This window comes from Mastacembelus armatus, chromosome 8 (assembly GCF_900324485.2).
Source record: "Mastacembelus armatus chromosome 8, fMasArm1.2, whole genome shotgun sequence".
In the NCBI taxonomy this organism is placed as follows: Eukaryota; Metazoa; Chordata; class Actinopteri; order Synbranchiformes; family Mastacembelidae; genus Mastacembelus; species Mastacembelus armatus.
Window position 1 is genome coordinate 16,202,483 of NC_046640.1, and position 213,876 is coordinate 16,416,358.

The following is a 213,876-nucleotide window of genomic DNA, read 5'->3' on the forward strand; positions in this document are numbered from 1 at the left end:
TTTAATGGATGCTTCATAACATCTATTGCCCAAGTGATTTTGGGTAAATAATGAGCTGGGCTTCATTTTGTGCGTGTGTGTGAGTGTGTGTGTGTGTGTGTGTGTGTGTGTGTGTGTGTGTGTGTGTGCGCGCGCGCGCGTGCGCACGTGTGTGTGTGTGTGTGTGTGTGTGTTTTTTAATTTTAGAATTAACTTATATCCTAAGCATAAAAATATGTTCAGAAGTGAAATACTTAGGAGGAATAACCTTAATAGTTTGTTATTTAAGAGCAGATCTGTGAGGATTGTATTTTGTATGTAGGAAGACACACAGCTTTACTTTCATGTTGTCAGATCTACACTGCTCCCATTGTGCTCTGCAATCAGGCCCAGAATAAAGACTCCACTCATACGTGTCCTTGGATTCAGATAATCAACCCAACCTTCGATCAAATGGTGACAGGATAGATCTGGCAGAGATCCTGAGCTGGATATTAAACCAAAGTGACGGAAGGAGGAAATCCTGCTGCACTCTGCTTCCTGTGACCTCTGCCACACACACGGTCACACGTCGCTCTCCACAGCAGGAAGGCGGTGTGAAACCCTGTCACATCCCCTGGTTTGGCACAGTCAAGTTCAGGGTTTGAGGTATAAAGACACTGAAGAAAAATAGTAACATCAGTGGAAAAAAGTCTTTTGTGCCTGACTGCACAAGTTTTAATGGCATCCAATATTTCCTGAGATAATTTCACCATGGACCAAAGTGGTACTCACCTCCCAGTCAGCATAAGATCCCTCACATAGGGGAGCTAAAAATGATTTAATTAAAGTGTTTCTGTGGTGCCATCACTTTGAAGCTTTAGTTTAATAACCTCAGCAAGCTCCTGCAATTCATAAAGTTCAAACCACAATTTACCCTAATAACTTTAAACATAAGGGTGTTCCTCAATGTCTCCTTTTGATAGTCACACAGAAAAGAAGAAATCAGAAACCTAAAGGAGGTTTATGCTTTGGAGTGTGATTACATTATGAAAGTGGGGATTTTGGGGGAAGGTGGAGATATAGAAACACATTAGGGATGGTAAGGGGTTGTTAAACTGGGGGAAGGGGGACTGCTCTGGGCATTGCCATGGCGAGTGGAGCATATGAAGCGGTATGACTGCTCAATCAGGTCACGTGAAGTCAGTCGGGAGTACCACAGACGTTTCACATGATGGTTGGCCTGATCTGCCAGATGTGCACTTCCCTGGGGGATACACCCTCAGCAGACAAGAGACAGAGTCAGACAGACTGAAACCCATGCACGTTTACATTGAGCAGCAAACTATTACCTGTGTGATGAATTTAATGCCTTTGCTTTGTCTTCGCATAAAGGTGAAAGACTGCAATTTGCTGCACCTATTCTAAATCGACTGAACCGCAATGATATTTGTTGGTTTTAAAGCTTTAAATTTGCACGATCACATTCCTTCTCATTACAGATAATATCTAGGCCACACTCAGAGGTTTTTCTTATGACTCATAAACACATTAGCATGACATTTATGTGCAATAGAATTTGGTGTGTGTGCGTGTGTGTGTGTCTGTACCTGCCTGTGTGCCAGAGAGAGTCAAGAATCAAATCAGCTTTTCATTAAACTTATTCTGACTTTCACTGCAGGGACAGTGGACAGTAACACTGTATTTATCTAACTGTACCCAAAGCTATCGCCAAAGTATTTGCACATTTTGCACCTGTGGCACAAATTTCTATGTTCTATGCTACTTTGCATCAAACCACGTAGAATGAAAAAAAAAAAACAAAACTCCTAAGTAGTAGGACGGAAAGGGAAAAAAACTCATGGACTTCACCCAGATTTCCCCTGACCAAGCACTTTTTATTTCCTGTTTTGGCTCTTGTCCTTTCCACCAGCTTAAAACAAATCAACACATTTTTACTATTTTGAGGAGTTTTCTTCTTACACACATCTCCAGGAATTAAGATTGGTTTAAAACACATGGTTGGGTCATCACAGACCACACGTCATCCCTGAATGCAGAGAAAACACTGTCTGGATGCATGTGCCCAACAATACCACCTTATGTATTCGCACTTACCCCCACACCTTAGGGTTGTTGGAGCACCACATTTATCCAGGTGTGATGTCAGAATTTTGCTGTGTCACTAGTTTCTCTTGCTCTTGTCATCCTGCACCAAACTGCACTGGACTGGATCGTGCTGGATTGAGCGGGTCCAGTGGATTGTGTAATGGGTTAGGCCCTGCTGATGTGAATTTGTAGAAAACGCTCTACCCTAAAGAAAAATCTGTACGCCAACGAAGAGGCAGAGTGTGTGCACTGATGTACTCCTGCAAAGTTTTCCTGACTCGAGCTGTGCAACATTTCAGTCACAACTTCAGGCATAAACTTTTAACCTCACAACTAAGAAAGTAAAAAAAGTAGTGTCAAGACAAATATTTATGTTATGTCTGGAGGATGTCACTCTGTTTAGAACAGAGGATTAAGAATGAAACATTGATCCAAAAGAGACAGCTATGAATAAATAAATGAATGAATACATTAAAATGCCTGTTCATGCTTGACCATTAGAGTAATACACACAGGAAGTGAGACCCCCACCTTCTGTGCGGAGGCAGGAATGCTATAATTGAAACCACGTGTGTTGTAGAAACAAGTTCTACACAGCACTGAGTGTGTTTAGTGTGTGTGTATTCTCTCTTCCACTATTTCCGAAACTTTTGATTCTCCCAGTTTATGTAAGATTCCTGTCACCAGTCCTGGTAGCCTAGTCTCAGTTTAGTCTTATATGTGCAGCTGTATAGCATACTATACATACAATACATACAAGTTTAATAATTTTTTAGATTTTTGCACATGGTTTCATATTTTAAGTCTTACTTTGTATTGTAAATGCTGCCCTGATGAGAGAGAGCGAACCTTAGACCCTCTTTACACCACACTGTGCTTCAGAATAATTATGAGACATCTGTAATTTTTTTGTTCTAAGTTTCTGCTGCTGTATATTTCTGCCACATAATATTTTAGAGTGGAAAACCACCAGCTTCCAATAACAAAAATGATAATAATAATAAAATTCACTTCACACTTCACATAGAGTTTTATTTAACCCATTATAATAATGCATCATAATATATTTATTTATTGCCTATGTTTATTTATATGTGACTCTACAAAGCAACTGGTAACTTAAATAATGTATATTAATTATATTATGTATACTTGCATCTAAATGAAAGTGGGGTGTAGGTATAAACTAGCATAAAATCAATAATCAAATAAAGCTCATTAACACTTAAAAGTATATTCATAACTTGTTTTAGTTTTTATTTTCAGTAATGAAACAGACTACTTCAAATAAAAACAATTACGCAAAGCAATAAATTACTGACTGACATCACAGTATAATTAAGCTGTGTCGTATAATCAATAGTAACGTTATAGGTTTGTTTGGTGGGTATAGGCTGGAGTCACGTGAGGGCTGATCGGTGATGAATGCTGACGCGCAGCACGAGCTTTAGCGGAGCTGGGATGGCATTAACGAGCAGCGTCAATTCACACAAACACGTAACGGCAGCTTCCTGTTATTGGTTCCAAAATAAAACACCAACCCCATGTCACAGTTCTCAGTACGCCCCCACTCTTTTATTGTGAAGAGGGATTTTCCTCACAGGTTGAGTTGTTGTTTGTAGGTTGGGCAGCTTGAGGCTCGACTACTCTCCCGACACTAGTGGAGTGAAGGCGTATTCTGAGGGATAACGATAACACGCTCGGCCGCTGTGGGCACAAACACACCGCTGCTGCTGCTGCTGCTGCTGCTGCTTCTACAGAGACACACCGCGCACTGACTGACTGACAGCAACCGGAGGTACTGCCCGGAGACTGTGCGGCGTAAATGGCCACAGCATTGCCTAAAAGAAGACGCTGCCCGTGAGACAACCTGTGTACCAAATGCGTCCTGGAAATTAGGACGCGCTTTTGCAGCACATTGCATTTTTTTGCACAACGGAAGTTTCTGTGACCGATTTTTGGAGGATCTTCATTTCTAGGCTGCCACCATGGACGAAGACAACCAAGGTATGATTCAGTTAATGCAATTCATACTGCTGATTTGTAGCTGTCAGTGGACCGTGTATCCCGCTGGAGTCTTTCTGTGTAATGATAATGTTACAGATAGTGACTCTGGCCTGTAATTGCAGTAATTCTAGGCTTGACACTGAGATCATGTGTCCACAGTCAAACACAGTCATCTTTCCCGCATCAGCCTTTACTGACATGAAGTTCCCTCAGAAATGGGAAAGAAGCCCCCCTGTTGTTACTGTGGTTCCTTTATATATTTTTATTTTCGCTGCATGTGTAAAGGCAGAATGACTGACCCACATTCAGGGTGATGGGGCTCAGTGAGGTTGAGATGCTTGAATAGATAGACATGCATGACTGTGTCACATTGCTATAGTCAGGAGACTTGAGTTTATCTAAGCCTTTGTCAGCTGTGGTCTGGTGTCACTCTGGCCCAACAGGTCCTTGTCAGCCAAGCATACTCATTAACCATGGATTCACTGCTTCATGGCAAAAGCTGAGTTTGTTTAAACATTGTGTTAGCACGGATGCTTCACCGCAACAGGAGCCTGTGGACTGTATCCACCCTCAGATCAGCACTGGGCTGCGTTGAGAAACTTTTGAATGGGGAGGTCAGAACTGGAGCACAGGTTTAAATAGTGGAACACATTTTTAAAATAAGTAAACTTGTAAACACTGAAATTTAAAGCCACAGTTCTCAGTAATAACATTTTTAATAGTTACATTGTTTATTCAGTGCAATAAAAGAAGACTGTGCAACTATAAATATTTTGATATTATATCAATAAATCATTTCCATTTGCAACTCAGAATAGCCAACAACCATGAAGAAATGATTCGACAAGTAGTAACCCCCAAGCTGAGGGAGAGAGAAAATTTGCGTGTGCTTTTTGTGTAGTCATTTTGTATTTCTTGTTTGTTGTTCTGTGTGTCTTGAGTGTGGTTGCTTGAGTCACAGTGAGATCCAGGTTTAACCTGCTTTTGAGAAACCATCACTCTTGTTTCCTCACCTCTCTAAGTCAGTGTTGTTCAGTCCCACATGTTCACTGCTTGCAGAGCTGTAGGATGTGACTGTTTGCCACAGTATTGCATGCACATCGCACAGGCATAAAGCTGTCATTGTGCGCTGTGCGGCCGGCCTGGCCTCCAGCGGTGGCATACGTCAGCGGAGCCCGGCAGACAGACATATGGTGCTGTGTGCCAACCAGGGATAACTGACAACAGCTAGGAGCATATAAACACACACTCTGACTCAGATACATTCATGGCTTCACGATGACACACTGACACTCAGCCAAATTAGGTTTCTTCTTTCTCCCCCTTTATGGCACTGGTTGCTGTGAAGATAGATGAATGGATCACGGTCTAGAATGATAAGTGTGTGTGTGTGTGTGTGTGTGTGTGTGTGTGTGTGTGTGTGTGTGTGTGTGTGTGTGTGTGATTTATGACAGTCTGTCTTCTCATCTGGAAAAGTGTCCTGGATACTGCACTAAAGGAAGGCTGCCGGGCTCCTGTTTATTTTTTCTGTGGTATTGAAAACATTGCCTTAACAACTGCTACTTTTGATTATAACAAGTTAGCACCCACTACCCACCCACCCACACACGAGTCCACAGCAGAGTTGGGTGCATGGGGGTAGTAGAACAAAGCAGAAGATGAGCAGTCATTGGGATTACAGATTTGGATCTAGTCAATTTGATGTGGTGGGCTGTGGTGGGTTCATAGATTGGTTGGCCAGGTTCAGTGTCTGACATTGTTCACAAAGGTGCACATGCACACTTTGCCAGGCCACAAGTGGAAAGAGATAGGACAGAATGAGATAGTGAGGTGTCAGAGGGAGCACAGAGTGAGAAAGGCGTGAGGATGGAAAGAACGTGTGACCACAGAGAGTGAGAGTGAGACATAGTTGTAGTAGCAGAGATGGTGAGATGTCTGAGAGGGAATGAGAGATGTGTGTGTGTGGGGCAGGATGAAGTGCCAGAGCAAAGTTGGAAAATGGCCAAAGAAGCATGGAGCATTGCCAGTGGGAAGATAGAGGGACAGTGCTGGTGGACTGGATCTTCTTATTGAATCAAGTCTCTGGTGTTTTACAGGAGCTTCTGTTCTGACGTAATCATCTCACTGAACAGTGAACAGTCTCCGGCCATCCATCGAACCGGTTCAGTTTTCAATTCTTTTCTATCTCATTTTTTGAATACTTTTTTTTTTCTCTGTTCCACCTGCATGAAATATATGATTGCTTTGAAATTTGACATAAACATTGATATATTCTTCAGGATGAACTATAACATGTCTAATAACAGAGTTTTCCTTTCCATCAAGCCATAAGTTCATGACTTAGTATACATTTGATTCTTTTTGCCATTTTACCCTCAATGAATTCTTAATTTAATGTTGTTGTTTTTCTCATATATATTTTTTTAATACAATCTTGTGGAACAATTCAAGAGTGATCGTTGGCCTTACTGTACAAGGCTTAGAGAAAACAGGTCTATAGTAATCCATCTGACACACGACAGTCAACAATACAGTGCCTTCTGCCACAATACTCGCGCCATGGACCATCAGCCAGCAAGGGAGCACAAAGCTTTGCTGCAGTGGAGCCTGTCTGATTGAGCAGACAGTGTAGCTTACTATAACACATTCTTGTTTTGCATGACTGACTCTGACACTCCATTAGAGACCTTTATTATCTCTGATTCCTCTGTTTCAGAGCAGAGTGGAACTTCTGTTGTTTGCTGACATGTATTCACTCCTTCAATGAAGACCACATGAGTGATGCCCATATGGTATGAATCAGAGCATTTATGCCAGACATTGGCTTCACAGCACGCCTTGTGATGGCTCACGGGTTTGGCTACAGACCGCTTTGTTTACACACTGTAAAAACCAGCTATTTAAACTTGGTCGTTGAGTGTGTGGTCTGTGGGGTTATGGCAGACTGCAGTCCAACTTGGATGAGGAGAGACACATACACTGCACTGGGCTTTGAGATCTCAGGACAGCACCAGCCACTTCCTGCTACACTGGGGCTCCGTGTTTTTTGTCTTTGGAGTAGATTTGCAGCTGTTCTCTTTTTCCCCACATCCCACACACTGTCAAGTGGCTAAGAGAGGAGTGTCACGGAGCGTAGGAATAAATCACGCTTTAACAGTACACACCTATTACTGATATCCAGACCATACCTTCCCTTGCTGTTTTTACTTTTTGAGAGGGTTCACCAGGTTCACCTGTACTGCAAATATCTGCAGAAAAATATAGTTCTCAGGAAACTGATAGGCCGTGGATATTTACTTCAAACCTGAGGGGTCTCGGCTATAAGGGCCTGTATGCAGAGTGTCAGGGAGCAGCAGTCAGCATTTCGATCAAGAGCTTGTCTAGCTAAAGCACAGTTTATGTGAGGGGATGTGAATGATTGTTGTTGTTATTATTATTATTATTATTATTATCTGAGAAATAGTCTCTCAGACTCTTTTACTCCCACTGCTGTGGTTCAGTGTGTGTATTCACTGGTTTGACTGCTGTGCACTCTCACTGCTCTCACACACTGGCAGTCCAAGCTCCCTACTGCTCAGTAAGTGCTTTGAAGATGTTGATGAGGAGATAGAGAAGACTTGTGGCTTCTGCATATTGTTCAGTGTTATTGTATTGACCCAAGTGCATTTGAGTGTTTCATTTTTGACAAAAAGGTCATTGAACAACAGAGGGTCCTTGTTGAGTTTGGCCTCTCAGAATATCAGATAACACATTGGATTTACTCATGACATCCCCTCAGTGGTTAAAGTTGGACTCAACACACATTACACCAGACTGAACCATATGGAAGTCAACTTCTCGGATTTGGATTGCTTCTGCACATGACTTGCATTAATAAGAACTAAGTTTTAAGTAAATAATACACTTGAACATCCACTGTTTTTATTTCTTAAATAAGGGGTTAAAGGAGTTTTATAAGTGGATGTGATGCTGATGGTAAGACTTAATTTTGGTCTTTTTTATTTAGAGCAGAGGAGGAAAAGCATATTGGTTTTTTCATGAAAGTATCCAGTTGCCTCTTCATCTCACAGAAAGCTCTGCTCAGTACAGCCATTGATTGGAATCTGTCTTTGTAGCATTAAGAACTTCAAGAGGCTTGTGGAGGGGAGATGTGTAGCAAATAGAGATATTTTTCTCCTCTTTGGTGAAAAAGAAAAAATTAGAGCATGCTAAAAGTCCCAGGAGTCCAAAGTCATATGCTGAAATGAATTTTGGGCAAAGAACGTCCTACTCCACTTGGCCCTCTGTGCGAATCTGGGTTCATGGCTTCCATTAAAGTGTGTGTGAGTGTGTATTCGAGATTCAGGTCTGTCAGAAAGGGAAAAGAAGTCAGAGCAGAGTGGACAGGAAACGGGAGGGTTGGAACTATTATGTAAGCGTACAGTGATTGTTTGACCTGCTGAAGATGCAGGAAAAAGGTGTATCCCTCTCTGACTGCCAGTACATCCAGTGCTTCACACTTTGAAAACACTCTGTAGGTTTCTCTCCTAATATTATGTGCAACTGTGATTTTTAACAGACATAGACTCTTCATTCCTCCATGGAGGGATTTTGGAAATCTCCAGCTCTGACTTCTATTAGATGGTTCTATAATGGTTCAGCCTCTCATGTCTTAAAATCTGATGCATTTTCTTCTCTTATATGACACTAAACAGAATATATTTCTTCTGTTTTTTTGACCAAAATATTTCCTCTTCTCAAAAAGTGAGTAAAAGTCCTAAACAAAATCAAGCCATTAGCCTTTCCCTGAAAGATCACCTTTACACCAGTTAAAGCATAGAGCAAGCAAGATTTCTGTCAGGCTCCTTCTTTGTAGCCTCATCCTATGGCTTTCTTGTGTTTGTTGCATACATCACGTCACAGTTGTGTGGAATGGTACATCCCATAATGTGTTTTGTGGTTGCATTTAAGTGTGATGCTAAGGACTAATAAATGATCAAAGTCAAATACATGGCAAGGTGCCTCATCCACCCCAAAAAGTCAAATATTCAGCCTACACTGATGAGACCTACAAGACACTAGCTGTGTAGGTTTGTATTTGTATGTGTGTGAGCATCTCTCCAGTCTGCCAACTCAGCTTTTGAGAAGGGATTTGTAGCACTCAGTGACTCACTCAGGAGGTCACTGTATCAGTAAACTACAACAGTACATCCTCAGCCTTTCCTAGTATAACTGCCTTTTTTGTGATTTGTGCATGTGTTTTTTGCTGTAAGATGCTGCTGTATCATGCAAAATTCATTCTGACTTTCATAGGGAGAGAGGATGAGCTGTGACTGCACCGCTGGAGAAGGCTGAGGTTGTTGCAGTCTTATAATCTTCCACATTCCCCATCATTGGCTCTTTGCTATTCAGAATGGCAGCAGGGCTCTGTCACTGAGAAATGCTACAAAGTGTGCACCAGGATGACCGGGTGACACACGGGCTCTTGAGTAGCCTGTCAGTATCTCTGTGTGTGTGTGTGTGTGTGTGTGTGTGTGTGTGTGTGTGTGTGTATACGCTTGTGACCATGTATTTGTACAGTGAGTCAGTTTGTATATGTTCAGGAGAGAGAGATGGCGACAGAGACATGTAGCAATGGCACAGATTCAAAAAGAGACTGATAGGGAAAGGGATGCAGCAGTCGTACAACGTGTAGATTAAGATTCTTAAAGTAGGTTAGTGGTGCAAGGCTCAGCCCAGCTGTGTATACTCCATACTTCTCTACTTCCACTATTTCACTTTTACAGGCCTGTGTGTTTATAAATGTGTGCTGATGTGCATGCATGACTATTAATGTGTGTGTATCTCTTTTTATAGTGTGCTTGCATGCTCACACAGAGGATTAATGAGGGCTCTGAACCCTCTCCACACAGACAATTGGAGGAGATCAAGTGAACAGGGATATAAATGACAGTTAGTGGATTATAGGTCAGGGGCTCAGGGTGCTCGTTGTCACTTTCCTACCGGAGTGCTGGAGTGCGCGCGCACACACACACACACACACACACACACACACACACACATACACATATATATACATATACATATACATATACATATATATATATGTGTGTGTGTATATATATATATATATACATATATGTATATATATATATATACATATATATATATATATATATAAAAGGAAGCCCTGACAGAGAAAGATGAGCAGAAAAAGAGTGACTGTGTTCTCTGTTCATCACACAGTCTGTTATGTGGTTTATAGCATGGTGTGTTGCCAGGATCTTCTACCCTTTACTCCTCATTTTCAGACTCCTTTCCTTTGCCCTGACCCTTGAATAGGTTGACTTGTTTTCAGAGATAGGCTGGCTATTGTTGTATTAGCAAAGACTGTTAAATATAAAATGAATGGCCTTGACAGAACAGGTCAGGGTGACAGGATCCAGAATAAACCACAAAGGCATTGATAACTAGATCTTTCTACAGGGACACTGGCAGCTTGACATGCTTGAGGTGCTTTCACACACTCTACACCACTGTAAACACACACACACACACACACACACACACACACACACACACACACACACACACTTTGGTTCCCTGTCCATGTTGTCACAGCAATACAGCATAACTCATGTTGCATCAATGTCAGTGCTCCCACAGATGATGACTGTGAATGATTGATAAACCATTTTGGCTGAGTGTGCCATGAACACTGTAACACACACATGCTGGTCTGTCTATAGCTGTGCAAACACTTAATGAGATATACATCTTCTGTTACCCCAACCTTAACTCTAATCTAAACCTAGTTCTAGCGTTAACCCTAAAACTAAGTCTTAACCTTCAAACAGTCCTTTGACAGTGTAGTTATTTACCCCTTTGTCCTCACAACAATAGTATTGAACTAAAACGTGTCCATATGCAGCCACAGAAAGGCATGCAGACACATCAAGTGGGCCTGAGGGTGTGTCAGAGGGTGAGTGATTTATGTGCAGCAGCTCTCGTGCAGGTTTCTTCACACGTTTTTAATCTTTGTTGACCTCTGTCATGTTGAATTTCTGTCATGATTATTGATAACATACGCTACTGCTAACTTTTAAAAAGGCTTTCTTCTATTTCTGTCATTGTCTCTTGATCTATTGTGGCCCAGAAAAACATGATGCAAATGCTGTCATGATACCCAAACTGAAGCAATAATGAGTAATTATTGTTTCTCCCTCAGGGAAATGTCAGACACTGATACTGAAAACATCAGCAGCTCTACTGCTGAAACTCCCAGGGTATCTAAGGTTGCCATATCTGCTTTGCTGACTCCCTACTGGAGGCTTCAAGGAAGGAGGAAGACACTCTGCTAGGTTTCCAGTAGATGAAAACAGCTGATATTCAAATGTGTGACTGGGCAAAGTTTAAAAGTTTAATGCAGTTGTATGTGAAGAGGAAGTGCAGGATGGTGAGCTCGAATTTTGGTCAGCCCCACTGTGCCTGCTCAGAAAATTCTTCCTTAAACTGCTATACTGTATTCATGCTACATACGACTAATCTGTTTTATGCTGAATGCCTGGATTATATATTTTTTTAACCAGTCTAATGTTTTTAATTATTGTATTTTCAAAATTTCCCCAGAACAACATCTGCATGTTAATTAAACATGAAAAAAACTTTGCACGAGAACAAAATCCACACATTTCCTCCAAAACATCCATCCATCCATCCATTTTCTATACCCGCTTTTTCCTGAAGGCCAGGGTCACGGGGATCTGCTGGAGCCTATCCCAGCTCTCTCTCGGGTGAAAGGTAGGGGTACACCCTGGACAGGTCACCAGTCTGTCGCAGGGCCACAGAGACAAACAACCACACACACTCACACTCACTCCTATGGCCTTTTAAAAACATGTCACAAAAAAACATTGCTTAGTTACAAATGATGAACAAAAACTAAAAATCCATCCAGTAGATTATGGATTAGTGATAAACACCACCATTCAAACTGGAGGTCTACCGTAGACCTTTAAGAGTCCTGAATAAATCTGCCTTTGATCTACTTCTGTAGGCAAAAATCAGAATTCATATTTACTTATAATCAGCTTCTAAGCATAATCTGGAAAACCCCTTTTACCCGAATTTGGTAAACAATGTTTGACCTGAACTGCCAACATATTTTCTGTAAGAAAAAAATTCCTGGCTGAAGTTATTGACTGCTTTTGTCTCTCTCCTCCACATCCACCTCTTCTCCTTTCTGCTGTCTTGGAATAATAACATTAGAAGTGGAGTCCTTCTTGGCAGCTGTAGTGTCTCTTCATCATTCTGTCTCCTTCTCTTTCTCTATCGTGTGTCTTTGCACTACTCTTTTCCAGATTTAAGGCCTGAATCCAACATAAACGGTCTTCTTAGTAGTCCAAGTCTTTCTGTCACATACAAGTTCTGCTTGTGTGCTCAGACCATTCGTATCAGACTGTGGGCCGATGAGACACTGGAGTTATTTCCTGAGTGAGTCACTCAGGACTGTGGGGGACCTCACAAAGGTCCTGCAGGCGTCTCATATACTGACAGACTGCACAGCTAAGTAGCATGACTTACACAAGATGAGATGTTGTTTTTTCAAATAAGGCTACAGTTCAAACTGCATGTAGTTAAAATAAAACCATCCACTGTAAAAGTGGAATAAGTAGAAATGAACAGAAGCTATGCTCTGTTTTTTGGTTTGTCACCTTGAAAAACAGTGCAGTGCCTACTTACTGTATGACCACTTCAGTTTGCATATGTGCTCTAAGAGCCTACAGTTATGCATGCTGCTCTCTGTACTGTACTCTATATGAGCCAAATAATAAGATCAGCACTCTAACGTTGATGGTGTAATGTTTATGAAGGTCACCATCTTAATTGAGCATTTTATCATGCTAATATACGTGAATAGAATATTACAGGTTTTGCAGGTACTTTTGATAAATTAAAGCATTACACAAATTGAGGGGATCACTACAGTCATTACAATTCACAGTGTAAACTGTGAATGTAAACAACTTGGACCATATTGGAGAACTGACTGACCGACATTGCTATCACCAAAAGTATGCTGTTCTCTTGGCTTAAAATAAGACCAAACTCTTTGCTGCTTTACTAGCTCCATAACATCTAGGGTTACTGTGGGGGATCCAAGTGTGGTGGGATTTTTCTCAGACTTCATTTGTTCTCTAACACTTCTTTAAAGTCAGGCTGTGGTGGCGGCAGGTTCAGCAAGGTTATCCAGACATTCCGGTCCCCAGCAGAGCTTTCCAGTTCCTCCTGGGGGACCGCTTTGTGTTCTTAGGCTCATTATTGATTATCAGTTTTCTACAAAGAATGTTATTGGGTGGTAAACTACCTTTCCTAGTGATTAGGTTCTCCTGTGGTCAGCACAACTTAGCTGTGCAGTCTGTCAACTGGTAGGGCAAGGTGACTTAATGGGGACAGTGCTGATATTAGTATTATTACCATTTCAACATGTCAGACTTGACACCCATCTTAAAATACTTCAGACAAAAGAGTGGGTGTTATTGTGTAACAGCTGAGTCCTTGGTCAATTAGGAAAGGTCTTGTCTAGACACGATGAGATTAAAAGAACATTTTGTGCAACAAGACTATCTCTGTTAACCTGTGGATCACGTGGGGTTGCATAGTGGGCATCCAAGATTATCATCTTCATTCCAAATGGCTTTGCTCAGTCTTTAGTATAAGAATTGAATGTCTGAGCAGGACAGAGACTATGTACTAAGATAAGAAAAGGTTTCAGTTTCTGCAGTCAGCAGATGGCAGACAGATGGCATCATCCTTTATCAGTTGCAAAACATGAAAACAAATCAGTTTCAGCAAAAATATACATTTAGAAAGAGTGATCTTTTTTTACTTTTACTGTAGAGGAAATGACACAAGGTAATATCATTAATTTTTATGAAAGACAGTGTCCATTTGCCATCATTCTGGTCACAGAGCATAGATAAGAAATCAAGGGATCTTGCTGCCAAAGCCACTAATTTGTTTGAGGATTTTGACTTGATGGCCCCGAAATAAACCAATCAAGGGCTGTTTTTTAAATCCAAAGGGAAGTGGAAGTGTTTCTTTTTGAGGGAAATTTGGCAAATGCAGTGCTTGTTCATGAATAAGTGACTGTGACTAGTGGGGTCTGTGAAGAGACTGTCTTGCTTCAAGGGATTGTGTAAAGAGTCTTTGAGGCTTTGAAGAATCAAACGGCCATGTTGCGTTTGATGTAACCTCTGATTTTTCCTTGTAATCTAATTTTCATAAAGGGACTGTTGTGGATGAGATGAGAGCTAACAACAAGTGACTGCTGCAGACTTGGAAAACATTCAATCATTTCTTTAAGGCAAACAAAGAGTGAAAAGGGACCGGATTATTTGTATTTGACAGGCCTTTTCTTGGACGCTGGTTGATAACTTTCCATATTCAATATTTCATTTAAATATAAGCATCACAATTTTAAATATTTAGAAGATAATGACCAGTATGAATGACATGATTTTGGTGAAGCAGTTTTATTATTGGAGCAGCAAAGCAAGTCACCTACCTCTAACTTACATGTGTTAGATGCTCTATGTCTGAGCGTTCCTGAGTCACTTCACTGAGTTTGTTGTGACTCAGCGAAGTGGAGAGTAACCTAAACACAATTGAATAAAGTGGCTGCTTCTCCAGCCTCATAAAAGTTGCAGCTGATGTTCTAAATGTGAGTGGATTGTATTAAAAACAAGTGGACTCTGCTGCTGTTGCTCCCAGTAGTGCAATCTGATGTAAAATACAGTCCAAAAGTCTGTCATCGTAATAAAGAGCAGGAAGGCTATATGAAGTGAAAATAGACCTCTTGAGAGTTGGCTTTCTATATTAGGAGAGCTGATATTTGATTGTTCTCCAGGTGAGATGTGAAAAGGAGTTGATGTCTGTTGAGAGGGGGCATTGAAGAGGAAGAGTTTGAAAATGTTTAAATATTACAAAAATGGAGATAAATTGATTTTTTTTTAAAAAAAAAAAGGCTGAAACCAGAGGAGGTGTACAGAGAGATCTGGTATCTGGTTGGACCAGACTAGGCAGTTCCAGTAAGGTGGAATGTGGGCTACTCACACCACTAGTGCCGTTCTGTTAAGAGGCAGGAACTGTCAGTGTCTGCTTTTGTGCTTTGTGTGTGTTCCCATGTGTCTGTGCATTCTTCAGAGCTGTGGAAAGGGTTAGTGCAGAGGGGAAAAACAATTACTACCCACCTACAGTACCCAGCACAATTGCAGCTCCATGAGTGGGAACAGGTTGCTATGAGCAGTGCAAGATCTTACAGCTGTCAGCAGCAGTACTGACACAGTACTGACCATAATAAGGAGACCATCATGGGAACTGGAGAGAGGAAAAGGAAATGTGGTATGTATTTTATGCAGCAAGTAAACAGAAAGGGTTTATATGGGGAAAGGGTTATGTTGTTTCATATATGGGCCTATGTATCTTATTTCCCCCAAGCTCATGGTGGTACATGGGGCAAGAGTGATACAGTGGAGTAAATGGAAACATGAGTTCTTTATAGGTTTGTCTGTCAGTGTGCCATCAGTTCACTTACCTCTTTGTTTTAAATCATGTTTAACTCAGCTGGATTGCAACAGCCATGGCACAGTCTAGTGTTGGCTGTGTTGCGAACTTATGTAAGAGCTCCTTAATTAGTGGTGGTAACAGCCTCAGCCTGTTTATGTCGTTGCTATTGTTACGGGAAGACCAGCCCTGCAGCTCTAATCACAGCGAACGCCCCCCATTGTCCTGCTGCAGGCCTGGTGGAAGTCAGGAAGTGTTTCATTGGCTCTGTTTGCTGTTGTTTTCTGTCCTGTTGGCCAGGACTGTCACTCACACGTACCCTCAGCTTGATAACTGTACAGTCCTCAGTGGTTAGCATGAAAACATTTCCTCAAGATAATTTAAGTTTTAGAGTTAAATAAATAATGTTTTCACTGCGTTTGTTTAGGTTTTAAAAACAGATTGTTGTATTTTAAAACCAGACACTATCCATCTGTCTATTGTTTGTCTTCTGCTTTTGATTTATGTGTGTGACTCATAAGCTGGTTAGTCACTACATGGATTAAGCCTGTTTTTAAATTTTACAACAACTTTTAACAGTGGGCCTCCAGATTGGCTGCAGTTTGACATTTAGCTGAACACACTGGCTGCTGGACAGATATCAGATTTTTGGTCAGCTGTCTTGAGCAGTTCCACATCCCTGTCAAAAGATCTTAAACTGAAGTGAGCTTGTTTTAAAATGTTTGCTGCAGGACTTTACACATTGTGGCTATTGTAACACCAAAATCTTTGAATGCACCACCAGTCCCTGCTCACAGTTTGATTCAAAGGTAGAAAATTCACTCTGATTATATATAGTACTTCCACAGTTCCCTAAGTTTACTCTTTAACAAACATCACCCGATAATACAGATGGATGCAAGTCCATCTTCTCTTCTGCTCTTGGTACCAAAGATAATGGAAAGGGTCATGGTCACAGGCTTTTAGTCTTTAACTAGTTTGTGATCTGTCCAGTGAGTCCCATATCTTCCGAAGCATCAGACAGTGAACCATCTCAGGACTGAGGTCTTCCTGCCTGGATGCTGATACTAGCTGGAATGAGGAACAGTGATGTATTATTCAAAACCCTAAGTTGTTTTCAGCTCAGTTAATTGGGTTTATGTGTAAATGTAGCATGGCCTGCAGCTCTAACATGTGGGTTAGTACTAGCACCAACAAATATTAATAGCTCTGCTTATTTATAGTGTCAGAGAAACTGATCACTGGCTCCAACAAAGAATATCATTGAGATTACTTTATACAAATATGTCATGTCATGCATGAGTGGGCCTGAAAAACAATCTCTGTTTCAGTGGTAGGAATAATTTGTGTTTGAGCTCTGCTCTACTTGTTATGACCTCTTTGAGTGTCTAGAGCAGGGAAATCATGAGTTATACTTACAATGGAGCCACAAGGTTTTTCCACTAATGAGAGCTAATTATACTGTATACCAGCTGTGACCAGAACAGTCAATGACCCTGATAATCTAACATGAGATTGATTTGATGGAGTTTTCCTATTTTGACTTTACTTTGTTTTAAAGGCATGAGACTTGAGACTTCAGACATGTGCAAAGTGTGGTTTGCAACTTCTCTAGTAACTGTACAGAGTGGACCTTCTCTTTTCTTCTGTTCTCTCCTGGAAAAACTAAAATCAAGTTCCTTTGCTCTAAAAATGACTGAAAATGATCGTCTTGTTCTTGCAGGTGCATGATCGTTTTTGATAAGCGGTAACAGAGTAGTGGATGTTCAGTTTGCAGTTGTGTGCATATCCTGTGAATCCTTTGTGTGCACAGAATTGAAATGGCAGATACTGTAACTAACGATGAAAAGTGAGGCATTTGCACGATGAAAATACACTGAATTTTCTGTGCCCTTACTGACCTTTAACCCGACCCTCTGAGGTGGTGGTGGGGACTTAGCTGTTCATGTTAGACCACAAGTATTGAGCTGGAGGTGATGATGAAATTTCAAAGGTTTAAGGCATAAGCTCAGTGACCTTCTGTTTCAGAAAAGTCAAACCTTTGGGATAGTGTCACGCATGAAGACCATTGGGGGAGAGAAGCTAGGCATGCAAGTTTGAACTATTATGATGATGTATTGATTGTAACTGGAACAGCAGCCTCTTAAGTCATAATATGAATGATCTGAGTGGTGTTACATTAGTAATTTACAGTGCGTGGTTGTGTCTGGGGTTAAGCACAGAGTATTTGTATATAACCTAATATGGATTCTTTTTCAAGAGGGCTGCTCTCTCTGGAAATACACACATGTAAACACACACTCAGAGATCCCTGGACATTCATGTGTAATGCATCAAATGTTTAGTCTTGGCTTTACAATAGTAGCTGCCCTTACTTCGTTTTTTCCACATTGCTACAAAACACACACAGCGGGGGAACTGTTACCCAAAACAGATTCTGCCTCCTCAGACAATTTGTCCCATTCTCCCGTCCAGCTGAGCTCTGTCAGCCAGAGTAGGAGGGACGGAGGAGTATTTTTGCGCATTACAGACGTAGGTTGCCTGCAGGGCTTCTTTGCTCCACAATAACTACTTTATGATGATAGTTATCCGAAGCCAAGAAAAGAGAGCAACAGAGGCAGAGAGTGTGAAGTCTGGTGAGCTGGTATCTGTTCCTACATCACTCTTGAGACTTTTCCTTTCTTTACTGTTTGGCATTGACAGCATCCTTTTGTGTCCTTTCTTTGACATGCAGACTTCTTTCCAACCAGACGTTGCTTCTTTCCAACCTTTTTTTCCTCTTTATCCTCGTCAACCCCACAGACACAGGTTCCATTACTACATGAGAGCGAGATGTTGCTCAGACAAAACTGCCAGAAATGAAAAGTTCTTACTTCTTTGGGAATAACTTTAACAGTTGGAAAAATAAATCCTTAAAATTTTGATGTTTTGTCAACTGTTATTCAAGGGGGATATAATGAACTTTTGATTTAATGTTAAGACTCATAGCACTGTTATGCCTGTACAGAGGAACCTATAGACTTGCTTTGTCTGAAGGTCATGTTACCCTGGGTGAATACTATATATTTTTATACATTTCTACCACCTTGAAAATGTTGCTTTGCATTCTGTCTAAAAACACAGTAAGAAAATAATAGAAGAAAAAAGAGAAGTAAAAGGAACGGAAAAACAGAGCACCTTGCAGAAATCAGATTCACCCACCCACACAACCAATCTTGCATCCCACTTGCCATTTGACAAATAATTTAAAACTTCATCTTGACAGTCTATACATTATAATATAATAACTGCAGGCTTACACTTTCCACAAAATATGGGATTGAATTGAATCAGTAGCAGCTGTGTTAATGGCAGAGCATTTACCACTGACATTTTTATCTTGAAAAAACTGAAAGGACACCCATTATTTATTATGTAGGCTACAGTGTGTGGGTGTGTAAATCTTGCAACTGTGGCTAAGCCATTAGAAGCACCTACCTTTGATATTTTGACAAATTAAGAGTGAGTCATCGTTCAGCTGTCTAATGCTTGGCAGACATGGTATTTCTACCCCATTAACATCACACCCACTGTATAGCTTTATATGATCATTTAAAAAAGTTTTTGTATTTTAGCCCCTTTTTAAAGTCTCAGCTCCTCTTTGCCACTTCTGTCTTTCTCTTCTTTAGTCTTGCTGTTTGTAGGTCTCCTTTCACTCACAAACCAATGTTTGGCAGTTAAAAAAGCCATTTACACCCATCTGGATCCTTGCTCTCTTGACTGGCTCCTCGCCTGTGATAACATGAGCTCCAAGCCCTCACAACAATATAACCTAATGATCCATGCTGCTTCTGACACTTGTCTTAGAGAGCAAGACAGGGGAAACCAGAGGGATTGATCCAGATTGTGTGTGTGAGAGATAAAGCAGACAGATAAAGAAAAGAGGAGTTAACTTTCATTTTTCCATTATTTACTGTACAGTCAGGGGGGAGAAAACATCTGAATTGCAAAGCTGCTTAGCGATATGATTCATTTGGGGGATTTGAATCTACCCTCACCCCCACTTCAAGCATCGGGATGAAGGCGGACAGAGAGAGAGAGACAGAGAGAGAGGTAGATGGGGAGTGTGTGTGAGAGCGAGAGAGAGACACTGTAGGAGAAGCACAATCTGGTATAACTCCGTGTGAAAATGACCTACTTCCTGTCATCTCACTCTCAAATGGATTGCTGTTTTCTGATGTGCGAAGGAGAGAGGGGGAGGTCCTTGGAGGGGTATGGGGGAGAGGTTGACGTGGCACGGTTAAACAAAGTATAAGTAGGTGGCTCTGGGGACTCAGTGTGGAATAAAATCAATTGTATGTGTGTGAAGTGTAAATTGTCTGCATGGCATGTATAGCATATAGTCATCTGTGTACATGGTGTTTGTGAGCTCATGAAGTAAAACATGCACGTTGCATGATGTGCTTTTCTCTGCAGTGTTAATTACCCCAAATGAGGGCTCGTCGAAGGTTGAATCAGAAAGCCAATATTTGAGGGGGCAGGCCTTGCCAGATGCTCAGTGGGTGTCAAACACACAGGATGTTATTTATGGAAGTCATCAGATTTTCAATAGGGAAATTCTGGTGGTTTTTATTTGGTTTGAAAGAAAATTCTCATGAGAAACCTTTTCCTCATGTGTCTTTTGTGTGATGTATTTCAAACAGCTGCTCTATATTTTAAGTCTCGTAACACTTTATCTACTGTAGAGACATACTGTATAAAGATGGGGAGGGGCTCTGTCTGCTGACTGCATAAACAGGCAGAGAAAATACTATAAAATCCCACTGTACACAACCTGAAGACAGCAGGTAAATATCGCGGCACATTTAGAAACTAAAGAGCCACGTATTTCCCTCAGGAGTTGGTAGAGAGTAAAAAGGAGCTAAAAGAGTGAAAACTGAGCTATTGGACAGAAAATCAACTTCATCAGGTTTCTCCATAACTGCTGGACAGCAACTGTTTGCTAACATTGTGATACCAACTTAATGTTCAAAACAAAATTTCTTTCCCCCGCCCCCAAGTGGGCAATAAAAGTTACTGCATCTTTAAAATAAAGTAAAACTTTCGCTTCTTCTCCAGCTTAAGCTCAACATTCACATGTTCTGAAGAAATAATGTCCAACCTAGAGAGTAGCCAGTGTGTGGGTTCATTTCCTCTCTGAACATGTTTTAAGTTACCCATTGACGATCAGTTTTTGTCAAAGAAGGTATTGGAAATATGAATCCTGTAAGGGACGAGTGGGTTATTAAGTTTGAATGCATTCATTGAACAGGTATGCACTGTCGAGCTTAATCCCCTTGACACTGACTGGCTGTGCAGATGGTGAATTAAATTAATCCACCCTCCTAACCCTGCCCTTCTCTCTTTCTCACACACACATACGCACTTTCATTTTCTCTTCTCTTTGTATCTTCCAGTACCTGAGGACCTGTCTTTGGAGGAAAGAGATGAGCTGTCGAACATACGACGTAGGAAAAAAGAGCTTCTGGATGATATTGAAGTGAGTTCATAATTTCTGGTTTATTAATATGAGATTTTTTTGTGTGTGTTTGCCATATTGTGATATATTTATGAATCAGAAAATTACTCCTGCCACATAAACAATATTCATTTGTTACTTCAAGGCTGCCCCATGTTTTCCCTACAATTACAATTAATAAAACACAAATTCTACTTTATGGAATAAGTGACTGAGTCACTTTGCTGTTGTCTTTTCTGCAGAGGCTGAAGTTTGAGATCGCAGAGGTAATGACTGAGATCGAGCAGCTAACCTGTGTCGGTGAAAGGTGAGTTTCATCCATACAGGATACTAGGTGATGTCTTCACAAAGTCCAAAATTCAAAGATAATGTTTGACATTTTTGATAAATGACTTAAATTATTTAAGTGTTACCTAAATTGTTGATGATCCTTTTTATCAACTAACTAATCAATTAATTGTTACAGGTCTATTTTCTTCTCTGAATTTCCCCTTCTGCTGTAATAAAACATTCAGACATATATTTGCTTCCACTGTGATCCTCACACCTGTCATTTTGTGTGTGTGTGTGTGTGTGTGTGTGTGTGTGTGTGTGTGTGTTTGTTTTAATCCCTTTCTGTTTGAGGAGTGATGTGGGACAATCTAAACATTAGCCAAACAGCCTGTAGTCAGAAGCTCATTTGATTGGTTGACATGTGTCTGTTTCTGTGTGTGTATGTGGGTGGGTGGGTGAAATGAGTGGGTGTCAGAAACAACTGGCAAAAGGGCTTGGACTGCTTTGGCCACATGAGAGCTGCCGAGAGCATGCACAGACACAAAGGTGGAGACTTCCCTGTGGGGCACATGGGGCAAAATGTGTGTTGAAGTCAACTCTCATGCAGTCATGTTTGAAGTATTTCCAGTTCTTTCAGTTTAACGCTACTGTATGCTTGTTCTGGAGTAGCAAATAAGCGAAGTCATGCCACTTCCTTGAAGAACCCATTACAAACTGACCTACTGAACAAACACAGCAGCCTCAGGACAACACCACACCTTTAACTGTCATGTGCTTGATGTGACTGTTACTCTGCAGCAAAACCACACAAAGAAACAAACAGATCGCTATGGGGAGGAAGAAGTTCAACATGGACCCTAAAAAGGTCAGACCCTTAACTGATTGTCAGAATCAATAAAACTGAGAAAACTGTTGCTTTTGAATTGATGATTTTATTAAACCACTTGAATAACATTTAAAATGATTTCTTTACAGGGGATCCAGTTTCTTTTAGAGAACGATCTTCTCCAGAACACCCCAGAGGACATTGCACAGTTCCTCTACAAAGGCGAGGGGCTCAACAAAACAGTCATTGGTGACTATTTAGGAGAACGGTGAGCGCTCTAGTTTTCCCCCTGTTTTCCTTCTACCTTTCTTTTTCCTCTCCTCATCTTTCTTTTACATCTGCACTGCTTGTGTTCAGACATGGGCATAAAGCCCCAGGAAATTGGTAGTCTGGAGTTATGGAGCAGACTGCGCCAGTAAAATAAGTGATCAGACATGTGGTTCTTATCGACAGGAAATCAATGGGCATAGGGCTGTCAAAACAACTGGGATTTCATGCTGCCTGGCTCAGCACAGTGGCTTTCTGTCTGAGACTGCTGTTGTGACATGGTTGCAGGATTTTACTTTCCACGTTGATCAGTTTTTGTGCACTGCAGAAATTTCCAACTAAAATGAGCCCAGTGTCTGTGTTTTCTGTTTCTGTTTTAAAGAGAGTGTGAATAGCTAATTGTGTGACGTGTCCCTCCTCTCCTCCAGGGATGATTTTAACATCAAAGTCCTCCAGGCGTTTGTGGAGCTTCATGAGTTTGCAGACCTCAACCTCGTACAAGCCTTAAGGTGAGTTAATATCCAAAAATAGTAGAGTGGGTGTGATCCTACAGGTACTGGTGAAAACATGAACTAGTCCAGAACATTAAAGTATTGGAAAGAAGGACTATCAGATACCAACACTGTAAACTGTTTATTAATACTATGAGACAGGATTTTACTCTTGACAGCTGTCATGTCATATTACAGGTGTGAGGTAAGTAGGAAAAATGCAGAAACATATGTTTACATATTTGATTGCATTGCATACAATGTAGACTGGGGTTAAACCCTTTGGTGTTGGAGTCCCCACTGCATCACTGCTGTGTCACATATATGAATCAGAGGCTGCACATTTTTTCATGCAGTGCTAATGTCAGCCTAAATACAACCATTGACTTTCAGTAAATATACCTACACTGTAACATGGATATGCATAAATGTTTGATGACATTTCATTACATTTTTCTTGTACTTCCTGCTGTTACAGGCAGTTTCTGTGGAGTTTCAGACTTCCTGGCGAGGCCCAGAAGATTGATCGTATGATGGAGGCATTTGCCTCCAGGTACTGCCAATGCAATCCTGGCGTCTTCCAGTCCACAGGTACTATACACAAACACACACACAGGCTGCAGCAGATATATGTGTCGGCCTCAGCCAGACAGTCCAAGACAGATAACGTGGGCCAGCCAGACCACCTCAGCCTCAGATCAGCGCTTCTGCCTGTTAGTCTTCCCTCAGTAGACAGCTGGGCCGGTCTGTGCTGTTTAAATCTTTAGTATGTGGCCATGAAGTCTTGAACACTGATATCTGTATCTACTGAGATTCCAGCTTTCAGAGAATCAGTTTGCAATTTGTTCTTTTATTTGCAGTGACAATGTGACTGGGCCAACAGTCTAGTTACTTCTCTCTTTTCCACTGAAGTTTGAAGCTTGATCACTGATCGCAGAGTAATCAGTATTCGTGTCTCCAGCAGTGATAATGAAATTGATCACTGGTCAATAGTGGTCATTAGTGCAGTCTTGGGCCGTCGTGTATTGTCTACTGCTCCTGTGATAACCGAGCAAATGCTGTGGAGGATATTGGTAACAGCTCAGGTCATGAATATTGATGTGGTGCCATGATGACAACCCCAGACTTAGTTATTGGGCGTCTCTGAGGACTGGTGTGCTTAGAGTCATAAATTACAGTGCAGGGGATGTTGACTGGGGAAGTTAGTGTGTGAATGGATGAGCTGGAGGATGGTGAACAGGAGTCACAATAGCAGTGGGTTATGGATTTGTGTGTTTTTGTGTGTGTGGGTGTTGATCTTTGCAGAGATACTGTCTTCAGTGCCACATGGCTTTGGAGCGCACAATGGCCTTTTTTGTTGATTAAATTCTGCTTTTATTAGATGGGGTCTTAAATTTAGTGAGAAAATCTATTGATGGATTGCTGTCTAATTAATCACAAATCATGAGTTCTGTCATACCAGCACTGCTATAATAAATGAGTTGAATACTTACCTCTATACATCCTGTACTTGTTTTGAAATAATATTCTTTTTATAAGAACTTACATTTTGGATTTCATTGGGGTTTGAGGAGTAAAACTTATGACCTTTCATTGTAGGTTTTGGATTTTCCTTCTGTAAATATGAATAAATAAATGATCTTGTTATAATCTTGATATAACAATACAAATTATTTAAACCACACAAATTTTATGAATATTTTTAATCATTTCCACACATCTATCAACTCTGTACAAGAAAACATGCTTTTACACATGTAGAGACATGGTCATGGGCTGTTTTTTTGGGTTTTTTTTTTTTGTTGTTTTTTTTGACACTTTGTATAATTACCTCCACAGACACCTGCTATGTTTTATCATTTGCCATCATTATGCTGAACACCAGCCTGCACAATCCCAATGTCAGAGATAAGCCGCCCGTTGAGCGCTTCATCTCAATGAACAGAGGGATCAACGAGGGGGGAGACCTCCCAGAGGAGCTACTCAGGGTGAGAGCTTTGACTTTATTTATTTCTTAGCTTTGACATTTCTATTCAATATAGTGTGGTAGTATTTCAAATACCATGCTAGTAAAACATACTGTAACAGTTTGCGTAAAGTAGTACTATGTACTAGTACTAAGTAGTATATGTGCTAGCTTGTAAATGTTCTTTTCGGATTGTGCACACAAGTGAGAGATCTAAAGAAAGCTTTTCCACTATGCGAAGCAGAGTTCTACTTCACTAACTGAGGCATTGCAACTCAGCAAAATGAGATCCTCTCTTCAATACTAATGGTCTTAAGGACATACTGTAGTCTGGCCTCTGCACCAAAAAGCCCTTGAATTGTTTTAAGTACAAAGAATGTTTTGTTAAAGGTCATCCAGCTCATAGAGTCACTGAGTTGCAAAACGTTGTGTCCCACTTTCCAGCGATGAGTCTATCAGTGTCTTGGTTTGTGCACCATTAATCTGAAGTCTGGGTTGAATGCTTGGATACGGAAGGACAAATCTGTGCGCTCACCTGGAGGTGTTAATGTGAACCAGTTTTTTTTCTGGTCATCAGTGGTTTTCCTCTTTGATTTCTCTTTCTGCAGAATCTATACGACAGCATCAAGAGCGAACCCTTTAAGATCCCGGAGGATGATGGGAATGACCTGACGCACACGTTCTTCAACCCAGACAGAGAGGGCTGGCTGCTCAAATTAGGTTAGTGCGTGTCTTTGCACATTCTCCTGGTGAGGGAATGCCAGACATCCTGGATCTCTTTATTTGGTTACGCTTGTGTTTTTCTCTCTACAACCATGGCTTTATTCTCTCAGTGGAGCGAGAACTTAAGCTGCAGGGTAGAGGTTATTGTCACTCATGCTCTCTCACATGCGTTAAATTCAAATTTTTAATCTCTGTGTTTGCTGCATCTGTCTTTAAACATGTTAACCAAAAGGAATGACAGAAAGGACTAAATACAGTCACTGTATTGTATTAGTGAAGTCCTGAAACAATTCGAAAACAGCTGATGTGCTGGATTATTCATCTCTGACATGTCTGCATCCAATTTATCTGCCAGAGGGTGTTAGACTTATTTATCTGTCAGTCTTGAGTTAGTAACACTATATTATAGAAGATCAGACAAGATATATTAAGATAAGTTTGTTCAGGAAACCATCTGTATGGTTTTGTGCATAAATGTTGTTCACACATCTGGCCCCAAGCTTGTGGAAACCATTAGACTGTCTTGTAATACTGTTCAGGAAGGAACATACACCTTAATTATTTGTTCTATAAGTATTTGTTCACAATGTGTGTTTTCCCAATGAGGTAATGCAGTTATTTGTCTTGTTTCCACTCTATTACGCCACATGTTTCTGTTTGTTTGCATGTGTTTTTGATTTAGACCACACTCTGTCTCTCCGCATTTCACACCACATACAAGATGTGCTTTTCTCGCTGCTCCAGCAGCCTTTACATACCTGCCTTATCCACCTCATTACCTTTCACTGAAGTCCTTTTCACAGCACTTTTAATTATTTACTTTACTTACTTTTAATTCAATTTATTACTGAACATAAAACTGTTTTGTATCCTCGATGTTGTTTGTTAAAGGTTAAAGGGCAAACTCAGTGGAGGTGATTAGGTTTATTACTACACACACACACACACACACACACACACACACACCTGGCTTCAACTTGTACATTCCTCTAACTTTGTGTAACATCTCTGTAGTCTCATTGAACAAGTGAGTACAAATGCAAATGGCCCCATTGTGGCTCACAGACATAACATGATTACATTCTAGTACGATTCCTCCCTGGAGCCATTTCCCACACCAGTTCTCACTGTAATATTTCTAATTTCTCTCTAAAAATAAACCCTGCAGGATGTGAAGGAATAAATGCCTTTTTTAGCAAATCTCTCTCTACGTCAAGCGGAAGTTTGGCCGCTTTAATTCAATAGCCAGAGTCTATTAAAATGTAAGGAAAGAGGGAGCTTTTGTAATTATGCATGGCTCATATAGGCTCGTGTGGAGCACCACACAAACAGGAAGGAAATGCTGTATGAAAAAGTGTTGTGACTGCGAGGGATGGTTATTACTGAGAAGAACTAATCAGGAATGTTAGGTCAAAGCACACACACAACCACACGTATGGGGAAATCATCAGAAAGTTCTTGTGCATACTCATTTACATCTTCCTGTTTTGATTTAAGTATAGACGTGGCTGCAAGTGTGTGTTTGTGTATGCGTGAGTGTCCCTTTCTCATAGTCTGCAAAACTTGTACAATACATGTGTCTCCCACCAGGAGAGCTGGTGTCCCTGCTTTATGAGGCTCTGCAGTCAGCGCTACAGGCTGAATTCTGCTTCAAACCAAAATGTTGGATGTTTGTGCTTGCTCTCTGCTTTTTTTGGATGTAGTTTGAGCAAGTTAACATGTCAGGTGGTGAACTGGCTCTGGGGTTGTGTGTGTGTGTGTGTGTGTGTGTGTGTGTGCGTGCGCGCGCACGTGTGCGTGTGTGTGTGTGCGTGCACGTGCGTGTGTGTGTGTGTGCGCGCGTGCGTGTGTGCATACCTTCAAGGGTGCTTTAGGTGCCACATTAGGTTCATATCAAATGGTGTTTGCTTCCCTCTCCTGAGAGCCAATGAGGTTTTATCCTGCTGACTTTAAAAATGAATAGGCAACATCAGTAATAATTTATCAGTTGTGTGAGTCATCATTTAACTAGAAGTTGGGAGAGATAGTAGTGGTTGATCGTAATCACAGAGTTTGCCTTATTTTTATTTTAACTGGATTGCCTGAATATTTCATAAAATTAAAGGGAACCTCCCCTTTATCACAGGTTTATGTTTGAACCCCTACAACACAGTGGTATCAAGAAACTGCATTAAACCAGTGCATCTTTTTGTAATTGGACCAACCTCTCATACATTTCATATATGTTTTTAGGGGCACTCATAAAGAAAATAATTATATTAATAATAAACAAGCCTGAAAGCAAAAGAAACATCAAGTCAGTCTAAAGGTGATAATGAGACAAGAACATTGAATTTTTATTACAAATCTACCACCACTCTGTCAGTGTCCAACTGTGCTTTATACAGTCTTCCAAAACATGTATTGCCAATTTTGATGATTTCTTACATGTACAGTCCCAGTAGCACTGGACATAGAAAACTAGATACATATATTGTCTAAACATTAGCTATAAATTATTTGATCTCTCAGTGGCTTGTAGTAGAGTTTGTATTAAATACTAATGTATTCATCTAATTGTCTCCTGGTATAATGTGGTGGTTTATTACAAGCACCCTTTCTTCCACAGGAAATTGATTTAAAGCAGTAAGACATGCAGAGTCAATAATGAAAATGCATTGCTGTTTTGTATTGGTTAAATTATAATTTATAAGACTAATTTCTCTGAGTGAAAAGTTCTGAGCTTTTGGCAAATATTCAAGCAATACTACTTCATGATTTCTGTATAGTTTTTAAGTAAACAGGAGTAAGAAAACACAGTGGATGTTGCTCAGCTGCATTAATGAGTGTCACATCCCTGCTGTTTTTCCTAATGGGAGACATTCAGTCTGTCACTGTGGTCTTTGTGTCACTTCCTTTCTCCTCTTCCTCTTCCTGTCAGGGGGGCGAGTGAAAACCTGGAAGAGAAGGTGGTTCATCCTGACAGACAACTGCCTCTACTACTTCGAATATACAACAGTGAGCACCATGCCATGATGATATTTTGCCTCTTTGCCAGTGGTTTAGTGTGTGTTTGTGTCTTTTTTTTTTTTTTTTTCCTTCCTGTACCCCCATCATCACTATATTTCTCTTTTCCTACTTTAATGATCATGTGTGCTTGCTGTTTATCATTCGCTCTATCTTTGCATTCACTTGCTTGTTTTTCTCCCTTCTTCTCCTTTAGGACAAGGAGCCTCGTGGGATCATCCCACTGGAGAATCTCAGCATCAGGGAGGTGGAGGAGCCCAGGAAACCTGTGAGTGTTGCCTCATTAAAGTATCTCCCTAGCATGTCCCCTTTAAAAAATACATTTCTTGATCAAGTCAAAATATCTGACAGCTACACATCACTGACGTCTATCACTTTGTCCATTTTCTAGAACTGTTTTGAGCTCTATAATCCCAACCACAAGGGCCAGGTTATCAAAGCCTGCAAGACCGAGGCGGATGGGCGTGTTGTTGAGGGCAACCATGTGGTGTACAGGATATCAGCACCCACACCAGAAGAGAAGGAGGAGTGGATTAAATCAATCAAGTAAGATTATTTCACAAGTTCATTTTACAAAAGCAATTGTTCAGCATTTTGCGCAACAAAATGTACAACAATTCCTTTAGTAAAGTCAGTTTGCTGTGCTCGTGGTTACCCTTATGAACAAAGCTGTGACTCTACAGTGGTTAGCATACTAAAATACTGTATTAACTAGAGACATATTCAACATACTTCATGTTGAAAATGTAGATTTGTCCTGCACAACCTAGAAAACATAGAGAATTTGGTTTTATAAAGACCTGAATCTATTCCCAATATGTTCCTGTGATATTTAATGCAGTAAAACAGACAAGTGAAGTGTGTGTTTTTTCCATTGCGTACTATACTTACCGTTCAGATTACAATAACTTTGCTGTTGGTGACCTAAATGTTGGATGCGCTACATAGACGATGGTGCAATGTCAAAGAGAGTTGGCTCAGCACAACAGTACACTTGTATACTGTAATATAGTGCAATCCTCCCTCCTCTCCCTCTCTCCATACTCTCAAGGAGTATTCACTGAGGAAATGATGGGGGATTAGTCACTGCTTATAGCACCCCAGGGGTGAGCCAGTAAACCTATCCAAGAGAGGCAACTCCAAACTGGGCTCACACATTTGCAGCCACAGAGGCTAACGAGCTGCAGACTGCGCTTTACCCGAGGGGTCCGTGAGGACTCAGGGTCTGGGGAGATAAAAGACTTTTTATAGAAATGATCATTTTCCCCCCTTCTTAACTAGAGATGATCACAGAAGAAATGCTTTATCTGCTTGATCTTATTCATAAACTCTTATGATGCTGGAAGAACTGGGTCAATGGTGAAATTGTGCTATTGTTTCTCATGAGTTCATGCAATGTTTTTGTAATAGATAAAAGTGTGCATTTCTATATTTCTTACTAAGTATAAACATTTTTTTGATTTTTAAAGGCAGAATTTTAGAAACTATCATCAAGTCATGGCAACCTTGCCTGGATTTGATCACTCTACAGTGGAGTTTTTGTTTCATGAAATTGGGTTGTTAAATATGACAATGAGAAGTATAAAAGAAGGGGATAGTCATCGTATACAGACTCATTCTTCAGCGCTTGGCATTGTAAAGAGAATCAGAAATATCCGCAGTGGGGGGCTTAGCCTCTTCTTGCTTTGTGCTGGTGCTAACAGGGTTTAGCAGCCGTGAAGCTGGGCTCAAATGGCTTCCTGACTTACTCACTCTTGTACATTGCCTTTCCATCGCTCTAAAAAAGGGGAGCAGGAGAACGTAGAAGAGTCAGTAATGTTGAGTACCATTGTTTACCTTCTTTCAGAATCTGTGACCCTGCAGAATAGCAGGAGGAAGAGTGTGTGATTGTATGTTTTAATACGTACTTGGCACAGTTCTGGAGGAGGTAATCAGCGAGAGGTTCCAGCAAACCAGAGTACCAAGAAAAAACTTGGGGAGGGGGGTTCTTGTTCAGAAACCATGGAAACCAAACTAGGTCATTGCATAAAGTTTTTTCGTTTTTTTGATGTTGTTAAGGCAGGGGTTTGTATAAATGTGCCTACATTTCCATATCAAAGATGCCTAGGACCCTCCTCTCATATGGCCTTATTATTTATTTCATTGCTGTCCTTTGATTGGCTTCTTCTCCAGGGCTAGCATTAGTAGAGACCCATTCTACGACATGCTGGCTACCAGGAAGAGACGCATCGCCAACAAGAAATGAAGTGGGACAATCTTCTCAACCACCAGCCATGCCATCTTTCTCCCCTTCAGTTCATGAACACATAAATCAAGCACTGTAATGCTGCTTCACCACAGAAGTGACTGTCGACCTCAGAAAAGACTTCGGCCCTGAAGACAAACCTCAGTTTCTCCCCTGGACTATCCACAAGTGGTGTGAATTTGTTGGGGAAGATGTCACACACTACAGAGGGCACAGCTGCGCTCCAGGAAACTCTTAATATGTTTTCTTTATTTTAGCACGGGGCAGCACATAAAAAACCAACCAATCAGTTTCTTTCTTTTCCATCTGATACACACCTCCCGCATCCCACTCTCATGGTCATAACATGTTTCTTCATGTTTATTATATTTCTCCCTAAAGCACAACTGCCCTGTTTCAGGTGCACATGCATGCATGTGGGTTATTATAGACCAGTTGTTTGTGTTTGTGTGTGTGTGTGTGTGTGTATGCAGCTGTATGCATGCGTTCCCACAGTGTGGGTGCATAAGCGATACAAGTGTTCCCTCCACCGTGCTTTATGAAAAAAGCAAGCTGGTAATTTAAAGTCAGAGTTCAGATGCGTGGTCAGCTACGTGTGGCCCCGCTGTTGTAAGGGAGAATATGGATGTCTGGGGAAGAAGGGCAGGGAGAGACGGGTGGTCAGAGAGCTGAAGTGGGTGAATCACTGCAGTATAAGCTCACCTGGTGCTGAATTCTTCTCTCCAGGTGCCATGGCTGAGGCCTTGTTCAGAGTAACCTCAGAAAACAGTGCTGGCTTACATTTAGGTTCCTAACAAAACATTACAGTCTTGAGTCAGCTGGGCTGATTTCATACATACATTTGTGTGGAGCAGGGAATTTTGAAATGTGCATACTTTTTTATTTTGACTGAGTAGTAAAGGAACATTTGCTGAGGCTTGAGATGAAACTTCCTTTTTGGACTTGAAAGTGGTAATCCTTAAGATTTCATTCCTGCTATAGCTAAAAACATTAATATCTGTCAGAAATACAACAAAAGAGAAACTGGTTTATCAAACAAACTCAATGTTTTAGTACAGAAGTCAGTGAAAGGTAATTATTTCATGCTGGACGAGGTTACCTTCAATGTGTAACTATACCTTAACGCTGGAGTACATGCATTCATAACTTCCTGTGAAGACAATTTAAATCAAGTGTGAGGATGGTCAACTCTGCCACCAGAGATGCCAAAGACGAATATTTAGAGCACTACTTACAGAATATTATCAAATGAAATGGTTTTTGCAACATGAAGGGCTGAGCATGAACAATATCAAAAATAATCTTAAGGCTTATAACTTTAAAAGCACTTTCGTTAGAGAAAGTCTTTTCAGTCTGCTGGGTAAGTTTTGTTTGTGGCTGTGCAGCAGCCCTGTAGGGTACCAGTCTGATTAAGCTTTTCCCCCTTGTCTATGACCTATGTCAGTGAAGGTCGATGTACTGTTGTGATCCTGTTTGCATTTGGTTTGTAATCTTACTGATCCTTGCTTGCTTTGTGTTCCTCTTTAAAAACACACATATATATATATATATAAAATAACCAACTATCATTTTTGTATTTATTTTCATTTGTGAAATGGTTTCATACTACATGTAGATGTTAAACAACGTATGCTTAAGTTATGTATGTATATATAATGTATAGGTTTCTGGTCTCTGTTGTATGCACACTTTGTGTAACATTATTTGAGCCTATGGGCAGAAGTTTGCATCAGCTGAAGTTTGGGGTCTTCTTTACAAAAGCCTTAAACATAATCATAAGAAAATAATAATATAATGATAATGGTGATCGGAATATTGGTCAATAACTGTGATGATTCTGTTAAAAAGCCATGACTGAGGAGTGAGAAAGGTGGTTGTATTTATGATGCTAAAGAGTATAGTGAAAATGATGTTTGATGTTAATGATGATTTCAGAAGAGCTATATCAGTGATGATGATGTCAAAATGATAAACACCAGTAGTTTTCTATGTGATTGTAAAATAAAATGAAAGCCTTGTGGTCAGGGCAGAATATTATCTTCTACCGCCCTGTGTGGGCTTATAGCTACATTAACTTTTGTATTAGTAAAAATATTGGTCACATTATACATTATGTGTATCTACATAAAGTATACATAAAGCTTCCTGCAGAGGTGTGGTGCATCATTATGGATGTTGGTCTTGAGTAATGAGCTGTTTTTAGTGAATTATACAGATTCCCCATGAGATGCTGTTACAGGCTTTTTGAATACACATCATGTTATTGTCCATCATGCAGGCACCTGGTGCAGAAGAGGTAAACATGCTGGGACCATGAAGATGTGAGTGGGAGAGGGGTGTCGAGCACAAATGACTGGGGAGACACTGCCCCCTACTGGCTTTTAGGACAGTCTCTGTGTTTGACATGTCATTTGAAATAAATGCCCTGATTTAGCTTCATGAGGCTGAAGTTTATGCTGATCATGTGCTGTATTGCATTACACTAACAGGTCTTTCTATTATTTGTCCATCTAATTTCTGTCAACATGGGTAGGCTTCATAGGAGAAATAGTTAAAACGGCGCAGTTCAACAGCAGCACACAGTAAAACCTTTAAAATGACCCTACAGTTGAAACACCTCTAAAACAGTTTACTGCAGTAAAGCTGGTTGACTGCACTGAGTGGACCTAAAATACTGGCACCCGAGGCAACAGGTCATCAGCATTAACTGGTTCCTCTTGGTCACCTGATACTTTCAGAGTAAAGTCTGTACTTTTTAATCAGTGGCTACACAATTTAAGGTCTGGCTCAGTGGTGAAGGTGGGCTGACGTTTGACTTATTGGTGCGTACTTTACGCGCTGTGTCTCTTGGGAGTAAACTTTTCAGGAAACCTGTCGATTTTGCGGTGGAATGAAAAACACATGGCACCACGTGATTAATAGAAAATCAAACGCAAAGTCGCATAACAAGACATTTAAAGCAACCAGGGCTGGAGGAGTCATATGTAGCCCAGACCACAGAAGTGAGGTTTGGTGAGACCTGTTCTCCACAAACAGGTTCATGGATTATCCTGGAATTATCTCCATACTGAACTCCAAGTCATCAGCCTGGGCCTTGTGATTCATGACGGCTGCGTCTCCCCTGCTGCTCCATGTTAAGGTAAGACGTCACCTTTACGCCGCTGTGGCTGCTGAATGCCATAATGTTTTAAGATTACTGTGTGTTTACCACTGTGTATACATGAAGACAGTCAGTTTGAGCTGTTGTGGGCTTTATATAAAGTTTGTTTAGGTCTGTTTGGTTTCTCTGTGGCTTTGTTTGGTCTTTGCTGTTACTCTGACGTCTTTTTTTCAGCCATGTCATGTGTCTGCTCATCATCTGGTACTGATTAGCCATTTAGACTTCCATAAAGCAAATTGGCCTCCCCAATATGTATATATTTTTTGTAGTTTTTGCCAAAGCACGAGAGAAAAAGTTTGAGCTGTGAATGAAGTGTTACTGACTGTCAGTCTATAAACGTGGCATCACAGTTGTAGAAACAAAGTAAACAAACTACAGACTAATGAGGACAGACATTTATTTCACAGGTGAATTTTTCACTGTACCAAACATTTTTATGCTAAAACAGTGTAGTATCTGTACTCTATACACAACATCATGTACCAGCATCTTTACATCAGCTCTGACCATAAATTCATATAATTTCCAGTAACTGTACAGATTATATAAAATCTTTCTACAGTATATAAAACAAATGTGAATTACTTTTTTTTTTTGCTGGATGTGTTAGTACATACAAGTCTGTCCAGAGAGACACAGGAAAGACTTTTATCATGTTTAGCTGCAGTGATGTCTGTGGGGACATTTTGACTGGTGTTGGTAGATGCTCAGAAATGTTTTTTGACAGGGTCTGTTTCCTCTCAGGTAAAGACGGTCTGTTCCCTGATACCTCCTGGTACTAGCTGTTGAGATGGCGTCAGTAGTTTTACTGCAAACAATTGAATGTGACGTTGTTCATAAGCAGTCAGTCTCCAGTGGATTGTCATTTTATAGCGTCACATGTTGCAGTCTTCACTTAGAGAGAAAGGGTTTAGGTTTGTGGAAGCTCTTTATTGATCTGGAATTTCAGGGCCAATCATAATACATGAACTGATAATTAGTTTTGCAGTGTTGGGGTCAATAATGATAATCAGCAATATTAGTCTAACATCTAAACAGCTCAAATAAATGAAACTTTCAAAATAATTAAAAACATAAAAATACAACATACTAAACGTTAGACCACAGTTCAAATTCTGTTTTCATTTGATTTATGGTACTATGGCAGGACGACTCCTCTATAACTCAACATGGTCACATAAACATTTTGCACTACTGCACAAGCAGCACATGGTGACCACTGGATATTTAACAAAAAAGTAAATTCAGCTTTAAAAAATAGACGACATCTGCTCTTGGCAGTATGTTTGAATTGTTATATTCATATTTGCAACTCTGAATATTTAAAACTGTATATGGTGCAGCTCCTCAAGCTCCCACCCCCCCAATCCCTGTTTTGCAGTGTGACATGATCTAGCATTAAGGACATATATATTTATTTCAAAACAAGGAAACAAAAATATTCATAAAGAGAATCATTTATGGGCACTAGAAGGTAAAATGTATAGATATAATGAAAGTCAATAGAAAAAGCTGAATGAGTAATCTACTTTATACCTTCTGGCAAAATTATTTTTTGATTTTAACTTTGCAGAAAGAATAAAACCACAACCATGTATTGATTTTTTTTTTTTTTTTTCTTTCTCTAAAACCTTATACTGTGCCTCCACCTACAAAACATGTAGGTTGTGTTACAACAACAAACTCCCAATAAACATTTCTGACCCTATAAATAAAACACGACCAACTTAACAGACAGCAAGTCAGCAAGTCTCCTCGTGAAGGGTGAGACCTGATAGTTTCCTCCCTGAAAACATCATATTCTCAATTCATATCTAAGTTGTCTTTTTACTTGAAAGAAAACTGTCCTCATCTGTTTTTTGTTTTTGTTTTTTTTTTTTTTTCACCCTATGTGGTCTTCCTTGAGCCTTTAGTAACCTTTAGGCCGCTTCTGCTGTGATGACCGTTGCCTCAGCAGGGTGAAGAGGAGACCTGATCATACTCAGGGCATTTAAGGAGAGCAGGGTAACTTGTGCTCATCTGGAGCGAAGCTTCACTCGAGATATCGGAGGGGCTCCGGCCACGTGACCAGGCCTCTGGGTGGAGGAACTGGCCTGAGTGGTCGGAGCAGTTGCTGAGACGAGGGCGGTAGAAACTTGGGCGACGAGCCTGGTAGATCTCCTCTGCTGTGTAGCGTTTCATGAACAGGTAGACGGACATGACACCTGCACTCTGCGATGAAGCACAACCCAATAGATCTTTTAGTTTGTGATGGCTTCTGTCTATCATTTTATTTTGAAAGTATTCACTGGAGGTTTTAATAGTGGTCATTTCTCTAGCTCGATAATAGTACTGATAATGGTACGTACACCTGTCGCTAGTAGTATTATGCAGTAGTAGTAATATGGATGGGTCTTGGTTGTAATAACATCAGTAAAAAGTATTAATGAGCAGTACAAATTAATATTATACTGTAGTGTCGCAGCTTCTATCTGTGACCACAAGATGGCAGTGAATACTGAGGTCATCTGAACTCCATCACATGTCAGAAATAATACACATAATACACATCTTACTCAAAAATCACAAACTGTGTCTCATTAAAGACTAGTTATGAGGAGATTTTGAGTTGGGTAATTTGAAAGTAACAAAGTAGATGTTTTGAGTTTATTTGCAGTGTGGTATATTGTTGTGGAAGGAAAATATATAAAATATTTTATTTCCTTAAAATGCAAATACAGATATTTATTAAAATAATTTTCTGCTGATTGACGTATTGTTGCAGATCTTATTGTGTTTATTGTTATAGTTTCTGATGAATTTTAGATATGTTGAGTGAAATATGCAGCACTGAACAGATGCCATTTGTGTGAGTGGACGGTCGCTCACCTCAGTGAGCAGAAAAGAGATGGCAGCGAAGGCGAAGGACCAGCCGTACTTATAGGTGAAATAGGCTTCGCTGCTTTTAGTCCTGTTCAGCATTTCGTCATTTATACTGGAGATGTACAACACTAGACCCACCACCAGAGCTAGACCTGAAACACAGAGAGAAGAAAAAAGTCAGATTTGGAGAAAGACAAAAACATGAGATAAAAGGGAGAGAGGAAGATTATCGTACCTGACAGGATGAAGAAGATTCCAGAGACGAAGGCCAGGATGGTGCGGTGTGGCCGAACGTGCCCGATGTTGTTGAGGACAAAGCCGATGAACATGAAAAAGAGGCTGACCAGAGGGAACGGAGTGGCTGAGCGGATCATCTCTAAAGAGGAGGAGACACAACACAAATTTCAGCTGAAGCAATGTGATATTTGATAAATAAGACCCTTTACTATAAATATCCATGAAGGCCTGAAATGTAAACCTCAGAAATAAACATGCTCATAGACGGATGAGTTTTAGTGTCACATTGACCAGTGTTTTGTTATTTTTGTGTGTTGGTGCAGGTAGTAGAGTGAAGCTCTGCCACTGAGCTGCACCGAAGAGGTGAATTATCTCTGAAGAGGCAATAAGTGTTGTGGAGCAGCAGGGCAGACGCACAGGGTTCAGATGACTCAGACGCATGTCTGGCTACACTCAGATGGTACATAGATTTCTGAACACAAGCTGATTGGAAAATGATCCATGTTTTGGAGAGGAATAGACAGGCTGTTTGTTTGAACAATCTTACGGAGCACCTTGAGTTATTAAGCCTTAGCAGTTGTTCAAGGTCTCTGCTGCTACTCACTGAGCACGTTGACTGTGGACTCTGACGTCAGCTGGACCTTCATGGGCATGATGTATTCAATGGTAAAGCAGCGGCCAGACTCATCACCTGAAGAAGAGAGAGGCATACACATAGAGGTGAACCTGGAGACAAGGTGAGGAAGAAGTGAGTGTAGAAAGATGAAGACCTGATAAAAGTTGAGGAATCACAAATTGAACGTTGTCCTGCTTTTCTTCTCATCTCCAATGTAAGAATAGGTTAGTTTTGGGGAACACTAATCTAATTCACTCTTAAAAATACATTTCTATCATTCTATGAATGGAGCAGCTCAGTGAAACAGGTTGTGAGTAGATCAGTCCCTCCCTAAGTATCTATATGGAAACATACATGGTAAATCCCAACTTCCTTATTTTATCACTCCTCTGTCCTTGGTCAACCCAGGACTAGTTCTGGTCCACCATGATGAAAGAGGTTCCAAAAGTGATGGAAAATCAGTTTGTGATTGGGTGCTGCACATTAAGGATTGAAGGGAATGATGTCTTATGTTTCTTAAAAGATGTTTCCCAGCTCCTTTGTCCTTGCTTCTTTTTCCTTGCATCTGCACGAGTGGGACTAAAACGCAAGGAAAAACTACAGGTGAGGGAAACATGGCCAGGGGGGTCAGTAGTATTTACATTAGTTTAGCTTAGCATAGAGACTGTAACTAGAGGGAAACTACTAGCCTGGATCTGTCCATGCATAGTATAACCTGCCTCTACTACTAATTCATCAACATGCAAACTTCTTGTTTGATACAAACTATTTTACTATAGCGCCAACCACTTGTTGCTTGGCAACTGGTCCTGATCAAGATAACCCCCTGTAACACAGAGAACTGTTATCTTACACATAGACCTGTTCCCTTTTAACCCAGGCAGAGGTCTAATCAGCCACAGTGTGTGGAACTTTTAAAGGCTCTTTGCCTATCAGTTTTAGTTTTCTGGCAGGTATTTCTAACAAATATTACATATACAGAAGATGTTTGGCAAATTTTATTTTTATGCTGTGTGTGTGTGTGTGTGTGTGTGTTTCCTGCAGTAGACTTCACTCAGCTTAATGCCTAGTTTTACCTTACATTTACTGTAGTTCTCACCTTTTTATTTTTTTCAACACAAGTGTGACTTACATCACATCTTAAGACACACACACAGCCATTATTATCACTTCAGTATGACACACACACACATCACGTACAGACACCAGCTGGTGTCATCCACCAGCTAACTCTGCCACAATGCGATAACATCTGTTTAAAGACTTGCAGATGCAAAACTGTGTGAATGTATGTGTGTGAGTGTGTGTAATTGTACTATAAGGCTAATGTGCCTTGTTTTTTGTGAGTGAAGAGATACAAGCACTCTTGAGCCAATTGTGTCACAACCTCACACACACTCATACTGATGAAGTAATTGTGAACGTCATTCAGTGCCAGTGTCAAAGCTGAATGATGCAGTGTCGACATATCAGTGCGACAGCATCACCTGCTGCCACATTTAGATGCCACATGGTGCAAATGTTCATCTTTGAATATATTTGTTCTACCTTAATTAAAATCTAATGCCATTATCACTGTCACAGTCCTGATTTCCACATAATTCAGTGTCAATGCAGGAGTTCAGAGAAACTCATGAAATGTTTTTGAACCACACTCTATCAGTCTCTCTACTAACCAGCCAGGAAGCAGACTCTCCACAGTCCAGAGTGCAGAGAGGTCTTGATGTCAGTGCTCTGGTTCAAAGGCATAATGACGCCCTCCTCCAGGTACAGCCAGTAGTCAGTGCTGACTGCCACTCCCAGGAGCCCCAGCCCACTGATTGCAAAGACACTGCTCAGCAGTGTCAGAGCCTTCCTGCTGCACGCACTCATGGCGACAGCAGGGAGTTTCCAAAAGCAGGAAAATTCTGGTAGCAATCTGTAGAAGAAAGAAATTGTTGTAAAAATTGAATGGACGTTGGACCTGAAAATCCAAATTGTGCCTAGTTGTTTCAACCCATAAGACATGATGAAATAAATAATAATTTTTGCAACAGCAACTGTAGTTTATTGACAGCTTCTCAGATTATCATTAGAAACTTCCTGGCTGTGCTTGAGTGACAATCAATAATAAACCTGATTGAGTCTCCAGCCTACGTGGCTTTAAACATGTTACAGCCTGCAACTGCTCATGAATACAAATGCTCCTGTTATTGGAAATCCAAGCCTGGGTTTTGACATTTTAGAGAAAAGGTTGGACATTAGCAGAAGCCTTCATAAGTCAGAGTGGGGATTTAGCAGACTGGTCACATAATGAGACGACATCTATAGTGACAGGATGAGGTTTTGATCCCATACAGGACATATGTGAATGAGCTACAGGCAGTGACAGAGGGAGAAATAAGCTGTCAGTGAGACACTAATTGGTACTGTAGCTGATAAATAGCTGATTTTACAACGGCTGAACTATAATTAGATTTGTTGAAGTTCTGTTTTCTGCATTGACTATTTATTAGATTTGTGCACTAGTCTTAGTGAACATATTTCACATATAAGCTGGTATCTCAGACAGCATGACACCTGTCTCTGCTGGCCTTTCAGTAAATACAACTGTCAATACCTGGGGAGCTAAAATATCATATAAAGACTCAGCCTGTCCCTTCATCGATGCTTTCAGAGAGCCACACGTCCAAGTTGCATTAAATTGTTCCCATATTATTTTCCTTCCGTGTTATCTGTCATTGTCAGCATTATTATTATTATTATTATTATTATTTACTTCAGTCATTAGATAGTGACATTTGTGATTATTGTACATGCTCACTTCAAATCTGCTTTAGTAAAAGCCACAGGTAGAGAAGACAAAGGCGATCCGGGACACGTCAGCGTCGATCCTACATGACTTCAGTTTGGCATCGTGACTGCATCACCTCTGTGCCATAGTTTTAACGTCATAAACCCAATGTTAGAACCAAATGATACAAATACAATAAATATTAGTAGCCTACCACAATATGTCCTCTTCATGTCTAATCTATAATCAGGTGCAACAGGACGGTGCAGGTGCGGCCAAATCAAACCTCATTAAACTCGACACACGGGAATTTAACTCCAGTGAATCAGAAGCAGAAGTTTAAACAAAGTAAAGTCAAACCTGTTGACAACAGAATATTTCACTAAACGTTGTTTGCTCTTACCTGCTTGTGATCTGTCCTGTCTGGGCGGATCGTACTGAAAGTTGTGGCTTTAATCCCCTGCTCGGAGACAGAGACTCGGTCTGACTGTTCGGGAATTTAGCGGAGCTGCAGATTCTGTCAGAAAAACTAAAACGAAGCTGCAGGAGGATTTTAGGACCAAGACGATGCAGCAGCGCGTCAGTGCGACGCTCCTTGGAATAAAGAGTCAGACGCCTGGTCCAGCTCTGCTGACTGATTTCAGCTGAACGCTCAGTCTCTCTCTCCTACATGGCTTTCTATGCTTGTGTGGACAGATTGAGTTTGTAACTGCGGCAGGTCCTCACAACTTCAGAGGACTGTTAGAGCCTTAAGACCTGGTTTAAGGGTTTAGTTGTTAAGGTTTGGTTAAAGGTCTAGGAAATGCAATATGACAACTCTGGTAAGAGGAGCATGTGTGTTTAAGGACCAAGGGCAGCTCCACTAAGCCCTGGCAGGAGGAGAGGCAGCTGTTCAGGTGATGTGTTTCAAGCATTCAAGAATTCAGGATAAAGGAAATAGAAGAAGAGTCAGTTTGTTACAGCTATAAATTAAACACAGTGTCAGGGATTGTTCACACTGAGATCTGAGATACCTTCTCCTTATAGAGCAAACTTTTGATCCTATAGGATTCGTAACTAATAACTTTATTACTTAAGATTTTATTTGTCCACCTGTAAAATAAAACCCATCTGGTTTGTAGTGTACTCTAATCTAGGAGCAACTGTATGTGTGGTTATTTAGCATATAACCAGCATAATGTCTATGTAATTATTAACAAAGACTAAAATAAATGAGGTGAAAGTAAATATAGAAATCAAGCAGCAGCCCTGCTCTTTCACAAAAGTCAAATACCCTTTAGGCGAAATAAACCTAATAATACTCGCCCCTTTTTTAACACTCCCTTACTCCAAATAATTCTCATACAGTCCCTTACCACTTGTGGTTTCTCACACGTGAAAAGCCACATGTTCATGTACTGAATGTGAAGTTACCACATGACATGTTGTTTAATGTGGCATATTCATGTAGTTGTTACAGCCACAGAGCTGTACTATGCTACAGCCTCCTCATTTAGAAAGCAACACATTTAGGCTGAACCACAGCCACTTCAGTCTGATCACTCTTCTCCAAAACAAACCAGAGCACATTCATATTTTTATACTTTATTTATTTATACACAGTATCTGTCATATCACAATGAACAGAGGAACAAGAAGAATCAGGTTAACAAAAGCAGGGGCAGTCGAAGGAAATGCACAAACATCCCTGTGGCTCTAATTGTAGCCGGTAGTGGTTCTGTACCCTGACTGGCCTAATGTTTGATTATCTCTGTCATGTTTTTTTTTTTTTTTGTAATCTACTCCAATACAGATTCTCAATGTGAGACATGTAAACATTCAGTTTTCTTTTAACCTTAAAAGTCTCGTTTTGGTCCAGCTGCAACATCAGTTTACATGTTAAGCAACTAATTCACTGGTTAAGCTGTGTAAATAGATGTGGTAGATCTAAATTTTGCAGTTTTACAAAACACTTGCAACTTTTTGTGCCTCAGTAGTAGCCTCTCAAAAAAAAAAAAACAAACAAACAAAAAGACTCAGTTTGGCACCGTGAAACAAAAAGCAAACAGAAGCATTTTCCACATCTGTGTGTTTATAATTCAGCCTCTTAATGACAGGCTGCGCTACATGACAGCAAGTGAGAAAAGACGTTGAGCAGAAAAAGCACATGATGCTTGTTGGATGGGTTTATCTCACTGTGTGCAACAAAGTGGGGAAACGCCATGCGCCACACTGGGGATCTCTGTGTCATGCAGGGGACTTTCTCATGCTTAGATCAGGCCTTGCCTCACGCATGCACACGATATATAAAGAAAAGACATATTTCAGCCACCAAAGGCTCTAAAATGCTCATTCCATTAACTTGGTTTGGAATTCAGTTTGTTAAAGAAGGATCTGCCCTGAGACGACCAAGGCAACAGGGCATTCGACCGTTTCACACACAGTAGGTCCTGCATATTCTCTATGCACTGAGTAGTAGAAAACAATGGATAAATAGTGGAAATACATATAACAAGTTTTGCTGATACCAAAGCTACTAAAGAGTCAGCCAAACATTATATATCTCTCCTTAGGGGTAATCTAAACATAGAAATGTTCAAACCATCTATGGTAGTAAAAGCACATTCAGTTTGTAGTATAAAATCTGCAACTTCTCTTTCTTAAACATCTGGTGTGAAACATATTTACAAAAAAGGCTTGACACACAGTAAAGGGTTAGACATAAAAGTTGAGCAGAACATAAGTAAGGAACAAAACCTTTTTTTTCCTTTAACAATTAGAAGCTTTTCTTCAGACTAAGACTTTTCAAAACAACAATTATATTAACATAGTTTATATCATAATATTAAACTTTACAATGATACCAGACGTGTACAGCATTCTAGAGTCTACTGCTCATACAGTCGGAAAATAAGCATGCAACAGAGAGCTGCTTTGTGCATATGGAAATAGCATCTTTAAACGTAACATCCTCTCTTGATTCATAGTTTTCTGACCCTATATCCATCCTCTGTAGGCAACATCCACTGCACTGAAAAGGCCTAGATACACACAATGTGCTTCTGCTTCTTTATATTGAGTTGGATATACTGTAGCTCCACGTCCTACAAAACAACAGAGATAAACAGTCCCCATTTAGGGGTTTTATAGTGTTGACACTATTGGGAAGGCCAAAGGGGAAAAACATGACAAGGACTTCAAGAACTGCAATAGAAATGTTTTCTTCCACTTCTACTTTGGCACTCATGTAACAGTATACTACCTCTTTTGTGAATATATAAATATAATATACACATGTAGCAGTTCAGAAGTAGATAAAGCTGGGACAGAGCAGAAAGCATGTTCTGCTCTTGTCGTGCATTGCAGCTTGTTGCGCAGTAAGATGGGTAACATGACTGGGATGACTTGCATCTTTAATACCTAATAAGATATTAACTGATACTGAAACACATTCATACACAAGTAAAAGGCTGCAGGTTTGAAGGAACACTGACATAGATGTAGATTCAGAATAAAGAACATATTATGAGATGTCTGGGGTAAATGATGCAAAAATACCAGTGCTATGTACTCCTGCTCCCACTTCAGATTATACTAACATGCCCACAAACAGGATTTGAACATTTTGCGGCAGTCTCATCAGTCATGTCTGTACACAGATATTGATAACTAGTAGACAGAACACTCTAGAAGATGATGTGAGTCTTTTGACAGTGGGGTGTTTCTTGGAGTTTGGAAGGATCTTGTAGTCAGCAACAGTTTGTGCTTTTGTACTGCTCCCTTCTCATACCACACTGTGCATGGATGGGTGGATGAACTGAGGGTTGATGTAAGAGAAGCCGGCAAATTCGCTCTGGTCAATGTTGGCGATAACCAGTTGGTCAGGAGGGGTAAGCACCGGCTGGGTACGTGTGAAAAACTTGTCAAAGTTTTCTGCTCCTTTACCACACTGAAAGAGATGAAAAGGACGTCAGATGTGGAAAGGACTGAACATTTGTTAGATCTCTGGACTGTAAAAGACTGCATAAAGAGGTCTGGTAACAGGATTGTAGAGTCCTGATTAAAATGATTTTCTTCTTGTCTTTTATTAGAAACCTTCCCAACAATCCCAGAGGGAAGGTGGTGCAGGAAAATGTTGAAGCCTGATGTGTAGCTGGGCAAAAGCTGTAATTAGATTTGGCGCTAACCCTAAACATCCACAGTGGAGGTCATCAGCGTCAGTATGTAGCTCTGTCTCAAACAGCTGATGAATATATATGAGGATACTGCTGTGTACTAGCGCAGTCATGACCTTTTTAAATGAGACATATTCCTGAGTAATAGGCAACAAAAACAAACCTGCAGTTTACAGTAGTAGTTTCAGCATGTGCTCCTTGCTACACACATTCTCAGGAGACATATCAGCATCTCAGGCATTTTCAGCTGCTCAGTGATTTTACAGAAGCCGAGCCATAAAGCTTCAGATGGGTCTTTTGTTTGTGAGTCCCTTCAGTCCAATTAATGACGCATTATATGAGCTCACAACAGCGATACACCACACAAGGCCTCCTGAATGGATGGATCTACTTTTAGCAAATGTTTTCCTCCCCCCTATGTGAGTGGAGACAGATACATCCGCTGTGTAACCCTACATTTATTGTGGCCCTTGTGTTGAAGCAAAGGGAACTCTGCTCTTAGAGGGCTATTTTTAATCCTCGGTGGCAGTGTTCGTGTTGCTTTAGGCACTCTGGATGGTAAGGGGATGGAGGATGCAGGGGTCTGCAAACAGAACAGGAGCGTGTGTGATGACAGGAGGAGGTTTAGGTGTAGGTGAGGAATGGGAGGGGGACAGGTGTCAGTGGCAGTGGTGCTGGTGGCTACAGCTGTGATCCAGCCTCAAGCTCTGGGTGAAGATGAATGGGAACACACACATACAATAGGCACCCATTCATGCACACTTAAAGACTGCAAAAGTATTTGAATTCTTCAAGTCATGCATTCTAAGGATGGGAATGATCATTTTTTTCTAGTTTTAGCATCACACTCTGCCTGCTGGAAGGAAAAACAAAGTTAAACAAGAGTCTGAGAGAAATAAAACACACTAGTTTGATTGATATATATATATATATATATATATATATATATTCTTTAGGACTATTTTAAGAACTTTCTCAACAATACCAAACCCATAGGTTTTCACTTTTAGTGTAGGTGGAGATGGTGAATTATAAAGAGACATTGAGCTAAAGGTTAATGTAAGCATATGATTGCATAATAGTAATACAGTGGGGTCTGTTATCTCATTATCTTCTTACTAGCAACAGCAGTCCTCTCTTCACGAACATGATAATGTTCAATTTTTATTCAGTCTGTTTTAAAGAGTTTTTAATTCATTTTGGAGGATATAGTTTGTGGCACTGTTGAACTGCATTGCATTATACTAAGTGTTTCTACATTTATATCACTGGGGCCAGGCTTAATAACAGTTCAACAGCAGCACAAATTACAGCCTCCAGAATAATCAAAGGCTTGAATCAACACCTTTTGAAAACTGTTGGAGTGAAAATTGAACGTCATCACCTCCAATAAGGAAGGATTTATTGCAGGACAGAGTTTAGTTTTAACCATGTGTATACAATAAGCTAAAATATGTGTAGACAGACTGAATTTAGGAAAATGCCATACTTGGTGGAAAGCAGCAGAGAACAGGTGGGCCTTTGTTGAATACAGTACATCACACAGATGGAGATTTAATTTTTCAGTTTTTTGTAACTTTGCTTAAAATTTGATCAACATGTGGATGGAAATATATTTTAAAGTTTGCTAAAGTGACAATATGGCACACAATAAGACTGTCACACAATATGATACACTACCTGTGGTTGTTTTTCAATCATTGCAGGCAATGTTACAAATCAATGAGTAGGACGCTTTCTAATATTCTTTTAAACAAGACATTCCTGTATTGATATTTAACAATAAATAGTCTTTCAAATCATTTCCCCAAACATGTACAGTTTATACGAATACAGATGATAGAGCATGACTGACTGATTCGTTCGGTCTTAAGCCCATGTTCCCCCTCAAACACAGCGTCACTCACCACTTTTGGTTTAAATGGCGGCTGGATCTCTCTGTTGGCCAATCGTTCCCAGTCAATGCGTCTGAAGAAGGCCTGCTCTCTGATGTCCCTCTCACCCTCTGGGCCACAGCCCAGACGCTTTGATGGGTGCTTGGTCATCAGCTGGTGACAGGCAGAGGAAGAAGGATTAGAAGATGTGACAGAGGCAGTTTGGTGCTTGAGGGAGAGAAGGTAAAAATAGTGAGGCGAGAAAGAGGGAGAAGGTATCTTGGAAGCTAGTACAGCCCATCCACTTATTTTTGTCATTGCTTTTTGCATGTGTTATATGACTTTATCACATTAATGTTAATCCAGACTGACAATCATTTCAGTCAACTGGCTTAGTTAGTTGCAGGAAATTGTGCTGTCATTTCATAGCACAATATATTGAGTCAGGAGCCATTTTCAATTTTAACATGAATACGTTTAGCAAATGAGATGTGCAGCAAACAATAAGAGGGGTCAGGATAATTTCTTTTGTCACTGGCTCTGAGATGATGAAAGCTATTTTCCGCGGCAGCACGCAGCTAGAAGATGTAACATCATAATAAACAAAGGCGGGTTTGTTTGAGGACTTGATCAGACTGGGCCTGAATCTTTATTGGATCTTCTATGGGAGTAATTGGGGTGTAAATTGACTCTGGGGTGTAAATTCACTCTGAAAACTCATTTCCTTGTTGGCAAATAATCATGATTATGACAACCATGCTGTCGCTTCACTGTGATGATGTCACAGAAGTGGTGTCCAGGTGTGTGCCAAATAAAGGACTGTTTTTGAAAGAGTGAAATTTATGACTCAGCATGTTTGTTTCAGGATTTCAGCATAACTATTGCAGATTGATTTCACAGCTATCACAAACGCTGTATAATGTAGTCTGAAAGAAAATAGCTCTGATGGTGTTATAGTCATGTAATCAGGTTTATTTGTTCTTGTACTTAGAATGAGCCTGTTAAATCTATACAGGACCAGGTCTCCTTTCACAGATGCAGTCATGTTTCTACAATGGCCCAGAGGGGACAAACTGGCTCTAAGTAGGGACTCACATTTTATCTTAAAGATGACAGCCACTGTGCCCCCCTCACGCCTGTAAACAGGGGTTAGGGGTGATAGGTGCTCAGAAGGTTGCATTCTGTGATGCCTTTAAATAAAAAATGGCCAATGCAGCTGCATGAATTTCAGTGGTACAGTATTCTTTATAAGATGGTGCATAGTCCTCTGAACTTACTCCTTTGCAAATGGAAACAGCTTCTTTGGACATGGACTTGGGGTAGGACACATTATGCTCCATGATAGACTGGAAGAGCTCATCCTCATCCTCTCCATCAAATGGCGGCTGAAGGAGAGAAACAGAGTCACAGAGTTCAGATAAAAAGTAGGAAGTTATGACATCCTACAGCTTGAAGGTTGCTATGTGAAACCTGACAAAACATATACTGAGGTGACAAATCCAGCAGGTGAAGGCGAGCTGAGCAGTGGGGGCTGCTGTGTGTGTAAGTCATGTTTTTGTTACATGACTCTGGCCTGTCGCTGTTATTTCAGTTGGGGTCCTTTTCTTGTGCATTGTACTACACAGATGAGTGTCAGTGAAAGTGACATGTAGTTATATATGGTATTACATTTGCTGCTTTGTAAGTGAAAAACAAACATCAAATCCTGTTATTTGTTTTATTCTCATGTGTGTTTGTGAGTGTCCATGTGTGATCCATCTCCAATAAGAAAACTATCCTCTGCCAAGTTGTTGCTTGGAAACTGGAAACCTTAACAAAAGCTGCTTTTCTCTTACTGTAAGTGTTAGTTTAACTTTTTGGTGCATTTCATTTGTTCCAAAGACACATGTTATTAGAATTTATCATTATGTACTAGTCTTTTTTGATCTTTTTCTTTTTTTTGTTGTATTGTTTAAAATAGCTTTTTTATACTATACAGTAGGTCTGCAGTGTTATGTAATGTTAGAAAATAAGGAAATTAAAGCAACATATTACCTGTCCTGCAAGCATCTCATACAGCAGAACTCCATAAGCCCACCAGTCCACTGATTTTCCATAGGGCTGGTATGCTATAATCTGACAATTGACAAAACAAAAAAATTAAAAGCTTGAGTTTTGGGGGAAAACTGTTTCCATTTTGTCAATATATTTGGATTACAAGAAGTTTAAAGATAAATGCTGAAGTGTTAGAGTAGTAAAGACCATAAAATCATCACAGTAGCACTCGTAGTAATATTCTTCTCATCTAAACTCACTATTAAATATAGTCAGCTATTTTGAGCTACCCTAACAAAGGCGCTTTCTCCTACCAACCAATTTGCCATCCTACAGTACACCTCCCTCCCACACACTATCTACGCACACACACACGCACACACACACACACACGCACACACGAACACACGCTAATAATCAGACATACAAGCAAAGAGCGTAATTACAGTTGTACTCACCCTTAGCAGCAGCAGTTAAGTACAAGTGTTCACAAAATTACAATTTGTTGTTCATCTTTCTTGTAACCTAGACCACACATGATATGCAAGTGTTGGTGTCTCCTGATCCAATAAATGAGACAACACTGCAGTGAGTTACTTCTTGGGATATTTTGTCCCAAAGTAATATGCATTTCTAATCAAATGGTGTGCTATATAGCATTAATATAAGTTATCTACCCTCCTTTTGCATACCCAAATTAAACTAGCTGTTGTACTTACATTTAAAGGGTTATAGTGATGAGCTTGGTATCACTGGAAGGGAAACACTTCTTAGTTTATTGTGACTTTTCAAATTTACATCTGGATTTACAAATAATACATCTGGAAACACATCTTTCTATAGGTCGGGCCGGGTAGGTATGATAAGATACGAGCTGTCAGGAAGGGGAAGAGATGACTCATTATATACAGTAGCCATCAATATGCAGCAAAAAAATAAACTTTGAGGTGTCTTGGGTTTATTTTTGTCCTGGAAGCACTGAAAAAGATCTGTCTAGATGAAGCTTCCTGTGAGAAACCCCGAGAAAGGGCTTCCCTCACCAACTGAGAGACATGGAGCCTCCTCGTGAGTCAATGCAAACAGATGGTAGTAGGCAAACATATAAGTTTATGTATATACACATATTACCAAACAGACAAATATCTTATTAAATTCGGTGTGTACCTTCCATAAAGCCATTTTCCTTTTTCATTAGTTATTACTTGTTTTCTGAGCAATTGCACATCTAAATGAATTATTTGGTTATTTGGAGCTCCTCACCTCACAGTACTTGCTTTGTCATAAATTACAGTATGACAATCATTGTGGTTACTGACATCAGCCAAATGAATAAAACATAAGTGTAAACACTTTCAATGTCGTCATGTCATGTTGATGATATTTGGTCAGGAGCGTGACATTTTTTAGCCAAACTGCAATGGCACACTTGGAGCTGGCATAATATCCTCAATCAGTGCTCCTTGGCATATTAATGTGTATGGTGACCACTGTTAAACACACCACTCCAAAATATCCGAACACTGTTTAGGTCGAGATAATAAGGCATAGGACAGTTATTCTGTCTCATCTACTGCATCTATTGTACAGTAAACTGCATGGCAATACACAGTTAATCAAGTGATTGGTAAAAATCATCAGCTCTTGATAAGACTCTAAAACACAGAGCCACTTCTATGTGATTCCTGTGGGGCAGACTGAGACTGCTTTCTTGCTGTTTTGCCTTTGCAGCTCATGCGCTGAAACACTGGGATCTGTGGTGTTGTGACAAATGAATCTCAGAAAGTTTTTAGTGGTGCTGTACCTAACAATGTGGACTAGTAAACCTAAAGTATTCAGTGCCTCCTCACATATCATGCTGCCTTGTAATGGCTAATTTTACGTTAACTGATGGTTTTCTTAGTTTGACCCCCTCAGTTATAGTGCCCAACTTTCTGTTCTCATCTTGTCATATTGGTAGCAAGTTTACTACTCAATTTTTTAAGTGTGTTAAGTGTTTAGAGCATAGACTGTATATAAAGATTGATGGTGTGCTTTCATTTTCTCCCTCAGTGCAAAACTGAAGCCAAAATACCAGGAATATGCAGGCTGTCATCTTGCTTTTGAGACACATATTGCAACTAGTGACTTCTGGTAGCTAATTCACAGAACTTAGAATCAGGGCAACACTCAAAGCTTATAATCATTAAAAACACACCTGCTTTTATAACTTATTTAAAACAAACATGAAGTGAATTATTCCTCTGGTGCTTTTGCTTTGGAAAAGCCACCATACAAGCCAATATTCTCTAAACATGGAATTGCAATCCCCAAGGTAGCGGACAAGAATTGCAAAAATGTTGTGTTATCCCTACTCTAATCTATTTCCCTATCATATATGTCTCACCTCTGGTGCAATGTAGTCTGGAGTACCACAGAAGGTGCGTGTAGTCATGCCTTCATACATATTTTCCTTACACATGCCAAAGTCAGCAATCTTGATGTGGCCCTCAGAGTCCAGCATCACATTGTCGAGCTTCAGATCCCTGCAGCAGAGACAGGTTGTGAATATTTGGGTAATTCTGTTTTTCTGTCTGGATTTGTGACTGCTTTGATACTTTGTGCGTGTTGTTGTCCAGACTGGATAAGAGCACAGACAACCCAGTGTTGCTCCGTAATACCTGCTCCATTCTGAGCAGTTTATCTGTTCCACTATACATCATACACTGGGTAAGAAATCATCATTAAATTCATTTTTTCCTCATCCTGCTTCCTCTGTGCTTTTCTGTTCTTAACATTCAGTCTGCACTTTAGCTTGTGTTTTATGTCCTTCATTTTCCTCCCTTCAGTCACCACATCTGATAGCTACATCTGTCAGTGTGGAGTCAGGATGCCAAACACAAGGCTGGTGGATTAAGAAGAATAGCTGTAAGTCTTAAGGTGAAGTAGTGAAAAAGAACAGGGTGACCTTACTCTCTGTCAAGCGCTTCTTTACTTTCTATTCTTGCTTTTTTCCATCAAGATGATTACCATGAATTTAATTCTCACCTCCAAACTCTACAGTTTAAACACAGGCTAGCAAAACTGAATTTACACATCCATTTTTAAATCCCTTCTCTTACCTTCCCTGTCCATAGGACATGCATGCTCCTTCCCTGTTTTAATGTCCCATTCTCTTTGTCTGTCTGTTACGTCTGGATTCTCATGTCTTTTGCTTTCCTCTGCCCATCAGTCTTTGTGTCAAAGTTTGTCTAAACTATTTTATCATTTAACCTCAGTTCTCCATATGGTTTTTCATTTTTCAGCTTCACCCTGTCAATCATGTTTTTCTCCAATTTCCTTTTCATACACCATCTCCAAACTGTTCACAACCAATTATTTTCCATGCAGTTTGTTCTCAGTCTGTCTATCAGGTGACCTCTATGCTGCAACCCACCTGTAGATGATTCCCTTTCTGTGCAAGAAAAACAAACCAACAGCAATTTCTGCAGCATAAAACCTGCAATGAGAACAAAAAGCAATGGTAACTAAAATAATTCTACGGAGTACAAGAAAATACACATGCATTGTTATCTAATATTGGTATGCAGACCAAATTTGGAGTAATGGGGTTTTGTACCTAGGGTACTAACTTGTGGTGGCTGTAAAGCATTTAAACTGTCTTCCAGGGAATCCTAATAATCCCTAAAACATAAATCATAATGTCTCTATAAGAACAAAATTCTAAAATGTCCTTACACTGCCTGTGGTTCCTTGAACTTGCCCATACGCTGGATATGATACATGAGGTCTCCTCCGTTAATGTACTCCATCACAAAATAAAGCCGATCCTACAAAAAAATAGAGGTTATTGTCCAAAGAACAGCTCTGAATAGATGCTACACAAAGAAAATCACAGTATGAGCGGAACACAAAAGATCTGCAGAAAATGAATGATGTAAATATAATGTATGTGTAATATTCAGATATTATGTAATGGTGTACCACAATATATCTTATGAAACATGTTTGCTTTGAGATATTAAAATGATGAAGGTCATTCATTCTTTCAGTAGAGCAGCTTTGTCAGGTTATATACCTCTAATATAGGTCAGGAAGCTTTGATCAATAAATGTGTTGTTTTTTTTTTATTGGCGACTCTTTGTGTCACTGTCTATGCAAAGAGTTGACGTCATACTGGAGACTTTGTATTCAGGGTTGGTCTCACCTCACTATCAATTTTCTCTGCAGGGCAGCAGCAAAAGAGTGTGAATTAATGTAACTAGGAAAGGCAAATACAGATGTAAGAATAGACGGACACTTTAGGACGCATACTGCTTAAAATGCTGGGGACTGAATTAGATGGCTGATGAAGGAATAATGAAGGAGCACAATGGCACCCTTTACAGCAGGTAAAGTGAGATTTTTGGCTTGTCTGAGTAGTTCTGCAGCAGTGCAGGAAATGTGCATTAAAAATCATAAGCAGCGGTAGCTGGGGTTTTTACGCACCACTGTCTGGAAGCAGGAGTGGAGCTGTGTGAGGAAAGGTGGTTTGTCTCTCTGGGCCAAGACCCTCTTCTCCACCATTGTACATTCAACATCATCATCCTGGATCACCACATCTTTCTTGAGGATCTTGATGGCGTACAGCTCCTCTGTTGACTTCATCTCTGCCAACATTACCTGCAGTGCGTGGAGAGACAAAAGGCCAAAGGTCTTAATAAATCGAAGAGATTCAGAAGTTTAATAAAAACACACAAATGTGGGCATGACAGCACTATCAGACATTCCTCGACACTCATCTTTAAAATCATTGTGGTGCTGTTACATAATATCTGTGTCTGTGGCTCTCACCTTGCCAAAGCTGCCCTTCCCCAGCAAGGCCAGGAAGTTGAAGTCATTGAGTCGGACCCGGTCCATGTTACCTGAAGGCAGGCTGAACCGCCGGTGGTCTGACGGTGTGATCACTTTCTTCCCGTGGCCCAGCTTTGCTTTCTGTGGTGTACAGTACACATACATGCTGTAAATACAGCATTAAAGTAAATGGTATAATCAGGATTTGAATATGTCTGCTGCTGTGGGATTTTAAGGACAGCTTGATAGATTAGCATTCACAAAAAAACCCTAAAAGATGAATACAGTCTCAGAAACAAAAATAAGTTGTTTGCACATTTCTGTTCTGTGCATCTAAGAAATGCTACGTAAGGTGATTCTTCATCCCCGAGGACTTGAGGAGAAGACATGCATAAATAAATGAATCACCATGCTGGTATCAGCTGGTCTGGAGTCAGATATTCACATATGGCCGCTGATCACACACTGCCATGAGCAAGATGTGATCACTGGTTACTTCATATTTCTCAGTAGAAAACAAACACGGGGATGCAGGAAGTGTTCATGCTCGCTGTTAATCACCATAGAACTATATCTGCAGATTTTAAGATAAAATAAGATTAAAAATAAGAATTTATTTCAGTACAAACTAAAACAACTGATAATTTAAAAACCACAAAAGCATTTGAAAATATAACAAAAATATCTCGGTAAATAGGTTGAAAATGCAAAAAAGCAATTAATGACATACATTTATGACAAAGCAACATTTTTACATCAATATACAATATTTTACATTATTCGTAAATAAAGGATAGTCATTAGTGGCAAGATTACATTTTCAATCCTGCTCAAGATATTTTTAGTGGATTTTTCATGCTGGATATTGCATGTTAATACACAATGATAGTTTCTGTAATTATGTTATATTATCATTTGCTGCAAGGTGATGCCTTAGTGGATGCACTCATCATCAAAGACAACTGCTTAGCTTCTCTGTTCAGTCTATTTCCATGTAAAGATAACATAATGATCTATTTTTTCCAACTGACTTGCCAGTTTCTTCGTTGTATTCACACATCCTCACAGATATTCAGCCAGAGCTCGCTAGTGATGCATTTAGGGTGAAATTGTGAGGTGGGCTGTCAGCAGGGGGTTGCCAGCGTTGTAAGGTTCCCTGTTGTTATAATGACTGGCCTGCCAAGCGTCTTTGAACAAAAAGAGCAATTAGGACCCTGCTAGTTCCTATCACAGCTCCAGTGGTTGTCTGTTTCTGTCAGATAGAGCAGGGAAAACAGCAGACTGGTGGGACGCAGAGAGGCTGTTGCCAGGCCAACCATTTTTCTACTCTTCATTAGAAATATACTGGACAAGATGAATCAGGTTAAGTGACTCTACATGCACACCTGGTTAGGTCAATTACAGTAACAGCAGACTAGTATCAATATTTACTAGGTGTGTCAGTTGTAGTTATATGGAAAATTCTCTGGGTGAGGCCTGGGATACTGCTGTGTAACTGTAATTCAATACAGTTAATTAAGTGTGACTTGAGTACTACAACACAGTGGTAAATGTAAGGAGAACATCAGAGGGAATGCAAGTCTCTTACAGGTTGATATCTTAAAGGCAGGATTTTATTGTTACACAGATTTTCATGTTGTCACCAAAATCTCACAGTAATGGAAGTACAAATTTGAAATTGTCAGTTTCACATACAACTTATTACAACTTGGTTATGATTTCCATAATCATGTGGGACAGCTAAAAAATGTATATTTACAATGTTATCTATATTTAATGTGATGTTATATATCTATTGTATTGTGAATTATATAAAACTGATTGTGATCTAGAAAGTCTAGTGGTTATCAACCCATGAGTCACAATCCAGCAAAGGGGTCCAAAGATAAATAAATAGGAACTCAAACAGGTTCAAAGACAATGAAATATAAAGTCTTATACATCAAATTTACTTTTAGTTCTACTGCTCACAACTCATGTCCACATTGACTCGTGATGCCTTAAAATCAAGCGTAAAGGCTGGTGACTACCTGGACACAGCTCCGGGGTGTATAACCAAGGATAGTGTAGTTTGTGTCTAACCAAAATTTTGCAAATTTAGAGGTATGCATGGCAGATAGGAAATAGGTCAGGTTTATATAAAGCACTGTTGGTGCTTTTATCATGTATAGTTGTAATGTTTTTCTGGCAGGAAACATTTGCATTATGTTGTGATCCTCTGCTTACGTTGTTTCTGGTCACAGTCGGTGTAGCTTGTCTACTTGTTGCAGCTCACACTATTTACTCTGTTGTCAAATTACTATCTACTACCTAGTGCCATTAGTTTTCATTTTCATAATACACTTACATGACATTTTCTCTTAACACAGACCATTTTCTCTATACAAAAAAAAAAAAAAAGACAAATTCACAGCATAAACAATTCACAAAAACACAAACAAAAGTAGGAAAAGTAGTAGTTGGAAAAAAGAGCCACACGTCAGTCTTATAAAAATATAAGAATGCCATCGTGTGGAGAGATTTGGCATGCCCACTAAACACATCAAGAACCAGCATGTGTGCTCTTTTACACAGTTACTGTGGGTGAGTGTCAATCCATGCTCTATGTCCTAACAGCCTTCTATAGTCCAGACCAGTGGCAGACTAGTAGAGGGTGTAAGCAGGTGTGAAGCCCTCTTCACAGCGAACTGATAGTGGTGAGGATGATGATACCACCAAAGGTCTGAGTGCTCCACAAATTTACTAACAATAATGCTGTTTGGTGTTTGTGTTAAATTTTATTTTCATACTAGTGGCTCTTAATGTTTTTATGCTACAGATCTTATTGCAATTTGCTTTATTTGTTCTGGAAAAACACCAACTTTTTTATTGTTTGGGCCTTGAAAGTGACATGCAAACACTGCAAATATCAGATTTGATCTGACATTTGCAGTGTTTGCTGCATGTGTTGCAAAATCTCATAAGATATGATTTCATTGTTCCTGTGAAGGCATGTGAAATACTGAGACAGAAAGGAGGAGTAAGTCAGGGCTTAGGTGTGTGAGGTCAACTACAAGAAAATAAACACTGCATTGCAGTAATTTAGTTTGTGTATAAAAAATTCAGTTGGTTCTACCATATAGTGTTGGGAGCCTTTGTTAGTAAATCAGATTAATTTGTGGAAGTCCAGCAGAATTCCACAAACAATCAAAAGTGAGTAAAGTGAGTGTAATGCAAGCTAGGAGTGAGAGAAACAGAGACGGAGCAGGCAGGAGAGCTACCTTCAGATAGTGGATATTTAACTGGCAGGCCTAGAGAAAGGAAGAAACTCACTTATTAGTGCAGTGACAGGTTAGTTGATCTATGCTGGAAAAATAAAAACAAACTGACAAAATACATACGGACTACTTGTGAGTCATTATTTTGTTTGGTTTCACTCATCTAGCTACAAACAATACAAATAATCGGATGCATGACTAGAAAACAGAATAAATCCTTTTCTGTCACATCTGGCTTCATCTCTGCATCTATTGCTAGTTTCCACGGCAACCACACAGTTATGTGAAGACACCAGCCTCAAAGGAAAGTCAAGGTCAGCGGGGAACAGTATGGAGAGAAGCAGAAAATTAAAACTGAGTCTTGAGGAATGCTGTGAGGAAATGAAGTTTACACTCCATATTAAATTGCAATAAACACACATAGAGGTGGGCTTTAATAAAACTGCCCTCGCTGTCTGCCGGCTCCTTTTGCTTTACTTGAATCCAATACATTTTTGCACTTGTTTGCATTGAACTGGTAAATATAGCAGCCACCGTCTACTCGTGAGTTATTAGTGTGGGGATTAAGAGGTTATGAGTTTTATTTTAAAGTGTAGATTCTACACCCTGACAGACAGAAACCTGCAGTAAACAGACCAGCCACCAGAGAGCACGCAGTTACTTTAGATCCAATTAAAGGACCTTTCCAGCGTTTTTGTATGCTTATTTTGTTTACTACAAATCATGTAAATAACCCTGTCAAACCCTGACTAGAAATCTGCTAGAGGAGGAAATCTATCACAGTAAATATCATGTTGTGTTTTTTTTTTTTTTTTTTGTTGAAGTTACTGTACTTTTGTACATTATTATAAGCACATTACAGGATTTTCAAATAAATATGCACTCATGCTGCATATTGCACATTAACTGGCATCAGTGATTGCCAGGAAGCTAGAAAAAATAAGTTACAAAATGTCCCTTGTAACAATGTGTTTCAGAAAGTGATCCAATATAATGTGAGGTGTGAATGATTCTTAGTAAAGTGGATACAATTTGCAAAAACACAGACACCGGGGAAAAAAGTTATTTAGAATTCAGATTTGTTGAAAAGCAGGCTGTGTCCTCTATTGTTGATCATAGCTGTTTGTAGCTGAGTGCTCATGTCTCAAAAGGTGAACATTAAGAGTGAGGGTAATGAATCACAAATATTTGGCTTATACCTGTACTTCTTACAAAAGTATCCCTGAGATTTGCTTCTTCTGTTTTATTTTTCAGATGTTTTTTTGCTCTCCATGTTTAATCTTTTACAACTGTTTCCTTCAACCGTAAGCTTGTACCGTATCTGAAAATGTCTTTAAAAATCAACAGCATTCACTTTAGTGCAAGGAGAAAGCGATCTCCCTCCCTGGCACAAAGGGTGGAAAGCACAAGCAGGAACAGGACGAGGTTACCATGGTGACAGGAGAGAGGCACACATTTTGTTTAAGTGAGACCTGTGCATGTGTGAAAAAAAAAAAATCTGCATATGCTTTTCCTCTTTATTTTGGTTTTAAATTCATACCTTGACCTGACCCTCCCTCAGTCCTCACCTCAAACTTCTGTCGGAGCTCCAGGTTGACGTCGTCCACCTCTGGGATGGGAACGTTGTAGTACTCTCCCTCCTCCTGGTTCAACAGTTTGTACCTGATAGAGAAAACAAAGAGAGAGGTGAATGTTTATTTACTTTCTCTAGAGGGCTGTAAATCTGTGTATGTTCATATTATTATAATTCAACAACCATGCATTTCTTCCTCTGTCCACCCACACAGCTATAAATCTCTGTATTTCTGCACTACTTCAATCATACATAGCCTTTCTCTGAGTGTTTACAGGTCTGCACTCTCTCAGCAGTGCCAACTAGACTCTACTTCCTCTCTAAGGTACACATCCTTAGGCCATTTGTCTAATGGCCTGGAATATAGAGTACAATACCTGGACCAATACGTAAACACAGAGTAGTGGTTTCCACGCTGCCAGTGCCAAGTGTTTTTACGCACTGGTATTTCCTGGAGCTTCTAACACTACTTGCATCAGATCAGGCCTGGTTTAGACTGGGTTGGGGCAGGTATGCTAACACGATTCATTGATGAGTGACTGTAAGATCTTTGCGAGTGAGTGTTTGTCAGTAGGAGACAAAACAGAAACAGGCAGACAAAGACGGTGAGACAAGGAAGTGACGGCAGCAGGTGCTGTTTGTCAGAGTGAGTGAGGCTGGTTTCGTTCAGCTCCCTGTTTATCCACAGTGAAGTTGGTTGAGAATGTTGTGGTCAGTGTAGTGTCAAGAAGTTGTCACACTGCTTTCAGAAATGATGTATGTAAATAGGCTCTTTCCCTGTGTGTGTGTGTGTGTGTGTGTGTGTGTGTGTGTGTGTGTGTATATTTTATGAGACTCCTGCTAGACAACTGACCATCCACATGTGGGAGCCTTGATCAGCTCAGATACTCCAAATGACATGGAGCCCATGAAGTCGTTCCTGGTGGTCCGGTCCCAGTCCCACACCTCAATGGACAGACGTCGGTCCTTGTCTGATGCTTTCAGCTTACTGAGAGCACATATATAAAAACAGGGGTTAAATAGAGACGCCAGAGACTGCAAAAGTCAACTGTTTCCTATCATTTTATACTGTTTTAGTCTTTATAAGACTTGACTCACAAGGTGAAGGATTCGTTCCAGCAGGGGTTTAGAGATGAGCGGATGGTCCTGGTTTTCTGTTTGGTCTCATTCTTTGGATCTGGGATGAGCTTGAGTTTAACATATGGGTCTGATAAACCGTTTGGATCCATGGGAATCAGGTTCCTGGCTTCACCCACTGGAAGATAGGAAAAAGAAAGTAAAAATATTTTTTGTGTTGTTGTTTTTTGAGTCCTCAGTCAGAGTCAGATACTCCATGACTCCACACTGGCTAAGGGGTTAAAATGGACAGAAATAGAAGAGCACAGTGGTGAATCATTGCAAGTCACTCCAGGCCTGGACAGCAAACAGAAATGATCAGAGCTTCAGTTCAGCAAAATGACTTCTCTGCACTATATCTGTGGACTTAAACCACAAATTTAATGCAGACTTGAAGCCTTTTTAAACCACACAGGCAAACATGAAAACAAAGAATGCATAAGAAGTTATAGTGCTAATAGTTTTTTGCTGGTATTTGGTAAGTTGTCTTGTTTATTGTTTCCTTATCCATTGATTTAAATTATAATTTTACTTAGGTAAAGTTGTACAATTGTTTTTGTTTAGACATCAGTTTTAGAAGTTTGGTGTATTCTTGGCTTAGATCAATGATATGTTTGGCTTATTATTATTCTCAGAATCTTTCTTTCAGTACTAGTATCAAAATATGGCCTTAGACATCCAAGCCTTAGACAGTAATCAATGTTTTTTCCAGATTTTCTGTAAAATATGCAATAATGCTAAACAGCGATAGATTAATAGAGACAGATCCAAAGTTAATGTTTCTGTCCTCAGTTACTCAGATAATGACTTATCAAATCAGGCACCACATATGCTGATAGCAGGTGCTGCAAGCCAAAGCATACTGTCAAAATTCACTCGAAGTTGACAGTGTGAAACAGCACCAACAGGATTATAACACTGGTGGGTGTTAGGACACACGCACACATAAAATCAACAAAAAGAAGAAAAACTGTAAAAAAAAAAAAGCTTGCCTTAAAGTCTCACCCTGTTGTATATGAAATAAATAAGACAGGTGGTAATAAAACTCCACTATTACCAGTGAATGGAGTGCACTCTCTTACTGTTTGTGCACATGGTTAGGTGGTAGGTGAGCAGATAATATGAGGGAGGGGTGATGTTTCCCTATGTAATAAATGACAAATGGATTAAAAAAGGAGTGATGTAACATAGCAACAGTAATAGGGGGACAAGGTGGCGTTAACTTGCCGCTTTCACCATGGTGACAACATCTACTCTGAGTAGCCAATGTGCCGACTCCCCCACTGCCCCACTTGGTAAGATCATGAGGACACAAACAAATGGCAGTCACATACCTACAGCATGAATTAAACAGCAGCTGAAGAAAGGCATAGGTGATGCTCCAGGACAATAAGCTATTTAACAGATAAAACCAAGTTCAAATGTCTCAGTGAAGACAAACAACAAAACAATAAATCCAAATTCAAAATTGAAATTTTACTTGTCACATACATCTTCATACAGAGTACGACATGCAGTGAAATACTTTTTTATGACTGTCCAACATGTAAACATTAGAGTATGTAAAAATAAGGATAAATAAAATAAAAAAATAAAGTAAAATAATAATAATAATAATAATGATAAGATGGAGGGCAGAAATATGCTCACACTGATCCACTGAAACTGTGTTTATCAGCTCCATCCTCCCCACTCTGCATATTTAAATGAAATAAGAGACAGTGAGGGAGAAAAAAGGCTGTAAAAATGAATGTTTCAGACAGTCGGTGTGAACTTTCACACAGGGATACGTTTGCTGAGATTCTTGATTAAAACAGCGGTAATGTATTTTTCACTTTGCAGCATCAATATTCCACAAAGCAAAGCATACGCAGACATTAGGGAGGAAATGTCATGTAGAGTCACCGCAGCTCATTTAGCTCTGCCTGTGTGAAATTTAATCAGATTCATTTTGATATTTAGTTGTCGACGTGACAGTGAGGTTTGTATGACAACATACTTTAAAGGGATTTGTAATAATAATAATAATGATGATGTGGATAACTGCTGAAACTACTGCTCAAATAATCAACTAGTCAAACAACTCAAAACTAAACTATTTTGATAATACAAAGTTTAAAATTTAACAGTATAAAAGCCCAAAATTCACTTTTCCTGTAGAGTATATTCAAATGTGTACATTTGTTGATTTGAGTCATAACATGATGTTAAAAAAACAATAGGCCAATAATGTGGATGTCAAAAATATTTTTCGTCTTCACATTTTATGCTCTTCCCGTTTCATGCAGAAGAGGGCAGTGTAGGTCTCTGTTTGGAGTTGTGTATCTGACAGAAAAAGCAAGTGTTACCTTCTCCATGAATGTTTTGCTTCAACCTTATCGTTAACTCCTTATCCAATACAAATTCAAACAACAGAAATCCCCCCTCCTCTCTTTGTGTCTCTCTCTCTCTCGCTTTCTGTCTCTCACTCGCCCACAAGCCCCTGTTCCTACACACACACACACACGAATACATTTACACAAAGTCACACTCACACGCACAACCAAGTACGAGGAGCAGAAGGAAAATCTCAGCATCCCACATTCTCATTTAAATCCTCCCCTCTGCCGGCTGTGGCAGCGCTAAAGGCATCAGTCACTGCATGGCAACATGGGCGCCAAACAACGCCAAAGCAACTTCAGCAAGCCTGTAAATACACTAATGAGGCAACACACATGCAGATAAGCAAACACACCTATGGAAGACAGATGACAAGAGATATGTATCGTTTGTCACAGAAGTTATGCACACAGAAAATAGTGTAGTTGACATGTGCTCGCTCTCCTTTGCGCGCACACACACACACACACACACACACACACACAATAAAACATCATCAGCAGCAGTGATCAAGGACCATCTTTGCTGTCTGTTGTTGCTTAGATACAACAAGAGCTGCTTGCCTTCTGTATCCTCCCCTCTCCTCACTCCTTATGAGCTAGTTGCAAATAAAATTAGTGTGTGTGTTTGTGTGTGTACACATGTACATGCATTCCTGCTTGTGTGGGTTTTGTCTATCACTTGTTTGGGGTAAAGCAGCCAGACATTATACAGACAAAAAAATCAGACATACTGTATCATGTGGTTCTCTTAGCTCAAACACAGACAGTGTGCTATCACTGAATCTTGGTGTTGTTTACATTATGCAAACATGTTTTTTAGAAGAAGAAAAACTGGCACAAAGCATCCCCTCAACAAATTTAGACTTTAGACAAAACACAGGACAGTTTTAAAAGCAATAGCACTTTGCTGATACTTTATAGAGCCTGGATCTTTATAGTTTAGGGATAACAAATGACAAAGTTAAAGTTTAAGTTCAAGTTTTTTCTTTCTTTCTTGCCAAAAAAGATTATGTGTTGTCTTTAATTATATATCATTTCTATAAAGTGCTAGGTGTTATTCCCTGCAATTAAGGAAATCAGAGAAACCGAACACAGTATTTTAAACCTCTTGTACCTCTGGTAACAAATCACATTTGAACCTAAACTTGAGTCTGCAAACTTTAAACCGCCAAATACTGCCCCAAATATTCTGTTATACATATTCTTAAATAAATCAGATGGAACAGACAGATCACATGAAACACACATAAAATATCCATGCTGCTATTATCTCCTGTATCTGAACTGAATTTTTGTTAATAAAAGTATGGCACAGCTAAAAATGACATATCATTTGGATCTTGAGGCTGGTGCATGTGGGGCTTTGCTGGGCAGACTGCGTAATCTCCCGAAAAGGCTTTGAAATTCAAATATGTTGTTGCATAACAATGCCATGTGCAACCAATGAATGCCTGATAATCGGGAGGGAAAGGCTGCAAGGCCAAACAGGAGCTGGATGGATCCCTGCTGTGCGGTGTCAGGGATCTGAATGCAGATGTCACACACAGTGGAGGCAGCAGGGAACCCAGTCTGAACTTAAGGTTTCTATTTCTGGTTGAGGTCATTTTAAAGAAGTGAAATTATATTCTTCAGTAAACATGAGCAGCACTTTGGGTTTTTGTAAAATTCCACCCAAATTTATTTTAAGCAAATATTATTGAACCTTTACTGTTTTTTCAGGAAGAAAAGATTCATTGAAAGAATTGAAGCATAACAAGATCAGCTAATTCAATAGCAAAGAGCAGAACAGTAACAGTATAGAAACATATTGAAACAAAATCTATTTCTTCAGCTGAGTAGTTAACCTTAGTATTTAGTATTCATAAATGCTTTAATGTACATTAAGCTACATATTGGCATATTTGGTTTACTAAATTACTCAAGTCCAAAGGTCAAATTACTACATTATTTTGTTGGGCTACAGATTTATATATGGGATGGGTATGACATATGATAAAATATGATATAATTAGACATATTTACTATTTGCCGAATCACATCATGACACATACGTTCACAACAGTTACCCTTACATTTGTGAAATGCCTAATATCAAACAGTAATCCTCAATTTGTACTATGGGGCTGATTGTGCTATGAGTTGATCAGTGGAGGAAAAAATATAATCTTGTTCAACTGTGCTTTAAACTAGAGGCAAGCATGTCAACAGCAGGGAATCTCTCCCTGAATAAACCACTGTGCGCTCACTTTGGCCTGATCCTCAGATGCCCTGTGTTTGTGTGTGTAGACAGGTTATGAAGGGACGTTCTCACGTTTGCCTTTCCTTAAAACTCCAGAATAAACATCTGCTCATGCCCGTGGGTTATTTATGTTAGTTTTGCAAGAAGGGATGGTGACCAGGGAGAGGAGCAGCAAAGGGTAAAAGAGGTAATCGGTGAAAAAATAAAAAATTAAAGAAAGATGGGCTAACAAGGAGGAAAATAAACACAGTGGAGTAAAAAGAGTGAAGCATGAGAGACAAAAGGAAAAAGTTAACTTGAACATTGATTTCAGCTGGTTGAAGGAAGAGAGGATAACAGTAAAGGACAGATTCTTATGTCTTACTGAGGAAGGAACAGGTAGGAGAAGAGAACAGGGAATCTCAGTATTAGAAGTAGGGATGGGGCAATTGAAGAGAAAAGAACAGAGTGGGGTACGAAAGAGAGAAATACAGAGCCTGAGAGATGTGTCTGTTTTCTTGGCTGGAAAGATTTAATCAAATTCACATTGGTGCGGTGAACCACAAAGGCCCGCCACTTGTCTGTTGGAGCTAGAGGGCAGGCAGAGAACAAGCTGAGGCTGCACTGTTCAGACCGCTGTCATTAGAGAAGGGAAAGGGGGGAAAAACAAACCAAAACAGTGCAGACCAAACACTTCCTCCTCCTTTTCTCCCTCATGTATTGTTCTCAGGATTGATCCTTATACTCTTCTCTCTTTCATCCTCAGAAAATCTGTCAGTCACAGCCCAAGCTTTGTCTGAACAGGTCATTTTCATTTTCATCTTTTACTTTTCCAGATATTTTCTCTAATAGACAAGAAAGAAAGAAAAAAAATGGTCCACTTCAAATGTCTGTCTCTCTCTGCCCTTACAGGAGCATCAGCACTTTGTTTGTTCATTAATACAGCCCCTGAGAACCATCAGTCAGGGATGCTACAACAATATTATATATTTTTATATTAACAATGACTCAAATAATTATAATTAATCTGTGAAGAGATGAACCCACAGGTTATTATCTCCATTGCCACAGTTTCCTTTCAGCTCTATGGAGCATTATAGCTTCTTTTAGTTCATTGTTTGGGTTTTTCAGCTGACAACCGTACTGTTTTCTTTTTTTCTTCAGTCACGTTACTCACATTAGTATCATATAGCACACAGACAACAAAGTTAGCAACCTGCTGGTGAACATAGAGCGAGTATTTAGTGGCTAAAGAGCCAGATGGACACCAAAACAGAGCTATAACAATGTGTCATGTATATATGTTTACTAGATAGATCAATTAGGAACTGTTTGCTCACATATTTGCTTTACCAGCATTTTTTAATATTAATATAATATTATCATACTAATTCACCATTAATATGACTCTACATGCAATACATATTTGGATAGCATGCCATCAAGAATCAGTGTGATTTTGTGCACTGTCTCTTTAAACAATGAGCAAGTAAGTAGGTGGTTGTGGCTCAGAAGGTATCACAGGTCATCCACAAATCACAGAGCTGCTCTGTGAGATGAGAGTCAAAAACACTACAGCTACAGATAACAACTCACAACAATTCTCAAAATACTGATGAATCATTCAAGTCATTTATTTAAAACACACAAATGACTGCTCATTCCAGCTTCCCAAGTTTAGCGTGCTACCTTACAGTATTTCATGTGTCTTATTAGATTGAAATGCAAATTGATCATTAGCTGATAAAAAGCTGTATGATGGAGAGAACAAGGCACAGAGGTCTAGAGTTTCTTTTTTATATATATATATATATATATATATATATATATATATATATATATATATATATATATATATATATATATATATATAAATGCGAGGCAACACATATGCCAGGAGCAGGTGCTGCAGAACATACGGTCATACATTCCTTGAAGTTGACACAGTGTGAAGTGTCATCAACACTTTCAGAAACACTTGAAAACTCGTGGGTGTTTCAGTGTGTATGCATAAAATCAAGGCCAACACGGGGGGCGGGAGAGAGAAGGCACATCAATCTGACATGGTACAGTATCAGCCATCCCTCCCACTCTCTCTGCCCATGTGTGCCGGTTCACTTTCAGCTCTGTCCATTTGGCCTAACCTGTGACTATCACCTCAGTGTGGCTGTCACAATCACACATCACAGTCAAATTCATAGATACTGAAAAAGGGCAAAGAATATAACTGTCAGTGTTTTGCAGTAGATCAGATCTAGTTCACCAGTAAAACAGACAAAAGAGCAGGATGTTATATACAGTTAGGCCAAATAAACAGACTGCAAGATCATTAAATGAAAAGCAGTGCGAGCAGGCTGAACAAATTATGCAAGACTACTGCAAATACAGTTCTCTCTCACTCCGTCTTGTATGTCTTTCCATCTGGAAGACTGTAAACAAACACATTTTTATGAATGCAATATTTCCAAGTCAATCACATCTCCCCCCTGTTCCTGCTGTAGCTGCAAGTTATTCCTGGTTGATCCCCACTGAGTTAAAACACTTTTGGCCTGAGCAATCATAGTCCCTGACCAGCACTGTGAGTGTGTTAGTGTGTGACAGAGACACAGAGTGAGGTTGTGCAAGTGACCCAGCAGTCATTTTTCTCCCTGTCAAATGTGTTTTAACACCAGAGAGATCTCCACTCCAGGTGCTGCTTTTGATTGACGGGATAATTTGAAGGTGTTGCAAAGACACACACACACACACACAAGTACACACATACAACGCAAAGATTATGAAGGTAGCCATGACCTAATTTTTATGCTGACACAGATATGTGCTGCATTGATTTAGAAATAGTTTTTTACTTTAATGTGAGTTTAGTAGCAGATTTTCATGTTTTTGTTTTGATTTGTTCTCTTATTTACTCCCAAACAGTACTGTCTGTGAAGTCATTCATTTTACCCGTTAAATTTAACACACAGATTGTACACCCTTGCACCAGCTACATGCCAAATTTCATATATTTCTTTTACAAAATTATCATAAATCTATATGTAGAAAATTACTGAGAGTAGTTTAGCACAGAAAAGCAAACAGAAGATTAACACAATATTCCCACATTCGCACAGTAACCACAATTTCTTACTGCAGCCACAACCACTGTCATTCTCTGAATAGATCATTACCACGTTTAAGTAACTCATAGCAGCCCAAAATTAGCAACATGAATAAACCCAGAGATTTCCTTCAATGGTTTGAAAATTAAGCACTACAGTTCCATCAGGGAGCCACTTGTTCACATCACTCTTAAACTAAGGCGCTTTAAGTGCATGCAGCCACAGTGATTCCCAGATAAAGACTAAAACCAACCTGTGACATGTAGTCTGTCACCGCTGACCTCAATCTTTAGGAAGAGACGACCCCGACGCTCCGTGTGGTCTGTCCCACACAGACTCGGCACGTTGACCACACACTGCTTGTGCACGTTCATGTCGCAGGCTGAAAACAGACAACACAGGGGAACATAAAGAGTGTTGAGTATATCTGTGTTGGAATTTAAAAAAAAAAACCTTTTGTGCTTGGAACTGCGCGTGTTACTTTGAAAATCCATGTATAACCAGTGAAATGTTTATCTTTCATCATTGCATATGTATTTGAGGGTGAATAATGCATGTAAAGGGAGGACATAACGGTGGTTGATTGCACATTTAGCTAGATTTACTAAGGTTCATACAGTTTGAAAGACATTTCAGAGTGGAAAATTCTCTGCTTCTGAATAAAATGTACTAAAAGTGCTGGGCTGGTGTGGGCTGAGGAAACTTGAATGAACCTTCTTACATGGATCCTACAGAGATCTCAGACAAAGAGTGAACGCTGAGCAATATTTTGAAAGGAGCTGGGCTCAGTTACTAGAGGAGGAGGCCTACAGGATGAATCACTCTGACTGTGGGGATTTCATGGCTTTCTCTCTGCCAAACACCTGAAAACTCCAATTAACCCATGCAAACTTTATTATTAGTAGAAATTATTGAAAGTTTATGTATTAATGTGTTAAAATAAGATTGTGAACATGCTGTACTAAACATCAGCATGTGACGCTAGCTTTTAGTTCAGAACATCACTGGGTGTTAGTGTTAGTTAGTGCCCTAATGTGGCAACAGATTTTGTAGAGAATATTGTAATTGAGCATGGACATGTCTATTTCAAGTTGGTTTATCGCTGTAATCAAAGCAACCACTGCTTTTCTCAAAGGTGCAGTCTAGCAGTAATCAGTAGAGATGCTGTAGGCAGATGAGATCACTATCTATTGAAGTAGTAACCACCACAGCATCCCACTTTTCATATTATGGAAAATGTGCTGAGTTGACGTGCATAAACGGAGTAAACTGCTTTTCCTTCAGCAGTGAAAAGAAAAGAGTTATGTTTTGCTCATAAAAATTCTCTTTGTGAGGAAGCCAGATGCTTCATGGGAAATGTGGTCTTAATTTTTGAGGCTAATAAGCATTTACATCTAAAAGACAAAGCCAAATACATGAGGAATCAGAGGGGAGGGAACATGTGTTTTCCTCCTCTGTCCGTTCTTGCCCTCCAACTTTCTCTCTAACCTCCTCTTCAGCCCTTTCCTCCCCTCTGCATTTTCTGTGCTTCTCTGTCTTTCTGTCAAACATCCATCCCTCCTGCTCTCTGCCCCTTCCTCTCTCCACCTGGCAGCCTTGTGAGGCTGAAATGCTGGGAGTAGACAAGGAGATATAAGAGAAGGGAAAACAGCTCCTAATGGCACTGGCCTCCCTGCATCAATTTCTTCTGGTGTGCACCCATCTGCGTTGAGACTGCAACCAGAGATACGTAGATAAATGGACAGAGTAAGAGGAGTAGGAAGGGAGAGAGGGTGGTGGATGGAGATGATGTGGAAACAGTAGGTGAGGAGGGACAGAGGAAGTACAGTCAGGGATACAAAGGAAGAGAGACAGTGGGGAAAAAAATCAAAACATGCTGTAGAGGAATAGAGGCAGATGTAAATGTGGGAGTAACGGGAAAATAATGGGTATAGCAAAGAGGGAAGAAAGAAGTGGGAGGGAGAGGAGAATAAAATTAGGAAAATATAGTGCAGGATAGGATCACACATGAAAAGAAAGAAAGGAGGAATTGATAAAGGAGTGTGGGTGGAAAGAATGAGAGCACAGAGACGACGGTGAATCTTGTCCAGGCTGCAGATGTGGCTGAATGTAGTACAGTACCAGTCTATTCCCTTCTGTTCTCATTAGGCCCAGCTCTAGGGTGGAAACCAGCACAGGATATTGGACACAGGTGCAGATATGCACAAGGACACATGCACACAAATAGGCTGTGTACTCACTGTCACATTTCATCCCTTGGTGGATGAGCCCGTACAGCAGCGAACCACAGTGGTCGCAGAAGGTTGGACTGCCATACGAGTGGATCTTGAACTTGTGCTTGCTTCTGGGGTCCTGCACAACAAAGACAGACAGGAAAAAAAGTGAAATATCATGTAACTGATGGCAAGTTAAGTGGCATGGTGGAGCAGTGGTTAGTGTTATTATTTCACAACAAGACTATTCTGGGTGCTGCATGGGATTCCTCCTGGGTTTCTGACTTCCTCCCACTGTCCAAAGACATACAGGTTGTATTAAACCTCTCTGTACCTCAGAGTAAGGAAACAGCACATAAATGCATCCCTTAAGCTGTGTTTTTTTTCATCCTTTACAGAGCTATTTACTCTTTATAAGAGTGTAACACCATGAATGCACTCTAGGAGAGACTCTGAAAATGTACCTTTTTGAATGTGCCCATTGGAAATACACACTTTTGTGTTTCGTCTGTTGGACAAATTGTTGTACAAACTGTCTCTTCTATGGTATAACCCAACAGTCTGCAACCATCCATTTATTGTAAAGCTATTTCAGTCTGGAACAAAGTGATAGACCAAATGACATTGTTATACTGTACAAACAGCCGCAGTGTGAATATAATAAGATGATCACAATAATGACAAACATAAGATACGATACCAGGAGGAATTACCCAGGAGTACTTGGGGTAATATAACTTGGGCTTAAAAGGAATCGCGTTTGGTTCAAATTTAACATCCATCCATCATCTGTACCCACTTGTTCCTATTTAGCATCACAAAGATCCGCTGGAGCCTATCCCAGCTCTTTTTAGGTGAAAGGCAGGGGTACACCCTGGACAGGTCACCAGTCCATCACAGGGCCACATAGAGACACACAAAGACAAACAACCTCACACACTCACACTCACTCCTATGGGCAATTTAGAGTCACCAGTCAACCTGACATACATGTTTTTGGACTGTGGGAGGAAACCAGAGTACCTGGAGAAAATCCACACAAGCACAGGGAGAACATGCAAACTCCACACAGAAAGGCCCCTGATGGGTTTCAAACCAGGAACCTTCTTGCTGTGAGACAACAGTGCTAACCAACATCCACTGTGCTGCCTTCAATTTTAACATTATTAGAAAATTAGGAAAATTATTAATCATTGCAATATTTCTGTTAATGAGGAATATAAATGGACTTAGAACAGCTGTTCACCACTTTACTGCTTTACTACTCGCCCACTCAGTGATTAATGGAATAAATCATTACAAAGAGCATCCATGTCTAAACTGTACTTTAATGTTAATGAATATTAATGGTGGCTAGGTATTGACTGTATGGTTTTGTGCAAATCGCAATTACTATCAAACATGATATTCTGTCCATCATATCACTGTTAGAGGAGACTGACAGAAATAAAGAAAGAAAAAAGAAAGAAAGAAACATCCAGATGGAGTGGAAATGTCAGGCTGTTATCAGAGCGTGGGAACGTGTAAGGCACAAATACACATCATGCAGCGTATGGTGCCAAGAGCAGTGTAACTGAGCAACTGTTTATCTTGGCCAGAACATCTGGCGCTAAGGCTGAGTAAGAATCAAGCTAATGAGCAATTGGGGATTGATGCTCTGATAGATTCCGAGAAAACATGCAGGACAGTAGGAACTGGGTGAAAAAAACCCATTAGGAATGTTGCAGTGGGATTTGTTATTGTGTACAGGCAGGTTTCACTTGTTGAAAATGGATTCCTATATGTTCCAGTCTGTATTGTGATAGCCAAGGTTAGCTAATTTCTTCAATTAAGCTTCTGCAAATTAGGGTGGGTAAACCCCTGCCAGCTTCTCCTCCATCATGCTGAAATGTGTCAGAGAAGCGGCATGTGTAATTATACAGGCCACTGACTGAGTAAGTGGGCTCCCATCATCGAAATGTGCCTTTGTTCCTTAAACATGATAAATCAAGAAAAAACACAATGGCAGAAGAAGGACACAGAGATGGCACATGGAAGAAAAGTCTGGAAGAAAGAGGAGGGAGGTGTTGGGTGTTTAGGGTGTTATTGGCAAAGGAATGATTCAGTGGTGTGAAGGTCTTGGAAAAGTCTAATTAGCATATTCGGCTTATAAGCCTGCTCATTTTTGTTCCTTTTCAGATAGGTTTTTATTTATTTATTTATGTTTTATTTCTTTATTTATTGGAGGAAGAAAAACAGCCGAAAGGCCTTGTGGTCATGCCTCTTGTGTCCTGACTCTTCTCTTCTTAGTCTTCTTCTTTCTCCAACCCACTGTTGCCTCCTTACTATGCAGTATAAACACTCATTCTTTTCAACTGTTGAATTGTGGGAATACTGAATATCTTAAAGAGTCTTGCTGAGTGAACAATAGACTCCAGGGATTCAGACAGTCACAAAGGAGATCGCCCAGCTCATCATTTCTTTCTTCTTCTCTGACTTCCTACCAGCCCTTTTTCTTACGTCTTTCCTCTCCAAGTCTCAGGACAGCAAGCAGTGGTTCTTTCTTGCCTTTATGGCAAACTTTTTCTTTTTCTCTCATCTTCCTTTGTGTCTCATCTATTTATTTTTTTTTACTCTGTGTCATTGTCTATTTGCCTGTGCTCTCCCAGTGCTCTTATGAAACACATTTGAAACAGAACGGTCATCCTGAGAATTCAACTCTGTGCACACCGTTGCAGGAATTGGCAAGGTGTGAATACATAATCCCTGCAGTCCCCTAGGCTCCTGCATGTGTGGTTGCATGCCTGCATGACTTCATTTCACCTTTTAGGCCATCTCAGGTCCTGCATGCAAAATCTACATTTAACTGGCTTGTCTGATTTGCAAGGCCCAAATAAGAATAAGGTAGATATATATGATTTGTTAGAAATTGTATTTGTTACTACCTCAGTGTTAAAACGTAATCAAGCTGGTGGCTTCACATTTAATGCACAGCTAATAGATGCTTCCATTTACTATATGTGAATTGAGTGGACTTTTACTCGCCTGTGTCTTTCTTTGTATTGATTATGCATCAAACATAATTATATGCATAACATTAAATGTGCAAACACTTGAAGAGGCTGAACACTTGGCAGCTTTCACAGTGGCCCACGCTGCCACATTAAAATGTTTGGTCAAATGAACACACAGTGGTAGATATTTTTGATTTCTTCCAGCAGAGTCAGAGGGCTCATGTTGCATGGTGTGAGTGTAGCACAGACATCCCAGCTGTCAGCATCATCAAATGTTTTAATGAAAGTTTATTAAGACTGACTGAACCATGTGACACTGGCTTGGCTTAGCCTTTGGATCCATGAGCCTAATGCAGGGGTTCAATGAGCCATGCATGAGTGAAATGACTGGGAGCTGGGAGAAGGCCGGAGGAAACTTATTCTTGCTTTTGTCTTGTGAGCTTCTGAGTTTTACCTTTAGGTTTTGTTCAGGTGATCTGTTTAACTATTGTGCAGTGTTTGTTGCTGAAGTTTTGAGAAGCGTGAATAAATGACTCACAGTTAAACATGCAAGAACTAGAACAGGTTAGTCATGGAGCTGAAGCACTGGTGAATAAATGAACACTAAGTAAAAGTTCATGCAAAATACATTAAATCGATTTAAGAGTGGAATGTGGCACATCTAAAAATTGAACATCTAACCAGTTTGATAAGTCATCATTTCAGCCTGTACCTTTCAAACCTCCTCTGAGCCATTTAAATATCAGACTTCATACAGTGCTGGGCAAACATGCTGGCGGACAAACTGTTGACACCATCAGACAGAGCTGCTGAGGCGAAACCAGAAGCGAAGCTGGGTTTCAGTGAAGCGAGATGATGATGCTGCTGCTGAATTCCTCAGAGCGGAACAACAGCCACATCAAGCAGAAGAAAAAGCCAGTGATGAGAGCAGAGTGACAATAAGTCAAACACGGGTCTTGCTAATTATAGTCAGGCGTTGAAGTTGATCGGCACTCGATGTAACAATGTTTAATTACCAATCGGAAATTATTGCCATAAAAAGTAAAAGGGGGAAATGAAGAGACTGATGTGATTTATGTCTGGGGCTAATTGGCTAACAGGCAACGATCCTCATCCTTATAATCATGATGAGAGACTTCCCCCCAGCTCAAGGGTCCTTAAGCAGCAAACTGACTCTCTCCATGGCTGCTAGAAAAAGGAAAAAGCCAACATGTGTCTAAAGGGTGCAGTAAAACATAGAAACACACACATCTCTCTAACTTAAAGCTCCTCTTTGAAATTCTCTTGTAAACAGAACTTATGTTTACATTCAGTGTCACTGTTTATCCTTGAGGTCAAACAAACATTCTTAATGGTTTTTGTTTCTCAAGAACATTTGCAAAGCCGATTCCTGGAATACTTAAAATCGTATATTGTTTACCAGCTGTGATCCCCCAACTGGATCCAAAGAGTAGCAGGAATGTGCATCACACCATTTGTTTGCACAGCAGAAGCAAAACAGGGGCACACTCAGAAAAACATCAGTCTGTAGTCTCCACAGGGCCAAACTCTCCACAGGGCACCTTTCATTTAAACACGTGATATGATCTTCTATCAGGATGCACACAGCTCATTAGATGCTGAATGTTAGACATGGAAGTTATTTATTGAATCCCATATACTACTTGGGAGTGATAGCTGACCTAATGTCTGGTGATATGCTCAGCACTGTATGATTCAACCGACATTAGCTAGAAAAAGTCTTTCTTTCGCCTTAGAAGCCACCTACATGAGAACAGAACAGAAGCATTGTAAACATAGCAGTAGAAAAGAGCTTTTTTTAGGTTTGACTGCTGTCTCAGAGACACTTTTGAGCACCTAAGCAAGTTGAAGAAGTTCAGCAGTTTACCCTGTCATGTTTGATTTTAAACACTCAGCATAGTGCTACTGCCATGAAGAGCAGAACAAAACATTTATAACAAAATTTCTGAATGTAGACATCCCAGATTCTCAACAGTTCAGAGTAAACATACAAACAGAATAGATGCCTGATACGACATTTGGCCTGATATGGATTGGATAACTAATCAGAGGTTTTTCTTTTGGTTGTTTCATTGAACAGTCAGTTTGTGGCGGTCTGTACCACAGACACACACTTTGGATATAACAGCAAAATGGTCCTGAGACATCAATGTGAGGAACAACAGAAACTACAATTAAACTGAAAGAGCACAATCATACAGTAACTGTGTGTGTGTGTGTGTGTGTGTGTGTGTGTGTGAGGGTGTGTGTGTGCGTGTGTGTGTGTGTGTGTGTGTGTGTGCGTGCGTGCGTGTGTGTGTGTGCGTGTGTGTGTGCGTGTGTGTGTGTGTGCTGGGAAGAAAAGCTGTGGGGTAACCAAGTGAACAACTGCATTTACTATGGTGGTAATGGGTTAGAGAAAAGTCAGTGATAGATTGAGAATCACTGGAGAGAAAGCAAACAGAGAAGGGGAAAAACAAACAGAGTAAACCAGCCAGCGGCTTAATAAAATGAAGTGCATGCGCGTGAAAGGCAATAGCAGTACAACAACGAAGAGAGAAGACTGATGAAGAAACGAACAACGAACATTTCAGAGTCAGAAAAATGATGAATTGGTCACTGCGGTCAAGGCTGAAGCTCACCTGCTCGGCTGAAAAAAAACAGATGTTTTTAGCTGAAAAGATTCTCAGTTATTCTTTCCTCAGAGTGTGCACCCAAAATAACTGGAGTTGTCAAGCTACAAATTGCCCACAGACTTGACTGAACAGGCAACAGTCTGACCCTCAGTGGTGAAGGGGACACGCTGCCTATTGCACTGGCCAGTTTGAAAAGTGTGTGCCTGGGAGCATCTTTGAGTGAGAATAAGACAAGCAGAGATTTGTAGTGTTTATAGGTGACTGATGTCTTAGAGAAATGTATAGAGTGAGAGGAAAGAAATAGAAAAAGTCATCCTGAAGGGCTGGTGGTCAGAACTGAAGAGAAAAAGAAGGAAAAGAAAGATGGACAACAAGAGATCTGGATACAAACAGAGACACATGGACAGCGATATGTGTGTGTGTGTGTGTGTGTGTGTGTGTGAGTGGGTGTGCGGGTGGGTGGGTGGCTTTAAAGTAACACCAACCCTCGAGGCCAAGAGTTGACACTTGGCACTGCCAGCCAGCTACTGTGGGCCTCACTAAGCAGGCGTGTGTCCACAGTGTGGACAGAAGGAGGACTGACAGCTTCACCTGCCAAACCTGCTGGCAACAAAAAAACATCTCTCGGTACATATTCCAATTGTAGATGCAATTAACGTTAAAACTGATTGATCTGAGCTGCTCTGGCAAGAAAGCTTAGTGTGCGCTTCACAAAGTTACTTTTCAATTCTGCGACATCTCTCTCTCTCTCTTCACACAAACACAAGCAGACGCTCAAGTACACACAGCCACCCGAGACCTGGGGTAGAGATCGGCTTCACACAATCGATCGTGTCACTTGTAGGAACTAATCTGTCTTCTGACACTGATAAAAACAATAATGAAGCTGTGACTCAGTAGAAAAGAAGGGAAGACAGAGGACACAGGGTGGTAGGAACTGACATGAGATATATCAACAACAGACAACAGCTGCAGACACAATGAATGTGAAGGGAAAAAAGCAGAAAAAGCTTGTCAGCAGCCTTTGAAAGCCGGGAAACACTAAGAGCAGCACAATGACCTGCTCATTATCATGTTATCTCTTCTGTTGTCTCCCAGCTGACATTTTATACACTAGAGAGGAACAACTTTGACTCTGTTTGTTGTCTTTAGTATCGTCTTCATCTCCATGTGATGGCTGTACAGGGAGAAGCTGGTTTCCTTTATTAACTATCCATCACTAATTTAATTAACAGGATGACAGCTATCTCTCTCTCTCTCTCTCTCTCTCTCGCTCTCCACCCACAGCTGCCTGTCAGAGTTTAATGTGCCATCGCCTTCAGACTGTCCCACTGCAGCCTCATTATATGCAAGATAGATTTATAGCCTGTAAATCAGGCAGACAATGCAAAGAAACTTGCAACACGATATTTAAAGAGCGACGTCTTATGAAATAAATGATAGCTGTGAGGTTGTTTTATGTAAATTTAGACTTTTTAAAAATTATTGCGCTGTTGTTCACTCCAGACATGCAAATATGCTACTGTACATGCACTGCCAGGCAACATGTTAGTAATATAAGGCACAAAGATCAGTATCTACAATCTGCAAATGAGCTTAGTGTTATGGAGTTGACACTTATATGGAGTATCAGTTATGAGAAGAAGCATTGGTTACTTCAGAGTAATCACGATCATGATATGATTTATGAAATACAATGTCATGTAACAGTCACATATTAACAGAACTATTATAAAACAGAGGCCATATGCCGGTGGAGGAAGTACTGTAGTACAACAATGCAAAATACTTCATTAAACATAAACTTCCTGCCTTCTAATTTCTATACAAGTAGAAGTATGTCAGTATTTTCAGCAAAACATACTGAAGTATCAAAAATAAACATTGTCACTGTGTAGGACAAATTGTCACTCACAGTCAATGTTACTCTATATGACATTCAATGGTTAATACTCTTTAATGCTTTGATGCACATGTGGCATTTTAATGTTGTTGCTGATTGAGGTGGAGCTACTTTTAAATACTTGCAGCTAGTTCAGTCCAGTAGTTCCCAAGCTAAGGAATGGGCCTCTAAAGTGGGTGATATAATAAATCTGAAGGGTCATGATATGAACAGTGGGAAAGAACAGAAAAGGGGCAACTGGACACAAGGCAAAAATGATGGGAAATCAGGATTATATATTTTTATCATATAATGTTTTTATGTTAAATCTTTATTTGGAATATGAGTAGTGACTATATAAATAAAAAAGCAAAATGTTTCCTAAAAATAATTGTAGCACTATTAAATGTTAAGTAATTGAAAATGGAAATATCTATCTAAAGTACAAGTAGCTCCAAATTGTACTTAAATATTGTAGTTACTTTCTCCCAGGGAGACACAAATAGAGTACCCAGTGAAATCAAACTGAGAAGACACAGGTGTCGGGGCTTAATCTTTCCCTGTTGTGCTCTAATTAACAGTAGAGGAGAGATCCAGTGTTCAGATGCATTCACACTGCACCTCTGAACACCACACATCCTTTCATCACAGCCCAACTTTCATCATCAAACACAACATTTAATTAGCCTGAATAGAATATGAGGCCTGGGTTTATATGCATGCGTGTGTCTCTCTAACATCAGCCGCCGCTAAGCTTTTGTTGCTGGCTTCACACAGAGGCCAAGCGGGGCTTTCAACCTGTAAGCGTGTCATCACTTCCTGGGTGTTGTGCCATGTGACTGGAGGTCTCTGTGACTGCAGATGTCTGGCTCCATTAGGAGACACAATGGTGGTGATAGCCCCATCGCTGCTCAGTGATAATTGAGAAAAAACAATTGTGAGAGAAGCTGAGCTGTTCAGAGGACTTTGTCGAGAGGTAGTGGAGAACCCCACTCAGGGTAATAGGAATCAAGGTTTGCTGAGCAACACAAATAACTACATTCAGTGCCCAAACACATGCGAGGACATTTTTTTTTTTTTTTTTTTTGGTATAGTAATGCAATAAAGTGTAACCTCTTGTATCAACAGGTGGTGTTTTTTGACTCTCAAAACAGTTTATTTTGTAAATCACATTAGCTTATACTTTACAGTACATTATTTAGTTATTTACAGTAAATTATTGTCTTAAAAAGTTTTTCAAAGCAGTTCATTCAGTTGACACAAAAGGACTTGAAGGTATTAAAATGTTTACAAAAGGCCTTAAATATGTTTTCTTGCCTTCTGTAAACAGTAACAGTTTTTTCTTAAATGTGGCTGCAGTTTGTTAAAAGATGTTCCCATAAAAGTTTAAGAAATAGGGAAAACACAAAAATCTTTCAGGTCATCTGTCACCTACCTTCCCATGTGCTTTGCAGCAGTCCCCATTTTACACCCAGTTCCCCTGGTGTGTTTATTAAAGCTCTGACATGCAAGCCAACCGGACTCTGTGTTAACATACCTGCACGTTAATCACTGCGACATCGCCACAAAAACCAAGGAGGACAGGTCCCAGGTGGCCATCTCTCTCTTTCTCTCTCTTTCTCTTTCTCACACACACACACACATGCAGAAACTATGTTTAACCAGAGCACAATATAAACACTGAAGACAAACTTGTGTACTTTTATAACTGTAGCTGGTACGCATGCATGTGGACACACACACACTTTTCTATTTTCTAAACTGACAATATAAAACACTAGGAAAAATGGCATCCAATCATGCAGTATCTGTCACTCACATGACCTATTAATACTTTAAGCTGCCCTATGTAGCATTTATAAAAGCTAAAGTACCATAAATGGATGGACTTAAACAACTTTTTAGCTAAATGACACACAATGCAGTAAAAAAAAAAAACCCAAAATTTACAAAATGAACTTAGAGAGAGAAAAGTTATACACAGTGTTTGTGCTGAACTGGACAGTAATATGAGCATGTGTGTATCTGCCCCTCTTGTATAAAAACATCATTAACCTCCTGATATTGTACACATCCTTCAAATTAAAATCAGCACCCACAGGATGTGATCATAATCATCTCTTTGATAAATCGCTCATCTTCTGTGTTGATGATCACTTTGCACAAGTGCTTATTTGTGTGACGTCAACAAGTAAACAAACCCAAGAAATTGCAGAACGCACATCAAGCCTATATGGCACACATGAGACAGAGAGCTAGCTATAGTGTGTAATACCATAGGAAGTAATTACACACATAGCGCTCCTCAGTGGAGTCAGTCACATCAGTGTGTGTGAAGGTTGATAATTTAGCAGTGTTTTGTATCACACGTTTGATTACATTTTGTCAGCCTTGTTTGTTTGTCTTGAGTGTAGCAGTCAATATAGGCATACTATATTAAAATGTCATATATAAAATGTTGTTACTGTAAAATGCCAACATTATACCCAGTGACATATAGTGTAAAAGAAAGATTCAGAGCAATAGATTTTAAAATGTTATTTTTTGAAATAGATTTTTATCTGTTTTTTTAGGCTATACAACATACTGAGTTCAAGGGAAGAGACTGTGCAAAAACTACATTATCTATAGCATTTTACTTTTAAGTCCCAATATTCAGGATTTTTAAATATAATAATAAAATTGTATAATATCTTATAATCCAGTTGTATGCAGATAGTTGTATTATCATTATATTTTATAATTCTTTACACATAAGGTCTGGAGAATCCAAATTTAATTTTGACTTTAAGGTCTTTATGTATTGTAAACCCTCTGACATTCAACTGTGCATGTGTGTTTGTATCTATCTTGCATGTGCATGTGTGCATATGTGGATTATGTCAGATGCCCAGTAGCTGGCAGAGACACCACTTTGACCCATGATGTTTCTGTCCAGCGCCCAAACAGCAGACGATTACCGCCATGCCATTTGATTGTGTGCGTGTGTGTTGATATCAATGTGTGTCTGTTACTATTTACGTCGCTGCAATTACATAAGCAACACAGCTGCTCTTTGTATTTCCTTAGCAGAAGTGCATCCAGTCAGTTACACCCAGTTTATAGACTTGCACCATCTATCCAACCACAAACCACTCTGCTGCACTGTAGAATCTGAACCTGAATGCTTTCAGATCATCTAAGAACTGTGCAGCATTAGGACAAAACAATACAAGATCAACAGCTGGCCTTTCAGTGGGTTGCTAATACATGAGGTGTTAGTGAGAACATGCTCATTTCTTACATATTAAACTCATGATTACACAGAGGGGACTGAAGCTATGAGGTGTGTGGGTATTATATAGACCTACAGCTGTACTGTTCATTAAAAATAAATGGATATTGCTAAAATCTGTGCACAGGTACAGATGGAAATGCAGCAATATTAGCAAAGCATATAAGCTATTTTTAAAGAGAACCAATAAGCAATAACAAAAATAATTGGAGAAGGTCTTCAGTTGAAACTGTCAAGTATTGTTCGTGCCTTGCCAATGCAAAGATTACAGTGGGACTAAGATAGTACAACTACAAAAAAAAAACAAAAAAAAAACACGTTTTTTCATACAAAATAACTATGCAAATCATAAGTTCATAATCAAGATTGGAATAAGCAATTTTGACTGTATGTCTGACTGTATAGTTAATAGATTGCTGTAATCAGACCTTTAGTTGAAGCATGCTTACATTAGAGATTTAACTGATTGTTGCTTTTCAACGTATATTTTTCTGAGAGCATCTGTCTATATGACACATAGAGGCTTTTTCTAAAGGCCAATTCCAGCAATGACAGTATAATCATATCATTCTGCTGTAAGACTGTAGCTCTACTCTGCTCTAACCTTTCATCTACAACAGATAAATATACTACAGTATAGGCTTATTATAATACACTAATATTTAGTACATTGCATATTTATTCCTCTGCCCCTGACAGTGGAAATCCTCATTACAAATATGCACTGGGTCCCATATATTAATGTGGTGCAGTGTTGCAAGATGCAAGAGGAGATTATATGTCAAGATATTACATAAGAAATGATGAGGACATGAACATGTAGTAGAAATATTGTACATGGCACAATAGTCCAATTATGCAGCCGATTATTTCACACATCAGTTTTAACACTTTCTGGCTCAACTGATCGATAATTTGAGGCTATGGCGCCTGTGCTGACCTGATTGCATTGAAGACATTTAGAGAATATTAGTGGTTTAAGGGTTTGGGCTGATCTATTCTTGTCAGGCTGTGTGTCTCAGACAGGGCTGACTAATGATCCAACAGGCTCGGACACGGCAGGAGGGATCAGTGACAGCTTAATGAGGCCACAGGGCTTCTGTGCTTACAGAGGCAGACAGAGAAAGAGGAGGGCAATGTGGTGGGAGACAGAGAGGAAACAGGAAGGTAAAATGAGCAGAAAAGAGAGATATGGTGTAAAAAGCAGAAAAGAGGAAAGGAGCATAGATCAGAGAAGGCAAACCAAAGAAAGGAACAACAAAGAGAAATAAATGAGAGAGTAGAATGAAATTAAAATGAATGTATGCTGTAAGGTGTCTCACTGATGTCCTCCCACTCTTACCACCCATACATTTCTGTGTGTGTGTGTGTGTGTGTGTGTGTGAGCTTGTGGAGCATCCCCAATTGCTCGGTGCATTTAATTATCAAAACTAAAGCAGAGTTCTTTTGCCTCCTATTTATCCTCCTCCTCTTTCTGTGTTGGTGTGAGATGAGTCACCCGCAGTAACGGTTAGGAAGGGCTGTCCCTCCTGTCGTTGCTGCTGGAGATGGGAGCACTATGGGGTGCGAGGTAGTTAGGCGTGCATCAGCATGTTCACAAGAGACAGTGAGCGAACAAGGCAAGAGGGAACAGGATTCAAAAGAGCGGGAGCACTAAATGATGAACATATTCATGGCCCAGATATTGTTTTTATTTTAACTCCTGAATGTATAATTATGCCCCACAACCCTTCATTCTACACAGTATATGAGTGCATCAAAGTAATTAAGATTTTCTGAACTCAACTTTCAAGATCTTTACATATAAATTCAAATGGCAAGGACTCGAAGCTCGTCACACATAATTTACAGTTTTGATATGTTTAACTAACTGTTAACTGTCATGTGTAACCTTTTTTAGGATGACCGTGTCAGTTGTCAGTCCTCTAGTGCCACCATAAGACCAACATTTTGACTAAATGTCATAACTATGAGATTACCATGCCATCTGGCACACACATTCATGTCTGTTTTCACAGGAACTGTTATCTTTATGTCACCAACAGACCACATTTAAATTTATTCAGAACTTTGGTTTATTATCAACAAGTTTTAAAATTAGCTAGTTGTTAGAAATAACCAGATTAGTCAGGAAAACAGAGGGAAACAGGAAACAGGAAACAGAGTTGGGGCTAGACCTGGTCCATTGTGAAATATTTCCAATTATATGTGTTCACACATTTTGTAGCACAGCAAATGCCACAGATCCCCACTTGTCTGTAGAGGGAAACTGGAGTATTACAGGTCATACAAATGTGGCCATCTCAGTTATTTGTTTGGTGCGAGTCAATAACTGCATATGGGAGATGTGTCACTGTGCTCTACCTCAGACTACAAAGTAGGACGCCAGTTGTGGCTGTTCTCTGGGGAGACAGTCTTGAGTCATACACCAACCCCCAAACCCTCAAATATCCTGCAGCAAAATACTAACACAGAAGAATGAAAGCCCACATACATACCTGCACACCTTAACACGGATACACACGTACTGACACACCCATAAAGACCCAAATACATCCATTATGTAATCCTGAAGTAGTTGACGAACCACCGAGTAAGGACGCGAGGGAGGAAAGGGAGGAAAGGATGAAGTGAGTGAAGTTGTACAAACTGCGGTGGCTTTGTTGAGTGAGATAGAGACAAACAGTGGTGACCTTAGCATGACATCTCATCCTGTTTGGGCCAGTAGATTCACCTGAGTAGCTCCACTTCTCAGCAAGACATTACAGTATCAGTCAGTGGTTCAAATGTCTTTTGTCATTGTACACAATATATTGTTTGTCTCTCAGGAGTGAAATTACGTTGTAATAGTGCAGCGAAGTCATAATTTATGGAGGAGCTTACAGTCACTGCAACTTTGACACTGAATATTTGCCGTTCACATCTACCACTACTTTGCTCCCAGAAGCCAACTTTGGTTTCTTTGGATCATAACTACTATGTTCCAGTAATGTTGATAATGGTCTTATCAACAGTTTAAATACTAAATTTTATTATATAACTACATGTGGTGAGAAATGCATAGTTTGTAGTGACAAATCTTAAGGCTTGTCACCCAACTTTGAGGATCCCAGTTTCATGACAACTGTCAGTGTGTGGGGTATATTAGACAGCAAGTGAACCGTCAGTCCCTGAAGTTGATGTGGAAGCAGGGAATAGAGGCAGGTATAGAGATCTGAGTGACTTTGACAAGAGCCGAATCCGACTGACAGCTGACTGGGTCAGAGCAGTTTCCAAACTGCAGGTTGTTTTGGGGTTCCTGGTCTGCAGAGGTTAGCATCAACCAAAAGTGGTCTAAGGAAGCAGTAACAGGCAACAGATTCATGGGCACCCAAGGCTCACTGATAACCAGGTTGGCCTACTTGTAAGATTAAACTATTACATTTAAAATTTTAAATATAAGTAACTGGATGTTGAGTTGTTCAAGTGACAGTTTTAATCTAATATCACAGTCTGCAGTGGGATATTTCAAGACCAATGTGCATGGGCACATTAGGAGGAGTAGGTCAAGGTAAATGATGCATCAATGAGCTAAATCCTTATAGAGTAAACAAGTCAACAGGTTGTGACTCACTTTCACAGGAGCAAAGCTGGTACATGACACCTCTTGGCCAATTTTGAAAATCACCATGAACAGCGGAAAGGAACATGAATTCTTGGACTGGAATGCAGCAAAACACGGTTACATCTCTTCACCCCCCTCCCCATCTCTCGTGTGGTCCCACCCTGGTGATGACATTAAACACTGAGCTGCCTCCACCTCCAGTCTGAGGAATAGGTCAGCTCCCTGGCTGCCGTCTGCCTGCAAACACACACTGTTTACCAGCTCGCTGGCAATTAAACACAAATTCAAGGGTACACACTAAGTAGATGCAGAGGCTCATACCCACATATCATGCACACACCTGGTGTATTGTGAGTCTATAAATTATTCATAAAACACCAATCTAATAAATACAATTGCATGACTTGAGTATCTTGAAGTGCCTAATAATGCTATATTTATGTCCTAGCCTAGGTTAAGCTTTTATTACTGTTTGGATTGGGCTAATATTTTTATTTTTTATATTATTCTGTATATCCTCTCATGAACACACCAGCAAGTCACATAGCTATTTTTCTTTTCTATTACACTGCTGTGTGTGTAAGGCAACTGTAAATAAAGTTTGGACGTCTCATTGTCAGTATTTGCACCTGTCTAAGGACATCCTCAGAGGATGAATTAAACTCCTTAAGCGCAGTGTGGTGACTACACAATATGAAAAGTTTAACCAGGCTTAACACTTCCTCAATGCAGCACAGTGTCAAGCACCCATTCCTGTTGGAGTCCTTGGTAACACACAGGGCTGTTTTTTGACAGAGTTGCTTCATTCTCTCCATCATTGATATAGACACGAATTAGAGCCTGTTTAAGTATCTCTTACTAATTATGGACATGCAATAGATTATGGAAAGAAATGTTTGGTAAAAAGTGCTCTGTTCAGGCTGTAGGAGAATGCAAACATTTCTATTTCCAGTATTGTTTGCACCTGCTGACTGAATACATTTCACACACACACACCACAGGCTGGAGGCAGAGCGAGATTAAGGCAGGACTCACATGCTCTCTGTGTGAGTTTGTGGATGCTCATCTATTATACAGAGTGTTAAGAACTGCATTTATGACAGCAAAGCAAGTCTTATGTCCCTGGTCAGTCTTAGCTGTAATGACTGAAGAGCGATGAAAGCAAACTGCAGAAACTGCAGGAAAAAAAGTGATGAACTTAAGGGAAATATGAAACATGAGGACAAAGGGAAGGAGGGAGTAATAATGATTACGATTCCTATGCAATACTTTTAAAGAATTTACAGAATCACAGCTCAAAGTGAAATCAAGGCTTCATATATTCATTTATTAGTGTGTCAGGCAGCAAAATGAACCCTGATATCAGTTTGGGATTTGTTAAATGCCAAAGAGTAGGAGACACAGCCATGCCAGTGGCATTTAAAAGGGAAGTGAATACATGATAACACTAAATCCACCTTTGTGATCTATAATCTCCATGCATGCCAAAGCATTGTTATCCACATTAATCATCAGTCACAAAACCCAATTTAAATTTTATGAAATTATGCTCAGCGGTGAGGTGTTGTTCATGCACAGCCATTAAGTTCTTAAATCAGGTTAGGCTCTGTGGTATGCTTCCTCATCTCAAATACTTCCCAACAGGCCACTCGAGTCTTTCACCTGCTGAGAGTGCATGTTTTATGACTATTCATTTTCTACACTTCACCCCAGTAGGGAGCAGGATCTGGCACTGTCATTATTCTGTCTGCACTAAATGAGCTTCCATTCATTCAGCAATTATATCCAGCGATGAGCGCTTGTGTGTCTGGAATGCTTAAAGACAAAATAAGTGTCGTCGACATGAAGTGCACCCACAAAAGCTTCTGCTGTGTGAGTGGATAGCTGGACCTTTTATTCAGACCAGTGGCACAGACTGGTGAGGGTTCTGGATGCAGCAGGAATCATGTGGTATCATGACACAAAGTCAAAGTACTAACTGATACAAGCTACTTACAAAGTTCTCTAAAAGTGTGATCTGAAACTGACCAAGCTCTTGAGGAAACAGAGGAAGTCCAACTTAAAAGAGATCAAACTAGCTTAGTGTGAGGACTACAATGGGTCGCAACAGTGCAGCGTGTCAGCCCAGGAGAAATGAACATGTCAGGGAGGCTAAACTCGAGAGTTCACCTTTCTAAGCAGCTCCTCTTTTCAGTAACACTAGAGCAACGAGCATTTGCTCAGACTGACATTTCTGGGGCAGATATCAGCGTGTTTGTGTGTCTAAACTGACTGAGAGATACACCTCAAAGAGAAACGAGATTTTGGCTAAAAACAGTTGACTTAAAAACACACAGAGATCAAAAGATCAAGAATTATTATTATTATTATTAATGTGCTTTAATTATTTAATTCCTAATGAATTATTAATGTTTTAGTTTTGAGTGACTGAATTAAAAGGCACAAAGGTCTTAGTGTATCTGTTGTTTCAGCAGCACTGCTATTATAAAATCTGGTCTTTCTGCTATCAGCTACAAAGGCTCAGTAATAGTCAATTTTAGTGGTCAGCCAAACTAAAATTCAGGTTTACAGTTTTTAAAGAGAGATGGTATAGGAACAGTCCCCGATGTCAGCAGATAACATTAACTTGATACTTTTTTGAGGTCATACTGCCCAGTAACTCAAAGCAGACATGGGTCTATTTTTTTGTTACAATGAATAATCTAATATATCAAATCAAATATAAACCCTACAGTTTTGTATTAAAACCTCATTTAACATAAGTGACTGACACAAGCTATGAATAATGTCTAGTTTCTATGTTGTCTGGTTAGAGAAGAAGAAAAGAAAGAACCAAATAATGTTGTGAAGGACCAAATGAGGGAAGAGAGCAGATGCAATTGATAGAGAGAAGGGCAGGTCGCCCACACACACACCATACGGCCCAGCAGGAGGTAAACACACATGCAGAACATGGAGAACACACCAACACTGGCAAACACAGTGCCACTCACACGTGTACATGTACACAAGTGTGATCATGCACTGTAGTGACATGTCATCGACATACCATTTTTACAGTGTGTGTGTATAGATGTTAAGGACACTCACAGGCCATTTGGTCTCTTCATGAGGCATCTCTTGCAGGCTAAGCTAATTATGCTGCATCTCCACTGTGCCCTGATTACCACTCCTCTTCGTCGCAGCCCAGCAGGGATTGGCCTTTTGACATGCAAAACATACTACAAGCCACATTCTCCTCCTACTCTCCTGTCTTTAGCATCTTCACCCCTTTTCTCCTCCATCCTTCCTGCAGGCAGAAAACCATCCAGCTCCCAGACTTCCCCATTTGCTCTACTTTTCCTTCCTGTGGGTTCACGACAGGAGAATTGACAAGAAATTTCCCCCACTACTCTCCCATTTTCTCATTTTTGTTTGACCTCCATGTATTGTTTCCTACTTCATGTTACTGTACTTACCAAGACAGCTACATATGTTCTTATGCCATGGCCTTTCCATCCTCATTATCCACTACTCCTCCCACATTTTGTGCTTCTTTTAAAGACGAGGACCTCAGGTGCAGCAGCTCTCTGGTCTTTACCTCAGGAGAAGATTCACTAAATTCCTCTTAATTTAATAATGGGACCACAAAGCCCATACCTCATATTCCCAATCTGCCTCTGGCTTGATGTAACAGTTTCTCATTTGCTAAGTCTTCACACTCTTTATACTTGCTCTTGTCTTTAGCTACCCATGAATTTCACTCCATTACTATAAACCTTTCATTTATAGCCAGCCTTCCATCCCCTCTGAAAATGTCAGAACAAGGCACATGTCAGCACAGTTTGATTTCCCTTATTAACATGAGAAAATTAAATCTCATCCACACATGTCCTACTCCCATTAATTACCATTTTATGAGGAGAGGTGGGCATAATTGGCATGTGGGGCATCCTGATAAGCCAGACAAATGGATCTACCTGTGCTGAAATATCTCTGAGATGATCAGGCCTTAATTACCATCCATAATAAATTTATTGCTCACACCTGGTTGGAAAAACTAATAACTAACCTAATAAGAGAACCAACTGTGCTAGGAAACTGTTTCTTCATTAATACCATGACTCTTCAACCTAAACAAGACTGGAAACCAAGTATCCTGTGAGTAACATACTGACTGTATGGGCTGAAATTAGCCACTGGCTTTAATCAGCATAGTGTCAACTAATATTTTGTTATTCCATTGCTGCAGTTGTAATTTATTAACATAGCTTGGCCCAAATGTCAAGCTGAAAAGCTCTAAAAAAAATCTTCCTGATCTAACTGCTTCACACGTTTCCTCTTTCTGCGCTCCCTTACCTAAGGCGTCTGTCATTGTCGGCCTGGGAGTGGATTTTAATGAGCTGCACTGCTAATAAGCAAAAGGAAGATCCACTCATCACGCATGCTGCAGAGCATGCACAAATATACAGTGGATATGAACACAAACACATGCGCACACAATGGTATTACATAATCTATTAAACATGTTTTCTTCGTGAAAGTACACAGACGAGAGTGTAGGAGACAGTTTTGTTTTGTTGTTTTGTGCAGCTGTTAGGGCCATATCTCCTGTTTTATCTAGCTGATGTTAAGTATGTTGGTACAGAGCAAACAGCATAACAACAAGGTTTCTGTATGACCACGTAATCAGACTCATCTCATGTGCAATGTACAAGAGAAAATACTTCATTTGCCAATCTGCCTGAGTTACACCAAGAACTGCAAACTGAAACTATTGGAGTCGAACACAACATTTTATCAGTCCCATTTATATGACAGAGTGTAGTTCCACAATATAGTTTAAAAAATTACATCTTCCAAAATAACCATAATGTTGAATCAACATTTTTTCAACATTTCTAATAGTATTTAAACAAAAACTGAACAATATTATCTTCATGAAGGGAGGATGTATTGGAGGACTGCACTGGGTTTAGCTAGGTGTACTGTACCTAATAAACTGACAACTAACCTGCCATAATAAAACACACTAGTGGCAAGAAAGAGTGTCCCCTTATCTGCTATGTGTGATGTACTTTAAAATTCAGCTGTCACAATTAATGATGCCCTGTGGAGTTTTTACTTTAGAGTCAGCAAAGATGTATTCTCATTACATGGGGAAAAAACAAAGATCTTGTGCTGTGCATTTTATGTTGGGTGCAGATGAAGTTGCCAGGTTTGATAGTTGATAGTTCAGCAAGCAAATGTATTTTTCATCTGGTGCCGATCACAAGGGCATTTTGTTTTTGTAGAGTTCACATTCACTAAATCCTTTGCACAAATAGGCAGTTGCCATAACATGCAACAGCATTAATACAAAAACACTCCTGCAGATAATCTGATGTTAATATTTAGTGTATTAAACTGTAGGTCAGGCAAAACAACAATTTAAAATCTTTACTTTGGGCTCTGTGTAATTATGATGGCATCTTCTCTGTTTATGAGATCTAGAATAAATTAATAATTGAAAATAAACGTTTGGTTTGTTGGGCTTTGATGGAATCTAGTCTGAGGTGAGTATTATAAGCCAGTATAGACAACAAAATGCCAGCTGTGGGAGACTAATTGCTGGTTTATTGCCCCAGTGGCTCAGATATTTGAAACTGTGCCCCACCCACTGCTGTGCAGGGCTGGTGCTACTGTAACAGAGGCAGGCATTTGTAGTAGTCAGCTGTGCTACAGTACAAATGCTTTTGGGAAGGTAGACATTTTCAGACACAAGTACAGGGGGGTGATAGATAACAAAGGCAGAGAAACCTGAGGTGAGGAGAAGTAGACAGTGAGTGAGAGCCAACAGAGTTGATTCTGTCTCTTAGCGCAGCCTGGGGACAGTCATGCAAACAGTGTTCTTCACACTTCAGCATTTAGATGTGCTGCATTTAGGAATGTGTGATGTTTCCATTTGCATGCCCTACCAACAACAGTGATAAGAAACTGTCTAACACCAAGTGTATTATATCTCTGTGCACTCATATTAAAGCAGGGAGGTGTAAGCATGGCTGTGTAATCAAGTATGAGCATTTTAGTATAATACACTTCTGTTTATGTGAAATTCTCACACAACAGCCAGGCATTTCAGAGCCAGAGATAACCTGTAAGTAAAAAAGATGTAGAATTGTAGATCTATTTTCTACTCTTCAGCCTTAGGACAGTAGGTGTGTCAGCAAGTCCCCCCCACAAGCCCCAACTAACACATTGGCTTATGTAACCAGGCATGGCACTAAAACTGCAGATTACTCATTTTTTCCAGCTGTTCAGACATCTGAAACTTTTGAGTAATGAAATTATGCATTTTGATGCATTTAATATCAACAATGCCTCAAACAATGAGCCCTGACAGTGACACTATAAATATCCTCTTCTAACTTCTGAGTAGCAGTCAGTTCAGTGGTAGCAAAGTTTAAAAAATGTATTTGCATGTTTTTCTTCTCATTGAGAGCAATCTGTGTGAAATTACCAGAGGCTGTGTCAGGCAGGGACATCTGGTAAGCCTAAAGTAACACTGCTTACTATTTAACAGTGAGACAGATTGTGATTTTTGACTGAAGAGCTGCCTCATGTCCACAGCAACTCTGTGTAGTGGTGTTACGTAATTGTGACGTGTGTAATCCAAAGACACGATCTGTTCCTGTGGGTTAACAACACGCAGACATTAGTCTGTTAAGCTGACCTCTCTGATTGCATACTGTAAGGAGTTCACGTCAAATCAAGTCATCATCTCTGGCTACTGTTGTTTTGCACTCTGCAGCACGTGTTGATATGCTGAGTGAGGGCAGACTCTAACATTAAGCTATAATCTGCTCTCTGTGCACTTCAGCATCAACATGTGCAGAGATCTGACGTGTAAGCTGCTGCAGTAGGCGAGCTAGCTCACTCTCCCAGCTGTTACTGCAGGTCAGCGTTGAGTTGCTGGAAGGGTAATGGCATGAAACTGGCAGGCTAATGGTGTGAGACACTAACCAGGCAAGGCTAATGCTACCAGGGGACTTTGCTAAGTCACTTGTTTATATGCAATGAGAAAGGAGTGATTGAGGAACTGAGTTAAAGGACCAGAACCTCTCTGAAGTCCAGTAACTGCAAAAAAAACCCAAAGAAAGAGTCAGCTGTCAACAACAGGACAAAGAGAAGGAAGGAACAAGGGATTTGCCACGTTTCAACTCACCGCCTGTCAATGTGTCAAAGTGATGTTGAAACATCCAGCAACTCAACTCTCTTCATCGGGCTCATTGTGATGCTCTGGGTCTATCTTTCCTAGTCCCTCTTTCTATACAGGTTGACAGTAGGTATATGACAATTGACAGGTACTGTGCACAAGACAATAAACCACCCAGCCATCTTGGATTTCTGCACAAATAGCTGGGAAATCGCAGGGCATCATTAATTTTAACAGCTGGAAAATCAATCATGCCATCAAGACAACATTAATGTACAGTTTAAAAGGCATCTAAGAAAGTGGCTTTAGTCAGAACGCAGTAATAATAAGTCAAAGATACAAACGAATGACATGAAAACTATGAGATTCAAGTTACGTCCTTTATGATATGAAACACAAGACAAAACTCATTGATTTTTTCCTCTTTGCCTTTGGTTGATCTAATTTTTCCCTAATTGGCGATACAATTAATTGTTTAACATTTCATAAAGTCCAGAGAGACTCTTCATGTACAAACAAAAACCAACAGATTTGTAACCATGGAATTTTTATGATAATGTAGTGGGGTTTTAAAGTACAAACAATAATATACAGATTTCATACATATTTGAGTGCGTCTTTTGTGGATATGTCATCATACAGCAGCTGTGTACTGTATATTTGTAAAGTAAGGCTGTAACTGTAGTTGTAAAGATATTGTACATGTATCGTTAAGTCCTAAGATCTTCACAGAGGAGGGTTTATGGATAGCCTTTAGGTGACAGAAACTTACAGGGGACGCCACATGTACTGTTCTAAATTCAACAATGCAGCTTGTGCCATGGTGTGTTAATCAGTCTCATCAGTTGACACTAGATGGCTATGATTAGAGTTACATTGCTCAACAAAAGCCAAAAACGAGCCTCAAGGAATCTCACTGACAAACTGCAGCTGAATTACAAATGACCTCATTTGGACAAAGCTGATCGTTACCTACTGAAGTGGAAACAGCTGAGCTGGTTGGATTTTTTTGCTTGCAGTTTATTTTTACACTATGGCTTCTGTGTTGGAAAGAAAACATTCTCTTGATTGGCAATTATTTTTTATAAAGTTACAAACATTAGCTTTATATGTACTTTACATTGTAACTAATCTAAACAATATGTCTACAGTAAAGGCAGCATATTACTCTACAGTACATATATCCCTAGTTGTGGACCTTTATTATAGCAACTACATAAGAAAATGCCATATTTTTGATGAACAGAGATAAACAATGTATCGTAGCCCCTTAATAATATTTTCCATGCAAAAAACTCCTTACTTTCTTTCCCTTCATTTCTAAGCAATGTCCTTATGTTTCCCGGGTGACTGAGGGCGCCTCTTACTCTACCTGCCATACCAGTTAAGCTAATAGTGTAGTGTAGGTTTCAGCAGAGTCAAAAGTGTCAGTGTGGCACTGATGACTGCTGTAATTAGGATCAGATGGTGGAGGATTGGCTGTATTAGTTTATGTACATACTAAACTGAGAGTGCTTCGCAGTTTAATTTTGCACGGGCAGAATGAGTGGGCACAGTGAACTAAATGCATTAGATTGAAAATCTGAAAGTGTTATTGCACCTTTGACTATACAGTATATAGTTAGGATGTGGCATATTTTTTATTTACTAAATGTTCCCACAGATTTATCAGTATAGTTGACAATATAGCCTTTTTCCAAATCATGTTTTCAGATTATATAAGAGTGGTTGTTTGGTTTGGCAGGTGTACATGGGATTACTGGGTCATGTACTGTAGCACTGAAGAGAATTTGATATTGTGTGCTCAGTAAAACCTGGGTGAGGTAAAAAAAAAAACAAAAAAAAAAACAATATATGAGCTCACCTAAACCCTGTGCACCACTTGACCTCCCCTTCTCAACCTCACCTTGAACCACAACTCCACACCAAAGTTTGCAAGTCACTCTGCAGGATACAGGAATATGGATGCCTGCTGCCTCTCACCCACAGCAGGTGAAGTCAGAGTAGGGAGGGATTAGGTAAACAATCTGTCCCTTGTGTCCCACCTCAGTGAAGAATGGAAGTGATCTTGCAGCAAATAGGAGGGAGTGAAAGGTGCGATAGACAGACTGTCTCTGCAGAACATAAGTGCTGATAAAACACAGACTGACCTTTTCATGAACTTGGTACAACTCTGTGCACTTTGTGCATCCTAGATAAAGCGCTCAGGTTTTAGAGAACACAGGTTTTCTAATGTACAAGGAGATATAGTTGTTGCACAAATGGTCTAAATTTGGTAATGGAGAGGTTTTGGGGTACAGAGCCAAAGCACAGAGTAACATATACGCTCCCAAAAAGAGCACAAAAAGACAAGCAAGTTTAATTGTTGAGGAAACAGTTCAGCTGAGCTTGGTCTGAGACAGACTTGGTCTCAAACTCATATTCTTAAGTGCTTTTTTCTGATTCTTTTGAACAACATGATATTTTCTTAGTATGCATTCATTAATTTGAGGTTTTGTCCCCCATTAAGACAAATACTGGCTAACAGTGTGCTTATTTTGTTAATTGCAATTTTAAATTGAATTTCTTTTTTGTCATCATTATTGTACATTTTAAAACATTTTAATTCTCCATACATTACCAGAATTGACTTGGTTAAATATTTTTAATTGTCTTTATGATTAGATGCTTGACAAACACACATACTTGATTGACTTAATTGGAAATGTTGGATTATGTTGTTGTTCACCTCATGGTGTTGCATTTTAATTCTGTGTTGACAAGTTAACGTTGGATGTTTTGCCTCATTGATTTTAATCACCAATGTCCACAAAACTTCCACACAAAATTTCTACTTCTCAAATGTGTAAAAAATGCCAGAGTTCTAGTAAAGTAAAGACACATAATATACAACTCATGGAACAGGATAGGAAAAAAAAGTCAGTAAAGGACAGACGTTCGAAAAGAGGATTTGCTAAGGAGAGTAACAGCCCTTACAACCCATGTAAAGCATAATCACCCCACTTCCACCAAGCAAAACTGTCACTGAAATGAAGCAATATCATAAAAAAAGAGAAGACTTTAAAGAACTTGATCTGGTCACAGATCTGGGCCTATTACGCACATGTAATCTGGTTGTGAAACCTATATTGTTTCTCTATGGGTGAGTCACGTTCATTCACTGGATCCAGAGTGATCCTTGACTGATAATAGAGCACTATTTACCACCCACGCCTCTCAACGTACTGAATGAAAAACAGAAAGAGGAGAGAGAGGAAAAGAGCACCTTTCACTTAAATGCTAATGCCAACATGTCTCTGTTGTTCTGTGAGTGGATCAAAGCATCTGCTGGACAGATGACGCCATTCACATACTGGGTCACTCTCAACCCACAGTGCAAAAGGGCAGAAGGTCTATGTGTGTGTGAGCAAGAGAGAAAGCGACAATGTGTGTCTGCGCCTTAAGCCATATTCGGACATTCATGACACCACACTGATTCAGAGGCTTAGGGGCAGAGATGGAGGAGTGTAGATGGAGGAATGGTGAGATGGAGGGAGGAAGAGATGGATCTGTGCTGGTGAGTCACCATCACTCACTCTGAGGTACAAAGCACAATCAACAAGTTTCACTGCTAATCAGGAATACTGGAATCTTTGCATTAATGCATTGGTGTGTGACTTAGACGTTTTCTTTGGTTCATTCAAACCATCCACCTGTTTATCCTCAGTGCAGGAACATCAAGCTGCTTGGAGATGGTCTTGTATCCTTTATCTTGACCATCCTTGGCAATAAGTTTCTTCTTTTTCTCATCAGACAAATATTTTCTTTTTCTTGTCCATGTTCAGTGTGTTGCAGACAATGATATCAGCTGTACGATTCACTCCTGTGATACTGATTCTAGTCATTCTAAGGGTTTGTTGTAGAAGATTTTTGTAGAATAATCAGAATTTGTTGTTTTATTCTATAGCCATCTAAAGCTATGCAGGTATTCATAAACACTTTTCAGGAAGAATGCAGTATTGTTTCAGTGAGGTGTAAGGTACTAGCATCTGTATATGTGTCTCCAGTGAGTCACATGATCAAAATTATCAAAATCAAAAATCAAAATCAAAATTTTGTTGTATATAATGACACCTACCTATAATCAATCTGCATAGCTGTAATGTGTTAGAGCACCGACACATATGATCCACATGGATGATTTTAGTTTGCATGGTTTCATCACAGGCACTGGTCTGTGGTTTTTAAAACCCTAAATGTTCTTCTTGGAAGCTGCTTTAATGGAAAAAAGAAAATGAAATACTGACAAGATTAAGAGAAAATAGGTACTTCGTGCTGTTTACGTATGAGCTAGTCCTGTATCATTTGGAATTCAAAGAGGTCTATCCCCAAAGGGCTCCCTATTCACTCTGTGCCAGAGCCAGTTGGTAGATAATGCACACAAACACAGGCAGGCCCAAATTAACAATAGACACTTGAAGCCAGTAATGCAGGTGTGTGTGCTTGTGTGTGTGAGAGAGAGATAAAAGAGAGGAAGGGAAAGAGAAAAATAGTTTGGCAGGAAGATAGACAGCTTGAGTTGAGGAGATGCATGGTTGAATAACAAGAAGGTAACCAAGCAGTGATATAGAAAATGAACAATGGGTCTTGGAAGGCGAAAGCCAAGACTAATGAATCTTTAAAAAGACAGCTAGATGAAGAGAGGCCAATACAGAACAACTGCTTTGATAAAACACACGAAATAAATGTGCTCTCTTGATTGCCTGGGATGATACAACAGCTAAACTAAGCTCCATTGATTTTCTATCTTTTTAAAACACTTTAATGACTTCTGATGTTACTTAATAAGGAGAACCTGGAGATCACAGTGATGGGTTGCTGAACAAACAGTGTACAGTCACTGCAGTTAATCAAGTGTATTAAAAATTAAGTCATTAAAAACAGAGATCTGTCCTTGTCCATGTAAACATGAGTGAATATCAGTGCAGGTATGTATCTCCATCTTAATTGGTGTAGGAAATGAACAATCATTAGCTGGTGTTTTGGTCTGGTGAAACTGAAGCGTGAGGGCACCAGTATCTAATGGGCTCTTTATGTTTGAAGTGGCACAGTAGAGATGCAGAAAGTATTGGAAGGTATGAGGGCCTGTCCTCTGTATGTGTGCCCAGATTGTATGTGTTATTCGTCCAACAAGCTGATGCTTGTTGCATATAGCTACACAGATATCAGGGCACACTGCAGCTTTACCTCCACCTCTTATCCAACCAAGGACACATCCCATTTCTGGCTGAAGAGGAAACTGATGTTCGATTGTGAAGGAAGCATCAGGTGTGCACTCCAAAAAACAGACGACATACCCCAAGACCCAAAAAGGTCAGACTCCAATACTGATAAAACACTGCCACCCTGCCATGGCAGCATTAATTGGATTTGGGGCAGAGAATAGCTAATGAGGGCCAGTGTTATCATAGCTGAAAAAGATTAGATAGGTTAAATATTTCTTCTTCTTTTCCTTTCGGCTGCTCCCTTCAGGGGTCGCCACAGCGAATCATCTGCCTCCATTTAACCCTATCCTCTGTATCCTCCTCACCCACACCAACTATCCTCATGACCTCCTTCACTACATCCAAGAACCTCCTCTTTGGTCTTCCTCTAGGCCTCCTTCCTGGCAGCTCTAACCTCAGCATCCTTTTACCAATGTAGTCACTGTCCCTCCTCTGAACATGTCCAAACCATCTCAATCTGGCTTCCCTGGCTTTTTCTCCAAAACATCTAACATGAGCTGTCCCTCTGATGTCCTCATTCCTGATCCTATCCATCCTCGTCACTCCCAGAGAGAACCTCAACATCTTCAGCTCTGCTACCTCCAGCTCTGCCTCCTGTCTTTTTCTCAGAGCCACTGTCTCTTAACCAGACAACATTGTTGGTCTCACCACTGTCTTGTCCACCTTTCCTTTCATTCTTGCTGACACTCTTTTGTCACACATCACACCTGACACTTTCCTCCACCCGTTCCAACCTGCTTGCACACGTCTCTTCACTTCTTTTCCACACTCTCCGTTGTTCTGGACTGTTGACCCTAGATACTTAAAATCCTCCACCTTCTCCACCTCTACTCCCTGTAACCTCACCATTCTACTTGAGTCCCTCTTATTTACACACATGTACTCTGTTTTACTGCGGCTCGGCTTCATTCCTCTCCTTTCCAGAGCAAACCTACACCTCTCTAGATTTTCCTGCACCTGCTCCCTGCTCTCACTACAGATGACAACCCTCTGCATTTACCCGGCACATGAAGACACTGGTTTGTGCCCCCCTGTGGTTGCATTGGAAAGGTTAAATATTTAAGTGTTATAAATTCAAGATGTGTAAATTTTAACATTAAGTAGTCAGTACAAAGTTGAATATTATTTGCTTCCATACACCTGATTATTATATGACACTAGATACAAAATGAAAAGGCAAACAGGAAATCTTAGTACTGAAATGTGTTCATGTTGAGAGGGTTACAGGTGGTCCAAAGGCACACCACTTATCCACCACCACACAGCATTCACACCAAGCACAGTACTGGCAGTTTCACAGAGTGGGATGCTGATCATGTCCTCCACACACACTAGGAAGTAAAAAGAAAGTGCTGGTGAAAGTGCTGTCAATCCATTTATCCTGTGAATGTCCAAAACAGCAATGTTTGACTGTTTCCTAATATCTCCTTCTCAAAATGAATGAAATGAACTATGCAACATACTTCAGAGAAAGGTTTGCATTGTTGTTATATTAGCAGGATTACTGCTGGAAACTGGAATTTATGCTTTTACTTTGGCTGTCTGTAGGGTAGAATTTGATACCACTAAAAAAAAAAGTTATAATCTTTTTAAATTTTACATAATAATCTAATCTTTTCTGTTTAGATTGCTGTACAGCCAACAGTAACATGTTACAGTGAGGCAACCTCGAGTAATTATATTAACACAAGCAAAGGAGGAAGTTAGATTGACAAATTCATGTTGAGCTTGGCTTGTTGGACATTGTGTATTTTACACTTTTAACTTTTACGTTTGTGCAGTCTGTGTGTCCGAAATATTACAGCATCAAACCTCCTAGTGGGATTAAATGTTGGTCTCACACTTGATACTTGAGGATCAGTGTTACTGTTCTTAATAATTCATTTTTGCAACAAGGTGGAATTTCATTGCATTGTGCTTTGTAATCATTATCACAGCTTTCCAATAATGCTTTCTCAGTTTCACTTTTGCTTCCAGTGAAGACAGAGGCAAACTTCTGTCTTCAGCCTTTATCGTCAATCTGTTCAGCTTGCTGAGTATGCTCCTAAGACTCAGAGGTGCATCCATCCTTCACTTGGCATTTTAAACTCTCCTTTTCTGATTTTAGCTCAGCCTTCTGACTTTTTGTCAGTTTGACATTTGAATGGTGTTCACATTGATGTAGAAAAACTGTATTGTATAAGTAGTGCAAGATTAATTCCTACTTATTTGAAAAAAAAAAACATTTACAGATAGCATCTTGTTGTAATATATAGTATATCACAGAATTATTGCTACTGTGTGTCTTTGTATACAGATTGATACACTCAGGTACCTGGATATTAATAGATAAGTTGTGTAAAGCATTAACTTACATCTGTGTCAGGACCCTTGTCGGCTCCAGGGCAGGAGAAGCTGACAAACTCATGGCAGCGTTTGTGAACCACAAAGCAGCACACTAAGAGAGGAGAGAGAAGAGACAGTTTTATAGTAACAGATTATGACATAACACTGTGTTGTGCTGTTGGTCTCATCTTGTTGCTACATGAAGATAAAGTTTAACCAACAAATCTGCCTCTTAAGGGAAAAAAATATAAACACACCAGAGACACAAGATGATATCCTTATTTTGTCTAGTATCTAATGCAAGTTCTCTGACAAATAGAGAGCGAGCTTCTAAATAATCATCAATCAACCACAAAGTGAATTTGATAAGCCTCCCCCACTTGGACGCACAAGCAAATGCATGCAGACAAACAGTGCACCCACACTCACGCCCACACAAAAAAATGCCACTGTGTGATGTTGTGTCTTCTGCAGCTGTCGGCTCAATACTGTCTGTTCAGTTGATGCAGATTGCATCGTTGTCTCCCACTGAACTGGGATATGCCAAAGTGTCACTCACCGTGACATGGCTGACATGACACCTGATGCTGCTATCACGTCATCAGAAGTGGCATTTACATTTGGACGCTGCCACAGATCTGGAGGGAAAAGCAAAATTGTGGACATCTGTGACAGCTAGAACACAAGCTGACTCTCTGACTCTCACTCTGTACCCAAATGTATTTTCTCTGCCATTATTTGAAATCTCTCATTCTTTCTTCTTTTTCATTCTCACACAATCTGTCTGCTTCGCTCATTGTCAAGCCGCCTGCTTGTTCATGTGCATTTTTGTGCTCCCCCACCATTGTATTTGTGTGGTTTTTGTCTGTAACTGTGCCAGCGAAGTCGCAGTTGCCAGACAATCTGACAGGCATTGGTTAAACAAGAGAAATGAGTTTACTGAGAAGTCCAAGAAACAGCAGGGATCTCGACTGTCCATGAAAAAGGCTGCAATTAGATATATTTCAGATAGATGGATAGGCTGTAACACTCGTACGTTTTTTCTCTGGATATATGTATCAGAGATGAATATCCGTTCCTACCAGTATAAAGAAATGGAAGCAGAGAGGAAGAGGAGGGGGTAAAAAGCTCAGCAAAATAATAGTGCACATTGATTTATCCATGCTTTCAAGTTGTCATCTGTGCCATTTTTCATTTTCATATATTACAGTATAAACAGAAGCAGGCTGGGTTCTATGAACAGGTGAAAATGCAGATGGTGAGAATTTCTAGGACCCAGTCAGTGGAGAATTGTTTATCCACAGAGGATAAATCATATTGATTTGATGATCTCCTGACTTTTCCTCTAGTACCACCTGCAAAAACTTTGGTTTATTACCAGATACCAACAAAACTGAAGACACTCCCATCCGATGTGAACATCCTTACATGCTAAACTAAGATAGTGAACATTAAATGGACAATAATTTAGTTGTACAATATATTAAAATGAAAGGCAAGATCATTTAGACTACTGCCCCCGTGACAGACAAGGGATAAGTAGCAGAAAATGGATGGATGGATAGATTGATGAATGGAGGTGAGATCAAAACACCTTTTCTTCCCAGAAGCAAGTGAATAAACCAGTAATGAACACTTCCAGTACAAAACCTCATTTAAAATCCTTAACTGTTGAATATATGTAAGGAACTATTTTGCTCATTGCCGTAGGAGATTCAGTCTAACTTTATTTCTGAAGAGGTACAAAACCCATGAAATCTGCTGTATTTTCATCTTCTGTGCTGCAGCTCTGTGAGACACACTTTTATTCAGCAGGATTAAATCTGAGTGCAACCATCAGGTTTTTCTTTTCCTCTCCACAGCCTACTTATAATATGTGAATCACGGGTGTAATGACGTCCGTACGTCTTTCCCTCCCTCAGCACTTCTCACACCCTCAGCCACACATCCACTCATCTGCTGCTTTCTCAATTAAGGACTGTTCTCAGACCAGTTTGACTTTCTGTTGGAGCAGGGCAGACTGACTTGACACTGATCTCAGTTCAGAGGTGAAGAAGGGCGGCTAAGCTCTGCAGAGTGGAAGGGATAAATCTAGTCTTGGATTGTGTGTGTGTGTGTGTGTGTGTGTGTGTGTGTGTGTGTGTGTGTGTGTGTGTGTGTGTGTGTGTGTGTGCGTGCATGCGCACGTGCATGTGCATGTGTGTGTGTGTCAGGCAAGCTTACGCAGACTTACTCAAGACAGAGACTGTTTCACTGTGAGTATAATCCTTGGCATCAAATTTCATGCTCATCCACACGCACACATCGATACACACATTAATCTAAAAGCTGTCTTAAGAAAGTAGGACCCAATATGCTGCAGTTGCTGAAACACAGAGGCACTCTGGGAGCTCATGGGACTTACATGTGCCTCACCAATCAGGAGGAAAGCTGTGAAGACACCTTACACTTACACCTGCTCACCATGGGCTGAATCAACGGAAAATATAAGTTTCTTCACAAACTCCTATGATAAGAGAATTAAAGAGGAAGAAACACATTCAAAGTGACCTGGAGGAGTGCTTAATTGAGAATGTTTTAATGCAACTATAATAAATCTTTTCTATGATGGAAATTCAGTAGTAAGAAGTGTAGTTGTCTCCAGATGGTTTAGCTCACGTAGGAAGAGCTGTGTGAAGCAGCAGGAGCAGAGGTGACACAGTGACATATTGTATCGTCAGGGATATTATGATTAATTACTATGGGCTTTCTTTCACAAGCCTAATTGCATAAGCACACAGATAAGGGGCTTTGGCATTACAAAGCAGCTTACACAACGTAAATGCTTCCTTGTCAGCGTGTGCACAGAAGAAGGAAAGCATGTTATATCCTATTTATATATGAATAATTTCAGTATCTGTTTTTATAGGTGGGCTTTTTCAGGCATGTTTTCACACACATTTCATACATTGCCACGTATTGTGGCATTTCTGTACGTCTCTATCCATATGCCTATCTCATCACCACTGATCCCTTAAAGTGTGGATTTACCCCTGGCTAATCTGGTGAAATTTTCTGATCTGACCGAGCCACTGTTAACTGAATATGCTGGTGCCCAGAAGAAAAGGCTTGCAGTGGAGATAAGGGAGAGAGGGCAGGACACCTGCACTGCCAGACCAGCTCAATATTCTCCAGACACATTCAATTGATCTAGGCCCTCAGAATGGGTCCAAACACAAAGAGAACCAAGGCTTTGATCTGAGATCCACAGGCAGAAAATAGGGAAGTGTGCAACAGAACAGATGAATAGGCCAAAAGGTAAATAAGAATTCCACAGGGGTTTAGGGTTTCTACAACTGTACACATGGCTGTTTCAAAAAGATACCGTACTTCACATCCACATCATCTTAAGTATCAAACTATTGACAGCTTTGTTTGAATGGAAATGATGGAGGATGGCAATTGTAAGGAAATTATGCACAAATTATTACTTTTCTTGCAATTATATAAACACACAAACTTCCTCCCAGGCAGGCTGCTTATCATGTAAAATGGTCTGTTTCCCCTTGTTATGACTCTGTCTTTCTGCAGATTGTCACTTCAGACAAGACAAATAACAGGAGAGGAGAGGGTGAGGGAGGTGTATTGTCCTCTCTTGGTTATTTTTAGGCTCAATTCTGGCCAAGGCTGGAACAGTGTGTACTGAACCCCACTGTGGTGGAGATGCGAGGGAAGACATTTCCTCTTCACTGCTCTGCACCTGACCAATAGACACTATAAATACCAGGCAGCAGTGTGGTGATACACGTCCACGTGCAAACACAGTGACATATCATAAGCCAGCATGCATGTGAGAGAACAGTAAATGATGAATGAAAAGCCACACACTTTTTTTAGAGCATGTGTAAATGCTGAAGGAGAGACGCAGAAAAAGCCGAAAGACAGAGGAAATCAAACAGTGAAAATGCTGCAGTCTGCAAGTCAAGTTCTTGTCACATTTTGAGTTCAGAGGTGAAAGAGAACTGTATCATTTTCATAAAGCAAATTGCTTTATGACCTAATGCACCTGATTATACCTAGATTAGCAGATTACTATAAGAGTAAGAATAAGAGTAAAGACATTCTGAATAAATGTTTTGGCAAAACTATATATCATCACAGAAGCACAAAAAATGGCCTAATTTTAATGCCATGACCTCTGAACTCTGGTCATTGCAGTGAGTGACAGATCTGAGCCCTAGGTTACATGACCCATAACCACAAGATCTCCTGAGACTGGTGTAGATTGATGGCCAGTGACTGATGCCCTGACAGTGCAGTGAATCAGATAATCTTTTTCTTTTTAGTTTATTTTATTCCACTGCAAATTCAGCCAGTTTTATACTGTTTTCTTTACAGTTGAAATAACAAGCTTGATATGTACTGACCTGTATACTGTAAACAATCAGAACAGACACATTTGCCATAGCTTGTTAATAAGATGATTCATTCTTCTAATGGCTAGTGTTAATTAGCTCATGTTTACTTGGCACCACACTGCATTTGAAATACTGTACATGACAGAATTTGAAGTAATGGTTGCCTTGTGCAGGAAAAACACATAATGGAAGTTTACAGCTCCAAACACTTTATCAAAATATTTTATGAATATGAGAATTCTGTTTGTATCTAGCAGTAATCTGCATCACTATATTGTCCTGTTGTATGAATATGCATGATTGCAACATGATGCTTATATTGCCAAAACCCCACCTCCTTGGTCTCCTCCCACACAGCATTGCAGGCAGGCAATGGTATTTATCACCTTGGCTCCCTGTCTCCTGAGATCTGTGTCTGATTGTGCATATCTGGGTAGCTTGTTACAGCAGTCACAGACGGCAGAGATGACATCCTCTGAGTAAATGCTGTCTTTGCATGATTTCTCACATTCTCACCATATAAACCCTAAACAGCCACACATAAGATCTGTAAAACTGCAGTACAAATCCCAAATTGTGCAGAACTGGTGATGAAATTCCAAACTCTCACCTACACCATCTTGTATTTCCCCACATATCTCCTTGATTCAAAAAAGAAGCAATAAATCTCATTTAGCACAATGATCTAATATTCAGCCTTGCAACATGCAACATGACTCTGTGTATGGTGATGTCAGTGAGTCACTGCACCACTTTGGTTTATACTGAAATAGTTCAACAGTTATTAAAATGAAATGGCATGAACTTTGTAGACAATTATGGTCCCCAGAGGATGGATGACTTTGACTTTGGTGATCCCCTGCCTTTTCCTGTGGCACCACCATGAGGTTGACATTTTGGGTTTTTATTGAAATAGCTTGGCTGCTGTTGGATGGATTGCCATATAATTTTATACGGTGTTGTGAAAATAAAGCATAATAACTCTGATCCTGGTGTTCAAGCTAGTGCCATCATCATGTGAACATTTCCTTTGTTCGAAACTTATTTCTGGCCAAATACCTGCAGAAATAATGACATTCCTATTTCTCTGGTGCTTTTTGGCAAAGGTTAGTTGTCGTCATGTATTTTAACATACTGGGAGTATTTTGCTTAAGAAATTGCTGTGTCTTAATATAGTCTCCCAGAGCCAGCATGGCAGTAGACTCATAATATATATAGTTATGCATATAATTAGTCATTATTACAAACTTTAAGCTTCATGTTTTAGCTGCTTTACATTTCTTGCACTTAGTATGCAAAAATGGGCACATATACCTGTCAGTCAGCCATATCGAGTATGATGGACACAGACACACATAGTTGTACACATGCAGCCCCTATTTTTGCACACACTTTTTGCAGCACTAATAGTGTTTGTATTAAGAAATGGCCACAGGGGGACTGGATCAATTATTCCAAACTACAGGTGGGAGTGCTTGGCTGCCAGACATCTCTGAGTCACACAGGGGAAATAGTGATACTGCCTCATGAATTAAATATAAGTCTGAACACAGACGAAGACACATACAAATATACAGGTTTAAGTACATATGTATATTTATATGAATATGTTTGTGCTTTAGATCACACATACTTTACGTCATGTATTTAGACACATATTACAATGCACATAAATGCAAACACGCTAAGTATAGCACACATACAAACATATACATATAAACACTTTCATTCACTACTAGTATATATGTCTGACAAGACACAGACCAGTAAGTACACACAAATTGTACCCTCGGTAAGTCTGGTTCCCGTGTCTCCTCATCTTATCAGTTATTGTCAGATACAAGCGGAGACACACACATAAACACACACAGATGTCCTGTCAGTGTTGTACAGTGTTGTCCCGTGTCTGTGTATCAGGTATCATAGACGTAGTAATGTAATGAGTATGGCTAACTGTTGTCCACACAGAAGCTCTGAGGCTGACATTTCTGTACAGAGACAGCACCAAACTAGACATCACTGGGAGGTGTGAGCAGGCATGCATGCAAACAATCACATGTAACAAAACAAGTACCCGAGTATGATTACATTCCCAAACACAGTCAGTCACCTAAGGTAATAACACTGACTCTGGCTTCTTTTGTGCAGTGCACACAAAGCAGGCAGTCAGGCAAAAGGCGAAGGTCATGGTCTAAGTCTGATGCCTGGGAACAGGCTGATACCACATCAACATCACAGCATCTTTCACATCTGCAGCATGTATGTCCTAGAATAATTTATGTGGGACCGGAAAAGGCAAGGCTAAATTTGTCTCTGGACATTTTGAAATGTGGTTCTTTTCTCCCCATTATTTTAGTCACTTTCTCTAACAGGCCTTTTTTTCATCTTTATCACTTGTCTGTCATTTCATTTCACACGCCAAGACCAAAATTTAACATTTCTCATAAAACAGTGACCTTAATTAAAACAGTGGCAGAAACAAATCATTTAATATAAAAATACGTTTGAATTAATTCACAATTAGAATGAAGTATAGTACAAAGTATATTTTTAACTACTGAATAAATAAACATATTTACCATTGCTATATAACAGTCTGAATTATATAAAATACAAACAACTGAGCTCTATTCTCCACTAGTGGCCACATGTTATCTGATGTTAGAGCTGAAAGGCCATAATGCCAACTGCTGATAGACAACTGAAAAAATGTGGCAGCTGAGCAGGTTGTTACGTTTGCAACTCAAAGGTGCCAGCTTTGATGTTTTTAGTCTTGACCTTTGTCTTGCCTCGTACTGTGTCTCATACTCTCCTCACATCAAAGCAATGAGCTGAGATGCTTTTTACTTCTCCATCACTTTCTTGTGTTTTCACACTTCTGCAGCTTTTCTCTGGAATGGCATTATCATAAATCTTTTATAAAGCTGATCTTACAATAAGCTCCTAAAATCTTATATATATCAGAGTATTTCTCTGGAACATTAAAGCAACAATAAGACTTTGTAAAAAGAGATAAGATATTTCTTAGATTTCTTGCCAGTTGTTCTAGAGTTAAATTTATTAGCAATATAATACACCTTTTTCAAATTGAAACCAATTCAAATAAAGTTGTATCTTACATTTGGTCTTTGTTGCTCATTAAAAAAAAACTGAGGATATATTTAAGGGCTTTGAAAGTTTCTGTTAACACAGTCAAACCAATTTCTGAACAATGTGTTTGAAAATTTACACTCAAATATCTTATTATAATTGTTCAAAGGTGTGTATACAGTATACGTGTGTGTATGTGCACAGAAACCTACAGGTCCAAGAGCTCCCTTCAGCTCAGATGTTTAGGTCAGATAGAAGTCTTGCTTGATAATCAATTCATTCTGAACTGAAGTACAGCATGAATACTACAGCTTGTGGCAGTTTTCACTAAAAATAGCAAAGGTCCCCCTGCTGATCAAAGGCTACTACTTCAGATCCTGTTCTGTGTCAAGTGTACTATGTGACACCTGAATCACGTACCTTTTGCAAGTACAAATTAGCACAAGACGCCAGCATTAATAGCAACTACTTCTACAAATTTTCCAGAACTGCCTTAGTTGAGCTGCATGAATAATAGTAAATTTATGTATGAATCATATTTCTACCTCTGTGATGGGAGAATTACACATCTATCTCCAGTCAGATGAACAAACACAATGCCTAAATTAAGATGAATCATCATAGCCTTTTGAAAGCATGAAACACCAGGTAGTAAATCTTGAATAATACTAACAAATTAATTTGACACTATAATAGCTGATATGCACACAGGTATCGAAGCTCACAGTTACAGATAGAAGAGACACTAGAGACACTGCTGATTTTCTATTAGATGTCTGAGACTGGTATTGCGTAGTATAAAATCAGTTAAGACAGCAGTTTAAAAATAATACCAAGGGGAAAACTGGCAAAACAAATAAAATAGAGCAAAAAGTTGACAGGATTGCAAACGATGAAAAGGTAAAATGTATTTTTAAAAAAAAGGAAATAAAGAACGGTGGGAAGGACAATCAGTTTTGTTTCAGTTTATATTATCCGGTTGTGGGTCAGGAGACAGTACACATCAGAGAGTAGTCTGAGGCTGAGCTGATGAGCTGATCCTGTGTCAGATGGGACCAGTTTAGTTCACAGCAGACTAGACAATTGTCACCATAAGGTCTGCTCTCCATCATGGCCAAACACACACAAACTATATCCATGCATTCATACTACACATGTACATACTGTACACCTTTCCACACACCCTTCTCCTGATGCACAGGTGCCAGAAAAAAACTTGAGGTGGATACATGTGGACACAGCCAAAACCCAGAGACCTGAAAACACACACTCTAGCACACGCTGGCACAACCTTTCATTCTCTGTCCCACTCTTAAGCCACCCAGAAGTGTATTTTTGAAGCACGAAAACTGCAGAGCCCCAGAGCAACACAGTCATGCTGTATTGAGGTCAAGAGGCTTTAGCCAGAAAACCTGGCCATTGAAAGTAGAGAAGCAGTCAGTAAACTGTAGTGTTGCTTCAGCTGCTTTATTGCTGATTAATAGCACTCGGCTGAGAAAGGGAGCATGGCTCTTCTCATCAGTAGGTGTCTCAGTGCTTGGCTAACTGGCCTAGTTAATCCTTTTGCCTGCATCCCATCCTATGTACAGCAATTAGTCAGCCTTTCGAGTGCATGGCTTGTATCATTTGGAGCTGAAAAACAGAGAGAAACCCAAAGGCAGCAGCTGTGGTGAAATGGCATTCTGTGCTTTCTGCAAGATGGTTTCAATTAGCACCTGCTACCTCCCACACTTCCCTAATGCTTTCTTCTCATTTTATTGTCAACACTTTTATCTTTGACTTTTTTTCTGTTCAGTTTTAACAATGATCTAACCTTTTCAGCCCTGCTTTAAAGATAGCAGCTTCGAACAGGTCAATCAGCCTGTTCAAACCACTTTACAACTAGAAGTGCTTTTTAAAACTCTTCTGCTTAGTACGTACACTACATCCACATCCAGAAAACATTTCGTTTTAATGTCTAGATGTAATATAAGCTCATAAATCCAGGCTTTTGTTTTGATCATTTAAAGGAACAATCCATTGTATTAACTTTATCAACATTGTGAAAACTGCCATTACAAAGCAAAACTTAGCAAGTGGTGAGTTCAAGCATTGCATAGAAATGCACAGTGACATTGCTAACGTGTTGGTGTTTAGCAGGTATAATATTCATGGTGGTCAAACAGTTGCTAATTAGCCCAAAAGAAAAAGTATAGTTGAGGATGATGGGATAATATTCCAGATATAAATTTTAGTTAAAATGTTAAAGGGCATCAACGTCTTTCAGTCTTTAATTCCTTGTATCAGTAGAAGCTGTAGGAGAAGGTAGCATTCTCCAAGGACCAAACTGAACCCTGGCATCATGGTGTAAATGTGTGCATCATTGACAGAAGTTCCAGTGTCTTAGCAAAAGCTCCCAGACAACAATCACACAAATCATGTTTGCCTAAACAAAGCATGAAATGAGACCAAAAGAAGAGACATTAAAATCTGCTTGAATTTGTAGGGCAAGTGGTTCTGAGCCTTACAACCTTCTCTTTATTTTAACTGCTCTGTAAAGCAGGGTGGTTTAGCTGGCATTGAATTCATATGTGGTTAACCTCATTTTCAGATACAATTAGACCTACCTCTCTGCCACTGTATTTCTTATCAGCTGTCTCTGGCTCCACGTGAAGAGCTGCTCTTACAGACGGGGCCCTAATTTATCACTCAGCAGCGTCAGCTGCCACACTGTTGCAGTGGGATCTGTCCATGTACCCGGCCAGGATCAAAGAGCTGTCACACAGTCTGGACCGGCTTGCCAAGGCTACCATGTCTGTCTGACATTCACAGTGCACTACAGTGCCTGCAAGGGGGTTGCAGTCATAATGTGCTTTTGTAGTATCTGCTAGGTGGAAGCAGACTACGGGTTGTGAAAGACATAGCAGCTGTACAGTTTACAGATGTGTACGTGCAGTATATGAGTAAGTGTGAGCAGCCCTGCTGTCTGTTGCCATGTGGGGTGGGTTTGATGTATGGCTTACTATTCCTGCCTTACAGTGACATTTTAATCCTTATGCACCAGCAACAGCTACAGCAGAATGTGTTAATATTCGCACAAAACACAAAACATACATCTGCAAGACCACGTGTTTAAATGCAATACACTCAATGTGTAAATTAACAACATATGTATATAGCATGACCAGACCATTACTAGTTTTTCTAGTCTTTTTTCATGGTAAATTAAATATCTCCAGATTTAGGCCAGTTCAGTTAGATAAACAGAGCAATTAAAGTTAGTCAGCATAGGCTCTGAATAATTGTGGAGGTTATTATTATTTTTAAGATACTGATTATTATTACTACTACTATTAGCACTCCTGTATACAATTCTTTTCATGTTGCTTATTTACAGTGAATCAACAGAGTTTGTAATTTACAAGTGTTCCAGATGTTTTCATTAGATCTAAATCTTACAATCTAACTTTTGGCTCAAATTTTCTTAAAATTTTATGCAATAACATCAATAACATGTCATACATTTCTATGTACTAATTTAACAAGGCAAATGTATTAGCTCTTTATGTGTTTTTCCATTCTTGCTGCACACCAACGTGCAGCAAGAAAGGGCATTATATGCATGACAGATGTATCAAATTATGTTTTAATTTAAAACTTCAGAACATTCGGGTCTTGTTTTTCTACCTGCTGTGTGTTGATTATAAGTATATGACTGCACCACATACACATTTATTGGTATAGCTATTGATACCTGAGTGAATGGCTTAAAATAAAACTGAAAACCTGTGCAGTAAATTTGCACACAGAGAGCAAATACATGTTAAATGTATGGATAGATAAAATTAAGGTAAAAGGGGGACTGATTAGCTCATAACATCACTATCAACATTAAAACAACAACAGTCAGCAGGGTCTGTAGCAGTAAACTGAGCTTGACCTTCTCCTATACCAATAACAATAACAATAATGGTTCCTATTATCTGTAATGGCTCATAAAGTAACGGAGTGCTTTTCCTTTACCATTAGCATTTCGTCCCTCTGGCTTCAATACTGAACTAGCAAGATTTGTTGGGCAGTTCTTCTATTGCTAATTCACCATGTTTATATTTCCTATTTCTGGATACAGAGAAATAAAAATATGGTAGTGTTTGGTGGGAAAACTAAACAGATTATGAAAACAGGACTGAGGCCAAAAAAATGTTTTTTGAGCACTAACTTAAAGTCTAAACTAAAGTCATTAAAATCCACAAGATCTACACTGTTGCCACAATGAATTTCAAACCAGCAGTTGGTTCAAACAAGATGCAGCCCCCTCAAACCCACTCACTCATTATACCTACAGTAAGGGCAGTGAAGATAAGAGTAAGCATAATGGATTAATTCGTTCAGTTATAAAGCAATAGGTTTGATTTATGGCTGTATATTTGTCCATTCAAGCCAGATTTTGGTTTTCATTCAATATTCCATTTCTGTTCTATTGTGTAACACAATGTGGTGTTAAAGAAACAGGAGTTATAATTTTGCAAATTCTGACTCGCATTAAAACATCAGAACACACAAAATCCAAGAAATACTTTCCTTTGTAACTTCATCCATGGCACCCATGAGACATTAAACACAGATCAAAGGATAAAATTGCTTCCATTCTACCACACTGGTGCCAAAAAAAGACAGAAGCAAAGCAGTGATTGTCCCCTGTGGTGCTTGTTGCTATATTTGCCCTGAGCAGAGAAGAAAGACTGGAAAAGACAAGAAGGAGACACAAATGTGACACCTTCAATTAGAGGCCCAGAGTTGACAGCCTCTGTCCCCTGTCCTCCCTCCTCTACTCTTCCCCAAGATGAGGTGAGCATAATGTAGATGGAGCTCTTGTGAATGTGCCTGAATGTATATAAGAGAAACAAAGGAGAGGTTTCTATGTGCATTGATGGGTTCATATAGTGTTCACTGAATTCCTATTAGTTAACCGATCACTTTTAAAGCAGGCAACCATTGTGCATGTGTGTATGAGAGAAAGAGAAAGAGTGTGTTGTATGTGTGTGTGTGTGTGTGTGTGTTCAATTTAATGTCTCCCTAGAGTCTTTTCTGGACATATTACCAAGACTCATTATCTCTGTACATCATCAGCTCGCAGTTTTCCATAAGGTAACATATCTGTTCCTGTGTGCTGGTATTTACATGGAGATATTAAAAATCATCCTTACACTACACATAGTCAACTCAGTTAGAGCTAAACAAGTCCACAACATGCACCTACCTGTAAAGAATACTTTACAGAGCCTGAAGGCAGTAACTACATATTTGGCCAAAACTGAGTTAAGACATGAATCTGATTTGGTTGATATCTTATGTTAACAGTGAGTCATGCCTTAGTAATTTATTTATTTTATAACATATACAACAACAATCTTACATCACAACAGAAAAAAAAACACCAGATAAGCTTTTCAAAATGTCAAAAACACATTTTGCTTGTACTTTAGATGTATTTTTCATGCACACATTTAAACTGTCCAAAGGGATTGTAGTACCAAAATGCATTTTTGGGGATTTGTAAGGTTTGTGAAAACAATAATAATAATAATCAGCATTAAGAGTATAAAATTATGTGTACAACTTATATCTTTTAGGCAGTTTGGCTAGGAGGTTTCAAACTTCAAACGGCATTTTATCAGTGGCACTGCTTCAGTCATGCTTTCTGTTGACAATTTAACAAATGATCTACTAATTGATTCTTCACATCTAGGTAAAAATTTCCTGATTTTAATTTGTTTACAGCTGGGAATCTGTTTCTGGTGGTAAACATGTTGACAGATGGGCAGTCAGGTAAAAAGGGAGCGAGGTGTGAAGATGACTAAGAGCTGAGCTGCAATCTCGTACTGGGTGACCATCAACACACTCACGCACTCACATTCAGAAATCTTTGTGAGGACATTCATTGACGTGATGCATTCCCTAGCCCCTTACCTATCATAACTAAGTTCCCAGCTCCAATCCTAATCTAAACCTGATACTTACCTTAACCCTAAAACCAACCCTCAAACAAACAGAACGTGAGGACTGACCATAATGTCCTTACTCAAACCGGTCCTCACACTGTCAACTATAATGTACACACACACTTTCAGCACCACAGGAGCAGGAAGAAGGAACACACGCTTCAGAAAACTGGCACACACATTTTCTAACCCTCTGCCTCTCCCTGCCTCCCTGTCTACTTGCATCTTTGTCCTTGCACAGAAATAGCAAAAATATTACGGTGAGGCTGGGAAAATCCCATGTGTCCAGGCAAGCCACACACTGCTTTCCTTCTGTGTTTTTGTTACATTTTATCTGCACCTTACTTGCCGTTTTCTTCTCAGCATGATTACAATTTTATAGTTTAAGGAGTTATCTGCCTTTATTTATACAGATTTAACTCAGCTGTAACCCGAATCAAAAACACAAGATTTGATTTAGCATTTAATTTCAATGACACAATATTTCTCTAGTAAACAAATTACCTTTAGGTACCTAAATAGAACAAACGATTTAAATACATCACTTTGAACAGATTATTTTTTTCAGTTTTCTGACATTTACTGAAAATGATTTGTTGTGAAAGTGATTAACAAATGAAACCCCAAGAGACAAGTAGCCAGATACTGCAGGATGCACTGCTACACCATTCATTTACAAAACTTGTGTTAATCACTATTGATCACTGCAGAGGTGTGCTCATCCAAATTTATAATGATGTTTGGCTTGCCAAGCATTTAATATTGAAAATAGAGCAGATGAATAATGGTTCTTGCTTACTCAGTACTTAATAAGCACGATGACATTCTTTTATGGTTACTGATTTTCATCCTACACTGACCTTTCCTAGGACAGATAGTACAGATTAATGTAACCTTTTGAGAGTAATAAATAAAATTCGATTCACGTCTTAATTTTTATTTTGTGTCCTTGGACCACTGAGCATCACAGCAGAAGTCACTCCAGTCTCACATACATATGCAGACCCAGTGAGCTCAGAATCCACCTGAGTGGGCATTATGCTCACCTTATGTGGGTCAAGACTTGATATGACTGTCTTAAACCACTCCTGAAACAGCCATGGGTGTAATCACTGCTGTATTCATTAAACACAGCTGTGGTGAGAGGCAATCACTTCTGCTCAAAATTCCCTTGGGCAGAGTTTTTCTCTCCAGAATATAAAGCCGTGCTGCACACCCCACACAAATACACACTTACTTTATTGATCCATTCACCTTGAGTTTGAGACTAAGGGCGCTAAATATATTATATGTTGTCATGGCAACATACATATAGAGGCACGGATGTGGTCAAATGTCTGACACAGCAATATACAGTAGGTCCTGTATTATGTGCTGGCAGTCACTCTTTTATGTAAATCATTGGTACATGATCTATAAGGGATAAAAATTCAATAACAGCCATCGTTCCTTCCCTAAAGTGAAGGCTAGTTTCTCTCTAAAAACCTTATTTCACAGGTTCCACTATAAGCTCACCCTGCATCAAACAATGCAAGACAAAAACAAGGCATGAATCTATGCAAAAAAAAAAAAAAAAAAAAATCATACAAACACCATACTGGGAAGAAGAGGTCACAGAACAGATGCTCCAATAGTGTCGTAGACCCAGTTGTTTATTGCCTCTTGTCAGGATTCTTCTTTATCTTTTCCTTTTCGTGCCATTTTTGGAAAACCACAAGGATTAAATCAAAGTGCTATGACTGCTGGTGTCAGTCTTCACTGTTGTTTATCCACGCAGCACAAAAAAATGCTGCCACATGTAAGTTTTTCAGGGATGGTCTCACACACATCCTTCTAGTATCTTCATCATTCCTTCTCTTCCAAGATTTCTCACTCTGAGCCTTTTCCAACTGCTCTTTTGCCTTTGTTTGTTAAAACAGAGATTATTACTGAACAGCATGTGTCATCTTATTACGTTGCACTGTGTTTCAGCAAAAACACACAGGCAGCTCCCTGACAATTAACTACCCACTCTCAGCTGAGTAATGCCGCCAAGCCTCGAAAAAGACCCCTTTTTAATGTCACCAGATGACATTGTGTTATGCAAGCAAAACATTGTGACATGATCTGCTGAGACAGTCTGTTAAAATGAAAATATTGCACTCGTGGCGGTCACTGTTGCACTGAGAATGGGGGCAGAGTCTGTCGTGAATTGAATATGAAATGGTCTCTTCCCTGCTTTTGTTCTGGAGAGTGCCATCACCTAGTACTGATGGTTTGGAATTTCATCACTTCATTAATGTCTTGATTTTTACTGCCTTGTAAGATTACACACACTCCACACAGGCAGGCTCAGAAATGAATTATCACAGATTCTATTAGTATAAATGGAAGCTGAGGAGGTAATGCCAAGCTCCCATGTTATCATTTAAGGCCTATTTGGAAACAAGGAGTTTTTTATGTCATGAATTTTTCAAGGGAAGTGCTCACCTGGGGTAGGACCTATATTTGTTGGCAGAGATTTGGCACATCACAGGCAGAGTGAAGGCCGAGCACTGTTACCATGGTAACCTTGGCACCCTATGCTGACATGTCTGGAAAGAGTTTACCATAGTGACTGAAACTGTGATATAGAAAAGTGATATAGACAACTTATGCTGATCATCCCCATTATTTTGTGACAGTGAAGGCAGCGGACAGCACAGGTTTCGTGTGTTACAGGTGTCAGAAATATTGTGAGGTATATGCATATGTACTGTACATACTGCATTGTAGGCAATATTGCTATGAAAAGACTGTTGAATGTTTTTGTTTAGTGTCATCTTATATTTATTAATTTATTAATCTGTGAATTATTCATTTTTTAGTTCAGAGGCCAGATTTGATATTACCAATTTTGAGTCATTACTTAAGTGTGGGAGGAAGTACCCAAACAGGATTCAAACCTGGACCCTTCTTGCTGTGAAGCAACACTGCTAACCACTGCACTGCCCCAGTATAGTGTATAACAGTTTTTATTTGGTTGTGCACTCAAAGTTAAAATCCCTTTTTTTTGTTTAAATGAAACCTTGTATGACACTATTTTGGTTGTCAGTGTTTCTACAGTCTAAATGCCTCATATATTAAGTTTTCATTGTTAGTGTCATTCCTGTGCTAGATTCAAATTGTCTATGTACAAATGATTCAGAGGTAACAATGTTTGCAACTGTAATGCAACAGTTTTCAGTTTGATCTAACTGATCTAAACCTTTCTGCTGACTTTCATGTTCAGCCCTATCAGAGCTGGTATTAGGTTAACGCTAATGCAAAACTACTGCTACTGTTTCATATTAAGGCTTGCTTTTATATAGTAGTCATGCATTTGTCTGCATGCATCTACAAATGGGTGCCACTAGTTTCTGTTAGTGTACAGTACAGTATGCAGTACAAGCTATTTGTTTATGCTTTAATGCTACTTCTAAATCCCAAAGTGCAAATGATCTGCTGTCCTCCTGTTCTTCACAATACTGTCATCCACCCTTTCTCATTCAGCATCCCCTCCTGTCCTCATCATCCTCTCTTCACAGTGAGGAGTTTTAAATGAGAGCTCTTTGTCAAGCACCCAGACTGTGGCAATCCCCTTATGGTGAGACATAAGACTGTTTTATGTTGCTCTATCTTAAGGGGTACTAACTGGCACACAGATCCAAAAGCCTTTTGGGCACGAGCTGCAAAGGTTCAACAATTCAATTTGACAAGCTACCAATGTAGAGAGAAGACAAACGAGAGCCAATATCTCTTGACAGTGTGTGACTTTGGTGACTTTTGAGGCACAGAGGCCTGCCACAGCTATACTCAGTATTTTAATCTGAATTGTTGCTATTGGAAAGCATGTGTGTGGTTTTTGTATTTCTAGAGGATAGAATAGAGTTTTGATGCTACCTGAATAAAGATTTAATGAATCAAAATTACAGAATAGATTCTGTTGAAAGGCAATAACACACAATTTATAAAAGGTCATCAGAAAATGTTGCACTGTCTTTGATAAATACTGAATGTTTTTTAATGGGCTGACTCTACTGTATAACACTTCCTGCAAGGGCATGATGTAAGGAACAAGAACAAGACTAGATGGTTGTAATCACCAAGAGTGGACACGATCTGTTAATATAAAGCACACATCAGAACTGCCCAGAAGAGCTGTTACCATGATAACAACATGGAAATGGCCCACTTTGTTTCTACTGTAGTGTTGAGTGAGGAGTGGAGAGAAAGGGAAAGGAGACAGAGAAGGAGGGTAAAGGAGGGTTGGGGGACATTAGAGAGACCCAATACTCAATAATAGAAAGGGACATTTGAATGTGGAGCAGAGGCAGAATTACACATAATTATCTTGGCTAGCTAAGCTTCCACTCTTGGTGTAATTAATGCCATTGAGCCAAGAGATGGTTTAAAAGTGTTGATATATTAAGGCATGTTTCAGCAATCTCTCCACATTTAACAACCTGATTTTAATGAATTTCAGGCAGATACTTCTAAGACTCAATGCTAAGACTGATAACGTTCAAGAAATATTTGAAAAAAAACTTTAATTCAAACTGAAAGGATTTCTGGATGTTAATCAAATTAGCTGAAATTGATTTTAGATATTTCAGTCACCAACTAGTTTTATGAGACCTTTGATATGGAAACTCTCAGATGTTTTTTTTTCTTTCTACACTGCATATAATTCAAAACACATTACAAGATTTATTTGTGGAGAATATGGTCCAATGTAGCATTTGACTTTGTTGTTTTTCCATGTGCGGATAATTATGCACGCAGTTAAATCAAATTTGCTGTTGGATTAACATTTGAACCGTTCGAATAGTAGAAGTTATAAAGCCGAGTTTTTAGTTGTGTTCAGGGTGACTGCTATTTGCAACGTTTTGTTCTTTCCACTGATGACTTTTTCAGTATTGGGAAAGGAAAGCTTATAATAAATAAGCCTCACTTTCTGGCATAGGAGTGATTTAATGAAAAAACTTACTTACGCTTTTAAACTAATAAATCGACTAACTCATACTATTTCTTACAAATAATAAAATCAGTACAGTATAACAGAACAACACACACCTTTTAAGCAATAATGCATTCATTTGTAAAACAACCAAAGCACAAATTCTGAATTAACATATCCAGGCCACCTTTATATGCAAAGCAGAGTGGAAGAGGAAGATCCTTTAGATCTTAATGGCGTCACTTATGAATAGCAGCGCTGTGCTCCAGCCTGCCGTTGTGTAAGATGTTTATTGTTTGGAGCCCCCCACCAGGAGCTGCACAGCTCTCGCTCTCATTTTCCAACACCCCCACACTTCTGCTCCTTGATTGGTTAATGAGGTCCACTGCTCCATTCTGAGCGGAGGAAGTGATTGGCTCTACACCTACACCGCCATTAGGGCACAGTGATGGTCTCGTTGGAGGCATGTGTCAGCCCTTGTCATGCTAACTGACAAACAGAGTACATGATGTCGCCCACAGGGGTAGCCAATGTCCCAGAGATTGGTGGTGCAGCCTACACCCAACGCCTTCATCTGTGCACATGATGAAGATCTCATCATCACTTGATGAGAAGTAAACAGTCACTGGGTTGGCAATGAAATAGGCACATTGGCTGTATTTGGTTTGCAAATAAATTTGAAACACAGTGCTGCTACAGTTAGAGTGTCAACCATGGACCCATAGAACAGATTCTAGAAGAACCACAAACAACATGGAGATTATACGCAGTACTAGAGCATAGTGAGCAGACTGCAAACACCTGCTCTTCTGAAATGTCCCTGAGCAAAATACTGGATCTGCATGTGAGATGAGAATTTTTCTTCACCACACTACTACTACTACTACCATTTGGTCTATAAAAACTGAAACATGTATTATAGCAAGTTATAGCTCATTGTTTTACTTTTCTGGCCGACAACTTTATTGTTTGGGTTCACTCTCAATGCTCTCACAGCGCTGTTTTTGGCCAGAGCAGGCAGCTGTTTTCAGCAGATAAAGTAAACACAGCAGATTGTATAGCAGCTAAAGACACAGATATTTCCCTCAGGAAATGGTAGAGACCAGAAACAGAGCTAAAAGAGTGAGGCCAGAAACAGCACTTCAAATAAATTATAATGTAGGTAGTTGCTAGTTTAAATTAATTTATGTGCACGTGACAATCTGAAGCATCACTACTCTCATCTAACTTGGCCACAGTGTAAGGTCTGTCATCACCTAGACATAATATTCGCTGCTGTTTTCACTCTGCTCTCTTTCATTGTGTAGTCACAGTGTTTGCTTTATTCTTGCCAAAACTCTGCAGCAAGGAGCCAGAATGTGTAAGAGGCCTCTTTGACTTCATCATCTCTCTCAACCTCACACTTCCACCCATGCAATTGCAAATTTTCCTGTATTTATTTAGACTCATACTTAAGTGTTCACCTTTGCCTTCTTTCCAGCCTCTCTACATTGTTATGTCTTCCCACTTCCAACTGTCTGTTCCTCTATCTTTCTTCTGTCCAGACATAGTGCTCTCCTCCCAGCCATGGGTTCTCAACTCTCCAGATGGCACAGTCATTTCCACACACACGCATTTTCAAAGGCTGGGGAGGGGGAAGAGACAACATGGGGAGCAGAGCATCCACCATGGTGGTGAATGAGCCAGCACTGAAACAAACTCACACTACTGCTTTCAGTGAGATGATGTGGTGTTTGGAGAAAAGTTAAGAGAGCAGGACTGTGATATTAACCCAAATTTAACTAATAATAAGCAATATTAAATGTCATGTTTCAGTGTTTGTTCATGTCTCATATTTTCTCAAAATCCAAACTAAAACTCAACCGATAAATTGAGCTGCAGTTGCTGAATGCTGATCCATCTGTCTGTTCCACGTAATTCAATTTTTTTACCATTTACAGTAAAAAAACTTGAATTTTATTAACCTTGAAGGATACTGTTGATAACGCTGACATTTTTACTCCTTTTATTTAGTGTGACTGCTACAGATGTTTTCTATTTATTAGAAGATTTGAGTTCATTCTGTGGTACTGAACACATCCCTATGCATAGCAAGATCTGCAAAGAACGCAAGCAAGAAAGAAATGTGACAGAAAAACTGCACGTGATGATATTATGCACTTATGTAGGCTATGCAGTATGTGATAGATATAGATGATATATATAGTAGATATTGGCATTAGGGATCAGTGAGTTGAATCTCTTTCATTTTACAAGAACCTGATTGAAGATTTAAAAACTAGCAATACTGAGCATTACATATGTGTATTTACTGGATATTTCTTTTTTTGTGACAATAAATTTATGAGTCATGAAAAAACAAGTCAGTGAAAGTGAGTGGGAATAAAAGAGATCACAGTGAGAGAGAGAGAGAGCGAGAAGGGAGGGGCTGTGACGTCCAAGTGTAGATTGTAATGGTAATGTGTATGTGGGGTACAACTCAGCATGTCCATATGACAGGATGCATCATTACACTTCCCCACAATGGACCATGTCACAGCCAATGAAAGAACAAGCACTTCTTTAAAATGTGCATTAAATACATTAATCACTGTGCAATTTAGGAATATCAAGGATTTTTTTAACTATATTGAATGGAGTTGCATCTTGTGGAGTTCCTACGGTTATTGAAAATAAAGTAGGTTATTGTGAATGTACAGCAATCGCTGGTTCTTTAAAAAATTATAGCAAATGTATGGCTGCTGAACAATAAGACATTACCTATGATCTTATGTTTATGTGATTCATCTATTTGTAATTCTGTCACGCTTATTCTATATTCCTATTTCTAATGTGGGAGAACCAGAAAATACATTTAACGAAACTGCACAGGCTTGGTATTGCACACACAGAGACACTTCAGTACAGTAATAAAGACACGGCACCACTTTGGGTGGCACTCCACTGATCACCATTGTGTGGTGGAAGGTGGGTACCGACAGGAGAATAAAAATAAAGAGAAAGCTGCTATCTGGTTTTTAAGCACACAGAAGGAAGCTCTAGTCAGCCCTTAATATTCCCACATCACCTTTCTAACAACTTAGAAGCCAAATCCTCTGCTGGTGAGATATACCTCACAAATGCAACATGTTCATGGCAAAGACATGAGTATATCACAGTGACTGGTGGTGTTGCAGAGTCACTTGTTTTTGATTTTATAGTCTTACCGCTGAGAAGCACTTCACAGAGATTCTATTCTTGGGCACATACACATTCATAACCAGCTAAGTTTGCATTCACAGAAAGAAATATACAACTTGATTTAGAGCTACATAATAGTAAATATTTGAGCTGAAATTTATCTGTACTGTCCATTTTACAGTCCCATTTAACAACAATCTGGTATCCCATGTCTCCATTATAAACAATTACAAAAACCATTATGCATCTATCCCATGAAGAAAAATGCAGTCTGACCATTAAGGCCTCAGGGGTCTTAACTATATGGTATATGGTACATGGTACATATTTTATACATATTATTTGTTTTTCCTTTTCGTGTGCAAGAACCTTACAGATTATTTAACCTTTATGTGCATTGCCAGTAATGCCCATTATAATACTACTGTCATCTTTGCGTTCCTGCCTCCCAGCCTTTTCCATTGCCATCCTTGCCTTTAGCTGCCACAGTATCACATGAGAGAAATGTTACATGAGCAAAGGGGATTTCAATAAGATTTTGATTTCACAGCACATATAGTACACCGTGGTTCCATGTGGAAGCATCATGGGTAATAATACAGTCTAGCATTTTTCTGTTTTTATCTGCCAAATGCCAGCTAAAATTAAAGCGTTCAGTGTTATTTAAATAAACATTAAATATTTCAGTATTCAGAAACACCTGAGCAGGTTTAGAGTGGCTTTCATATTGAAACACTGGGTTATGCGGTCCAGATACCATGCCAACACGTTGCCACTAATTGTTCTCTGAGCAGCTGTTGCCAATGGTCTTCGTTAGGTAAGACCCAGAGAGCTGATAAAAGACACACAGGTTAGTTTGCTGATCAGTCTGTTTTTCTACTCTTCTTGTTTCAGGTCATATCTTCTGAGGAGTAGTACTGGGTGCTGCTTCTCAGTTCTTAGCCATGGCTGTTGGACTTTCTCTGTGGTAGTTTTATTGATGCTTTGAGTTCCTGAGCACTTTAACAGTTTCAATTATTTTTAACAGCGATGTTAATTAGAGGTTTGCTTTTGCTGGCTTCTCTTTCAGGGTTTCCTGGATTTTGTTTTTACTGTTGGAAGGCAGTTCTGGTTTACCAGCTAATAAAGGTAATGGCTTTCTTCTTGATTATCACATTAGGCCTCACACATGCATTTGTTACTTTATCTTTTGCTGTCAATTTTACAGGGTATGGGAATCACTATACAGCTGACTTGCATGAAATGGAGGATGAAGAGTCGCTCTCTGAAAATAAGTGGGAGGCCCCATACAATGAACTGGCTGACCATATATACAAAGATGACAGCAAGCCTTCATTTGCACAGCAGTCAGAGTCATATACACCTGGTGTTCCTGAGGTTGCAAGTCTTGATGAGTTGAGAACCTGGGGCCTGGAGGATTTTGCCAAACTCCTCAGCTTTTCTTTAAGCCCCAAACATGAGCAGAGTCACTCAGCACCACCGCAGCCAGATCCAATCCAACCTCAATCATCACTTAATGTTTCTGCTTCTAACAGCGTGTCTGCCTCTTTGACCAATGCGGAGGACTCTATTCATTATCCTGAGGCCAGTGCTTACTATGATCTGGCACAAATCCCCTCCTTTGAGGCTGTGAAGTCTCATAGCTTTGACTCTTGGCAGCCAGAACCAGTTAGCAGTGGATATGGTTTGACTGACTTTGGTTTTGGTTCACCAAAGTGGGACTATGACATTGAATCCAGTGCAAATGGGGATGACTGGGACGACATTCCACGTCTCATCTATGAGGATGTCTTTGAATATCCCTCTGAAAATACAGTGTCATCTCCCTTGAGTTATGGTGCAATCGCCAATACTACTAATCCCAAGGTGTCTTCAATAGGATATGCCTCCAAACTAGAGGAGCCCTTGCTCCAAAGTTACCCAGCCAATGTTGGACCTAAGCCTGTCTATGTAACTGGAATGGAAAGCTTATCCCCTTCTAGTGTTTCTGAAGGAGAGAAACCTCACAAGAGTAAAGAAAGCTACCAGCTACATACAAACTCCTCTTGGGTTCCACAAAAGGTTACTGCCACCCAAAAAGTAGAGGTTTCCATGGGAGGAAGTGAAGAAATTCTTCCACTTCCCAACTACATTCAGCCCAAAGATGGCTATGAGCAAGCTGAGTCAAGAATCCTCAAAGGTAGGGCTACCACTTCAACTCAAACCCTAAATGCTTATGAACAATCATTGACTAATCATACTTTATCTTCCAGAAACAAGTGGTAACTAAGATGGATACCAGTGAGTAACAGGTAAAGGATTCAGTTATTCTTAATGTTTTAATGTAACTGTCTTCTAAAGATTAACTTTTCTTTCTTACAGAATGCTATGCCCTGTGGAGAACAATCAGAATAAAACTTTAAATTTAAGATATTTGCTGTTTGGTCTTGGTTTTTATTTCTGAGCTTAGATCTGCAACCTTGCACAGTATTTGCTCATGGAGTCTCTTTAAATGTAATTGCAATGGAGGTTACACCAGACTGAACTGCACTTCATGTGAACGAGAGAAACTGCATAATGAACATTAGCCTAACTGTGCAACTTTCAGTGAAATGTGGTGCTTTAAGCACTGTGGGTGATGTGCATCTATCCCTTGGGTCAAAAATCATGTCAGACTATATTGATACCTTGATGCTTCCAATAACAATAAACATGCAAGCAGTTTACCTTGGCATTGAAATCCTTGTTTTCCAAATCCCCTGCAACAAAAAGCATATGTTAACTAGTTGCTCTATTCTGCTGCAGAAATGTAATGCACTAAAGAATGCCTCTGATATGACCATATAAAAATGCACTTTTTTTGGTTTCCTGGGATATCAAGGACCTGTCACATCTATAATATAAACATAAATATTAAGCTTACTGATGCATAACATATCTATGGGAAAAATATTCTGTCCTAACACCTAATTTAAAAGTGACAAATTGTGCCTGCATCAGCTGTCCAAACAGGAAAGTGTGAATAAGGAATGCTTACCATATGAAATCTGTACAATGGCTGCAGAACGTCGGCTGCTTGAAAAACCTCGCAGTAAATTTGTGGTTTTTCACTTCATGCACGTTTTTCTGCCGCAAAGCACCTTTGCGGGCAAATCGGTTCCCAACCCCAGCAGAATCATTGTAATGTAAAAGATGGTCAGCCATAATAAAACAAAACAAACCAAAAAAAAAAAAAAACTACACAGCCACAACTTAGTGCTGTCCCGACCGATCTCTGTGAGGTTCTCGTCTCTTCACAGCTCTTAACAAGTACTGCTGGAGAGCTCTTAGCGCACGCCTCCCCTCTGCCTGAGCCACAGCTGAGCGCTTCTTTTTCATTCAAGGTGACGTCGCTGAAGTCTGCCTTTGGGTACTGTGGGAATATTTCAATTCGGCGCACGAAGTAGATAATCAGGCTGTGTTTTTTGGTTATCGATGCATGTAGGCATTTACTATCTGTTGACTCTAGGTCATGGCATTTCGTTGCAAAAATTGTTTAAAGTTCTATGATGTTGTGTAGATGACACTGTCACTTCACAATACCAATACATAAATGTGCACCCAAGTAGCCAGGATTAGTAATAGGCTACTTATTTTTTATTATAGACTTTATAAAATACAGTCGAGTACCTGCAAAAAGTTACAATTAATCACAATGTTGCACTTTCCTCAAGCTTCTTTTGTAAGAAAAAAAGTGTTTCATTTGTAGTTTTCCTTAAGCGGCAATGAATGAATGGTTTCGTTTTTCTATAGTTGTAGAGTTAGTTTTTGTAGCTCGATTTTAATTGTAATAGGCTACTATTATATTGGTGACTTTATATATATATATATATATATATATATATATATATATATAGGTGAGTATATATGTCCAATTACACCAAAACGCTGGAAGAAGAACATACGAGGAGCACTTGAAGGTGACATGTCCTTCCATCCGAAGCTGAACCGTCTATAAGTGTTGTGCGCCATCATGTGGACTGTGTTGCGGGTTCTTATTAAGCTGATGATCATTTCAGAGAGTGGTCGAAATACCACAAACAAGGACAATTTCGATAACCGATTCACTCTCTCGATTGTGGCAGCTATCTACTGTAACTATTTGCTTGTTAAGGAGTAATTACAGATATCTTTTATGAAACACGATGATTTAAAATCACGACCGAAACCAGAGTATAATAGAGTATTTAATAAAATATATTGACTCAAAACAAGCTGAGAAGAAAAAAATAGACGACTTTCAAACGAATGAGCCAATATAATAAAATACAACTTGCGTTATGATGTTTAGCCATACTGTTTATTAGTGTAATAAATTGTTTCTATGGCAACAGAAAGACGCCGCGTCGCCAGGGAAACCGGATGTGACGTTGTGTTGGGACCCCAAAGTTTTGAACCATTTTGAGCGGCGGAATAATTGCACAAGGTTAGTTAGTTGCTTTTAAGACCACAGTTAACTCTTTCACAAACAGTGCGACCTTCTTAGCATTTCATTGGTATGTTCATGTAGCGTTAAGCCTGTAAGAAACACAGGTTTGTTGTAGTCGGCTAGCTAACGCTTAACGTTAGCTAGCTCCATCATGTTTGCCCCAACAAGCTAACTAATTAACGTTAGCTACTTAGTCGTAAAGCTGTGTCAACTAACTAGATTATCATCACTACTAACGGTATGTACTTTTTATGACATGTGATGCCAGCATTACGTGACACGTGATATTACTCTGTTTCATATAGCTCTGCCCTGAAACTGCGTGATTAGATCAGCTATAACCATAGGCACTTTGTAACCTTTAACGTTAGAAAGCTAATGTAAGCAATGCTTCTCGGTGGAGTAGTTAGCGTTACTTATTGTTAGCCGTTGTAACAAATTAGTTATCCCATCAGGACACCATGAGCAAACATGAAGACTCATGGCAGAGGCTGGACACTGAGTTTGACCATTTTCTCTTGGACATGAAGCCATACGTCCTTAAACACCCAAACAGAACAGGTGAGATTTCATTGAATCGCTGTACACTTCATTAAATATTACTGATGTAGCACATTTTAAATCGTTTAATTGCCATCTCTCTCTTTTGTGTTTTGTGCTGATTTAAAAACAGATCATTCAATGTAAAGCCATATGATGTAACTTAATTATATAATAGAGTTGTGACATCATTTTCCCTGTACTTCTTTTTTGCAATGTTGTCAGAGCGTCAGCGATGTGCCATATGGATAAAGAAGCTGTGTGACCCAGTCACATGCGGTTCAGGTCTCATAGATCGTAGGAACCGCAACTTGTATGCCCGTTTGCTCCTTCACATGCTCAAAAGAGGGGTCCTGGAGGCACCTTTCACTAGCAAACCAGAACCTGGCAACCTCAAGACACTTCCAACCTACATGGTAAAAATAACTGTAAAAAAATATTCTTGTGTTGGCATTTAGTAGTGGCACAACTGTCTTGTTTCAAAACACATTTCCATCTTCATCTGTGGTACTGAACTTCAGAAATGCTCTTACAGCTAAGATTATTTTGTGACGTTTTATAAAAGCAACTGAAACTAATTTACAAAAGGCAGTGTAGTTGGAATCTAATGTAGTTGTAACTAGTTAAATATATTATCTGTGCATCTGCTGTTTTTGAATTTTATTTGCTAGGCCATCTACTTTGGTGAACCACTGAGTGGTCAGTCTTTGGAGCACAGCAATGCAGGTCTGCCTGACTGGGTTACAGGAGAGCTGGGTGGCTATACTGATGACAGTTTGGCTGTTGGTCTGCTTAAGGATAGAACCAGTTCCACACCAATTGCAGCTCATCACAGGTACCTTTCCTCTGTATAGCACTGTGGACAAACGCAGGGTTAGCCTGAAAATGTACCTAAAGAAAACATAGGAATGGCATTTAATCATTTGGCTTTATTGTGTTTTATACATTTTTTTTGCAAGCCACTGCATTGTACATTGTTTTTGGAGGTGTGCAAAATTGAATTGGATTAGTTTGTTTCCAAAACCACAAACAAGCAGAAGTTAATTGATATTTTAATTATCTCAGCATCATCGATTTGATCATTTTTATGGACCAGTGCATGATAATGATATGAGTCAGATCTTCTGTAACATTTTAATACTGAGTTTGTTGCTAATACAACTGTTTGCATACAGCTGATATTTTTGATCACTGCCATTCTAGATAAAAAAGCTCTCCCTCTTCTGTAATGGACATGATCGAAATTTCAAGTAAGAAAACAGAATGTGATTTACATGTTGATTCATGATCTCACCTTCCTAATTGGAAGTGTAATGTATTCTCATTTAGCCCTAAAAAATGTTTATTAAAATTGCAGTAGGAGTTTCTGCATCACATTTAAGAGGAAAAAGTCAGAAACGGGAATTCTTGTATGGTATTATGTTTCTGCACATACATAGAGTATGTTGAAAAGAGTTCTTCCCTTGTTCTAGCTGGTGACTTCATTTCTCTGATAAAAGGATTCAGAAAAACGTTTTTATCAGATATAGAAGATACTGCACATAAAACATAAGATATTTTTATCCAAGGATTTTTTAAAGCTCTTTTACCAGACTGAAAACAATGAACCTCACTGTGAAGCTGGATACACACAGCATTTGTGACTGATTGCCTATCATATTTGCTCAGCAGCGTTATCTGAGAAGCTGAAGACATTGCCAAGTTCTTGCATCAGTCTGCATGAGCTGTCCATTCTGAATTTTCAAAGAGAAATATTTCAAAACAGAATGAGAGGACGAGAAACCTCACATATTATCTACCTTTCCTCTCTATACTTTCACAGTTATTGAACCTGAGGTTTAACCCCCAGAGAGGAGCAAGGAAAGTTTAGTAGCTAATTAGCTTACCTCTGTTTCTTAAATAGATTTTATTGATTTGCTTTCTTGTATCACTACAAGCTAAGTTCCTAAACATAACTATATATATATATATATACAGTACAATATGAAATATATATATATATTTCATATTGTACTGCTTGATTAAAACACTTTCACTGACCCTGGCTCATGTGCTACTCAGGCGCATGTGCACACACATAGACACATGTGAGGTCTTTCAACATATCTCAATCACAAAATCATCCTTGTTGGCTCAGGGATTTTTAATCTGACTGCAGGCACTTCAGTGCCTTGACAAAGTGGTGTTGGTAATGGCTCTGGGTTTTTCCATTTGCAATTAACATGGAAAGGCAAATTACAGGCCAGTGGCTTGTTATGCTCATTTACATAATAAAAAGAGATTACTGTAAGTGTGGTAAAGAGAGCTTAATATCCACCAGGGCATTGTGTAAGAAAGAGTACAAGCCCTCTGCTGCCATATTTAACACGCACACTGTCAGGATCTGAAGAATATTTGATTTAGAGAAAATCATCATTAGGTCTTGTTCTTTTGACAGCTGTCAAAATTGAGCTTTCTTTATTCACCTCATGAGCCACTAACTGACACTATATTAATTTTAATATTAATCATGTAAATTCTCTGTTTTGCATTGATTAGATTTACTAGAGGCTGTTCTCGTTGCATAGACATGTTTTATTAGACAAATTAAACTTTTTTTAAATTACCAGTGGCATCTTTGTATGACCAAAAGCTGAACCTGTTTGCGTAATAGATGCTGTAGCTTTTTTTTCTTTTTTTTTTTTTTAACAAGTGGTTCAAAGCAGTGGGGCTTTCTATAAGGTACAACCATTCCTCCCTTCAGCTATAAAGGGATTTTGTGGGGAGTACTGCTGAGTACCATAGTGTCTGATTTGGATAAGACCATGAAAGACATTCAGATCATAGTCTAAAATCCTGATGGAGAAAATTAGCCAGACCAAGAGTCCTTTTATGTGTCTTTCTCATTTAGATAAGATTAAATGGAGGGAACTCATCTGACTCTCTTGCTGTGATGTAGCAATATTTGATCTCACTCGCCATTAGTCAGGTGATGATCAGGGTATTTTTTAGCTTGTAAAACTGTTAAGTCCAATTCAGGTTTTAGCACAAACAAGGCATAGTTGGCATGATTTTTCTGATATTTTACGCAGTTACTTATGTCTCGGACAGAACTGGATATGCTGTAATATGTTTGTATGCATTGTTTAACATATGTCGTTCAGCCTCATTGTTCTGAAGTGCCCTAAGCAAATTCCACCATGAAGTGCTGTTCCTAATTTAGCCACAAGATAGAGCCACTGCTTTGTCTATAGCACTACTTCGGTCCGAGAAATGCTGTGGGAAAGCAGCGCCAGTCAGTGAGGGTCAAAAGATCATACAAAACCGCTTTGATGATTAGGCATGTTCACTGGTTTTTGCTTTGCTACATGTCACTTTGAGCTCATGGGAGAGTGATTATAAGAAAAGATATGGTGTGTGGGTGTTGGCTTTGACACCACTGCCAGGGTCAGGTTCATTGCTGAGTTACAGAGCATGTAGTTTTGGCTTTATCTCTTTGTAACACTCTGTTCCCTGTCTCATAGCCTCTATTTTAGGCCCCTTTTTCTAATTTTTCTTTGTGTTTTCTTCTTGTCTCTGACCTTCTTTTGTTTTCCATCTGTGTGCTTTTCAATGACATATGATAACCTTTAACCCTCCTCCTTGTGCGACAATAACGTCCTTATAAATGTATGAGTGAGCCATTGATCTTGGTGTAAATGCCTCATGTCTCACTCACAAGCCAGAGTGTTTTAACTGATCTTGCCTCCAGGTGCTGTTAGGTTATGATGGGGGCTGTGCAGCAGCAGATATTTGTGTCCCAAGGTCAGGCTGCTTTGAGAGTGCCTGAGGCTGTGAGACCCAGGACCACTGGTACTGCACCTGGAGGTCAGGCTCGGCTATGAATGTCAGGTTGCTTTAATCAGCCAAGCTGCAGCTTCTGAGGCACTATGTGGTGTTCTCATTTTCTATGAGTGTGTGTGTGTCTGTGTGTGCGTGTGTAGCTCTGGCCTGTCTTGCCACTGCTTTGATCTTTGGGCCTCAGACTCCAGACACATCTGATTCAATTATCCTCATCCACCTGTTGACTTAGAGACCTAAGACTGCAACCCTTGGCCCCCCTCCCCAGCTTTCATAGCTATATATGTTTGCACATGCAGGTGTGCACATACAAATCAGCATGTGAGAAAGAAATACTCTGCAGGGTTTTATTTGAAAGTTTTGCTCATAATCAATTATAAACTAATGAACTAATAATAAATCCCAAACAAGATTTTGGCAGTATTCTCTCTCTATTCTCGCTCTTCCTGAATTTAAAAAAAAAAAAAAAAATTCTTGTTTATGGGTCTGTGAGAAACACCGTATACTCCTCAATTGTTGCCAGATTTTGCTGAACTGTAACTTGAAAACAGTTGCATCAGCACATTGACGCTGCTCAGGCCAAGTCATTCATTTCTAATATACAGGGCATGTCACCTAGAGACTTTGTGGTATGTAAACTGAGATTATACTGCTTTATAACATTAACTGTACATGTACAGCAACACAATGTAATTATTAGATGTTACTATACAGGGCTCCAGAACAGCTGTTTTATGTGTAGATATTATATTTCTTCAGGCCATCACACACTCTTCAATGAATCAAACATGAACAAACAAACCTTCATCCATAAAATCCTGGCTTTCACTGAGGTACTTCTCCAAACCCATTGAAAACACTGGTTATTATGTAGAGGTAGTATCTATGGTTGTATTTTATGTCTACACAACTGTCCGTTCTTCTCCACAGAATCTTATTTACTTTACCAATGTCTATTTATCAAAATCACTCTGATATAGTCAAATAACTGATTTATTAAAAGACAAGAGCAGGCATTATTTTATTATACTTTAATCATGATGTCCTACTGAGCACAGTCAACTCTATGAGAGAGCCTTGAGAACAAAATGTGTATGTACAGCTTCACAGAAAGACAATTCAGTCATCACAAAAAGTAATTAAGTGCACACTTATTTAAATATTAGGAAAAAAGAATCTTAACGTTCCTCAGATCTTTACTGGATCTCCATTTAGACTAGATACAAATAGAGAATTTGTATGTCATTTCTTTGCACAATTAAAGGTAAAACCGCTGGGTTCCATTGATTAAAAGCTCTCTATACAGCTCTATATAAAGCAAATTAATACAACACCAATTAAATAGTACATAGAGCCATTTCAGCCAACAATTCTTGTAGACTTTTTTTTTTCATTTGTGTTTTGCCATATCTTCCTGTTCTCTCTACCATCTTCATTCAGGGTTGTTAGTGTCTTGTATGCGTGTGGTTAATGAGACTGTGAGCTAAGTTATGTGTGTATGCATGTGTATGTAAACAAGGCAAAGTGAAAATGAGAATTATGCGTTGGTGTAGATGTGCCAATGAATATAAGTGGTTTCCCTGTAAAACTGCTTGTTTAAACCACTATGGACTTGATGAGGGACAATGATTGAGGTGTATGATTATAAAAAGATTGTACAAGCCATAGGCTGGTGCCCTGTGGGCTGTGCATGGAAACAAACTGATGTATAGCAGAGACGTTTATTGTTCAGATGGGATGAAATGCAGACCACAAACCATGCAACCAATGCCAGATGTTGATCTGTCTAAATAGTGAGGCAGGCTGCCTACGCAAGCACATTCACTTCCAAACAGAGACAAGAGCAGGCTCAAAGTACTTGTGTACACATATTGTAGGTTAGTCTCACTTTTCTTTTTGTTTTTCTCTCTTGCCTCCTCTGTTCTAGGAGAAGGCTGTATGAGCAGAAGACCTTATCCCGACACACAGCCTCCAGTCCACTCAAGCAGTCACCCAGACATGATGCAAGAAGGGTTAGTGAATCAGTGTACTTCAGACGATAAACTCAACTTCTGGACCTCCCTGGCATACATGTCTTTATCTACAAGTTTTTTTTTAGATTTTCATAAGGTAGCTGTGATGATATATTGAAATAATAATAATCAAACCTTCTGGTGCCTGTACAAATTTTAAATACAAATTTAATGCAAATACAAATTTTCAAATACAATTCTTCCTTAATGTTCCTGATCCAATCTCTCCAGGATGCCCATGAAAGAAATTCCCCAAACTCATAAGTTGCTGGTGCAAGCAACAAAAATAACTATAACTATAACTAATAGATGTGATTACAGCTCATTTAACAGTAGCATAACTTCAGCAGCTAGTTTATGGATGCCTAGTTTAAACTAATGCAGTCTAACACAACAGCAGTGTCCAGTTTTAGTGAAAACTATTTTCGAGAGGTGTTGATTCAACAGTATGATCATTTAGACTGTGGAAGGCTGCAATTTGTAGTGCTGTTGAACTGCACTTCATTTCACTGAGAGAGGTTTTCAGTATTTTGTGTAAATGTATTAATTGCCATAAATCCATGTCAGCTTGATACAACACAGCCCAAAGACATCACAAACTGCTAAAACTAGTGAAGTCTAATGTAACAGTTCTACAGTGAATAAGGTTAAAAAAAGATTTCTGTGTATAGGTGTGGCATGGCTGTTAACATTGGACTGGATTAGATTGTACAGGCTTGTCTAATTAAGTAACCACTGTGCATGTATAAGTCAATGTACAGTTCATTGGCAAAACTATCTGTGGCCAAAAGCCATCTGAGGCAATTTATACTTATCAGTGTCCAACACAATGCATTGAATTCTTGGTGTGATACAGACACTGTGACACGATACTCTCAACAGCCAGTAACCCGCATACTTAGCATTCCTAGTTATTGAGATGAAACGCTTACTGTTTGTTTGAGGGTGAGGCTATGGTACTTTAAAACCTTTTTAATCAAAAGGGACATTTAATTCGAAGCTATTCCATTCACCAATTTCTTTGTGTCAGTGCAGTTTGGCTGAAGTACACCCAAGGTCCACACTCCACTAGATCCTAATCAAATTCAACATCTCACTTTTCTTTATCACTCTCAATTCTATTAGATATTTCCACAATTTCAACCTTGCTGCCCAACCTTAGCTTGGGTAAACTGATCTTGTATCAACAGAACCCCTGGAAACGTATGATGTATACAGTTTAAAACAAACCCAGAGACCTGTTGCAACAAAAGACTGGGTAAAACAAGAATGACATACAGTGTAGCTGTGTAGCAGCAATATATGCCCCATTACTGCGTGACAGAAATGATGTGGAACAGCCAAACATCTGGAGTTCTGTATGTGAGAGGGGGGAGAGCGAGGAGCTAAGGCTAGAGAGATTGAGATAACATGAGACTAGAACAATGCTAGTGGAGGAGAACACATGTGGGTGCATATCTCTATAATATATATCTTAAAGCTTTTTTAAGACCTATTTGCTCTTGCCAGAAAAGAAATTATATTGTGTCAAAACAATAAGCTCTATCTTTGTCTGCTGTTCTCCTAATCAGAGCATATTGCCAGCCAAAGTCAAAAATCATTTAAATTTCCTACAATGTATTTATCACTGTTCTTGCCCTAATTTGGGCAAGAACAGTGATAAATACAAATCCTTTGTGTTTTTGTTGCTTACCTGTTTTTTCGCTCTACTTTTCCTCATCAGGTGGATGCGGGGCTGAAGTCTGATATGTCTCCTGATGACAGTGACCTGGAGGCTCGTCTCAACAGCTGGAACCTTGGGGTGTGTCCAGGAGCATGCTTTGAGCTTCAAGATGCTGCAATTCACCTGTAGTCACAGTGGCTCTGAAAATTTGAGCTCACCAGTAAATATATATCAGTTGTGCAGTGATGATGCGTTAGCAGTGTTGCTTAGGTATAACTGAACAAAGGGTAAAATTTATTTCCTTTAGGTCCTGTTGTAGATGTGAGGAGTGGGAGAAGTGTTGTGTAAACTGAGCATTCAAAGATGTGTGTACCGCTCTTAGCCCTGTAGCCCTGTAGCCCTGTCTTGAGTGCACCAGCCCAGTGGTTGATAAGCAATCTGCCCTAATGTCTTGTATTCCCTTATTTATACCCTATCCCTTCACCTGCATGACCCTGAGCCTCTTTCTTTTTCATGTGATTGTTGCTTCTGTAATTTCTCCCACATTATACATACTTTTTTTTTTTTTAAAGAAAAGCTGCTTTGTGCCTTTTCAAATTTTTTTTCAGCAGTTCTGTCTTTCTCTCTCATTCATACCATCAAGCTTTCTTTTTTAGTATTAGGGTAATCTGAGGTATCTATCAGCAGACGTGAAGTTGCGTACTATTCCGCTCTCCACTCCTCTGTGTTGAGATGCTGATAAAAGGCATTGCTTGGCAACACTCCCCGGAGCCTGCATTTTTCAAATCAACAGATGTTTCTTCACAGACACACACACACACCCTTCATGTTTACAAAGGTTTTATAGATGCACTGCTTCAGGGTGCACGGCTCCTATAAAATTCCAGCAAAATGGAGCTTTATCCTGCACATCTTTAACTTGACTAGTCTATTTTTGTTTGTTCATTTCACATCTAATAGAATATACTCTCTGTAGTTTGCATGGTGGACAAATTGGACATCTCTAATAGCAGTGTTAGAGCCAGCCAGACTAACTCTTTTTCTGTTCTATACAAAGAATTAGTCTGAAATCTCATTGGTTGAGATCGATTTCCAGGGGGTGGGGCAATGGACACATTCGACCAATCAGAGAAACGAATGATAGGACATGAGCAAAGCAACAATGACACCAGTGAATGGCGTGTTGTAGTAGAGATGTACTGCAAGCTAGTTGTCGTTTTTGTTGTAAAAACATGAGAATACATGGTGTTATCACCAGTTCTGTGCATATTTTTGAACGGCGCAAAAGCAAGTTGTAGAAAGATTTGCAGACTTGGGACTGGCATTGAACAGCGTTAAAACGAGTTAGTGCGTATGTACAATGCTTGTTTAAATCTGATTGGATGACCGGAGCATAAAGCCCACCCCATTGCAGATTAACGGTTGTAATCGAGGCTGGACGAAAAGACTCTCTATGGCTGGGGTTCCAGACCCACATTCTTTTGCTAAGAAAGTAGTGGATCTGGCTGGTAAGGCTAGTTGAGTGTTACAGTAAAGATAAAGATACAGATAATACACTGGCCTGTCTGTAAAGAAAAACACAGACAAAGTAGATAGAATTGCATAAAAAGTGTTTTTTTATTTCATGCAAAACAGTTTAATTGTAGTTACTGCCACTTGACCTTCCATTGTCTGTGGTAAGATGGGCGTGCTGACAGCTTGCTCAACACTAGTCCGAAACTAGAAAGCTATCAATCACAGTATGTTTGTTTGGCTAGAGAGCCAGGCCTTGTGATGTGGAATGTTGTCCCTCTTCTGCGTCCGTCCATCCATCCACGTCAGGTTCCAGTGACACAGGATGCTTTGCCAGCTGTGAGGCTGGACAAACATTTGCTCACAGGAGTATGTGTGTGGGCACGTAGAGAAGAGCATATGAACACACACACAGAATGTGCATACACGTATGCAGCAAGTCCAAGTTTAGTATCACATTGTGCCAGCATTACACCACAGCATTTAGTCTACATGTCTTACTTGCTCTGTGGGCCGTGCTCAATCAAGTCTGATGACTAGCTGTCTGCTGGTATAAAAAGAAATCCCATTCTTGTTTTTAGCCTCGGCACTAGCTTAGAAGGATATTGATTGATTCATCACTTTTTTAAGCCATTGCCAAATTTAAATAGCAATTCATCACACATTGGCAGTAACCGCTGGTGCTGCTCTGTTCTGACTATATTGAATGGTCTGTTCTGGCACTGACTATATTGACTGACACATGGTCTTTCTGTGTGTGCATGTTGACAAAAAAAATCTGCTTGTGATCCAGCCGGATGTCATCTTTCGTTAGGGCTTACAGTATCTTGGCTAACAAACTGTCTGGCATGTTTTTACCTGCATTGCATGGTCCGGAGGAAGAGCTGCTTTCATCTGTTTCACCTGTTGCTAGCTTGATTGTGATTTTAACCTTGTACAGTAGCTTCAGCTATGTTAGTCCCAGGCTCTGGGTGTATCAGATCCTCTCATTTCATTTAGGGTTAGCTTCATGTTTGTTGTACCACCTTACAACATAAAATCCTTTTCTGCCATTGAATGAATCCTGTAATTTACACCCTCCTCCCCCTTCTCTTCTTCCTCCTCCTCCTACTCTTCCTCATTGTTCTCCTCCTTCATCTCCATGTTGAAGAGGTTAGTACCAGAACTGTTTACTAGGTGTCATTGCTGACATCGCCAAAGTCAGCTCTTTTTCTTTGGAAGATCATGATCTTGCTGCTAGTTGGCAGCCCCTGCAGACAGCCCCAGTGCACGAGAGAAAAATGCTGTATGTCAGTGTAAGTTAACAAGAAAGTAATGGGGTCATAAACAAACATCAGTGGAAGGAAAATATCAGGTTGTCAAGACACTGATTTTTTTTTTTTGCAGTTTGTGTCACAGTTATTGAGCTACATTGATGTAATGCTGCAGAGTCACTTGGACTGTGACCCTTTTACTCTCCGGTGGTTAACCGGTTTGCTCTTTTTTTTCGTACCTTCTGTTCCTTGTTATAATCAAAGGACACAGTGTTTCACAGTGAGGATGCATAGCCTACACTTTTGTTTCACCATGTGACAGTATTTGGACTGGGGATAGCTTACGGATTATGGGTCCTAAGTGTTGACAAAAGAACCATGTCGGGAACGTAAAGGGGACCTGAGAGCGGAAACTGATCCGGCCACACACACAATGCCTTGAAGTAGCCTGACGCATTCTCTCTTTCTAAACAGACGAGTTGACGGAAGAGACTTAAGCCACAGCACCGGGCTTTTGATGTGCTTCCCACATTGTTTATGACAAACTGAGGGTGGAGGTTAGAATCTGGTAGTAGTAAGGCTTTGTTAGGAGAGGAAGAAGAGGAAGAGTGGTCTAAAGTTTTCTCTTTACTCTTTCAGATTGAAAACCCCAGGTATTTGCGAGAAAATCCCATTCCGTTGTCTCCGGTACGTTGTCAGAGTGTCCATTGTGGGTTTATATATTGTTACATAGACAAATATGATGTCTTTGAACTTTATGATTTACTTGTCAACTAATCTCTTTATTCTTTCTTCTCTGTAGATTTTTAAGTCAAGCTTTGGGAAGAACAGTGCATTGGCTGATGATCAGGGCCTACAGCCTGTACAGAGCAAGGAGGTATGCACCACAGTAAAGCTCTTTATATATCCCAGTAGTCCCTGGAAGCATCTTTCTGTGATAAATATCAGAATATTTCAATAATTCCAATGTCATTTCCTTGCATATTGAAAAGTAGTATGTTATTTTTGAGACTGTGCTTTATATCCATTCTATTAAGCCTTAAATCCTTGCTACTCACATTCAGTGGCCTCAGTGTTTGCAAGTGTTGAATACATACAGAGGCTGGCACTCCCTTGGCTGCTTTATTGCATTAGACACCCCCACAGCCATGTACATACATCCTTGTGCATGGTCTGTATTGTTGAAATGGCCGAGGCAAGCATTCCTCTTAGAAGACAAAAATAATACAGGCTCCCAGTGATGACAGTTTTTTCCTTATGTGGATTTAAGCTGAAAATCCCATTCTGAAAGCATGCTTTGAAGTCCCCTCTGCACCTCCCTGCTTTTCCCGAACCACCACTCATTCCCTCCACCAGTCGCTTTTACTCGCACTGTTAAATATAAAACTGAGCATGACTTGGCTGTAATAGCCATGGCTTTTCATGTCTGCTCGGGGAAAGCGCTCCAGACAGTCAGAGTGACTTCAGCAGGAGAAGGCTCAGAATGGAGGGGAAAAAAGAGCAAAAAAGAAAGTGAAAGGAAGAGACATGATGGACAAGAATGGTCTTGCTTATTGACCTGTCAAAAACAAAGACTGTGACTGCTGAAAAAGGATTCACATGCGTGGACACTCACTCTTGTACGCATCATTCCAGTCAGCCAGTCTACCTGTGGGCTGATATCGAATGTACACCAATACGAAAACATTAAAGCAGTGTCCCATGCTGTTTGATCCTGCCTCAGACTAGCTCACTGGCTTTATACAGCTGTGTGTGGTAGGAATATAAATTTATCATATCTCAAAAGACCATATTTAACCCCTAAACTAACTTTACTTTAGGTATACCTGTGTAAAGTAAACTAATGCAATACAATTCAGTAGCTCTGTAATAAATTTTAATGTTATAAGGTTAACATTTAGCCAAGCAGTAAGAGATTAGCGAAAGACAGAAAATGGAAGAGAGCAAAGTTCTTTGTATTTCTATTGTATGGGCTTTATGATAGGATATAAATTCGACTTTCAGAGAAATGTGTGGTGAAACATAACTGAAACACTATTGAAAGATGTCATGTGTGTATTATGGCTTTCCAATCAGTTCCTCCAAGACATAAAGAGGTCACTGCGGTCATTTTAGTGAGATGCATCCACAACACTGCATTGATGCACTGATGCATTATACATTCATGTCTCCCTCTGGGTGAGCTGTAATCAGTTGGTGATCTCTTAACTTTCCATTCACTTTCCATTAGTTTATATTTTGCCCGATACTTTGGATGTATTTTTTGTGGTTGATCACATGCTGTTGAAAAGCCTCTTTTTTTTCTTTTGTGTTTTTATCATTTAAGACTTCCTTGCTGATCTTGCATCTTGAGTCACCAACAGCAGATGAAAGAGAGTTGGTGGATTTCAGGAACTTAAGAATGGTGCTTCAATTTAGAAGTGGCCCAAGTGATCAAATCAATAGTTACATTACACATTCTTGTATAACTGTAACTGTTGTCCAAATCTGTTATTGTGTGACTCTCTAGGTTCAGTCTAGGAAATCACAGTGACATCACTTCCCTTTAATCCCCAAAGCCTAGTTGAAAATTTACCCAGGTTTAAAGCATTATACATGCCACATGTCATTTAGATGGCAGTGGCTTATCCAATATTTCAGTTTTCACACCAGGCTCATCCTCCTACTGAGCTACAGACTGCATTGATAAGAATGCTGACTGCTCTTTTCTTATGGAACAATGAGTGGCAGCTGAGAAGTTTCACCACAAGATGCCATTACTTTGAGTCGCTTAGCTTACACAGTGTGTTTGCTTATGAGTGAGTTGTGGAAAATGTCTTGTAGGAGCAGCAAAGTCCTGCTAATCCTTCAGCATACACTTGCAGTGCTCAGCATTATGAGGGCTGGGTCTTTATTTGGAAATTCAATTAAATAACAATTGATGAGTCAGGCTAAGCCATGGGGCCAAGTCATGGGATTACAGAAGATACTGACAGGCTGATTAAAGCACCCTGTCTTTTTTTAGAGTGAGTGCTCTGTTTTCCAGTTATCCCTCTGGTACCTGACCTAAGGGCTTGTTGGCAGCAGGCAGAGCATGGTAGATGTGTGTGTTAATGTCAAGGAGTCACACTCTAATGGTCAGAAGCCCCTCACTTGGGATCAGACCCCATTGCTTTCCAATGCCATAATGATGCAGTCTCTCTAATGTGTGGATCCTCTGAGGTAGGGCTTGAGCTCTCAGTCTTTTATTTAGAGAGCCATAGCCTGTCTTATCTGATCACTTTTCAAAGCTAGAGCAAGCCAGTGAGCCTTAGTAGTTTAAAGGGGACCAGTTCTGTAGTTTGGCTTTTAAGAAGTTGCTTTGGGCTGAAACACACGAGGGACCCACAGTGTTCCATAAAGTTACTATTTGAAGCATTTCCGTCCCTGATTCTTATGTACTTGATATATTCACATTAGCATTTTCAAGTAATAATCTGTTTATTTACTCTGTGTCTACAGCTACTCTCAAAACTATTAAATTATATTTTTTTTACATGTCAGAGAATCAATTTTAGCCAAGGTTTTTGTCCAGCTTGCTGTCCCTTGCTATCTGGACAGACTATAGTAAATTAACTTTAGTTAGAATGTGAAAATGGCATCTATCTGTTCCTCAAATAGCAGAATGCTGCATACTGACTATCCTAGAGCATCTGTGTTTACTGAGGATGAAAGATGCCCCAGGACTTTGTAGATGTCTTACAAGAAGAAGAAGAAGCACAAATACAACCTTGCTTTGTGGAACCCCAACTGTTAGCAGACGATTTGTGAACACATCCCCTTGAGGAAGAAGGCCTTGACCCTGTGCTGGTTTTGTGAACAGAAAAAACAACAGTTTCCATCTCCTTGCATTCCCTCTCTTATACCTCCTTCCTTCCCTCCCACCGTCTCATCCTTTCAAGAGCGAAGTGTCAGGAAACATGGCATCTTACAGCACTCGCTACAACTGAAGAAGAGAAGAGGGAAAAAAGCTGTACCACCCAGTCAGGCTGATTGAAGACATCTCGAAAGCCTTAGGTGTACGACATTCATCCTCCTCCTTCATACACTGACGCCTTTATAAACAAGTTTCAAACGCCCCTGATCTAGTTTGACAAACTTTCTCCAAAGAGCATTTGAAGAGAGGATGAGAAAATGACACCCCCACATGTGCTTTTCTTTTCTTTTTCTTTTTTTGAGGTGTCGGCAGAATCAGGTCTCCACTTACTCTTCTGCTTTTCAATCACTCTTCTGCTTTTCAGTCATCTCTCTATCCGTATGTATTTTTCACACTTTTTGTTTTTTGTTTTTTTTTTTTTTGCTCTTTACTCTGACTGGTCTCCTGTGGTCCCCTCAATTGCACAAGAAATGGTGATAAATCAAGATAAAAATCGCAATGCTTAAAGTTTTGTCAACAGTACAGCATATAAATGATGATTATTAATGAGAAGAGACACCTAGATTTCTATTTAGTTGGGCTTTTACTTTTATCAAGGCTGAAACTATAAGTGAACTAAATCTATGCTCTGGTCGTTATAAATTCCACTATTTAATCACCAAGCATATGGAAACACACACATTTCTAACATCCATGCTTTTATTATATTGTCAGCCAATATATTTTACGTCAGTCATACTGTAAATTAAACATCACAGTTGCTTTCCTTTGATTTATACCAAGAGAAGATGGTTTGACTGTGTCAACTAATGTCGTGGGAATTTTCCACCTAATTGTTTTGATGACTACAGCAAACAAGAGCTGACCTAAGGATGTTTTTAACCACTGACATGTTCACACACACAACCACGCTCACAAAGGAAGAACTATCACCCCGCTGCAGGGTTGATTAAAACACCAGAACAGACAGTGGCTAAACATTAGTTCTGACATCAAAGCAAAAACCCAGTCAGCTTTCTGTCAAAGGTTCTATTTGTATTTCCATGTGTTATGTGTTTGTGAGCTGAAACATCTGAGGAAGACATTATTTTAAGAGGCAAATATGATGTAGAGCAGGCCAAATGAAAACAATAAAAGAAAGAAAAATAACAAACAAGGGTCTACAAAATATATCAGCAAAATGAGTCGTTAAGTGTATTATGACTGATATGCTATTTTTTCTAGCACCACTTCCAGGCCTGAAAAGGACTCAACAGAGGATTTTCTAGTGTGTAATCAATCTTACAGACCCTTAAGACTTTCTTTTAATTTTTCTTTTGTTCTTTGCCTATTGTGACTGTGCACAACACAACAAAGAAATGATCAGACTATTAGTCAATTACAAGTATTTCTTACAATTTTAAATGTTTGTAAATTGTGTTGTTAGAGATATGATCAGTATTATGCAGTAGAGACAAATGACTAACTCATTTTGTATAGAAAAAACTGCAGAAGATGAAAATGGATTGTTTTATAGTTAGTCATGGGGGTTTTATTTGACTAAGACTGGGAAGCCCTTTAGCTCAGAGAGATCTGTTTCAACTTGCACATGACAATGTCGAACTTATCCCCTGAAAATACTTTGATGAAATGAAAACAGCCACTTTTTGTGTTTAACTGCAGTTGATAAGCCCTGTCTGAATAAAGAGTACCTGTATTCTTCAGTATTACTAATTTTCCCCACTTTCTTTTGAAAAAGTCTTGGTTCAGCTTAACACTTTTTAAAGGTAAATGGCTTTTTGGACTGAGACTACATTATAATAGCACTATTTGTGTCTGCCTTACTGTACCTTTGCCTATTTTCATTTTGCCAGTTTTCCATTTATTTTGTCTTAATTGATTTGTATTGCTTCTTCTTTTTATTGTCATTCTAGTTTTATGCCTTTGAAAACACTTTAAATTGCCTCTGTGTGCTGTATAAATAAAGCTGTCTTACCTTGTCATGTATACGCAGACAAACACACAGGCTTTCACCTTGTTATAGACTAACTGAAGTTTTTATCGTAAACATATACTCGTGCACAAACTCACACCCAGGTGAGCACATTTCAGCTTCACACAGGTTTTTGAAGTTCCATGCATGGATAAATATTTTTAAATGTTAATGTGGTTTATTTCATCATCAGCTGTGCCTTGTGTGTAACATGGGGCAGAGTGTATCTTCTTTCATCTAGATTTATGTTTTCTCTGTTATCCTGTCGCTCTATATGATGTTTATCCCAAAGCGTCTTTCTAAATAAAGTTAACTTCCTTCAGCAAAATCTTTATAATTAATTTTTTATCCTTCATCTACTTTTAAACAAAATAAGTAGAAAGTTAAAAGCATTTCACAGAAGGTTTGGTTTTCTGTGTATTTCCAGATTGAGATGAAGATTAAAGTACTGGAGGCCAAGCATCAGGAGGAGAAATTGAAGATGCAGCAGAGCCATGATGCAGATGTTGAGAAAGTAAGAATGAAAACTGAAGGTGGCCAGCACACACTACCACAGTAGATTATTTCACCATTATATGATTTTAGCTATAGTTTGCAGAGTTTGGCAATAGCTGTATATGTTGTAGCTTGTCTGTAATTGCAAAAGTTCAATTTATAACAATTTCTTATAATAACACTGACTTTAGTAACATTAGAAGCCACATGACAGTGAATTGAGCAGTTGTAATTTGAAAGTGACATAAATAGGAAACATTTTTAATAAATGGAATCATACTCTTACAATCATATATTCTCAGAAAACAGCAAAACTACTCTTTAAATTATTTCTGTTAACATACTTCATATACTGCTTGAAGCACAATCAAGATTCAGTTGTGCGTTATGGTATGTAGTGCACATCCAACATTGAACTGGACAGTCAAGAGTATGAAAGGGAAGTGTCTAACCTGACCATGGTTTAATCCCATTCTGGACAACTACTGCTTTTCTTTGGTTGCATTTGGCATAAAATTGTATTGTAAAAGTAACCGTGACAAGAATCATATTGGACCTAAGCTAGGCCTGTACCAGTATAATGTCCACTGTGTGAGTCCTAATCATTTGCAGAGTCTTTGTAGTTACCACCTTGAGAAATAACACATAAAAGATTTTCTGGGCCCATTCGATAGGCAGAAAACGAGTTAACCGGTGTTACAATGCCTGTCATTGACTCTTGATTCTATTTGGTCACTAATGAAAAGGAAAGAAATGAGCCTCTCCTCTTCTCATCGCCTCATGCCACGAGTAATAATCTCTTCAAAGCTCTTTGTTAGCTGGTGAAAATAGCAGTAAAGCAGGTTTATTTCACACTAGGTGCCCATCAGGCTGCAGATCAAGCACCTGGGATCTGTCACGTCCTCAGTATGACTTGCTTTTGCTGCCACAGAAGCTTTTAATAAAACAGAGAAAAACACTCCACTTTTCTTCCCACTTCAAGATGCCCGTGGCGTCTTTGTGTTTGACAAGAGACAGGATGACAGCTCTCTCTCTCTCCCTTTCTCCCTCTTTAATTACATACAGATTGCAAGTTATGTCCAATTTAATTTCCCCAGAATTTTACCAAGTATTCCCTCTAATGGCTTTAAAGGAGAGTAATTCTGGGGTGCACTTTGATGAGCGTGATGGAAGGTGTGTAAACTAGGTTTTGTTTTAATTAGTCTCCTTATGAATAATGTATAGGCTGCTGAAAGACTACTGGTCATTGTCCCCATACTTGAAATGGAGAGAGTAATCACAGAAGAGGCCAAAGTGTTGTATGCTAATGGTTGTGAGTAAGTAACATGTGTAGTTCTGAAACATTTAGTAACCTAATTTGAAGAAGCACAGCTTTACTTCTTTTGCTTTACATGCAAATGATCTGAAATTAACAGTAAAACTTAAGAAAGGAAACATTAAAGGGTGACCATTAAATGTAATTGGTTTAAGAGGAGTTCATTTGCTTTTCTATTTTTGTTGTGAAGTAATTTCTGTTTCTCATGTCCAGAAGTATAAGAATGTTCTAACTGCAGATTTTAGTAACTGTATTTTCTTCTCCAGTTTAGTTCTCGTTATTCGCTGATGGTATTGGCTGTGGCCATGGCGAGCCAGGCTGGATTCTCCCTGCATTAGGATCTCTTATAAAGCCTAAAATGCCCCCCCTAAAAGCTGTCATTTCCCACTGTCTAGTGCACTCTTCTTGGAGCTGACAGTGTCATCGCCTTCTTAGTGGACCCCTAAAAAGAGCAGAATCTCTGGGGTGGTGAAATGGAAAAAAATTAGGTTTCCCTAAATGTTCTGTGGACTTTGCTCTAGCTGTTCCATCCTCCTTTCATCTCCCTCATTCCATTCATCCTATTGATATAGAGGATGTCAGGCTTGGCTACTAAGTGCAGTTGGGTAGAACACAATGCTAGAAAGATATAATAAACACACCCTTAGATCAGCTGCGTAATATACATCAACTTTTTACACACAAGGGCCGTGCTAGAGCGGAACTCCAACTCAGCTTGGCCTAATTTAACTAATAGGCCACAGATGGCTGCAGCAAGCGGATGCAGTTACCTCATCACACCTCAGCACAGGTGGTTCACTCAATTGCAATTTCACTCAGTTAGCCCTCAGCCACCTAAGGAATAGATATATGTAATAATAAGTACATATGGAAGATGAAGTCTTGTCAAGTCATACAGTTATGCATATTTGTTCTTTTATTATTTTAACTCTTTGTTTGCAATAACCTAGCATACAATAGTGTCAAAGCTGCATTTTGTATTTGTCAAATTATCATAATTGAGAATGAAGGGCTGGTTTGTTACACAGTTACTGATGTAAACAACCTTTAAGAGCAACAGAAAATATTGATATATTTGACTTTGGACAGTTAGTGCTCTTTATTTGACCTACCATTCAGTTTCAAGATGCCCAGTAGAATTTTTCTAAACACGCAGTATTTCTAATCAAAACACACTGTGTAACCTTGAGTTTGAACAACAGCATTAAATGTGTTGCATTTCACACATTTTTCTTAAAATGGTGAATCCTGCATTTTTTACATGTATGTCTGCTTGCTAGCACACCTCTTCCCTACCTTGTCTGTCACAATACTGTATTTTTAGACATGCGAGTAGTTTAAAACATCATTTCACCTAAGCTTTGTATGTCAAACTTGCCTAATGATAGATTTTTCTATTATTTTAATAAAAGCCATCACAATATATGAACAATTGCTCTTTCTCAGTAGTAAAAAAATTTGATTATTATCCACTATGTCTTTCTTCCTTAGATTCTGGACCGAAAGAATGGTGAGATCGAGGAGATGAAGAGCATGTACCGGGCCAAGCAGAAAGAATCGGAGGAGGTGATCCGTAAGCTGGAGAAGAAAGGTGAGAGTTCACAAGATTATAGGGTTAACTGAAAGGATGTTTATACTAATGTCTTTGAACACTCAGAGTAAAAAGCACAAAAAGACACAATTCCACAAGAGACTCCACTGGTGTAGAGTGATGTTCTCCAGCTGTGCTGCTCACTCTAAAATTTAATCACTTAATGTGTGCCCTTGTCTTCATGCTTCATTTCCTTTTTCTTCTACTCTTTACTCCTTTCTCACTCTTTGGTGAAAAACATTTAAACTTGGCAAAAAGTAGCAATTCTGGCCATATGATCGAAACAGTGTCTTTATTGATATTGATTTACTGACAGTGCATCAGTGAGGGTACTTGTGTATATGTGTGTGTGTCCATCTATGTAGATACCCTGAGGCAAGGCCTCACTTTTCTTTGTGTGGTTGTGTGTGTGCTCTGCCACAGTTCAAAGTGTGCTGCGGGAATCCCAGGTCATCTGTGAAAGCAAAGAGAAACAGATTGCTGAGCTGAAGAAGATGTCTGATCAGAGCACCGACTCCCTGAAAAATGAGTGGGAGAAGAAGGTATGAGGAAGAGTTGAAGGGTTTGGATTTTCTGCAGCTCAAACCCCTGTAAGCAACCCTAAGCCAGATGAAGACAGTTTGATAGCATGAGGACTAGTAGACTACACTGCAAGCAACCAGGCTGTGCCATATTGTTAGAAGACAGTTTAGCCTTTCATGCTGTACTTAAGTTACTGTGGGTTTTTAGTGCTGTAAAATAAATTCTCTTTGCCCTGGGTAAATTGTGTTTTCATGCTCTGTAACTGTAGCTAACCAAACATTTGGGGCTCAATCAGATTCTAATGAAGTTTCCACTAACAGCTGTAATTTATAAATATCCTACAAACCACTAAACTGAGCATCTTTTTTCCCAGTGAATGAACAAAATGTTGCATGTCTGAATATATAAATTTAATGAAAAGGTGAATGATAATTGAAATGAAAGTAGTAGTGAAGGAAACAGTGGGAGAGCTCTATGACTGATACATAGTTATCTGTTATTCCAGCTGCATGCTGCTGTGACACAGATGGAGCAGGAGAAGTTTGAATTGCAGAAGAAGCACACAGTGAACATTCAGGAGCTTCTGGAGGACACCAACCTTAGACTGGCAAAAATGGAAGCTGAGTATATTGCTCGATCACAAGCAACTGTGAGTACAGAAATGGGTGTGTGTGTTTAAGTTAGGATTTATATGTTGATATTAAACTTTTGTTTTGTCAACATATTGCATTAGTCCAAGCTGCTACATGTGTGCAAGGCAGCTTTGCATGTGAATGATTCCAAATTACAGAATGATTTAACAGTTTGAAGAATTTTATACATTACCTAGCCCTTATGTGGCATAATTTATCTTGAGTTTGTATACTCACGATAATTCTATTTAGGTATGATTATTACTTTATACTAATGGGAGTGGGTATGAGTGCAGTTTTCAGAGATTCATTCTGAATAGCAGCTGGAGATTTGCGTGTTCATGCACTTCATGTTGCAAGATTATTTCCCAACACCAGACTCTCACTGGAACAAACTGGATTTGCATAAAACTCTTATCTTATTATATCTGTCATACATGTGATTATGAAACAATGACCCACACTGCTCTGTTGCTGAAATGAAGGGAGACATCCTATAACCTCTGGGTGAGAATGACTCTCATATCTTATATCTATCAACTTTTTAAAGGTCTTTGATCCAAGTGTGTATTAAATCTTATGGGTGGCAAAGGTTGTGCTCAGAGATGTGCAAGCACACATACACATACCTCCCAAAGCCACAATTTCTTTGATGCATTATGAAAGGATTTTGTTTTTAAGTGGGATTGTGCATATTTCTGTACACATTTCATCAGTGAAGATCATCCACACGAGAGGCCAGTTGACAGGACTGTTTCATAAAAATTATTGTCATCAGTGTCAGCATTCGAGGGATGTTACATGCATCACACATGCACACATATTGCTTTTGCCCTTAATCTGTCAGCAGGGCCACATTTAAGAGGCATCAAACACTGGACATTGCAGGGCTGGTGGTAAGGCCCCTCTTTTAATAATTAAGGTCAGACAAGGCCCCAGAGAATGAAAAGAGCCTCTTGTCATTGTAAATTAACTGCTGTCTTGGTGTGAGTTTGGGCTGACTTACACCCATACAGTACCTAAGCAGGATGTTCAAAGAGGGAGAGAGTTTTTACAGCACCTTTATGGTATGGTCGGTGCCACTGGGGTTAATACCTTACAGTAAAATTTTTCTTGTGTTGTTTTATTGTGAAAAGGGCTCTGTTGACCCTCTGTTCAGTATAAGATTTCTAACTGAAGGATATTCAGTTCTCCATGGTTTTGACCACAGTACTTTTAAGCATGTAGATTATACCATTACACTAAAAGCTCATCTGTTTTATGCTTATAGTGCTGCTCTACTTAGTATCAGGGGTGCTAAGAGAGGTTCATACCCAGGACACAATGCGAAAAGTTCACTTAGTTCAGATGTAATGCCTACAAGCCAAGACAAATCCAGACTGATGATTCATGCTCAGTCAAATACAGCAAACTAGATCTGGTTTAATAACAGTGAAATGAAGAACGTTCATCTGCCCATCACTACCTGGTTGGATTTATATCCAACGCAGATCAAAGATCTCACAAGGGGCTTACAGATATATCTGATGTTGTTATTTTTGGACATTATCTATGCACATGGTGGAACAGACTGAGTAGGTGTTGGAAAATAAAGACAGGTTAGTAACTGCCTAGGTATTGCGCCAGTCAAATATCTTGACTGTAGCCCATGCATGTCCATTGCCAAATGACTGATAATGGAGATATTATTAATATTGTGTAGTGGTTAGAGTGGCACCAGGAGCAATATTTCATTTGTTTGTAACACTGGTATTTGGCCCGTTGTTGAGATACATTTTGTTTTAAGGACTTTGTTTATAGCACCAGCATTTGAAACAATAACACAGTACCAGTCAAAAGTTTGCACAGTGTGCCAAGTGTCAACACGTGTCACAGCACAACACAGGCCACTTGTTCCTTTTCTTTGTGCCCTTTACTGCTAACATAAAGGCCAAAATTTCTTTCAGCAGCCTTGCTGCGCCCTGCTTTTTCAAACACACTGCGCCCTCCTCTCCCATCATTCCACCTTCTGTCAACACCAGGCTCTGTCATCGTCTAGATCGACTAGCACGCTCCATCTTTAATCAGTGTCCCGTCATCGCCTTTATCAGCCTGCCCACACTACATTCCATGTTGTCATATGTGCACACATACACAAAGACATGCTAGAGGGACAGTATGCATAGAGGGGATTTTTCTTTTCATCAAAACACTGCCGGAAAAGCCATCTGTATCAGCTGGGCTTTGATCAGTCTTTATTGAAAATCAGAATCATGATTGAGCTTTTGACATTTGGAATTCAGTAACAAAACTAAAATAACTCTCTCCTAAGCCTGGCATGAATTAAATTTAGGGCTGTATGGTGGCATAATTTCATTTCAGCACCATAGTTCATTTTTTGTTTTACTAGTACATAATGGAGTTTTTGGATACATTAATCATCTCTCTGCCCCAATTCCCTGATGTCTCTGTACTGTCAACTTTTATAAAGGCACAAAAATGTCAAATCTTTCTTCTTAATTGAAACATTCTGTAATTTTCTACCTCAGAACTCTTTTTTTTTTACACTACTGTCATTGCCACATTACTACCTGTTATAGTACATTACCATCACCAACTCTTAGTAAATTTGTGAAACCAGATATTTTTTTACAATTTTTACCATTGTAACATGCAGACCTGCTATAGCTAACAACTGATTCCAGAATGAATACACAGAGTCAAAAACATGAGCGTAAGTTGCTTTTCTTTCATAAATAAAAATTAAAATTAAAATGGTATCAAGGTTTTCACAACAGGTTAAAATCATAGCTTAGAATCACAGCTCCAAAAAGGCACAACAGTTGACTTCAAATTTGCTGCTGTTTTTGTAGACTACATGAAGAATATGATAAGATCTTTCTCTGTGCAGGAGTGACAGGGTTTTTGTTGATCTGACCTTTTGTACAGTTTAAGAGAAGATGTTCTTGCTTGTGATGACTTACAGATTTTTGGAAAAATATCAGGACAAAACAGTCAGAACATGCAACTCTCTGATCCTTGACATTTTCTCAGCCTAGTGCCCTCAGTGGTTTAAGCTGTGTGGTTTTAGAGATTTTTGTCTATTCTTGTGATCCAGGAGAAAACAGTGCGAGAGCTCGAGATGCGGGTGAAACATCAGTCAGCAGAGGTGGAGAAGGGCAACGCACTGCGTCAGAAGGTGACACAGGAGAAGGCCCAGTTGGAGATCCAGATTGCATCCATCAGTGCTGAACTGCAGGAGGCCAACAGACGGTCTGGAGTTGTTTTACATGTAAAATAGATAGAGATAAAAGGATTAAAAAATGTGGGGTGGTGAAGAGAATACAAATCCTCTTACTTATATACCTGTGTTGTTCATTTAGGCAACAATTTAAAACCTACGCATCAAGCATCAACTAATAACTAGATTAAAACACCCTTTATTTTAACATCTGCTTGATAATTTAAGGTGATGCTTTTAACTGTCCACAGTACAATGATCCTGCAGAAGGAGAAGGAGCAGCAGAGTGAGCAGTATGAGCAAACCATTCAGAAGCTCCAAGCCAAACATGAGACTGACATGAGCCACTTACATCAGGAACATACTCTGTCTGCTGCAAAGGTCCACATTATCACAGCACCTCTGCACATCTCTCTACCAGCCTGATCAATTTACAAAAGCCTTCACCAAATTTAGTCATATTTATTTCACCAGTTTCCTCTTGGATTTCTTCTCCCAGGCATCTGAGGTGATTGAAGGTTTGGATAAAAATGTAGCTCTGCTCAAACAGCAGCTGCAAGACAGTGAACATCGAAGACACCAACAACTCAGGGTATGTATAATGTTCATAATAAGTGTAACTTAGTGTTTGCATTCATATCTGTACACAGTACAGCATGCATCTTCTGTTGTCACTGTAGTAATAGTAGCTTTGCAAATTCTTAGAATGAATTTCTCTTTGACACAATATGCTGTTAATATGCAAATGTGTCATCATATCACTTGTTCCATATTATCTCAATTCTTTCTTACAGGATCAAGAGATAACGTTTCAGCAAGAAAAAGATGAACTGCAGATCAACTGTGAGAAAAAGGTAGTGTATACCTTGTTACTTTAAGAAAACTGATCCACTGTGCTCCATAGCTTCTGTCATTTCATTAAAACAGGCCTGGACAAAGTGATTACGGTCAAGTGGAGATCAAAGCCTGGAGTCAAATGCTCCTTTTGGTTTTCCTTACTTTTAGATTTTATGTCTGGTCTCATAAAATCAGAGCCACAGCTAACAGGTAAATTTAAGCCTGGACAAGGAAGTGACGGTGAATGGAAATTTAATGATTTTGAGGGTTAGTTAGCTATCGGGCAAAAAAACATGGCAATGAGAGTTGAGGTAAACTTAAACCATGGTATAGCAAGACCATTGTTAATGATCAAAGCTGGGCCAGAATATGTAAGACTTTTAAGGTGCAGATCAGGTGAAGACCAGATGCCTGGGCACTTTAAAGTGATGCAGTTATGTGTGCATAGTTGGCAGGCTGGCATAACCAGAGATGGCCTGATACACCTGCAAGAACTTAGTGTTCCCTTTATTTCAATGTCAGGGATATTTGCAATTAAACTTCCCTACAAGAAAGTCAGTAGTTGGTTCTGGATGTCATTGTGTTTTATTAAAACATTTTTTTTAATTTTTTTTTTTTTTATTATGTATCATTTTACATGTTTGCTTTTTCCTTTTTCCTTCTGCAAGGTGACAGGAGAAAAAAACTCTATCTAAGAAGAGCCACTTTCATTTCCTTGTTTGTTTCCTCTCTAAAGATTCCTCTTTCCACTCCTTGAAAGTGTTAAATGAGACACATGAAGGAGGCCAGAGTATGGTATCTGGAAATAACAAGGGCCCATATGGCTGCCATAGATGCAGCATGAGAGGTCCTCTATGGAGGCAGATATGCTCTGATCATACCTTTGATGGGGTGATAGAGAGAAGAGATAAAACCAGATGCACAAGGTCACAGGCAGAAGAGTTTTGTCGAGTGATGTTTGATGGTGTCTGCTGTTGCACTCACTTACACCTCTCTCTCTTTTTCCACTTTTACTCTTTCTCTCTCTCAGGTTTTAGTAATCCACAGTGAAGCAGAGAAGGAGAAAACAGAGGCTAGGAGGAAGGTAACCAAACTAGAAGATGCACTCAGGTACAGTGGAAAAGTGTTCAGTGTTATTTCTTACATGAATTTAAGTTCAAGAAATTCATAAATCTGCAAAATATTTTTTAGTAATGATTATGAGTTAGTCCAGAATGGTACAACATATTGTATGTTACTACTTTAGCTTAGAGACTAGGACTGATGTTATGGTTGTAGACTTAACACTGGATAAAACCTATTTAGTGCAGTTTTTGGTATGAGCTATTTCAACCATCAGTGTTTTGTTTTCTTTTTATTCTTTTTTTTTTTTTTGTTTGTTTGTTTCCAAACTTTTTGTGAGTAAAACCTTTATTCTGTGTTGTTAATTGGACGGAAGTAGTAAACAATTGACTGTCGCCTTTTGGATAGACCGCCCTAAGTTATGGTACACATACCTCAGGTCTGAATACAAATATATACCCATAGATGCCAAATGTTTGAAGTTATTTCAAACATTCTACAATATTTAAGTTTAATATTAAGTTTAGTATTAATTAATGAGTCTATGTGTGTGTGCATGCGCTTTAGAAATAAATACTAAGCTGGACCAGTTAATTCTACTGATAGAGCAGATGGGAGGACAGTCTGGGAGAGTTAGGGCACAGTGTGTATGTATAAATGTGATACTGCACAAATCTGATCATAATCTAATAATATCACCACTACACAAACAGTGATAATACCTGGGGTTATATGACGGGTAAGTGGACAAATTGTCTGCTTTAGTACTGTTTCTGCCGAATTTGCCCCTTTTGGTCATGAAATTTCTATCATGTATGTATATAGTGAAGCGTAATATTTATTCTGCAATTATTAGTATCACACATTTGAGCCCTGACTTAGAAGCTTCAAACTGTATTACAGAGTTGTTTATGTCTACTGACTTAAGTCTTTGATCGTGAGAGGAGTGTGTATGAATTTTGATTTAAGGTGGAGTTTGGCTTTAACAAGCCAACCCTTGCACACTCTCTTTGATCTTTTTTTATAACAGTGAGTAGCACTGTTAAAGTTAAGAGCCTGGAAACTCTGATGAAAAGCCTTATAGATCAGAGCTTAACATGTAACAGGCATTAGAGAAAACCTCACCCTACTTACTATATAAACAGTCCCTACAATAATAAACTGACAGTCATATGAGGAAAAATACTTTTTGTCTGTGACAGAAAGTACAAAACTGTGAACATGACACATGATAAAGGTAAGAGGCAACTGTTTATGGTGTGGTCCACTGTCCCAGTATTCCCTCAAAAAATCAATACATTCTCCTTTAAGTTCACTTTGCAACCTTGTTTCCTATCAGAGATTCTGACTTGACATAGGAGAAAAGGCACAGGTGTAACTGACTGTCTCTCAGTTTCATTACGTATCCAAGTAGGTCCTTGTGGTAAGGCAACATGCACAATACCAGGACCCTGAAACTGGCTCAATTTAATGGAATACAACCATAATAACATTATTAATAATGTGTCAAAATGTATGATGTGAAAATTATATATTTTATGCCACTAAATCCTGCTAATCCTGGATTATTACAGGGAATTACTTTTTTTTTTTTTTCAACAAAGAATGAAACGTAGTCCAGATAATATTTTTTCCTAAACTTGTGAACTCATATTTTGCATTTTCATAATTATTCACATTCACTACTTCCAGTGTAGAGACCCTCTACTTGTTTTGTTTCCGCAATTCTCTCCCTTTTTCTTCACAACAGCCTCTGCTTCCTAATCTCCCATTAGGTCACTCACACCCTTCCAGCCAGAACTATGTAAATACACTCTGGTAATAGCCTAGATTTCTACAAACTTTTCTACAAACCAAACAACCAACCAGTCAGCCAGTCAGTACATTCCTTTGGGTAATTAATCCCATGCAGAGCCACATTACTTGGTCACAAGCAGATTACAGTTTCTTTGGTGAAACTAAAATGTGTTGTGCACAATTAAACACAACGCCGGCTCAGACCATTCAATAGCCTCATCTCCAACAATACACAGCCAAAGCCAGTGACAGTGCCATAACCCCTTGAGAGGTTTCCAACTGTTTGTAACAGATTGATAGCAACCCAGACACAGTGGGTTGAAAACAAGGATGGATGTTTTTCATGAAGAACAAACTGTATTAAGCTGTGCAACATGGTTTCTATTACTGTTATTGTTGTGTGTGTGTGTGTGTGTTTGTCAGTCTGAGACAATATTAAAACAGCAATTCTATGGTGTTTAGTATTCAGTGTAAATATTGCAAAGGGACATTGATGATTTTGCCTACTTATTGTCTGTGCTCGTCATTGTCTGTCAACACAGCAGACAGATGCATTTGTGCATAAATTATCCTTGTTGTTAGTATCAGTAACGAGACAGCCATTCACTCGTTTAGTGTTAAACACTGAGAAACGGCAAGTGGCCCATCAGGCTCTTAGCTAATTAAGCACTCAGGGTTTACACACACACACACACACACACACACACACACACACTAACCAGTTTGATGTCTGCTACCTGCCTGCTGCCGTGGCTACACTGACAGCCTTTAAAGGCGATCCAGGAGAACTTCAAAGTCAAAGCAAGACCGCACACAGAATTGTATGTGTATGTATGTGTGTCCATGTTTATGTGTGAAGATGGGAGGATGGATGATAAAATTAAACTAGTGGAATTGCACAACATATTTTTCATGTGCCAGATACCATGTGGTATGTGCACTGTATTATGATGTCTATGTGATTATGATGTCTATGTGATGTGTGTATGTTCTTGCAGAGACTCTAGTGTAAATGAACATAGACCTTTTAATGACACGTTTTAAATTGTTTTATATTTATGGAAAACAGCCGATAATGAATATCTAGATAGTCTTTATGCACACCCCTTTTTCCATTGTTTACACCCACTCTTTCTTTCCAGTGTAAAAAGAAAATCACCCTGTCCTGTCATGCAAATAAGCATTGCTACGTCAGTTTGCGTTCCAGATCTGTGTTACTATAGCAACAACGACAGAAACCATTACAAAGCTGTGCAGAGAACAAGTTTCTCTCCTCTTCTTTCATCCCAGTGTGCCTCAGATCATTATAGGGCATTAGCATAAAGATGGAGAGATGCACCACTGAGGGGAAAGAGAATATGGGGAGATGAAGTTCAACTGCTTAACAGCTTGGCCGCTCTTGAAACAGTGACCTCCATATTACAATTTATAACATCTGAACCCTAACTGAATGGTTGAAGTCTCTCTGCAGATACTGTCCACACTTTCTTAAGGTCTGGTGCAGAGTTGTAGCAACTCTGACGGTCTCTCAGCAGTAACTTCTGCTGAGTTTGGTCACAGTTTGGAGTGGCAGAAGCAGAATCTACTTTAGGCACCTGGAGGGAAAGTATGCGTGCCTTTATAAGTGGCTGCACACAGGTGGTGAGAATGCTTTCTCAAACCTGTTGACACACACGTCCAATCATCAATGGGATGTGTTGTACTAACTCTTTCCTTTGGTCACAATGTCATTCATTTCTAATTGAACGCTTTTTTGTGCTTTTGTTACAGTTTTTGTTTGTTGTGGACATGCCAAACATATTTCACATAACATCAAGCTATTTGATTTTGTAATCAACAGTTATTCTGGCAGATTAGTCTGTGTGTGTGTTTGTGCGTGCGTGCATGTGCGTGCGTCTCTGTCTGTCTGTCTTGCTTCTTTAGTGTTTGTGCCCACTACACTTAAACATGTAGGATGCATCCACTATATTCTGTCATGCTTTTTTTTTGTGCACACAGGCATACTCTACATTTGTGTGTTTGTTTGATATGGTCTCATGTTTCTCAGCATTCCTCTCCCATAGCAGGAGGGATGAAGGGAAACAGGGTGGTGTTCTGGAGAGGAACCAGGGGTATCTAAGTAGAGGCTATGCGTCCTGCAAACTCAGTGTTGTGATGTGTAGGAGCAGGTGGAGGTATGGATCCTGAATACTGAAATGCCCCACTGGGGCTTATATTTACACCCATGGCAACTGCATTAAGATCCAGCTCAATACCAACAGACCTGACAAAAGGAAAATCTTGACCTCATTAATAGGGTCCTATAGTCAAGACACCTACAAGACAATTACAGTGTCAGGTGCGCTTACAATATAATTTATCACTATTAACATATTAAAAACTGATTTACACACAGAAAGCTTTTTTTCTGATTTGTACTGCAATTGTTATCTGCCCCCCCCCCAAAAAAAAAATCTAACAAGAAAAGCTTTCTGTTTTATTTTAGGACTCAAAGTTAATAAGGGTGTAAGACTAAGCTATCAGCTGGTATCACTGCAATAGTGTTTAATGGGGCAAGTCTAGGCAGTGCCTCTTTTGTCTCTGTGAATATTGAATTAAATTGATTGATAATGACACAGATAATGAGCTTCTACTCTGAAAAAAAGACGAAGCAGTATCTCATATCATTTAATATTTGTCCCTGATTGACATCAGGCCTTAATGATGTTAAATGCTTTGCCATGAGTATGAGATTAAACCCATATAACCAAATTTGACATTTTCTTGCAAAGTGAGCTTGCTTACATATATTTACTGACAGTTTGAGTTTATACCAATGCAGGCTGAGTTAATTCTTAGTCTGAAACATGTCAATCTCAATAGACTGTCTTTTGATGTTTTATTGTTTCATTAAAAACCTCCCAGCTTAATTTTTCATTGTATATTTGGAATAGGTAGATACAGTACATTGTCTTTAGGGGCACATGCCTAGTTGATTTAGCATATCATGCTGCAGTCTGAATAATTCATGAGGCCAAATAGCATCTAAATACACAACAAAGGCAAGAACATCTCTTTTCTTAACATTTTTATAACATCATACCATCTGCTGTCCTGAAATTTTGTTTCTCTTGTCTTAATCTATATTAAATCTTATTCAGACATTATAGTGATGCATAAACCCACATTGCTGGTTCAGGACTGAAGCTACACAGCACAAGGGAAAGTCACTGGTGTCATCTCCAGCACTGCAGGAAGTACATGTGCTTCATAGAAGACAGTTTGTAAAGATTAATTGAAATGTCATTAGTCATGTCCACCAACGTTTAGCAATACACAAAGCCCTTTTTCCTCTTCAGTGTCCACTGATACTGTAGGTGGCTAGTGCTTTATTTGAACATCTACTGAAAGCAAATCTTTGGACCCATTAATACTTAAAAAGTGAGACAAAGCATATGAAAGATCATGGTTGTATTTTAAGAGACCAACTGTAATGCTAAGTTGTTTGCAAGCTGACAGTGATGCCTCATTCTTTGTCAGTATGTGGCCATTTAATTTCATATCTTGATGTGAAATGCTTTTTAAGCAGGCCACATTTATAGGCGGTTCTAAAGGCATCAAGCTCAATGGTTCTCTGTATTCTACTCTCTGTCTTTAATATTTTCTCCCCCTTGTGCTCTCTCTCTTTTGTGCTCACTTATTTGTGGTCTGTCTCTTATTCTGTGTCTGTTTCTGTCTTTTTTTTCTCTCCCTTTTCTTTCTCTGGGGATGTGGATGAAAACTAAGCCTGTTTTATTTTTTCTTCAGAGGGTGCTGAATATTTCAGTTTTGCATTTTCTCTCTTTTTATGTGCTCCCTCTTTTTTCCAGGCCCCTTTGATGTGTCTGTGGATTCGTTATCATTCCATTTGAATGAGCTCACAGACGCAGATGTGCACACTTGTACACACACCACGTGTACACACACTCTTGCGCTCTGTCTTTTTAGACTAGAGACCAGAGGCATCCACATGCAAGTGTGCATTCTAGTCTGTTTGTCAGTCTTTTCCATGTGCTGCTCCACCGACATCACAACCCATACAATTCTTAAATACTCTGCTTACATGAAAAGAATATTTGCATAAGCAATTAGAATTGCCTCTGTGTGCAGTGACTTTAATGTGTACTCTTGTATTAACTGTATGTTTATGTACAGTACAATAAGTGTCTTCACTCTCTGTATATCCAACATGTGGTGTGCACTCATTCCCAGGTGGCACGTGGCATTGTGTGGTTAGGGTAGTCCGGAAAACTCGGGCATCCCTGCACCCCTCCTGTCTGCCAGGCGGCTGGATGGCAGAAGGTTCTTCACCCTCTCTAGCACAAATACTCCTGTCTCCTTGCCTCCCTCTCTTCCTCCCTCATTTAAACAACCATTTAGTATTGAGGGAATAGAGAACTTCCTCTTTAGAAAAGGCACATCTTTAATTTGAGCCTCTTTTCCTTCCACTTTTCTGACCAAAGATCCATTTAAAGCCAATGGACCGCCCTGGCACTGGCACCCCTCTCCTTCCTTTCCCTGTCTGTTTCGTTTTTCCAGGCCTCCCTGACTCTTTTTCTCTGTCCTCTCATCTCACCCTCATCGCTCTGTTACAGATGGTGACATGCTGTCTGCTGGTCTAGTGACCACACGCATTTCCACACACACAGAAACACACATAAAGCATTTTCCCAAGAATCACTGAATGTACCATGTTTTCACCTGTACTCTCCAGCTTTAGAGCATAATATGTTTCAATCTGTCATGTACTTGAAGTTTGCTGCAGTGAATCTTTCGATGTATCCTCAGAGGTATAGGCCCAGTAGCCAGCTCCAACTTAGTCATAGTGCATTTTTTGAGTAAAATAGTCAGACATACACACTGTTTGGGATTGAACAAAGCCCCATATATACACACACACATGCTCCACCATTTCTGCTCTGCCTCGGAAGCTTAAAACACTTACTATTTTTGTAACAACCTCTCTTCCATCTTGCACTCTCTTTCCTGTGTCTTTTTCCATCTTTGTCTCTACATATATCCTTTGTCTGTCTGAGCCCAGAAGGCAATCATGCAATGAGACTGATTAATAATTACAGAGTACACAAAATTGGGAGAGAAAAAAAAATTGTCGTTTGATGTCCAACATGAGAGAGACCAAAATTACAAAGAGACAGAACACTATAAAGAGGAGAGAAAGCTTGCTCATTCTTTTTCCAATCCACAGCTTCTGTTCTTTGCTTTTTTAGTGGCTCCTTTTGCATTCCTGTCCCATGTTCTGTTTTTGCAGTCGGTGTTCTTTCTTTATAAACACTCAAAGTTGTACTTGTCATTATGAGAGGTCATTAATCACTTAACCAAAATGTAAACTTTGAATGTTTGTGCGCAGGCAATGAGTCTATTTGTGGTGTTTCTGTAGATCTATGTGTGCACACGTTTCCCTGCCCTTAGTGCTACCTGGACACACATAGAAGATAATCCACCAACTTTGTAAAATTCAGATAAATGTGTAGAGATCAGGGTCCTTCACCACCCGTTGTGTGCCTGTTGTAATTAAGTCATTTTTTTTAACTAATTTTTTCTCTTGCTTGTCTGTCCACGGGGAATAATTACCCATACTCTGTTAGAGTATTAACTTACAAAGTACAAAAGTTCAAAACCTGTACATATCACACACACAAAAACCTACAAAGCCAGTCAATTTTGGTGGATTAATCAGAAGAAGGGTCTTTGAAGGAAAATTTGAGTAGCAGCTCTAGCAAACTAGAAACTATACAGCTGTTGTGACTTAATGCTTAGTGAATACCACACCTTGTATTTTGACACAGATGCATATTTATGTTGGTTATTTTTGAAAATTTCAGAATAATTTCATTGAGGTGCATAAACATCTCCCAAAAAGCAACTTGAATTGTTTTTAATTATTTATCAATACAAGGAAAATTATTGTATTTCAGTTGTTAAATTTTGGTTGGGTGCTACAACAGCTCATTTCTGTGTTCCTGGGGTGGCCTCACAAATTTTTCATGCCATAAATATCATAGAGTAGCCTGCAGTGTGGCAGCAAATTTGAATTTTTATTATAATACAATTAGTCTGTGTCAAATTTTTAGGGACATTTTAGGGAACTTATTATATGCTAATAAACTTAAATAATGTCCTATATAATGATACACATATATATTATGTGGCTTTTTTGGTTTACGATTACAATAATATTATCCAGATTTTCTGATGGATGGATGGAATTAGCTACATGATCCTCTCAAGAAAAGTTATGTAATGGATTTGGGAGTCTGACAACACACAAACACTTGAAGCTGATAAATCATGCCAGATGTGAGCACATCCTGACGTGATTGTTCATACTCAAATCTGTGTCCAAGTTAAAAACAAATCATGTGTTTCATTCTGCATGACCACAGAGTTTGTTCATCACAATTATGAATTTGAAAAGGGCAGCACAATAAGCTAATATTTGCGTTATCTTAAAATGTTTAAAATGACCAAGTTGAACCTCAGGTCAAACCTGCTTCTCACCTATAGAGTATTTTGCTTTAATTTTCTAAAGTTTCTGTTTACATATTTTGCATACTTTTTATGTTACATATATTTTATGTTAAAATGACTTTTCACGTTTTTACATATTTGTATGTACTTTCAGTTAAAGTGTAGAACATTATTATGTGATCACCGTGTGGCTATAAATTGTAACATGCACATTCTCAGGTGGTTTATATGAATACCATCTTCATACTCATTTTTTTTGATCTTCTATCCATCATCCGTTACTCACACTCCTGTCCCACACATCCTCTGTGGATTGGGCTTGACAGCTTTTTGGTATAGCAGTATCTGATGATTCGGCTAGGCCTCCTGGCTGAGCTTTGACAGCTCTCAGTATGAGACTGTCCCTCTCATTATGTCTGTCAATGCACTGCTCTTGCAGCTCTGTGACCTGACAGTTGCTAGCAATATCAGCAGCATACCTGCATGGAAGATACACAGCAAGTTGAGAGTGTATGAAGCAGGCTTATACATACATAACTATATGCTAAAAAGTGTGTCCTCATTTCTGTACATAATAAAACCAAAGTGGCAAAATGAATAAATGTTCAATTAAAATCTGCAAAGGTGTCATCCAGCATGTCATAGCGTAGGTTTCACTGGATATCAAAAGATCACACCAAATTTAACCAAACCACATATGATGTGTGTAGAAAGAACAGGCATTATGGTTAGCTTCTGCTTCTTTGACATGTGTTTATACATCCATATTTTATTTTCTCTTACTCTTCTTCTCAGAAATACTTTGCAATGACTGTTTTGAGAAGTTCTATAAAAATAAAGTGCATTTACTTGCTTCTTAACAAGCTATTTCTGGATTCCTGGTCTGCAATTGCATTTCTATAGCTACATATATTCGTCTCTGTTTGTGTGTTTGGTTTAAAGGGAAATGGAGAGCCAACTGGACAGATCCAGGGAGAGCCAAAGGCAGCAGATCCAGCAGGCAGATATGGCACTGGAGCAGTTCAAGAAACAGGTGCAGCTCAGCTCTGAGAAGGCCTATACAGACATGAAACTCCAGGTATACAACACACACACATGCATCAAACCATAGTGCATAGTGTATATTAGCTAACAGTATCCATGCACACCTGTTTTCTGTTATATGTATGTGCACTGTACATCCACAGTCTTTATAATTATGCACATTAGTCTTGTTTATTTTCTTGTCTCCTGTTCCCTGCCATACACAGATGTATTCACGCAGACACAATTTTACTGTAAACCTCTTTCATGTTTGCTTTACTACAAAAGGAATTTTCTGTTTGGCATGCAGTAATCAAGACAATGCCGAAACACACACATATTTTGTAGTAGCAGAGCAGCCGGACCACAGATGCAACAGGGCGCCATACTGGCTGTGCTTGGCTTCCTTCATATGTCTTTTTCTCTCCATCTCTCTTGCCGTTCTCTTCCCTCTAGCTTCTTTCTGATTTCCATCAGTGGGTCATCTTACAACCTGTTGAGTCTTTTTCTGGCATGTATTAGCTGCTCTTATACTCAGAAATCTTTAGAGCCAAGAACATTATCATCCTTTGGCTTTTTTCACTCATTTACTTACTCCAAACGAACAAAAAGATTTATAATCCTGCTCATTTGGCAGGTGCATTCATATATCTGCGTGTTGACCTCACTTCCTCTGAGTGGGCGTGATGTGGGTTGGTCGGGTATCGATAGAGAACAGGTCACCTGCATTAAGTAGTCAGACTAATTAGTGTGTCAAACCAGTTACATGAGCAACCCGTGTGGGCTGCTGCTTATTGGAAGAGTTGTCCAATCAATGTACACTAAGCTGTAAACTTCTGTTGCTGTCTTACAAGTGAGTTTGACTATAGGCGTTTTGCTTAAGTATTTATAAATACTGCATATTGTGTGTCTGCTGTATTGACAAGGCAACACTGAGTGTGGTCCTGAATGTCTTAAAGGGCTGAATGTTAGGGAAATTAGCAAGTTTTAGTGACGTTTTTCAGCTAATCAGTATGTGGGTGCACATGAAGTAGAAAAATGGGAGTTTGTGTGGGTGTCAAATTTATGCATGGATGTTCGCTGGCCCCCAGACTGAATTTAAAATGTTTGTCTTATTGACAAATGAAATAAATTGCACTGCTTCCATCTTGCCATTGAAATGAAAAATGCTATCCAAGGTTGTAGAAGCTTGGACCCCCTCAGAAAAAAGCATGCTGTCTGCCAATACCAAAGAAAATTCTATAAGATAACTTTTTTAAAAGTGATGATGTTTTGGATAGTAGACACAAACTGAATGTTTTATCTTTATATATATATATTTGTGTGTGTGTGTGTGTGTGTGTACATATAATATATATATATATATAGCAGACAGCCTTGATTTTAAATCCTTGTTTGTTTTTTCTTCACTGGAGAAAAGTGATATCTTCGTTTTCCAATGCTTGGAAAATATCTGTATTGCTATAATTTTTCTCTTATACCTTTTTTCCTGTTCTTATCCTTCCATTCTTTTGCACGCTCCTTTCGCCATTGAGCCCCTAGCGTCCCACTCCTCAGTCTGACTTTATCCTCAGCCCACATCAAAGCCATGCGAGAGAAGAGCATTCTCTTCTGCATCCCTGTCATCCTCTCTCCCTCTTCCCTACTTCTCACTACCCCATTTGTACATCGCTTCATCACGTTCTCCTGCTAAGGCTTTAATGTTGCAGAATGTACTTCAAAAGAAGTTTTTTCATTTTTTTTCACCCTCCCATCTTTCCTTCCATCGTCTTTTCTCTCTCTGTCTGCAAAGGGTCATATCTAAATGGATTATCTGTATCACTCCCTTCGTCTCTGTCAATCTCTCATTTTAAAGTCTGCATCCCACTTTTCGATTGCAGTTACAGGAAAGAGTTTGCCCTATTTTGGTTAGAAAAAAAGAAGCACCATACGGAATCAAATCTCTGTTGCATGCATAGTTCAAAGGAGGCTTTAGGATTTCAAATGGATTAATCAAAACACATTTGAAAATTCCTCAGCATTACACAGAGCATAGCCCAGATTCAGAAGCGTTTCAGTGAATTACATTTCCAATTGTTGTTTATTATCATCACATGAACATAAAATATGAAACCGGTTGGCTGCAAGGAAATTTAGTTCAGATAAATATTTAATATTTAAATTTAAATAAAAGGTTAATGTATTGATGTGTTGTTTTTTTAAATATAATCACTGAAAGATCACATGTAATGTGTGCAATATTCCCCAGTAATAGTTCATCAATTTCAAATTCAAATACATTTTTGCAGCAGCATCACCCTGCAGCAGATGTATGGTGTTATTTTCCAAGTTATACACACACACACACACACACACATACACACACACACTGTATGTGTATTATATTATAATATAAGCTATTATATATATTAAAACGGAATATTCTATTACAGAATATTAAAGTAATTTTGTGCTGTGTTTTTATTTATTAATTTATTTTGTATTTTTTTCATGTCATGACACCAGATGGAGAAGGTAGAGGAGGACCTGATGCGTTCCAAAGCCCACAGGGAAACCCAAGCCAAAGAGTTCAACCAGCAACTTGATGCACTGAGCCAGAAATATGAGCAGCAGGTCTCTATGAGTCTGTAACTTTCTGTCCATCTGTCTGCAGTGTGGTTTTCTGCCTGTATCTGCATATGTGAATAGTTTTCTTGCTTCTGTACTGGTGATTGTAGCCAGGGGAAAGAATTCTCCTCTTGCTTCCATCATGATCATCATCACAGCATTATCTTTTCTCTATTATCAGTGAAGCCAGCCAAAGGGACTGACATCCATTTGGAATAGTCTTGTTATTCCTCCCCATCTGTTCCGCCTGATTAATTTCTCATGATAAGGGACACGCTTTAGATTAAGCTGTGGCTCAATAAATATCTTAAACATTGCCAATTTAAAACTAATGCAATCTGCATAGCAGACATACTGTAAGCTTAACATCCCATTTCCGTCATTCTTCTTCGATTAGGAGTCTGGAAACTGTTTTCACATCTCATTGAAATCTAGTTTGCTGATGCTGAGACATTTCTTACAGAGGTTTGGATTTAGTTAAACCAAAACAATGTTACTGGAGGGAGCGAGTCTACTGTAGGTGAATAGTTTATATTTTTGTTACTTAAATTTCACTCCTAGTGAGGTTTTTTTCTTTGGCTGTAACAATATGGTTATTTTAATATTGAATATTATTGAATCTTACCTCTTTAGACAATTTTAGACAATGTTTCTCCAATTTATTCATATTCAAATAGTACTGTTCACTATTAAATCCTTAAATTGATATTGCAGGTTTATATAAGGTAGAAAATACAACTTAAAATATTCCCACCAACAGTTCAACGACAACTAAAACAAAATTGACAGGTAGAGCATAATCACACAGCTCTGCCTAACAACTAAATGCAGACTTTAATAATGTGTATTCATATTTCCCTTGATTATTATTAAATGATCAAAAACTCTTAAATTCTTATTTTAAATTATGTAAAAAAAATTAAATAGGATTCTTCTCCCCATGTCCATGATACAGTATGACCATGTGGCACCGCATAAATCTTAAGAGCATACACCACTAACTGGTGTAACATCTCTATTTCCCATCTGTATCCACAACATGATTGATTTCCAGGCACAAAATTGGCACTCAACCTGTCTGTTAACAAACATGCAAACCCTCATTTCCAGGACAGATGGAGTTTGTACTCCGTGTAATTTGTTGGAAGTAGTTATAAGTGAAGGCTATAAGGCCAGTGTTATTTCCAAGGAGAGGAGATGGTTCTCTGTTATCAATTTGCTCCATGGTAAAACAGTTGCGTTAATAATTATAAGGAAAATTATGGCCAAAGGCTTAAATTGGATAGTGCATTCATTATGTACAAATCTATTTAAAAAATATTTAAAAGCATATCTGAGTAAAGTGCAAAATACAGCATTTTATTTTTTTGCTACAAGGGTACTTTGTTGGAAATCAGGCAACTCCTATTAAACCATTAAACAGAAAATGTTTATGAGCAAAAGATCCCTAAGTAATAATCCACTAACTGTGACAATTTATCAGTGTTTTGAGTGCCAACTGCAGTATATTCTCCTGAGGAATCATAAATTCCGTCACGTGAAAAACAGGTAAGCAATCAAAGCATTGCTGAAAATATTCAAGCGGCCATTATCATTTGCTGGTACAGAGTGGGGGTGTAGTTGACAGTTGATGACAACCACATAGGGTTAGCAGCACATCAGGAACGCTTTTGTCTTAAAGATAAAAACATATAAAGACGAAGAGGCTGCCTTTGTGATGATGTTGATATGAGTGTTGGTGACATTAGGAGAAGAAAGAAAGGGAGAAAATTCATCTGTATGCTCATGCAGATGTGTAATTATTCATGAGTTACTCTGAGCACAATTTTTTTAATTTTCTGTTCACACACACACATACTTTGCACAATGCCTCGACTCTTAAGAGATTGATGTCACAAATTTGCAGAGATCAAGTTTGTCCATTCAGCTGATTGCAGAAGAACATTTCCTCAAGGTCAGCTTCAGTGATAAAGGAGTATAAAGGAGTTTGTCAGCTGACCAATTGCAGGTGGAAGTCATGGAGGCCTGACAGTGCTCTGTTCCTTGATGTTGGCGTGATGTAGTAAGGTTAGATGACTGGTTTAGAGTCAAGACCTTGAGAGTTATGTATGTTCAGCACCCTCACTCTTCAGATGTTAGACAGGGAAAAGAAATCATAGAGGATACATACAAATGTGTAGACATAGTGAACACAGAGACAAAAATGCACTCTTGTCCATACTCAGTTCTGCACACAGTAACATCTTCAATTCAAACCCTACTGCGAGGAATAGGGGATTTGTCTTTCTTTCATTTCTCCCTCCCTTCTCATCCTAGTCTCCCCTGCTGAGACCAGACAGGGCTTCTGTTCTACTTGTCCTCTTCCCCTCCTCCTTACCAAACATTTCAGATTTTCCCCCCTGGGATTGAAAGAAGCCCATTACCTCACTGTCCTGTCTCAGTGAATACAATGCACTCACACAAAACCATGTCAGCTCAGGATGACAGGACTCGTGCTGTGCAGTAACACCCAATCCACTCTGTATTTGTGGCACCAAGCAGTGCTATAACCAACTCAGTCTTCCCTCATAAGTAGCTCACCGGTCCCTTTAAGAACCGCAGCACCCAGCATCCTCCACTGCATGCTGGCACTACGTGATGTCACAGCTAGGCTCCTTGCTGGGTCTGCTCTCTGTCATCACCGTCTTTTTGTTTTGCCTTTTTTTCTCACAGTGGATCTATTTTGTCCATTTCTTAGTCCCTGCTTCACCTCAGATCCCCCTTTTCCTCCAAAACACCCATGACCCGAGATTCTAAACAGGAGCGAACAGTAAGCCAAGGTTGTCCTCCCCTACCTTCTATTGCTGCATGTCCTACTGTCCTGCTAGGGGATTTTTATAGCAATCGCCTGCTTATCAATCTGTACTCTCTAACTTGTGCTGCCATTGCCATATGAATTTTCCTGTGGGACAGTATATACTGGCTTGGGATGTGATTTTTTTTTTTTTTTTCTTTTTTCTATAACGGTCTTGAATGGAAAATGAAGGCGATGTAAATTTGTCTATCTGTGGAATTTATCATAGATAACATCTTCAGCATCACCAGTGGCAGCAGGTGGAAGATGTTGCCCATATTATCTATAATGTTTGTCTACTGGACTTTTGCAGTGTTTCTTGGAGAAAAAATCTTATGAAGTCTCTTAAAGGAGTACAGTATGCGTTTGGGTCTGCTATGCCATTAACTTATCCCCAGACATTAAAAATAGTCGTATTTAGAGCACCCTTAGCAAAGCTCTCCCAAAAGCTGAAGGGTAAATTCTTGGCTGCCAAAATGAAGTATCTATTGTGGCCTTCCTCTCAGTGCCAGGGACAGAATGCAGCTTCCTGTAGATAGCCCCTCATTCATCACCTGCTCTGAATAGTGCACAACGCCTGAAGATGGGGCCTTAGATAGACCAGGCACCGGGCACAGAGGCTGTGGATCTCTGCTTCTCTGGCAGGCCAGGTAGGGTGCCGTCAAGCACAATGTGCAGGGGATTAGCTTCAAAGCAGGGAAGCGAATGGGCCCCAAGCCCCTGCTGTCCTTTCAAGACTCTGGCTGGGACTGCACGGCAGGATGGTATGGGGGTCACTGGTACCCCCGCCATGGGGGAGTGGGAACGGAACAGAGCCTGGGAAAGGCTTGTCGTTTGGGGCTGGGAGCTCCACTATAAGAGCTCACCTCTCAGCAGGTGACTCCGTTCAAATTACTATACTTGGATACAGACTTGCTACAGCTGACAGGATGATTAAGTCCTGAAAAATTTGGGCTTTGTGTCCCATTAGTAGTGATTTATTTTCCACTACTGTATTATGCGTAGCTTGGTGTAACAGCGGTTGGATCAAATTCTACTCTGTATTGTAATGAAAGTTTCTCTTTTATTAGGTCCTACTCTGGGAGATTGTGGTGTTTGCAGTCTGGTAATTGCTGCTTGAGCATAATCCCATTAACTGTGAAAACATGGAAACATGATATTTATTGATAAACCTTAGTAATTTGTTTGTGATTTGTTAAACCTGAGAATATAATTGCAGGTCAAAACAAGTATGAAGAATCTTTTAGTATCTTCCTGCTTTCTTTAGTGGTGCTGCTGTCTTTGCCTCTCTCTCCAGTTTTTTTCGAACTTGGGTTTATAATGATCATAATAGTCATCGCATAAGCGGATTTTCACATGCTGTCAGGCGCATAGCATGGGGCATTGGTAGTTGCTACAGCCAGATGGCTAACCCCTACCAGCTTGCATGCATAGCCCAAACTAACTGCTCTTTTATATACCGATCGCAGAATAGGACGAGAGGGACAGATTTGAAGAGCGAAAGAGGAGTGGGATGTTGAGGGCCGGTCTGAACAAATGGCAGGAGAGGTGGGAGGGTGGGGGAGCCAGCCACATGTAAACACATCACATCATGCCATCCTCTGACAATGTGAGGAAGCAGAGAAAGTTTTCTTGCTCCCCCCCCCCCACCTTTCTAGAAATTTCACCAAATTGGTTCGACACTTGGGTGTTCTGGGTGGAAGGAACGGGTATAAAGAATAAAACGAAGAAAGGATGGATAGGTGGATGGACAAGTTGTCATGACGACAGGGTTGCTCTGAATGTGTGTTGGCTGATGAAGTCTCTCTTTGCTGGCTTGTCCAATCAGATGGCTGAGCAGCGCATGCAGTACGAGCAGGAGAGGACGCGGCTACAGCAGCAGCACAGCACGGAAAAGGACAGCCTGGTCCAGGAGCACCAGCGGGAGGCGAGCAACCTGGAGAGGCAGGCCAGGGCCACCCTGCAGCAGCACCAACAACACACCCAGGAATGGAGGAAGCGCGATGCCCAGGTAGGGGGTCTCCACTGATCCACGTTCGCACACAGAATCACACACATGCTGACCCGCCGCTCTCCCGTGGACAACCATTTTGTATTTTGCCCGCTGACGTTTTCTGGGGTTTCAAAAGCACAGCGGGTTAAGACACTTTTTTACTTGAAGTAAGACAGATACTGATATACTGTGAATAATTTTATATCTGGCTGTGTTCTTGGTTTGACCATAAGAATTAAGAATTAAGATATTGCTATTTGAATTAAAATATGTTTTATAAGGGTAAAAGCAACTAAGAGCATGAGGAAAACTTTTTTAAAAAATGCAATGAACAGAAACAAAAAACACTTCCAATTTTGAACACTCTGTTTTTTTAAATCATTTTTGGAGATTTTGTGATAGTAGTTTAAAGACTTGAAATTCAGAAACCACAGGTAGCCAGATGAAGGAGAAGAAATTTGTTTTGTTCAGCACCACGCATTTATTCCTAAATCCTAAGTTTAGGAATATTTTTTTTATTTTTCCGAACTGAACGGTTATAAACCAGCATCAAGTGCCCTGTATTCCTACCAAAGTGTATCTCTACATGGCATTCTCCTCTCACCGCAGGTATCCATCTCCCTCCGGAAATCAGTTGTTATTTCCTTATTACAGCCTGGACAACTACAATGAGTGTGACATTTGGGTCCATATTAATGGACATTCCTGACCCGAAAAAACTAAGATTTGGCCAAACCAGCAGAAGGTCTTCATCTCATAGCCCCTGCTCTATTTTCGCTTCAGTCCTGCCTGGGCTAGCTTGGAGCTCTGTGGGGAGCCATTTAGTCCCCAACTGACTCTTCAGGCTTCTTGATTAAATGGACACTGTCAGCATGAAGGGAATTTTGTTTATTGGCCAATTGCTGAAGATAGGGATCCAGACAGACACATGTAGTATTTCTAGACAAAATGTATTCACGCCAAATGTGGGCATAAATGGTGCCAGACAGCAAAAGAAATCATACCTAATATAAATAATGTTATAGTTCTAATTTGTTGTAGCATAGTTCAGTAATTTTCTTTGAGCGTTTAAGCGGGAACCGGCATTGTATCTCAGGTGAAAGCCGGTTTGTCTTGTAAATGCAACAGAACTTGAAGACGTAAGAGACTTTTTTAAGCTTAAATTGTTTGAGAAATAATTTATCTTTTATTTTAAACTGTTAATGTTTACACTGTTGGTGTTGACTGTGAAACTGAACTGGATGCTCCCAGTATTGGCCATCTGTACAGATGTCAAAATATTTTGTCTCTGTGAAACGGACCACTCTTTTACTGACATACCAGTATAGTACTATACTGGTTGGCTTGTGCCACAGTAGTCTAAATTGTCTTTATAACATGAAGGATACGTGCAATTTTTCCTTTACAGTCCTTCTCTGATGCTCCCTTGTCTAGTATTTTTGAGAAATGCCTTTCATAGCACCGCTGGCAGCAGCTAGTCTGTAACGTGGCTTTCTGGAGATGCCATCACAACAGGACATTTCTGGGGATAAAATGCCATCCTACTCATGTCAAAATGATGTGTAGTATGTCAAACCTCGGGATCTCAGGAGGTGACAGAAAACAAACTTTCCCAGTATTCCTCTTATATTTTCAGTTCCTGTTTGCTCGGGTAGCATTTTGAGTAGAGATCAGACACCTGCCTAATGTCAGACATTAAAGCCGCAGATATCAAGATTTTCACTCAGACCTTGAAAAGATGGAGGGCAGGATTGTGAAACTGATGAGGATGTGAGTTGCTATGACTTCCTATGTGAGCACTGTTACATGGATATGACAAGAAACTGACACCCTAGCTGCAGATATGTATTAAAGATGAGCTTTTGAGCAGAAGCCACTAAGCACTAAACAGTTTTGCATTACCAAACTTGTTTACCCCTTGAGAATGCTGTATTTGTCATAGTCATACAGCTAATCTGACCCTTCACCGGTAGCCTTTTAAACACAATAAACTTTTGAAAGTTTTGAAAATATTCAGTTTTTAAAAGTTACATTTTGTTGCTGTGTACAGAAAACAGGGGACATCCTCTGCATGCTACAGCTTATTCCTTCATTTCTCCTGTCCTTCTGGGAATCATTTATTAACCCATCAGACAAACCACACATTGGTCAGGTGGATAATGATATTATCATCAAATGACATTTCAATAATAGGCAATTCAAATATCTGCTTCAATGATTGAACAACGGCTTGACTTCGTAATTTCTGCCTGTTCTTCTTTTACTTTTTCTCGTTCTTCCCGGAATCAGCCTTCGTAGAATGAGTTGCAGTTAGGAAGTTTGCTAAGAGAACGGTAAATGAGTAATACCCACTCATCCTCTTGATGTGGTGGGACACTAATAAATAGCAATCCTGAATCTTGCCTTGTGTTTGCGACAGACAGCCAATGTGTCATAGCAGCAGTTTGAGGGAAGAGCTAAACAAGTCACACAGTGTCCTACTGGAGTTCCTTTGAGAATCTCTAATTTCACCCACTGCATAGCAGTCACTATAGATGACCCATTAGTTATGTACAAGGGGCTTTTTTACTTTTGTGATTCAGTTTGTCATCATTCACACTTTATCTTTCTTTTTTCAGATGATGAAATAAATTAAGCAGCTGAGTTCAAGGCCTGGTGTGTTTTGTGTCCCACCGACTCAGGGGATTAACTCTGAATTCCAAGCCTTGTGAACCTGAATGTTACTCTTCTCCCTAAAAAATAGACTATTTCTTGTACATTTTTTTTAAAGATACTTAAGTGTGACAGGATAGTTCCAGGTTGTTTTCTGTACCAAATTATGAGATATGTTGCTCTTGAAATATTTGCCCACAAGTAAGTTCTTTATTGTTCCATTAGCTGATCATTGCCCCCCAGAGGTTGAAGGAGTTTAGAAGACTGTTTTGATGGGTCCATTGCCGCAAATCTTAGTGTCATGTTCTTTATTTTTTTGTCTCCCTCATAGTGCTATTGTGAAGAGACATGAATGATGTGTGCACATCCATCTATGTTGCACAGATATTTCCGGCATTGTGTGGGAAAAGTAGATTTCACATTGAAGTCACTCCAGAGAAGGCATTTTTCACACATTTTTCTATAATTTTCCAGTTGCTTAGAAACGACATTGTCTCTATACGAAGTAAAAATTCCTTATCTTCTAAAAAACATTTTGTTGTTTTATAGGATAAACTAATCTAATATATTTAACTCTTCTAAATGTTTGCATTTTCTATTAGTTGTTAAACATCATTCAGAGTTTGAATTAAAAAAATTAATTAATTTGAGGAGTTGTTTTTGGATAAACAGAATTAGTTTGATTTGCACTAAAACCATGATTCATAATTTTCCACCAGTATGTTATTTTATATTATTTTCCACAATAATTACGCCTTTTTCTAATGGAACATTCATACCATGTGGACTTCAAACAGCATAGGAGAGAGCAAGAGTCTTACGAGGTCTTCTTGCCTGTGATGGACTAAATAATCATGCTGTCAATTTTTCAAAGCATTTCAGCCTTAAGTATGTGATTAAGATGAGTCAAATGAGGAGGGTGATGACAGACTAAGTCAAAGCCAAGAGGACATCTGATAATGAGAACAAGGCAGGCAGCTAGAGCAGTGTGCACGCTAATTGTCACAGGGCTTTTGTATTGTCATTTACCAAATATTGGTGTCCAGTAGTGGGCAAGTATCTCCCTGAGCTGGCAAGTCTTTGAATTATTTCATCACATCTTCCTATAGCCTATACAGCTTAATATTTATTTCTGAATTCAAATGACTTTTTTATTTTTGTTTGAATTGATTGATCATGGAAGAAGCCATGCTTGTGATGTATTGCGTGTTATAGCCTGCTCCCTTTAAACCATGAAGCCATTTAATATGTGGCTCACATCTTGTATTTCAGCCAAAACAGTGAAACATTTATTACTGCACTGTTACCTACATTTACACTTCTTAGCTGAACCACTCATATGCACAGTATACATTTGATTCTGAGACTATTACTTTTTTTTTTTTTTTAAGAGAGAGAAACATTTATTTTATTGGCTATTATTTATCAGACATGTTGCTAAAAGTGTATCAGGGACACATAAAAAATGCACATAATTTGATTTAAAATTCCCTTACATATAACAGGCGAAGGCTTCCTCTTTTCAGAACTTACACTTTTACACAAGTACTGCTGGAAGCTTTACTTTCATAATTGCAGTTTTGTCTCTGTCAGATGTTCCAAATGTGTCTCTCATTTAATGACAGTTTTTTCTTTGTCACATGTGCACAAACTCTGATTATGAAATTGACCTGAATAAGTTTAACCTAATCTAAATTGACATAGTATCAGCTGTATGTGTTATACTGCAAGTAAATAGTGAGAAATGTGTAGTTACTGTTATTGCAGGGACTAGATAAATGAAATAGTGAATGTTAAGGCAATGTTAGTGACAAAACTGACAAAAAAGAACAATTGGTAGAGAAATAGTTCATCCTGTTGGAAAATAGGCTCATTCAATTTTTTGCTTACAGTTTGACACCACTCTCAAGTTTGTACTAACTAAGGACCTAGAAGTTGCTTAGTATAAATACACACCGAAGACACAAACAGATTGAATTTCATTTCATTAAACTATAATCAGTCTTGTTTAAAACCCAGAAATTAAGCAAATAAAGATAATTACAAAAAGGAAGAAGTATTGCTATGAAATTTGAAACTTCTTGGAGTAGAAGTTTAGGCATCAAATAGGTGCCCAGGTTAAAAGAGTCTAAGCTAAATGTTTCCTTCTGTCATGCTGTTGTCAAATGACCCACCTTTTCACCACAAGTATTTGCGCAGTCATTACAAGAAGAGCGTGGGAGTAACTAATACCATTACTTATGTTTACTTCTGTTCCAAATAGGTGTGCCTTTGTTACCTGTGTTTGCAAAGTTGTAATATCCACTAAGACAAAGACATTCGTGCTATTCTTTTTACAGATGGATCACATTTGACCCTTTTTTTTTTTTAATTGCAACAAAAAAAAATCTTATTGCATTTTGATATCTGACAATTATCCCTTTTTTTCTGAAATAATGTTAATCCAGGATAGGATTTGAGATCACTCGATGCCTCTGCTGTTAATGCTGTGATCACTTTTTAAAAAAATTTCACCGTAAATAGGAGTGGCAGCTTCACCGCAGTTGTAATCAAACAAGTTAGAACACCTCCAGTTTTATTATCAGCACATCCTGGCTACTCAGTCCAAAAAGGATGCTGCCTAAACAGCTGTCACTGCACAGTTTACAATAGCAGTCTCACTTGAGTGAGAAGGAAACTTGTGTTAAAAGACATCTTGAAGTTACTGAGTCAGAGTAGTTCCTTCTGTAGTAGAGTAGTTGACTTCTGTCTTATACCATATTTTAAGTTGTGTTGATCAGAAGATCTACAGTGTAGATGCAGTGTAGTACTTTGCATGAGCACTTAAATTTATTTTCTCTTTATTACAAATATATAACCCATTTGCCAGTTCCATCCTTCACCTCTATCTCTTCTGTTGTTCTGCCAGTCATTTGTCATCTTAGCTGACACATTTTGACCCAGTACATTTCATTTGACACTTATGTTGCCACCAAAAGCTGCTTCTTTATGAGGCTTCAAATCTGCATGCTAACATGTGCCCTGCTGAAGTGACTCGGCACACTGACTTCGAAAGGAAACATGCTCTTTTGGCCTCTTAAGTTTCTGAAGTGTCATTCCCTATGCCTCTGTTCTTGAAGATTATACTCTAACTTATTAAAAGATTTTCAGAAGACAGATCATCCACATTTGTTAAAGAGAGAATTATACATTAAAGAGTCTTGAGGGCTCAGATCTAATAGCTGCTTGCCCTTGAAGGCACAAATGGAGCAGTGAGAGACAGGATAGTGGGACATAGAGATAGGGGATTGCGTGTGTTTGTTTTTTTTCCCCTCATATTGTCTCTGAAATTGCTACATGCTGTTGTATAAATGTGACAGCTAGACCATGTGCTGTTGTTTGTCTGTGTATGAATGTGTGTGCACATAATCTGTCTGTGTGTGTCAGTGTAGGAGGGAGTTTAACGCAGAGCCACAGCATCTGCCTGTTTTTGTGACATTCCTTTGAAGTCTCTCTGATTCTCCCACTAAAAAAGACTTCAGACACTTCAGACTCTCATTGCCTTAATGCGGCGTTGTCCTGGGATACCCAGGCTTGTGAGGAGAGTGAAGTGGACAGGAGGTAGAGCATACAGTGCAAAGCACAGGAAATCATTTTAGGGAATAATAATATAGTGAAAAATGTAATAGATTTGTTTTTATGTACTACAAATCAGCTAATTGAGAACAGTGAACTTGTGATGTACCACTATGGTATGAATGGCCTATGTCATATACAATAAATGGGCATACAATATAAAGATTTAAAATACTTTCAGAATATTTAATACTGTTAAATGTTTTGACACTCTCCACATTTCCTTCACAAGCAGTCTTCATCATACCAGCTAAGTGATGCAGTTTTTAAAGAACAGTAATCTTGTCTTTTCCTTTTGACATTTCCCTAACACTTGTGATATCACTTCATTGCATGTGGCAAGCCAGTCTCATTTCTGGTGTTTCAGAGGCCATGGGGTTGTGCTTATTAGCATTCTTACTATGTAATGTTGACTCTCAGTGGCAGAACTATTAAAGGCCTCTTCTGGGCTAAGTCAAGGCTGAGACATTCAAAAAGGAAGAGGTCAAAAGAGGGGTCAGGCATTTGCAGCACCCCCCACACATCCCCACAGAGCAAAGCAGGAACATTGAAGCATGTTTGTAAAACTTTCCTATGGTTAATTAAGTTGTAGAGGCACTCCTACTCAGATAATATGAATGAATCTCACTGGAGCAATCTACATTTCTACTCAAATTGTCATACTTATCATTGGGACATTGACATTGATCAGCATTCATTAATATCTCTTACTGAGGCAATAAAGATGTAGTCCGGGGGTATTTGTTTCTATAGTATCTCTTACATAGTCATCTGAGAACTTGTATCAACCAAATCATCATCAACCAGTCAAGATATTGTCACTGCTAAAATGTATGAGCATGGATAGGAATTTGGTTGGATTTTATGAAAGGTACAGTGAACAAACATTTAGACACAAATTAATCAGGAGACATACACAGTAAAGGAAAATACCACATTATCTTAGTTACTGTTCAGTGGGCTTTGATCAGAAAGTACCATATCTGAGAGATCTGAGAGCCTTTGTATCTTCGAGCTTCAACATATCCACAAGGCATTAGTTAATACCTAAATCCACTGTACATGTATGTATTGGTCTCTTTCCAGATTATTTCAGATTTGGAAACCCAGTTGTCAAGTCTACGTGAGGAACTCCAGGGGGCCCACACCCAGTATAAGCAACAGCTTTCTGAGATGGCATTATTCACTGAGGAGGAGAAGCAAAGGTCATTTCAGGAGAAAGAGGCATCCCTGGATCGGCTCCGTTCTGACATGGAACGCATCCGCAGTGACCTTGAGAGAAGACACCATCAGGAGATGATTGCTGCTCAGGAAAAGGTGAGTGATAGGTAGGAGACAATATTTGAGATATGGTCTGTTTTTAGTGAGATACCCATGTTAAATTATCTATCTACCTGTATGAATTAATACAATTACAGTTAAAGTTAGATAAAAACATGACACCTTAATTGGTTTATTGCTAGCAAAACATTATAGACTAATGGGAAAGTCACAAGACCTCATAGGGAGAATCAATCAGAGCATCAAAACGTCTCCATTAATTTAGCGGGTTAGTGAGGTTGTGTGAGGGAGCTGCATACAGGAAAGGCTACTGGTAAAGGGCATGAAGGGGATTTGTTGGGCAGGTTTGGTTTTAAAATCTCTCAGCGCTGAAATAGATGAAGCAGATCTGGAAAGTAGTTTGTTCATGTTTTTTTAGTAATATTCTTGTCCATATGATCATGCTTTTAGTATTTGTAGAATTAAATGTTTTGCTTGATATATACATCTATTGTTTTGACATCTCCTATATGCCACTGGATTTCAGTACAGCCTTTGTCCATCTTTAATTTGTGCTATCTTGGTGAACCAGGAAGTACTTCAATTAGAACTTTTGAGGTTCCCTCCCTTTTTTTTTTTTTTAAGTTTTTTTTTTTTTTTTTTTTTGTCACAGTTGTTCCTCTGTCCACTACAGAAACTGGACCCATGGTTGGGAAATCACCCTTAATCTTGTGCTGGTCTAGCAGGAATCTGACTTAAGGTGGTGTTGATCAGAACCTAATCCCTCAGGAGGTCTCATCAAAGAGAGCATTTTTCATTAGACTCCATCTCACACCAGCTGTGTAGCATTAGCCCCGGAATGTAGGGACCTCCAAAGAATCTATGTGACCATTTTGGCACCATATGGTCCACAGAACCAGGAATACTGAAGGGAGAGTGATCCAAGGAAAAACATGTGCCTATTACAGTGTAATCCTCAGTTGAAGAAATCACACTATTTTCTATCGATCCCTTTTGCTTTGCTTTTTGCTTTTGAAAGCTGCTTTACAGCTAAAACTAATTTTGTCTTTTTGGCACACTTTAATTCCTCTCTCTCTTCCCTGTTTTTTTGTACACAAGATCAAAATGACCCACAGTTGGAATCTGGAGTGGATTCAAAGCAGTGAGGCTGAATGTTGAACTGAGACTGATAACACTATCAGCACTGTGCTAGTTTCTCTTTTTATCAAAGAGATTAATGATTTCTCTGTCCTTTTTTGTCAGCTGAAAGTGCATGTTTCTAACTATATGTGTATATATATATATATATAAACCTAACAAACATTGAACTTCTTTTTTCCCGTTTTTGTCTACTTTTTAATCTGCCTCCAAGTTTCATTTTGGAATGGGCAGGCAAAAGTTTCACTACTTCATTGCAGGTTTTTTTCCACACTGGATTGAAGTCAGTCAGGCCTCAGTTCCATATTGACTTGTTCGGCCTGTTTGGTAAGCTGAAAATTTCTCATTCTTTTGATGCAGACAGAAATGCTGTCCTCTGCAGTCCACCATGCTCTTGGAAGCAGAGTCTGTGCAGGCTGGCTCTTTTTTTTCTTCTTTTTTTTTTTTTTTAAACAGATCCTGGAAGAAAGGGCAGCGAAATCCATTAAATCCATGAATGGATTCTCATCAAAGACATATGCGTTTAAGGGAGACAGACAGAGAAAGAGGGATGCAGGGGAATGGGGGATGTTTTAGGAGTAGACAGTTGGAGCGGTTGGAATGAAGTAATGAGAAACAATATCAGAAGAGAAAGAGATGGAATCGCGTTAAGATAGTTTTATACAGTTGAACGGCTCTAACTAGAAAGTAGAATAGAAGAAAAAGTGATAAAGGTAGGGTGAGGAGAAGGTGTGGGGGTGTCTTAGTCTGTAGTCTGGTTGCTGTTGAAGTTTATCTTTATAAGTGTGTGTGTGCATGTGTGTGTCTGTGTTCATAGGTGAGCGTGAACACACACAACCCCAGACCTCCCAATCTCTATGCTCTACTGAGAGCCCTATGAAGCTGCCTCTGTGCCTGATAAAGACGCCTCATCTCTGGGTTACAGGGAGCACAAATCCTGCCTCTCACACACTCAACCTCCTTATCTAATTTTCTTATTCTCCACATCCACTGTCCATCTCAGTCTTTGCCTTACAGCCTCCCCCCACCTTCAAGAAACCAGTGTAAAGAAATCAGTCTAGACTTTGAGGAAGTGTGGGAGCACTTTCTTACTGCACATACATATGCACATATGTGCATGGACACATCTTTATCAGTTCACTAACATATTAAACACAGGTCATATTTGTAATTAGCGTTTTGGCACTTGTTGATTTGATTAGTGGAGAAAAAGTCTTTGTGTTGGATCTCGGCACCTCACATGGCTGTATCTTATTCACTCCCTGCTTGTCAATAACTACACATCTGAGATAACATAAATGAAAGATCAGGAGGCCTCCAGTTTGATATGAAATGAATAACGTCTGGAACCTTGAGTTCATATTTACTTTTAGTCTGGAAAGTATGGTTCTTTGAACTGCTAGATGAGATTAGATGTGCAAATTTTGTCTGATATGTTTGTGTGGACATGGGTGTTTGTGTATGAGAGTGAGATTGAAAGACAGAGTGCCAAAATACAAGGGAGTGCATACTCTCATGCTTGGTTTGTTTGCATACTTCACTGCGTAGATTGTATGTAATTTTTACATTCCCTCAGTTTTATGGTCTTAAGTCCTGGTGTAAATGTCACCCCTGTGGGGGAGCACATTCTGGTCCTCACAAATTGTTGAATTTTAGAGCGGCAACTTTGGTTTAAGGTTAGATATAGGCACGTAGTGGTTATGGGTAAGGACAGTTATCAAGGAAATAAATGTAAGTCAGTGTAGAGGCCCAGTAGGTGACAGAAACAAGGATGTGCGTATGTATGCATATGTGAGGGAATTTCATCAAACACTAATCAAGTGCAACAAAACTACCTGGAGGTGAACATCAACCAATGACAAAGCTCCTTTTGGTAACACAGTAGCCAATCCCTGCTCCTTGTGTCCCACTGGCCATGTTCACCGCACTCGTTCTCTGACACATTGAAAGCTGAAGTGCAGTATGGAGACCTCTGTTTTGCAGTTAGTGCTTATGTTCCACAGGTATTTTTTTTTTAAGATGTATTGGCTAATACAATTTATATGATTAGGTTCCCAAGATGAAGCTGGAACGTTTCCTATGTCTCTCTTCACTTATTATACATATACAGAGAACAACTCACTCAGTGCTTACAGGTGACCATGACAGCCAGAGGTACCTTAGGGGCTGATGATGCAAAACAGAAATTAATAACAAAATCTGGACATGGTTCATGTTTTTTTGTTTTTTTGAATTGACTAGTTTCATGTCTGATCAAATGTGTGTTTCTGAGATGAGGTTGTTGCCTGTTAATTAGAGAGTTTACCATTGCTTGCCTTCTGTAAATGTCCAGATATCCAAATATTCCTTTTGCACCTTATTCAAAATGATTTGCTCACAGTAATATAGGAAGAATGATCATTTTTGAGTAGACTTTTTCTCTCTCCTGACATCTGATTTCATCTGTGAGATACTGTGGTGGTTGCTTAAAAAGAAAAAAACTTGTTTGTGCTCAGTACTACAGCTGGAGAAGAAGATTGCAGCTGTTATTTGGTACCTTAGCTTGGGTACAGACTTCAAAACCTCATTTAAGTTGTTTTGAACGAGAAAATCATCTGTATATAAGATTTGTTTGTTGAGCTATGCACAAAGCTGGCTGCACAGTCTTTTTATGTGGCCAGAGATGCATTTGCCTTCACACTGTTTTCCATGTGTGCACACATGTCTCTGACCATGCCTAAATGTGGTTTGATTGATTGGATCTTAATGTGTCTCCAGTGTGTTCTTGTTCACATTGATTCACATTCATATTTAGGGCTGTGCACTTGTGAACAGACCACCCAAGATGTTTCTAGTACAAAGTATGCCAAACTGATTTTCCAAAATTGCAGAGAAGTTGGGACTCCGACATAGTGCAAGTCTTGGTGCTTCGTTTATTTTTTTAGGTTTATGTGCATCTCAATACCTGTGTACCTTTACGACATTATGATTACACACTGAAAATGTCCACAACTATTATGAGTCAAATAAAACTGGTGAAAATGTGAAATATGTCTAAAACAGCGTTTTTTGTATATCCATTATTAGCTTCAATAAATGATTAAAATCCAATAAATTCAGTGACTCCAACTTTCATCCCAGCCCTTTAAAGACATGTACTTTTAAACTTAGCAAGTGAACTGTTCTCGATCTCAACCAGAAGATGGTGATACAAGGTTGTTGTTGTCATAGCCACATATTATTCTTTACTCTTGCCCCATGTCACTGCTGACTTATTAAGTTGGTCCTCTGCCATTTGGAGATCCACCAAATCTCATTATTCAGTTGGTCATGGATTAGATGAGGAGGAGAGAAACACAGGCTGAGGGAGGATCAAAGAGGGACCACGTTTACCTCACACTGACAGACGAAGTGGGAGACAAAGAGATAGGGAAGGCAGAGTGAAGAATCTGATTTAAGCGGAGAAAGATGTAACATTTAGGATGTTGGGTGTTGGGTATTCATGTGTGCCTTAATAGGTTTTTGTCTGTTACTGGTATATTTTTACTTCCAAGCCACGGCACAAATGCATTTTTATGTACTAGAGATTGTGTTCTTGTTTGTGTATGAACATGTGTTGTGTGTGCACGCATGCCCAGACCTATGTGAGCTCCTCGTTTTACTCGGTGCACCATCAGGCCCAGCGGCGGAGAGAGTGAGTGAGTCACCCAGCAGATGAAAGAGTCAAAGTAAAGGCTCTGCCATCCCAAAAAAACATCACACAGTTCCCTTGCTCACTTTTTGAAGTCATCCAAGAGGAGGCAGGGAAGCGACACACTTTCTCAATCGTATTAAAACATGGCGTCAGGCAGCTTCTATCTTGTTGCACGCTATAGATTAAGCTTTGGGTTGAAGTAAAGTTTTAAGTGGGACACCTTTGATATTAGACTTTGTTTTTTAAGTTAAGTTCCTAATTCAACTCAGAATCATCCTACATCTGAACATTATCTAGAAATATTGATCAAAGGATGGAGACATAAATAGACAGGAAGAGATGTCTACCTAGGCTGAAAACTAGAAAGAGAATTTTGTCACAGTTCAGTCAAAGTTTAATATGTTAAAGAAAGTTACATCTCTTTTAGCAGAAAATGTTGCTGCACAAGTCTGTGGAGAGAAAATCATGACTGAGACACTTGTTCTGTGGTTTTTAAATCTGTTCACCTGCTTGTTAAAGCAATCTGCTTCTACAAGTGAGTCCATCCATTAAGCATTCAAAGCCTCAACCACCCTTTTTTTCCCTAGACTTTATGTTGTGGGTTAGATGTTAAGCCCTCACACATCGATGGTAATGGATGAAATTGGTTTTCTGATACCAAAAACTGCTGGAGTGTGTAATCACTGGACATTTGGTATGTTGTATGTGTGTGTCTGTGTGTTTGATGTACATTTATCTGTGTATGCCTGACTGTATGTGTGTGTGTGTCTATCATGCATTATTTCTATGCTGTGTGTGATGAGGCACTGATAGTGAGCAGCAGGGATGAAGAGAATCACTACTGACAAGCAGTGATGGCAAACTGTGAAATGGAAATAAAGCCTCTTGTCATTACAACTCTCTCTCACACACGCAGATACACAGGCGGGCACAGCAAGACAGCAATGATTACAGACAAATGAGCAAACAACATCTCCCAGCTCTCCCTTGCCGACATGTTGAACTCAAATTGTTATGAGAGACATGCGTGGTGAACAGAGAATTGTTTTGAATTTTTATAAAAACTGCTACCACTAAAACTGAAGGCTTCATGGAGAAAAAACACTTCTTTTTTTCTCTTTTTTATTATGAACCCCAGAAATCAGCTCTGCAGTGTGCATATACAGTATGCTGTGTGCAGAATGAAGCTAATACGTCCTTTACCCATTCATCTGTCAGTTGACAGTCATATTACTGATATGTCCTTTCTGTCTGTAGTGTGACATCTTTGCATTGGACGGACTTGATTATGGGTTTATGTCTGTTACAGTTCTAGGGTAATGCTGAAAACCATAATCACTCTTAGGCAATGTTGGATGATTGGAACCGTATCGGAGAAAAATGCCATATGGTGACAATATCCTTTCCAGGACTGTAGATATTACTGAATTCTGACTTTTTATTCTACCATTGGTAACAAGCACTGACTTTCACACACACTGAAGTTATCATGTTGAAATGTTTACTTTGGTTTCTTCCTCCTTTAGCAATAATACAATGGCCCATTTCATACAATGGCCTTTCACACCTTAAGCAAATTTCACTTCCAAGCAGCTGTAGATTACCTCTGGATGTGAGTTTGGCCTGTATGCATCCTGTTTGTCCATTGTCCGTGTTTGAATTAGTGTGACATCTGTGCATATCCTAAAGCGTGTGTGTGAAAGAAAGTTGTCACCCTGCTTTCTGCAGCTCCTGAGAGTCCCTTTTTTGTTTGCACATGTACTTGTATGTGTCCATATGTGTGTTTGGCCTGGTTCCCGCTGTAGATTAATTAAGTTCTGGTAAGTGCTTGCCTTGCCATGAGATCCACTTCCACTCTCTGCAACATACAAACATACCTGTACGTGGGCAAACACACACACTTCAAAGCTGACACACTGCTCATTGCTAGGATTAAGAGGCGATTGAAGAGCCTGATACAGCCTCATAGTGCCTTCAGCACAAAAATGCTTTTGGCAGGGCACAGGTAGTCTCTTTGAAAGTGCTTATACGCTTACACAGACACACAAACACACATGGCTGGGCTTTCAATTTAGTTCAGATTTTCTTTTTGAGTTTGTCGGTGGCCTGTTTGGCTACTTTTCCCTGCATGTACTGTGCATATCTTCATCTGTTTCCACCCATTTTTAATTTCTGTGTAGATGTTTGAGCTGTATACTGTATGATGTGGCATAATGCTTCTTCACTCATTTCTCCAAGTGACTGGGTAGAAGGAATACGTGTTTTTATGAAACATCTGAGCAGGTTGGCATGTCAGTATGGCCATATGTGTCACCAAATACAGTTGCATGTAAGCTCAGATACAGTAGATAGCATCACACATATATCGGCATAACCTCAGGTGAAGGTTATGCTGATATGTTCCCTACAGACGTAAATCCTTTTCATTTTAAAATATAGATTACAAAGAAAAATACATTATGTCAAACGACTGTGGCTTCTCTAACAGGGTTATGTTGGAGTGATCATAGTGGTGGTCCTAAGAAAATTGGCAGGACCAATGACAAGTAGGTAGAAGATAGAGCTATAGCTAAAAATAACACTAACTATCCCAGTGTCATCTCAGCTAAGCTGTCATCAAGATGGAGCAGTGCTTCAGCAGTAAGGGAGGCAACAATTGTGTCAGCTCTTTAAAAACAACATTGAAGGACTCTTTTTTTTTTTTTTTTTTTTTGCCTTTTCTACGCCCTTCTTTGTCTCCGCCTCTCTCATCGGCTGCTATAGGGCCCCTAGGGATGAGCAGGCCGCCACTCAAACAGTTCTGGCGCAGGAAGACAAGCCCGTATCCTTGGTGATGGCTCTGCGCTTCCGTGGTGACAGGTGTGTCCGCTCAGAGCGGACAGCAGTGTTTGTCAGGAAGTGTTTTGGATGGGGTGCAGAGTCCAAATGCAGCTCAGGTGTTGATGGCTGTGAGGGGTGTGTTCACTGAGACAGTGTTTGGTAGTGAGTTGTCTGTCTGTCAGTGGCTGTCAGGACAAGAGGCAAACGTGTATGTGTGTCTCATGGGTCTTTGTGTGTAGGTTTTTATGTATAAATCAGGTTTACTGCATTTTTAAAAAGCTTTCTGAATAAATGACTGCATATCTAGTGTTTTATGGGTATTTTATTTTTTTATGTACACTGAGCAGGAAGGTTACTAAAATTTAAAAAACACAGTCGGTATGTTATACCACCAGTAACATATTGAGGTATATCCCAGTATGAAAATATTTATCAGGTTTCTTATGGTTTAGAAATGAGATGAAACTTCTGTAACATCTGTGGAGAAATTTATTAGATCATGAACCATGTAACTGATGTAGAGTGATGTGAAGAGTAAATACAAGCAACTGGCATTAACAACTGTAACATTAAGCAGAGTCATGAAAGAGAATAATTCATTTTTGCATTATGAGTTTTCAGTGTCTTAACAATATATACTGATGTATCTCCTGAAAGGATTTGACTTGTTCAAATACTGACCCATATCCCCCATTAATTTGAGCCTTAGTCTTTCTAAAGTACTTGTGTAGACCGTGTCACTGTGGATGCAGGCGGCCATGACATCCACATTGAATTCCAGCACTTCACACCTAATTATCTCACTCCACTGTTCAGCCTCTCATTGAAACTTTGGCATCACAACACAGCTGAAAGGAGAGATATCTTGTGTTAGACGCTCACAGTCTTTGCCTCCAGCTGGCTAGCTTCCCATAGAGACAAATGGAAAACAAAGAGACAATTGAAACTCAACAAACTCATGAGCACAAGCTCCATTCACTCCTGATCTCTCTCAGCCTTCTTCTGTCTCCCATCTTCTTGCAGTCATCTCTTGTTTTTTTCTCCCTATAGCTAATTGGCAGCAACGTTTTAATTCTCCCCTCAGACCCCTCCTGCTGCCCCTCTTGTTATGTGATGAATTGTTGGCAGGGGTTCGAAGGAAAGTTGTGCCCACAGTGCACCATGCCTGTCACTACCTGCTGGCACACATGAGTACTGGGACTGGCCATGTGCCAAGGGGTCACAAGCCTGCACCACAGAGGCACATTGCCAATAGCCAGAGGTCAGCACGAGTGTGTGTGTAAGGTTGGGTGGGTGGTATTTCTCTGTGCCCTTCCTAACAGAAGATTCAATTTCACACCTCTCTCGCTTTGTGCCTCTATCTGTCTGTCTGCATATCTCTAACTCACACCCCCCTCTCCCTTCTTCTTGCAGACCAACAGCAGGTTGAAGCAGATTGAGAAGGAGTACAGTCAGAAGCTTGCCAAGTCTGCACAGGTAATCACTTTTCTCTTCTACCCTTTTCCACTCTTTCATTTTATATTCCTCTTTTTCACTGAAGCACTTGAAAGTATGGACAAACGTACTGACGGGAGAGGTGAGAGAGAACACATGAAAACACACACACACACACACACACACACACACAGGCAAATACACCTAGCTAGCCACCCTGCCCTTTACCCTTAAGCAGATATGCACCTACACACTAGTGAACGCGAAGTTCCATAGTTAGCATGAGGTTTGTGTAAGGTTCTTGCAAATTCATGCATAAAACGACGGTGATGCTTTTTTTTTTGCAATAAGAATATCTAACATTCTTCTATCTGCCCATTCTCTTTACTTTTATTATTCTCTCATCCCTGTGTCCAGAGGTGACTGTTTTTCTTTTCAGATTGAACATAATTTTGTGAAATCTATGTTCTCTAGCTCTAGAATTCCTTCTCCACCCAGGAATAACATTTGGGGACACATACTGTCATTCAGCAAAATGTCTCAGCAAGGTCAGGCAACGTTTACCTCACCAGTTTAAAGATCCAGGGCACACTAAGTAGTGTTTACATTACAAAAGAAAAGAGTTTTTTCCTTGATTATGTAGCAGGCTAAAATATCACAATCATTTAGCTGTAATTGCACCTCGTTACCTAAAGAGGAGATTCAAAGAAGGGGTTATGTTGTTTTTCTTTCTTTCTTCTCTCCTTTAAATCCCCCCATTTCGGGCTGGCTGGCAAAGGCACAGAGTTGAAAGCTGGGTTGACAAGCAGATGTTTTGAGAAAAAGGTAGCTTATTAGGTTACACAATGTTCGACTTCAAAAGGAGTCGGATGTGGTGCGATAGTTCAGCCATGTTTGTCCGCTTTGGTGGTGCGGTGCACTACCACAGACAAAGCAACAAGTGATTAATCCTCTGTTTAGGGGACACAAAGCTGGCACAGGTTCAACAAACACTCTGTGGCATTTAAATAAGGTCTCTTTGTGCAGAATTCAACACCATTGTTGAAATGCTGTTATGCTGAAAGGTGTAGGGTTTTGTGCAAACATATTAATATGTATGGTTAATGCAGAGTATTTGTCAGGAGCTTGGGCGGTTTTGTTTTAAAAGGTAAAGGGTGAGGGGTTTTTGTTGCCTACCTCTTGGGGCAACTCAGTCAAACGTAAACAAGAGGCCTTTAAACCTCAAAGGCTAACCCCAGTGGTTAACCCCTCGCTGTCTGACAGGGGGCATCGCTCTTGCATGGCTAATAGCCCAATTAAAAACATACCACACTATACATTATCCTGAGGGGACTGGAGACTCACCACGCAAGGGTACATGTTTATATGCATTCACACACACATCTCTCTTTCACATTACCTCTTTGCTTTTGTCCCTCTTTCACTGCCTCTCTCATCCACACACACACACACACACACACACACACACAGACTTGCCTAATTAGTGCCTTTCCAATCCAATCCTGTGTGTTAAGCAGCGAGCTATGAGTGGTCCTCTTGGGTGACCTGTGAACTGAACAGGGCTATGTTCTCTTCTCCCACTTAATGATCAGGCTGCAGTGGGTGGGAGCATTGTTAGTGGTGGGAGATCATTACTTTATCCTTGACCGTCCAGGGAGTAACTGGGAGGTGGAGAGAATTGGCCATGGGAGGCACAGTGCATGAGGAGTACCATGTTCTAGAGGTTGAAGTTCACTTCATATGGAAATCAGTCTCATTTATTCAGTACAGCACCAGTTATTACGTTCCACAAACAGTGTTCACATGTGCCCCCTTAGGCATGTATTAACCAAATAGGATCGGTTACAGTATTTATTCATCCTGATACATTCACAGGTCTGTGTGTAATAGCCAAAGGGGTCAGCCGTGTTGATGATTCCAAAAATCATGTTCTGACTCTGCAGCTCACCTCAACTTTGTCATCACAGCAGCATTGTTTTGTTTTTATAGCCTGCAGTTTAACTATTTTATTGCCACCTCTCTTGTGTCATTTTCAGCAGACGACTATTTTAAGAAAAAATCTCTATTAAAACCAACACGCAGTACCTGCCTAGCACCAAACGGCAGACAGGCAAAGTGACAGACTAGCCGATTGACGTCATTTGGAATTTAGTTCCTAAAGATGTGTAAACAGATTGTTGACATGCTCACCAAAACAACTTCACAGGGGGAAAATATGTTAATGTGTTTACAGCTTGTTGTTCTGCTCCCAAGTGGCCTTAAAACTCATTCACTGCAGGTTTACATAAAAGTTGATGTGTAGATGTGTTCTTATTGACTTAAGCTATAAAGTCAGTCATCACTGGAAGCAAACCATACAGTAACTTAATTTATGTCTAGCTGGCAATAAGTGATTTTTGGTAGGGCTGTCATTTTATTACATATCAAAGATTTTGACCCAGGCAACACTAATTCAACACAAGCCACAATTACAAGTGTCTTCATGGGTTCATGTAACATTGCAGAGCATCCCCTTCTTTTTGGTGGCTATTCTTTTTGGCCTTAGTCATTCATCTTTTTGTTTAGAGGGAAATAAAGACCATCCCTGTTTATTTCTCCCCTTTTTACTTCGGGTTCATGGAGAGGTAACCCTGCCTTTAGCCCTGAACAGAGATACTAGCAGGCTGGGAAAACAGACAGTCTCACCAGACCAATTACTGCGTTAAAAAGACCTGGCTGGCTATCAGACAGAGAAAACTGTGCTGTGGTGTATATATGCAGGAATAACGAGACAGAGAGCTGAGTTCACTAGTTTAGAGTGCCGCCACTGCCACAGGGCTGAAGACCAGCAGATGTAGGGAATCCATATTGCAAAATAATTATTACGCCTCGAAATGATGCTCCCATAATAATGCGCCATTTGTTGCTTTCATGTGGCTTCCCACTGACAAAGTAAGTAATCTCCCTCTCATCACTCTCTCTGTCTCTCTCTCTTTTTCTTTCTCTTTCTCTTATCTATCTATCTCTTTCTCCATTTCTCTTTCTCTCTCCATCTACCTGTGGTCAACCCACACCACCCTAACACCTGTACTCCCACACAATGTGCAGATTCCTGTAGGGTTAGACCTCCAGAGTTTGAACATGGTAAACAATTATCTGTCTAGCCCAAAGCTAGCAGCCGCTACTGTGCCTACCCCAACACACACACACACCTCTGTCACTTTCTTTTCCCCCGCCTCTCCCGCCTCTCTTCCTCTTCCTCTCTCTTTTACTTTCCCTCATCTTTCCTCTGCTTTCCCTGACAGTGGCTTAAATAGAATGTTAATTTTGACTGGAGGATTTCAAAGCCCAGGCAGTTCCTTTTCATCTTGGTGTGCACCGCAAGTTCACCAACACAAAGTCACTCTGCTCTTCAAAAAGGAAGTTGTTTTTTTTCCTTCCTGTCTATTTTTTTTTTTTTTTTTGCCTACCTCTCTCTCTTTTCTTTCCCTTTGTCTCATGTCTTGTCTCAAAAAAGACATAAGACATGAGACTCTGGGAAAAGCTGTGTTTAAAGGCAATTGTTATTGCCATCCAATCCATGACAAATGTGAAATGCATTTTTCATCTGATACAAGGCATTTTATGAGACAGTTAAAATGAAGTAAGTCATTATTTTGTCTAGTGAACATGATTTGCATTTTGCAACTGCCATCAGCTTTTTCTTGCAGCACTTGTTTTAAACATATGCATAGAAAGTACATATAGCATATGGTATATATGCACTAGAAAAAAAGGAACAATCAAAATTAAATATTAAAAGCAAGCATTCTTTTTTTCTCACCCATAGCTAATTGCAGAGCTGCAGACATCTCTATGTGACTCAAAGGAGGAGACGGTTCGTTTGCAGCAGGCAATGGAGAGGCAGTTAGAGGAGGCCAATTCTCGTTGGGATGAGGAGAGGAGGACAATCACTCACCGTGCTGATCAGGCTTACAAGGTCAGTGTTGGGCACGTAGAGACCAGTCACTTAATTACACATAACAATTGCATCTACCTTTGATGATATGAGAAAGAAAAATTATTTCAGTTATTTCAGCATCTAGAGCAATATTAATGCATTCTCATTATTTGCTGTAACATACCAGAAAGATTTCATCTGAAATAAAGAATTCCCTTTTCTAACATTAGATGAAATACTTACACTTTTATGAAATATAATGTTAACACGGGCCATTTATTTGATGAGTGAGTCACCATCTAGTAATTCAAGTTATCATAAGGCAAGATGTGTCAGGATATGTCTGATTCAGCCGAACAGTTGACAGTAAATGATCAATCACAATTTTGCTGATCAAAGGCAGCATGGCCCAGTTTTGTGGTTAAAGATATAATAATGTTTCTGGTTTATTACAAGTTGGGGGCAAACATGCAAGCAAATAGCTCAGTCTGTCAAAATCAGGTGGGAAGTGTGAATAAAGTATTTTTTCTCATTAGTCTGCATCAGTTAAAGTTCGATATTCACCAGCTGGACAAAAGTGGGTCTGTGTTTTTCACGTCAACATCTGATCAGAGTTATTTTCAGGAAGAGGGAAGAGCAGAGAAAATTTGCTCCTACAAAAGTTTTGTACATCATTTATCATTAAACATTTTAGGGGCTCTTGAAAAACAGTTTACATGGGTTGTGTGTTAAGTGGGAAGCCAGAGTGTTATATTTGGTTTTCATCTAAGTACATGTCAATATGCCATCTGGCTTTAGGAGAAGGAATTAAAAGCTGTTTCTCTTGCAGCATCTTCATTGCACTTTGGTTATTCTTCAAGATGGCTACTATTTCACTGCTTTCTCTTATCTTCCTATCATCACTCTCAATCTCCTAGCAGTACTGTCCTTTATCACTAGTCTTTGCAGTGTTCATCTCAAATCTTTACACTTTAAAAAAAAAAGGAGGGGTGACAATAAAGTGCACCCTCAAAAAAGCTTTGTCTGGATTTGACTTTTATTGAGTAGACACGGGTTGCGTTTCTTTTGCTAAAGCACTGTCACAGCTTGTATGCATGTGCTCTGTCATTTTTATGGCTGGTTGCAAACTCTATAGTGTCTTTAAGTGGTTTGTGTGTTCTGTGTCTGGCTAAACCTTATAAATCTGTCTGCTGCACCCCACTTCTTAAGTCAGAGCCTCTATATCATTACTGTCATTTTATTTTACAGTTAAAATATATACTAAGGCTTCTTTTTTAGTTCATTTTAGAAATGGGCTATTTTTTTACCCATGTTTATATCTTTATGTAGAAAAGGATTAGTTAGTTTAATTTTGATATTATAGATGAAAATATTTATTTATGTTTGATTTGTTCCACAGCTTAATGGTAAGTCATATAGCATGTAGCTCAGAGAAATTGAAATAAGCTATAAAACGCTGTTGTCTTGCCTGTGCCTGTCTTACAGGCAGTGCAGTGCCTTTTAAAATGTGCAAATGAAACAATATTTGTTGATTTTGTAAATTCTTTTCCCTGGTTACCATCCTCCTGCATGCAGATTTCTCTTTTAATCACAGGATCTTTCATTCTGCTCTGGCAACCACATGGGGACACAGCGGCAGTTTATTGGGTGCGGCTCACTAAATAGAGTTGTTGTGTCTGGAATCAGGACAACACAACCTTGTCTGTTTGTGGTTGCAGCTGGTGCATATAGTAAGGAGGTAGATGTGTTAGCTTCCCTTTAGATCTCTTCTCCTTCCAAGCCCTGGTAGCCTAGGCACCCCTCGTGCAGACCTGAGATTTCTTCTAAAGTAAGCACTTTGCTCTGAGACAGCTAGCCCCATTTTTTAATTCCTGTCTAACTGAAAGCTTGAATAGTTACCTCAGGCTTTCCACTACAGAAACAGGCTTTGATCCAGTTTTAGTACATACATTTATCTACACATTCACTTTTTAAGCAATCCATTTTTACTGTAATTTCCATAATGTGATTATCACTTTGTTATTGGGGGTTCATGGGGAATTTAGTGTCACTTTAAGTTAGACTTACTGACACTGCTGGATACACTCATATTTTAGCTTTGTCTCTGCACAATGACACAACACGCAGCCTCCCATGTTGTAGATGGTGTTACAAGACACAGGCCTTGGCATCTGTGTTCGGAGCAGACAAAGGCTTCTGTTTCCATTATCTGTGTCCTAATTATTATGATCCCCCCGTATTAACCACCCGGTAATGAGGCTCCAATTAATGACTGAATTGCTTATTAACGGCCAGTCATGAGGGGAAGAAGGGAATCAATAGGAGTGATGAAGACTGGTCAAACAATAGATAAAGAGAGAAAAAAGATAAATAATAAAGAAGGCTGGTGTAAACATAAAAGAAACAGAAGGGGAGAAGGTTGAGATGGTAAACAATAAAGGGGAAGAAAGGTCGAGGCAAAGAAAGGATGGAGGAAGTGTGATGTTTGATACAGCAAACAGAAGGACAAGGGAAGAGAAAAAAGAAAAAGAAATGGCGGAGAGCTGTCAGTGTGCCATCGGAGGGAGTGTGTCGCCTACTGACATTGTTTCCATGCTGCTCACTTCAAAGGGCTCGGATTATGAAGAGAGCGAGGGGCTTCAGACAATGGGACAGGAAGAAAATAACATCAAAGTTAGCCGCGCATTTGAATTGGGATAATCCCAAAACAGTTGTTCTGAATGCATGCTGCACCGGATCAGATGTCTCTTTTTTCCCCTAGCCAGCCCCATTCTGCTGTTTCTAGCCTGAATTTAGCTCCCTCTGTGGCTCTACTGTACTTGACTGACTTCTTAAATATGGGTGTTAACTGCTGAGACCTTTGTATCTCATAAACCCCTTTTTAGAACAACTGTAGTACAGTTAACTATGCTCATTATCTGGGCTTTTTGTAGAAGTGATGTTTAGGTGGAGGACTATTTTTGTGTGGTGTGTGTGGGAGCCTGTTATACAATATGTGTTTGTGTGTTTATGTGTACATATGGGCATTAGCGCTTTGTGTGTGTTGTCACAGGCGGCCACTGGCTTTGCATTGCTTCGACCCTGATTAGTTTGAATAGCAAATAGACTAAATATGCGATTTCAGTGCAGTGCTTTGATTCAGATTAATGAGCAAATGGATTAGTGGGGCATCAAGCAGCCTTGTTGTTTTCACTTTTTGTTTGAACTGAAAAATAGTTTATGTTAATATTGAAAATCATTTTTTAAAGTGAACAATCACCTGATACTAGTTAGCCCAGCTCTGCGGCTTTTAGCCATCTGTAGCTTGTTTGCTATTCTCTAGTTCGCATGTAGTCAATATGGTCAGATTCAATAATATGCACAAGCACAAAATATACACATCCTAAGGAATGGATGATCCCTTAGGAACAGCAGGTTGCAGTGTAACACACTGTATAGCAGAGAAAAGAAAAGTAGAGGTTTCTCACATTCCGCCTCCACTCTTTTACCTTACTTCCTGTCTTTCTTCCTATGCATGATCTCTCATATACAGTTGTGGTCAGAGCTTGTAGTGGGTCACCAATTATCTCAAAACAGTAAGCAAGGCAGGAGTGGGCAGTTGTAATGCATTGGAACCGGGCCGGGGTCAAAGGACTGTGGAAGGTGAAAGCAAGATGAAAGCGTCATATTTGCTTTCATCTGTCCAGTCTATTCATAACAGGTAAGGGGAATGGGAACCAGTTTAGAGGAAGCCTGTGTAGCGCACTGGGACATAGCCAGCATTTGGTTAGAGGATTATTCATTTCCTGATGTCATCTGTTTTGCTGCGTGTGCTGTCTTGGTGAAGTGTCTCCATGTGTGGATGAATTTTCTCTTTGATAAGACACAGGGATTTGAGGTGAATGTGAAGTTTAATAGCGAGGTTATTGGGGTAACTTGAGTACATGCTGTGAATTTGTGTGGCTATGTGCACAGTGTTTTTGTCTGTATATGTGAGCGTGTAAGACTGTATGTCTGTATGAGTGCATGTGCACTTGCCTGAAATATGCAGCTGCCAAATCTGACAGAATTCAAGCCCACATTAGCCTGCCAAGAGAAAGGTACAAAGACACAAACATGCACACAGTCCTTGTCTTTTCTCTCTCTCTCTTTCCAACTCTGAATCTCCAAACTCTTTCTCTCTCAAACTCTCTGTCTCCACACACACATACACAAGCACACATGCTCACCTCACCCTGCCAAAAGGGAGAGGTGGCTGGTGAATAAACAATGGCACTCCGCCCATAGTGTCACCCGCTTGGGCTTTGATCAGCACCACTGTTCCTGCTCCCCACAGCAGTGCTTCCTGTCTTTCTGCCTTCTGCCATGCACGATACACACATGCATGCACGCACGCACACACACCTTTAACACAGTGTTCTTATCTCATTCTTATACATGGGCATTCACACACTATATGTGTCTCTCCCATATTGTTCTCACTAGATCTTTATCTGCATTTGTCTGTCCCTCAAACTTGCACACCACCATAGCTTTGAGTTAGTGCCCTTGTCTACATCTTTCAGTGGTGTTGCATTCTCTAACATACACTCATACTCTGTTTTCACACACACACACATATGCACACACAGACAGAGATACACACTTTTGATCCAGGTCCATCCAGCAGTTGCTTCTAGTGCAAGTCAAAGAGAAGGTCCTGTTGTAGTACCCTCTGGGTGAAGTGACAGCTGGCACATTACATAATGCAACAGTGACCATTGTCTGTCACTGTTTGAGGATAAGAGTGAATATCTGAGGCACACTGTTCTTTGTACAGCAGACAGCGTGGTCTGTACATCTTTCTTGGTCAAATTTAGATGGTGTCCATGTGATCTTGGTGCTTTGCTTTTATGTTTGCATACCAGTAACGAGGGACAAGGGTCCTGTGTGCACACAAAGCCACACAAACATGCACACATTCAAGGGGGCTAGTTGTAGCAGCTGCAGTTTTTCTGTGCTTGTTTAGTTATATATGCATTAGTTTCTGAGGGGGTTGAAAAGATGACTTCGCCTGTGGGATGGAATGGGAGCGGTGGATCAAGAACAGGTGTGCTGGATACCCTCTGTTGCAGAAGCAAAGAGCTGCTTCAATCATGTGCATGTATGTTTGTGCACGCGCCTGTGTGTTCTCTGTTTGTGTGGCTGTTAACGTCCTTCAACACGTATCCATATTCTTTGTGCCAACCTTGAACAGGGCATTTGTTTATTGATTTTGTTAAGCCATCTGTAGATCTGCCACTTTATTTTTTTGTGTGGGCATGGCAACTAGTTTCACCATTGTTATTTGTAGTGCATATTGGTGTGTGAAGTAGGACATTTTTCCAACATTCCAACCAATATTAACTCAAATGGCTGCCATTAATATGAAAATATTTAACTGCCACTCTTACTAAGGATGAACATCGCTGGTTGTACCTCATTTGCCTTTAGACAAATGTTGGGTTTTCAGTGTCGAAAACAAATCAAAAGCAAAAAAAAAGGGTTCCTGAGCATATAAAGCTGTGGGCAACTGTTTATAGCTCACATGTGCTGGTTGGACTGAAGAACATGTAATCAGTGTAAAGCACCAAGATGTACATGTGACTTAATTCAGGCATTAGTTGATTTAATACTGGACTTTAAAGGTAAAAAGATTATTCCAGTGGCTTGTTGTTCTGAGTTAGTTGTGAGGTGCTCATCCTGTATCTGTATATGTGCAGTGTGTTTGAAGGATCCTTGTCTTTATATAACTGTATAAGCACCCATCTGCCTTCAATTTCATGTATATGTTTGTTTGTGCGTGCGTCTCTACATGCGTGCCTCGTGTTGGCTGATTGATGACTTTTCCGGCTGTGGGCAGTTTCCCAGCAATGTTTGATCCACATATCAGAGGAGGTGGAAGTAGGAGAGAGATAACATTCCAGGATGCTACGAGGGAACGTAGAACGGCTCATAGAGGCCATATTCCGTTCATGGACAACAAACGGAAATTGCTCATTAAAACAGCAGCCTAATGTCAAGTACAAAGAAACCATGACAGCCTAATGTCATGTGCTTCCCTTTTTGAAGAAACCCATGTATAGCTGAAGCTGTGTGATGACCAGGAAGCAGAATTCAACAAACTATTTTTATCAAGCTCTTACTAGTAACAGAGACAAAGCAGTGACACTCAAACATATTTCTAATCTAACTATTTCATAACACTTTTACATCCATAATTTATTTATTTTTTTAACTTAAATGGGTGAAGACACGTGCTGTTTTAGTAATTTGGGTGGATGTTTTTCTGGAAGAAGCTGAAGAATAAAGCCTGAATAAAAACTGTATTTTTTTAACAAACTGTCAAGACGTTTTAGGTTGCAATTGTATCTTCAACTTTTCCTAAGCCTAACATTTATTAAATGATATACGATTTGATAAACAGAATATATGTACATAAGCCCACACAAATATGCATACACTAGGCATATGGTGCACACTTGATGGCTGTTTCCTATTGTCTTTCTGCTGTAGTTCACAGCAGCTAAAAGAGACAGAGACAGAAAGATAGAGAACAATGTGTTCCCTCTGTGGGCATAGCTTGGTTGCAACATGTCTTCATTACTGCGGCAATTGTCTTACTATTTTCATCAGTACTAGGAATAGTGCCTCCATAACTGTGCCGACATGTGTGCATATTGCAATAGACGAGATAACTGTTCTGTTTGCTCTTTAGGAGAGTTTCACTGCTGCCGCCATCACAGTATCTTCCCACTTTAGTTTGAAATCAACTCGGGGGGGGAAAAGTGTTGAAAAGCATCAAAGTACTGAAAGCAAGTCAGTTCATACCAATATCAGTGATATCTTTCAGAGGGGCCGTCCTGGTCGACTTGTAAAGCGTGTCTTTTTATGCCTACATGCAGACAGACAGCAAAGCAAAAGCAAAAGTTTCTCTTTTCTAACACCTCAAGAGGAGACCTCTCTACTCCTCCTCCTACAGCTTCCCTCAAACACTCACGCCTTTACCTTTCCCCACAATCCTTTGATGAAAGTGCAGATACAAGAGAGTCAGTGCTCATCTCTCTGCCCATCCATCTCTCCTTGAGGTTAGCACCTCCTTTATTATTTACTATTAGATCAGTAGACATACATATACACACTGCCTTGTTCTACTAAAGCTGCTGTGTCTACATACTGTGTCTTTGCTTATGTATCTCTGTGTGCTTCATGCCCCTTGTGTATCTGTTCTTACCCTTTTGTGTGTGTGTGTGTGTGTGTGTGTGTGTGTGTGTGTGTGTGTGTGTGTGTGTGTGTGTGTGTGTGTGCCTGTGTGCGCACGTGTGTGTGTCCTTGGCTGGAGGCGGTGCAGTGTGAGGTTTTTGCTGCTGTCTGAAGTCCTCTAGCCTCAGTGTCATTAGAGGATCTCTTTAATCCAGACTTTGGGAGAAACTTCTGACAGCACGCTGCAAATAGAAGGCCCTGCCGCACATGAAGAGAAGCTCAGCTCCTAACAAAACACCACGTTTAAAAAGGCCCCTGGCCTTTTTTCCTCCTCCCACAATTCCCTCCCTGCTTTCTTCTTTGCTTTTTTCCTGCCCTCTGTTGCTTTTACTTCACCCTAGGGAAACATGCTTGCCTTATCTGCACAGGAGGACCACCCAGGAAAGATGACTCAGGCAATGGTGTGTCTGTGCGCCTGTGTGTGTATGTTTTTGTGCATACAACACTGGAACTACACACTTATTTGACTGTGCAGCACTCACATTTTTAGAACTTTTGCTGTTAATATTAATGCATGCCTATACCTGTATGGAACACTCTAAGCGGTGTGTTTGTTGGTGCTTGTGTCCGCGTGTGCCTTGCTAATCCTTTAAGCCAAAGTTTGGAATGAAAGGCGCATTGCTGCTGGAGAGGTGAGAGAGGCCTTGAAGCTCCTGTAAGATGGTGCAGCAGAGGTACACTGTTGCCCCTCTTCACTCTGGCCATATGTTTTTCTTCTTTATGTCCCTCCCCTCCTTCTTCTCAGTATCTTATTGCTCATTCTCACCTTTTAGAACTTTTATCTTGTATTTTTTTTCTCCATTGCTGATATCGTCACATTTCTATCTTTCCCAGGCTTTTTGCTTTGCTTTGTGTTTACCTCCTTCTTTGTCATACAACTTTCTGTTTCATTCTCCATCTTCTCCACTCTCTCCTTCCGCACCCCTCCCTCCATCTCTCCCCAAAGAAATCTGATTTCCCTCTTCTTCCTTGCCTGTTCACAATGATTCCAGTCTGCATGACTGATAAAGACCATATCGCCCTGATCATCTGGAGACACTTTAGCAGGATCCTCTACACATGGTCATGTGCATACGAGTGTTAAACGCATGTGCCTGAATGTCAGTTTAGAGTATACACAGGAAGTTAGACTTCAAATATGAGGGATCAATGGTAAAATGGCAATTGACCACAGATGCAGCACCTCCTCTGAGTTTCAAATTGTGTGTGTGAGTTATTTTTCATATTTACCCATAAATGATTTGAGAAACATCTGTTCTCATTAGTCATATCCTGCACATCACCAGTGAAAATTCATTATCATTCGACATTTTTGCCTTCAACCAGGACCGGCTTAAAATATGATACCAATATTTAGACAGCACTGGGCAGGGTGTGCAGGGTTAAACAGGTGTCTACATTGTGTACTTTATTTTATTTTGTTTCAAATGTTATTTTTATTGAATTCATAACTGTGTCTTATTGCTGTGTGCCTAAACCCAGCCCTCAGTACTGTGTAATATGACTACCATTTCACACAGTGATAATGACTAGATATTTCTGACGTCTTTACTGACTCACAAAGAACTTTTATTCATCAGCAGGACCATCCCATATAATTCTATTAATGAAGTGACAAGTGTTGAACTTCTACCCACGGATTTGTTTTGAGCACATCAGATACAGAAGCCACATAAAAGAGAAGAACACGTCACTAGTGAGGCCCACTAGTCAGCCTTACTTCCCAGAAGACATGTTCCAGAAATGCTGTGTCACAGTGCGGGGAATCAGAAATAGGTTTAGAAAGGGGGGATGGTTTGTTAGGATCGCTCATCATCTTTGTCAGCTGCTTAGAGGACAGATGTAGGTGAGCTCTGGGTTACAGTGGGGAAGCACTAGAGGAATTGCAACTCTGTGTGTCAAAAATATAAACTATAATGTGTGTTAAAATCAACTGCTCAATCAATTTTATTTATCTTACCCAAAATCACAAATTTGTCTCAGAAAACGACACATTATGTGATAGTCTCTACCCTCAAACCTAGTTGCATGTCTTCATGAATACAAATTTAGGTGTGTGTCAATCGTGTCAAAAGCATTAAAAATGTTCTTGTAGTGATTTTGAGTCTTAGATTTTCCAATAAACAAAATGAACTGATGAAATTAAAGGTAAGGGCTTGCACTGTATGAAGATGTGGGTAATGGGATTGCGACTGTCTGAGAAGTATCCTGATTAATAGGATAACACACTGGAAATCAGCTGCCTTTCATGCTTCAGGGCTGAGACTGACCTTAACAAAATCTAGAGTCTAGTAATGTGTGTTGATTAAAAAAATCCATCTGTCAGAAGCCTAAAATAAAGCACTGCAAAGAAAGGAGGCACACTGTAGGTTTAGCTTTACCTGCATTAACACAGTTCAGGTTCATACTGTGGTGTAGTCGAGGTCTTTCAAATTATTTACAGAAAATGATTACAAAACGGAGGAAAAATCACTACTGCGAGATCTACTTTGACAATCTGACAACAAAGGTTTGAATAGTTTGCTTTGTATTTCCCTTTCCTTCAGTTTTAGTCTGAGTCTCTCACAGAGTTGCAGCCCTGGAGTTCATCCCAGCCCTGAAGCCTAACAGTCTATGTGATTTATGTCAGTGCAGTGTGTTGTAGATCAGACCTATCACCTGGATTGTGTTTTCCTCAACTCAGAATCGACAAGGCACCACCTGGCCTGCTCACTCAACTCCAGTGTGGAGCGACACATGAGGATATTGATGCTAGCCAGTGGCCCACGCACTTGTTCAAGTGTGTGTGTGTGTGTGTGTATGTGTGTGTGTCTTTTTTTTTTTTCTTTATTTTAAGGTGTGTACATGCACACTCGTGTACGCATACCACTGGTTCTGCTTTTCATGCAGACTAATCAAAGATGACGTGTCCACATGTGCACTCACACATCTGGTTCCGTGTCGCTTGTAGGAACTTTGACTTTTTTTCCACTGCTATCACTTACTGGCAGAAAAGGGAAACTCCTACACATACAGTGCATTTTCTGCCTTTTCTAACATTCTTTTTTCTTGCCTGAATCTTTGAAAGCAAAATAGATTAAATTCTTCTTTGGGGAGAAGTGTTATCAGCTTAGTCATTTGAAAACATCTGGGAGGGGTTCTAATGCACTAAATGGTACAGTATATCTCTCTTATTGCCTACAGAGAAATGCCTATCTTTACAGGAACGCTGCTTTACAAGAGCCTAGAAAGTCACTCTTTCATGTGTCCTCGTCAGAAAATTAGTTTAGTCTTAATGAGGGAAACTTCTCAGTAATTACTGTCCTGACTTTATTATTAGCCTTTAACACATGAGGACTAATCACACGCTGCATCTCTCTGTCCTCCCATCTGTCTACATTGCTAATATTTTCTCCTCCTTATTGTTTTCTCACTGGTACTCATTGGATAAGTGTCTCATTGAATTTCAGCCTGTGTCTCTTTGCTGCTCAAACAGAACTGTAAATGAGTAAACTGTACATTTGCGTCAGTTACACATTACACCACATTTATCTTGAGTCACCTTTTTTTAATTCAGTCTGCTGAGAACACTGATTGTCTCTCCCTCCCCCCAGGCTCTGCAAGACAAGGTGGAAAGTCTGCAGAGGCAGCTGCACTGCTCAGAGAAGAAGCTGCTTGCCAAAGAGCTCCAGACTGAAGAGAAGGTATTACATTTGCTCTTTTACATCCATCTCTTATCTTGTCCCGTTCATGCTCATCAGGCATATACAGGAGCAGGCTGCCACTCACTCAAACTCCTCACTATTATCTTTGCATCACTCATTTTGCCCTATATTAAATCTTCCTAACCCACTGCCCTCATATTTTTTGTTACTCATGTTTGTTTTTGTCAGCTCACAGCATCTGTATGACTCTTTATTAGTTATACCATCTACTTTTGAGCTCCTGCATCTCTTGTCACTCATCTCTGCTCCTCTATTGCCCTTGACCCCTAAGTCACCATCCTTACTAGACCCTGAAGAGGGCCACAATAGACAAACAACATTGATTCTTCCTCTCCTTTTCTGTCTTTCCTACATCACATTATTATTTCTCATTTTCCTGTTCAGAGACAGAGATATGTCTCTGTCTCTCACACATTTCCCAAATTCCTTGAGATTTGACTTCAAGAGCCAACACCTAGGGCCAGGAATGCCGCCTGTGTTCAGAGGGAAGCGCACACTCTCCATGACTCTCCAGAATGCCCTGTAATCAGGCTCCGTTTTGACTTTGACACAAACAGAGAAGAAAGGACTAATGACACACAGGAGGTTGTTCTTTGTACTTGTGGTATGTGCACTAAAGGTGCTCAGTTCTCGTGTCCCTTCTGAGCCGCTTGCTGACCCTTGTACACACTTATCACACTCGTCATAAAATTTATCCCCGTGTCTGCTCGTCATAAATCTGCAAGAAGGGATCAGAGGTTTTTGGGAGCTGCTGGTCACTGACCCAGTCCTGCAGTCACTGCATGTTGTTTCCTTTGACTTAGGAAAAGCTGACCTCTGAACCTGGATGCTAGAACATCAGATCATTGTGTGTTCAGGTTGCTCTGTTTTTATGTGTTGTGTTAGTGGTGTTTACTGTGTGGTCCATAATCGAAGGCACAGCGACTTCATTAATCGCTAAACTGCTTTTTAAAAGATAGGCAGGATTCCTTGACTTGATAAAATGATTCCATGATGGAGCTTAGTGACCTACAAATGTAATAAATGTTAAAACATATATGCCTGTTCTCGTGTTTCTTAAGGTGAGTAGGTGAGAGAGTAAATTGTTTTTATTTTTAGTATGTAAAAACAATTTACTATTGTTTAAGCGTGTAATACAAAGTGTAAAAAAAAAGTCAGTCATCATCATTTTCAACGTTTTTGTAAATAATTTCATCATTTTTGTCTGTGTTATTTGTGCTTTTATTAAGCACATTACAACACTGAAAACCTACTTACTCTGTTTGGTCTATAGAGCTTAGTCTTGCATGGTTGAAATTAATTTGATGCAGCACCAGTAAGAAACAGGAATTTTGATACAGATACAAAAAAAATGCAGCTTTCTAATACAAAATCAGCAACATTACAATTTAGACCAGGCAATGTGTTGAAGCAAAGAATGAGTAAACAAGAGTCAGAATCTCAGTAAGCATTTGGTACCGTTTTCAGTTTCTTGAATCTCTGCCACCAACACATTTCACTAATTTATCGCAGATTGTTTTGCTCTGACAAAGTTGGCAGCAAGGACACAAACAGGAAATGAGCCAGAGTAGAATAAGAAAGAAGAAATCGCCATGCATCAGCTAATTTTGAACCAAATCAAACTGACGATCCTTTCCTTGGCCACCAGAAAACGATGCATTTAGTTACAGCACCTCTATGTAGTGAGAGCTTTTTTGTTGATCTGTTAATATTGTTGCACATGATCTGCTATTTTTAGAAATCCCAACACTGTTCTCCTGTCCTTGCACCCTTACTCTCTCCCACTGTCACTGTTCCTTAATTGAGGCCAGCAGATTTACCCTGTCCTGTGCATAGCTAAACATATCTGTGTGTGGGTGCATAGGCACCTTTTTCTTTTGGCAGCAATCACAGTTCTACTCTCTGCGTGGAGCTAAGGACTCTCCTCACTTGAGGTCAGGTGTGTGTGTGTGTGTGTGTGTGTGTGTGTGTGTGTGTGCTTGATTGTGCATATGTATGCATGATGTTGGTTACATGGCCCTTTCACCATCTACTTTTGCTTTGGTTTGTGTGGGTATCTGTATTGCTGTGTGCATCCCAGTTCATGTACCAATTGTTTTTTTTGTTTTTTGTTTTTTTTCATTCTAACAAACCTAAGGACCTCCATTCTCAGTCTGCTCACATTGATGTCGCCCTAGTTTATCTTGCAAGACATATGTTTGTAATCCGATCCCCCACATGCTAAAACAGCCTTTCTGCCCAGACTTCACACAGATGTTGATTGCCTTACATTTGCAGGGCCCTCACAGGCACCCCCACTCTAAAATGGTGGATCAGCAGCTCACTGTGATTCAGCTCTCCTTGAAGAGTGGAGCAGAATGTTGAAGAGTACAGCTTTTTGTATAAATACATAATCATACAGTGAATATGGTGAACTGTACACGTTTCAGAGAAGTTTCCTCCTGCAATATGGGAGCCTGGTAAAATGAAAACTAGTTCCTTCATCTCTGTTGTTCAGTATTGAAGCTGACATAAAAATGCAGGAGATCAAGTTCTGTAGGTTCAGTCATTTTCCTGTTTGCTGTTTTTGTTGAGGCGCATTACATCAGCAGCTACCAATCCATCTCACTGTTCTAACAGCTTCAGTAAGATCTGTAGCTACTTCTAATCTCCTCCTGCCTTTTCCCTTTTTTTTTTTTACACTTTTGTGAAGCAGTTTCTTTTCCCTCTTGCAACAAAGCGTTTTTGAATTCAAATCGCTCCTTGGTGAACTGTCTGAGTGCCAACTCAGTGGATGTGGAGGTGCAAACTTTGTGAGTGGCATTATTTTTGATGTACCCCCTTGTTCCTGACAGGGTTTTTGTCACTTTGGAACAAGAGGGTATATCAAAAATGTCTTTCCAGCAGCTACTCATCCCCAACCCCACAACCCAGCCCACGCAAGTCTGTACACACACACCCCAACTTCATTAGCATGCATCAAGCTTCCCAAAGATGTGACAAACTTCATTTGAACGTTGAAAGTGTTGAGGGCTTGTTCCTTTCTGCTGGCAGCTGTCAAAAACCATGCCATGTGACAGTACCAAACGCAAGGGAAAGTCAAAACCACAATCTAAGACTATATATAGATGAAATGTTGTCATTTTAAGATGACTGGGAGGGGAAAACGACTGCCGCTCCTTGCAGTCTTCAAAACTAGAGAATCACATTTTATCAGGAGCAAACAAAATCTTATTTAAAAAAGAACTTGCAGATGAAAACTGGTTTTACTCCTGAAATTCAAAGTCCCTTTTCATTGCTTTGGGAAATTGTGGCACACTTTTTTTCCCTGAGTTTCCCTTCCTCTCGCTTCTTTCCTGCTCACTTTCATCTGGAGTCCATCAATGACCAAAACCTCATGGAAGGTTTGATCTAAGTGTTGTTCAGTATTGTTCAAAGGCACTTAGCTTCTGTTCTAATGGTGTGGAGACTCTTTTTTCAAATGTGTCACATGCCTCCTGCCACCTGTCAGAAAAACAAACATGTCTTTGCTGTAAAAAGATGTTAAAAGAGGAGAAAAATGTGTATTTGCACTGAAAAAAATAGATCTGTGTAAGGAGGGACTTTGGAAGAGGCGAGAAGATGCAATGCTGAAGGAACAATATCTCTCAGGGAATGAGTCAAACATCTTTGGGGAGTTTGAGATATGCTCCTGTTTTGAATTTTTACACCACTGAGAGATACAGTGAATTTAGAAATGTTGGATTGGTGTTTACCTGTTTTTGTCTGTTTTTTCTGTGGCTGTTAGCCCAGCATATGTTTGCACAATAGAGGTGTTGCTACAGAAAGGGCTGATCCTTCCACCCACACACATTGCATAGTAAACTATGGCTAAGCTTTAGTTAGACTTGCTGTAGAAAGATGTGATTAGAAATGCTTTGGTCTAGTACAGTGCAGCAAGAGTCATTTACCAGTACATATCTATGCAAACGTACTGCACATGCAGTAGCTATATATTATGCACTAGGTATTTTATAATGAAGAACAATATAAGTTTTTTTTTATATTACAATAATAATCTGTCTTACACCAACCACACCAAGAAGCCATTAGGACAGGTGCCAGATACACAACCTCAATGCATCACGTAATACACTAGCTCTAGTTTGGACTTCTTTCTGTTGTTGCTACTAAAGTAAACATTCACAGCTTGTCTAGTTTGATCAGGCTTATGATTGTATTTACAATATCCAGTCGTTCTTGTTGCTCTGTGAGTCTTGGTGAATATGCCGTTATAGCCTTGCCCATTCTAATGTATGGGAAGGAAAATGGAGTCAGCATTGCCACAAAAGAGCTTGTAATTTAGGCAGAGCGGATCTCTCATTGCTGCGGTGACGGCACCATACATGAACCAAAAATGCAAAACTAAGGAGCTTGGCTTTTGAAGAATCTAAGACTTATATTCAAGTGTGGTTGGTAAGGGATGTGTTTATTCAACCATTGTTTATTGCTTTGGTCTGAGGTAGTGGAGTGTGTTTTGTCTTGGCTTACAATTTTGTTATGACTACAGAAACTGCTATACATAGAGACAGACATTTTGAAAACGCACTCCTGTAGCTTCAGTTCTGTTTTTTTGTGTTTTGTTTTGTTTTTTTTTTTTTAAACTTGTGGACGTCAAATTAAGTCTTCTGAAACACTTTTTGCCACTTGTTTGAAAAAGCCATTCTCAAATTATCCTTGATTTCATAGAAAAATACATATTTCTGTAAATTGATGGACTGAGTGGAATCAGTGTTATTGGTCCAACACTTTAAAATGAATAGGGCAGAAGGAGCCTGAAAAATTGGCAAAGTTGTGGCAGGCTAATCTACTGCACACTGTGCTGAGACAAAGTGAGCTGCTTCATGTTGGGATCATTTATACTGGGGTTGCTTTGAAGTGCTTCCCAATCCCTTTCATTGTGCCCGGAAGATTAATTAGCCAAAGCCAGAACAATCAGTTAAATCCACAACAGGAAAATTATTTTAGGAAAACCAATCTTTTTCCCTCCCCCTCACCTCATTCATGCTCTCTTCACTTGAAAGGCCGGACTGATGAGAGGTGGGGAGTGCAGGGATATTCTTAATGTTAGCTGGACTTTGGCTCTGTCGAAGACATTATGGTTGTTTAAAATGCTCAGACTCCCCCCTCGTTACACCTTGAAATATGTGGATGAAAACCGTTGCTTTTCACAGCCCCTGTTGATTCCTCAAGTTCTGTTAAAGTATTCATCAAGTTCCAAATGAATTGATTCAGCAACCCTTTTCAAAACACTGTAAATGCTTTTACAATACTTGAAAAGCTCTGCTTGTGCATGCACGTGTGTCTGTCTATATGTGTGTGTGTGTGTGTGTGTGTGTGCGTGTGTGTGTGTGTGTGTGTGTGTGAATCCATTCATGTGTGTTTGTGGGTAAAAGCGGAGGTTGCGCTAACCAAACTCTTTTCAACTTCTATAATCAGACACTGGTTTAGTGGAGTGCAATTTAGCCCTAGACAGACTTCCTCCATTCATCCCCAGTGGAGCTAGCAGCCTTGCTCTCTATGGAGCTTCTTCCACATTTGTGCTTGACCCTACAAAATGGCCCTGTCCTCTTTCAAACCCAGCTGTGTGGAGCCAGTAAATGCATTGTCAGATCTGGCTGTAGTCATCAGTAGCCAGTAGAGGGTGTTGAGCAGAGCGAGTCATATTGGTCTATGGACCCCCTGTGGAGATGTGAAGGAGCTGTGAAGAGCAAGGGAATACTCTGAGCCATGAATAAAAAGGGGATACCTACTGTCTGTGTGTGAGTGTGGGTGCCTCCTCCAAGGGAGCTATTTATTTGGTCACCATGTGTGGAAGTGCTTAAGTGCGGGTGTGTATGAGAATAGGAAGCAATGACGCTAATGGGTTACTGCTATAATGAAGTAATGATTAATTTTAGTAATTGACAATGAGCCTTTTTCTAATGTGTTGAATAATCATTAATGGTGTCAGTCAAGAAAAACTATTTTTAACCCAAATAGACCAAGAAATGACAATAATCCAGATCATACTTTTCAGTGTTTACTCTCTGGGTATGGAAATTGTATATATGCATACATTCCTGATTACATTACATTTAATGATGCTATTTTGTTTTTCATGTGTAAGGTGACTGTGGTACGTCAGGAGTACGAGGAGAAGATCAAAGGTTTGATGCCCGCTGAACTCCGACAGGAACTGGAGGACACTATTACCTCTCTGAAAGCTCAGGTGAGACCTGACTGCAGAACATATTCAATCTGGAGGCCCAAGTGTCAAAAATGTTAATAATAGTTTGGGGGCTGAGGTTCTTTTTTTCACTCTACAAAATATTCTTACCATTACCTTTTTAGATGTCATATTTTCACATTTTCAATTTTTCCAGTGTTTTCTAATTTTACCAGCACAGCAAACTATTTAGAATATATATATTTAATTACAAGGCCCATTTTATTAGATACTATAGATCGGACTGATGCTCAAAACAATCACAAAGCACAGAGATTTGTTGTTGTTTGGACATGCTTTTTCAAAGTGGTTTTCCACCTAATATTAATCAGCCAAACTGGCAGAAACATATCTGGATGGTTCTAATGCAGCACTCCATCACCGACATTGCTTTTGCTTTGGACCAATCCTCTTCCTCCTGCACCAATCTTTATAAGCCATAATCTTTCCTGATCTCTCCTCAAGTGCCTGACCATATTCATATCATGTTGTTCTTCTGACCTGTATTGCTTTCTTCACGGGCTTATTTCTACTCTGACTTGCAATAAAGGGTTTTCATTTTCTCTGGGTTTATATTGTAAACATAAGAGGGTTTTCTTCAACAATAAGATCCTGGAGTACAAGTTTTTGTAAAATTGGCTCATCATAAATCCCTGCCCTGGTCAAATAGATCTTCCAAGAGCCAATTTCAGTGCACAGACCACAGCCCTGTGATTGGATATATTCCTAAAATGTAATTTGTGACCAGAGTGGTCACTCCTCTCATTAACAATGTCTTGAGTTTTGCACATTAAAGTGCATTATTTTTTTTATAGAGGAAGAAGATGGGGAGAGTTTTCATGTCTCTGGAGGCATCTGACCACATTTCGGTGGGTTTTGCATATGCTTCACCACTGTGAAGTGCCAAATGAAATGCTAGACCTTTCCTGAGGTCTCCCCCACAGAAAGGAATGCACTCTCGGCTCCAGTACGGTAGTCCCAGAACAATACAGATTCTTTTGGAGCCATGATTATTCTGCCAGGCTCTAGATGCCGTGTAAATGTAGATGGGGTTTATTTTCACTTTAGCCAAAGACACTTCATAAATAAACTCACGCTTTGTAGCCAAACAAAAGAATATTGCAGCCTCCTCTCAAGGCATGCTAACCTCGACTAACCTGGCTTATAATCTTCCCTCTGTTCCTATGTGCCTTAACCTTTTTGCCCTAATCTTCTGACCCTCAACCCCTGCTTTCCTGACCCCTGGACTCAACAACTAAGCCTTTCTTCCACTCTTCCCTACTTAGCTAACCCTCACCACCCAAAAGCACAATTGACTCAAAGCTATCATACCTTCTCCACTTCACATTTCAGCATTCTGATGCACGTGTGTCCTACTTCCCTTGTTCTGATCACACAAGTTATCAGAGCGAGTAGATGTTGAAGATTACTGGCTACCGAATATAGCATGGTGTGTCTGTGTTTCAGGTTAACTTCCTTCAGAAGAGAGCATCTTTGCTACAGGAAGACCTGGATGCCTGTTGCAGCAGGAGGTTAGCATGACTGTTTAGATTGTAAAGATACATGGGTGCATGAATGCCTGGGCATAATTAATGTCATAGCACCTCGAATGCCTTTCCAGTGTCCCTCAGGCAAGTATGAACATCCAGAATTACTAACAGTCTGATGGTAAACAGTGTGTGTCACATTTAATGGTGCAGATACATTAGAGGAAATCTTGTCTTTGACTTTGACAGCTTCCAGTCCTGAAGCCTTTGATTCAGCTCCCATCAATCACACTCTATGAGCCATTTATGCCTTTATGAAAAGCGTACATACATATGCACTGATAAGAGGTCTAGTCAGACGATGCTGCTGCTCACATCTCTGCAAACATCTCCCAGGACTGTCAGTCACACACATCACAGTAATTAACTAGTTATTCCACTGTTCTCTCCCTCACAACCTAAGGTGACTGAGACACTGAGAATCTCAAAGGAGCAGTCAGAGACTTAGTTTAATTTTGTGCCTGTGATGACTTTCTTTAGAAAGGATGAGCAAGAATTATTGTGTTGGTTTAACATTGGTATAACCCAGCTGTTTCCATACAGGTTCACCTTTGAAGAACCATAGCCTGGCACTACACAAGGACATGAAGGATAATACATCCAATCAGATGTGAGCATTATTGACTGTTACATTTCTTTTACACGCATGTCGCGCCACTGGACCAGTCATCTTTTAGTATGATGTGCTGTTATTTCCCATGGTTTTAACACATGACCTATTTATTCATTGTCAGATTTTAGTTGGGCTTTGTATTGTTGGAAAAGTGCATTTCTCAACTAGTGAAATTGTCCAATTTTACATTTTTTATGTCATTAATTGTTTTTATTGGTATTTGATATAAAATGCTTAATTCATTAATTAAAAAAAACTGCATCATTTTCGGTTGTCATGCTTTTTTCATTTGGAGCATGTTTTTCATCTTCTTCAAATGCCTTATAATTAATCCCTTCATTAGGGGAACTCACGCTCCGGCCCATGTTTTTATATAACCACAACATGCATGTTACCTAAGATTAGCTATGTAACTTTACACTAAAGTCAGAGACCTTGAATCCCCATCTCCCCAATCGCTATTTAGTATTGCCTTTCTGCTCAAGCCCCCATTTGAACTGTAAAGGGTAGCTGGGGGTTTGTGGTCGGTTCAGATAAAGAGCACAGCAAGTCAATTGTTTGAAATTCAGGCCAAACGCTACAGTCCTGCCCAGTGTTTCTGCCTCTGCCACCACATTATGTTTCACCAATGGCTCCAGTCAAACCCAGGCTGAATGAATCAGACTGGAATTCTTAAAATGGCCACCATGTCTCCAGTTCACCTCCAGTGCCTCCAGAGTGCAAAGGATTTATAATTATAACATATGGTTGGCTTCATAATGAGCCCCATCCACTGGTATTTTGTGTCTCTGGAAGGTGAAGAATTCATGGGTTATACTGATCATTTTAAAAGAATCCACTTTTTACTTGGAAAAGTTCAGAGGCGTTATTAAATTCCAAAGTCAGTTTTGATTTCAAATAGTTCCTTACACTTATTTGCATTGGAATTGCTTTCTTTTTACACCCACAGTTCACGCACCTCCATGTGTTCCCATTGTCCTTGACCTATTCTGCTGTCTCCAAATGAAACACTATACCCCTCTGTATTTATTTGATGTGCTGATTCTGCTGCCCAGGCAGAAAGAGAGGGAGAAGAAACAAAAAGAGAGAAGACTGTCAGACCGACATCTGAGAAACAGGAATTTAGTCTTTCAGCACAAAGCCTTTGTAGAGTCTGTTGTTTCTGGAAGGAGTGCACAGAGGATTCATAACTATTACAACATAGCACCGTACAACGTACATGGTGTGAAAGGAATTCCAGTAGAAACTTCTCGCATGTGCTGTATGTGTGATTGCATTCGTGAGTCAGTAAAGGTCTTAATGTGCTCTAAATGAACCAGAACATGCTACATGTCATCTAACCATGTCTGTAGTCTGAGTCTTTGGCATTTCTTAGTTTTTGCTCCCACTAATGTGAAAATGATGGTAAGGATAATACTCAAAACCACAGAGATTTGCAGTAAACCTTTCTTCATTTCAGCCATTTATTTCACGCGTTTCCCGGATTTTACAGTTTGTTGGACACTGCGTCTTCTAATTGTTCCTGTAGAAAGGAAGTTTTAGATTCTGTCAGATGATCCAACAAACAGTTTAAAGAACACTGCAGCTTCAGACTGCATTTAGCTGCTCATGCTGATGTTCAATGTGTATTTGGTCATAGTTTAGCAGGCCCCTGTTTTGCTCAGTTATACCCAAACAGGCTCAGGCTGTTAGCTGTCCTTTAATTTGTGTTATTACTCTGACATAGTTTCAGTCTAATTGATTGTCTACTGCCAAAATAACCTCCATAATTGTGCTTGTGTAAATACAAGCCACAAATGTCATTTCCACATCGCTGACATGGCCCCATTAAGGATCAAAGTCCTTGCTTCCTCTCACTTATCTCCACATCAGACAGTGGACTGTTTTGTGACAACAGTAAAGGGCAGGCAGAGAGCTCCTGAGGTTTCCACTAATTCATCATATGGGACTTTGGGGTGTTGGGTGATTTTAAGGTCTTTTGTTTAGCTGGAGATTTTAACGTTTCATATGGGTGGTTTTGAAATTTTGAGCCCTCTCTTAAGTTGCTGAACAGAGGAAGCTTAAAGCAGTTTTGATTTTTACATATTTTATATCTCTAGGATGTCAGCAAAATGATTTGAGGGCAGGAATTCAAACACCAGCAGTAATCAACTGATTCGAGGTTATTCACTGCCTCTCTTCTCTGGTTCTTTAAACATTTACACATCAGATGTGTACTGTGTGTGTGTGTGTGTGTGCGTGTGCGTGTGCGTGTGCGCACCTCACTCTGAGCACTTGTGACAGGCCTTTGGGATTCACTGTACATCAGCATGTGATTGACAAAGTCATTGTACATGTGTGTTTGGGCTCATGCAAGCTGTGTGTCACTAGATCTTTTTATAGAGCTGTATTCTGAGTCAGACCCTAAGAGGCCTGTATTTGGCTGCTGTACGCTGCTTGCATAAATAAACCTGTTTATCACTAACACTTTTCACACATGCACACAACACCCTCAAAACATTTCACTTATGCTATTTATTCTGTCTTCCATCTTCTTCTCCTTTGTCTCTCTCCTAGCTCGTATCATTCTTTGTTGGTACCGTATTTATGGCACTGATTTCTTTTTTTTTTTTTCTTCATTTTTTCCCAGCCCTGTCACTCAAAATGCAACAAGAGCTATGAACAGGATATGCAGCTGCATGATTTGAAAATGAGTGGGTTAGAGGGTGGGTAGTGGCTTGTGTTTGTGTGACTATGGCATAAATCTGCTGTCTGGGCTTGATAGTGTGGGCTGAGCAGAGGGACAGAAGACCATGCAGTCAAGACAGTGTGGGAGGTTTGTCTGTATCACTCGCCTTGTGTCTCTGTCTGGGTGTTTGGTATCTCTGTCTCGCACTTTCTATCTTCCACAGACTCTTTTCTTGTTGTACACAAGTTCTTACACTTAAAGTGATAATGGGTAAGTGGACAATGGCCACATCTGCGCAGTTGGTCAAAATGCATCCTTTTCCCCTTCCTTCTTTAAAAATATTAGCTAAAACAGATCATTTAAAACTGACTATTGATTTATTAAGGTGTTTTGACATGATTTTGGAGGAAAGTGCCACAGTAAGCACATTTGGATTAATTTTGACTTCTGGCTTAATTAGCTATTGGTGCAAATTTGCTGCCTCCAAAATTCATTTATGAAAATCAGTTTCACAATTTACAAATTACTTACACATTTAACTTTTCAGTTGTTTTTTTATGCATTGTAACCTTGTGGTCTGAGCTTTAAAAGCCTGCTCTATGGTGTCAGGTGTGCAGTTGTGGTGGAGAATTTTAAATCCATCCATCCATATCCTATACCCGCTTAATCCTTAACCAGGGTCACAGGGATCTGCTGGAGCCTATCCCAGCTCTCTTTGGGTGGAAGGCAGGGGTACACCCTGGACAGGTCACCAGTCCATCACAGGGCCACATAGAGACACACAAAGACAAACAACCTCACACACTCACACTCACTCCTATGGGCAATTTAGAGTCACTAATCAACCTTGACATACATGTTTTTGGACTGTGGGAGTAAACCGGAGTACCTGGAGAAAACCCACACTAGCACAGGGAGAACATGCAAACTCCACACAGAAAGGCTGGGTTGCGAACCCAGGACCTTCTTGCTGTGAGGCAACAGTGCGAAGAATTTGAAATCTCTTTTCTAAATGATCTTTTCTGTTTAAAGCAGTGAAGGTTACATCTCTATTGCCATGATGCTCACCCCCCATTAAAGCGTCAAATGGAGGAACAGGAAGCAGGGAAACAGATAAAAATCTGGCATCTGTTGAACGGACGAGCAAGTTAATCACCTTACCAGTCTGGGAACCCTGTGCTCCTCAGTCGGGGAAGAGGAAGAAGGGTTAGAGTGATGGATTAAGGATGAGTGAGGGAGCCCAGGGTTCAGGTTAAGACTGATTCTAAGACGGATCGCTGTCCTGTCAAGCATGGCAGAACAGTGGCGTCCGGCCTGTGAAGTGTCTGCATGCTATTTCAAATGCGAGCGGCAGAGGAAATGAAAGTCATTACTGTCAGTGAGGAGTGAGCTTCATGGCCCAAACGGGATTAGACACTGCATCCGACATTGTTTCTATACATTGGTAGACTTAAAAGTCAAGCGCAAAATGGGATTAAAACGAGGGGAAAAAACCCAATAAATAACCTTCAACACCCCCACACCCCCCACCCCCAACACACACACACACACACTTTTATTTCTTCTCTGCCTTCCTTCACTACCAATTCCCTACCTATTTCATGTCTCATTCTTTTTTGTAGTCTTTTCTCTTTCACCTGTCTCGCTCCCTATTCCACTCTCTTTACCTCCTATCTTTCACACAGTCATCCCCATCATCAAAATGCACAGGTAGGCGTTGACTCCCACTCGTGCTTTACATTCTCTGTTTTGCAAAAGCCCATCCTTCTGGGGCCAATTGGTGCTTGAAATCCAACTTCATTCCCCTCAAACTGAACCCTTTCAAAAACAAACTCCCCATCACTTGTGCACCTTTTTTTCTCTCTTCTTCCTCGTTCAAAACAGCCCCATAACAAACTGGCGAATTGTTGCCCTTCCTTAACTTTTAAGGGTATTATGCACCATGTCCAACTTCAAAGCCTGTCTTAACTCCACACTTTAATTGTATCTTCCTCAGCTCTCTGCGTGCCATTTGATTCTGCTGACAACAGCACTTCTCCCTCTGTTGTCCTCCATCCTTCTCCTTCCATCCTCTACTTCATCTCTTTGGTCTTCTCTTATGTTGTGCGTTGGGCCCCCTGCACCACCACCATAGCACCTCTCATCAGCTTCTTGCTCTCTTCAGTGGCCATTGTCCCCCTGTTGTCACCTGCTTTGAAGGGGTAGCCTCCATTTCCTCTGTTGGCAGTCAGTTGTTGCCTAGGGTGTGTGTACACCAAACAAAGTTGAAATAGTAAACCTCTATCCTACATCGGTTGTCTCCTGCTGTCTTTATTGGCTCCCTCTCTCTGTCTGTGTGAGCTGACGTCCTCTTCAAGGCTCTGGTTGATAATTGCCATGAGCTTCCCTCTTAGTTTCATTTCCCATTGTCCCCCCTCCCAACAAATTCTTGGCTCTGGCTTGAGATAAAGGGATGAGTACTTCAAAGGGGTCTGCAAAGTGTTTAACCCCAAGCCGAAAGGAACAGCACACAATACTGTAATTGAGAGCAGTTACAGATCACAGAGCTGCAGCAGAGAGGACAGTACCGGTAGATGCACACGCTCTCTCTGTTTATGACTCCAGCTGTGGTGGCCAGTAGCAGTCATGACACACCAAGGATGTTCAGGAGACTATATGACTGTATCTTAAGATACCACAGAACACTTAGCTGCTAATGCAGAAAGAAGAAGAAGAAGTCAAGATTAAAAAAGTGATTAGACTCTCTAGTCATTTGTGCATGGTCTTACAACTCTATTTATAGTGCTCTTTGTAGTGAGGCTGAAGTTGACCTGTCCCTGTAATAATATCTTCCAAACAGAGAGACAGTTGCACACCATAACCTCTCACCCCTTGACTCCTGGCCCTATAAAAAGGGCCCCCTGGTTCCAGGCCAGTTACAGCCCTGGGGTCAGCTCCTGAGGGGCAGCAAGGAAAACCCAACTTATGGGGGCCTCCCATGAGTGGGGAGTGGGGGGGGGGGGGGTAGACAGGGCAGGACATGAGGGCCCAACTAGTCCCTGGTACTGGCAGGGGGTCCAGAGCATCGCCATGGTGATGGCTTCCACCCCAGTGTGTTTACCGTCAGAGTTCAGCCCTGACCCTCCAACACTAACAAAGGCTCACATTGTGTGGGAGGAAATTCTCTGTATATTAGCCAGATGACCTGTATACCTACGGAAAGACACACTGGTTTTACGAGATAAGAAACTGTTTGTGCAAACCTGTTTTACTTCTTAGCGTCTCACATCTGGTGTGGTTCCAGATGTCAGATATACTGTACATTCATAGTTCCAAAACGTTATGGTCAGCCATACCTACACAGCCTCACGTGATGACTCAAGTACATTCAGACTACAGTTGTTACTTCTAGCTCTGTGTTTTATCCATTCATTCGTTTAACCATTTCAGCTGCTCAGACATTAGCATTAACCTTTCAACCATTAATCCTTTGTTTCCACCTCATTACAACCATTTCATTTAGCTCTGCTTTCCAAGTGGTTTTCTATTCTGCTCACTTCCTAACTAGTTGCACACCCTCAGTGTTCAGGTGCTGCAGCTGACACTCTGGATATTTGTTTTTTATTCAAATCATTGACTCCACGTTCTCTCCACATAGCCCCCAGCAACTGCAGATGTACTCTCATCTACAACTGCCTCTGGTTGGAAATCACTGCTGTTCATCTTTGCTGGGACAATGACGTTTGATGTTTTG

General features: G+C 39.7%; 4 protein-coding genes across 14 annotated transcripts; 2 read left to right on the forward strand and 2 right to left on the reverse strand.

Moving 5' to 3' along the window:
- The first annotated feature begins 3,696 nt into the window (after nucleotides 1–3,696).
- On the forward strand, nucleotides 3,697–33,056 carry cyth3b (cytohesin 3b). Its single transcript, XM_026325814.1, has 13 exons — nucleotides 3,697–4,074; nucleotides 21,054–21,136; nucleotides 21,358–21,422; nucleotides 22,187–22,253; nucleotides 22,364–22,482; nucleotides 22,910–22,990; nucleotides 23,451–23,563; nucleotides 24,812–24,960; nucleotides 25,547–25,658; nucleotides 28,582–28,658; nucleotides 28,864–28,935; nucleotides 29,059–29,213; nucleotides 30,840–33,056. Exons 1-13 carry the CDS (start codon nucleotides 4,056–4,058, stop codon nucleotides 30,910–30,912), a joined length of 1,185 nt encoding a protein of 394 aa, XP_026181599.1. The 5' UTR covers nucleotides 3,697–4,055; the 3' UTR covers nucleotides 30,913–33,056.
- Nucleotides 33,057–36,022: 2,966 nt separating this feature from the next.
- Nucleotides 36,023–39,662, reverse strand: cacng5b (calcium channel, voltage-dependent, gamma subunit 5b). Its single transcript, XM_026325630.1, has 5 exons — nucleotides 39,464–39,662; nucleotides 37,776–37,862; nucleotides 37,170–37,310; nucleotides 36,941–37,086; nucleotides 36,023–36,283 (listed from the first exon to the last, which is right to left on the reverse strand). Exons 1-5 carry the CDS (start codon nucleotides 39,657–39,659, stop codon nucleotides 36,023–36,025), a joined length of 831 nt encoding a protein of 276 aa, XP_026181415.1. The 5' UTR covers nucleotides 39,660–39,662.
- A 2,686-nt stretch (nucleotides 39,663–42,348) lies between these two features.
- Nucleotides 42,349–123,232, reverse strand: prkcab (protein kinase C, alpha, b). 6 transcript variants are annotated; one of them, XM_026324635.1, is made up of 19 exons: nucleotides 123,064–123,232; nucleotides 122,754–122,785; nucleotides 98,472–98,554; nucleotides 78,339–78,422; nucleotides 69,318–69,429; nucleotides 67,331–67,459; nucleotides 59,360–59,516; nucleotides 59,115–59,249; nucleotides 58,257–58,350; nucleotides 56,692–56,721; nucleotides 53,432–53,572; nucleotides 53,087–53,260; nucleotides 52,337–52,428; nucleotides 52,035–52,097; nucleotides 51,006–51,144; nucleotides 48,623–48,703; nucleotides 47,866–47,973; nucleotides 46,622–46,762; nucleotides 42,349–44,488 (listed from the first exon to the last, which is right to left on the reverse strand). In XM_026324635.1, the coding sequence occupies exons 1-19, from the start codon at nucleotides 123,228–123,230 to the stop codon at nucleotides 44,324–44,326; spliced, it is 2,127 nt and encodes a 708-aa protein (XP_026180420.1). In that variant the 5' UTR covers nucleotides 123,231–123,232; the 3' UTR covers nucleotides 42,349–44,323. The 6 variants fall into 6 exon arrangements, with proteins under 6 accessions (XP_026180420.1, XP_026180423.1, XP_026180422.1 ...); XM_026324638.1 differs by lacking the exon at nucleotides 78,339–78,422; XM_026324637.1 differs by lacking the exon at nucleotides 56,692–56,721.
- Nucleotides 123,233–124,410: 1,178 nt separating this feature from the next.
- Nucleotides 124,411–207,656, forward strand: cep112 (centrosomal protein 112). 6 transcript variants are annotated; one of them, XM_026324629.1, is made up of 27 exons: nucleotides 124,411–124,491; nucleotides 124,950–125,055; nucleotides 125,260–125,450; nucleotides 125,706–125,869; nucleotides 130,781–130,865; nucleotides 132,589–132,666; nucleotides 135,933–135,980; nucleotides 136,096–136,170; nucleotides 141,588–141,674; nucleotides 144,462–144,561; nucleotides 144,985–145,103; nucleotides 145,589–145,732; nucleotides 148,813–148,967; nucleotides 149,187–149,316; nucleotides 149,435–149,527; nucleotides 149,730–149,789; nucleotides 150,803–150,882; nucleotides 160,081–160,216; nucleotides 162,667–162,774; nucleotides 167,430–167,612; nucleotides 174,948–175,178; nucleotides 184,186–184,248; nucleotides 188,015–188,164; nucleotides 198,979–199,068; nucleotides 205,217–205,318; nucleotides 206,783–206,847; nucleotides 207,406–207,656. In XM_026324629.1, the coding sequence occupies exons 2-27, from the start codon at nucleotides 124,956–124,958 to the stop codon at nucleotides 207,425–207,427; spliced, it is 2,859 nt and encodes a 952-aa protein (XP_026180414.1). In that variant the 5' UTR covers nucleotides 124,411–124,491; nucleotides 124,950–124,955; the 3' UTR covers nucleotides 207,428–207,656. The 6 variants fall into 6 exon arrangements, with proteins under 6 accessions (XP_026180414.1, XP_026180417.1, XP_026180418.1 ...); XM_026324630.1 differs by lacking the exon at nucleotides 124,411–124,491 and adding an exon at nucleotides 124,506–124,732; XM_026324632.1 differs by lacking the exon at nucleotides 184,186–184,248.
- The last annotated feature ends 6,220 nt before the right edge of the window (nucleotides 207,657–213,876 follow it).

Coding starts and splice junctions, on each gene's coding strand:
- cacng5b (XM_026325630.1), bottom strand. CDS start 39,659: ATGAGTGCGTGCAGCAGGAAGGCTCTGACACTGCTGAGCAGTGTCTTT. Junction 37,311..37,775: donor GTCCACAGTCAACGTGCTCA/GTGAGTAGCAGC, acceptor CCTCCTCTTTAG/AGATGATCCGCTCAGCCACT. Junction 36,284..36,940: donor TCTCTTTTCTGCTCACTGAG/GTGAGCGACCGT, acceptor GCTTCATCGCAG/AGTGCAGGTGTCATGTCCGT.
- prkcab (XM_026324635.1), bottom strand. CDS start 123,230: ATGGCTGACCATCTTTTACATTACAATGATTCTGCTGGGGTTGGGAAC. Junction 53,261..53,431: donor GGAAGGGCAGCTTTGGCAAG/GTGAGAGCCACA, acceptor CACGCACTGCAG/GTAATGTTGGCAGAGATGAA. Junction 44,489..46,621: donor CGCCATTTAAACCAAAAGTG/GTGAGTGACGCT, acceptor CATCTCTTTCAG/TGTGGTAAAGGAGCAGAAAA.
- cyth3b (XM_026325814.1), top strand. Junction 22,991..23,450: donor AACCTCGTACAAGCCTTAAG/GTGAGTTAATAT, acceptor CTGCTGTTACAG/GCAGTTTCTGTGGAGTTTCA. Junction 23,564..24,811: donor TGGCGTCTTCCAGTCCACAG/GTACTATACACA, acceptor TTACCTCCACAG/ACACCTGCTATGTTTTATCA.
- cep112 (XM_026324629.1), top strand. CDS start 124,956: ATGAGCAAACATGAAGACTCATGGCAGAGGCTGGACACTGAGTTTGAC. Junction 130,866..132,588: donor CCAGACATGATGCAAGAAGG/GTTAGTGAATCA, acceptor TTTCCTCATCAG/GTGGATGCGGGGCTGAAGTC. Junction 145,733..148,812: donor TTGCTCGATCACAAGCAACT/GTGAGTACAGAA, acceptor CTTGTGATCCAG/GAGAAAACAGTGCGAGAGCT.